At 40.2% G+C, this 216100-nt stretch overlaps 1 protein-coding gene across 3 annotated transcripts; it reads left to right on the top strand.

The window, feature by feature from the left end:
• The first annotated feature begins 37252 nt into the window (after positions 1-37252).
• On the top strand, positions 37253-212037 carry dennd4c (DENN/MADD domain containing 4C). 3 transcript variants are annotated; one of them, XM_059970020.1, is made up of 33 exons: positions 37253-37364; positions 91108-91424; positions 98072-98324; positions 105523-105592; positions 106602-106771; positions 107970-108211; positions 111265-111331; positions 111462-111520; positions 116975-117119; positions 117215-117390; positions 117991-118091; positions 119635-119853; positions 128608-128753; positions 129247-129285; positions 151385-151512; positions 160838-160967; positions 161240-161446; positions 161741-161869; positions 167673-167820; positions 170981-171106; positions 176669-176785; positions 182759-182896; positions 186302-187446; positions 191753-191930; positions 193031-193140; positions 202900-203075; positions 203413-203589; positions 204226-204406; positions 205504-205755; positions 206670-206787; positions 208056-208209; positions 208485-208549; positions 210871-212037. In XM_059970020.1, exons 2-33 carry the CDS (start codon positions 91120-91122, stop codon positions 211005-211007), a joined length of 5808 nt encoding a protein of 1935 aa, XP_059826003.1. In that variant the 5' UTR covers positions 37253-37364; positions 91108-91119; the 3' UTR covers positions 211008-212037. The 3 variants fall into 3 exon arrangements, with proteins under 3 accessions (XP_059826003.1, XP_059826005.1, XP_059826004.1); XM_059970021.1 differs by lacking the exon at positions 37253-37364 and adding an exon at positions 56489-56546; XM_059970022.1 differs by lacking the exon at positions 170981-171106.
• The last annotated feature ends 4063 nt before the right edge of the window (positions 212038-216100 follow it).

Genomic DNA, 216100 nt, shown 5'->3' with positions numbered 1-216100 from the left:
AGTGACAGCATTTATAGCGAAAGCCGGTGGGGGCTCGTGTGCGTCCTCCCTTGCCTGGGAAGAACGGTTTAGCTAAAGGAGAGGTCAGAAGTGAACGGCCACGGCAACGAGACACCTGACGGATTGAAATCATAAAGGAAGGTTGGCAAAAACCTATAGCGGTAAATGTTCCCATCCTATTTCTTTCTCTCTCTCCAACAATTGCAACACAGTGACAACCAAAAGACGGCAGCTTGTGTGAACTGCAGTGAACGTTATACTTCCATCAGACAATACATTATCCCCTAGACAACGATAGAGCTTATTTCTTATTGGTTATTATTATACCCACACTTTTAGGTTTAGTATTGACGACGTATATTATCTGTATATTTGCATTGATATTATTTTTGTGTATTTTTACTAATAAATACTGTTAAAAATAGTATCATCAGACTTCAACAGACGTCTCTATCTTTGCTGGTAAGTCACCCAGTTACGGAGTTCGTAACAGCCCAAATCAGCAAACTTGGATATGGTATTGGAACAACACACATAAAATGCTGGAGAAACTCAGCAGGCCAGGCAGCATCTATGGAAAAGAGTATTATTGATGATTTGGCCTGAAATGTCAACAATACTCTTTTCCATAGATGCTGCCTGACCTGCTGAGTTCCACCAGTACTTTCTGTGTGTGGCTTGGATTTCCAGCATCTGCAGATTTTCTCTTGTTTATGATACGGTATCGGAGCTGTGCTTAGCCACACAGTCATAGGTGTAAAGCGAGTAGAGCAGGGGGCTAAGCACACAGCCTTGTGGTGCTCTTGTGCTGATGGAGATCATGGAGGAGATGTTGTTGCCAGTAGAACCTGAGTAGTTGACCTAATAAAAGCTTCTCTCTTGATTTAAGATTGGGCTTGTTGTGATTATTTTGCTGTTTAGCGAGTCACCACTTAGTATGACAGACGAGCTTGGGACTGACAGCTTTGGACAAAATACTGAAGAATTGGAAACAGGTTTAATATCACCATCCTATTTCATGAAATTTGTTATGTTGTAACAGTAATACATTGTAATACATAATGTTTTAAACTATAAATTACAATAAGAGAGAGATATATATATATATATAAATTTAAGTACTTTAGTAGTTCAGAAATAAGAGCAATAGAAATACTGAGGTAGTGTTTATGGGTTCATTGTGCATTTGGAAATTGGATGGTAGAGAAGAAGAATCTGTTCCTGAAACATAAAGTTGTGCCTTTAGGCTCCTGTACCTCCTCCTTGATGGTAGCAATGAGAAGTGGCATGTCCTGGGTGATGGGGATACTATCTTCTTGAGTTATTGCCTTTTGAAGGTGTCCTTGAAGCTGGGGAGACTTTTGCCCATGATGGAGCAGGCTGAGTTTACAACTCTCTGCAGCTTTTTTCCTGATCCTGTGCTGTGCACCCCCCCATTCCAGACGGTGATACAACCAGTTAGAACACTCTCCGTGGCACATCTGTGGACACTCGTGAGAGTCTTTGGTGACATACCGGATATATGGCCACTGTCTTTGTAATTGCATCAATATGTTGGACCCAGGATAGATCTTCAGTGACTGTATGACAATAATGATGTTCCGAAGTTGAAAAAGTACGTTCAATTCTTTATTAAGAAACCAGCAAAGATAAAAAATCGTATAACAATAAAAATCTAACGAAACTAAAACTAATGATATTATGAAATAAGAGGTCTGATAATGAAATAATGGTCTAAGCATTAGTTAGCGTTTGTGGACTACTCCCTGGCTCTAATCAAACTAAACTGAACTTGGACTAATTATGAATACAGAACTATACTCATTCACTTCCACAGCACCATAACTCATGTGACAAATTACCCGTAATAAATGCACAATACAGAATACAATACAGACAAACAGAAAACAGATACATGGCTCCTACAGAGATGTTGACACCCAGGAACTTGAAACTGCTGACTCATTCCACTGCTGATCAGTCAATGAGAACAGGTGTGTGTTCCCCTGACTTCCCCTTCCTGAAGTCCATAATCAATTCCTTGGTCTTAATGATGTTGGATGCAAGGTTGTTGTTGCAACTCCAGCTGATCTATCTTGCTCCAATATACTTCCTCGTCACCATCTGAAATTAGGCTCACAATAGCTATGTCATCAGCAGTCTTATAGATGGTACTTCTGCTGTGCCTAGCCACATAGTCGTGGGTGTCAAGAAAGTAGAGCCATGGGCTAAGCGCACATCCTTGAGGTGTGCCAGTGTTGCTTGTCAGCGAGGAGGAGGTGTTATTTCCAATCCACATGGACTCTGGTCTCCTGGTGAGGAAGACAAGAATCCAGTTACAGAGGGAGGTACAGAGACCCAGGTTTTGGTAGTTGTTAATTAGAACTGAGGGTCTGATTGTGTTGAATGCTGAGCTGTGATTGATAAACAGCAGCCTGATGTAGATACTGCTGTTTTCCAGATGATCCAAGGTCGAGTGGAGAGCCAGTGAGATTGCAGCTGCTGGAGACCTATTGTTGCAATAGGCAAATTGCACCAGGCCCAGGTCTTTGTTTGGGCTGGAGTAGATTCTGATCATGTCCAACCTCGCAAGGCACCATATCACAGCAGATGTGAATGCAACTGGGCAAAGGGCATTGAGGCAGCTCACCCTGCTCTACTTGGGCACTGGCCTGATTGTCGCTGCCTTGAAGCAGGTGGGAAACTCCACTGCAGCACTGAGAGATTGACGGAGTCCTTCAACACTCGGCAGTTGGTTGGTACAAATTTTCAATGCCCTATGAGGTACATCATTAGAGCCTGATGCTTTGCGAGGGTTCACCCTCTTGAAAGATGTTCTGATGTTGGTCTCCCGAGACAGAGGTCACAGGGTCATGAGCTCATCTGGGAGTGAAGCATCACTGCCATTCATGATGTTAGGTCTTGCCTTGTAGGAAGTGATGCCCAGCAAACCCTACCAGAGCTGGAGTGTATCCAATTCCATCTCTAACTTCAATCAAAATTGGGGGGTTTTTTGCCCTTAAGATAGCTTTCTGTAGGTCATACTTGGTCATACCAAATGAAAAGCCAAGGATGAACCAGGAGATTTGTTGTCTGCTGAGGGCTAGATCTATGGCATTTAAGAACAGTAATACAAGAGGCTTTTCATTTGGGTATGCCAATATGTTTTTGAAGGTGCACAGACATCCACACAGATCTTGAGTGTTGAATGGTCCCAGTGACACTATATTTCAGCACACTCAGGTGATAAAAGAGATGAAATTCTTTTACTGCATGAACTTTACATAATGAAAAAGTAGATTGAGGCATTCTGGGGCAACAAGCAAAATGCTGGAGGAACTCAACAGGTCAGATAGCATCTATGGAGGCAAATGGAGAGTCAATGTTTCAGGCCAAGGCCCTTTATCTGGATGAGATACTGCTGAGTTCCATCAGCAATTTATTTGTTGCCTCCAGATTTCAGAATCTGCAGTCTCATATTTCAGATTAAAGCATTCCATTTTATACAAATATGGTTAATTAACATGAATAATATGAATAATGTAAAATTCTTGTTTTGCCTTTCATGTGCCACCAAATATATTATGTACTGTGCATCTTCTGCAATACACATTTGGCGGCATGTTTCTGCTGCTTTGAGGTGCCTACAATGGATACTCCAGATTTCAGAGATATAAAGGAGTTCTGGGATCACTGCTGCCCAGTATATCATAAATATTGGTGAACATCATGGAATATATACCATTGTGGAGCAAATATTGCATGGAAATAAACATATATTTTCCTTAGTCTGTGCAGAAAGTTGGAAATTTCATCAGTGAAGTCTTGCCTCTCACAAGAAGAGGCTCCCGAGTTCTGGGAAGTGGTCCACGCTTTCTCAGGTTTTATCATAAGCAAAGGAGGATAGATTGATAGAAGAGATTTGCCCTGCTGATGTTGGATCCAGCATCTAGTATACCTCAGTAATTGAGCCAGCTTGAAACTTGGTCTCCAATATGCAAATCATGTGTCTAATCAACAATCCACAATCAACACCCCAACACTAAACTGATTCCACAACCTACGGATTCACTTTCAAGTATTCTTCAACTCATGTTCTCAATATTTATTATTTTGGTTTCTTTTGTATTTGCACAATTTGTTGTCTTTTGCACATTGCTGTGTGCAGCACTTCATCAATTCTATTGTGTTTCTTTGTACTTACCTTGAAAACCCACAATAGAATAAATCTCAGAGTAGTATATAATGATATACATGTATGTTGATAATGAATTTACTTTGAACTTTGAACCTGCACCTTGACTGCTGAGATCGAAGTAACATTGATTCTTGAGTGTGGACCCTGTTGAGTGAATCTGAAAATTATCTCTAGTCCCATGGGACATTTGTCAGAAGTGATTTGCAACATGGTCACAAAAGAGGTTAGGAAATGAGTCAGCAAAAATGCAGCCTTGTTGACACCACTCTCCGCTGTTGTAAACCAATGTTTACCATCATGCCACACATACCATTGTGGGGCAAATATAAGATTGGAAATCATTCTGATGAGCAAAATAATGAAAGGGTTGTTTCTCTGATGATGTTCACTGTGGCGGAAAGCATAGGCAACCCTCTATAGTTACCATTGTCAGATGTTTCCTTTCCTGAAGAGGGCATAACTGAAGTCCGTTGATCTATCTCATCTTCCCAAATGTCATGGATTTGTGAATAGAGGCAGTTCATGGATTTCAGCATGGATACCATCTAGTCCTGAAGCCTTATTATTATGGCCTTTTTAATTTCCTGGTCAAGGAGGGTAGCAGGGATGAGGGATAGAGGCATGTATGTGTATGTCAAGCACAGCCTCATGGATGAGGGACATCGTTCAAGTGCTCTTTCCACTGAGCATTGACTGCCTCTCTGTGTCTGGTGAATTCACCCTCATTCACAGCAATGTGCTGTTGTCACGTGAACGAAGTCTCTGGAGAAATACTGGTAGCTATTTCTACGAATGTGGAGCAACTCTGAGGGGCCAAAGGGTGCAAAGTCGCCCCCTCCTTTTTGAGAATCGCAGGATCGCTATTATTTCGGGTCTGAGACCCAGGAGATGAGAGAGATACACAGCATGTCAGGAAATGAGAGAGAGAGAGAGATGCAGAATACACAACCAGGTGGAACGTCTCCTGACATAAGTGGAACGGAACCACTGATTACTGCCATTGTCTCTTGGAGAAGGAATTGTGTATTGAGTACTGTACTATTCATTGAAACCCCTCAGGGGGCAGCCAGAGTTGTCTGGTTGAGGGATTGCATCATCCCAACCTGATTGACATCTGAGACCCCGTGAGTGAGGATAAAAGACGGGTCTGAGGAACACCCCTTTAGACGCACCAGGAGAAACGTACGAGACCGGTGGGGGGCTTGTGTGTGTGTCCATCCTTGCCTGGGTGGTGAGTCCTCCATGGAACGGTCTAGCTAAAGGACGGATACGGATCAAGACTGTTCCAAGGAAAGTCGGCAAGTTTTTCTCTTTCTCTCTCTCTCCAACAATTACAACACAGCGATGACCAAACGGCTGCAGCCTGTATGAACTTTAGATTTCCATCGGACAATTCATTATCCCCTAGACAACGATAGAGCTTGTTTCTTATTGATTATTATTATACCAGCACTTTTAGGTTTAGTATTGATGACGTATATTATCTGTATATTTGCATTGATATTATTTTGGTGTATTTTTGCTAATAAATACTGATAAAAATAGTATCATCAGACTTCAACGGACGTCTCTATCTTTGCTGGTAAGTGACCCAGTTACGAGGTTCGTAACACTATAAAGCAGTCTCTTTATTTAACAAAATGAGACAGAGAAGGCATCATATTGAGACCATTTCTGGAGAATGAAGGCCTGCACTACATGGCACGACAGTTTATATGCTACAGATCAAAGTACAGTTCAACATATACAGTCTTCCTTTGAACTATACACCACCTTCACTCCTCCCTCCTCACATCCACATGACAGAAATCCAAAAAACAAATTTAATCAGCATTGTCTGCTCTTCTAATTAACTGTGCTTCACAGCTCTTAGGAACCCATTGTTCAGACCTTCATTTTAGATTTAGTCCATGTTTCATATTCACATCTGAAGACCGGTGGCTGAAGTCAGATGCTGAAGTTATTTGCTATATATGCTAATCCCAACATTGCTCTAACAGTCCCTCCTCTTGGCCCTCGGGGACAAAAATAAATTGTTCCAGGAAAGGCCAACTTTAAGGAAGATCTACTCAAATAGGACAACAAAAACGCCCTGCCTCGGACTTCCTCCCAATTATTTTATGTGCCTCTACGTCTACCCTATCATCCCAAAAGGCTACCTACCAAATACTAAGCAGGGAGATTGTTCCAGAAATTTGAACTGTCTTTAAAACTGCAGCTTTGTTTGTGTGCCTGTTGGCTCCTTCCCAGCTGGCCAATTGCAGCTTAATCACATTCTTTGTCTTCACCCCTTCATTGTCTGATGGCTAAAATTCTCTTTCCAGGGTCAGCAGCAAGGTAAATGTATCAGGCTCTCAGGCCCTTACATTGATGCACTGGAGCGGTTGGGGTGGTCTTGATGTGAATGATTGCAAGGACGTCTCCCCGGTGGTAACCCCTTCTGAACTGTCCATCCGATCACTGGCCCAACTGCTGAAAGTATTCACTCCCTATTCAGGCTGGGGGTGACTGCCTTCCGATGCCGTGTGCAATCTTTCTCAGACTGCCATCCCATCAAAGTTGTGGAACTTGATGACTCTGCTTTAACTTAAATCCCTCCCCATCTATTTTCCCCCAATATATATTTTCTATGTTCTGCTATTCAACTAATCATCCACTGTACCTTCAGTGATCAGACTTCATGACAGAGTACCATTACACATTAACATACTATTCATGGGTTTCCATCACACTGTCAGTGTCTTCTGCCTTTACATCAGCTGTGGTCAGGTCTGGTGCGGTCAGCTGGTGTTTATCTCTTAGGTTCTCTGAGCCTACACAGTTACTGGATAAACTTGATCTCCCACACGGTCGGTGGAGGCAACAAAAAGTTGAGTTGTACAGTTTAACTTGAGTCCAGTGTTTCCAATGGCAGCCTCGCCGAATCTGCACAGACACAAGTTAAAAGTACCACCTGTGGTCCTATCCATCTGGGAGCAAACCCTAACTTTTAATTCAGCACCTTGACCAGAACTTGGCCACTCGGCTTTGGGAGGAGTATCTCCTTTCCTTCTGGCTCTCTACGATCTGCAATATGTCACTGCTGCTTTGCTCGATCACGCGATGTGTTACCATGGTTACAGTGGTCCTTCACATCTCCATGTAAACTTATTAAATTTGCAGTGGTAGTTTCTTCCTGTATACTTGTAATTTCTGTCACTTCTTTTTCTTCTGGTATCCTCCTCACACTGATCTCTACCCACTTGCCCCTTCTGCTCCTTACTATCCCCTTTCTGGTGTGCCTTTACTTTAATCACTGCTGCCTCCTCAGGCAGCTCCACTACTTCCAAAATTTCCTGACCGTGCTTGGCCCCTACCCTTGGGACCTCCTGACACAATTCCTGCACACTGCCCTGTCTCTCCAATCACAAACAAGAGAAAAGCTGCAGATGCTGGAAATCCAAGCAACAGACACAAAATGCTGGAGAACTCAGCTGGCCAGGCAGCATCTATGGAAAAAAGTACAGTCGATGCTTCGGGCCAAGACCACATAAGCAAGAGAAAAGCTGCAGGTGCTGGAAATCCAAGCAACTCAGTCCGAAACATCGACAGTCCTCCTTTCCACAGATGCTGCCTGGCCTGCTGAGTTCCTCCAGCATTTTGTGCATGGTGCCCTGTCTCTCCTCCCTGCTTGGGCTGCTGTCTTTCTGTGGGGCATGTTAGCTGCTTTGCAGGTCACACGTGTTCAGTCCCTGTCTTGTCCATGTTGTTTCTCCTTTTCCTGAGTCTATGATAGCACCTGCCTTACTCAATCAGTCCATTCCCAGGATCGTACGTTCATTGTTTGGACACCTGTATTCTGTCAATCTCAAATACCTGGGGCTGACTTCTCTCTGCCTTCATTGTTTCAACTCCTGCATTGGTAATGTAAATCACCTCTCCAGTAATGGGCAAGGGTAGTTCAGTTTTCAATACTGATTACCCTGTGTCCACTAACATTTCACATTGCTGGCCCCCAATAAATCTCTGGTGTATGTCCGTGGATGACCACCACTGGCAGCAGAGGCGTCCGTCAGCCGTTTGTCTGACCTCTCCGGCTCTATAATCTGGTCAGCAGCCAAATCGGAAAGAAAGGATGCTATTGTAGATTCTTCCCGCTTTGGTGAGTGACTCTCACACTTTGCTCTCTTTTCAAGACACCATGGCCCAAGAAACCACAGTTGTAACAAATCATCTCCTTTCCCCTCCCACATCTATTCCAGCAGTTCCTTGCCAGCTGCTGGCACACTAAACAATTTCTCTGTGACATCACAGCAGCTACATTCGCGACAACCACTTTGCAACTTTCCCTCCCCTTCCTCTGGTCTATGACACTATCACTAAGTAGGTCGGTCCCATCACTATCCCCAAATCGAAAACTTCCTGGTGGGCCATCTTTCAGCATCTTCAGGAAGACTGGGTCATTCCTCCTTGGATTCCTGAATAGTCCTCCTACACTTCATATTTACCTTCCACATAATCCACGGCTGGCTCTTCAGCTCTTTGAATCATTGTCATAACCTCCTCCAGTCTCCGCCTCACTTCCGCTTTAAAGAAGCGAAACCTCTTTCATTGCTGGCATTCCCGATAGTTGCCTATGTACCTACACCCACTGGGCCATACTGTCCCACAGAGTCCTCGGACACTTCACTTTTACCAGCAAGTGTTTATCTTTAGGGTGCATCTGGTGAATTTTAACCATTTCCTCGAGCTTGCATCAGAATTCTGCATTCCCGCAGGCAACCTTAAATGAGGGCAGCTCTGTCAAAAAGCTCTGTTCGTAAATGGTTGTGAATGGTCATAATCAGAGTCAAGGGCTTGCTTGGGTCATCAGGGTTCTCGACCTGACGTTGCCTGACCTCAATAGGTGCCATCCCAATGGATACATCTCTGTAAAACTTCTCCCTGCAATATCTCCACATTAATTCCCCCAAAACACAAAATGTAAATGACAGATACCAGTTAAACTGTACACACTTACCCCGCAATCTGCCACTTATGTGTCTAACTCATGATACCCACTGTATTCCTTTGCATCTGTTACACCAAGGCGCACACACTCAGAAACACACATGCTAAAATATGATTCCTGGAATGAGTATTCATGCCCCCTACTGGCATCCTGAACTTTCAATAACCACCCTTCACATCCGGTGACCCCATCTCACCAAATTAACACAGAAAGTTTAGTCTGAAGGAATGGAATTGAAAAGCAGAGAATGGACATTAAATGAACAGAACCTTGGTTAAAAGACAAACAACACACATAAAATGTCAGACAGGCCAGGCAGCATCTATGGAAAAGAGTATAGTCCTGCTGAAGAAATCTTTTTTCTCCAGTACTCCTGAAGGGTCTCAGCCCAAAACATCAAATATACTCTCTTCCATTGATGCTGCCTGACCTCCTGAGTTCCTCCAGCATTTTAAAACCATAGAACCATGGAACATTACAGTGCAGTACAGGCCCTTCAGCCCCTCATGTTGAGCCGAACTATATAATCCTTAAAAAAAGTACTAAACCCAAACTACCCCATAACCCTCTATTTTTCTTTCATCCATGTGCCTGTCCAAGATGCTCTTAAATACCCCTAATGTTTTAGCCTCCACCACCATCCCTGGCAACTCAGTCCAGGCACTCACAACCCTCTGTGTAAAAAAACTTACCCCTGATGTCCCCCCATAAGCTTCCCTCCCTTAATTTTGTACATATGCCATCTGGTGTTTACTATTGGTGCCCTGGGAAACAGGTACTCACTATAGGTAGGTCCACCCTACCTATGCCTCTCATAATCTTGTAAACCTCTATCAAGTCCCCTCTCATTCTTCTACGCTCCAAAGAGTAAAGTCCCAGCTCTGCTAACCTTGCCTCATATCACTTGTTCACCAAACCAGGCAACATCCTGGTAAATCTCCTCTGCACCCTCTCCATAGCTTCCACATCCTTCCTATAATGAGGTGACCAGAATTGAACACAATACTCTAAGTGTGGTCTCACCAGAGATTTGTAGAGTTGCAACATGACCTCTCTGCTCTTGAACTCAATCCCCTTGTTAACGTAGCCTAGCATCCCATAATCCTTCTTAACTACCCTATCAACCTGCGCAGCGACCTTGAGGGATGTATGGAATTGAACCCCAAGGTCCCTTCGTTCACTCTTAAGTAACTAACCATTAATCCTGTACTCAGTCTTCTGGTTTGTCCTTCCAAAATGCATCTCCTCACACTTATCTGGATTGTACTCCATCTGCCATTTTTCTGCCCAACTCTGCAGCCTGTCTATATCCTCTTGTAACCTTTGACAACCTACAGCTCCATCCACAACTCCTCCAATCTTCGTGTCTTCCACAAACTTACTCACCCATCCTTCTGCCTCTACATCCAGGTCATTTATAAAAATCACAAATAGCAGGGGTCCCAGGACAGATCCCTGCGGGACTCCACTAGTCACCAACCTCCAGGCAGAATATTTTCCTTCCACAGCTACCCCCTGCTTTCTTCCTTTAAACCAATTTTTTATCCAAACAGTCACTTATCCCATGCCTCATGACTTTCTGGATGAGTCTCTTGTGAGGGACCTTGTCAAGTGCCTTGTTAAAGTCCATGTAGACCACATCCACTGCCCTACCCTCATCAATTTCTTTTGTTACCTCTTCAAAAAACTCAATCAGGCTCGTGAGGCACGATCTTCCCTTCACAAAGCCATGTTGACTATCCATGAGTAGACTGTACTTCTCCAAATGCTCGTAGATCCTATCCTTAAGAATCCTTTCCAGTAGTTTGCAGGCCACCAACGTAAGACTCACCGGTCTATAGTTCCCAGGTTGCTCCCTATTACCTTTTTTAAACAAGGGAACTACATTTGCCATTCTCCAGTCCTCCAGCACTTACCCTGCAGCCAAAGAGGATTCAAAGATCATAGCTAATGCTCCTGCGATCTCTTCTCTCAATTCCCACAACAACCTGGGGATTTATCAATCTTGAATTTATCAAATTAGCACTGAACTTCAGAAAGACCTTTGGACAATTGATGAAGCAAAAGTCTAATCACTAAGGTTTAGCAACACTGACCATTATCAAAGTATGTAAACATTATACAACCTTGAGATTCATCTCCTTACAGACAGGCACAAAACAAAGCCCAGAAGAACCATGGTGGTGGTGGTTGTCTCCAGGGGGCCTGAGGAAGACTAAACATTGTGCAGTCATCTGTAGATACGCATGTGGCTTTGGAGGCCAAAGGCCGAATCACACATGTGGTTGCAGGTTGGACATGGAATGGCGGTTGTTGGAACAGGTGCATACTCAGCTTTGTGGCGTTGGTCTCGTGCTGCTGCAAGGCGCTGATTTCGGTTATCCTCAAAGTCAGATGCAGCTTTTCTGGTCAGGGCGAGCCACGCAGCCCTGTTGGCTGCAGACTCCTCAAGTTGTCGAGGCTGGAGATCTCCACATTTGATGTACGATTTCAAATTGTCTTTGAATCTTTTTTTGGGGTGGCCCTGACCGCAACTGCCATGCTCAAGCTCACCGTAGAGCTGCTGCCTGGGGTTTCTTGTTCTACCCATGTGGCCCGGAGGATCCTTGCCTCAATGCTTGTGCTGTTGGCTCTGTCAAGGACTTCCTGGTTGGTGATTCGGTCCTGCCTTTGAATCCTCATGATCGACCGCAGACGGTGCATGTGAAACTGCTCCCATATATGTGTCCCAGAAGAACCCATATAAAGAAAACTATTAAACCCCCAATCTGCAGAGAGAGAAAAAACAAAAACAAATTGTGCAATAAATAAGAGTAAGCAAGTAGCATTCAGAACAAAGTGAATCCACAAACACAAAGCCCGGAGCAGCCAGAGCAGGCCACAGCCTCAGCCTCAGCCTTGAAATAAAATGGATTTTTTTTTGTTATAATTGTGTTTTTATTTGTAAAAATAAAGTCAAGTATAATTTATCAATAACTTATCAATTTTATATTTTCTTGTGATGCTGCTGTAAGTAGATTTTTCAAAGCACACATGCATACTTGTGCCTAATTATGAACAAGTCACACAGAAGGTATAAGTCACACAGGAAAATATACAGAATCTTTATTCACAAAAAGCATTCAGGAGAAAGAGTCCAAGAGAATTTCACTCTTCTGACATGATGTTTTATCCTTTTCAAACACAGGGACAACGCCATCAATAGCTATCAACTCCTACTTAACTTTAACATTTTGAAGGTACAGTCAGGTAACTTCAAAGTTAAAGTTTACAGTATTATCTATTTGCAATAGTATACAATATTCATTTATGTCCCCACTAGCAGAACCTCTTTGAATTTCAACACTGCTGTCTGTTCCAAAAGCCTTTGATCAAAAATTCCAGACACCCAAAGTAACACTTTTTGTTACAGTGACGAAGGATGGCTCCCTGAATATACAAACAACACACACAAAACGTTGGAGGTCAACTTTTCGGGAAAGACCCTTCATCAGAAGGACTCCAGAATAAAAAGGTGGAAGGAGGGGAAGGAGGATAGCTAGAAGGTGATGGGGGAAGCCAGGATAGGCAGGAAAGATAAAGGGCTGGAGAAATAGAAAACTGATAGGAGAGGAGAGAGGGTGATAGGAGAAAGGGAAGGAGGAGGTGACCCAGGGGGAGGTGATAGGCAGGTGAGAAGAGGTAAGAGGCCAGAGTAAGGAACAGAAGAAGAGGGGAGGGAGAGGAAATATTTTTTACCAGAAGGAGAAATCAATATTCATGCCATCTGGTTGGAGTGTACGCATCAGAACATATAGTGTTGCTCCTTCACCCTGAGGGTGGCCTTGTCTTGGCACAAGAGGCCAACATGTCTGAAAGGGAATGGGAATTAAATGTTCGGCCACCAGGAAATTCCGCTTTTGGCGAATGGAGCAGCCCCCACAATTTACATTGGCTCTCACCGCTGTAGAGGAGGCCACATTAAGAGCGCTGGATACAGTAGACCCCAGCAAATTCACAGGTGAAGTGTTGCCTCACCTGGAAGGACTGTTTGGGGTCCTGATTGGAGGTGAATGGGCAGGTGTAAAACTTTGGCCATTTGCAGGGATAAATGCTGGGAGGGAGATTAATGGGGAGAGACGAACAGTCAAGGGCATCATGGAGGGGGTGATCCCTGCAAAAGAGGGGTGGGGGCAGAGGAAAAGATATGTTTGGTTGTAGGATACCTTTGGAGATGGTGGAAGTTATGGAGGATGAGGTGTTGGATGCGGAGGCTCACGGGGGTGCGATAGGTAAGGACAAGGGGAACTCCATCACTATTAAGGTGGTGGGAAGATGGAGTGAGTGCAGATGTTCAAGAAATAGAGGAGATGTGGGTGAGGACAACATCAATGGTAGAGAAGGAAACCCCATTTTTTTAAAGATGGAGGACATTTCTGATGCCCTGGAAAGGAAAGTCTCATCCTGGGAACAGATGTGGTGGAGACAAAGGAACTGAGAAAAGGGAATAACATTTTTATAGGAGATAGGATGGGAAGAGGTATAGTCAAGATAACCATGGGAATCGATAGGTTTATGAAAGATGTCGGTCGACAGTTTGTCTCCAGAGATGGAGATGAAGAGATTGAGAAAGGGGAGGGAGGTGTCATAAATAGACCAAGTGAACTTAAGGGCAGGGTGGAAGTTGAAGGCAGAGTTGATGAAATCGATGAGCTCAGCACGGGTGCATGAAGCAGCAGCAATGCGCTCGTCAATGTAGCGGAGGTAGAGTTGGGAAGCATTACTGGGAAAGGCTTGGAACATGGACTGTTCTAGCAAGAATGGGGATGGAGGTGTCAGAAATAGTCTAAGTGTCCATGATCTCCACTTCATCCATTAAAAATGGTCTTCTGTCATCCCGGTGGCCGAAAATTTTAATTCCAATACACATTCCTGTTGTGACATGTTGGACCATGTTCCTCTCTTGTACCACGATGAGGCCATCCTCTGGATGGAGGAGCAACACCTTATATTCCACCGGGGGAACCACCAATCTGATGGCATTTTTCCTTCAGGTAATTTTTTTTCCCTTTTCCTTCAGGTATAAAATATTTTTCCCTTCCCCCTCCTCTCTTCTTCTATTCCCCACTCTGGCCTCTTATCTTTTGTCACCTGCCTATCAACTCCCTTTGGGTGCCCTCTTCCTTTCCTTTCTCCTATGTCCCACTCTCATCTCTTATCAGATTCCTTCTTCTCCAGTATTTTACCTTTCCCACCTGCCTGGCTTCACCCATTGCCTCCTTCCCGCTCCCCCCACATTTTTATTCTGGCATCTTCCCCCTTTCTTTCCAGTTCTGAAAAGGGTTAGGCCCGCAATGTCATCTGTTTATTCATTTTGTGTGTGTTGATTTGGTTTTCCAGCACCTGCAGACTTTCTCATGTTCATGAAGAGACAGTAGTAGGCAGCCATTGATCACAGGGATTCATAGGTTTGCCCCTCTGGTGGACAGAGTCCTCTCCAGGTTTCAAGCCTTGGCGGGAAGATTTGTAGAACTGGCTGTTGCCCATGCAGCGGGTTCCCCCTCTCCATGTCACTGATGTAGTCCAAGGGAAGAGCAGGAGCCAATACAGCACATGAATAGACAACTAGCCAGAAAATTAAGTGAAAAAACAGGCCTGAAGTGGTAGGCACATATATTAAACAATGTGCCAATACAGGAGATGGTCACTTAATGCCTTCCCTGATCGCATTCTGATGTTTTCAATGATCAAACATTCACCTATTGTCTCCCCTTGCAGAGTTCTAATGGGATGGAATTGGAATGTTCCACACCCAATGACTGGTTTCACTAGCCAGTAGGTAATAATTGGAAATTAAATTGTGAACAGTTTTTATTTCCTGAAGACCAGTTCTCATTTGAATTAATATTTGCTATATTCATGTGATTCTATTGCTTCCTAACAGCATATATGATTGGCTTGGACTTTGACTTGGTCAAACAAGTCAGTTTTCAAGATTTAAGATTAAAGACTCAAGATTATTTAATGTAATTTCCAGTAAACAATTGTAAAGGAGAGAAAAAAATAATGTTTACTCCTGATCTGATGCAGCATAAAAAAACAAACTAAATTGATAAGGTAGCTTACATACATAGATTGATTGTATGGTGATGAGTGTCTATATATAAAGTGGCTAACAGGAAGTAAGTAAGTAGCGGTGGGGGCTGGGGGTTAATGGGTAGAGGTGATGATCAGCCTTACTGCTTGGTGAAGGTAACTGTTTTTGAGACTGGTGATCCTGGTGTGGATGCTACATCGCCTCCTCCTTGACAGAAGTGGGACAAATAGTCTACATGCAGGGTGTTCAGCATGCTTCATGATGCTACTGGCCCTCTTCAGTATAACTGCCCTTGATGACTGGTAGGCTGGTACCAGTGATGCATTGGGCAGTGTTGACTACCCATTGTGGAGCCTTCCTGCCCACTGCAGTGCAGTTTTCATACCATGGAGCTGTCATGAGCTCTGCAGCTTGCTGTTGAGCATTGAGCTTCGAGAGCTCTTGAGCACCAGTATTTACTCATCGTTATCTCAACTGGAGCTGTTAAGGTCGAGCCAATTTTGGTTTTATCTAGCCAAGTTAATTGTGACTGGCACACGTATCCCACATTCTCCGATTATTTAAAGAGAACTCGTTTAGTGCCTTAGCGGAGTCATTGTGTTGGAGGGAACGATTTGACTTGCAGTGTCGCTCGGTGTTTCCTCCGAGTATCTGTTGGTATTCCCATGTCTAACCTTGTGTTTTTGTCTCTTCGCGGGGAATCTGCTGCCTCCTGCTCCAGGGGTCAAGTCGTTGTCAGCGCTTTTCACGACCGAGCCTGCCATCAACCACTCCTGGGTTGAGTGACCCATGTGACAGAGGAAGCCTGCTGTTTCTCCACTCCTATGAGCACACACTAGGACAGTAGCATGTTAGGAAGCTCTCTACTGCACTTCTGGAGAGTGACGTAAGTATAGACATGCAGAGTCCAGCTCTCTTCAGCCTCCTCAGAAAGTAGAGGCATTGGTGAGCTTTATTGATCATGTAGAACGTGTTCTGTGACCATGAGAGTTTGCATGAGATATGCACTCCCAGGAGTATGAAGTAGACACTGCTGCACCACCGATCTATAAGGGGCACAACTAATGCAAGTTCTGAGGAACAGACTCAAAGGTTCATTTAATATCAGAGAATATATAAAGTATACCACCTGAAATTTGTATTCTTCACAGACATCCACAAAACAAGAAACCCCATAGAATAAATAATAGAAACATCAAAGCCTCTAAGCCCCCTCCCCCTTCCTTCGCACAAGCAGCAGCAGAAGTATTGACCCCCCACACCAGAAGAAGCATTGACACCCCTCCACCCTGTAAGCAACAGCAGAAGTCCCCCAAAGACACCTTGATCTAGAGTCCATAACCCAACACTTCAGTCTCTCAGAGAGGCTCTCTGTGTCCAGTGAGGGAGAGAGAAGTCACTCCTGCAAAAGCAAGAGCAGAGACCAGCATTTCCATGTTACAACCTTTTGCATTGTTTCTCCAAGTCCCTCTCCCACCCCATCATTAGGACCAAAAGGGTCTCAATCTCCATCAGAATAGGGGTGGGGGGAGAGAGTGAGAGTAAGGGGGATCCCTTGAGTATAGGGCCTTCCACTGAGAGCAGTCGACAATTAGCAAACACACCACCTGCTGTCTCTGCCAGTCTCGCACAACACTTCAGTAGGCGAAATTGGCGAGGAACTAGGTCACCCATGGGGCCACTCCTTGACTTCTGACCTCCCAGCCTCGAGAGTGCATATCTTCCAGGACATTCCTGGACATGCAGAGCATTAGACGGTCTGACAATACACCACTTGTGAAGGACCACAGTTTGAACTGTAGATCGTGGACTCCAACAGAACCACAACCTCCTTGAAAAGAAAAGAAAGATATAAGAGAAGAGAATTAAGCTGTTTTGTGGATGAACTGGAAGAAGCTGCCTGGGTCAGCAGAATTCGCTGGCATCAATATCAGGTTTAATATCACTGGCATATATCATGAAATTTGTTGTTTTGTGGCAGCATTATATTACAATACATAACAATTATTAAAAACCTTGAATTCCAATAAGTAAGTAGTTGAAAAAGAGAGAAAAACTAATGAGGTAGTGTTCTTGGGTTTAGTATCCATGCAGAAATATGATGGCAGAGGGGAAGAAGTTGTTCCAGAAACGTTGAGTGAGTGGCTTCAGGCTCCTGTACCTCCTCCTTGATGGTAGCAATGGGAAGGAGCATGTCCTGAGTGTTGGGTGTCCTTAATGATGGATCCCACCTTCTTGAAGCATTGGCTTTTGAAGGTGTCTTCAAAGCTGGGGAGGCTAGTGCCCAATATGTAGCTATCTGAGTTAACAACTTCCTGCAGCTTTTCCCAGTTCTGTGCAGTGTCCCCTCCATACCAGATGGCAATGTAACCAGTTAGAATGCTCTCCACATTATGCCTGTAGAAATTCGCAAGGGACTTCGGTGGTGACATACCAAATCTTCTCAAAATCCTAATAAAATATAGCCTTCTTTGTAATTGTATCTAATATGTTGGACCCTGGATAGTTCTTCAGATATGTTGACACCCAGGAACTAGAAACTGCTCACCCTTTCCACTGCTTATTTCTCAATGAGGACTGGATGGTGCATTTGGCCTCAACTTCAACTTCCTGAAGTCCACAATCAATTCCTTGGTCTTCCTGATGTTGAGTGCAAGGTTGTTGTTGCAACACCACTCAACCAGCTGGTCTACCTTACCTCTCATCGCCATCTGAAATTCCGACAACAATAGTTGTGTCATCAGCAAATTCATAGATGCCTTTTGAACTGTGTCTAGCCACACAGTCATGGATGTACAGAGGATAGAGCAGTGGGCTAAGCACGCATCCTTGAAGTGCACCAGTGTTGATTATCAGCGAGGGGGAGATGTTATTTCTGATCCACTCTGTCTGTGGTCTCCCAGCGAAGAAGTCAAGGATCCAGTTGCAGAGGGAGGTACAGAGGCCCAGGTTTTAGAGCTTGTTGATTTGAACCGAGGATATCATTGTGTTGAATGCTGAGCTGTATTCAATATGCAGCAGCCTGATGTAGGTATTACTATTGTCCAGGTGATCCAAGGCCGAGTTGAGAGCCAGTGAGATAGTATCCTCTGTAAATCTATTGTGCAAATAGGCAAATTGCATCGGGTCCTTGCAGAAGTTGTTTCTGGCCATGACCAACCTCCTAAACACTTAATCACCATAGACGTGAGTGCTATTGGATGATAGTTGTTAAGGCAGCTCACCCTGCTCATCTTGGGCACTGGTATGACTGTAGCCCTTTTAGAGTTGGTGGGAACCTCTGACTGTAGCAGCGGAGAGATTGAAAATCTCCTTGAACACTCCCGCCAGTTGATTGGCACAGGTTTTCACTGTCCTACTAGGTACGCTATCAGGGCCTGACTCCTAGCGAGGCTTCACCATCTTGAAAGATGTTCTGATATTGGCCTCTGAGTTGGAGATTTCAGGATCATCAGATGCTGTAGGAATTTGTAGGGATCTCCTGAAGGCAATAACTTTTTCTTGTTGATATTAAGGAAGTGGCTATATGCCTGGCACCAGGCCTCGAGCTCTTCCAGTCCTTGTTGTAGCCCATCTCTTTGTTGTTGGTGATGATCCCCACCACTGTCATATCATCATGAACTTGAATTTATTTGGCCATGCAGACATGAATGATCAAAGTGTACAGCAATGATCTGAGCACACAGTCCCGGGGGAACCCAACGTTGGGGATGATGAGGAGGCATGAATGGTTGTGCATTCTGACTATCTGAGATCTGTTGGTTAGGAAATCCAACACCCAGTTGCACAGTGGTGTACTTAGACCGAGAAGTAAGAGTTTGTTCACCAAGGTCTGTGGGACAATGACGTTGAATACCAAACTGAAATCAGAAACAGCATTCAACATTCAAAGTTCAAAGTAAATTTTATTATCAAAGTACATATACAGTATGTCACCATGTACAATCCTGAGATTCATTTTCATGTGGGCATACATGACCATGATAGAATCAATGAAATCTCACACCAACAAGACAAACTATCAGTGGGTAAAAAACAATAAACGACACAAACACAAAAAGAAAGAAATAGTAACAATGAATATATAAGGACTAAATATTGAGAACATGAGATAAAGAGTCCTTGAAAGCGAATCCATGGGTTATGAAAAAATTTCAGTGATGGGGCAAGTGAAATTGAGTGAAGTTATCCCCTTTGGTTCAAGAGCCTGACAGTTGTCCCTGAACCTAGTGGTGTGAGTCCTGAGGGTCCTGAACCTCCTTCCTAAACACAAAGTACACTGCAGATGCTGGGGTCAAATCAACACATACAACACGCTGGAGGAACTCAGCAGGCCGGGCAGCATCTGTGGAAACGATTAGTCAACATTTCGAGCCGAGACCCTTCGTCAGGACTGAAGAGAGAGGGGGCAGGGGTCCTATGAAGAAAGTGGGGGGAGGGTGGGAAGGAGAAGGCTGGTACGTGCCAGGTGAAAAACCAATCAGAGGAAAGATCAAGGGGTGGGGAAGGGAAGCAGGGAGGAGATAGGCAGGAAAAGTGAAGAAGGAATATAAGGAATGCACTACGTGTAGTAGAAGAAGGCAGAGTCATGAGAGAGGTGATAGGCAGCTGGAGGAGGAGGCAGAGTGAAACTGGGGTTACATCCACACTAGACCAGATAATTTTGAAAACGCTGGTTTCGTATAAAAACAATAGGTGTCCACACTATGCGTTTTTAAAAATATTTCTATCCACATTGAAATGGAGATTTTGGCGAATCTCCTCCTCCTGCGCAATGCGCAGGACACATTTACTGAAAACAAACGACATGTAAAAGCCATAAAAGTGTGCGCTTGTGTAGTTACAAACTAGAAAAACAATGGACGGCTGTTGGCTTTCGCACAGGAGAACTTAAAAGTTTAAAAAAAATCAAATACTGGAGCGTACGGAGGCAACTGACAGGGAGTTCACGGACAGATTGACCTGGCTGATGACAAACATTGAAAAACTGACTAACTGTTGCATTAATAAAGCACCTTGTTAAATGTATAAAACATGTCTGCATCAGTGTTATCTTGTATTTCCATACAATGTTACGTTAGGCTGTTACACATCTATTGTCAGAGAAGTACTTGCATAAATAGGTAAACCACCTTCATACAAGCAAGAACAGAAAACAGGGCAAAGTGAGTATACTTACTTATTCAGTAAGTTATGGGTCAAAGTATTTGGAGAGTACATTTCTAACTCTACCGGCGACAATTTCGTTGCCGTCTGTTCTGAAATTGTTAGGTTGCGTTCAAGAAAACAATAAAACAGCACGCTGCCATCTGACAGTGTTTTCAGAAGTCTCCGGTTACCACACTGATCCGGCCAATCCAGAGCTTTCAAAAATACACACTTTGGAGAGCGTTTCTGAAAAACTCCGGTTTTGGGGGACTAAAACGCTGTTTTAGTGTGGACCAAGGGTAAAAACAAAGAGAAAAAGCTTTGGTTACGGATTTACCCGGTGTAGTGGGGACATAGCCTAGAATGGGGGAAGGGAGAGGGAGGGAATTACTGGAAGTTGGAGAATTCAATGTTCATACCAAGGGGCTGGAGACTACACAGACGGTATATGAGGTGTTGCTCCTCCAAACTGAGTTTGGCCTCATCATGGCAGTAGAGGAGGCCATGTATGGACATATCCGAATGGGAATGTGAAGCCGAGTTGAAGTGAGTGGCAACCGAGAGATCCTGTCTGTTGTGGCAAATGGAGCGGAGGTGCTCGATGAAGCTTGGATGAAGCGGTCCCCCAATCTGCGTCGGGTCTCACTGATGTAGAGGAGGCTGCACCGGGAGCACCAGATGCAATAGATTACCCCAACAGACTCACAAGTGAAGTGTTTCCTCACCTGGAAGGACTGTTTGGGGCCCTGAATGGTTGTAAGAGAAGAGGTGTAGGGACAGGTGTAGCACTTATGCTTGCAGGGATAAGTACCAGGTAGGAGATCTGTGGGGAGGGACGTATGAACCAGGCAGTCGTGGAGGGAACGATCCCTGTGAAAAGCGGAGAGGGGTAGAGAGGGAAAGATGTGCCTAGTGGTGGGGTCCTGTTGGAAGTTGTGGAGGATAACATGCTGGATCTGGAGGCTGGTGGGGTGGTAGGTGAGGACAAGGGGGACATGGTCCCTGTTGTGGTGACGGGAGGATGGGGTGAGGACTGAAGTGCGGGAAATGGAGGAGGGCATCATTGATGACGGCAGAAGGGAAATCACGATCCCTAAAGAAAGAGGATATTTGGGATGTCCTGGAACCATTCAGATATGTCCATACATGGCCTCTTCTATTGGCATGATGAGGCCAAATTCAGGTTGGAGGAGCAACACCTCATATACTGTCTGGGTAGTCTCCAGCCCCTTGGCATGAACATTGAATTCTCCAACTTCCAGTAATTCCCTCCCTCTCCCTTCCTCCATCCCAGTTTCACTCTGCCTCCTCCAGCTGCCTATCACCTCTCTCATGATTCTGCCTTCTTCTGCTACACAGTGCTTTCCCCTTACACTCCTTCTTCACCTTTCCAGCCTATCCCCTCACAGCTTCCCCTCCCCCACCCCTTGATCTTTCCTCTGATTGGTTTTTAACCTGACACCCACCAGCCTTCTCCTTCCCACCCTCCCCCCACCTTCTTTATGGGGCCCCTGCCCCCTCCCTCTTCAGTCCTGATGAAGGGTCTCGGCCCGAAACGTTGACTGCTCGTTTCCACGGATGCTGCCCGACCTGCTGAGGTAGAAAAGAAGGACTGCCAGAGGCGGGGGGGGGGGGGTGGCAAGAGTGCAGAAACAACCAGCCCTGAGACACCAGGCAAACATTTGGTTTATTGATTACTACAGAATGTCTGCTCCCTGCCCCCTTCACACTCTCAGTCCACAATTGAGTCCCATATCAGAATCAGGTTTATCATCACTCACATATGCCATGAATATTTTTTTGTGGCAGCAATGCAGTGCAATGCATGAAGATTATTATAAATTGCAACAATGTAAGAAAGTGGTGAAAACAGAGAGAAAATAGTGAAATTGTTTGAACTGTTGATCACAGACTCCAACAAAACCACAACCACCTTGAAAAGAAAGCTGATGGCAGAGGGGAAGAAGCTGTTCCTAAAACATTGGAGTGCGTGGCTTCAGGCTCCAGTAACTTCTCCCTGCTGATAGTAGTGAGATGGTAAGAGTCCTTAGTGACGGATGCTCCCTTCTTGAGGCAATGCTTTTTCAAGATATCCTTGATGACGGGGAATCTAGTTTCTGTGATAGAGCCCTCTGCAGCATTTTCAGCTCCTGTGCATTGGCATCTCTGGAGCAACACACACACAAAATGCTGCCCCCCTACACCTCCCATCTGGCTTCACCTATCCTCCTTGTCCTCTTTCCCTTGTCCCAACTTTTTATTCTGGCATCTTCCCCCTTCCATTCCAGTCCTGATTAAGGGTCTCAGCCCAAAACATCAGCTGTTTATTCATTTCCACAGATGCTGCCTGACCCGTTGAGTTCCTCCAGCATTTTGTGTGTGTTGCTCCGGATTTCTGCCATCTGCAGAATCTTTTGAGCTATCATTGAAACATCCATACCAGATGGTGATGTAACCAGTCAGAATGCTCTCCAAGGTACATTTGTAGAAATTTGCTGGTCTTTGGTGACATAACAAATGGCAACAGTTTGAATGTATTTTGCTTTCAAATTGTGAATATTCTTATATTATCAAGTTCAGTGTGGACAGACAGACAGACATACTTTATTGATCCCGAGGGAAATTGGGTTTCGTTACAGCCACACCAACCAAGAATAGTGTAGAAATATAGCAATATAAAACCATAAATAATTAAATAATAATAAGTTAATCATGCCAAGTGGAAATAAGTCCAGGACCAGTTTATTGGCTCAGGGTGTCTGACAGCAGCAGTGGGAAAGCCCAGCATGCTTTCAGATCAACTTGCTTTAGCTGACAACAAGACCTGCTTCTGTATGATTGACACAGGAGATACTGCAGAACACTGGATGATCTCAGCTGTGTCTATTTAAGGGAATTAACAGTCAACATTTCAGGCTGAGACCTTCATCAGGACCGGAAAAGAAAGTGGGCAGAAGCCAGAATAAAAAGGTGGGGAGAGGGGGAGGAGTACAAGCTGGCAGTTGATAGGTTAAACCAGGTGAGGGGTTGGGTGGGTAGGGGAGGGGGGGAGGAAGTAAGAAGCTGGGCGGTGATAGGTAGAAGGGGCAAAGGGCTGAAGATCTCCCATTCTGCCTGACTTGCTGAGGTTTCCAGCTTTTTGTGTGTCACTGTACCACTGAGATTTGTTGACACCTGCTGGTCGCTAGGGAAATAGCATCATTTGGTGTCATTGAGTCTTCCAAACAGGCTTCTCCCAACTTCCTTGAGGTAAGAATGTCTGATACTCATCCACAGAACATGGTAGATGAGGATACTTAATAGTAAAGGCTTCTCAACTGTGTGGCTATTCTCACCAGGGGACATGATGAATCATTGCAGTAGTCAAAAAAGTAAAGTAAGTTTTTGTCTGTCTGTTTCACACTGCCAATACAATTATTTGGCGTATATATCTGCATGCAAACTTATAATTAATGCTCTACAGCAATGCCAGCTATGCAAAAGAGGACAAAATAATGTGATAAGCTGAAATCATTACAAGATTGCTGAGGAAATTCAAAGCCACCATCAGGAAAGAGAGAATAATCCAAATCTCAGAGTGAGCATTGGCGGCAAATCTTCGCAAAGACAGAAATACTGTATGCGTTTGGCAAAAAAAAAAGGAAAAGAGAAACAGAAACTGCTGTCATGTCTCCATAAGTTTAGGCAAGAACTGTGGAAGAGAGAGAATTATCTTTTCAGGAAATTAACTTCGAAAGAGTTAGAATCACAATCAGAATCAGGTTTGTTATCACTGAGTTACTTCAGTGATGTAACAGTATAGCACAGTACAGGCCCTTCGGGTCTTTTAACCTACTGCAAGGTCTTTCCAACACTGCTGAAGGTTCTCGACCTGAAACATCGACTGTACTCTTTTACATAGGTGCTGTCTAGCCTGCTGAGTTCCTTCAGCATTTTGTGCATGGTGCTTGGATTTCCAGCACTTGCAGATTTTCTCTTGCTTGTCACTCTAACACTTCCCTTCCACATAGCCTTTAATTTTTCTTTCATCCAGAGTCCCTTAAAAGTCCTTAACAGTCTACCACCACCTCTGGCAGAGATTCCATGGACCCACCATGCTTTGTGTGAAAAACATACTTGACATTCCCCCTATTCATTCCTCTTTTCACCTTAAAGTTATGCCTTCTCTTATTAGCTATTTCCACCCTGAGAAAAAGGCACAAGAGTGCACTCTAGCATATCCTCTTATCTTCTTATACACCTCTATCATATCCTCTTATCTTCTTATACACCTCTATCATATCCTCTTAACGTCAGCATGTTAGCATGTTCTATGCTGTCCTCACATTCATCAAGGTCCTCCTCACTGGTGACCACTGAAGCAGTGTATTCATTTCATTGAGGAACTCTTCTACTTCCTCAGATTCCAGGCACATTTTTCCCTTTTTATCCCTGCTCGGTTCTACCCTCACCCTAGTCATCTTCCTGTTCTTCATGTATGTGGAGAACACCTTGTGGTCTTCCTTAATCCTACTTGTCAAGGCCTTCTCATGTCTCCTTCCTAGTCCCTTCTTCAGTACCATCCAGGCTACTTTTTAAATCTCAAGAGCTTCTTTCTTCCTCTTGGCTAGATGTTCCACATAGATTGTCAACAATGGTTGCTTCACCTTATCAACATTTCTCTGTCTCAATGGGACAAACTAATCCATAATCCCATGGAAGTGCTTCTTAAACAATTCCCGCATTTCCCTGAATATATATGTTCCCAATTTGCATTCCCAAGTTCTTACCTAATAGCATCTTAATTTGCCCCCCCCTTCCCCAATAACTTTTCCATACCATATGTTCCTATCCTCTCCAAGGCCAGGGTAAGGATTAGTGAGTTGCCCCAGTCTCCAAAATGCTCACTCACCAAGACATCTGTCACCTGATGAGGTTCATTCCAAAATGGGATGCTTTATGAGATTGGCAGTGTTGTAACCAAATTTCCAGAAACAGGGACTTGTAGAGGAGTGTATTTGATCATTTTGTGAGTTCTATACACACACATGTGTTGGACCAGAACTCGTTAGGTTAGAAAACACCAGAGTGGAAAGCAAACGCACAAGAGCTCGCTCAAATTCAGAAGTCTAGAACTTGCTGACCATGCTCTACCAACAAACTGTAGTAACAAGTTTTTTGTCACTGACCCTCATATTTCCATATATGACTATCAAAATTTAATTTTTTTAACTTCCAAATAGAAATAAGAACAAAGACAGATTATATTGAGGAAAGATCACAAAGAAAAGTATTGGTGAGAACGTTAACATATGTAAACAGGAGGAATTTTAAATACAAGATGAGCTCCAGATGGAGCTAATGTTCGTGGCCAAGAAGAGAGATAATCAGTAATCAGGAATTGACCTGATATGGCATATATGATCAGCACCTGGAGATGTGTTGATGTTTATGGACTCTATAGAGTAGGATTTCATGTTAGCTGTATCAATGATGAACAATTTTAGCAAGACCAAAAACCAACCACTTTTGCCTTTAACACCACTTCCATCAATGCTTCAAGCTTTATATTCCACAGACTGCTTGAAGGCTCTCTTTTTATTTATTGTATTATTATTATACAATATTGTATTATTATTAGCTATTTACTGTAATGCCTGCACTGTTTTGTGCACTTTATGCAGTCCTGGTAGTTTTTTTCTGTGTCGTTTTTTACGTAGTTCAGTCTAGTTTTTGTACTGTGTCATGTAACACCATGATCCTGAATAAACGTTGTATCATTTTTACTCTGTACTGTACCAGCAGTTATGGTTGAAATGACAATAAAAGTGACTTGACTAGACTTGACTCTTTGCCCAAAGCCAACTGAGGTTTCAATGTTGTTCCTGTGCATCAAACAGAGAGTTTACTTCCATCTCTGAAAACTGATGTGACTTTCAGTCTCACTCAGCCAGACACTGAAACTCTTGACCATACCCTTTTTACTTCAGATTTAGTCAATACAAAGTTTTAATCTTGTTTAAAACATCTGTAAATCACAGCTCTTACTATTTTAACAGACTGCAGACAATAGCATCAGGAGCAAGAAAAACCTGTTGAAGGAACTCGACAGGATCTATGGAGGCAGGAGGACGGTTCACATTTTGGGTTGAGATACCACATCATAACGGACAGTGTCAAAGGGAGATCGGTATGAGGGAGGGGGCAAGGCGGGGGTTGGCAAGACAGCTAGAACCAGACAGATGGAGCCAGATGGTGGCAGAGGTAGGCTGGAAGGCAATGAGTGGAGACATGAGGCTGTAGATTCTGGAATTCTGGAAGTAAGGAAGATAAACTTTTCTATCCTCCAAATGGTTCTCGCTGCTTTTCTTCCCTCCATGATCTGCTTCATTCCAGTACCTGTAGCCTCTTATCACCTTCCAGGCTCATCTCTACCTTCACAGATGCTGCCTGCTCCCCTGAGTTCCTTAGCAGTTTGATGCCTACTTCAAGTTCAACAGATGTCTTTGAATTACTATGCATGGTAATTGCATTTCCAGCAACTGTTTACCTAGATAAATACACTCAGCGGCCCTTGTGTTTCTTTACACTTGTGAACAGGTCTGCATATAAAGTCCAAATGAGTTACCTTAATTTGATGGGAATGACACCAAAGTAATGTTTCTTGCAACTAAAGTTGTTCAAACTGCATTGCTGTATGATAATTTATGAAGATTTATGAAGGAAAAGCAAAGCCAAGTTCATATTTAACTGCAATGCAAATTCTTTAATTGGTACCATGAAATATTCAAATATATCAGAGGAAAAAATTTGGTGTAATTAAAATGGATAAGTTGTCAAACTGCTAATTATTTCAAAATACTGTACATAATTATGTAGGACTATTAAATTGGAATAAACTCAATTATGCTGATACTAAATCTTTGACAAACTTTTATAGATGTGTAGTGGAGTATATTGGTTGGTTGCAAAGTCTGGTATGGAAAGACCAATGCCACTGAATGGAAAATCCCATAAAAAGTGGGGGATTTGGCCCAGACCATCACGGGTAAAGCCATCCCCACCACTGAGCACATCTACATGAATGCTGTCATAGGAAAGCTGCATCCATCATCAAAGATCCACACCATGCAGGTCATGCTCGCTTCTTGCAGCTGCCACCTGGAAGAAGGTAAAAGAGCCCCAGGACTCGCACCACCAGGTTCAAGAACAGTTTCTAGCTCTCAACCATTGGGCTCTTGAACAAAAAGGGGATAACTTCACTCAACTTCACTTGTCCCATCATCGAAATGTTTCCACAATAAATGGACTTACTTTCAAGGACTGTTTATCTCATGTTCACGTTATTTATTTAATTGCATTTTCATTTTCATTTGTACAGCTTGTTGTCATTTGCACTCTGGACAAATGTCCTACTTGGGCAGTCTTTAATTGATTCTGTAATGGTTACCATTCTATAGATTTGCTGAGTATGCCCACAAGAGAATGAATCTCAGGGTTGTATATGGTAACATATATGTACTTTGATAGAGTGTCAGGTATGTTACTTCCTGCAACACATCATGTTAAATGTCAAATATTATGGCCAGTAGAGCATTGTCATGAGCATACATACCCAAGGTATAAAGGCCACGAAAAGTAGCTTTTGCAGCAACAGCTTAGAACGTCGACAAACATGAATTGTATAGAGTTCAGATTACCTGTCGTGGGCCCAGCTAACCATTATGATTATTATTCTCTGACAAATGTCTGCGGATGTACTGTTGAAAGTACCCTGACTGCATCATGGTACGGTGCAGTAATTCAAATCTGCAGGGACATAAAAATCTGCAGCAAGTACTTGTCAATACATCAAGGGTACATCACTCCTCACCTTCGTAATAACTACTGCCTCAAAAAGGCAACATCTATCATCACTATCCAGGCCATACCATCTTTTTGCAGCTACTATTGGACAGGAGGTACAGAATCCTGAAGTCCCACCAGTTTCAGAAACAGTTACTTACCTTCAACCATTTGGTTCTTGAACCAACCAGCAAAACCCTAGTCAGTAAAGTTTAACAACAACATGAACAACTTGACCACTTTGTACTAAAATTGGATTTGTTTTTAACGTCCATCAATTTTCTTTGTAAGAAATTTATACTTTTTGTTTAATTTTTATTTTACATTTAAGTGTTGCTTAAGTGGTGCCATGTGCCTGTGACGCTGCTGAAAAATTAACATAATGAGAAAGGAAACACAATAACTATGGGTGGGACTAAATGTACACAGATATTTCATTGAGAACTTCCTTAATAAAATATTTCAAAAATTATTTCTGCATCAGTTCCTTGATTAAGGATTGAAATGATGCCGAAAGAAGTGGGCTGAAACCTATTGTCAATAAAGCTGTCACCTCTCACTGTCATTGCTGGGCAACATTAACAGCAACCTGTGGTTTTGGCATTTTTGACACTAGGCCCTGTCAGTGCAATCTTTCTTCCCCCACAGGGAATGGTAATGCTTTATTTGCCAATGGAGGAAAAATTCTTCTGCAAGATGGCTGCAATAAAGACACTATATCATTATTTGTTCTGGTGTGGCATCTGTTGCTAGTTAGATTTGCAGTCACGTATTTGTTTTTTTTCCCCTCATGCCAGGTTTCCAAAACTAATAACGCAGTGTAATCTGAGAAAACAGGACAGCTCTTCAAACAGTAAGCACGAAGGATTGTGAAATTAACAAAAAAAGTTTTAATAAGGAAACGAACACTACCAGAGCTGATTTCAAAACATGTTCAGCAAGAGAAAATGAACGCAAGGATTCTATTAAGAGAGCAAAACAGAGACAAAGAAACTTTAACAGTTTAAGCTTTCTATAAAGTTTAGAGATTTTTAATATTTCCAACCACAATTAAAATGTACCTTCACACTTTATGGTTATTTTTCATTATCAGATATGTTTTGACAGTAATTAATATACAGTATTGTTAAAAGCTAAACACAGAAAGCAACGTTGAATACCTAAGTTAATGTACCTGTCCCTTACATTGAACCATGCACATATTTTTGCCCATATAACTAATTGCTATTAGCTTCATTACTGCTTTAACAGCAGAATTTGATATATTTTCTCTGTGGTCTAAGGACTGTTAGAATACTGAATCATTTCATTTAATATTTTTATGTTTATAATTTTATGTATTGTATATTGGATTGCCTTGTGAAATATATCAAGTTGAAACTTGTAAGGTTCGAGATATCTTTTTTTTATGCAAATCTGGATGAAGCTCATTCACGTCACATGCCGGTGATAATAACCCTGATTCTGATTCTGATTCATCCAGATTTGTCATGACATCTAACTAATTTTAATTAACTACAATGCTTATTCACAGTTTTTGTTGGACAATGAAAATTGTTTATTCTGTTACTTTCCACTGAATTCTCTCTATATAATTTCATTGCTGCAATTTCCTTGGAAAAGTAGAATATCTGGATTATAAAATCAATATTACCTTAGATCTAATGTTGAGTTATTCCAAAACCAAACAGTGCAAGTAGAACAACTGCTCCTTTCAAAGGTTACATTTCTTTGGACAATTAGAAATAAAGGAATTTAAAAAAACTTTTGAAAGTCTATGTCTAATCATCTTGGATATGATGAAAGAAACAGGTTATGCTAACTGCTTGTCTCAATCTAACTTTGGGGAGAAGTAGTATCCAACATCGACTGCAATTTTTTCCATAGATGCTGCCTGGCCTGCTGAGTTCCTTCAGTCTTTTGTGTGTGCTAATTGGATTTTGGGTTTATATATGTAGCCCCCCCGGCTTGCCGCTCACGTTCGTCCAGGGGATTCAGCTTCCGGCCCTGCCAAACAGGATATTCAAGTTTAGGTGGATGCTGTGTAATGTACCCCTGTACAAACCCCCAATGCAAAATATCAGACAGAACACAATATGCGATTAAGTGATTACACTTTTATATCTCTTACTTTGCTGTGTAGTTAATAGGGAAACAAAATATAAAAGAAAAAAGGCGCCACTTTTATTAAATAGCTCGTGCACAAAAATCGTTGGAGCTCACGCCTCAGGTATTCCTCCATAAACGACCTCTGCCAAACTGTCACCAACCTCCGGACCCTTGAATTCCCGTATACACCGTCCAGTGATCACTGAGCGCTCGCCACACTCGTCCTTCCTTGTCACTCTCCTTGACCGAAACCCCGCTCCCAGACATACAAGAAAGAGTAACATTTCTCCCATTGGTTGGTCACCTGTTATCAGTAGTTATAACTCAAACATTGCTGCTACAGAAAAACCATTACCTCATCAGTTAACATTACAGAGAAACCATTGCATATATTTTAATAATAACCATTGTTAACCTGAGAAGTTCCAGTGTCAGTTTCCTGCTTTATTAGCTGCTCTCAGCCAAGGTAAAAGTAACAATGCTGCTAAAGGCTTTTGTAGTGATCTTGTCTGAGTAAAAGTGAGTAAGGTTTTAAGCATTTATATCTGAGAGGTTTGTCATTTTTCAGTTTAATAGTTTCTTATTAAGTAGACACATGGCGCATGTGGAAGGGCATCCAGGACATCACCAATTACAGGATAACATCACCTGTCTGCGGGTGATGCCTCCCTCCCAGATGCGCTGAATAACTTCTAAGCCCGTATTCAGGCGGAAAATGACCTGGCGGAGAGGAAGTCCACCCCTCCTCCAAACAACCAGGTGCTGTGTCTCTCTGTGGCCGACGTGAGAAGAACTCTGTGCAGGGTCAACCCATGGAAAGCTGCTGGACCAGACAACATTCCTGGTAGAGTGCTCAGAGGATGTGCAGACCAGCTAACAGATGTTCTCACTGACATCTTCAACATGCCCCTGAGCAGCGCTAGTGTTCCAACGTGCTTCAAGGCCGCCATCATCATCCCCATGCCAAAGAAGTCTTCAGTGTCCTGCCTCAATGACTACCGTCCCGTTGCACTCACATCCATCATCATGAAGTGTTTCGAGAGGCTTGTCATGAGGCATATCAAGACCCTGCTGCCCCCTCACTGGACCCCCTGCAGTTTGCGTACCATCCCAACCATTCAACAGATGACGCCATTGCCACCACCCTCCACCTGGCCCTAACCCACCCGGACAAAAAAGACACATACGTTCGGATGCTGTTCATAGACTTCAGTTCAGCATTCAACACAATCATCCCTCAGAAACTGATTGGAAAGCTGAGCCTACTGGGCCTGAATACCTCCCTCTGCAACTGGATCCTAGACTTCCTGACTGGGAGACCTCAGTCAGTCCGGATCGAGAGCAGCTTCTCGAACACCATCACACTGAGCACGGGGGCTCCCCAGGGCTGTGTGCTCAGTCCACTGGTGTTCACTCTGCTGACCCACAACTGTGCTGCAACACACAGCTCAAACCATATCATCAAGTTCGCCAGTGACACCACCGTGGTGGGTCTCATCAGCAAGAACGACGTGTCAGCTTACAGAGAGGAGGTGCAGCAGCAAACGGACTGATGCAGAGCCAACAACCTGTCTCTTAATGTGAACAAAACAAAAGAGATGGTTGTTGACTTCAGGAGGGCTTGGAACGACCACTCCCTATTGAACATTGATGGCTTCTCAGTAGAGATCGTTAAGAGCACCAAATTTCTTGGTGTTCACCTGGCGGAGAATCTCACCTGGTCCCTCAACACCAGCTCCATAGCAAAGAAAGCCCAGCAGCGTCTCTACTTCCTGCGAAGGCTGAGGAAAGTCTATCTTCCACCCCCCCATCCTCTTCACATTCTACAGGGGTTGTATTGAGAGTATCCTGAGCAGCTGCATCACTGCCTGATTCGAAAATTGCACCATCTTGGATCGCAAGACGCTGCAGCAGATAGTGAGGTCAGCTGAGAAGATCATCGGGGTCTCTCTTCCTGCCATTATGGACATTTACACTATACGTTGCATCTGGAAAGCAAACAGCATTATGAAGGACCCTGTGCACCCCTCATACAAACTCTTCTCCCTCCTGCCATCTGGTAAAAGGCACTGAAGCATTCGGGCTCTCACGACCAGACTACGTAACAGTTTCTTCCCCCAGGCTATCAGACTCCTCAATGCCCAGAGCCTGGACTGACACCTTACTGCCCTATTGTCTTGTTTATTATTTATTGTACTGTAATGCCTGCACTGTTTTGTGCACTTTATGCAGTCCTGGGTAGGTCTGTAGTCTAGTGTAGTTTTTTATGTAGTTCAGTCTAGTTTTTGTACTGTGTCATGTAACACCATGATCCTGAAAAACATTGTCTCATTTTTACTATGTACTGTACCAGCAGTTATGGTCGAAATGACAATAAAAGTGATTTGACTTGACTTGACTTGCAGCATTTCTCTTTCAGTTTTAAACTTCCAGCATTTCTTTTTTTAAAGTTTCTATTAACAATAGCCACTCAATGATCCCTGCATCTGTCTCTCTAAGTTAAAAGAAGGAATGCTGCACTAGCACTTATCAAAAAAGATCTGCCAGTTTTCAATGTTTAGGTTTGAAGGATAGCCTCTTAGCGTGTGCACTTCCACTTCTCAGCATGAAGCACCACCTTAAGTACAGCAACAGAGATAAGCTGATAACATACATGGGAAAGGTAATTCTGGTCATTCAAAAGTTGTTGAAAGTCAATGATTACTTTATTATTAGTATTTTACAAAATAAGTACTATCTGTTAATATTGGCTTGTGCCCTGTGAACTAATAGTATGGCAAGACACTGCCTAATAGCTAACCAAATAAATTTTCTGTTTTGACGTCACTTATAGCAAGGCCAAATTATTGACAAAAAACATCAGACTCTATTTGTATTGAAGGTAACCTTTTTGAATTAATTTTCCATTGAACAGTGTTGGAGTTAAGAGAAGGGCATTTAACCAAAAAGGTACATTTAATATTTAGAAAACATTGGAACAAATGTTGATTTCCACTGCATACAGCATTCCAGTGAACATATTCTGGAAATTATGCTACAACATTTACTAGTACTTTTTCAAATGATATCCAGATTCATTTGTGTAGTCCTTAATTATGACAAGCAATGTATTAATGACTTGCTGAGAACTGTCAAATTAGACACAACTCCTGATACCTGCATGATAAAATGTTTACTGCTGACATGCATCAAAAAATACCAACAGAGCAGCACCATTACCACACCAATGACATTACTTGCAGCATAGCAATATGTTTTTAAGAGTCAAACGTTGCAAGCGCATTATGAGAGCTTCTCAAAAAAACAGTTAACAATATGATGTAAGTTGGTAATAGTTCAGAATATTAAAAGTTGATGACCAGTTCAGTTTTAAGCAATGTCTTGAAGGACATAGAGAATTGAGAGAAGTGTGTTGCTGAGGTTAGAGCTTAGAGAAATGAAGGGCAAAATGCCCTCCAGAGAATACTATTTCTGCACAAATGCCCAATGTTAGATGCACACAGAAATCTCAAAAAATTGCAGATCTGGTCAACTTCCAGAGACAGGGAAGGTCAAGGCCATAGAGTTATTTTAAAGGATAATAATTTTAATATCAGCGCATCATCAGAGTGTGAAGCAATATAGGTCGGTACAAAGGAAAACATATGAGCAGAATAGCCCCTATAGTACTAGTGCCTAAGAAGATGGTAACCTGCCTTAATGACTATCGTCCAATAGCACTTACAACAACTGTGATGATGTGCTTTGAGAGGCTGGTGATGAAACATATCAACTCCTAACTGAGAAGTGATTTGAATCCTCACCAATTTGACTACAGGCAAAACAGGCCCACATCAAATGCCATCTCATTTGCTCTTCACTCAATCCTGGCACATCTAGATAGCAACGATGCATACATCAGGATGCTCCTTATCAACTGGAGCTTGGCATTCAATATTATTATACCCTCAAAACTCATCTATAAGATTAGAGATCTTGGCCTCAGTACTTCCTTGTACAATTAGATGCTCAATTTCCTCACTTGCAGACCCCAGTCAGTTTGGATTGACAACAACATCTCCTCCATATTCTCCATCAGTACAGGGTACCACTAGGGTTCGACTCACTTTACACTTACGCCTGTGTGGCTAAGCACAGCTCCAATAACATATTTAAGTTTGCTGACGACTGTTCAACAAATTAAAAGTGGTGAGAAATCGGCGTATAAGAGCGAGACTGAAAATCCAGCTGAGTGGTGCCACAACATCCTCTTACTCAACGTCAGCAAGATCAAGGAGCTGATTATTAACTGCAAGAGGAGGAAGCTAGAGGTCCATGAGCCCGTCCTCTTTGGGGGTTTCAGAGATGGAGACGGCCAGCAGCTTTAAATTCCTGTGTGATGCACCATCAATAACTCTCGGAGACTGGAAGTGAACAATAGGCTTTTATTAGCAGCAAAAAGGGAGCACGACATCTGGGAGACTGAGGGAGGAGAAGTGCCCCAATCACCTTTATCCAGGGGTCTATGGGAGGAGCTACAGGAGCAGTCAGCAGAGGGGGGGGGGGCGTGTCCAGACAGGTATACATAGTTTACCACACTGTGGCATCAGTGGAAAAGAGTACAGTTGACATTTCCGGTCAAGTCCTGCTGAAGGGTTTTACCCGAAACATCAACTGTACTTTTTTCCATAGACACCGCCTGACCTGCTGAGTTCCTCCAGCATTTTGTGCGTGTTGATTTGGATTTCCAGCATCTGCAGATCTTCTCTTGTTTGTAATGAGATTTTGAAACTTGAATTTAAGAACACTGGAAATAAAAAACTGAATTAAGCCACAAAGTCTCTCAAAATTCACCGGCAAATGATATTATGACAGGTTCTCTATTTAAAGGACACTTCACACACAATTTTAATCTTCTTTATTCAACTTAGCCTTAGAATATGTTTAACAAGATCGCTTCCATAGCTTTTTGAGTTAGAGGATCTCAAAAATTTACATCCTGTTGAATAAGTATTTTTTCCTCTAAGTCTGAAATAGCTGGTTTGTAGTTGTTCAGTCATTAAGTTGAGTCCAACTCTTTGTGGACCTCATGGACTCCTGCACACCAAGCCTTCTTGTTGGAAACTCTCTCTAAGATCCCCCAAGGTCATACATATTGTCTGAGTAATATTATTTATCCATCGTAGCCTATGTCATCCTCTGCTTCTTTTACCCAACATGAGAGTCTTCTCCAAGGAATCCTGTCTTCTCATGGTGTGGCCAAAAGATTTGAGCTTTTGTCTCATAATTGAGCCTCTTCGTGAGCAGTCTGGCTGTATTTCTTCAAGAATGGACTTGTTGGATCTTCTTGCTCTTAAACACTTTCCTCCGGCAGCAAAGTTCAAAGGCATCAATTCTTTTGTATTCATCCTTACTAACAGTTTGGCTGTACAGCTGGTTCCTTAACCTAAAACCATGCTCCAGGTTCTAGACTCATCAGCTTTTCAACACACAGCTTGTCAAGTTGCAATAGAATGTTACATGTTTCAGTGAAATATGCCCTAATTCTTCTGAACTCTAGTATGTATATGATAATCTACCCTCTTCACACCCCTTACTGTGGAGTTACATGGCATTTTTGAAATTGGTTTAATTTTATTTTACAGCGTACCTCAATGTATCAACAAAAATAGTTGCAGAGGAGAGCATTGCGTGAACCAAAAGAGGGCAATTCAGTTAAAATCACATTGACCAAGCAATACTGAGCCATCCTCGTCACCACCAAGCAAAATGAACGTAATAAACACTAACCCAATAAACATTGGGAAATAGTTTAGTGTCAGCTTGACCTCCAGGGCCAAGGGGATAAATCTGGGAACTCTCTGTTCCATTTGCTTTTGTGAAGGCCCAGAACTGGCTGCTGCCATGATGGGAATTGTTCAGCTGCATAACGTCTCTGTGTTGTTATTTATACCGTGGACATTGGAACATATAATATAAACACACAAGATTCTGATTCTGCAGATGCTCAAAATCCATAATGCTGCAGTAACTCAGCCAGTCAGGCAGAGTAGCAAAGTGGTTAGCACAACGCTTTACAGTACCAGCAACCCAGGTTCAGTTCCGGCCGTTGTCCGAAAGGGGTTTGTATTTTCTCCCCATGACTGCACGGATTTCTTGCGGCTGCTCCAGTTTCCTCCCACTGTCTAAATACCCACTGGTGAGTAGGTGAATTGGTCATTGTAAATTGTCCCCTGACTAGACTCGGGTTAAATTGAGGATTGCCGGGCAGCGCAGCTTGGAGAGCTGGAAGGGCCTACTCTGTGCTGTATCTCAATAAATATCTACAGAGGGGAATAATCACTTTACCTTTCAAACATCTCATATGTGCTAATAACAACATTCCAACTTAAGAATGCTATCTTTACTTTTTCTTCCTCTCATAGCAGATATTCTTTCCTCAAGGCCAGCATTTATTAAAAACAAGAATAAGTCTGCAAATGCTGGAAATCCTAGCAACACACACAAAATGCTGGAGGAACTCAGCAAGCCAGGCAGCATCTGTGGAAAAGAGTTAACAGTCGACGTTTCCCGTTGAGACCCGTCCTGGTTTCAGGGTCTCAGCCTGAAACGTCGACTACTCTTTTCTATAGACGCTGCCCGGCCTGCAGAGCTCCCCCAACATTCTGTGTGTGTTGCCAGTATTTACTGTTAACTCTCATTGACACTCGAGGAGGAGGTGGTGAGCCAGTTGTGAAAATAATTCTTTAACGATTTTATTAAATAGGATTCGGTGCTAAACGAGCAGACTGCTTAATACTACTGAACATGCAGACATGACTCTCCTCCCTTGCACGGATGTTATATTGAGCGTTATTTAAGCGGAGTGGTCGTAGCCACAGGGAAGTTTGGTGAACTTTCGGTCCACTCCGGGTTCCCAGCGACTGTCAATCATCCCCGGGGGCGGGGCGGGGCCTGACCGAAAAGTCACAAACAAATATGGCGGCTATCCCGTGGCTGGTTGCCGTGTCGCAGTGACTGTCTGGACGGGCCCAGGGCAGGTAAGCCAGGCCTCGGCAAATCAACAGAGCAGCACTGAAGGGCTGTAGCTGCGCTGCGGAGGGACGGGTGTCGGCGGTGTTCTGGTATTGCGACGTTGCCACTTGTGGCGCTTTTTGCGTGCCGCGCCGGTGAGAGGCAGCGGTCGCAGGTGAGGGGGGAAGCGCTTCACCAGTAGCTAGCCGACTGCAACCGATTGCACGGCCGAGACTCGGTGGCCGGGCACGGAAACTGCGTAGGTCTGACTCCACCGACCCGTAGCAGGATGGGCTTTGCTGTCTGAGAATCGAGGGCCGAGTGCCGAGTGCGCGCTCCTGGTGTGCTCGTTCCCTCTTTGAACCCCTCTGCACAGCGACCCACTTCCTCGTCCCCTTGCCTCATCGCATTGCAACTGTGCTTTCTTCTTGCATTCTGGATTTCTTCTTCCACCCAACACTCTCCGAGACCCGGAATTCTACTTTCCAGATCCTTTCTGAGCACCTTTGCTTTCGTCTTCCTCTTGCCCAATTTTCTCTTTTCTCCACCCTGGATTTCCTGCTACTTTCCCCAACCTACCCCATATCCAATGTTTTGCTCTTCCTATCTTCCCCCCCCCCCCATTTTCCCTTCCACGTGTTTGGCATTCTGCCCATCTCTTGCCAGCCTTAACTTCCAGCTCCTTTTTTCCCTTTGCTTCTTGCCTTTCATTCGTCTGTCCTAAGTACAGCCAGAATTCTGACCTTCCCTGTTCCCCTCAGCAAACTTCTGCCCCTTGAAACCCATCACTATTACCCTCATGCGGACCTTCGCACTCTGGACCCTCTGCGTCCACCCAGGCGGCTGCATTCCTGGTCATCTTGCACCCACTCCTCCCACAGCCGTGCTCCAATCCCTCTGCGCATCCTTTGCTTTCTACTGCCTCTGCTACTTTTCTATCCCGAGCAGCCATTTCCCTGCACCTCTTAGCTAATAGCTAGACCTCCCTATACTACTGTCATAATCCTGCCCATCTTACCCACACCAGCTTTTTTTCATCATTTTATGGCTCCTGTCACTGGTCCATGCAACTTTTTGTGTTCTATTGGCTTTCTGATAGTTTTACTGTGCTTGAGGTATAAGACACTGCCAGTGATCCAACCTGTTGTCTGATCTGAGACAAAACCATTCTTTCCACATCATTGTGTTTTTTTTTGGTCTTAAAAAATTCAAGCCATGCTCTTTCCTGGAATAATGGAGTGAATTTTGTTCCTTTCATTAGTCAAATATATTTCTTTGGCAGTGAAGTGAGAAATACTCATAACATCAAGCGCTTGTAAGCAATCAAGTTTTTGAACTGATAACTGGGTAATTTTTTCTTAACCTGTGTTGGGTGGCACTGTATTAAATAAAGTCTTTTTGATTTGGTTGTTTTGGGAAAGGAGATGATTTGGGAATCTGTTCATTGCCTTAAGTTACACCATTTTTTTTCAACAGAAACATGTAATAAACTCAAACTGTGTAGGATGGAATCATTGAAAATTTACAGCTTGAGAAGTGCATTTCTCCAGTCCTCCTGTTCACATGAATGCCAGTAGAATTCGTGAAATGTTTAAATTTGTTTTTAAAGTCGTGTGTTAATGATTTTTATTGTGTATTCCTCAGTACTCATGACATGAGATAGTATCCTCAGTGTTTTTCCAATGTTCCTTTGTTATCCCTGAAAGTTCTAATTTTTATTGTAGTATTGTTTACCATTGCCCACTGATGCCTTTTATCTGATTAGCTGTTCCTATTAGCCTTGGGTAAGCTATTTGGTACTGTAGATTTGTTGTGCATCTTTTGTGGCACCAAATTCAGAACGCTGATAAGCTGCTTTCAGCCTTATTCTCTTTAGAGATCTGTGGGTTAAAGTTGTCTCACAGTTTAGTAAAGCAGCATTGACAGAATTATATTCAGCGAATCACATGTGACAAGCAACATGTGAAGATTTGCTCGTGTAAGCTCCCCCAATGTCTTGTTTCACCAGTAGGCTATACCCCTCATGCAGGGAAGTACAGTATAGGTGAGTGCTGGAGCCTTGAGTGTCTTCAGAATTAATTCCAGACACAATAACTGTTGTGGTAGTTATGCCAATTCAAATCTAACATCCTCCATTGCTCCTGCACACTGAATAGCACTTGAAAGAACAATTGGAAGTTCCAAAACCTCAGCCCAATATTGCCTGTCATCAACTCACGATCTTAACAGCAACATTCTGGATAAACTTGCCAGGCATTGTACCTTGTCATTCTATATGTAAAATACAGCAATGGCAGGAATGAGGTTTGGTACTCTTTGTACTGATGATATTATTGTGTGGTCAGACTGAGCAGATGAGGCAAATGCAACTCCAATTGCCGTGGATTATCTGCAGCAATTGTAAAGTATCACAAATTAGATACCATGTGGTCTAGCACATTGCTAATTGTAGGAACAAGCTGATGAATCATTGCTCCTGTACACAGACCAAAGTACAATCCCCTGGCTTCAATGAGAAAGGCCATGCTGCAAGCTGCCTCAAGTGTACTTAAAGGTAATGTAACATTAAAGTGAAATTCAGCACAGGTCCACGAGTGCTGAATGGCAAAAGACAAAACTAAATGATCTCACTACTATTGTCAGATTGGTGTTTCACCTGTTTCGTCATCGACTATCCCTTTACTGCAGCTCGAGAGACGTGGAAATCATTGCCTACATACAGGATGATTTTTAAAAAAATACATTAGGATTGAGCAGTTAAATGCTATGCAATGAATATACTCAACACTGCATCAGCATCATGTAATTTCCCACTAGTAACATTCAGGCCACAGCTGGATCAGTACAGGTCAAAACTGACTTATCCCCTAATATATGTCTATTGCTGGATGTATGATAGAATATTTGCCATTTTTCTGAATAAATGCAACTTTAATATATAGGGTGAAGTATTTCAGAATTTGGATACAGAAGTCAAGGAATGGCAATTTGTGTAGGAATTGTGTGTGATATGGAGGGTTATCCTTGTCCTCCTCGAGGACAAGGACCTTGGAGACTTGTCCTTGGTAGCAGATGTTTACAAGTTTGGGTTGTGATGTAGGTATCACCAAAGTGAGTAAATGCAGTGTACTCTGTAATTGCACAAATTACAGAAATCGGTGTCTTAGGCTATTTGGTGATAAGCAAGCAGGTTTGTTGATGGAAGATATTCAGCTGCTTGGACTGAGTTGACGTGCTTGAGTGGTGTTGGATCTGCAGTTATCCAAACTAGTCGAAAATATTCTATCATGCTTTTACTCTGACTTGGGTGTTGCAGACTTTGAAAGGCTTTGGTGTGTCAGGAAGTGAGTTAGTCACCACAGGATATCTAACCTTTTCTTATAACCACAGTTTGTGACTACCTGGTTCAGTTCATTTGTTGATTTGTGGCAATACCAAAGACTGAAGATCTGGGACAGGTAATGATAATTTTATTGAATACCAAGTGTGCATTGGCAGCGCTTGGGTGCAAAATAATCAGCCCTGCCCCAGTTTTACCTTGGTCTTGCTGCTTACAGATATGGAAAGCTTCACTTGCTGAGGAATTGAATAATTTTGCAACTGTAAGTGACCAACTTCTGATCATTTGAGCAAAGCAAGATCATTTATGGAACAGTGAATGATATTTGAACCAAGGGCATTGTCCTGAGGAGCTGCTTCTGGAGCTGGAGCATCAATATTTTGGGGTTCTTCTTGCCTAGAGCGCAATTGAACCGGTTATTTACAGACTGCAGCTACAGAAGCAGCTCAAAGGCTAGATATCTTTTGGCAACTTACTTCTAGAGAATCACAGCCAGCAGATACAACCATCTTCCTTAGTGCAATATGTCACTCTGATCATTGGAATATTTTCTCCTTGATGCCCTTTGATTATTGACCACTTATTATGTGGTCAGATCTTGCTTTGATACAAGGGCACTGATTATTGGCTCTGAATTTTGGTTTTTTTTAATCTATTTTGGTCCTTATGAAATCCATAGTTGGATTCTGTAAGTAAGTTATTGGAGTTCCTCTTGATAGGAATGTTAGGAACAGATTTTTTGAGTGTTGTTTGACTGGATCTGTCCGGCTTTTAGACAGTCAGTTGTACGTGGGCAGTTTTCCTCATGGATTGCCTACTGTTACCCTTGCTTTTATACCAGGTCAGTTTGATTGCAGTACAAATGCTTAGTGCTACAGATCAAGATTTGTCTGTGCCTTTAATGCCCTTTGCTGTATCCATGTTTTCAGCCATTTTCTTTTATATTACATGGATTGAGTTGAGTTGGCAGAAGAATGACTTCTGTGGGTTGCAGAGGAAGCCAAGATGAATTATCCATTCAGCATTTCTGGCTGAAAGTGATTGCAAATTGTTTAATCTTGGAATTGTTTGTTTAGCAATACAATGCAGAGTAGGACCCTTTGAGCCTCTCTGCTCCAGCAAACACCAATAACCCTGATTTAACCCTAACCTAATCATGGGACAATTTACAATAACCAGTTAACCTATCTGTTGTGTCTTTGGACTGTGGGAGGAAACTAGAACAGCTGGAAAAACCCATGCATTCCACAGGGAGAACATACAGACTCCTTGCAGATGATGGCAGAATTGAATTTTGAACTCAGACACACTGAGTTATAATAAATGGCATCATGCTAATCACTACACTACCATGGCCACTGGGAATGTGAATGAATGTAAGAAATAGAAACAGGTTTATACCATTATAGCTGGTCTTCTACCTCCTTTTCTGCACAAATCATGTCATTTCGTGATTCCCTTAATGAATAGTCTCCCTTTTTCTGCTTGAGTATATTCACAAACTGGTTCTTGGCTTTTGGGCATAGAATTCCAAAGAGTCACTAGAAACTTTAAAGAAATCTTTTCATATCTCAGTCCCGAGCGATCTACCTTCAAATTTTGAGGCTTCACGTTTTAAACTACACTCATCTTTGAATTTAACTATCAAAACTGTCAAGCCTGACAAGAATTTTGTCTACTTCTGTGATATTGCTTCCATTATTCTAAATTTGAGTATTGGCTTATACATACACATCTCTAAGTGGCACTCCCTTGCTTGTGAGATCATTTAGCATACTGTATTATTTAGCATACTAGTGTACTGAAACTTAATCAGGCATGCTGCTTCAAACATGCTCTTCTGAGCTCATTATCCTCCTTTGAGATCAACTTCAGTTCAATCGTAATGATAGTGAGGGATATGCAGGACTGAGATGTTCCATATTGTGGTCTATATCTCTTGATTTTGGTAGTCTGCAGTAGTTTAGCATGTGAGGTTTAAGCTGACACATCTATTCAGACAGTGTTGTCTTGCTGAAGAAAAAATTTAGCTCAAGGGACAGTACTGTTGTCGCTCTTATGAATATGCTGTAAGTAAATGGGTGTGAATCAGTAGTTTACCACTGGTTATGACCTAACCTGAAAGATGTGTGTCAGGCCTCTGCTAGCCATATTTGCTGGTAAAACCTAGCCAATCTTGGTGACATACAACCCTCACCCGCTAGTTAAATTCCACTATCAGAAACAGAATCGGGTTTTTTATCACCAGCTTGTGCTGTGAAATTTGTTAACTTAGCAGCAGCAGTTCAATGCAATACAGAGGAAGATAAATAAGTAAATCAAATACAGTGTATATATGGAGAATAGATAAAAAATCATGCAAAAACAGAAATATACATTAAAAAAGTGAGGTAGTGTTCATGGGTTCAGTGTCCATTTAGGAATCAGATGGCAGAAGGGAAGAAGCTGTTCCTGAATTGCTGAATGTGTACCTTCAGGCTTCTGTACCTCCTACCTGATGGTAACAATGAGAAAAGGAAATGTCCTGTGTTCTGGGGGTACTTAATAATGGAAGCTGCCTTTCTGAGACATCGCTCCTTGAAAATGTCCTGGGTATTTTGTAGGCAAGTACCCAAGATGGAGCTGACTAAATTTGCAACCCTCTGCAGCTTCTTTCAGTCCTGTGCAGTAGCCCCCACCCCATACCAGATGGTGATGAAGCCGATTAGAATGCACTTCATGGTACATCTATAGATGTTTTTAAGTGTTTTTGTTGACATACCACATTTCTTCAAACTCCTAATGAAGTATAGTTGCTAGTGCATTTTCCTTCTGCTAGGTCCAGAACAAGTCATCAGATATTCTGAGTTTCTGTGCTGTAATGTTCTATGGGATATGGGCCAGGTGCAGGTCAGGGAGACTAGGCAGAAAAATGGTTCGGCACAGCCAAGAAGGGCCAAAAGGCCTGTTTCTATGCTGTAATGTCCTATGGTTTATATGTTGACATTTAAAGCTCTGACACTCTTCCATAACAATTTTTCAGTGTAGACAGGCATACGTTCACCTTCCTTCCTCTTCATGACATCAATAAGTTTTGTTGTGCTGATGTTGAATGACAGATTGTTGTTGTGGCACCACTCAACCAAATGTCCTAGGTCACTCCTGTATGCTGAGTCATTGTTACTTGTGAGTTGTCCAACAATATTCATGTCATCAGCAAGTATGAGGATGGCATTAGAGCTGTGCTTAGCTACACAGTTGTGTGTGTAGAGAGTAGAGCAGGGAGCAGTCTTGAGGTGCACTTGTGTTGAGGGGTAGCGAGGAGGAGATGTTAGTCATCCTTATTGAGATCTGCTAATCAAGAAATTGTGCACCTTGTCGCAGAGGAATGTACGTGGGCTCCAGTCTTAACGTTTGAGCATGGATGGGTAATTGTATTGAACCTTGAACTATATTTGATGACCAGCAGCTTGATGTGAGTTCCTGTGGAAGGCAAATTGAACTGGATCCACATCACTGAGATGACAGTTAATTTAGTCCATAACCAGCCTCTCAAAGCACTCTATTACAGTTGCTATACGTGCTACTGGAAGGGTAGTCATTGATGCAGGTCACCCTGCTCTTATTGTGCACCAGTACAATAGATGCCTTTTTGGAGCAATTGGGAACCTCAAAGCATGGAAGCGAGAGGTCAAATAACTGCTCCAGTCAGCTGGTCTGCATAAACTACCCATCTTTACCAAGTTAATTTATCAGCATCTGGCCCATGGCCTTCAATGCTTTAACAATCAATGCTCATCCAGATACTTTAATTGCTGTGGGAGTACCTACCTTTACCACTTTCTCAGGCACTGTATTCCACATTCAGGTGGACTGATTTTGGGAAAATGTAGGAGGTATGATTTTGCAAGAGACATACAAATTGGTGTTGATAGTAAAGAGGATGACTTCAGATTACAAAATGAGATTGATCAGTTGGTAGATTAGATGGAGCAATGTTAGCTGGAATTGTGATAGGTGTAAGTATTATTTTTGTAGGGCATATATAATGGATGGTAGAACACTAGGAAATACTGAAAAGCAGAGGGATCTTGGTGCCCAAGTCTATAGTCCCCTAAAACTCCAAGTAGATAAAGTGGTGAAGAAGGCACACAGAATTCTATCCTTGATTAACCAATGTGAAGATTATGAACATGGTGATCATGAATTATCTTTAAAATCTTGTTATTGGAATTGGTTTATTATTACTATGTGCTAGGTAAGCAGCTTGTCTTACACACTTCATGCAGATCATTTCATTACACAGTGCACTGAGGTAGAACAAGGTAAACATACAGAATTCAGAATAAAGGTAACAGCAACAGATGAAGTACAGTACAGGTAGACAATATGGTGTTAGATAATGAAGTTGAGTCCATTTTATCATTCCACTGATCTCTTAATCTTGTAACTGTGGGCAGAGACTGTCCTGGTGTAATGTGCATTCAAACTTTTATAGCTTCTGCTTGATAGAAGAGAGAATATCTGGGATGGGTGGGGCCATTGATTATGCTGGCTTCTTTACTGAGACAGACAGAGTCCAGGCAGAGGAAGCTAGTTTCATTAAGTGCTAAGAGCTGTGTCCACAATGCTCTGCAGTTTCTTGAGGTCACAGACACAATAGTTGCCAAGATGCATCCTTTCTATAGTGCATCAATAAATGTTGGTAAGCGTTGATGGAGTCTTGCCAAATTTCTTTAGTTTTCCATGTAATTTGAGGCATTGGTGAATTTCCATGGCTGTGGTGAACACACGGTTGGACCAGGATAGGCCATAGGAACTTGAAGCCCTCAATCCTGTCAATTGCAACACCATTGAGGTAGACAGGAGTATGTGCACCACCCCTTTCCTGAAGTCAATTGATCAGCTCTTTTGTTCTGATATTAAGGGAAAGGATGTTGTCATGACACCATTTTACAAAGCTCTATTTCCTTCCTGTACTTCAACTCCTCTTTGAGATACAGTCCACTACAGTGGTATCATCCACAAACTTGTAGATAGAACTAGAACAGAATCTGGCTAAGCAGTTATGTGTTTTATAGGGAGTAGAGTAGGGATTGAGGATGCAACCTTGTGGGATGCTAGTGTTGAGAGTAATCCCAGCACATTCACTTGCAGGTGATGATTCCCAGGTTTTGGAGTTTGATAGTAAATTTGCTTGGAATTATGGTATTGAAGGTGGACCAAGTCAATGTTCAAAGTTTGAAGTAAATTTACTATGTTAAGTATATGTCACCATATACTGCTGAGGTTCACTTTCTTGTGGCCATTTGTTGCAGAACTAATATATTAGAATCAATGTTAAACAACAAAGACTGACAAACAGTAATAAGCAAAAGACAAATTGTGTAAATACAAAAAAGAAACACAAATAATTAAAAATAAATAATATTGAGAACAAGTCCTTGAAAGTGAGCCCATGGGTTGTGGAATCAATTCAGTGTTTAGGTGAGTAAAGTTATATGCACTGGTTCAGGAGCCTGATGTTGAAGGGTAATAACTGTTTTTAAATCTGATGGTGCAGGAACAGTTATTACCTCCTTTCTGATGGCAGCAGTGAGAAGAAGGCATGGCGTAGATAGTGGGATCCTTGATGAATGCTGCTTTCTTGTGTCAGCAGTCCTTGTAGATGCGCTTAATGGTGGGGAGTACTTTTCCTGTGATAGACTGAACTGTATTAAATACCTTTTATCAGTTTTTCCACTCTTGGGGATTGACATTCCCATACCAAGCCATGATACAATCAGTCAGGATACTCTCCACTATGCATCTATAGAAGTTCGTCGAAGTTTTAGATGATGTGTAGAATCTGCGCAAACTTCTAAGAAACTAGAGTACTGCCGTGCCTACTTTGTGATAGCACTTGCATGCTGGACTGAGCACAGATCCTCTGAAATGATGACATCAAGGAATTTAAAGTTACTGACCCTCTCTTCCTCCAATCCCTAATGAGGACTGGCTCATGGACCTGTAGTTTCCTCCTCCTATAGTCAATAAACAATAGTCTATTGTAGGTGGCTTTACTGCTCCACATATGTAAGTAACAGCTGGAGTATTGTGTTCCTATGATATTGGGAAGAATGCAATTGATGATTGATCCAATTTGTAATATAGAACTATCTTGGTATCTGAGGATTTTATTTCACCCAGTGGGTAGTTGCAATGTCTGAGAAAGTGGTGGAGGTAGCTACTGTCACAAAAATTAAAGCATCTGGACAAGTACAGGTTTCCCCTGCTATATCCGGAGATAGAGCGTTCCTGTGAAACCATTTATAAGCCGAAATGTCATAAAGCAAAGAAGCAATTATTAATTTATATTGGAAAAATTTTTGAACGTTCCCAAACCCAAAAAATAGCTTACCAAATAACACATGAAACTTAAAATACCATGAACATATAGTAAAAGCAGGAATGATATGATAAATATACAGCCTATATAAAGTAGAAATATTGTATATACAGTGTAGTTGTATGTACGGTGTAGTTTCACTTATCAAAATCGGGAAGACAGTGAGCCAAAGTCGATGAGAGAAAAAAATTGGCACGTACATGCATGCACACATAACTGCCCGCACAAGGCTTCATGGTCATGGAAGTCTTTCTCGGGGTAAACACGTATAAAGCGAGCGTCTTTTTTCGTGAAAGCAAAAATCCTCTTTGGTTAGTGAAGACAGGTATTAAGGTAGTTCTTTCGTAACAGCGAACTGTCATCAAGTGAACGTTCGGAAAACGGGGGCCACTTGTACTGGAATCGTCAAAATACTGAAGTCTGTGAACCAGGTGCTAGTAACTAAGTGTAATATCTATGGGTACCTGATGCTTGTTGTTCTATGAAGTATGTTTCTGTCTGTAATTCTGAGTATGCTTCTGATGACTTGGAACTGTTTAATTCAATTGGGTGGATAATTCACATTTCCATTGGACTGGTCAATGCGTAAAATGGAACCCTTAAACCTGATGTACTCTAATAGCTGGATAATTTTGTAACCTAATATGGGTTTGAAGAAGCTCACATTGAAGTCAGGAATTGTAGTCATTGTCATTGAATTTTGTGATCTTGTGAAGATGTGCATTGGATTCACTTTTAACATTATTAAATAGCATGGTATATATCACGACTTAAATTTGTTGACATTCTTGTTGAAACTGTTTTGTCACTAATACCATTGTTACGATTTTTTTACTTTGTCTTAAGCATATTTCCTTATGACTTAAACATACAAGTCATTTTTACTGCAAAGTCATGTAATCTGTTACTAATTTGATTCACCCATCTCAAAAATGTCTTTGTACATGGACTTGCCATCGTAAGAATTCTGTACACTGTGTGTTCGAACATATACTGACATCCTGACACATTGATAACATCAAGGATGATGTACTAAACCACACTGAACAGCATTATTTAAAGAAGTATTGATCCCTCAGAACTTTTTTTTGTTTGATAGATCACTTGAAGCTAAACATAAGTATTAATTCATACTACTTGTATCATGTAGGAATTTGGAGAAACAAGAAATATTCTTTTATTGAATAGAATGCATTTAATTGCATAATGCTGCTGACATATTGCAATTGTTCAACTAAGTTTAAAATGTTTTGTTGATGATTTTTGTTTGTACTCATTGTCTGAGGTTTCTTGCTTAAGTGTCCAACAATAATCAGTCAGCATTGATGGATTCCAGTTGCCTTGAAACAGTTTCTCCATGACCTGAATGCCCTGGTGAAACCATTCTTCATGCTTGTCACTGATAACATTAAGATTTGCAGGGAAGAGATCTAACTGGGAATGCAGAAAATGAATCTTTGAGACATGTTGCACTTCATGATTTTGTATGCTTGAAGCATGTTAACCATCTGCAAGTAGTTTGGTGTTATGGAGTTGCCACGAAAAAATTTCAACAATATCCTTGAATGCCTTTCATGTGATTTTTTTTTCCTCTCTCCTGTACCATTGGAAGTTCTTAAAATTGCCTGTTGTTGATGACCTGTTTGATTTGTGGACCAACAAAATTGCCTTCCTTAATCTTGGCATCAGTTATTCTGGGAAACAATTACCTCAAATATTAAAATCCTTCATGGAAATTGTTGTGCCTGGTGCCAGCAGATTCCATCCTTGCAGTTGAGGCTCATTTTGACATAATGGGTTCAAAATCTGTATCAGTATTGCTGTCATTTTTCATCCATGGCTCCTGCATCATGGCATCTTTGTCGCCGCCTCTAGACTCCATGTCTCCGGTGGCTTTGGTACTAGAAGACTATCGTCATGCGGCACAAGTCTCATGGCTGAAGGGGGATTGAGGTATTCAATGGATTTCTTGTTTTTAGCAGGAAAAAGTATACACTGAACAGACGGAAGTAGCAGTCTAACACATCTTTCTGCTCTTACCATATCATCAGGACAGCAAACGGCATTGACTTCCAAGTACCTCTGAGCCAAGCTCTAAGATCGACAGTGCATGTTGCGCAACAAATGTGAGGAGCCCAGGCTTTGCCTTTGTCACTAATTTTCCATCCAAAGTGGAGCTCATAGGCTTTCTTAATAAGGGGTATCATACTACGTCTTTGAGATTTAAGTGGACACTCGCCACAAATATAATAAAAAGTATTGTGGCTGTTGCAACATTGGCATCACAAATGCTCCTGAAAATGCAATTACTTTATTATAATAAGTACACAGTATTCTATGCACGTAGATCATGCACATTAACATGATCACAACTGATATACTGTACATTAAGTAGCAATGCATAGAACAATGAGTTCGTAATGCTTCTATAGCCTTCTAAAACCTGTCCTGCAAAGCAGCATCCTCCCTTCTAAGCATGACTAGGCATGCCTGGTCAAGATAGAAAACCTTTCAGCTTGCATTGTGGGCAACATTTTATTAGACTTGGAATTATAATTGAAATAAAATGTATAGGTGATTTTATTTTTAAAGATGCATGGTAGGAAAATTTCATGGTGATTTTCATGATTAGCTGCCCACAATTCATAAGGTACACCAGCAAGTACTTGGGAAGCAATATCTTTGTTGTCCAGTGCCATCGATTCTGTTGTGATTGTGACTAAGTCACTGGGGAAGTTGTGTTTATGAAAGTTGTAGGTATGGAAAAAAAAGTGGAGAAATTGGTCAAGATGACCAACACTGTATGGCTAATGAGGCAACCTCTACACTTCAAGGCAGTTTTGTATGGATTAACTGGCAGATACCCAATGGAGAAGACACCTTGATGAATATAACTCATCTGTAAGTGTGTAGAGGATGTCAGTACCTCGAGTGGTCATCTAATGGCTCAACCAGAAGCCCTGGTTGAATGCAGAGTTGTGTTCCCTACAGAAAGCGTGGGATGCTGCCTTCAAGTCTGGAGACAGAACAGTTCTCAGAGCAGCCAGGAGAAACCACAACTTGTGCATTAAGAGGGTGAAGACCACTTGCGTGTGAGGCGGTGGGGGGGGTGGGGTTGAGAATCAGGAGCACCTGGTCAATAATGTGGTTGGGGATCAAAAGCATTACTGACTATTTAAAGGAAAATAGCATTGACTGTACCAGTGATGCCTCCCTCCCTGATGCTCTAAACAATGACTGTACATGCTTCAAAGCAAGCAGCAGATGCCAACCATAAAAACTACCTCTTCCAGGTGAGCAGCCATTGTCTGTAACAGCAGCAGATTTGAGAAGGATTCTGCACACAGTCAACCCCCATAAAGCTGCTGGGCCTGACAGCATCCCAGGGAATACACCAACTCACTGACTTCTTCACAGACATCTTCAATACTTCATTCGTTAAGGCTGCTGTTCCCACATGCTTCAAATTAGCCACTACCATCCCTATACTAAAGAACTCTACACCTTCAGAACTAAATGACTGATGTCAATCATCATGAAGCTCTTTGAACACCTGGCAGTGACACACATAGGAAACTCTATTCATGCCACATGGGACACTCTGCTTTCAGAGGAGGCTGAAGTGATCTGGATTATGCACATCAATACTCATGACCCTGTACAGATGAGTAGTAGAGGGCATTCTAACATGTTGCATCACTGCATGGTAATGCAGCTACACTGGCAAATAGTGGGTAGTCAAAACTGCCCAACACATCACTGCCACCAGCCTACCCACAGTCGAGGACATGTATACAGAAAAGTGCTGGGGGAAAAGCTAGTAACATCATGAATGATTCCACTCGCCCTTCACTAGAACTGTTTATCACACCCCCATTGGGGAGGAGGTTATGTAGCATCCACATCAGGAGCACCAGTTACTTTCACTAAGCAGTAAGGCTGATCACCATCTCCACCCACTAACCCACCAAACTACACCCCCCACCACCATCACTACTTTATCATTTCCTATCAGTGTCACTTATGTACATGCAATATATCAACATAAGCTATCTTATGTGTTTATTGTGCTGTTTATCTTCCTGTTTTTTTGTGTGCTACATCTGATCCACAGTAACATTTATTTTGTTCTCCTTTACACTGTACTGGAAATTACATTAAACTATCTTGAATCTGTTTGAAACAGACATTCTCTTGGAGACCCTCTCAGTAGTCTCATGAACTCCGTGCATCACATTTTTATACCCTTCGAGATGAAAGGGAACAACTTTTCAAGATTTCAAGATGAAAATTCAGTGGTTACAATGACATTTACTTCAATATTTTGGGTTGACAGTTTTTCCTTTGAATTGCATATCTACAGTGGCAGACACCTCTGAATGTTCAAACATCTTTATTGGGACATAGTAATTCATACAGCCAGTCTAAAAACTTCTCGGAACGGAGAGGCAAATGCTCGAGATTAGTGTTGTGAGAGCTGGCTCTCTGAGTACACAAATGTCCCAACTAGTTCAGTTTTTTAAAGGCAATAATCGATAATACAGTCTGCAAGATTTTTTGAACTGATTTACAATTTCTCACACCTGAGAGGCCACTACACCAGATGGGTTGGCACAGCATCCTTGAATGATATATAAGGTGTTCATAAGGTTTTGCGTTGTTTCAGGTATGTTTCTTGTTTGTTCACTTTGAATTGCTGTAATCTTAAATGGATGACAGTTTAGGATTAACATGTTCTTGTATTGATGCACCATTGTAAAATATGTAGGCAGGTGGTCATTTGTTAAACCTGATGTCATGAACATCAATTTCTCTTAACCTCTGGTAATTTCCCCCCCCCCCCTTCCCTCTTCATCTTCCCCAATCTGGCCTTTCACCTCTTCTCACCTGCCTATCGCCACCCCCTGATGTCCCTCCTCCTTCCCTTTCTCCCAAGATCCACTCTCCTATTAGATTCCTCCTTCAGCCTGTTGCCTTTTCCACTTAATACTTCCTAGCTTCTTGCTTTATTCCCCTCCCCCACCCACCTGGCTTCATCTGTCACCTAGCTTGTTCTCCTTCCCCTCCCCTTCCTTTATTCTGGCATGTTCTCCTCCCCCTCCCAAAAAAAAAACCTGATGAAGGGTATCGGCCCTAAATATCAACTACTTATTTGTTTCCATAAATGCTGTGTGACCTGCTGAGTTCCTCTAGCATTTTGTGTGTTGCTGTGGCTTTCCAGCATTTGCAGGATCTCTTGTCTTTATGTATTAAAAGAGTCATCTCCACCAATTTCATAGCTTGATTTTGTTTTGATGTGGTAGCCAAGTTGATAAATTGCTGTTATTTTCCATGAGTCTTGTTAAGTTTCTTGAAACAGACAGCATTATATATTATAGAATTGTATATCAATAGTCACCTGTATGTAGTCACTTCTTTCAAAAACCTATGTCTCAGTTTGAACCACTGAATGAAGAGTAATCAATAAAGGTTAGTGACTTAAAAATATCTTTTTTGTTTCAAAGATGCTTCAGACTCAAAATTTTAATAATCTCACAGACACGAGATTCTATGCTAAAATTTGGAGCAAAAATGAAACTGCTGGAGGAACACAGTGGGTCAAACATTAGGGGGAAAGGAATTGTTGACATTTTGGTTCAAGTTTCTTCCTTGGTGCTGAGATTGAAGAAAGAAGATGGCCATATAAAGAGGAAAAGGGGAGAGTTGAGGAGGGGGGCAGTAGATGACAGGTGGACTGAGGAGGGCTGAGGGATAATGGCAAAAGGAGTTGGGTATAATTGGGAGACTGGCCAATGGGTGGTGGTAGTAGATGGGGAGGATAGGGAAGGGTAAATTTAGTGGGGTGGTAGAGGGGAAGGGGAAGGTGAAGGTTGATAAAAAGGCTAGAGAGTGGTGAATGTGGACACATGCTAGAATGTAATGGGAACCACTCGAGAAGAGATGAAAGGCAGATGGAACCAGAGGTGGGAGGAGATAAGGTGGGTGAAATGTGTGGGTAGTAGGTTGTGGAAATGGGAGGAGAATGGTTTTGAAACTGGCTGATAGGAGGTATGAGAATGGGAGGCCTGAGGTGGATTGGAAGAAGAGAGAAAAGGGCACACACAAGGGGTAAGGGTTGCCTGAAATTGGAAAATTCAGTATCGATACCATTGAGTTGTAGACTACCTAGTCAGAATATGAGGTGTTGTTCTAACTTGCATTGGGCTTTACCTGGAAGTGGAGAAGGCTGAGGGTGACTGGTTGGCATGGGGAACCGAGTTAAAATGTCATGCAACCCAGTATTCAGCTTGGCCATTAATCTACTTTTGGTCTTTCCACTCTAGATAGGACCACATCAGGAGCACTGAGTGCAGTTGATGAGGTTGGAGGAGGTAAATGAAGGGCTGTTTTGGTTGCTCGGAGGTGAGGGAGGAAATGTAAGAACCTGTTGGGAAAGTGCCAAGGGTTAGGTTAGAGAGTTGTAGAGGGAAGGGATGAGTGGACCACAGAATTATGGAGGGTGTGGACCTGTGGAAGATGGAAACAGATGAGGAGGGAAGACATGGCTAGTAGTTAAATCCTATTGCAACATTTTAAAAGATGGTGCTGGCTTAAATTGTAAAATACATGTACAGCAATAAATGCAATTTGCACAAAAGTTTCCACATTAGCAGTCCCATTACATGCTGAAAAGCTGCCACATCAGGATTTTTAAGGAAGTTTCTTAAACTTTTCAAATAATCTTTCAGTATGTTCCTGTGCTTCAGTATGGTTCTGTGAAATTGCTAATTAAATATGATTATCGGTAAATGTTAACTATTTGTTATTTCTATTTTAACTGGAAAAGGATAGGACAATTTCTTGGAGTGGGTTTCTTTTTCTCCACACAAATCCTGTGAGCAACATGTGACTTTTTTATTTATAGTTTCAAAAATTATTAGGCAGATGTACTCAGATCTTGTGTTTTGAAGGCACATGCATAGTCTTGGGATTTATGAACTAGTGGGATGCGAAGCAGTTTGTCATTTTATCTTTGTGCTTTAGTTCTTTGATTAATGCCAATAATTAAATTTGTTTCAGTTATGTGTTGGTGCTTACAAAATGTTTTACTCTAATTAGTACATAATTAAAGTGGAGAAAACAATGCCGTTATAGACATGGATGACTGCTGCAGAATTACATTTGACAGTTTTGATCTCTGGCTCTGAATGCTGCTACTGAAGTTGAAACTGGCTAGCCTGGTATATTGAATGGTCACCTGCAGTTGAGTTAAGGAGCCCACTACTTGTAACTCCTACAGACTTGTAAGGATTTTTTTGGTTTAGTTGAACTGATAATCTTATTTGCTCCTTGTCTGCAGTTTAACATCTCCCAGATTTTACCCAGACTGCCTAACACTTTGAAACGTGGAATTAATGCTTGCAAAATTGGTCAGTATTCCACAAGCTTAAAGGTTGAGTTAAATAAAAGAGATGTTAGGGTAGATAAACAAATGCTTGCTGTCAGAGCTAGGTTTAAGTGGTGTCCTAAAGGAGAAAATTTGAATTAGAAGTGTTTACCTCAGTCAGTTCCAAAGCTAAGGATGCAAATGCTGACAGCTGTTCTAAAGTGAGTTCAAAAGGCACAAAATTCTTGGAGAATTATCATGATCCACCTCTGTGCTACTTTGACATACACCCTCATCTGCTATGGGGCTTTTTTTTTGGATATGGAGGCCCGTAAAAATTGCAGCTCCATACATAGAGGCCTTGTGCAAAGCCCTTTAACACCCAAAGCTCTTGACAGCTCATCATGAATTGATCAGAATTAGGTTTAAGTTTATATGACATGAACTTAGCAGCAGCAGTTCAATGTAATACATAATCAAGCCGAGGAAAAAATAATATATGAAATAAACAAACAAGTAATTCAATTATGTATATAGAATAGATTTTAAAACATGCAAAAACAGAAATACTGTATATTTTTTTTTAAAAGTGAGGTAGTGTCCAAAGAGTCAATGTCCATTCAGGAATCAGATGGCAGAGGGAAAGAAGCTGTTCCTGAATCGCTGAGTGTGTGCCTTCAGGCTTCTGTTTCTCCTACTGATGGTAACAGTGAGAAAAGGGCATGCCCTGGGTGTTGGGAGGTCCTTAATAATAGACTCTGCCTTTTCGAGACACTGATCCTTGAAGACATCCTAGATACTTTGTAGGTTAGTGCCCACGATGGAGCTGACTAGATTTACAACCTTCTGCAGCTTCTTTCAGTCCTGTGCAGTAGCCCCTCCATACCAGACAGTGATGTAACCTGTCAGAATGCTCTCCACAGTACAACTAATTTTGACTAACTCAAACTTTAAGGAAGAAGAAGAAATTGCCTTTCAACGCACTAGAGAACATAGGCCGTCAACTTTTTGCTGTTGATGTTTCTGTAGCAGGCAATTTTTTTTGTACCTTTTGAACTTGCTTTAGAACGGCTGTCAGCATCTGCGTTCTTGGCTTCGGAACTGACTGAGGTAAACACTTCTAATTCAAATTTTCTCCTTTAGGACACCACTTAAACCTAGCTCTGAGAGCAAGCATTTGTTTATCTACCCTAACATCTCCATTTAGCTTGAATAATGTATTAAATAAAAGCAAATAGTTAGTGTAAGAATATTTCCTGAAGTACTTTAGATGTAACTTAAGGCCAGTGTAGGTTACTTCGGTTTGTAATGTACCTCTTGCTTGTAGTGTTTTACCCCTTCAGTTTCAGCTGTTTCTACAGTTGTATTGAAGGTGCACAGATCTCTTTACCTGCAACCTGTAATTGGTGTTTTTTCCGCAGATGGTGTTTTTTGTAAGCAGCTAAGCATGATGAACAGACTCATTATTGGGTACATGTGCTGTTACATTACCTCATTTTACTGTAACATTTTTGTATAGTTCAATTTGATCAAACTTTTTAACACAAATATACAATAAATATATATTAAGTTTAAGAATTCAGCAAATACACTTAAGCATGTAAAAATTGAAAAAAATTGAACTACTTTGATAATCAGTCACCCGTAAACTCCAAAGTTTGCAAGAACTGTCATGACTGATGTAATTAATTCAGTTGATGCCGCTTTCTTGTGAGAACTGAAAGTCTGGTTGTGGGGTGGGGTGACTCTTAAATTATTAAGCAACACTGAATTGTTCAAAGAACATCAAGCTCCTCTTAATGGTTAACCCATTAATTACTTTTGAATTTGAGCTTTTCCACAATAGAATGCACAACTCCAGGCTGGACCTTTTTATCAGTTAATTCTGTTGACAAATTTTAGATATTCACAAGAGTTACTATACATCAGTTAATGTACAGATCGATTTCTGGCAAATCTTTATTTTGACAAGTCAGCAAGCAATTTAAATTGGGGAAAACAAGATAATTTGTAATATCAAAACTTGTGACAGGATGGTGGTGATATATGTGCATTTTTAAATTCTGCAGGCCATTTGTGTTTATCGTGAGAAGCGGCCTCTGCAAAGTCGAATGCAAATGTCTCAAGAATGTTAGGTAATTGCTCTGGTTATATGTATTTTTAAAAAAACTGGAATTTCAGCTTTCATTGACTCTGGTCAGTCATTAGTTTTTAATTGATGACAATGGCACCTTGCCATTTGGTGCAGGAACACAAAAACCAGCAAGAGTAGGCCACCTGCTCCATTGAACCTGCCCTGCCATTTGGTATAAGCTACTGTAGGCCTTGAGCTGGTTAACATAGCCACCAATTCTGCAGTCTTTCAAAACTTTACCTGCTTTGTAATTAAATACTCCTAATGATCTTGCATCTACAACTCTTGAGGTAGACATTTGAAGGTTGACTAACTTGTACTCAAAGAAATTTCTGTGCACCTCAGATTTAAATGACCACTCAATAATTTTATAACTATATCCACCTTTCCCACTACAGTCGGCCCTCCTTATTCGCGGGGGATTGGTTCCGGAACCCCCCATGGATACCAAAGTTCGCGGATGCTCAAGTCCCTTATTTAACTTTTATCAGTGCGGTGGTCTTTAGGACCCAGTGGAACCCTGGACTTTATTTAACATGTCGCCGTGTGGTGGACATTAGGACCTGGTGGTGCAGCTCTGAATCCGCAGTGTTTCTGTTCACGAAAATAATCATGATCACGATTGAAAATAAGGTGGAAGTAATAAAGCGATCAGAAAGAGGTGAAACGCCATCGGTCATTGGAAGAGCGTCAGGCTACAGTCGGTCAACGATCGGAGCAATTTTAGTGGGGAGTGTGAAAGACCCAGTGAAAACTGTGATTAATACTAAGCAATACAGTGGTTAAATTATGTATGTATGTTTCTTAAGTGTTTTATGTGCATAGAAAGGTAAAGTATATACTAAATACTAAGAAAAATGTTTGACTAACTGACGCTAAATAATACCGGATGTACCTGTTCTGACTTCAAATCCGACTTAAAGATGGACTCAGGAATGGAACTCATTCATACCCCGGGGACTGCCTGTACTTTAAAGTCATTTCTAGATTACTCACAATACCTAATACAATGTAAATAGTTGTTATACTGTATTGTTTGGGGAATAATGACAAGAAAAAATAGTCTGTATGTGCTCAAGCAACGAGTGCTGGAGAGAGAACTTCCGGGTTTTCCCGATCCGTTGTTGGTTGAATCTGTGCATACGGAATCCGCAGATAAGGGGGGCCGACTGTACTGAAAACCTCTCAGTATCCAGATCTAGTGCTTTAGATCTTGTTTCAGTGACACCACGCTCATTCTTCTAATCTCCAAAGAATACAGATGTAATCTTTTCAGCTGTTTGTGATGGAAAAGCTCTGATCAGTGAATGTTTTGCATTCTTCCTCCAATGTTGATATACCCTTTCATAAATAAGAGACTGAATCTGTACACTGCATTCCAGAAGCAACCTCACAATGTGTACTTCCTCATTTTCTCCTCTATCTGAATTATGCATGGGTTTATAAGTTAATTAGTCACTTTAAATTGCCCCAGTGGGTAGGTGAATGTGGATTGTAGAGGTGAAGAGTGCAGGGAATGGGGAAGTTTTAAATGGGTTAGGATTGGATTAATGTGAAAATGGATATTTGATGCTTCATACTATGGTGTTCTAATACACCATCTGTGTTGATGTATTTTACCTGGCAGTAGATAATTTGTTCAACTCTGATTATCTAACAGAGCGTAGACTCACTTCAATCCACTTTTGGTCACTAGCAAGATGATGGAATACAAAGTGACAGTGTCAACCATGAGTCAAGCATTAGCTTGCAATGCTCTCTTGTATATAGTTCCACGTGGATTAAGTTAAATTAGAGTATCTGTGTTACAGGAGTTAAATAATGGTAGCTGATTAAACTGGAGTAGGCTTTCCAGGAAGAAGAGATTTTTGGACATTTAGTATAAAGAGGATTAAAGGCGTGTTAACATTACAAAACTTTTATGGATTAATCTATTCATTAGACTTTTCTAAGGATTTTTCTTTTAAACATTTTATTATATGGGATCTGCACTTTGCTGTCAAAGCTATTTATCGATGAACCTTGTGAATTGGCATTGGTATCAATCTTAATTGCTTACTTGAAATTAACAGTTTGTAATCTTTGTTACTTCAGTTTACACTATTTGAATTTGAGTGTGATGAGTTAAAAATTAGAAAATAAACTTAAACTGAAGTTGCAAATTTAAAAACTTTCCACGTGAATTCTTTATGTAATCAATGCAGTGATTGAGAAGCGATCAGTATTGGTGATGTACACAAAAAAAAATTAAACATGTATGATAAAGCTGAAAGTAGAGGCTCTGAAATTTTGTTTGGAAAAATTGATCTAGTTTGTCAGAATCAGATTCAGTATCACTGGCATATTTTATGGAATTTGTCAACTTTATGGCAGCAGTACAGTGAAATACTTGATAAATATTGAGAAAAAACTGAGTTGCATTAAGTATATGTCTGTTAAATTATTAAGTTAGAAGAAGTAATGCCAAAAAAACAAGAAAAAAGTAGTGAGGTAGTGTTCACGGGTTCAGTGTCCATTTGGGAATCATGGCAGAGGGGAAGAGGCTGTTCCTGAATCACTGAGTTTGTTCCTTCAGGCTTCTGAACTTCCTTTCTGACTGTGTGAAGAGAGCATGTCCTGGGTGCTGGGGATCCTTAATGATGGATGCTGCCTTCCCAGGGCACCACTCGTTGAAGATGTCTTGGATACAATGGAAGCTAGTACCCATGATAGAGCTGCCTAATTTTACAAGTTTGTGCAACTTAATTTAATTGTGTGCAGTAACCCCCCCCTCCCCCCACTGCGCAAGTGATGGTGATGTTGCCTGTCCGAATGCTCTCCATGGTACATTTGTAGAAGTTTTCGACTGTTTCAGTTGAAATCTCCTCAAACTCCTAATGAAACGTAGCCGCGGTCTTGCCTTCTTTTGGCTTCATCAATATGTTCAATCCAGTTTAGGTACTCAGAGACATTGACACCTAGGAACTTCAACTTGCTCACTCTCTCCACTTCCAATCCCTCTGAAATCAGAAGTCTCAGAAATGAGGGTTGTGGTCCTTCATTTTACCCTTCTTGAAGTCCGCAATTAGTTAATTGGTCTTGCTGACATTGAGTGCAAGGTTGCTGCTGTCACACCACTCGACTAACTGGTATGTCTTGCTACTGTGTGCTCTTTTGTCACCAGCTGAGATTCTGCCAAAAATGGTTGTATCATCAGCAAATTTATAGATGGCATTTGAGCTATGCATAGCCACACAGCGAAGAGTGTAGAGAGAGTAGAGCAGTGCGCTAAGCGCACATTCCCATGGAGCGCCAGTGTAACTTGTCAGCAAGTTGGAGATATTATTTCTGATCCACACAGATCATGGTCTTCCAGTTAGGAAGTTGTGGATCCAGTTACAGAAGGAATTACAGAGGCCCAGGTTCAGTAGCTTTTCAATGAGGATTGTAGGAATGATGGTGTTGCTGAGTCAATTAACAGCATGCTGACATAGGTATTTGCATTGTCCAGGTAATCCAAGTCTGTGTGGAGAGCCATTGAGATCGTGACTGCTGTGGACCTATTGTGGCAATTGGCAAATTGCATCAAATTCAAGATGCATTATTTGACTGTAAAAGTCCAATATGTAAAATAAATAGTTATTATGAAAATCTCAGGGAACTGGTCATAATTCTTCTTAAATGAAATACTCAAACTCTCCAGAATGTTTTCACATAAATAGGAATTTTTAGCAATGTTCTGAGGTACCTGGTGTAACAGGGTATGTACAATAACTCAAAAGGTGGGTCTTTGAATGAATTAAAATTAATTAATTATCTTGCAGTAATGATTTACTTTGAACTTGGCAGAGAAGTTATTGAAGCTGTCTTCGGTTGTTGCAATAAATAGGACAAAATGGAGTATCCAAGTGAGTTAGTAGATAATGGGGAATGTGCTACAAAATTGAGCTCTATACTGAATGGGAATATTTCATGTAAAACTCAAATTTGGCACTTGGACCTGAATATTCAATGCATTCAACAGATACTTTGTAATTTAGATTCAGATCTGTTGGCCTTCAAACATCGTAACTCAAATATATGCAATCTTTATTTATATTACTTATTACTTCTGATATTCATAAGAATTAGATTATTAACTTTACTGAGATTTTTCAGTGAGGAAGTAATATTAAACATGTACAAGGTTTCGATTAAATACCAGGTGTTAACTTGTATGGTGACCTTCACTATACAGTGATTAAGGAGGATTATATTCAATATAATTGGTTATAGTTGGGGCTGTTTATTTGTTTGTTGTTCACACAAGTTAAAAGGGGTTTCACTGTGTTCATTGTAAAAGAATGAAGGAAGTATTGGGTTCTGATATTTAAATCCACATTCATTTAGAAGTCAGGAATGGGGCATAGAACTTGTTGCTTCACGATCATTTTAAGAGTTGATTGGAAAAAAAACAAGACCAGAACGGTGATGGGTCACTGTTGCTTGAAGAGAGAAATTAAGGATGGTGCCTAGCATAAATCAGCTACTTTTACACCCCATCATAAGAAAGCTTCCATTCAAATATAGATTAGAATTGGAAAATATTTATTCAATACTGTAGTAAAAATTAACCAATGAGAAAACACTCATTCATTTAATGAAAGAACAAAGAGGCTTCCGGAATTGTACTTTGTATAGCCACTTGAAGCATAAAGACCACTGAAAATACAAGCAGATAATTGTACTGCAAAAAAAAGACGATTAAAATTTAAGTCTGATCCAATGTCTCCTCTCCCTGCCACTCAACCCCTCCCTTAGATTCTAAATCATGTTTAGAATCATTACATCCAAAAATTCAGAGGCAGAAAAACTTGTATCTATGTTATGGATAAAATAATTAAAAGAATACAGACACAGAAAAAAGGCTCAATTATGATTAGGCATTTTAGTATGAATAATATGACTCAATATTGAGTAACCCCGACTTCCAGGATTTGAATGAATCCAGTCAAAGAAATCCCATCCATAAAATTGATCATTTTTAGCTGCTTTATGAATATGATTAGCCAAATTAGTTATGGCTTTTGAGTCAAAGGGTATATGACACTCCTTACGTGAGGAACTTCTCAACTGCTAAGAGGAAATCTAATGCCATATGATTTTGAAGAACTGTGTTGTGCATGGTAACCATTCCTGTTACCTTTTCCAAGGCTTCAGCATTGTCATTGTTACTCTTTCTAAGGCTGCAGCAATATTCTTAATCACTTTTATACTCCTTGCAACACCATAAATTGTTGCAAAATAATCTCCTTCAGAAATGTCTTGTTTACTTCTAGACTTAGGAGATATGTCTCATGGCAGGAAAAGCATACCCAAAATTATAAGAATGCAACCAATTACATGGAAAAAAGGTGTAGGCTGCATTTACTTGCATACAGTCATTGTTGTTCCCATGAACAATATCATCATATGACAGGAGCTTTGTTGAATTGTAATAATTCTGCTTGACAATCAGCAAGTATACATTGAGTCATCTCAACTGGCACATTATGAGTGGGGGAAATTTACAAAAATATAACAACATATAATATTACAATAAACTTCATAATGTCCAGTAGTTGTCGATTTGCTGAAGTCTTCTAGCTGGTTAGTGATTTGTGTACAACAGCTCAGGAATGTAGGCAAGAGATTACTAGCACATTAACCACAGCACTTTTTGTCTTCGTTGGGTATCACTTTAGCTCATTTGCAGTGGTGGTGTCTGTTCACTTTTATCTTCTACTTTTACCACCGAATTGGTAATTAATAGCACTTGTAAAAGACATTCCCATGAAGCTCCTAGTCTTTTGTGGTTTCGTAATCAGGACTCACTTGCCTGGAATCGGTGTGTCATCCTCCTGGGTCTTCCCAAGTGGCAGAAATCTCTTGAGAAGCAGACTGGAATGCTTGGGTTAATTTCACAAAATAGTTAACTAAACTGTCTGTATAAGGTGTATATCAGTCTCAAATTGAGGGCTCCCAGCAGTGACATATAGTGCCTTGAAAAAAGTATTCACTTATTTTTACAGTTTACTGTCTTTTCATATATTTAAAATACACTAAAGTAGGAATTTTTGAGCTGATCTACTGTGCAACATCAAATCAAGTGCCAAAAACTGTTAACAATTCACTAAAATTTCCAAAACCTGTAACAATTCACTAAAAATTAAAAACTAAAATTGTGAGGCTGAAAAAGTATTCATCCCCTTTGTAATTACTATGCTAACTTTCCTCGGGTACAATACTGTATATTCCCTTACCAACTCACCCAATTTGTTGATGTAGAAAATTGGAGGATCACCAGTTTTAGAACATAGAATAGTACAGCACATTACAGGCCCTTTGCCCCACAATGTTGTGCCGACCCTCAAACCCTGCCTCCCATATAACCCCCCACCTTAAATTCCTCCATATACCTGTCTAGTAGTGTGCCCTGGGGAAGAGGTACTAGCTGTCCACTCTGTTCCTCTTAGTATCTTGTACACCTCTATCATGTCTCCTCTCATCCTCCTTCTCTCCAGAGTAAAGTCCTAGCTCCCTTAATCTCTGATCGTACTCTCTAAACCAGGAGGCATCCTGATAAATCTCCTCTGTACCCTTTCCAATGCTTCCACATCCTTTCTGTACTGAGGCAACCAGAACTGGACACAGTACTCCAAGTGTGGCCTAACTAGAGTTTTATAGAGCTGCATCATTACATCACATCTCTTAAACTCTATCCCTCGACTTATGAAAGCTAACACCCCATAAGCTTTCTTAACTACCCTATCTACCTGTGAGGCAACTTTCAGGGATCTGTGAACATGTACCCCCAGATCCCTCTGCTCCTCCACACTACCGTATCCTGCCATTTACTTTGTACTCTGCCTTGGAGTTTGTCCTTCCACAGTGTACCACCTCACACTTCTCTGGGTTGAACTCCTTCTGCCACTTCTCAGCCCACTTCTCCATCCTATCAATGTCCCTCTGCAATCTTCGAAAATCCTCTACACTATCTACAATACCACTAACCTTAGTGTCATCTGCAAACTTGCCGACCCACCTTTCTACCCCCACATCCAGGTCGTTAATAAAAATCACAAAAAGTAGAGGTCCCAGAGCAGATCCTTGTGGGACACCACTAGTCACAACCCTCCAATCTGAATGTACTCCCTCCACCATGACCCTCAATGAATTGAAAAGAATAAATAACCTCTTTATCTGTAAGGTCCAATAGTATAGTAGATTTTCAACGGAACAATCCCAAATGAAGACAAAAGAACATTCAAGTCAGGGAGAGAAGCACACATCTGGGAAAGGGTACGAGACTTATCTCCAAGGCAGAGCAGTCCATAGTGAAAGAGTGGGGAATAATATGAAACCACAGCTACACTGAGTAAGTCATGTTGAGAAGAAATGCACTTGTGAGTAAGGTACTGTGATACTAACAGTCACTGACTGAGCTGCAGGAGTCAGCTGCTAACCTCTGCCAGAAAGCTAAACTGGGGAGGAATTTCATCTTTCAGCAAGACAATGACCTGAAGTCCACTGCCAGAGCAACCAAGGAATGATTTCAAATGAAGAAAATAGATGTTCTTGGGTGGCTCAGTCAGGATCCTGACCTTAAACCCGATTGAACATCTCTGGCAAGACCTCAAGATTGCTATCTACTACTGCTCCCCAAGTTAACTGCCACAGGTTGAGCAATTTTGCAAGAAGGAATGGGTAAATCTTGCCCTATCACGCTGTGCAAAGCTAATGGAGATTTATCCAAAAAGACTACTGGCTGTAATAACTGCAAGAGGTGGTTCAACTCAGTATTGAACAAAGGAAGATGAATATTTTTGAACTGATGACATTTCCATTTTTGAATTTTTAGTTTCTCATGCTTTAGAATTTTCCCTGTTATTTTGGGCTCTACTGTGAAAAAGGCATGTGATTCACAAATAAAAATGCTCAGTTAAATTAATTGAAATCCTTAGTTGTGATGCTCATTTATGTGAGCAAAGGTTTGGGGGCTGAATAATTTTACAAGGCACTGTAGGTTGCCCTATTACCACATCAGATGGACGTGCCTTGTTTGATGTTGCTCTGATGCTACACAAAACCATAGGAGGAGTTGTAGGTCGTGGTATGCCTTCTTCATGATACTTAGTCATTGTTTAATTAATTCATTCCTTCATTCGACTTGTGCTGATGACTCCAGGTGATATGGACAATGAAAAGAAAATGCAGTGTTCATCAGTTGACATATTTCCTGACAAATACTCCCAGCAAAATATTTTTTGGTCAGAGTCAATGTGACATGGAAATCTCCATTTAGGAATATAGTCTTTTAGAGTTTTTGCTGTGTGTGTAGCTGTAGCTTTCCTTGCTGGTGTAGCTTGTCCATTATTATCAGTATGTCTGAGTATTCTTGACACCTTGGTAAAGAAATGTAGTCCACTTGCAAGTATAAAAATGGACCAGGTGGGGCAGCAGCACTTGATGTAGTTTTTCCACTGTTCCAGCATTTGTTTTCTGGCATGTCGTGCATCTTTCAGTTTCTTGAGCTTGTTCCTGAATTTCCAATTCCACCATCATTGGGAGAATCTGATCATCTTTTGCACTCCATTGTTTCTTATGTAGTGTATTTGCTGTACCAGATAAGGAAGCAACATAGTTGAGGCTACTACAAACCCCATTTCCAGAAAAGTTGGGATATTTTCCAAAATGCAATAAAAACAAAATTCCGTGATGTGTTAATTTACGTGAACCCTTATTTAACTGACAAAAGTACAAAGAAAAGATTTTCAATAGTTTTACTGACCAACTTAATTGTATTTTGTAAATATACACATTTAGAATTTGATGGCTACAACACACTCAACAAAAGTTGGGACAGAGTTAAAATAAGATTGAAAAGTGCACAGAATATTCAAGTAACACCAGTTTGGAAGACTTCACATTAAGCAGGCTAATTGATAGCAGGTGAGGTATCATGACTGGGTATTAAAGTAGCGTCAATCAAAAGCTCAGTCTTTGCAAGCAAGGATGGGTTGTGGTTGTGGCCTTGTGCCAAAATTCGTGAGAATTGTTAGTCAATTCAAAAGGAACATTTCCCAACGCAAGATTGCAGAGAATTTAGGCCTTTCAACATCTACAGTACATAATATTGTGAAAAGATTCAGAGAATTCAGAGACATCTCAGTGCGTAAAGGGCATGGTTGGAAATCACTGTTGAATGCGTGTGATCTTCGAGCCCTCAGGCGACACTACCTAAGAAACCGTCATGCTACTGTGGCAATTGTAGCCACCTGGGCTCGGGAGTACTTCGGAAAACCATGGTCACTTAATACAGTCCGTTGCTACATCCAGAAATGCAACTTGAAACTGTAGTATGCAAGGAGGAAGCCATACATCAACTCTATGCAGAAACGCTGGCGAGTTCTCTGGGCCTGAGCTCATCTCAGATGGACCGAAAGACTGTGGAACCGTGTGCTGTGGTCAGATGAGTCTTCATTTCAGCTAGTTTTCGGAAAAAACGGGCATCGAGTTCTTTGTGCCAAAGATGAAAACGACCATCCTGATTGTTATTAATGAAAGGTGCAAAAGCCAGCGATTGTGATGGTATGGGGGTGCATCAGTGCCCACGGCATGTATGTGAAGGTACCATTGACTCTGAGGCATATATTAGGATTTTAGAGAGACATATGTTACCATCAAGGCAATGTCTCTTCCCGGGACATCCATGCTTATTGCAGCAGGACAATGCCAGACCACAATCTGCACGGGCTACAACAGCGTGACTTTGTAGACACAGAGTGCATGTGCTTGACTGGCCTGCTGCCAGTCCAGATCTATCTCCTATTGAAAATGTATGGTGCATCATGAAAAGCAGAATCAGACAACGGAGACCATGGACTGTTGAGCAGCTGAAGTCTTATATCAAGCAAGAATGGACAAAATTTCCAATTGCAAATCTACTACAATTAGTATCCTCAGTTCCAAAATGATTAAAAAGTGTTATTCAAAGGAAAGGTGATGTAACACAATGGTAAACATGCCTCTGTCCCAACTGTTGTTGAGTGTGTTGTAGCCATCAAATTCTAAATTTGTGTATATTTACAAAATACAATTAAGTTGGTCAGTAAAACTATTGAATTTTTTCTTTGTACTTTTGTCAGTTAAATAAAGGTTCATATGAATTAACATATCACAGATTTTTGTTTTTATTGCATTTTGGAAAATATCCCAACTTTCCTGGAAATGGGGTTTGTAGTTTATGACTAGAACCATAACTCCATACTCCATCACTGTTTAACCTCCCACCATTCTCCATCTAGAACTGCTTTCATGTCTGGAACTTTGAACTTGCAACTTGGATATCTTGTATGTTCGTTCGTGATTGAGTTCAACTTCATTTCCATAATTCCAGTTTTAGGTTCACTGTATACGTTCAGTATTTTTTTTACTTTTATTTCTTCCCATGCAGCCTTAACATAGGGGAATCGGTGTAGATACTAGCTGATCTTCCTTCCGCCAATTTACAGACTTCAATCAGAGCTTTTAGTTCTGCCTGTTGTGTGGAGGTGGCAGGAGTCATGATTCCTGATGCCAGCACTTCATTTCCAGAAATCACCATTCGAATTCCTTTCCCAATCATTGGGGAGCCCTCAGTGTGCAGGATCATAATCTTTGGTAGAGTAATAAGCTGTCTGTCTCCATGGTCTTGAATTATAACTTCAATCATGTGCTTCTCACTGACATACAGGGTAAATGTTTACCTTTATGAGGGACCCCTGATGCAGATGCAATACCCAATGTCACCTATAAAGTTTGAAACACTTACAGTTCTTCATTGAGTTACAGGATCCTCTGAGCACTTGCTGCCCTTCAACAGATTTTTGAATGTTTGAGCAATAGTTGATGTATCTGTCACTAGCTTGTCAATACTAGCTATGGGTTCATCTTCATTCCTACACATCTTCACTCTCTTGGTTTTAATTGGAGCAAGTTGTGACATAGTTGTGAATCTTATTATTTCATCACTGTCATCCTCACTTGAGTCGCTTGTGGCCTGCTAAAGTCCATGTTATGTCCATCCTGTAATTGTCTGGAGTTTAGATGGTGGCACTGTATAGTGATACAGTTTGATGTTTCCCAGGACAGAGCTTCAAAAGTAGGTGTTTCCTTGGGTGAAGTGTCAGCAGTACTAGTGTCACTAACATTACTACCCTCTTGAAGTTGCGGCTGTGCTTTCTTGTATTGTTTCAATCCCCTAACGGTGCACTTTAATTGAATTTAAAAATACAAGAGATTCTGCGGATGCTGGAAATCCAGTGCAGCACATCTCAACACAAGTTCCTTCAGCATTTTATGCATGTGACTTTGAATTACAGTGTTGGTGTTTTTTTTGCTCGTTTGATTAATGCAAAAATTTGCTCTTTAAACGTTGTACTGTCTCTGTCATGCTGTTTTTGTAGCTTATTGCAACTTTCATGTTTCTTTTGATTAGTAAAAGACTACTTGTCCTGTTAACTCATTCCAGTTGCTCACATATTTGATCAAACTGATCTCTAATCTCTAAGTCAGTTGAAGCTATTTTCTGGATCTAAACACATGCCTTCTTGTTCTTAATAAATTGGTATTGGTATTTTTTTATCCAGACTTTTTTCATTGTTTATCAAACAGGTGTTTTATTCAAGTAAGAGTTCTTTCTAAGTTTCACCACTTTGGCCATTGTTTTGATTCAATGTCATTTAGTACCTGCTTTTTATTACTTTGACAGCAATTTTGAAATGTTAATAGTTTGCAGCCAAAATTTTTACAGGTTGTCCTGCAACCTGAATTTAATTCTTTTCCCCATGCTCCACTAGCTTGAACGTTTTTTCTCATGCACTCGAAGGGCTAGCAAGGATTTTATATCTTTTTATCCATGCTCCACTGCTTAAATGAATTTAATTTTTGATACTACTGGCTTATTTAAGTAGTGCTGCACTGGTTTGCATGTGGCTTTATCAGCTTGTGTTTCTTTTTACAGATCTGTTTATTTTTAAAATATCAGTGCAGCAGTCCTCAATCCTAACTCCCATCTGATGTTCAAAGTAAGAATCCGTTTTTTTTTCTACCTCAGATGATATAGGAAATTATTGCCCCTTTTGTGCACTAAAAATTCTATTTTTTTTTGTCTTCAAGTGTAACAAATTCCAAAGCTTGGTTATATCCTGCTGACTACACTAGTTGTTGGATGCTGGTGTTTAAATCGAAGGTTTTTTTAGAAGTCGGAAATTAAGCAAGAACTCTTGCTTCACAGTCGTTTTATTCAGAGTTGATTGAACAAAAAGAGCAAACAGGACAGTGACAGGTCACTACTACTTGAAAACAGAAACTATATAGCATCTAGAATAAAACAGCTACTTTTATGCCCAAAGATGAGAAAAATTCCATTAAAATATAGATAATCCAATTAGAGCATACAAGAATTAACCGATGAGAACACTCATTTTCTTAATGAAAGAACAAGGAAGTTTCCAGTGTAGGTAGTGCCACTAGAGGCATATTAAACTATTATGCATTTAAAAACTGCTTAAAATACAGATAATTAAACTGCAAAGAAAATGCCAGTTAAAATTAATCTATTGTCGGATACTATAGAGGTAATTCGAGTTTTTAGCTTTATTACACCCTTTTGCTTTGCTGCATATTGCCTTTCAGTGTATTGTGAAACATGAGGATTTATGAGATTTGTTAGAACTGGCACATGGGGTTGATTTTTTTTTAAAAAGAAAGCATTATGGTGTAGTTTCTATAGTTCAAGTTTAAAGGTTTCACAGGTACAATTTATGTCAGAGAAATGTATACCTCGGCCTTCTTTATCCGCGAGTTCCACATCTGCGAATTCAACCAACACGAATTGAGAAAACCCGGAAGTGCTCTTCCAGCACTTGTTCGAGCATTGTTGGCCACGCGTCTCATTCGTTCACTACTTTGTTCCTGTGAAAAAATGGCTCCTAAAAAGCAACTAGGTGGTCAAAGCAATTCCTCAAGGGCTAAGAGTAATGTGCTGTTTCTGGTCAAGAAAGTAGAAATATTAAATCTTTTGGAAAATGGCATGTGGCATTCTGAAGTGGGCTGTAAGGTTGGTAAGAACAAATCGAGCATTTGCACAGTAAAGCAGAAAGAAACTGAAATTTGTGGAAGTGTTAATGCTGCTCCTGCAACGGCAGGAATGGTCTCTCTGGTTCATGATAAAGTGCTTGTGAAGACTGAGAAAGCATTAAGTGTGTGGCGAGAGGACATGTCACAGAAGCATATCCCTGTTGATGGCCAAGTTATACATCAAAAAGCTCTTAGTCTATGAGCACTACTGTGACGGAATTGATGTGAGTGAGAGAAAAGAGTTTAAGGCTAGTAAGGGATGGCTGGCCGGCTACAGCCTCAAGAACGTAAAAATCATGGGAGAATCGGCATTGACTAATGCCGAGGCCGCAGCAGCGTTCCCAGAGGAGCTGCAATTCTGATGTCTCAACGTTCAATGCTTGAAGATCCTCAGCCCTCAACCTCCACAGTTCCTAACTTTAGTATTATTGAGCATCCTCCAAAGCGTCCTTATTCCCTAAACAAGACAGTGTAACAACTACTGTACAGGTATTACAAGTTTTACTCGTCGTTTGATCATTGTTCGCCTGGCATCTCGTTCATTCGCTGCTTGTGTTGTGAGCAAGAGGAACATGTACAGTTTTTTCTTGTCAATATTCCCTAGACAAGACAGTATAACAACTATTTACATAGCATTACATTGTACTAGGTATTATAAGTAATCTAGAGATGATTTAAAGTATTCAGGAGATGTGTATAGGTTATATGCAAATACTATGCCATTTTATATAAGGGACTTGAACATCATGTTTTTTTGGTATCCAAGGGAGGTCCTAGAACCAATCCCTCGCGGATCAGGAGGACCAACTGTACAATATTCATCCTGAAATGCTTTTTCCCTCACAACCATCTATCTGACAAGTGAGCCCTCCCCCCCCCCCCCCCGCATATTTACTTCCATTGCAGGCTTTGATATTAGAGATGGTACCCCAGCATGCAAGAAAAGTTCAAGTTCAAGTGCCAATAAGGAACTGAGAAAACTGTTATAATATGGTAATATTGGTGAACAACAACTCCTATTATAATAAGACCATGAGGTATAGGAGCATTATTAAGCCATCGAGTCTGTTTTGTCATTTATCATGCCAGTTTATTTTCCCTCTCAATCCCATTCTCTTAAGAGCACCAGATTTCTTGGTATTCACCTGGCGGAGAATCTCACCTTGTCCCTCAACGCCAGCTCCATAGCAAAGAAAGCCCAGCAACATCTCTACTTTGTGTGAAGGCTGAGGAAGTCCATCTCCCAACCCCCACCCTCATCACATTCTACATGGGTTGTATTGAGATCATCCTGAGCAGCTGCATCACTGCCTTGTTCAGAAATTGCACCATCTCAAATCGCAAGACCCTGCAGTGGATAGTGAGGTCAGCTGAGAAGATCATCAGGGTCTCTCTTCCCGCCATCACGGACATTTACACTACACACTGCATCTGCAAGGCAAACAGCATTATGAAAGACCCCACACACCCCTCATACAAACCCTTCTCCCTCCTGCCATCTGGGAAAAGGCACCGGAGCATTCAGGCTGTCATGACCAGACTATGTAACAGTTTCTTCCCCCAAGCTATCAGACTCCTCAATACCCAGAGACTGGACTGACACCAATTTACTGCCCTCTACTGTGCCTATTGTCTTGTCTATGATTTATTGTAATTCCTGCACTGTTTTGTGCACTTTATGCAGTCCTGGGTAGCTCTGTAGTCTAGTGTAGTTTTTTTCTGTGTTGTTTTCATGTAGTTCAGTGTAGTTTTTGTACTGTTTCATGCAGCACCATTGTCCTGAATCTCATTTTTACTGTGTACTAGCAGTTATGGTTGAAATGACAATAAAAGTGACGACTTATCACTCATCCCAGCTATCACTTTACACGTTTCCTCGACTCTCCCTACCCGGCTTTTTCCTCTATCTGTTTCTACCCATTACCTACCAGCCCTAGGTAGGAAATTGAAAGCTTTGCTTCGGTTGTAGGAGTGATTGAAATACTGTGTGGAGGAAGCCAGAAAAAAGATGAGCACAGTCACCTGTTGGTTGGCTGTCCTGAGGAAATTGTACAGGGAGTACAATTGTACATGGAGATGATTGAAACAGTGTTCAGGAATTTTAACATAGCTCCATTCCTTAACTGTGAACTTTGCAGAGCAGTAATCACTTGTGCATAAAACCTGTGGTCCTGTGTGCAAGAAGAATCCAGGACACTCAAGCAGTTAAGTTTATCAGACTTCAAATTGTATGGGATACACATCAAGACAAGTGGATCAGGATTTGTAAGAATCATAATTTTTCAGTGGTGATGAGGGTTTTAGCAGCAATTGTGAAGGGTGTGGAGAGAGTTAAGAGGTGGAAGTGGGGTCAGTGTTAGTAGTGGCATAGATTTGTGGACTGAATTGGTTCAGTCTTGATCTCTAGTGCTGTTTGTGTGGAGATTGCATATTCTCTCCCATAACTTCATGGGATTCCACCTGGTGCTCCCGTTTCCTCCCATAATCACAAAGATGTGCAGGTTGGTAAGTTAATAAGCCACTATAAATTGTCTCTAGCTTGTGGATGAGTGACAGAATTAATGGGAAAGTGATTGGGGTAAAAAAGTTATGTTGGATTGGTAATGTTTGGTCAACTTAGATTGTTTCTGTTCACTATGGCAATGACAAAGAAAGATTAGACTTGAAATTTAATCCCCAAAACTGAAATCGTAGAATAGTAAGTTCTGTACCAAAAATTAAATTTTCACCTATCAAAAATAGCATTTTCAAGAAGCAAAATTGTACTGTGTGTATGCATGCTTATGCTTGGCTACAGTCCTGTGATTTTTATAAATGAAATAAAAATTGATCATGATTGTTATGGATTTGCTGATGGAATAAACAACTGTTCTCTGACGACTTGTTTTGGGCATTGATTGAGACACCATTGTAATGCTCAGGAAACTTTCAAATGAACTGGGGAGTTATGTAAAAATAAATAGAATGCTGATACTGTTAACCTGCCCTGTAAGCACTTCTATAAAAGTGCACTGGATTTCACTATTGATTTACATGGATGTTACATGCAGTTGAACTCTGCCGTTACCAAATGCAAACTCCACTCTCCAAAATGGCCTTCACCTTGCTACCTTTGGCATTATTGATGCTCATAAAGGGTTAAGATTACTGATCATTTGTTTGAAAAAGAGGAATGGGTACAGATTAAAATTGGTGCTCTTTGCTTAATTAATTCCTGTACTACAATAATGATCTTTTGATTTGCATGTTTGTGGATATGAATTTTAGATATGGTATTCTGTATATAAAAGGAAATGAATTCAGGCCATTTTAGCTCTTTACATTAATACATGTACCAGAACTACAAGGGTGCACGGAAAATAGAAATGTTACACCTGTACACTTTGAACTGATTTCTGTTACATATTGATTTGATCTCAGTAAAATAAAAGGTAATATTGAATATTTTGATGGGGAGGAGTAATTAGAGACCAGAGATAGAACCTAGTGTTATATTCACAACTGGATGTTATTCTTGACATTGAGAAAGAAATACTGGTATATCAACATCTATTCAACTGCAGCTCTCTCTGCTGAAACCCTCATCTATGCTTTTATTACCTGGCAATGTATTGCATTCAGTTTTCCCATTTGGTGATCAGTTTACCTATCTGGGTCTACCCATCACTCTTGTACTGACATCGAAGTCAAGTAATAATTGTTTTATATTTACTCTCTTCCTTCCCTTTGTAATCACTAACTATCCTGCAGCCATTCAAGACATTGTTATTCCGATTCTTGTCTCTTCCCTTAATTTTATTGTCCAATTTGGCTGTTGTTATCAAGGCCAAGGCCAACTTTGCTTGTACTTTTTTAAAGATGTTTCTTAAACGCTTGACCAGATTTTGCTGAGTTTAGAGTTGTTGCTGAGTAATAAAAAAAAAACACCATCTTGCAGCACTGTGACATGTTGTATATTAATGGTGCTGCAGCAGTGAATGTAGTTTATAGCAGTTTTGGTCAAGAATGTAATGTTGCATGAAACATTGAGCAATAGAGTACATTTGTTTAGCTATTCTCTTGATTGACTTAATCAAAATATTGATCCAAAACTTAGTGCTGCTTTGTGAAACAAAAAAAATCCCTGAACAGTTTATCCAATAAAAGACATGAGAGGCTGCAAATGCGGACGTGTGGAACAATACGCAATCTGCTGGAGAAACTCAGCATGCCAAGTAGCATAAGTGGCAGGAAAGAAACTGTCAGTGCTTCACGTGGAAAGTTGCATTTAGGCTGAAAATAGAGGGGCAAAATGACCAGCACAGAAAGGAGAAGGGGAGTAGAAAAAGAAGGATTTTGAGGTGATAAGTAGGTGAGGAATATAGATGCAAGATGGCAAGTATGGAAGGTGAAGTTGGGGGAGGGCAAGGAATATTGACATTAAATATTTTGTTATAACATTGATTCAATACTGTCCACCCACCAAAGTAACTCTCTCATATTTTACCTTTTCTAACCTGGATCAGAATATTTAAATTGGAAATACTTGTTGCATTAAGACCTGTTCATATTAATTCCTTTTTTTTAAAGAAATGGACAATAATTATTTTAAGAAAATATATTTGTATTTTTCAGAAATGGTGTTTTCCAGATAAACCTTTAGATGACATTTAGTAGGATTAGAACTAAAGTAGAATAAATATCACCCAAATCAAAATATTAAACTCTACAATGTAATATCTGAAACCTTTGAAGTAGATGTGCAATGAGTCATCAAAATCCAAACAAAGTTTTGCTGGTAATTCATTGCTAAATGAATAATATTTACTATGTAGACGATCCGTGAACTGCGTGTGCAATACTTTAGGCATTAAACTGAATTCTGTTTAAGCCTAGGCCAGCCTGATACAAATTACTTAAATAATACATTCACTCCATGCCAAATTGTTTTCTGTCAAAATCTAGGAAAAACTTTGATTCTGAAGATTAGTTCAGATTTTGTGGCTGAAAATTGTGGAAGAAACTCTAGTAAGTGAAATCTGATTTTAGTAAAACTCAAGTAATTCAGTACCCTCTTTACTCAAATCTTCTAAACTATTGGTTGTTGCTCCTCGTAAGGTTTTAATTCACTATCCATTCACATGGATGTTACATGCTAATGGCAACTTTCTGCAAGCCATAAATTTTTAAATTGTGGAAACCAAAAGCTTCTAAGTTGTAAAAGTGCTGGGAGCAGATGCTGAAACATGCGTATTTCTTCACGATCTTACAGCAGATTGTAGGAGTCTTACTGCACTTGGCAAGTAGCAGAGTGCAGATATGTCTCTACCAAAAGAGATGTAGGGCTCTTCTTCCCCTAGCTAGCCAGCTGGTCACACTTGGGCAAGGTGTGGCACCTGCTTAGCTTCCCTGCCCCTGATCAGGGTCTATTAATGTCTATTAAATACACTTTGATTAACTTTTTTAAGATATCAATATACCTTTTTATAGTAAAATATATAATTTCAAGCAAGGCTGACAGTTTGGGAAATCCTGAATGGCAAGTGTTATTAAGAATTGCTTTTATGACTCAGTATTTCTCTGCTCTTAAAATACTGATTTTTTTTTCCCACTACATTTTAAAATATAATTGAAGTATTTTTATTCTAATATTAGAGGATTATTGCTCAAATTCATCTGCATTGGGAGTGCATCACAAAGCCTGAGGCAGATAGGATTGGAAGGAGAAGTTTGGGGATCAGGATTGGGGAGGGGTAGGGATAATGGAAGGTAGGAGATTAGGCATGACATTGACGTGTGAATGTGAGTGGCAAGGACAGGGAGTAAAGGGTGCTGGATAGTCTGTGCACTAAATTAATACTCAAGGTTTAAGCTAATGTGCTGCATGTTTATTTTTTTCAGAATGTTTCATCATTGTAGTTTTTCAGAACTTTTACATTGCCTGGGCTTTTATTTGTTTGATGAAATGGCCTGAGTGGATTTAATATTTGAAATGCTTGTATCTTGTCATTGTTCTAAATTTCATTTGATTTTAATGCTGTTCTAATTTGTAATTCTTGCATGTTATGCTTTGTTTCCAAGATCATAAATTTCTTTGAGCTGTTGCCTTTTGCTCACTTGTGTTTTGGGGCATGGACTCATGGACTTCCTAGAATTCTATTCTAAGCTTAGTTGTTGTTGTTTTTTTTTTAAGTATTTACTGTTCGGTGTTGGAGAATGCTGAAGTAAAATTTTCATTGGCACAAGAAAGCCCAAATTGTATGTCAATCAATAGACTAATTTTAATAAGTATTAGTCACAGAAATGAACTCCAGATCTAGTACAGTTTCAAATGGTTTCAATACCAATAAGAGGTGAAATAAAAATGCTGACTGTTCAGGGAATTTATGTATGAAATAGCAAAGCAGTTTCCCAAGACTGAAAATAATTTGAAGTTCAAAAGCAAGAGGCAGCAGTGAGGAAGTTCATTGAGGGATGTGATCAATGATGCTGGTAATCTGAAAACACAATACTGGAGCTGATCAGCTGATCAGACACACATCTATGAAGAGTGAAAATTAGTGCTGGTGGAAGGTTGTTGACCTGAAAATTTAATTGTCTTTTTCTGTATATGTTGCCTAACCTGAGTATCTGCAATGTTGGTGGAACGCAGCAGGCCAGGCAGCATCTAAAGGAGAAGCGCTGTTAACGTTTCGGGCTTGCTGCGTTCTGCCAGCATTTTGTGTGTGTTGCTTGAATTTCCAGCATCTGCAGATTTTCTCGTTTATCTGCAGTATATACTGTTTTTATCTCAAATACCTATCTGCCTTGACCTGAATATTATACTTTGTTCTGTGGACTGTATTTAACCTCCTCCCCCCCCCCCCCCCACCAAAGGTACACATAGAACAGTCCCACACAGTACACAGGTCCTTTTGCCCTCGATGTTGTACCCCTTCTGTCCCATATGGCCCTCCATTTTTCTTTCACCCATGTGACTGACTAAGAGTTTATTCAATGCCTCTAATGTATCTGCTTCTACCTCCACCCATTCCATGCCATTTAAAAAAAAACCTGTCTGATATTCCACCCCGCCCCCCCCCCCCCCCCCAGACTTTCCTCCAAACTGCTTAAACTTGAGCTTCCTTGTATTGAGGTCAGTGTATGTCCCAAAGTGAATGCCCCATTGAATCTGCCCTAACAGCCTCCAAAGCACTTGCACCAACAGTCCTACGTCAGGAAGACCACTGTCATATTGGTGGTAAAGATAATTAAGGTAACATGCCTTAAAGCCTATCACCCAGCAGCTTTGGCATCCACTACCATGAGATTCTTTGATTTCAGTCTCCCAGCCTCGACCCACTGCAGTTCACCTACCACTGAAACAGGTCCATGGCAAAAATCATCTCCCTGCCCCTGCACTCATCCATGCAAGAAAACCCAGTTTTATCAAATATTTTTATTTTTCATGAGATGGCTTTGGATGAAGGTTTCTTTGTGACTGATAAAATGGCTGAGATGACTGCAGTGTAAGTTTGTGGTGTGATAACTTCCAGTCAAGTAGGAAGTGGCAAATGCTCACTGTTCGTGTTGCATTTCCTGTGATTTTCGTATATCATTTAACCTGGTTTCTGCCAATATTCAGTTTTTTTTTCTTTCACTTCTTGCCATAAAATAATTGGCACTGCAAATACAGGTAAATGCATTTTCTTTTCCATTCCTGAGTAATCTCTTACTGGTGATGGGTAGAGTTGGTAGAAATCAATAACAAATTAATAATAGAAACATTGCATGGGGTGTTATAAGGTGAGGGTGGTAGAAATGAGAAATGTGTTGAATAATGCTCTTGAATCAAAAATTAATTCTTCTTTTCAGTCTCACTATCCTTTAAAATGTATGTACATTTTGCTTTTATTTTAGGATAATGGTCATTTAAGTTATTTTTTGTTAGGGCAAAAGATTGACTCGATATTCCATGAGGACACGTCTGAGTTGTGTGAAACATGCTGTGCGCATTTTGAGTTGTTACTGGAACCTTTTCTCAGGGTTTATATCCAGAAGAATTGAAAGCACTTTGCTAGTTGAGATTAAACTGGTGATTAGAGATAAGTATTCTTTGATACTTCACCACTGCAGTTGAGTCTCACTTATTGAATTTAACAGAAGACAGTGCAGGCCTTAAACACTTCAACCATTTGTTACAACGTGTTTATTGATTAATCTTTGTTTCATTGACCTGTCTTCCTTGTACCAATTTGATAGTAGCACTCAGATGATTTCTCATGCAAGGATGTGGCATCTTGTTGTTCAATGTTTGCAGATGAGGTTTTCTGTTAGAAACCTGAAGCAGTAGAATCATATATTCTTTCTGTCTTTCACAAGCCACAGGTCCTCTAATACCCATTGAACTACGTTATCAGAAAGCTGCTCAGATTCTGGTTCATGGCCATGGTTATCCAGCTTCTGCAGAGATATTTTGAACTTCATTTACTGCAAAACCACTGAGGCACATTGCTGAAATTTCTTGTTTGAATCATTGTCCGAGTTTAACTGTACTAAGTTTTTGCTCTATTTGATCAGTCTACTTGATTTCTTTGAACCATACTCTGCCAGTGTCATAAATTATATCCAAAATAACCAGCTAATTCCAAAAAGATAATATACGGGTTCCTTCTCCAACATGTTTTTGAATCAGTCCTGATTAATGATTCTCTGTTGGTTGGTATAAAAAGTTGACCATACATCAGTTTCTTCTGATGAAAGAAAAATTAGATGATACAGTGATGTCTAGCAGAATTGCGCCCTCACGGATTTAATGACATTGGTTCAAGCCTGGCCTCCATTATTGTCTGTTTAGAGTTTGCACATTCACTGTGACTGCATGGATTTCTTCAGAGTGCTCTAGTATCTTATCCCATCACAAAGAATTGGGGGTCGATAAGTTGACTGGCCTCTGCAAATTACCCTTCATCCGGATGTGAGTTGATGCGAAAGTGTTGAAGACAATTTGTGGATTAGTATAATTGGATGTCTGGTGGTTAAATTGGATTTGGTGGGCCAAAGCACCCTGTGTGCATAACAGTTTGAATTAGTTGGAAATAATTCAGGAAATGTGTAGCTCAGGTGATCGATGGCTGAGTTGCTCTCCGATCTTGGCAATTTACTTGCAAATGTTTTGTCACCATATGAGCAGTCATCAGTGCATTGTTAATTGTGGTGTGCTGCGAATGCTTGGCCTTTATATACTTAACAGCTGATTGGTCATCATTATGGAAACTCAGTTGTGAAGTAGGGAGGAAGTCTCATTGCTGATTGGTTGTGTGGCAAACTTCGTGCATTGCCTCGTAAATAGATCTACATGTCTATTGTTTAGAGTAGTCCGTGGAAAGCCATGTTTCCAGGAATCCTCTTTCATGCTGTGTGTTCGCTTGCGTCTTGACTTCCACTGATGCCCAGTTGTATTTATGCCCCTCTTGATCTTCATGGGAAAGAGACTAGAGTTGGTCATGTCTCTTGACAGCCAGTTGATGTTCATGGATCCTTGTGGATAGTTTTCTCACAGTTTGGCTGACGCAATATTTGCTGCAGTCCCGGCATTGGATTTTGTAGACCACATTGGTCTTGTCCGGTAGCCTGGTTCATTCTTTTGGTCTGCAAAGTATTCTCCTCAACGTTGCTGTTGGCTTATGTTTGACTGAAATTCTCTATTCTTGGAGCAGTTGGGTCCTTTTGAGATATTTTGAATAGCTAGAAGGCCATACCTTTTGGTACTGTAGTGCAGTGGTCCCCAATCACCAGGCTGCAAGATTTGGAGGTATGGAACGTTATGAGTCAGCTGCACCTTTCCTCATTCCCTGTCACGCCCACTGTTGAACTTGAATGCTTGCAAGGTCATCAGTTGGTCATTAACCTACAACTACTCGAGTGAAAAAACAACTGTTGCTTGAGAGTTTCTTTTGAAGAGGTGGTAGGGGACATGAAAGGCCTAACAATGTTGATAACGCAGAGACAACTGAGGCCGAGACTGCAAAAAAAGAAAGCTTCCTTCAACAGAAAATACAACGAAAATATGGCTTTAATGCGACCGGTAACTCGCACGCTGCAAGCCCTCTGTGTGTGATATGTGGAGACAAGCTGCCTAATGAGGCAATGAAGCCCTCAAAAGTGTTTCGGCATCTTGAGTCCAAGCGCCCTGCACTTAAAGACAAACCTGTTGAGTTTTTTGAGTGGATAAAATGTCAGCAAGCGGGACAGAAGCAAGTGCTGAGAGCCACCACCTCCACAATTGCTGCTGCTCTGAGAGCGTCGTACTTGGTGGCTAGCCGTATCGCTAAGGCTAAGAAGCCTTTCATGGTTGGTGAAGAATTGATTCTGCCTGCTGCCAAGGACATGTGCCGTGAACTGTTGGGAGAAGCTGCAGCTCACAAGATGGCACAGGTTTTTCTTTCAGCTACCATGGTTTCAAGCAGAATCGATGACATAGCGGAGGACATCGAGGCACAGCTGTTGGAACAGTTTTACGAGTCACCATGGTATGCGGTCCAGGTCGACGAGTCTACTGATGTTGACAATGAGGCAGTACTGCTGGTTTATGTGCGATATATATTTCAAGACGATGTGCATGAGGATATGTTGTGTGCACTGCCACTGCCAACTAACACAACTGGGGCAGAGCTATTCTAGTCAGGCAAACTGGACTGACGTTCTGTGTTGGAATATGGACAGACGGGGCTGCAGCTATGACTGGACGGCTGTCTGGTTTCACTACCCGAGTCAAAGACAATAGACAAAAGACAGTAGGTGCAGGAGTAGGCCATTCGGCGCTTCTAGCCAGCACCACCATTTACTGTGGTCATGGCTGATCATACACAATCAGTACCCTGTTCCTGCCCTCTCCCCATATCCCTTGACCCCGCTATCTATAAGAGCTCTATCTAATTCTCTCTTGAATGCATCCAGAGGCTTGGCCTTCTCTGCCTTCTGGGGCAGAGCATTCCACATATCCACCACTCTCTGGGTGAAAAAGTTTTTCCGCATCTCTGTTATAAATGGCCTACCCCTTATTCGTAAACTGTGGCCTCTAGTTCTGGACTCACCCATCAGCGGGAACATGCTTCCTGCCTCCAGTGTGTCCAATCTCTTAATAATCTTATATGTCTCAATCAGATTCCCTCTCATCCTTCTAAATTCCAGTGTATACAAGCCCAGTCGCTCCAATCTTTCAACATATGACAGTCCCGCCATTCTGGGAATTAACCTTGTGAACCTACGCTGCACTCCCTCAATAGCAAGAATGTCCTTTCTCAAATTTGGAGACAAAAACTGCACCCAATACTCCAGGTGGGGTCTCACCAGGGCCTTGTACAGCTGCAGAAGGACCTCTTTACTCCTATACTCAATTCCTCTTGTTATAAAAGCCAGCATGCCGTTAGCTTTCTTCACTGCCTGCTGTACCTGCATGCTTGCTTTCATTGACTGATGTACAAGAACACCTTGATCTCGTTGTACTTCCCCTTTTCCTAACTTGACTCCATTTAGATAGTAATCTGCCTTCCTGTTCTTGCCACCAAAGTGGATAACCTCACATTTATCCACATTAAACTGCATCTGCCCACTCACCCAACCTGTCCAAGTCACCCTGCATTCTCATAACATCCTCCTGACATTTCACACTGCCACCCAGCTTTGTGTCATCAGCAAATTTGCTAATGTTACTTTTAATCCCTTCATCTAAATCATTAATGTATATTGTAAACAGTTGCGGTCCCAGCACCAAACCTTGCGGTACCCCACTGGTCACAGCCTGCCACTCCAAACGGGACCTGTTAATCACTACTTTGTTTCCTGTCAGCCAGCTAATTTTCAATCCATGTCAGTACTCTGCCCCCAATACCATGTGCCCTAACTTTGCCCACTAATCTCCTATGTGGGACTTCATCAAAAGCTTTCTGTAAGTACAGGTACACTACATCCACTGGCTCTCCCTTGTCCATTTTCATAGTTACATCCTCAAAAAACTCCAGAAGATTAGTCAAGCATGATTTTCCCTTCATAAATCCATGCTGACTCGGACTGATCCTTCTACTGCGATCCAAATGTGTCGTAATTTCCTCTTCTATAATTGACTCCAGCATCTTTCCCACCACTGATGTCAGGCTAACCGGTCTATAATTCCCTGTTTTCTCTCTCCCTCCTTTCTTAAAAAGTAGGACAACATTAGCCACCCTCCAATCAGCAGGAACTGTTCCTGAATCTATAGAACATAAGAAAATGATTACCAATGCATCCACGATTTCTAAAGCCACCTCTTTAAGTACCCAGGGATGCAGACCATCAGGTCCCGGGGACTTATTAGCCTTCAGACTGAACAGTCTATCCAACACCGTTTCTTGCCTAATATAAATTTCTTTCAGTTCATCCTTTACCCTAGTTTCTTTGGCCACTATTACATCTGGGAGATTGTGTCTTCCCAAGTGAAGACAGATCTAAAGTACCTGTTCAACTTGTCTGCCATTTCCTTGTTCCCCATAATAAATTCACCTGTTTCTGTCTTCAATGGCCCAAATTTGGTCTTAACTATTTTTTTTGCTATTCGCATACCTAAAGAAGCTTTTACTATCCTCCATTATATTCTTGGCTAGTTTACCTTCGTACCTCATTTTTCTTGGCGTATTGCTTTTTTTGTTATCTTCCGTTGCTCTTTAAAAGCTTCCCAGTCCTCCAGTTTCCCGCTCATCTTTGCTATGTTATACTTCTTCTCTTTTATTTTTATACTGCCCTTTACTTCCCTCGTCAGCCATGGCCGCCCCTTACTCCCCTTAGGATTTTTCTTCCTCTTTGGAATGAACCGATCCTGCACCTTCTGCATTATTCCCAGAAATACCTGCCATTTTTGTTCCACTGTCTTCCCTGCTAGGGTATTGTTCCATTGAACTTTGGCCAGCTCCTCCCTCATAGCTCCATAGTTCCCTTTGTTCAACTCTAATACTGACACATCTGATTTTTCCTTTCTCCTTCTCAAATTGTAGGTTAAAACATAGCATATTATGGTCACTACCTCCTAATGGTTCCTAAAGAGGTTGCTCCTGAATGTCAGTACACACTGTCATACACAGGGAAATGCTGGCTAGCCGAAAAAGGTCACCTGATCTTAACAGCGTGTTGAGTAACATTGTTGAAGTTATCAATCACCTCATGCAAAAACCCTTAACTCACATCTGTTTGAGCAGCTTTGTGAGGAAACGGATGCAGAGCACAAACGCCTTCTCTTTCACACTGAAGTCAGGTGGCTTTCAAGGGGGAGAGCCCTGGCCAGGGTTTTTGAGTTAGAGAGCCGCTACAGAGATTTCTTTCAGGAAAAAAGTCACCACTGGCAGCACACTTCAGTGACGAGGAGTGGATAACAAAACTCGCTAATCTGTGTGACATCTTCAACCTTCTCAATGAACTCAATTTGTCACTTCAGGGGAGAATGACAATTGTCTTCAAGTTGGTAGATAAAGTGTCTGCTTTCAAAGCCAAACTGGAACTGTGGGGATGTCAAGTGGACAGGGGCATATTTGACTTGTTCCCAACATTAGCTGGGATTTTGGGAGAGACTGAGGCTGCACCATCCTTCTCACAGCTGGTGCACGATCACATATCTTTGCTGTCGACAGGATGCTAGTATTACTTCCTAACTGCAAATGACCCAAGATGTGTAAAGGAATAGGTCTGTGACCCATTTGTGAACGTCCCCAGTGAATCATCCATGTCAGTGGGGGAAGAAGATCAACTCCACAAGCTTGCAAATGATGGTGGGCTGAAAAGTAAGTTTGACATAACATCTCTGTCGGCATTCTGGATCAAAGTAAAGGCTGAATATCCTGAGATAGCCAGGAAAGCACTGAAAACGTTTCTTACATTTCCAACATTATATCTCTGCTAAGTGGGGTTTTCTGCAATGAATGCAACGAAAACCAAATTGCGGAATAAACTGGACATAAGGAGCCCCCTTCGAGTATCGCTGTCTCCCATCATCCCTCAATGGGACCGTCTTGTTGCAGGAAAACAAGCCCAGGGCTCCCACTGATTCAGCGATTATTGGTGTGTTGCAATGATTTTATATGTTAATGTGAGGAAAATATGTGCTGTGTTTAATGTTGAATTCATTAGATAAATCCTTTTAAGAATGAAATTGAGTGTATTAGCCACTTATAAGTGACTTATAGTTGACTTATCACCTATATTCTGGTCATTATCAACACCCCCCCCCCATCTCGCCCCGGTCCATGGTGCAAAAATGACCTCTGCTGTAGTGTGTCTCTGCGTCAGGTTCATAGCGGAGGCTGTCATGCAAAAGTTAAAGACAGTGTTGCCAATTATAAATCCTAAAATTTGGGGCAGTTATGTTGATGATACCTTAGGGTAAAATGCAGTGAAATTGAAAAAATTTATGAACTAGTTAACAATAGTAAGTTCACAATGCAAACAAACTAAGGAGAAACTAAGCATTCTTGGACATGCTGGTCAGTAGAAACACAGATGACACTTTGGAAGCTTCCATTTATTGTAAACGATCCTAAACTACCACCCAAATGCACACAAGAAGAGCCGTATCAAAACTTCGTTCCGAAAAGCATAGACGCACTGCAGCATGGTGGAACTAAAGGATAAAGAGGAGAAACAACTCTCTAAAGTTTTCAAAAGAAGTGGATATCGATAGAACTTCATACAAAGATGCCTACGAGATCAACAACACATCCACCAAGAAGTGACCAAACAGGTTGTCCTTCCCAACATTCGAAATACAGTATCTCGGAAATGACAGCCTGACTACTCCAAGAACAGAATTTTGGTCGCACACAAGCCAACAACAGCATTAGGGAGAGTACTTTGCAGACCAAAAAAATGAACCAAGCTATTGGACAAGACCAGGGGTCGGCAACCCGCGGCTCCCCGTGGTTTGTTAGTTTTTGAAATGTAATTCGAAATTTGAAGATTATGGTGATCTTGTACAATCTAAAAACGTTGTGGAGACTCCATTTCCTGGCACATCTGAACCAGCTCACAATTAGCCACTGTTCCGGCTAAGGGAGATAGCCTACGGGGGTTTGTGAGTACGTGTCTTTTGGAGCATCCGCGCCCACGGGGACGGGTTGAGGGAGGCTTTAAAGCAAGGCTGTTTAGTTCGAATAAAGTTACCTTTGACTGCAGTCTCGTTATTTTAGCGCTGCATGTAGCACACCGCTACAATGTGTTTTTTTTATCACGATTAATATACATCACCACTGCCAATGCCTGACACCCGTCAGTGCGCGTTTTCTTTTAATTCTTCGATCCAAGGTAGGCTAACTATGGAGTAACCTTCAACCCAACGTCTTTTTTTCGGAGTTCAAAATGTTTTTGTTGCATGCAGAAATGTAATTTTGTTTTCTCCGCAGGAGTTCATCAATTTCATAAATGCAACACATTACAGTTTGTTTATACATAACATAAAGGCAAAAAAAACCCATTGTATGCAGTGTTATTTTATTTTAAAAGTCAAACGGGTTTTGTGGCTCCCAGTGTTTTCTTTTCTGTGGGAAATGGGTCCATATTGGCTCTTTCAGTGGTAAACGTTGCCGACCCCTGGACAAGACCAATGTGGTCTACAAAATCCAATGCGGCACTGCAGCAAATATTATGTTGGTCAGATTGGGAGAAAACTATCCACAAGGATCCATGAGCATCATTTGGCTTTTGAGCAGCATGACCAACTCTCCCTAGCTTTTACCCATGATGATCAAAAGGGGCACAAATTCGACTGAGCATCAGTGAACGTCATGGCGAATGCAAACTCCCAGCATGCAAGAAAATTGCAAGAAGAGTGGTTTTCCACAAACAATTCGATAAACAGACATGTGGGCCTCAATCCTATTTGAACCAATGTGAGCAAAGTTCCAGACCACAACACACAACGTTCACCACACAGCCAATCAGTGATAAGGCTTCCTTGCTAAATAACATTTGAGTTTCTGTAATGGTGGCCATCTAGCTGATTGATAAGTATATGAAGCACAAGCATTTGGAAGATGCCACAAATAACTTGGTGACAAAATAATTGCAAGTAAATTGCCAAGATTGGACCAGCTTGAATTGCACTTCAGTCCCCAAATCACTTGCTCTGAAATTGTGGAATATCAAGTAATCAAAAATGAAATTTATGATTTGTTTAAAAAATACAATTTATTGAGTTGCATATAGCAAAATGGGTAATGAGATTAAAGGGAATGTCCCAAGAGTTGGCCAAGATTTGATGAACAAGTGGCCAACTTGCTATGTTGTGTGAAAACACGAAGAAAAACCTCTCGGCCACTATATTAAAGCTGATTTCCGTCTGGAGTAATCTGGGTATATTATTGATCTCAATTTGTTTAAGTGAATGTATTGTCTCATATACAGATGTAGAGTAGTGTACAGTGGCCAATCAAATGGCTTAATTAGCATGTGTACGCCTTGTATATTTGCACAGTGCATGAGTATTATTCTCCACAGTCTGGAGGACTTTGCTCAGAATCAAATGCTAAGGTTTGTAAACATTTCCAATGAAGCCCATTTTATCTGCAATGTAAATCTGTTCTGATAATCATTTTCTAATGAATACTATATTCCTCTTGGAAGTTAGAAGCTCATAATAAGCAGCTGTGTTTCTCCTGATGATAGAACTTGTGGGTGTGATGTCCTTTTATTCAAAACCAGTCTGTCCTTCAGCTGAAGCACTAAAATTTCATCAATTCTTTGTGTCTGTTCAAAGTGACTTTTTCACAACCAAGTCCTGACACTAGTGTAGCTTCACCTGTTTGTTGATTGAACTACCACAGCATTGCTTTATCCAGATCTTTGTGTTGATTGGTTTTCTAATAGAGGGATCATTTGAAGAGCTAATTGGATTGGAAATCACCACTGTTTTTTGCATATCATAAAGCAAAAGTGGTTTTGCAGTGGTACCTTTTTTTAGCTTCTCAGTCTCTCGCATTCCTATGCAATGGTCAAAACCATTGCTTGCACACATTTGTAGCATTGTATGACTTAATTGGAAACCGTAGTATATAAGTACGGTAAGATTCAATAATTATTTTACCTGTTATAGTTAACTGACTTGTCCACTCATTGTAATCACTGTATTTGTTAGCTGGAATCTGGTTTTTGAAAACTAGTTTTTGTTCAATCTGGAGTTGACTAAATTTTGTAGTATGCTCTCTCAACAATAATAAGATTAAAAATAATTGCAGAATGGAAGTCAAAATATGGAAGCTCTGAAGTTTGGCAACATCTGTGTGTGTGTGTCATGGTTCCCCCCCCCCCCCCCCCATTTCCCACCACCCTTGAAACATGTTTGTTTCAACCCCCACGCACTTAATCAGTGAAGTGCCATTAATTAGAAGCATTGAGCCTTTGCTGCTACTTGACCTGTTTGTTGTAGCCGTTTTTAGTACATGGGCATTGTTCCATAATGCATTTGTAACCCCCTGGGTCGCCTCAGGCTCGCTCGGCTCGTTCTTGTCTAGGGGGAGCAGCCTTCGGCCCTGCCAAACTGGGTAATCAGCTGGTGTGGATGCTGTGTGATGTCCCCGCCTCGCCCAAAAACAGACAGTACACCATATGCGATTAAATGAGTACAATTTATAAAGGTTACTATAACTGATTAATAACGATACAGTATATATGAAGAGAAAATTAAAGAAAAGGCGCCAAACTTATCAAAGTCCAAACCACTTCGTGCACAGCCGTTGGAGCTCAATTACTGAAGTCTTCTGGCCACCATTCGCTCCCCTCCGACCCTCAGGACCCTCCGAACTCCTCGACTCTCCAAACAGCTCAGGACCCTCCGAACTCCTCGACTCTCCAAACAGCTCAGGACCCTCCGAACTCCTCGACTCTCCAAACAGCTCAGGACCCTCCGAACTCCTCGACTCTCCAAACAGCTCAGGACCCTCCGAACTCCTCGACTCTCCAAACAGCTCAGGACCCTCCGAACTCCTCGACTCTCCAAACAGCTCAGGACCCTCCGAACTCCTCGACTCTCCAAACAGCTCAGGACCCTCCGAACTCCTCGACTCTCCAAACAGCTCAGGACCCTCCGAACTCCTCGACTCTCCAAACAGCTCAGGACCCTCCGAACTCCTCGACTCTCCAAACAGCTCAGGACCCTCCGAACTCCTCGACTCTCCAAACAGCTCAGGACCCTCCGAACTCCTCGACTCTCCAAACAGCTCAGGACCCTCCGAACTCCTCGACTCTCCAAACAGCTCAGGACCCGCCGAACTCCTCGACTCTCCAAACAGCTCAGGACCCTCCGAACTCCTCGACTCTCCAAACAGCTCAGGATCTGCCGAGTGGTCAACCAAGCACATCTAGCTTCATCCCCCCCCCCTCGGAGAATCTCCCGGCCTCGGACCCCCCTTTGGGATCCGATCCTCGCCCAGCTTAGAGCATTGCGTCCTCTCTCTCGACCCCCCTCGCGCTGTTCTGCCCAAAAGCCCGTCAACAAAAGCTTACAGACTCAGAAGAAAGAACATTAATCCCCATTTGGTTTACAAAGGAATACCATTCTCGTTATCAGTAAATTAGCATTCCTGCTAGTTAACAAAAGGAAACCCTTTCTCAAACAAGAAAAAAAGAAACCCCCTTTACACATTGCAAAATAATTTTGTGATTTTTTTTGAAAGATTAGCTTTACTTGTCATTTGAACATTGAAGAATTCAGTGAAATGCCCAGGATGCACTATGATGCACCTGCAATACACACAACTCATAAAACAGGAGCATCAGGACCAGGATTGCCAGACTGGGTAATAGCTTCTTCCCTCAGGCTGATGGACTAAGAACAGTTTATCTGGGCTGTGTACTTCACATGCATTTTGAATTATATTATTGACTTACTTGTGACAACTTGTTTTATGAGCTGTGTGTATTGCAGGTGCATCATAGCCTGGAGGAATGTTGGTTTAGTTTGTTGTATACTTGTACAGTCAGATGACTGTACACCTGAACTAGCCATTGTAGAGCCTTCCTGTCTGCCACAGTGCAGTTTTTCTACCAAACAGTGATGCAGCTGTTTGGATGCTCTCAACTGCGTATCTGTGGAGAGTCACAAGTATTGATGTAGACCAGCTCTCTTCAGCTTCCTCAGAAAGTGGAGGCATTGGTGAGCTTTTTTGATTGATGAGGATTTGATTTGAGACCATGAGAAGTTGTGTAAGATGTGTATTCATAGGTGTTTGAAACTGCTTGCAGTTTCTGCTGCTGTGCCACTGATATGGTGGGGTGTGGGTGGTGCGAGTTTTCCTGAAGTCGATACCCCTTTCCCTTGTCTTGTTGACGTTGAGCTTCAGGCCTGGAGCTCTTCCACCTCCTCTCTCAGTAAGCTGTTTCATTGTTGTTGGTGATGAGCTCCACCATGGTCGTGCTATAGACAGACTTGGCAGTGTGATTACTTGGGTGTTTGGCTGTGCAGTCGTATGTGAGCAGAGTGTACAGCAGTGGGCACAGCATACACTCCTGGGGTTGAGCGTGATGGGGATTTAGAAGCGGTTGAGCATCCTGACTATTTGAGGTATTCTGCTCAGAAGGAATAGTTTTCGATTGCGATCTTTAAGTCTGAAGACAATACTGCCACGTGTTGCTTTCAGTGCATTAAATCCAACTGTGTGCTAAATTTGTAATGCTTTATCAGATTTAGTCTAAAATTTCTTTGCAGAGTAAAATAGAATACAGTGGGCATTCAGTGAAGGGAAAGCTTAAGATTTTGTGTAATTATGATAAAACTTGTTAAGTCCCGTGTTTTCATTTTGTTTATGCCGCAGGAACTGACATGGTGTGTTCTGTCATTTTATGGGTTCCCTTCTTGCACCCCCCCCACCCCAATCATGGAGGTGGGAAAATACTGAAAATTATGTAATTCAAGGAAATCTTAGCAATTGCTTATTGCTGCTGAAGAAAACACAACACAATAGAAGGAGTTGGCTGAGCCAATCTGAGACAACTGCTCTGAACAAGACTGATGGATTGTGACTGAACCTGGAGGGGAAACTATCCTGATGTAGAGATTTGCTATAGCTGTTTGGAAGCGCTTAAACGAGTCCTGAAAGGTGTGAAACTCTAAACAATAGTACCACAGATGAGAAGGTTGGGGTAAATACAGAAGAGAGAGCAAGTTCAGTAGACAGAATAGAAGCTAGGAGTGAAGGATGACTGACAAGATTTACCTTGTCATGCACCTTTAATATTTTGTACATTAGATTGCAACTTAAAACTTCTCTGCTTTTAAACTCCAGTCACCTCAGCAATAAAGGTCAAAATGCTATTTGCATTAATTACTTGCTGTACTTGCATGTTGACATTGTTTCATGCCCAAGAAGCCCCCCCCCCGAACCCTCTGTACTTAGTCCCTTTCCATTTAGATGAAAATAAACTGCCTTTTCATTTCTCCCCCTAGTAACTTTTTAATATCCTAAACTCCTGTGTTTTACCAACTCATCAACCTATGTCCAGTTGCAGATTACAAATATCCTCACCACATTATGCTGTCCTACCTGTTTTCATGTCATGGACTTGGCTGTCTTGCACTAAACTCCTCACCTAAATTATTAATATAGAAAATTAATAATTAAGGGTCAAGGATTGATACTTGGACCCCTTCACCAATTGCATGTTTTCTTTAAAAAAAAATCTGAAAAATAAATATATTCTAACTCTTCCTTGTGATAACTTGTCTTCTCATTATGTTGACACTCTTGCTCCTTTTATTTTGTAATCCTTGTGTAGCTTATGGAATGGATTTTGGAAATCTAAATATCCATCTGCAGGTTGCCTTCTCGAACCTCTGTTCGCTATATTATGAAAGAACAACAGAAAATTTGTCAAGCATTATCTGCCTTTGATAAAACAAATTTAACTTTTTAAAAAATTTAACTTGCATTAAGATTTTCTTTGAATTCACCAGATAATTTTTCCACTGGAATTATTTTCCAAAAAAAGGATGTTAAACTAAATAACCTATGATTTCCTGAAAATTTTCCCTTTCTTCCTCCGTTAGTGAGGAGCCAGATTCACTGTTTTCCATTCAGCAAGTTCTGAAAACCTTTAACCAAAGGCTTGACTCACTTTTCTGTCATGGCTTTTTGAAAGGTTTCTATCCTGGCCTCTTGCTTGCTTTAGCCCCATTTATTTTTCCCCTGCTTTGTCCCATGTTTCAAAGGATTGTTACAAGTCCTCCCCTCCAATTTTCCAGTTTGTCTGTTGCCCTCGGAATATCTACCATGAAGCAATTAAAACAACAGCTTGTGGGCTGCAGGGAAAATAATAAAGGTGCAGTCACGTGTGCCTTGAGAGGATGATTCATTTCTGGTATCATCTGCAATTGGTGAAATAGACACTTGATTTCTAAGGATGGGGTTTGGTTGCTGTTGGGGAGGGTGGCTACCTTACCATGAATAACTGAAGTTCTTTCCTTTTTTTTTAAGGATCGCGTAACCATGATTGAAGATAAGGGCCCAAGAGTTAGCGACTACTTTGTAGTTGCAGGACTGACTGACACATCTACACCATTGGAACAAGAAATCACAGTGGTGGAGCCCAAGTCAACAAAGCCGAAAGCACCAATAACAGATATCGCTGTCATAATCAAGTCAGCAGGGGAAAATGTTCCTGAAGGTTATACCTGCATTGAAATTACACCAACGGGACTTCCAGCAAATTTAAATTTTGGGAGTTTGAAAAGCCCAGAGATATACCTTTGCTATAAGAGGGGACTTGATGAGCCACCCCTTATTGATATTGGGTAAGTTATTAGTTTGGAAAATCATCTTGATCTCTGGGCAGTGTTGGTATATTGACAGTTTGAATCTTAATGTATTTAGCACATCAGACAACATTTTTGGAGAGAAATGGGCAGTGGACATTTTGGGCTGAGACTTTTCATCTGGTCTGAATGATCGGAAGGATGTGGAAGCTATGGAGAGGGTGCTGAGGAGATTTACCAGGATGTTTCCTGGATTGGAAAACTAGTCTTACGAGGCAAGGTTAGCAGAGCAGGGACTTTTCTGTTTCAAGTGTAGAAGGATGAGAGGGGACTTGATAGAGGTCTGCAAGATTATGAGAGGCATAGATAGGATGGATAGCCAGTACCTGTTTCCCAGGGCACGAATAGCAAACACCAGAGGGCATATGTACAAAGTTAAGGGAGGGAAGTTTAGGGGAGACATCGGGGTAAGGTTTTTACACAGGGTTGTGGGTGCCTGGAATGACTTGCCAGGGATGGTGGTGGAGGCTAAAACATAAGGGGTATTTAAGAGCCTCTTGGACAGGCACATGGATGAAAGAAAAATAGAGGGTTACAGGATAGTGTGGGTTTAGTACTTTTTTAAAGGAATATATGGATCCCTACAACATCAAGGGCCGAAGGGCCTGTACTGTGTTGTAGTATGCTAGTGCCTAATAGAGGAGAGATGGCCAATATAAAGTAGTGAAGGAAAGAGTTGGAGCAAGATTTGGATTATTTGTACCATGAAGCAAATGAAACAACAGCTTGTATGCTGCAGAGAAAATAATAAAGGTGCAGGTGGGGTGGGGTGATGGACAAGTGAAGAAGAGTGGACATGGCCACCAAAGCTTGGAGGAAGCAACAGCAGAGCATGTGATAGAATCTGATAGAATGGAAGCAAACAAGGCAAGGGGTCAACCTCATCTGCAGTGCTATGTTCATTGGCAGGTAGGGCCATTATCTACTTATGGAGGCAGCTCACCCCATCAGGGCAGTTCTCCACTGATCTGCTATGTACTATAGAGGAGTGTTCAGCTCAGCCTTCTTTATTAGATTTCATCTGTGGATCACCAAGTGATCATTGTGTTGCTAAACTGTAGTGATTAGAGTTATGCCAGATGAATGTTTAAAGGGGATAGGCTGTTCTTGAACCTGGTGGTGTGGGGCCTCAGGCTTCTATACCTCCTGTTAGATTGTAGTTGCAAGAAGATGGCATGGCCTAGACTAGTGGTCACCAACCCGTCGATCTTTGAGACTTTCCCAGTAGATCCCGAAAAAAAGAAAGAAAAATAAATATGCAAATACTGTTGAGAGATTGTTTCTGGGTTGCAGGGTTTTAGTTCCGTTCTTTCTGCCCAGTGCACATGTGCATAGCTCCCCCGCCCTACACTGTACTTCAGTGGTCCCCAACCACCAGGCTGCGAGGAAACGATTAAAGTCAGCTGCACCTTTCCTCATTCCCTGTCAACCCACTGTTGAACTTGAATACACGTGAGGCCATCAGTTGCCTAAGCACAGTGATACCCGCGCGCCTGTGTTCGCTTTGCATGGCCGGCGGGAAGTGCCATTGCTACCGGCCTGGAGTGCGGACTGATGGGCACCGCCTCTAAACCTGATTAGCACACCGAACATTCATGGGAAACCCAGTGATAAAATATTCGCAGACGACCTAATTCAGGCTCAAGGTTTCGTAAGTATCAGAGCAACTACTTCGCTGCGATCTGCTGAAACAAACTTTTGTCGGCCGATAGGTCCTACAAGGGGGGAGGCGCAGGTCTCGCTTGCTCTCTCTGGACTACAACCGCCGCGACTCTGGTATGGGGACCTCCAGCCCTGACCTTGTCCTCTCACCCCATCCACGACCAGCCGCACTTGGCCAGGGCATCTGGTGGCGAGCGGGCAGAGGCTGGAGTTCGAGCTAGGAGGCTGTCTAATGAGGCAATGAAGCCCTCAAAACTGCTTCGGCACCTTGAATCCAAGCACCCTGCACTTAAAGACAAACCCACCGAGTTTTTTCATTGGTGGAAAAAAGATGTGAGCAGTGCGGGACAGCAGCTAAGTGCTGAGAGCCGCGAAAACTAAATTGCGGAATAGAACCTGCTTCGAGTATCGCTGTATTCCCGTCGTCTTTAACACCCCCCCCCCCCCCCCCGGGTCGGCCAGTCCGCAAGAATATTGTCAATATTAAACTGGTCTGCGGTGCAAAAAAATAGGGTCGGTACTCCTGGTGTTTATGCATTATTTCTACTTCCGGGTTGCGGGGTTTTACTTCCGATCTTTCTGCCCCAGTGCGCATGCGTGTAACTAATCGATCAGGGGTTGATCTCACCTTTTACTAAGGCCGAGATAGGGGATCTTAGGCTTAAAAAGGTTGGTGACTACTCGCCTAGACAGTGATCCTTGAAAGATATTGCCTTCTCAAGGCAGTGCCTCCTGTTGATACTGCAGTGGTGGGGAGGGATGTGTTAGGCGGAGTCCACCACTCTCTTCAGTTTCAAACGCTCCTGTGGGTTCAAATTGCCTTATCAGATAAGTCAGGATGCTTTAAACAGTACATTTGTTGAAGTTTATCAGAGAGTTCAGTAACAAGTTTAATCTTTTTGATCTGAGAAAGTAAAGATGCTGGTGTGTTCTCATAATTAAGTCTATATGCTGGGCTCAGGACAAGTTATCTGATATGTTAACATCCTTGAGTTTAAAATTGCTGAGTCTCTTCATGCCGGATCCCTCAATATAAACTGACACATGTTCATCTGCTTGTTGACCTGTTATGGCAGCAGACAAATTGGAGTCGATCCAGGTCACTTATGTATCATAGAGAGCATTCTAATTTGTTGCATTGCTGTCTAATATGGAGGGGCCACTGCACAGGGTTGGAAAAAGCTGCTGAAAGATGAAAACTCTGCCACCTTCATCAAGGGCACTATCCTCCCCAGCACTGAGGACACCTTCCAAAGGAAATAACCTCAAAAAGGCAGTGTCTTTCATTCAGGATCCCCACCCGTCATCCAGGACATGCCCTTTTCTCATTGCTGCCATCAGTGAGGTGATACAGGAACCTGAAGGCACGTACTCAGTGTTTTAGAAACAGCTTCTTCCCCTAATCCATCAGAATTCTGAATGAGCAATGAACTCATGTATACTACCTCACACTTTTTTCTCTTGCTTTTTGTGCTAATGTTTATTTTTATATATTTTTTTCTTATTGTAATTCATACTTTTATGTTACTGTTTTCCAGTGTAGTGCCACTTAAACAATAAATTTCATGATACAGTGTTTATAAGAAGTATTCAAACCCCACCCCCGGCTTGGAGTTTTACACATTGAATCGCTGTGCATTTAATTTTTTTTTTGGCACTGATCAACTGAAAAACTCTCATGTCAAAGTGAAATCAGATCACTACAAAGTGATCTAAATTAATTAGAAATATAAAACATAATTAATTGCATAACCATTCACCCCCCCCCCCCCCATACACATACACACGCGCACGCACACCAGATCATCACTGGTGCAGCCAATTGGGTTTTAAGTCACGTAATTAGTTAAATGGAGATGTCCTGTGTGCAGTCCAGATGTTTCAATTGATTGTAGTAAAAACACACCTATATCTGGAAGATCCATCTGCTGGTGAGTCAGTATCCTGGCAAAATTACACCAAGAAGACAAAAGAACACTCCAAGAAACTCCATGAAAAGGTTATTGAAAAGCACAAATCTGGAGGTGGGTACAAGAAGATTTCTAAGTCACTGATTATCCCTTGGAGTATAGTTAAGCCAGTCATCAAGAAATGCAAAGAATATGGCAAGCTGTAAATCTGCCTAGAACAGGCCATCCTCAAAATCTGAGTGACTGTGCAAGAAGGGGACTAGTGAGGAAGGCTGCCAAGAAACCTGTGACAACTTTGGAAGAGTTACAAGTTTCAGTGGGAGAGACACCACATACAACTGTTGCCCAGGTACTTCACCAGTCACAGCTTTTTGGGAGAGTGGCAAAGAGAGAGCCACTTTTGGGGAAAAAAAACACACACACACATGAAATCTCAGCTGGAGTTTGCCAGAAGGCATGTGGGAGATTCTGAAGTTAGCTGGAAGAAGGTTCTATGGTCTGAAGAAACCAGAATTGATCGCTTTGGCCATCAGACTTAACACTGTTTGGGGTGAGCCAAACATTGGACATCATCAAAAGCACAACATCTCTACCATGAAACATGGTGGTGGCTGCATCATGCTGTGGGGATACCACTGCAGCAGGCCCTGGAAAGCTTGTGAAGGTAGAGGGTAAAGTGAATGTAGCAAAATACAGGGAAATCCTGGAGGAAAATCTGATACAGCCTGCAAGAAGAATGGGGAAAAATTGCAGTGCCCAGATGTGCAAAGCTGACAGAGACTTGTCCACACAGACTCAAGGCTGTAATTGCTACCAAAGGTGTATGTACTAAATACTGACTTGAAGGGGGTGAATACTTCTACAATCAATTATTTTGTGTTTTATAATTTAATTAATTTAGATCACTTTATATAGATCTGTTTCTATTTATATTATAAAAGCTTTCTTCTGTTGATCAGTGTCAAAAAAGCCAAATTAAATCCGCTGTGATAGTGTTGTAAAACAATAAATCATTAAAACTTCCAAGGGAGTTGAATACTTTTTATAAGCACTATATATGCCAGTGGTATTAAATCTGATTCTGATTCATGCCATACCCAACTTCTTGAAGCACTTCTGTATGGTTGATGTAAATGCTAATGGGCGGTAGACATTGCCACAAAGTGTTGTCAATCTGGAGTTATTTGCTCTAGTTTGGGTTTGACTGCTGAATTATGATTTTAGCTGAATGTCATTAGTGGAGCCAAGTTGACAGATCAGTGGAGCACTTGTGGCTCTGAGCTGGATATATGAGCCAGTAGCATGAACATGACAAGGTTTCAGAGTATTAAGGCCAGCTTTAAGGTTACATTGCTGTCCAGCCAAATGCTCCCAGGCTAACATCTTGGTCACTGGCTGAAGCAACACGAGTGAATCTGCAGATGCTGGAAATAAATAAAAACACAAAATGGTGGCAAAACTCAGCAGGCCAGACAGCATTTTGTGTTTTTATTGGTCACTGACTGAGGTTCATTGGGATTGTTTACAAACTTGATTTTCATTTTTGACTCTTCAACTCTCCAACTATTACGAAGAAGTCCATTCCTTCTTGTGTAACATTGATTGTATCCTCAACTGGTTCAACATGTGCTAAAATGCTCATCCCTTTTATTTAAAGATGTGCACCAGGCTCTCCTAATCAGCTGCTCACCAAGAATTTTCTGAGAATTTGTGTTCATATGAAGTTCTCACCAAATCTTTTCACCTCATTCATGTATTTGCATCTGGCACCCCATCGCTTTTTTATATTTAAAAAAAGATAAGTAACTTGATCCCTGACTTCTTTGGCATCAGCCCTCTCAATATTTTGCTTTGTAGTTCTGAACTCCCTGATTATAATTCTTCTGATCTTAAATATCTCTGCCCTACCTCTGGAATTCCATAATATTTCATGATATGGCCATGTGAAAAGGTCTCAGGTTATTGAGCAGATTGGCTTTGAACATGGTCAGTATGATTCAGAATTTATATCTGTTTTTCCAGCTAATACATTGAATAATGATTTGGTTTGTGGAGTATTTCAGGTTGATTATATTTAAACTGTTTCTCCTGCACGGTTATTTAATTATTTATCTATGTAAGTGTTGGTAAAGTTGATGCTTTAAATCCATCTGCTTGTGCTTTTGCATTGATCAGAGGCAGTAATCATTAGAGGGTTTTTGGAAGTTTAAATACTTGAATTGGTAATCTCATTAGCTTTATTTCTACTTGGTACTGTAATATTTCTTTTAGATCTTGTGTTTATGCTTTTGACCTAGTTGGTTTTTAATGTGGCATGATATTGTGTGCATTTGCAAAGGGAGCAATGGGTGGGAGTTTGTGGGTATTGGGCTAGGTAGGGGAAGGGGACACCAAGAATGGGAGGGCATTTTTAGGGGTTATGTGAGAGGACTGGGGTCAGGTGGAGAAAGAAATGTACAGAGGGAGAGTGGGTTACCTGAAATTGAAGAATATGTCATTCAGGTTGTGGATTGTAGACTACCCAGATAGAATATGAGGTAAACACAATATTCTGCAGATGTTGGAAATCCAGAGCAAAACACTAAATTCTGCAGGAATTCAGCGAGTTAGGCAGCATCTATGGAAATGAATAAACAGTTGCCACTCTAATATTAATGCATCCTTAAAGTTTTGCAATTAATAATGTCAGGAAGTAAATGTTGTTTTAAACTACCTACTGCTTGAATGGAAAGATTTTGAGTAGAATTTGGTTCCTGAATTCCCATTAACCTTTTGTTATAAAGTACGTTTGGATCTTTGGTTAATCTTGGGCATTTTTATAAATTGCCATTATTTACCTTTTGTGTATCTGTTGAGATCCTTTAGAAAAATGAGCAATGGTCTGCAGGTGTTGATTCTGGTGTGAATGAAATTCATTTGAAGCAATTCAAATCTGCTTGCTGGCTTTGCTAAAGTAGATGAAGACAGTGTTGGCTTTAATCAGGATGCCAGATACTGTATATGTTTTGATCAAGATTACCAGCTGGAATAATGAATATATCTTTTTTTTATTAGGGTTTTATATGAAGGGAAAGAGCGCGTCATTCCAGGCTGTGAAATCTTACAAGCAACTCCTTTTGGCCGTTGTGCCAATGTTAACAACAGTTCAGCCAGTTCTCAGAGAATCTTCATTACCTATCGAAGGGCTCCTGTGAACAGGCACCAAAATTCTTTAGCTGTGACTGACATTTGTGTTATTGTTACCAGTAAAGGGGAAACTCCACCCCACACTTTCTGCAAAGTTGATAAGAACTTAAACTGTGGCATGGTAAGCACAATTTCATTTTTTAAATTAATGTATCTTAAATGGTAATGAAAATTTCAGAGCTTTCTGGTAATATGCTTCAAAGATCAATTCTATTTTCAGGACTGTTTGGAAGATGGTCATTATGTGGTTATAGTTCTACGCCCTCGCTTTTGGTTAAGATGGTGCCAATGAACAACAATTCCTCGGGCAACATCTTCCAGATAGTCAATCATTCCAGTTTTTCTGCGCTTCCTACTTATTATTTTTATATTAATTTTGTTTTTGAAACTATTTGAGCCTGGGATGTGGAATCTGTAGTTCAGTCAAGTGAGTTATTGCTTTGCTGTCCCTGAGAAAGCTGCAGAAGAGAAATGTGAGCATGAGCTACCATGAGAAGAAGTTCAGAGACAAGGTGAAAGGCCAAGATCGATTTCATTTCTTGCTGATTAAAGTGTCGAGGAAGATTGAAACATCGAGGCAAAGCGGAGGAGAGCAAGTGGTTCTCAAGGGTGCTGCTGGTTCAAGTCGCTTGTCGTTGGAGGGAACTGCTGAGATCCCAATGGTCTTGGAGATGTTATTGGAATTCTGAGATTTATGAACTGTGGTAGTTCATATTGGCCTCTTTCAATTCTGTTTTTTTTCCCTAGGGTACCTTGTATGAGCAGCCCTCTTCAGGTCATGCTATGGCATCTCAATTGGGTTAAGATCTGGACTGACTTGGCCATTCCAAAACACAAATCATCTTTTTAAACAATTGTGTTGTTGATTTGCTCATGTTTTGGATCATTGTCTTGTTGCATCATCCAGCATCTGTTAAGTGTCAGGTGATGCACTGCCACCCTGATGTTCTCCTAAAAAAAATGTCGATGAAATTTAAAATTCATTGTTCCCTCAACAATTGCAAGCTGTCCAGGCCCTGTGGCAGCAAAGCAGCCCCAAACCATGATGCTCCTTCCACCATGCTTCACAATTTTGGTGTTGGTGTGCAGTGCCCTTTCCCCTCCAAACATAAGGTGTGCATTTCTGCCAAAAAGTTCAACTTTGTCTCATTTGTCCACAGAACATTGTACAAGAAGCATTGTAGACCATCCAGGTTATCTTTTGCAAACTTAAGACATGCAACAATTTTTTTTTTGTTTCCTCCATTGTGTCCATCCATGATCACCATTGTTCAGTGTTTTTCTTACAGTAGACACATGAACAGAGACTTTAGCAAGTTCTAGAGATTTCTTTAGATCTTTTGCTGTTACTCCTGGGTTCTTTTTCACCTTCAGCATTGCATATTGTGCTCTTGGTGCGATCTTTGCAGGATCCCCACTCGTGAGAGTTGCAAGAGTACTAAATTTCCTCTATTTGTAGATGATTGCTCTTACTGTGTACTGATAGGCACTCAGGCCTTTAGAACTGCTTTTGTAGCCTTTTCCATCTTCATGCATCTCTACAAATCTTATAAGGTCCTCTGTTGTTTTGATCAAGGCATGGTGTACATAAACAGATCGGTTTTCAGAAGAGCAGACTCTGGTAACCTAACTTTGTCTTTTTTATAGGACATGGCACCTTTACAACTCTCACCTTCAATCTTACCTTCAATCTTTCACCTGACACCAAATAGCTTTTGTGGAAGGCATTAATTTGGAGGTTCACATAGTTTTTTGAAACCAGACTGTGGGTTGACGAGAAGTACAATTGTTAGTTTGTTATTAGTTTAGGCAGATTGTGTTTGTCTCTTATTGTGACTTAGGTGAAGATCAAAACACATTTTTACGAGTAATTAATGCAGAAAACCAGATAACTGCAAAGAGCTCACAAACTTTTTCTTGCAAAGGTAGGTGTAGCTTAGAGGATGCATTCCTGGAATGCATGTGAGATGGATTTTAGATTGATATGATCTGAGAGTGGATTATTTTACATCTAGCATTATTCACCGTGGAAGGGTTAAAATATTGAAAACAAGCTATAAGGAAAAACAATCACTAAAATTCTAAAAAGCTTCTTTTTAAAAAGGAAAGGCAAAATCCGATCTGAAAATGGGGTTTTCACTCTGAAAGCAAGGATGACAATGTAAGTGTGAGCAACAGATTGGAAAACTACATTAAAGGATACAAGAGTGTTCAGGCAGTGGCTATTTATTATTTAAAGGAAAAAAACATGATTTGCAAAATTTTGGCTTTCCTTTAATATTTAGAACTATAACCAGAAAGTTCAAAAGATGTGGCTTACAGGAGAAATTAATGGAATATTTTTTCAAAGTAAATGGTGATCAAGTGGCTGAACAGGAGTAAGCCTGAGGATCAGAAGCAGTTTTGTGTTTGAAAGAGTAACGCAGAAATTGGAATATTTTTTGAGAATAGACTAGTGAGAAATGTATCAAAGTTACATAAAATAGAAAAAGACGTGTCTGTACCTAACAAATAGAATATACAAAAGGCAAATGGCATATTTAGCTTCACTGCACAAAGATGTGAGGATATCAGTAGTGAAGCCTATTACAAATGTTTTGGGCTTTTTGTGAAACCATAGTGATGGCACTATAAGTAGCATAGGGGACAACACAATGTTTGTCTTCACACAAAAAAAAATGGCTATGAAGCTATAGGGTGCTTGCGTTATCACAATCCTAAATTCCTGTTGGTAGGAGATGTAAGTATGATCCCATATATAAGAGAAAAAAAACACAGAGAGTCATTTAGTCTGACCATGGAGGAAAATTCTGGAAGCAGTACTATGCAGCATGTTCTCAAGGAAATAAATTGATTCATCTCTGATTCGATTCAAAGGAAGTCATGGTTGATTAATCAAATTAGAGTTCTTTGAAGGTGTATCTAGTATAATGCACAAGGAGTCACAACAATGTATATTTGAATTTTAGAAAGATTGTGAATGAGGTCAGAGCACAGGCAATTGGAGATGATGTATTGGCTAGATAAAGAGTATGAATAAACATAAGACCATAAAAAGGAGCAGAAGTTGGCCATTCGGCCTATCGAGTCTACGCCACCATTTCATCATGAGCTGATCCATTCTCCCCTTTATTCCCATTTCCTCCCCCCCCTTCTTTCCAAAACCATTGATTCCCTGACTACTCAGATACCTATCAATCTCTGCCTTAAATACACCCAATGACTTGGCCTCCGCTGCTGCCCGTGGCAACATATTCCATAGATTCACCACCCTCTGGCTTAAAATTTTTTTTCGCATCTCTGTTCTGAATGGGCGCCCTGCAATCCTCAAGTCATGTCCTCTCGTACTAGACTCCCCCACCATGGTAAATAACTTTGCCACATCCACTCTGTCCATGCCTTTCAACATTCGAAATGTTTCTATGATGTCCCCCCTCATTCTTCTAAACTCCAAGGAGTACAGTCCAAGAGCAGTCAATCGTTCCTCATATGTTAACCCCCTCATTCCCAGAATCATTCTAGTGAATCTTCTCTGAACCCTCTCCAATGTCAACACATCCTTTCTTAAATAAGGAGTCCAAAACTGCACACAGTATTCCAAGTGAGGTCTTACCAGTGCCTTACAGAGCCTCAACATCACATTCCTGGTCCTGTACTCTATTCCTCTAGAAACGAATGCCAACATTGCATTCGCCTTTTTCACCACCAACTCAACCTGGAGGTTAACCTTAAGGGTATCCTGCACGAGGACTCCCAAGTCCCGTTGCATCTCAGAACTTTGAATTCTCTCCCAATTTAAATAAGTCTGCTCGTTTATTTCTTCTACCAAAGTTCATGACCGTACACTTTCCGACATTGTAATTCACTTGCCACTTCTTTGCCCATTCCCCCAATCTATCCAAGTCTCTCTGCAGACTCTTTGTTTCCTCAGCACTACCGGCCCCTCCACCTATCTTTGTATCATCAGCAAACTTAGCCACAAAGCCATCTATTCCATAATCCAAATCATTGATATACAACATAAAAAGAAGTGGCCCCAACAGTGGAACACCAATGGTAATCGGCAGCCAACCAGAATGGGATCTTTTTATTCCCACTCTGTTTCAACCAACACTCTATCCACGTATGTAACTTTCCCGTAATTCCATGGGCTCTTATCTTGTTTAGCAGCATGACCTGACATTAACAGACTGCAGCTACTGGGGGTACTGTAAGGATTAATGTTTTCTCCAACCGTCTATAACCGCACGGAAGAAGAAATCGGGTTTTAAATGGTGAGCATGGGTAATGTTAACATTTAATGGGACCCACCCATTGCCCTATCGCTGAACCGTTCCCACAACCTATGGACTCACTTTTGAGGACTCTTCATCTCATGTTATTGATATTTATTGCTTATTTATTATTTTTTTTCCACTTGTCTTTGCAAAATTTGTTGCTTTTGCACATTGGTTGTCTGCCTGCCCTATTAGATGTAGTCTTTCATTAATTCTATTATGGCTCTTGGATTTACTGAATATGCTGGCAAGAAAATTAATCTCAAGTGTTATATATGGTGACATATATGTGCTTTGAAAATAAATTTACCTTGAATTTTGAACTTTTTACCTTTGTATCCTCATACTTAAAACCAGCATGCAGAATATTAGGCAAGTGATTAGAAAAACAAATGGCATGAGGGGATTTGAGAACAGGCAATGATATACTGCAATTTGAGAGACTGCACCAGCTATATTATGTGCATTTCAGGTGTCCTTGGCTAAAGTGGTTGAGGCTCTGTCATCAAGTTAATTCAGAACAGAAATAGGCAAATTTCTGGATATTACAGAAATTGAGTGTATTGGGATAGTACTGGAAGGTAGTGTTGATGTAGATTAGACATGATTTTGTTGAATGAGGGTGCAGATGTGACCATCTGAATGGCGTGTTCTTGGCTCTGTTTCTTGTTTATGGTTTAACAGATTATGGGTTCATTCCCTTGAGGATACTGACTAACTGAAGCAATGTGTCACTTGTTCTGAAGCTAATCAAAATGCTCCTTTTTGGAATATGTGTGCTTTGTTGGAATGTAGTGGTGAAGAAGCACCTTGAACTGCTGCAGTCCTTCTGGTTAAGGTGCATTCATAGTCATGTTTTGGCAGTAAGTTCCAGAATTTAAATCCAATGATAAATAAGGGTTGATGAAATATTTTCAAATCTATATGGTGTGCGACTTGAAAGTGAGTGTGTTTCCATGTTCCTGCTGCCCTTGTCTTTGGTACATATTGGGAGGTGATGTGGAGCAGTGGGGTGAATACCTGTCATGCATTTTGTAAATGGTATGCATTGGAACCACTGTGTGCCCGTGGAGGGAGTGAATGTTTACAGATGTTAATGCTGTCCAATCAATTGTCAAAATCCTACACCAGCAGGTTCAGTAAAAGTTGTTATCCTATAGCCGTCAGGCTCCTGAACTAGCATGGCTAACTTCAATCATCGGTACTTTAGGCTATTCGATGACCTGCAGACTCACTTCAAGGACTCTTTAGAACTCATGTTCTCAATATTTTTGTATTTGCACATTTTGTCATCTTTTGCACATTGGTTGTTTGTCAGTTTATGTGCAGTTTTTTCTCAATGTAAATGTCTGCATGAAAATGTATCTCAAGGTAGCATAAGGTGACATGTATGTACTTCGATAATAAATTTGCTTTGAACTTTGAGGTACTTTCAAATATTGTAACACATGGAGAAAATACCCAGCTTTTAAACTTGAAACCTGTAGTGCTGCACATTTTTTCAAAGTTTAAGGTACATTTATTGTTAAAGTATGCATACCATTTACAACTGTGGGATTCACCTTCTTGTAGGCAGCCACAAAAAAAGCAGGATCGAATCCCATGAAAGAAACTTGCACAACAAAGACTGTCAAACAACCAATCTGTGGGGGGAAAAGAGAACAAATCGTGCAAATAGTTTTTTTTAAAAAAGTAAACAAACAATACACAGAACCATGAACTGCAGAGTCCTTGAAAGTGAGTCCACTGCCACGGAGCCAATTCAGAGCTGAGGTGAGGTGAGTGCTTTGTGCACGTTTCCATGAGTGCTTCACAAGTGAACTTGTTCCTTCGTGAGCCATGACAATACTTAATGTGAATAAAGACGTTGATTATAAGCAGGTTGTGTGAACTTGGGGTTTTACTTGGCTGAACTAGCGTTCTTGTGTTTTAGAGTATCCATACTTGTTTAATTTTCCCTGCGGGAAAGATACAAGTACCAACCTTCAATGGCTATTTCATCAATTTCAGTCATTTGCTACTTAAGCCAGTTAATTCATCCACCCCTTTTTTTCAGCTAAGATTAGTCAAATTTAGATCTACCTAACCAGATATCGAATAGGGAATCATTCTGTTCTGTTCCAAACCTAAAGTTGTCATTTGAGGTAGCTGGAAATATACTTGGGCTATCTCCCAAAATTTTGTTTGGCAGTGTTGTGGTAAATTGAACTTCCTGTATATGACAAAGTATCTATGTATTGACTGTGAAATATGTATTCAAATACAGTATGTCATTAAGATACAGTAAAATAATGTTATTGTATGCTTATAATCATTAGCATGCAGACACTACAACGACAGAATCATTTATCATATATTTTGTTGGTTTAGAACTGGTGTTTTCCTACACAAAATAATTTTGAGTTTAATTCATTTAGAGATCTATTTCTAATAAACCATTACAGCAATATTGTTCAAGGAAGATACCTTTCAAACAATTTAAAAACACTTGGCTTTGATATATATAAAAAGTGTGTGTGTGTATATTTATCATATATAAATAAATAAAATATGTGTATATCCATGCTGTGCTTACAGCCTATTTGGATTCAAATGGAAATGCCAAGTGTGAATATAACTGCTCTGGTTCATGTTACTCTTTGTTAAATTGTCCCACCTTGGCTTTTTGAATTACTAAATAGAAGACTGAAAGTTGCTCAAAAACAAGAAATATGATAAAGAATTTTCCTCAGTGAAAACTTTAAAGTTGCTGAAGTGCTCAGAGTGGTTTGTTGTGTTCTGGGCTGGGTGATTACTCGTATTTGTCACTAGACTGGTAAAGCAAACTACTGACAAATCAAATAATATAATTGCTGGATTTCTGCCATGATGTTATTTGCTTCAGTAGTTGCTAGCATCTGGAGATAAACTCTAGGAAAAAGTGAGTAATTTCCTCTGTTTCAGCATGTCACATACTTCTTGACGTAAAGGCTTACATTAAGAATTACTTTCATTTAAGCAGTAAAGCTCGGACTATGTATAACTTTGTGTTTCTATTGACAGTGGGGTTCCAGTGTCTATCTTTGTTACAAGAAGTCTGTTCCTGTTTCCAATTCGATTGCATATAAGGCCGGTATGTTATCTGATTCATAACCTTTGAAAGTTTTTAGGAAATGCACAATTTGTACTTGTCATTTCCCCCAACTGCAGCTTTAAAATGGAAACTTGAACATGGGTTTTTCATTATTAATTTGGGAGAGCGCCTATAGTTCAAGCTAATTATGGAAGTTGCAGGACAGATGTCCTCATCAATAAATATATGAAATCTTTTGATGTTCACCTCTAATTCATCAGCTAAGCACATGCTTTTTGTCCATGATTTACCTCCTCCAGTAGTTTTGACAAAAATGAAATTGGCTCTGGTCCTGTGTGTTTTTTTTTTAACAATATGGTCTTTGATTTGGCTACATAGTAACTGTGTTCATTAAAATGCAAAACCCTGTGAAAAGCAGAAATTCAAAGACTGCATTTTGGGTTCAAATGCCACTGCAAAATGGTTTGTTGAATAACTTAATGGGTTCTTCTAATTAAACTGGTTGAAGTGCTATCAATAACCAATTTATGACTTTATGTATTACAGATAATAGTGCGTAATTTTTAGATTATCATACCATGATAAACAGCTTTCTGTTATTAATATTTTAACCATATTTTTGGTGATTACGGGATGAGACGTTTAAACTGGGCTGCCAGTTGTGCCTTTGCTGTTTGACACCTCGAGTAGTGTTTTTATGCAAAGTAATTTATGTGCTAAAGTGTTTTATTGTGAGCCATTGACATTTGGTGTTTGCAAATGATCTGGTGTGTTACCTCTTTCAGAATGATCTGGCACAGAATACTTTTCAAACCAAAACATTAAATGTTCTGAAAACTGGTGCCAAATTATATTGGCTTTCATTTTTTTGGAGCAGCTATTGTGCCTTTATTAATCTTTGATTTGGAGACTAACAAATCTGTAAGAAAAGGTTTATGATGCAACAGTGTATTTAGTTAAAGAAATTTGGGGAATGATTTTAAAGTTGAGCTACATTGTACTTTGTTTCCTTCAAACATGTGTATAATGCTACTTTGTCTTTTTTCAGGATTAATATGTCGATATCCTGAAGAGGACTATGAGTCGTTCCCACTGTCAGAGTCAGTGCCTCTCTTCTGCCTTCCAATGGGAGCTACTATTGAATGCTGGCCTCCCCAGACAAAATATCCATTACCAGTTTTCTCCACCTTTGTGTTAACTGCTTCATCAGCAGAGAAGGCAAGTTCAGAGAGAAAAAAAATCGCTTAATATTTTTTGTCCTGGTTCAATCTGCTTTACGCAGACCTATAGAACTATAAAACGTTCAGTTATCTAAGCTTGTTTTCCCAATGAAATGTTGAATCAGGGTGCATTTCCCTTGGTTGAATGTTAAAGATGGCTTGTCATTAAATTCACAAGTTTCCCCTTTGTTCTGGTGTTTATTTCTTCCTCACTTGAAGCTGTTATTTTATTTCTTTATTGTTTATTGAATGGTAGAGCAGACTAGATGGCCTACGCTCAACTTCTTTTCAATGTTTTTGCCTTTACAGCTGTGACATTTCAAAAGTTAGGTTATTGATTGACAGAAATTGATTATGTAAGCATCAGTCTAAATTGACAAAGACTACTGGGAGTAGCTTTCATATTTGAGATTGAGGAACAGGGATGTTAAATATAGATTATTTTCATTTTGATCCATGTTCCTGGTGCAGCAAAACTTTATAAATCTACTGTATGGCATCTGCCTCAGCAGGTAATGTTTCCCACATTCCCTTATGACTTACCGCACTCCTTTGAAATTTACATGTGTTTACTTGGAAGTATATTCTGTGAAACACCTAAAAATGTGTTGATATAAATAGCATTCAGTATTTCAGAAAATTTATTGATCCAGCACTGCCAAAGTCCTTAAGCTTGCAGTGTTTTTAAAGTTTTGCTGTTTTATGCTATATTAATTAGCTTTTTTTAAGCCAGGCATGCCTGTTAATATTAACCCATTTTATATGTACTGAAGAACTGAGTATGTATTCTGGAGTTTAGAATGTTGGAATATATGGATTTGGAGTTGAGACAAAACAGGGACAAAGTTCAAACTTTAGGGCTATAACTGATAAAAAAAAAATTGTTATGAAATATTATGTCCTGACAATCGGAAGTTTTTTTAAAGAGGAAGTGGTTCAATGAACTGTAACTACTAAGCAAGAGGAGAGCCACTTTATCTTGGGAAAGTTGATTGTTTCAAGTATGCTATGAAATCTTAATTCTTTTACCAACTGCCAATCAGTTTGAAAAGTTACTGTCTTGGTAGATTTGCTCAAAGATCATTTGTCCATTTTGTACAAAATCCATGATACTGAATTGCTAATTTGAATAGTCTGTTACCTCTTGTTTTCTCTAATTTGAGGAACTAATTTTTGACTGTGATTTAATACAATAGGTTTATGGTGCTGCCATCCAGTTTTATGAATCATATCCAGTAGAGCAACTTAACGAGAAGCAGCTTGTGCAGCTCGGCCTCATCACTGCTGTGGGGAAGAAACTTATCACATCCAAGTCTGTGCACACCAATAAATGCATCTGCCTTCTGTCCCGCTGGCCCTTCTTTGAGGCATTCCGCAAATTTTTGATGTTTCTATACAAACTTTCAGTCTCAGGACCTCATCCTTTGCCAATTGAGAAGTATGTACAATTTTGTTGGGGTTTGCTTTTCCAAGTCATAGAATTGAAAATACACTAAATTTTAAAGTAATTTTTCATAAAATTCAGTTTTTCCTTGAGTGCAAACACAAATTAATCAAATCAGATCAAACTGATCACAACAAGAAGTGTTGGTACTTGCAAAAAGAAGAATAACTTTTAATTTGATGTAATATAAGATGCACTCTTCCCATCAATGCCTTTGAATAGTGAATAGTTGTGGATGATTTTATTTCTGTGATTGTATTCTTTCTTGAATCTATTTAAATCTGAAGTTGCTTTGTCACTTAATTTTATGGCTGTGCAGTTATTTGCTTAATTCCATTTTCCTTAACTATGCTTCCCATAACAAACCAACAGCTTCAAACTACTTTATTGTTTTGGAATCAAAAAAAGTCTGCTTATCTAGCTAAAAATGATGCTTAACATGCTAAGTATTTCTAACATTTTCAAATTTTCAACAATGGAGATATTTTATATTTTGTTTTCAGTGTTTAAAATGTTTGCCGAGAATGTCTAAGTACTCTTCTTGCTCTTTAATAAATCAAAATAAAGGAAATGCAAAAGATCTGAAATGTAGTACTGGAACTACAAACTGCACCTGTGACAAGCAAGAGAATTAATGTTTTGATGAGTTTGCAAGTGCTAATTTGAGTTTGGTCAAGATAATAGTCTGATTTGAATCATCTTCTTATTTGCCAGAATTTGTGCCAATTGAATTTTTCAATTCTGGCAATGCTTTTAGTAACATGTATTTCTGCTGCTTTCATTTTTTTTTTGGTGGTTTGAGTGCAAGCAGTTGATATGGCAATAAATGCAAACTATACTGTATGCTGTCAGTATGTAAACAGTAATCATGCAGTAAGTGCACTGCCCTACTGAAATACTAACAGTACACCAGAAGTGGATTCCAAAATTCTGGTTGTATTTCCTACCTAGCTCCAGACTCTACCTTTCTCCTGTTTTTCATCTAGCTTTTACCTTTATCTTGTTTGGGTTTAATCAGAAGACCCTTCTGCACTTGCTGTTTTCCCCTTTCAATCAACCAAAGTTAATTAGAAAAGCTTCGTAAATTAAAATGTTTGAAATGTAATTTCGACAGTAGGGACTTTGTGCACCCAACCCACTTGAATATGATGCTGCCCTTGATAATTAACAACTGAACATATCTAAATTTTTTTTAAAGACAAGATTTATTTATGCATTATGCAATGTTATAAATGATTGCTAATTAAGATCCTTTCCCCAATTGGTGCGTTAGTTTGTTCTGAGAAGTTTCTTGGTTCGGTGTAAAATTTGTTTAATCAATCTTGTTTTTGAATTTTTTTTTAAGCTTTGTTCAAGCACTCCTGGTGATAAATTATCCCAAACGATTTATACTATAATTAAACAAAAGTCATAAATATTACTATTGTGGCATCACTGCATTGTCTGCATCTTGCCAAATTTAATAATTAATATGCAAAATTAAATAAATTGAATAATTACACAACAAATTGTTGTTAGTTTTAAGTAATGTAGCCATAACAGCTTCAAGTTTTTCTGGAATGAATAAATGGAAGTATTGAAGAAGGTTAAAAGTTGAAATATGGAATATAACTCCAGTTAAGTAAAAGTCTGTCATGCTGAGCAAGTATATTTTTCACTGCCCCTAAGTATACATGTACATATGGCAATAAATTTGACCTTTGAGGAAAATGACAAAACCCACAGAAAGATATAAATATAGAAAACTGAGTTTTGTATTAGACTTGCTGGACAAATAAGGGTCATCAAGGATGGGAGTGACAGTGATGAACGGTTCCACTTCTGGGATTTTTTTTAAGCAGCAACGATCTCCAATTAAATGTTGACGGATTCTGATGTTCCCAAGCAGCTGGTGGATTTCTTGCCCTGGCAACTGCTCATTCGCAACCCTGAATATCGATTGAGAATGACTTGATACTCCACTGTCATTATACTTGAGGCTTCATAAGCTTTGGCAGGATTTAAGCCCATGAGTGAATAGAGCAGAAGCAAACACTTGTTGTGCTTTTTATATTTGCAATTAAAGTTGTTACAACCACAATTTGAAATTGCTTTAAAAAAAACTTTTCATTAACAGTTAATTCCACATCCCATTCCCATTCTGATATGTCTATCCATGGCCTGCTCTACTGTCAAAATGAATCCAAACTCAGGTTGGAGGAACAGCACCTTATATACCGGCTGGGTAGCCTCCAACGTGATGGCATGACATTGACTTCTCTAACTTCCGTTAATGCCCCTCCTTACCCCATTCCTGACATATTTAGTTGTTTGCCTGTTCTCCATCTCCCTCTGGTGCTTCCCCCCCCCACTTCGTTCTCCCGAGGCCTCCCGTCCCATGATCCTTTCCCTTGTTCAGCTATGTATCACTTTCGCCAATCACCTTTCCAGCTCTTAGCTTCATCCCACCCCCTCCGGTCTTCTATCATTTCGCATTTCCCCCTCCCCCCATTACTTTCAAATCTCTTACTATCTTTCCTTTCGGTTAGTCCTGACGAAGGGTCTCGGCACGAAACGTTGACAGTGCTTCTCCCTATAGATGCTGTCTGGCCTGCTGCGTTCCACCAGCATTTTATGTGTGTTGTTGTTTTCATTAACAGTCATTAGTCTGGACATTTTACAGTGAAGGAAATTTCCTCTCAAGACAGATGTAAAGGATTTCATGGGCCCAGCATTTTCTGTTAATACAATCAGTCACTTCCTCAGGATTTAAAACTACTAGATTGTTTCCTCTTCCCCAAGGCTTTATATTTATTTGTTGTGTGGCTTAGCTAATGCCTAACCATTTTGTTTTTTTTAAAGTTTGGTTAATTAGTTGGTAATCGTATACAACAGTACAGTCAGTATCAGATCTGGATCATAGCATATTAATATTGATACTGTCTGGGGCCATTTGTTGTAATAGCACTATTTTTATGTTTATTGCCCTTCTGTTTAATGCGAACTAACTATAGTCATTTTTGTTTTGCCATTTATCATTTTTGAGACTTTTCTTATATTGTTTATAGGCATATATCCCACTTCATGCATAATGTTCCCTTCCCATCAGCCCAGAGGCCAAGAATCTTGGTTCAGGTAATGTGTATGCACATTGCTAGTTGTACAAAATTAGCTGTGGAGAGTTGAGCTTTTTATTTTTTACAAATATGATTATATTAGCTTGATTTCAGTTTAACCGGATACTGAATGTTTTTCTATTTTGTAGCTATCTGCACTTGATGCATTGATTCTGTCTCAGCCAGTTTCAACACCCTTGCCTTTAAGGTAAGTTGAACAAAGAGGAAGTAAAAGGTAAACAATCATCTTTTGCCCTTATTCATGTAATTTGTTACTCTTTATTTCTGCATTTAGCCCTTTGTTTTTTACCTTTAACCTTCTTAAGGCCTTACTTATTTTCAAAATATTTGTTTACATGTTCCACAAGCCCTCATGTAATTTGGTGTATAATTTTTGCTTAAACAAAGTGCAATATACCTGGATGTTTTTACTATATTCAACCTGTATATAAATGGTGGTGTTTCCTTTGAATACTATTCGGATTAAATAGCCCAGGAACAGGCCTTCGGCACACAATATTGTGCCGAACCAACAGGACTGATAATCAAATGGCCATCTAAATGAATCCCTTCTGCCTACGCAATGTCCACATCCTTCCTTTTCCCTTGTGTTCATGTACCTATTTAGATATTTCTTAAGTCTCTACCACCATCCCAGCTAGTGCATTCCAGGCACCCATTCTGTATCTTAATAAAAACAACAACTTGCCCCTCAGTTCTCCTTTAGACTAACCCACTCTCACCTTAAATGTACAAACCCCATTTCCAGAAAAGTTGGGATATTTTCCAAAATGCAATAAAAACAAAAATCTGTGATATGTTAATTCACGTGAACCTTGATTTAACTGACAAAAGTACAAAGAAAAGATTTTCAAAAGTTTAACTGACCAACTTAATTGTATTTTGTAAATGTACACAAATTTAGAATTTGATGGCTGTAGCACACTCAACAAAAGTTGAGACAGAGGCATGTTTACCATTGTGTTACATCACCTTTCCTTTTAATAACACTTTTTAATCGTTTTGGAACTGAGGATACTAATTATAGTGGATTTGCAATTGGGAATTTTGTTCATTCTTGCTTGATATAAGATTTCAGCTGCTCAACAGTCCGTGGTCTCAGTTGTCTGATTCTCCTCTTCATGATGCGCCATACATTTTCAATAGGAGATAGATCTGGACTGGCAGCAGGCCAGTCAAGCACACGCACTCTGTGTCTACAAAGCCACGCTGTTGTAGCCCGTGCAGAGCGTGGCCTGGCATTGTCCTGCTGAAATAAGCATGGACGTCCCAGGAAGAGACGTCACCTTGATGGCAACATATGTCTCTCTAAAAATCCTAATATACACCTCAGAGTCAATGGTACCTTCACATACATGCAACTCACCCATGCCGTGGGCACTGATGCACCCCCATACCATCACAGATGCTGGCTTTTGCACCTTTCGCTAATAACAATCAGGATGGTTGTTTTCATCTTTGGCACGGAGAACTCGACGCCCGTTTTTTCCGAAAACTAGCTGAATGTGGACTCATCCGACCACAGCACACGGTTCCGCAGTCTTTTGGTCCATCTGAGATGAGCTCGGGCCCAGAGAACTTGCCTGTGTTTCTGCATAGAGTTGATGTATGGCTTCCTCCTTGTGTAATACAGTTTCAGGTTGCTTTTGTGGATGCAGCGATGGACTGTCTTAAGTGACAATGGTTTTCCAAAGTACTCCCGAGCCCAGGTGGCTATTATTGTCACAGTAGCATGACAGTTTCTTAGGCAGTGCCGTCTGAGGGCTCGAAGATCACGCGCATTCAACAGTGGTTTCCGACCATGCCCTTCACGCACTAAGATGTCTATGAATTCTCTGAATCTTTTCACAATATTATGTACTGTAGATGTTGAAAGACCTAAATTCTCTGCAATCTTGCGTTGGGAAATGTTCCTTTTGAACTGACTAACAATTCTCTCACGAATTTTGGCACAAAGGGGTGAGCCACAACCCATCCTTGCTTGCAAAGACTGAGCCTTTGATGGACGCTACTTTTATACCCAGTCATGATACCTCACCTGCTACCAATTAGCCTGCTTAATGTGGAGTCTTCCAAACTGGTGTTACTTGAATATTCTGCGTACTTTTCAATCTTATTTTAACTCTGTCCCAACTTTTGTTGGGTGTGTTGCAGCCATCAAATTCTAAATTTTTGTATATTTACAAAATACAATTAAGTTGGTCAGTAAAACTATTGAAAATCTTTTCTTTGTAGTTTTGTCAGTTAAATAAGGGTTCTCATGAATTACCATCACAGATTTTTGTTTTTATTACATTTTGGAAAACATCCCAACTTTTCTGGAAATGGGGTTTGTATGTCCTTTGGTATTAGACACTTCAACCCTGGGAAAAAGATGCTGTCTGTCTACACTTCCGCATTACCTTATAAACCTCTATCAGATCTCCCCTCAGCCTCCTCTGCTCCAGAGAAACCAACCCAAGTTTGTCTAACCTCTTGTTATAGCTTATGCCCTCTAGTCAAGGCAACATCCTAGTAAATCTCTTATGCACCCTCTCCAAAGATTCGACATAATGGAGTGACAACTGTAGGCAGTACTCCAGATGCAGCCTAACTCAAGTTCTATAAAGTCCAACATAACTTGCTGTTCTACTTTTTTGATTTATTTTTCCACTTTGCATAATTCTTCAATATTTAATTTCCAGTTGAAAATTTTAAGTAAAAATATTTTCAAATGTATGAACCTTGCTGATTTTTATATAGTCACAATTAGCTTCAAACATTAAATTTGTTGGTCAAAATGAATGTCCAAAGAGGCATGTTACATGCTATTTGAATGTTTGCAACTTTTTTGTTTCCACTGGTGAGCTTACCCTGAGGATGGTTTGTGTTACTAATCATATTGACTGCTATTGGTTCTCTAATATATTTGCACTGAAATCATAATTTGTGAAAAACATCATGACATTAGTTTGATGTTTTTTTTGCTCAGTCTTCCTATAAGGGAGACTGTGGTGATTCCCTTTGCAGTGTAATAGTGAACAATTTGGAATGTCTGGCTTCTTTATTTTACCCCAACTTTCTTCGCAGAGAAGCAGAGGCATTAACTGTAGCACTTCTGTTCTGGTCCTACTGAGGGTGACCATTTCTAAGTTTAAACAGAATAGCAAGTTGTTTTGTATTGCCTTCCCCAGTTATACTCCTCAACTCTTCCTCCATTATATTGATGAATACATTGGCGCAGAGCTTGGCAATTTTACCAACTTTGATTCCTACTTTAACCTTGCGTTTAAATTCACTTGGTCCATCGCTGACACTTCCTTCCCTTTTCTCGATCTCTGTCTTCATCTCTGAAGGTCTCCTTTTTCAGTTTATTTTCTTTTTTCAGTTCCTTTGCCTGCATTGCATCTGTTCCCAGGGTATGGCTTTCTGTCATGGGGTTTCACTCCTGCGACTATTGATGCCCTCACCCACATCTCCTTCTGTGCTCACTCCATCTTTCCACTGCCTTAATAGTGATTGTTCCTCTTGTCCTTGCCTCCTTATCCAACACATTTGACACATTATCCTGTGCAATTCCACCATCTCCAAAGGGATCCTACCACTAATCATCTTTGCCTCCCCACTTGCTTTCCACAGGGATCGCTCCTCAGCAATTCCCTTGTCCATTCATCCCTCCCCACTAATCTCCCTTCCTCCCTCACCTCCATTCAGGGCCCCAGGCAGTCATTTCAGATGAGGCAATACTTTACTTGAGAATCTGCTGGGGTTGTCTTTTGTGTCTGGTGCTCCTGTTGCAGCCTTCTCAACATTGGTGAGACCTGTTATAAATTGGGGGACTGCTTTGTTGAGCACCTCCACTCATCTGCCACAAGCGGGTCTTCCCGGTGGCCAAACATTTTAATTCCAATTCTTGTTCCAACTTGTTGATCCATGGCCTCCCCTTGTGCTAAGATGAGGCCGTACTCAGGGTAAAGGAGCAACCTTTTGAAACAGAGTGGTTTGTTTCCCCTCCACCCCCACTCTGACCTTTTTTACCTCTTCTCACCTGCCTATTACTTCCCCGGGTCTTCTCCTCCTTCCCTTTCTCTATTGTTCACTCTTCTCTCCTATCAGATTCCTTTTTCTCCAAGTCTCCTTTCCCACCCACCTGGCTTCACCTGTCACCTTCCAGCCAGTCGTCTTCTCCTCCAACCCCCCCCCCCCCCCCGCCTTTTTAATCTGACATCTTTTTTTGCCTTCCTTCTCAGTACTGAACAAGGGCCTTGGTCAGAAACATCAACAGTTTATTCTTTTCCATAGATGCTGCCTGACCTGATGAGTTCCTCCAGCATTTCGTGTGTGTTGGTTTGCATTTTCAGCATGTGCAGACTTTCTTGTGTTTGTATTGTGTATATATGCACTCAAAGAAATGACTTTATGAAAAGCTATTTTTATTTCTATGCCCAAGCTAAAATGCTGATGATCTGCCTCTTCCACATTGCGTAGCCTGTATCAACATTTGGCATTTCCAAATAAGGTACAACAAAATAAAACTTTAGGTCCTGCTGTGAGCCTTATGCTTCGTCTTCCTTCTAACTCATTTAACCTTACAATAGAAGCAGCTGCAGATTTGGAGTAAAGTTGGCAATTGTTGAACTTGGATTAGTTTGGATGTGTGATGTTTGTCACAACTCAATGCAGAGACAAAATGTTATAACTCACCAAGTGCCATTTACTAATATTATGAAATGGAGTGTTTTGAGCAGTTTTGTCAGTGAATTTTGCCACTAGTTTATTCCAATATTCACTTTAAAAAAAAAATCATCAGCAGTTTCAGTACAGAATGTGATTTGACTTGACGGCTGAAGTGCAAGGCTGCCAGAGTGTTAATGTCTTAGCGGTAAGGTGAATGTCTGAGTTTTATTGACTGAAGTCACAACTACACAATTTTTCAGTTAAATTTATCTGATCATCTGTATGTTTGAATAAGCTGCTGTTAACAGCAGATTAGTATTTGCAGCTGAACCTTGGTCACTTGTGCCGTGAGGCAAGAATTCTGTTCCCTGCACCATTGTGCCACTAGCTGTTGAGCTTCATGTTTAAACTTAAGATGTTTCTTTCCCATAAATTACAGCTTTAGTTGATCTTATAAAGAGATCACTGCTTGAGTTATTTAGTATTAAGTTGTTGCATTGCTAAACTACATATGTGCCATTATCTTAAAATCTTCTGTTGCTATTCAAGCACATTGTCTATGAATGTTCTATTCCTGATGTCTTTATCTTGGAGAAGGCAGAAACAGTGGGGGCTGAGAAGGAAGATTTGGGAAACTGAAGAGTTGGAATTGAATTTCTGGAACTGGTTTTGCTGAATTGATCATTTTGGAGTTTAAATTTATAGTGCATCGTGAAGTATTGTTGTATGCTAATTTATCATGGCATTTTGTGTTAGTTGCTTTGCATAACTTTGTTAGCAATAGCATGAATAATTGCTTGCTTTGGAAAATTTACTTAGGTTAAATATTTCCAACTTTAATCCACAAAAACATCTCAGTCGATATATTTTCCAGTGTACGTTCCTTGTGAACTCATGACTTTAAACACACCAATTTAGAGCTATATTTAATTCTTTTTAAAGAAAGGTACAATGGCACAAAAATGCTTGTTTTTTTTCTTTATAGAGGAGCAAACTTTAGCACTTTGCTGATGAATTTGGGTGCTGAAAACTGTGCAATTCTACTGTACTTAGTCTTGATGGAAAACAAGATTTTGTTGCATTCTCTCAGGCCTGCTGTATTGACAGGTGTGGCTGAAGCTGTTGTGACTGTAAGTATTGGTATATTAACATAAAACTGGATTTTTTTATATCACCATTTTCATTAGAAAGAAAATTAATTAATTTTTCATGCTTTCTTTTTCAGATGATTTTTCCTTTTCATTGGCAGTGTCCATATATTCCACTCTGTCCATTGTCCCTAGCTGGAGTCCTCAATGCACCAATTCCATTTATTGTTGGTGTTGATTCACGGTATTTTGATCTTAATGACCCACCTGTGGATGTTGTGTGTGTGGATCTAGATACAAATACAATATATCTGTAAGTATTTTTATCTTTAGGGTAACTTGTGAAAAAGCTAAAATGTTTGTATATTTTCATCAGGGCAGGAATGAATGCAAGTGTTGTCTGCATTGGTCTTAATCATTTTATACAGTTTTGACTTAAATATTTCAAGGAACAGACTACCAACTACTCAGTGAGTTGAGCTTGGAAGATTGTCTTAGTCTTGGCAAACAGTTAAGTTGTACACCAAGTAAAAGCGTATCCAGAAAAAATAATTTTACTGGGGGGGGTGGGGTCGTGGAAGTGCACACACAAGAAATTGTAGTAGAAGCTTCATGGTATCTCTCAATATAAGCCTAGTGATAACGCAAGAAAAATGCATTAACTAGGTGTATATGCATGATATATGTTTAGGAATGAAATAAGAAGTTGTGGAACCTAGGTGTCGATGCACATGCAAATGAAGATGTTAGAATCATGTTAAATACAACTAAATGAAGCTGAGCATTGGAGAGTAATGAACTGGTCTTAAGCCAGACATTGTTAGATTAGGATTTTTGTAAGTTTTCTGCATTCTTTGGGCACCATGCCAGCTGCATGTTGGTTTATCTTTCATTGTTTTTGCTTTTTTTTAAGATCGGATGACAGGAAGAACTTAACCTGGAAGCAACTCCCAAAAAAACCTGGGAAGAATCTCTTCAGTTCTTTAGTGAGTCTACAAAATCAGCTTTCATTGAGTAAGTAATAAGTATTTTCATTAAGAATACAGTATCTTGCATGCAAGTTTGATTTAATATCCATAAAAATTGCTTTTTATTTCCACTGAAATTGCAGATGAGTAACTCAAAGGGATAATCTCTAAATATGTTATTAATTCAATCCATTATAAAATAAAAACTTCATTTTGCATTAATTTACAAACAATTTTTAAAAAATCAATTTATCATTTGTATGACAGTAGTTCTACATTTAAAAATATTGTTCATTTAGTTTTAACAGCAACACAGTTGCCAAATATGAAGTGCTATTAAATTTACAGCAGTGGATTCTCGGTGTTGTGCTCTTGGCCCAGATTATCAAGACTTAGTGCATGTACTGTGTATGAACCTAACCTGTTTCCTTGTCCAAACATGCCTTCTGTGGCCACAAGGCTCTCGCTATCCTCAAGAACATAGTGGGCTGCATGTTGTGGCTGATCCTGAATCACTACTCTGGACCACTGTGATGACCTTTATAAATGATTTCTGAGTGCCTGTCATTAGCAGGATGCTCCAGAATCAGGTTTATTATCACAGACATATGTCATGACCCTTCCTGATGAAGGGTCTCGGCCCGAAACATTGGCTACTCTTTTTTCATGGATGCTGCCTGGTCTGCTGAGTTCTTCCAGTGTTGTGTACGTATTCTTTAATTCACAGCATCTGCAGTAGTATTTTTGTCATGAAACTTGTTGTTTTTCAGCAGCAGTACAGTGAAACATTTTTTTTTAAAAATTACTATACAATAAGAAATGTGAAGTAAATGTATACAAGAAGTGCAAAAAGAGAGTAAGGAAGTGTTCCTGGACCATTCAGCCCTCTGAGTGCGAGGGGAATAAACAATATCTAAAACAATGAGTGCTCCTGCTCCTCGCAGATGGTAGTAATGAGAAGAGGGCGTGTCCTGGATGGTGAGGATTCTTAATGATGGATGCCTTTTGAAGATGTCCTCAGCAGAATGAGCAAGGTGGCTGTGTTTAAAATCCTCTGCATTGGTGACTTATACCAAACGGCAATCCACGGTGCATCTGCGGACAAGCTGATGAGAACAGGCGCAGTTCCGGGCACTAAATCAGAGTGAGGGAGCAGGTGTGGGGGCAGGAATGGCACTTGTTCTACTTACAAGGATATCTACCAGGAGGGAGATCATTGGAGAGGGATGGATGGATGAACAAGGGCATTTCATAGGGAGCAATCCCTACGGAAAGCCAGGAAGAGGGAAAGATGTGCTTGGTAGTGGGATCCAGTTTGAGATGGTGGTAGTTACAGAAGATTATCTGCTGGATGCGGAGGCTATTGGGATGGTAGGTATGGAAAAGAGGAATCCTATTTCTGGTGGGGTGAGGGCAGATGTCATGGAAGTTGGACTGTTCTGTTGACATTCACAAATTCAGATAAAAATGATACACTTATTAAATTTATTTTCCTTTTTCTCACTTATTTACTTAAATTGCATACCTTTTGGAAGCTTTTTTAATGTTTGGCAAATTGATTTAGATTGACTTTTTTTTTAATGGTTTAGTTCACAGGAGAGCACAGGAAGGGTCTGCTGTCGAGATGACACCAATAGAGGCTGACTTTTCCTGGCATAAAAAGATGATATCATTGGAAATGGAAGTCCAGGAGGCCTTTCTGCGATTTATGGCATCGATATTGAAAGGATACAGAACGTACCTCAAACCAATCACCCAAGCTCCTTCTGAAAAAGCCACTTCTGCAAATTCACTATTTGACCTACAAGGTATAGTTAATTCTAATTCATGCCAGTCTATTAATGCATCATCTCAAAAGGCACCAAATCATAAATACAAGAGATGCTGGAAATCCAGAGTAGTACACACAAATTGGTGGAGGGACTCAACAGGTCTATGGAATTGAAAAAGCAAGCAGAGTTTGTGAACTAAGACCCTTCTTCAGGGACTGGAAAGGAAGGGGGAATTTGCCAGGATATCAAGTTGGGGGCAGGGGAAAGAAGATAACTAGAATGTGATAGGCAAAGCCTGGTGGGTAGGAAAGGTAAAGAGCTGGAGAGGAAGGAATCTGATAGGAGAGGAGAGTGGACCATAGGAGAAAAGGTCTTTCAGAATGAACTGCATAGGTAAGTTGAAGTACGCTTTGAATCTGATTTGTTTTACCTTGATTTGCACAGTATGGTAGCATAGCATTTAGTAGAATGCTATTACGATACCAGTGACCTGGGTTCATTTCTGCTCTTGTCTGTAAGGGGTTTATACTCTGTTCCTGTAACCACATGGGTTTATTCTGGTTGCTTCAGTGCCCCTTCCCATTCTAAAGAACAAATGGGTTAGTTAGCTGTTTGGTCACATGATGTAATTGATCGGTGCAGATTGTTGGGTAAGAAGGACCTGTTACCATGCATGATCTCTCAATAAATAAAATCAAGTGTTACATGTGTACAAAGTAAAATTCCATTCCATCCTCAACCCAATTGGTCTGATGCATTTCAGTGTTAGGCAAATAACTTTACAGGTTCTGTTTTTAATTTCCTTGAAATGAATTTCTATTTTTGTGTCCATTTATATGAAAGAGTCTATTTCAAGAATTTGTCCTAATATAAGACAAAGTGGGCATCTATTTATGAATCATGTTTGGTCAAATTGTACTTGATCTTTACCTACCCCAGTTCTTAGCTACATTAAGTGTAGATGATTACATTTAGCAGTAAGCCTGTTTGCTTTGAGGCCCACAAAATACCCTTTGCCAGAAAGTGACATTGGCAGTAAAGCTGAGAGGTTTTGTCTGTTATTGTTTTGCAGATCTAAACAATTTTCATATTAGAGATATTTAGAAGCTATTTGAGTTGTAGTAAGCTTCAAAAGTATGATCGTAGGTTGATTAAAAGCATGGATAACTCAATATACATATTCTTGAAGTAAAGTAACTGAAAGTTAATATTAGCCTTTCCCATTCAAGAACACTCCAGCCTTTAGTAGAATGGGATTAAGTAATGCATTCTTCAGCATAACACTAGAGAAGTCTATGAAGCAAGGGTCTAATGCGGAGCGCATTCATTACAATCCAAGTATGAGAATGGTTAAATATTTGGGACACCAACTGCATTTTGGCCCTGCTTCTGATAAATTTAGTCATTATGAGAAAATAAGGATAATCATGCTCGATGAAAGTTCATAAGTCTGTAATACCCACACAATTGTCAAATTTGTTAACCCTTGTTGTCTTGGCTCATACTAAGTACAAGTTAGATTAAGCACCAGATATTAATAAGTTTGCAGTGTTCACTGATTCAGTACCTCAAACACCGTAATGTTATTGGAGAGAAGTTTCAAAACTTTATCTATTTGCTACTTTTCTAATGAAAGCAAAGAGATGAACTATCCACATACAGATGTCAGCAGCAGTTAGTTATGGAGGCGTATTAGGTGGAAATGGGCTTTTCTGTCACCATGCCTGCAGTTCTACTCATTTACATTAATCCTGTTTGCCTCCATTGGGTATGCCTCCCAGCCTATTTAAGTGTGTAACTAAATGCCTCTTAAATGCAGTAATTGTATCTGATTCTACTACTACCTCTGGCAGTGTATTCCAGACATCATTTGTATTTCTTTGAGGTCAGAGAATCATTCAGTACAGAAATGGGCCCTTCAGTCCAACGACCATAATAGCTGAGATTCCCATCTAAGATAGTCCAATTTGTTTATGTTTGGCCAACATTGATCTCAGTGTTAATGTACCTGCTTTGACCACTTCCCCTGGCGAACTGTGTTTTAAAAAAAAGATTTCTATTAAATCTTTCTCCCTCTCCACCTTAACCCTAAGCCCTGAAGTTCTTGATTTTTGATTCTTGATTCTCAGCCCTGCAAATATGCCTGTGTATATTCACCCCTATGTATGTCCCCCATAATTTTATACACTTTTATAAGATCACCTCTCCTTCTCCTATGTTCCAGTGAAACAAGTCCCAACCTGCTCAGTTTGTAAAACTCCTCTGAAGTCTTTATCCCTCACATTCCCTTTAAAACTCTTTCCAATGATTTTAAAGCTATACAGTCTTATTTTTAATTCCCTAATTATTATTTTTTTGTAATTTATTTTTATTGAAGTTCATCAAACATTTCCATAAGATGTATTTCAGATATTGTACATATATATCATATAGTCATATGCCACAAATCTCCACATAATATTTATCTGAGGTATACACTTGTAGAAAAGAGAGGAAAGAAAGAACAAGCAAAAGGAGAAAACTATGTACAGGTAGGGAGTGATTTTCTTTTACAACATATTCATTGATTTGGGAGAATAAAATCAGGCCTATGAGGTTTTATATAGTTAAATCATTTTTCCCAGTATAAATCAAATTGTTCCAACTTAGGAATTAACAGATGCTGTTATCTTCTCCATTTTGTAAATGTCCATTGTAATTTCCATCCATGCATTTAAAGTTTGGCTCTCCTGTGATAACCATCTCCTGGTTAAGAGTCTTTTTACCAGCCACCAGCAGTATATTCATTAAATATAAATATTTATTCACTTTTCAACCATTCTTGAGGTATATATCCAAAATATATGGTCTTACTTTCTAAGGGTATTTCACATTTAAAGGTGACTTGTAGGACATTGTGTATCCCACTCCAATAGGTTTTGATAACGGGGCATTCCCAGAAAATATAATTGTTTGCATTTTGATTTCCACAATTTCTCCAGCAAACAGGGAGGTTACTATCATAATGGGATTTCTGAGAGGGCGTAATAAAATATCAAGTTTTTCCATCCAAACTCCCTCCATTTCTGTAAACTGGTACACTTCCAATGATACCTACATATTATTGTTCATTCTTCCTCAGATATAATTATCCCTCCTTCCTTCTCCCATTTTGTTTTAATGTATGAAGTCAAATGTGTTTTAAAGTTTGACAAATCCTTATTCATACTTGAAATGATTCTACTACCGTTATCTGAATTATATGCTTTTCTAAATAGTTCTATGAAACATATACTTGATTTGGTTACATTTTTAACTGTCCTATTAACATACTGTCGCATCTGCAAATACCAGTAAAAGTCTGGTTTTTCTAATAAGTGTTTCTCTTTAAGCATTTCAAAACTGAACAGTATTCCCCCCATCCCTTCCCACCGATCTCCCTCCTGGTGCTTATCCTTGTAAACGGAACAAGTGCTAAACCTGCCCTTACACTTCCTCCCTCACCACCATTCAGGGCCCCAGACAGTCCTTCCAGGTGAGGCAACACTTCACCTGTGAGTCGGCTGGTGTGGTATACTGTGGTAGCCTCCAACCTGATGGCATGAACGTTGACTTCTCTAACTTCCATTAATGCCCCTCCTCCCCTTCTTGCCCCATCCTTGATATATTTAGTTGTTTTTTTTTCTCTCTCTCTGCCCATCACTCTGCCTGTTCTCCATCTCCCTCTGGTGCTTCCCCCCCCCACCCCTCTTTCTCCCGAGGCCTCCCATCCTGTGATCCTTTTCCTCCTCCAGCTCTGAATCACTTTCGCCAATCACCTTTCCAGCTCTTAGCTTCAGCCCACCCCCTGCGGTCTTCTACTATCATTTCGCATTTCCCCTCCCCCCACTACTTTCAAACCTCTTATCTTTCCTTTCGGTTAGACCTGATGAAGGGTCTCAGCCCGAAACATCAACAGTGCTTCTCCCTATAGATGCTGCCTGGCCTGCTGTGTTCCACCAGCATTTTGTGTGTTGTTAGTATTCCTTCTTTCATTATATTGCAAGGAACTGTTATTCCTTTAGCTGTCCAGACCTTAAATCTAGCATCCAGTTTATTCGGTGTAAAATCCGAGTCATATGCACACCATTTAAGAATTGCAATATCTCCTAGTTTATATTCTTTTATAATAGTTTAATTCCCTAATTATGAAGAAATATTTTGACTATCTTCTCCAGCTGTGCCTCTCTCAATCATGTATACTGCTTTAAGGTCACCTCTCAGCCTCCTTTGCTCCAAGCTCAGCCTATCTTGTATCCTCATGACTGAAATTCAACAATCCAGATAACATCCCAGTGAATCTCCTCTGCACCCTCTCCTGTGCTGTATTTTAGAACAGGTCAAAGTCTGCTTTTAAGTGATACTCTTTCTCTGTCATCATCTGCCCAGACTCCTGTCCCAACCTTGCAGGATAATGTGCACTCTCAATGGAATGCCATAAATCTGTACTGCATTGGCTCTGTCTTTGATTTGCCCTTACTTTGTGAAAGGAGTACTAAACGAGAAGCTCTGTTAACTGTGTAGTCATTGGTTTTGAGGGGCTAATGCTCAAGGTGTAGTAATTATGAAATGATCTGCTTGGACTGATTTTAAAATCTGGTGCTTCAAACTTAATTGAAAATATTTTCAACTTGTAAGAATGAAAGAAGTACATGTCAATATGCAAACTGCCAATTTGTATGGATACTAACTAATAGAAAAATGGCATTAATTTTCTGACAACAACACACACAAAATACTGGTAGAACACAGCAAGCTGGGCAGCATCTATAGGGAGAAGCGATGTCGACGTTTCGGGCCGAGACCTTTCGTCAATTAATTTTCTGAAGTTTTTTTCCAATGCAATTCCATATCTCAAGTTCAGTTTTTTGTTTTCTGTTTCAGCTTATCTTTTATGCACCATAGCCCAACTATTTCTTTCATGTTAACTTCAATCTTCTTTCCCGTCTCCAATTACAGTTGTGTACACAGTGTATCTTCGATTACATCACAATGCTTTCATAATGTGGAAGGACTCTGAGCAAGCATGTTATTGCAACAAGCTTTTTAAGTTCTAAAAGATGTATTGATTGGATTTGTTGAAAAAAGCTTGTGTCTTGGACTAAAGCTTGTAACAGAAAGTATCAGTAATTGTTTTTACCCCCCTTGTTGGTATCCACAGTGTTGTATAAGTGAAGATTGAATATGATCTGAATGCAGATGCTGGGCAGTCTCTCAGAGCTTTACTTTCATCAAAATGAGTTGGTAAATTTGAAGCATTACTAGTTGTGACTTAACTCTGCAAGTTAGGGAGTCTTGTTTACATACTTCATTTTTTTTTATGTAGAAGACTTGCCTCTGGGTTGTGGAAAAATCTGCTGAAAGACGTTTCTTGAGTTTTACTGCTATTTATTGATACTGTGATCTCATTTTGTTTTGAGTTATAACTTAATGCCCAAACAACCCTAATTGAAGTTGGATACCCTTTTTACTACTAAAAAATTATTCTTTACATAGGACAGTTCAGCACAGTAAAGGCCCTTTGCTTACGATATTGTGCCAACTTTTAATCTACTCCGAGATCAATCAAACCCTTCCCTCCCACATAGCCTTCCATTTTTCTTTCATCCATATTTCTATCTGATTCTCTTAAACGCCCCTAATGTATCTAACTCCACCAATCCTGGCAGCATGTTCCATGCATCCATAACTGTTTTAAAAAAAAATCTATCTCCTGATACCCTTCTTTACTTTTACGGCCTGTCGTACTAGCCATTTCTGCCCTGAGGAAAAGGTCTCTGTCTGTCCCACTCTATCTATTCCTCTAAAGCACCTCTATCAAGTAACCTCTCATCCTCCGTCACTCCAAAGAGAAAAGCCCCAACTCGCTCATAAGACATGCTGTCCAATCAGTGCCACATCTTGGTAAATCTCCTCTGTACCATCCCTAAATCTTCCACATCCTCCCTATAATGAGGTGACCAGAATTGAACACAATACTCCAAATGTGGAATAACTAGTTTGATAGAGCTGAAACATTACCTTGTTGCTCTTCTCCCTAACACACCATGCACCTTCTTAACTACTAACTGCGCAGCAGTTTTGTGGGAATCTATGGACGAGGACCCTAATACTCCTCTGTTTCTCTGCTTTGCTAAGAATCCTGCCATTAACCGTGTACTCTGCTTTCAGGTTTGACCTTCCAAATTGTATCACACTTCCAGATTGAACTACATCTTCCATTTCTCAGCCCAGCTCAGCCTTCGATCAACAACCTACACAGTCCACACATCATCTATTAGAGACATAGAAAAGTACAACACAGAAACAGGCTTGTCAGCCCATCTAGTCAGTGCCAGACCATTTAAGCTGCTCCCAGTGTCCTGTTCCCAGATTGTAGCTCTCTATATCCCTGCAGTCTATATGCCTATCCACACTTCTCTTAAATGCTGCAATTGAGCTCGCATGCACTACATGAGCTGGCAGCTCATTTATTCTGCTCATGTTCCCCTCATATCGCTAGGATGCTATGCATCTCTTTTATTTCGTAACCAAGGCATTCATATCTTGAAAACCTAGATTCCCTAAACCTGTTATCTTTACCTTTTATTCTGACAGGCACATAATGTACAGCTTTGTACTCTCAAAATTTCACTTTTGAAGGTCTCCCACTTAGCAAGTACACCTTTGCTAGAAAATAGCCTGTCCCAATCCCAATTTTGAGAGTGTAATAAATAAACTTTGGGGGGGGGGGGGGGGAGGAGAGAATCTACCTACAACTTTTTTTGCTTTATCACATAAGCCCTTTGCTGAAGTTTCAGAGCTAAAGCCTCAAATTACCACTCTAATGCTGTCAACTCCAACAATGACTGCTTTGCCTGCCCCTGCTGTATTTTAATTTGTTCTTGATTATCTATTTCAATTGCTGATTGGCTGCTTCTCAAAACACCAAATTGCTGTGGATCAATGTCTTGTGTACTCAATTTGTGAACCTGGGTGAGCCGTGTCTTCTCATGCTTCTCAAAAATCCCATTCACTGTGTCATCTGTAAACTTAATAACCCACTATTGCACTTCCTCATCCAAGTAATTCATAAAAACCACATAGATCAGGGGTCCCAGAATAGATCCTTGTGGAACACCACTGGTTACAACCTCAATGCAGAATGTGCTTCCTCTGTTTCCAACCTCTGCCTTCTGTGTGCAAGCCGATTCTATATCTACACTGTCTTGTTTCCCTAAATCCCATCTCTCTTGACTTTCTGAATGAGCCCACTATCGAACACTTTACTAAAGTCCATATACATCACATCCACTGCTCTATCTTCATCAATTTGTTTTGTAACTTCCTTAAAGAATTCATTCAGTTTCTTGAGGCTTGACCAGTCCCCCTCAAAGCCAATTTGACTATAATTAATCAGAGTATGCTTCTTGAAATACTCGTAAATTCTGTCTCTAAGAATTCTCTCCAAAGGTTTGCCCACCACTGACGTAAGACTCTGTTCTTCCCAGGATTATCCTTGTCACCTTTTTTGAACAAGAAATAACATTTGTCACCCTCTAATCTTGCTTTACTACTGTGGCCAGTGAAGATGCAAAGATTATTGCCAAAGGCACAGCACTTACCTCCACTTCCCACAGTAACCTACAGTAGATCCCATCCTGCCCAGGGGACTTGTGTGTCCTTTTTCAAAAGTCCCACATATCCCCTTAATGTTAACATGTTCCAGCATATCAGCCTGTTTTATGCTATCTTCACATTTGTCAAGGTCCTTTTCACTAATGAATACTGAAGCAAAGTAATCATTTAGGATCTCTCCCGCCTTCAACAATTCCAGGCACATTTCCTTGTCTCTCCCTGCTTGGCCCTACCCTTGCTGTAGTCATCTTCCTGTTCTTCACATACATTTTGAATGCCTTGGGGTTTTCCTTAATTCTACTCACCAAGGCCTTCACGTCCCATTCTAGCTCATAAGTCTATTCATAAGCTGCTTCTTGGCTACCTTCTAACTCTTGTGTGCTTTCTGATCCTTGCTTCCTAAACCGTAAGTCTGCTTATTTTCTCCTCTTTTGATCCACATTTCTTGCCAATCATGATCATAGGTTCCTTCACCCTACCATCCTTTCCATTCCTATCGAAGCAATGTATCCAGAACCCCATGTAAGTTCTTCCGAAACAACCTCCATATTTCCATTGCATTTTTTCCTGAGAACATTAGTTTCTAATTCGATTCCTCCAATTAAATACTACTTAATACCGTCTGTTCCTATCCCTATCCAAGGCTGTGGTGGAGGTCAGGGAATTAATGGTCACTCTCCATATGCTCACCCACTGAATGGTTTGTCACCTGACCAGGTTACTTTCCTGGTACCAGATCCAGTATGGCCTCTCCTCAGTATGGCCTGTCTATATATTGTGGCAGAAATCCTTCTTGGACACACCTAACAAATTCTGCCCCATCTAAACCTTTTGCATAAGGAGGTGCCTATCAATATGAGGAAAGTTGAAGTTACCCGTCAGAACAACCTTTCCAAAATCTAGCTCTTGGTCTGCACTTCAGTGTCTGTTGCTGTTTGGGGTTCTATAGAATACAACAAATAAAATAATTGTTCCCTACCTGTTTCTGACTTTTACTTTCTTTACTTTGCCCACTTATCCTATAACTGGCATGGCTGGAATAAAACAAATGCTTAAGAAGCTGATTTTTATACATAACAGTACAAGACACCATACTGAAACAAATTTTAGCAGAGTGTTGTTTCATATGTAATTGGTATTGTTATTTTTTGGTAGGATTCTTGAAGTCTCGTGATCGAACACATCAGAAGTTCTATGTTCAGTTGACTAAAACACAGATGTTTATTCGTTTCATTGAAGAGTGTTCTTTTGTGAGCGACAAAGATGCTAGCCTAGCATTTTTTGATGACTGTATAGATAAGGTGAGATTTTGTATGTATTCAAATATAGCACTGACATTTTCAATTTTAGTTTTTCTGATGTTTTAATGTTGTTTTCCTGTGAAGACCTAAAGGTATTCTTTGATCATCAAGGGTTGAGTTCCAGGTGAACATATTATGCAAAGGTTCCAAAGTTAAGAGAACTTTACTCATTAGTTTTAATGTAAAGCCTCTAATTGGATTCCAGATTGAAGAATTTTGGTCAGACTATCTGTGTTCATGTGCATTATAAATTGAGAACACATATACTGAACAGCTAATTTATATATGACGTAAATTTATAATGGAAGAAAATGTTTGTTAGTATAATTTGGAAATTATTAAGTACAGGGGTATTCTATAGCCAATCCAAAGAGTAATTGAATTCAGATGTTTTTAGCCATATACATTGTAGCTACTTTCTAGTGTGTTTGAAATATACCTGTAGAATTGAGGCATTCTTTTGTTCCACTAAATAGTTTGTATTTTTCCCTAGCTTTTTCATTCTGACAAGGGCACAGAGAAAGGAAATAAGGTTAGTATTTTTAATTATGCAGTTTATTTGATGTATTGTGTTAAATAACACCATTGATATTATGGTATAACAATTGAGGTAGTATTAGAAGTTGAAATTGAGCAACAGCTCAAACACTTAGATAGGTAGGGTAAATGATTCAAGAGTTCAGTAGATCAAGATGTCATATTCTAAAATGAAAAGGATGATTATCAAACTTGTACAAGAATATTAAGACTGCATCTGATGTCAACAATTGGGAATCTTTGAGGCTGTGATCTCTGACAATTAATTAGCTTTTGGAAAAAATATAAATCTTTTAAAAGAACAATCTGTCAAACTATCCTGAGAATTCATTGGGGGGGAACAAAAGGGAGAGGGTTGTTGCAATGAGTCTGTGTGGCTTTGAAGAGGTATTTGCCAAAGTACTATGTAGCCATTAACAAGCTACAATTAAAGAGGTGGTGGCAATATTGATATGAAGCAATAATAACAAAAGGATAAAAGTAAGGCGGGCTCCCACCTGCTTTAAAAAGTCCACCATCCTACTTATGCCAAAGAAAAACAGTGACCTGCCTTAATGACTATCATCCAGTGGCTTTCACATCCATCATCTTGAAATGCTTGAGACTGGTCATAGAACAGGCCTTTTGGCCTAACAAGTCCATTTGGACCATGATGTCCACCCAGCTGGTGCCAGTTCTTGTGTTCATCCCATGTCCCTCTCACTCTATCCCTCCATGTACCTATCCAAGTGCTTCTTAAATGATACTATTGTTCTGACTCAACCACTTCTGGCAGCTCGTTCCATATATGCATCTATTTAAAAAAGAGTTTGTCTCTCAAGCCCCACACGGCAGACATCAATTCCAGACTCCAAGATCAACTTAATCCACTGCAATTTGCTTACTGCCAAAACAGGTTCACGGCGTCTGCTGTCTTCCTGACCCTACACTCATCTCTGGAACATCTGAATAACAAGCACACTAATTTCAGCCTCTTTATTGTCCATCCCTCCACCTTCAATATCATAATTCCTAACAAACTCATCTCCAAATTCCTGGATTTGGGACTCTTGCTTCCCCACCTGCAACTTGATACTCGACTTCTTGACCAACAGATCTCTATCAGAAGGAATACATAACACTTCCACGTTGTCCTTAACACTGCTGAACCCCCACTCTGCAATCTCAGTTCCATACTATACTCTATACACTCACAGTTATGTAGCCAAATTCTATTCTAACTTCATTCACAAGTTAGCAGATGTCAGCTTGATAGTGTGCCAGATCTCAAATAATGAGTCCAGGAAGGAGTTGAGAGCTCAATGGCATGGTGTCATGACAACAGACTCTTCCTCAGTGTTAGCACTCATGGACTTGAGGAAGCAGAGTAGAGTACACACCCCTATCTATATCAGTGGTACTGAAGTGGAAATAGTTGAGTTTCAAGTTCCTCACTGCGAATATCACCAACAATTTGTCCTTGTCCAGCCACATTAACACTACAGATGGGGGAAAATATGCCAACATCTCTTCTTCAAAAATGAAATTCTTTATGTTCTTGAGAACTTGCTGTTTTTTTTTACACAGATGCTCAATAGAAAGCATAGCATACAGATGTATCATATACATAAGAAAGTCTGAAGATGCTGGAAATCCAAGCAACACACACACAATGCGGAATGAACTCAGCAGGCCAGGCAGTTCCTATGGAAAAGAGTAAACAGTGGACTGATCATCAGTGTCCTGATGAAGAGTCTTGCCCCAAAACGTCAACTCTTTAGTCTTTTCCATAGATGCTGTCTGGCGTGCTGAGTTCTTCCAGCATTTGTGTGTGTTGCTTAGGTGCATCACATCTTGGGTTGGGAACTACTTGGCCCCAGACCAGATCAGATTTATTATCACTAACGTATGTCAAGAAATTTGTAGTTTAGTGGCAGCAGTATAGTGTGCAATACATTAAAAATACTTAACATTACAATAGGGATATCAATGAAAATGCAAAAAGAGAACAATACAGTGAGACTGGGTTCATGGTCTGTTCAGAAAACTGATACTGGAGTGTGAGTCTTCAAAGTTCGAAGTAATTTTTTAAATCAAAGTATGTATGTCACCTGAAGTTCATTTTTTGCAAGCTTTCACAGTAAATATGAAAAAAGACAATAGAATCAATCAAAAATGCACAGAAACAAGGACGGACCAACAACAAATTGTGCAAATACATGGGAAATCAATAATTGTTAAGTAATAAAAGACATTGAGAATATGAGTTGGATAATATTCAGGGATTCATCTTCAAATCTGAATGAATACACCCAGTTGTCATTGACTTCATGCGACCTTTGCCTTTTGAGAACATACTGGTCATACCCACACCAAAAGCCAAGTATGAGCCAGGAGATTCGTAGGACTTCATTTGTAGTATTCAAGACTGCAGATTCAGAACTATACAAGAAGTCCAGGTACAACTATGGAATTTATTTTAAGAGCAAAAAAGCAATTCTGGCTGAAGTTAGAGACTGAATTGGATGCACTTTAGCAGAGTTTGCAGGCCATTACTTCCTACAAAGCAAAACCTAACATCATAAATGGCCACACACTCACACACTCACACACTCACACACTCACACTCACACTCTCACACTCTCACACTCTCACACTCTCACACTCTCACACTCTCACACTCTCACACTCTCACACTCTCACACTCTCACACTCTCACACTCTCACACTCTCACACTCTCACACTCTCACACTCTCACACTCTCACACTCTCACACTCTCACACCCCCCCCCCCCCCCCCCACCTACCTGGTGGAACGCAGCAGGCCAGGCAGCATCTATAGGGTGAAGCACTGTTGACGTTTGGGGCCGAGACCCTTCGTCAGGACTAATGGAAAGGAAAGATAGTCAGAGATTTGAAAGTAGGAGGGGTAGGGAAAAATGCAAAATGATAGAAGATCGGAGGGGGTGGGGTGAAGATAAGAGCCAGAAAGGTGATTGGCAAAAGGGATACAGAGCTGGAGAAGGGAAAGGATCATGGGATGGGAGGCCAAGGGAGAAAGAAAGGGGGAGGGGAGCACCAGAGGGAGATGGAGAACAGGCAGAGTGATGGGCAGAGAGAGAAAGTAAAGAAAGGGAGGGGGGAAAATTACTAAATATATCAGGGATGGAGTTAGAAGGGGAGGAGGGTCATTAACAGAAGTTAGATAAGTTAATGTTCATGCCACCAGGTTGGAGGCTACCCAGCCGGTATATAAGGTGTCGTTCCTCCAACCTGAGTGTGGCTTCATGTTGACAGTAGAGAAGGCCATTGGTAGACATATCAGAATGGGATGTGGAATTAAAATGTATGGCCACTGGGAGATCCTGCTTTCTCTGGCGGACCGAGTGTAGGTGTTCAGCGAAACGGTCTCCCAGTCTGTGCCGCGTCTCACCAATATATAAAAGGCCACACCGGGAGCACCGGACACAGTAGGTGAAGTGTCGCCCCACCTGGAAGGACTGTCTGGGGCCCTGAATGGTGGTGAGGGAGGAAGTGTAAGGGCAGATATAGCACTTGTTCGGCTTACAAGGATAAGTGCCAGGAGGGAGATCAGTGAGAAGGGATGGGGGGGGGGGGTGGGGAGCAGGATAAGTGGACAAGGGAGTCACGTAGGGAGCAATCCCTGCGGAAAGCAGAAGGGGAGGGAAGATGTGCTTGGTAATGGGATCCTGTTGGAGGTGGCAGAAGTTATGGAGAATTATACGTTGGACCTGGAGGCTGGTGGGGTGGTAGGTGAGGACAAGGGGAACCCTATCCCGAGTGGGGGTGGCGGGCGGATGGGGAGATGTGCGGGAAATGGGAGAGATGCGTTTGAGAGCAGAGTTGATGGTGTAAGAAGGGAATCCCCTAAGGAAGACATCTCCTTCGCCCTGGAATGAAAAGCCTCACCCTGAGAGCAGATATGGCGGAGACGAAGAAATTGTGGGAAGGGGATAGCATTTTTGCAAGAGACAGGGTGGGAAGAGGAATAGTCCAGGTAGTTGTGAGAGTCTGTTGGCTTAAAGTAGATATCAGTAGATAAGCCGTCTCCAGAGATGGAGACAGAAAGATCAAGAAAGGGGAGGGAGGTGTCGGAAATAGACCAAGTAAATTTGAGGGCAGGACGAAAGTTGGAGGCAGAGTTAATGAAGTCAACGAGCTCAGCATGTGTGGAGGAGGCAGCGCCAATGCAGTCATTGATGTAGCGAAGGAAAAGAGGGGGACGGATACCTGTATAGACTTGGAAAATGGACTGTTCCACAAAGCCAACAAAAAGGCAGGCATTACTGGGATCCATGCAGGTGCCCATGGCTGCACCCTTAGTTTAGAGGAAGTGGGAGGAGCCAAAAGAGAAATTATTGAGAGTAATAACTAATTCCGCTAGACGGAGGAGAGTGGTGGTAGAGGGGAATTGGTTAGGTCTGGAATCCAAAAAGAAGTGAAGAGCTTTGAGACTGTCCTGGTGGGGGATAGAGGTATATAGGGACTGGACGTCCATGGTGAAAATAAAGCAGTAGGGGCCAGGGAACTTAAAATCATTGAAAAAATTCAAAGCGTGAGAAGTATCATGAACATAGGTGGAAAGAGATTGAATAAGGGGAGATAAAACAGTGTCAAGGTATGCAGAAATGAGTTCAGTGGGGCAGAAGCAAGCTGAGACAATAGGCCTACCTGGACAGGCAGGTTTGTGGATCTTGGGTAGGAGGTAGAAATGGAAAGTGCGGGGTATGGGAACTATGAGGTTGGTGGCAGTGGATGGGAGATCCCCAGAGCTGATAAGGTTGGTGATGGTATAGGAGACAGTGGCCTGGTGCTCCTTAGTGGAGTCATCATCAAGAGATAATTAAGAGGAGGTATCAGAGTTGTGGCTGTGCCTCGGCCAGGTAGAGGTCAGTACACCAGACAACAACAGCTCTCCCCTTATCACCAGGTTTTATAGTGAGGTTGGGATTGGTGCGGAGAGCAGAGCATTCAGAAGGAGTGAGGTTGGAATTGGAACGGTGTGGCGAAATCAAGACGGTTGATGTCCCGTCGGCAATTAGCAATAAAGAGATCCAGAGCAGACATAAGACCCTCCTTCATGAAGAGGAGGAGGGTTGAAGACGGGAGAAGGGGTCATCAGTGGGGATAGGAGAGTCCTTGCCAAAGAAGTAAACTCGGAGACAGAGCTGGCAGAAGAAGAGTTCAGCATCTTGGTGTACACGGAACTCGCTGAGGTGTGGGCGAAGAGGGACAAAGGTCCCTTACTGAGGACAGAGCACTCTGCCTCAGAGTTGAAGGTCGGAGGGGACGGTAAAGACCCCGCACGGATGAGAGATGGGATCAGAGGGAGGAGGGAGGCTGGTAGTGTCAGTGGAGAGGGAAGGGTTGGGGTGAGAGGAAGATGTAGCCTCTGAGGGCCCAGGAGCTGACAATGGGATCTGAGGGGGAGGGGATTGCAGAGTGATGGTGGGGGAAGGGGAGATGGGAGTCACAATTGCAGCATGTGAAGACCCGGCCTGGAGTTATATACTGGCTGGGTAGCCTCCAACCTGATGGCATGAACGTTAACTTCTCTAACTTCTGTTAATGCTCCTCCTCCCCTTCTAACTCCATCCCTGATATATTTAGTATTTTTCCCCCTCCCTTTTCTTTCTCTCTCTGCCCATTACTCTGCCTGTTCTCCATCTCCCTCTGGTGCTCCCCTCCCCCTTTCTCCCTAGGCCTCCCGTCCCATGATCCTTTCCCTTCTCTAGCAGTGTATCCCTTTTGCCAATCACCTTTCTGGCTCTCAGCTTCACCCCACCATCTCAGCGTCTCTGGAAATAAATGAACAGTCAATGTTTCAGTCTCAGCATCAGGCCTTCAATCAGTCCTCATGATGGGTCACTGCCTGAAATGTCAACAGTTTATTCATTTCCATAGCTGCTGCCTGGCCTGCTGATTTCTTCCAATTTTTTTTTGTGTTGTTCTGCCCTTACAGCATGACATTTTAACCCTTGCTTTGGGGCAATTTCTGAAATTCCCCCTTTTTGTCCTGTAAAGACCAGCAGTCTACTGAACTTCAGTAACACAGTTTTGTCTGGGGCATTTGACTGATGGAGTGCATTGGACTGTTGGGATCATAAAGGAGACTGTTGCCTGGTGAGTTATCACTCTACAAAGTGATTTCAGGCAAGAGACTAAAACAAATAGCATAACTAGTAAGAATATAGCCCCCTTGCCCACTGTACAATGGAACTACCCCAATCTCCTGGAAGTGAGTGGAGCCAGGTGGTGACTAGCTCCAGTGTAACACCTGCATAATCTTTTTGACCTTGTCAAATTCTAAGTAGATCACATATTTGCATTCAACACTCCTGGCTGATGATGTCTCAAGTAGCATTTTCCTTAGCCAGTATGAATTCCAATGCCAATTAGTTCTGAAGTATCACATTATGAATCACTACCATCTCATCTGTTATACCCTCAATGGCCTCGCTTGTTTCATGTAATGCTTGGGGTGTCTCTTTGGCCAATCTTTCCATGGCAGAGACAATATTAATACTTTCTCAAGCAAGTCTTGGAAGTCCTCAAAAGGGGGTCCCAATTATCCAGAAGCTTTCAGCCTCTAATAGCCTTTCAGTGGATGTTCTGCACAGCCTGATGCAGAGAAAGTGACTATAGCTGGTGAATATGTGGTGGGATTCTTAGGCCAAATAACAAAAGCCTTTCCATCCTACAGGCAACCATGCTTTTATACAGTGCTCTGCAAAAATCTTAGGCACATATATATAGGTTCTCTAGTAATTGTATTTATTGCAATGTACTACTGCCACAAAAGAGAACTAATTTCATAACACATGAGTGATGTGGAAGAGGGGAGGGAGCAGGAAGCACCAGAGAAACATTCTGTAATGATCAATAAACCAGTCGTATGGAATCAAATGACCTTGCCTGGTTTCTCAGTGCTGGGTATGCTTGCACTCGTCCCACCCCCTACCTCTGCACTCCTGTGCCACCTATCCCACACCGTTCCTACAGAGCTCTACCCTCGTCATTCCTGATCTCCTTTGCTCTTGCCAGATTTGCAAACTCGCTGTCTGCTGCACATTGACAAATACAATGCAATGCAAAATTCTTAGGCACACTAGCTATATATACTACACATAGTATGTTTTATTAAGTGACATTAGCTTGTTAATAAATGTACATGTACTGTTTCCAACCAAGATGGTACCTTTCTATTGGCAGATACATTTTTCGCTCTGCCCTCTTTGCCCTATCAAGGTTAGAGGGTGGTAATAAGATGCAGTTATATAAAAGAAAATACCATCCATCAAAGCCAGTGCCCACTCTGAGCGATTGTATGCATCCCTCCATCTTCCCTCCTGCTTTCTAAAACAATCAATTTTAGGCTTCACTTTGCTTCCTTCCATGACTGCTAGGCAGTGTTGTGCTGTCTTAGTTTTGTTGTTGAAATAATGCCAAGCTTTCCTTTCCGGGAAAGAAAAAGGGATGGGAACACTGCCCCCTGAATGTGTGGATCCATTACAACATACCCAACAACTTGACTGAGTGGATTGCAGTGTGTGTTTGTAACTAAGATGTAAGCAGGTGTTGTAATAATGTTCTGCATTTGAGTAAAAGATAAGCCCAAAGTATATTCTCAATCTAAAATCCATTATAACCATTTAAGGGTTCCAGTCAATGAGTTGGTCCTTTCTCCAAGATCATCTTTGCCTCTGGTTCCTTGGGATTATGTCTCTAGTAAATCATGTGGTTTGCCACCACTTTTCCAGCTATAGTTGGGAATCCTGGTACATTCCACTCATTTCTGATTATATTCATTGTTGGATTCTTAGTGCATGTTAGTCCAGAAGTCTTCAGAGGTTTAAGGGTTTGGGAAACATGGAAGCAAATCATCCACATACTGAAGCAATATGGAAGGACTCCTGTAAGACCTTTCTGCACTTTAAGAGTTCAACAGACATCATTTACTCCACATCATTACCTCCTTTTGCCAATTGGTTCTCTGCTACTTGAGCAAGCAAGTGTTTTATTATCATCGTTCTGTGTTTGGGGGAAAAAAGGCTCAGGATCTGTTGAAATTGAATGCGATGGGTTGTATCTTCACTACATATAAAGAGTCGCCTGGAAAATACTGAAAGAGTGCCCTTTGGAACTCTTCAGGCATTTTACATAAAACAAAGAATCTAAAATCCCTTGAATGGTATGGCAGTGTAACATGTAAATTGTGTGTGGGCTTGTATCAGGTGACAATTAAAAACAGTTCAGCATGAGGTGGCAACACATTCGGGGCCTTGGTAGAGAATGAAAAGAGCATGAGAGGACTTAATGTGATTGTCCAGCAGTAGTTGCTTTGCAGATTTTCCATATGGATGATCTGAACCTTCTCCAGAGTAATGTGCCATACAGCGTAAGCCAGTGGATGTCAGACATAATTATTTCTCTAACAATGTGCTCAACTGTAGCAAATGTTTTTGCAGACAAAAAATTGTTAGCAAACTTCCACCACCAGACTCTGGCTTTTACCTGAACCAGTGCTTCTAACAGGGCAGAAAGTCTTTGGAACCTTGAGCTGTACCTGTTCAGGGAAGCATACCAATGAGCATCACAGTTTACAAAAGAAATCCCATCTCCACAGATTAATCAGTGGATCTTGTGCTGCAAGCAGCTGAAGATCTCCTCAAGGTGATAAATAACTGTATTAAAAAAACTGGTAAAGAGACTGCCTGTCCTGTTCCCACAACAATTAACCGATCCTTTGCTTCAGAGTGCTTACAGTCAATTAGAAGCAAGAATTGTGGAAATGGGGGTTCCACTATCAACCAGGAAATCTAATTGTTTACCATTATCTTCAGAAATCTGTAAAATGGATAGAATTGTAATTGTACAAGGTCTTGAGTACAGTTCAGGAAAGGATTATTTAAAGTAAACTATGATCTGTGGTATTGGTAACTGTTACCAACATTGCCTTGGAACCAAGGGCATCTTTGAGCCCAGTGGCTAGGCTATCTGCTAGTAGAAAATCTTTTAAGGATATCCCTCTCTTTTACCCCACTGTATCCACTGCCCCATCTCCATGTTGACATGAATCAAAGTACTGTGAAAACCCCATATATTTAGAGTATTTTCTAAATAGTAAATTATGCTGTTCAAACAAAAATTGTACCATCACAAGTAGGTCATATGGGCCAAAAGCGTACAAAGCAAGTAATGTTAAAGCTAAGTTTACAGAGAAGTTACAAGCAGAATGATAACCCAAAACTTGGTCACTGTCATTTTAGTTAAATATACAGTAAAACAGAATGACAAATTAAAATAACTTCCAAATTGTATAGGACAGCTGTCGCATTTGTTTAACAATAAACAATTTGTTTAACAATTTTTTTTACGATATTTTGTCCCAACTCCCGAGCCAAGTTTAACTCTCTGATGTTTTAACGAGTTCTGTAGGGATGAGCGTGACTCAAAGCAATGGCGCAATAGATAAAAATGGGCAATTGCCGCACAAAGCGCGAGGAAAGTTTAATAGATTAAATTGCATTTATATTATTGCAAGAAGTCAAACGAGTGTGGCAGATCAACTCGGGTACATGGGGTTGTGATTTAATAGCTATTATAGAAACATTTTTGAGGGATGGGATGGGATGGACTGGTAGCACAATGTTCCAGAGTATAGATGATAAAGGTAAAAACAAGAAAGGAAAGAGAAGTACAATATTGATTAGTAAGAACATCACAGCAGTAATTTGAGGGGGCATTCCTGGGGTTTGGGGGGGGGGTGCTTGGGGAAAGAGGTCTCCAATATAGAATTCTTGGTAGAAATTAGAAATAAGAAAGGTGTAATCACATTTATGGAATAACATTATGGGCTGTGCAGAAGGTGGTGAAAATTAAAAGAGCAAATATGTAAATAAATCACACATAGGTTTATGAATAATAGGGTTGTAACAATAGAACATAGAACACCTACAGCACAATACATGCCTTTTGGCCCACAATGCTGTGCCGAACATGTACTTATTCTAGAAATTTAGCCTTCCATTTCTCTATGCTCCATGTACCTATCCAGGAGTCTCTTAAGAGACTCTATCATATCTGCCTGCACCAGCATTGCTAGCAGCTCATTCCACACACTCACCACTCTGTGTAAAAACAAAACAACAACAACAAAACAAAATGACTTATCCCTAACATCTCTGCTGTACCTACTTTCAAGCACCTTAAAAATATGCCCTCTCATGTTAGCCATTTCAGCCCTGGGAAAAAGCCTCTGACTGTCAACATAATTAATGCCTCTCATCATCTTATACACCTCTATCGAATCAGCTCTCATCCTCTGTTGCTCCAAGGAGAAAAGGACGAGTTCACTCACCCTATTCTCATAAGGCATGCTCCCCAATCCAGGCAGCATCCTTATAAATCTCTGCACCCTTTCTATGGTTTCCACACCTTCCTGTAGTGAGGTGACCAGAACTGGGCACAGTACTCCATGTGGGGTCTGACCAGTTTCCTATATAGTTGCAACATTACCTCTCAGCTCCTAAACTCAATCCCATGGTTGATGAAGGAAAATGCATGGTATACTGCCTTAACCACAGTCAAACTGCGTAGCAGCTTTATGTGTCCTATGGACTCAGACCCCAAGATCGCTCTGATCCTCCACACTGCCAAGAGCTTTACCATTGGTGCTATATTCTACCATCATATTTGAGCTATCAAAATGAACCACCTCACACTTAGCTGGGTTGAACTCCATATGCCACTTCTCAGCTCAGTTTTGCATCCTATCGATGTCCCGCTGTAGCCTCTGACGGCCCTCCACACTTTCCACAACATCCCCAACCTTTGTGTCATCATCAAACTTACTAACTCATCCCTCCACTTCCTCATCCAGGTCATTTATAAAAATCACGAAGAGAAGGTGCCCCAGAACAGATCCCTGAGGCACTCCACTGGTGACTGACCTCCGTGTAGAACATGACCTGTCCACAACCACTCCTTGTCTTCTGTGGGCAAGCCAATTCTGAATCCACAAAGCAATGTCCCTTTGGATCCCATGCCTCCTTACTTTCTTAATAAGCCTTGCATAGGGTACCTTATCAAATGACTTGCTGAAATCCATATACACTACATCTACTGCTCTTCCTTCATCAATGTGTTTAATCACATCTTCAGAAAATTTAATCAGGCTTGTAAGGCATGACCTGCCTTTGACAAAGCCATGCTGACTGTTCCTAATCATACCATACCTCTCCAGATGTTCATAAATCCTGCCTCTCAGGTTCTTCTCCATCAGTTTGCCAGCCACTGAAGTAATACTTACTGGTCTATAATTTCCTGGGCTATCTCTAATCCCTTTCTTGAATAATGGAACAAGATCCACAACCCTCCAATCCTCTGGAACCTCTCCCATCCCCATTGATCATCGCCAGAGGCTCAGCAATCTCTTCCCTTGCCTCCCACAGTAGCCTGGGGTACATCTCATCTGGTCCCAGTGACTTATCCAACTTGATGCTTTCCAAAACCTCCAGCACATCCTCTTCCTTAAAATCTACATGCTCAAGCTTTCAGTCCACCGCAAGTCATCCGTACAATCGCCAAGATCCTTTTCCGTGGTGAATACTGAAGCAAAGTACTCATTAAGTATCTCAGCTATCTCCTCTGGTTCCATACACACTTTTCCACTGTCACACTTGATTGGTCCTATGCTCTCACGTCTTACCTTTTGCTCTTTACAGGCTTATAGAATGCCTTGGAGTTTTTCTTAATCCTGTCCACTAAGGCCTTCCCATGACCCCTTCTGATTCTCCTAATTTCATTCTTAAGCTCCTTCCTGCCAGCCTTATAATCTTTTAGATCTCTATCATTACCTGGTGGTTGTTGTTTTTAACCTTTTGTAAGCTTTTCTTCTTGACTAGATTTACAACAGCCCTAGTGTACCACCATTCCTGTACCCTACCATCCTTTCCCTGTTTCATTGGAACATTCCTATGCAGAACTCCATGCAAATATCCCCTGAACATTTGCCACATTTCTGCCATACATTTCCCTGAGAACTTCTGTTCCCAGTTTATGCTGCCAAGTTCCTGCTTGATGGCTTCATATTTCCCCTTACTCCAATTAAACGTTTTTCTAACTTGTGTGTTCCTATCCCTCTCCAATGCTATGGTAAAGGAGATAGAATTGTGGTCACTGTCTTCAAAATGCTCTCCCACTGAGAGACCTGACACCTGACCAGGTTCAGTTCCCAATACCAGATCATACAGCCTCTCCACTTGTAGGCTTATCTACATATTGTGCCAAGAAACCTCCCTGAACATACCTAACAAACTCCACCCCATCTAAACCCCTCCGTCTAGGGACATGCCAATCAATATTTGGGAAATTAAAATCTTCCACCACAGCAACTCTTATTATTACACCTTTCCAGAATCTGTTTCCCTATCTTCTCCTCGATGTCCCTGTTACTATTGGATGGTCTATTAAAATAACACCGAGTAGAGTTATTGACTCATTCCTGTTCCTAACTTCTACTCAGAGACTCGGTGGACAATCCCTCCATGACTTCCTCCTTTTCTGCAGCCGTGACACTATCTCTGAGTAGCAGTGCCACACCCCCACCTTGTTTGCCTCCCTCCCTGTCCTTTCTGAAACATCTTAAGCCTGGCACTCTAAGTAGCCATTCCTGTCCCTGAGTCATCCAAGTCTCTGTAATAGCCACAACATCGTAGCTCCAAGTACTGATCCATGCTCTAAGCTCATCCACTTTGTTCATAATACTCCTTGCATACTCTCCCCAACAGCCTTAGCAAACATCCCTGCCAGGATATTGGTCCCCCTCAGATTCAAGTGCAACCCATCCTTTTTGTACAGGTCACACCTGCCCCAAAAGAGATTCCAAAGATCCAGAAATCTGAATCCCTGGCCCCTGCTCCGATCCCTCAGCCACGCATTTATCCTCCAGCTCATTCTATTCCTGTAGTAAACTGTGTGTAGTACAGGCAGTAATCCCAAGATTACTACCTTTGAGGTCCTGCTTCTCAACTTCCTTCTTAACTCCCTGCAGTCTGTTTTCAGGACCTCCTCCCGTTTCCTACCCATGTTGTTAGTAACAATATTTACCACGACCCCTGGCTGTTCACCTTCCTACTTCAGGATATCGTGGATGCGATCAGAAAGATCCTGGACCCTGACACCTGGGAGGCAAACTACCATCTGTGTTTCTTTCCTGCATCCACAGAATTGCCTGTCTGATCCCCTAACAATAGGGCCTAATAAAAACAGGTGATTTTTATTTTCCCAGTCTATTAAGCTAGTGCTTTGAATCATACCCATCCATATGAAACTAGTTTAAACCTGCCTAAGCAGGTCTAAAAAATCTCCTTGCCAGGATTAGTCCTTTTCTAGATCGAGTGTAACTCATCCTTTGTGCAGTCCCTATCATGCCGTCACCATTGCCAATATTTCTCAGCGTCCATCTGCAGCTTCAGTCATTCTATGTGGTCAGTCAAGAAATGCATTTGTACTTACTTCTCACAGTTGTTGCTAGGGAAAGAAACTTTCCCTTATCTGTCACATTCTGGAAGAGGAGCATGTAACTGCACAGATTGTCACCTCTTAAACATTCATCCTACAGTGGAAGGTTAAGCACTTGCCTTGCAGTTGTCAGGCTCAACTTACAGAGGAAATCTTAAAGAAACATATACAGTTATGAAAGGATAGATTGGATAGAGGCAGCAAAATTGTTTTCACTAGTAGGTGAGACTATTACCAGGGGACATAGCCTCAAGATTCAGGGGAGTAGATGGAGGTGAGGAGGAACTGCTGTTCCCAGAGAGTGGTGAATCTGTGGAATTCTCTGCCCAATATAGCCCAATGAATTAAATATAATGAATATATTTAAGACAGAGTTGGGTAGATTTCTGCATAGTAGGTGAATTAAGGGCTATGGGGTAAAGGCAGGTATGTGGAGATGAGACCATGGTCAGATCAGTCATGATGTTGACTGAATGGTAGAATATGCTCAACGTGCCTATTTCTTATGTTCTTGCGTTTCTCAATAAAACTTCAGCACTTTAACTTCAAAGCAGCTAAACTCATAAAGGCTGTTCCTTTCAGAAAAAAGTGGGGATCTAGACAGACGTTCCAGTCAGTTGGGCTACCTAATCCTGAATGAGTGGCAGTCTGAGGCAGAAAAAATAAATTGGGTATGTGTCATTACAGGAATAACTGAGTCAGCATATCATAAACACAAGATTCTGCAGATGCTGGAAATCCAGAGCAATTCTCACAAAGTGCTGGAGGAACTCAGCAGGTCAGGCAGCATCTATATAAATGAATAGACGGTCAACATTTTGGGCTGAGATCTTCTTCAGGATTGGGAAAGAAAGGGGAGGCCCCCAGAATAGAAAGGTGGGGGGAAGAGGAAGGAGGAGCAGATAGAAGGCAATAGGTGAAGACAGGTGGGAAAAGCTAAAAGGTTGCAGAAGGAGGAAACCCGTAGGAGAGACAGCGTATTTTGCTACCAGTGCTTGGGCTGAGGATGATGATCCCAAGAGTAGTGGTACTTAAGTGAATCAGTGGCTTGCATTTGCAACATATTTTCCATGACCTGAAAATCTAGCGGTGTTTTAGAGTTGACTTAACATGTACACTATGGTAACATAGTGAAGTACTAAATCATATGTCTTTAAGATCACACACGAGGTTTCCGGTGATGTCACCGTCGAGAATGGCAGCTTAAGTCACTAGCTCCTCCGGAAAAATGCATATTAAGCCCCATTAACCCATCAAATACAGTATTTTTTGAAAAATATTTGAACTGAAAAGAGGACGAGAATGGGGAAAAAGAATGGAAATTAAAAAAGTGACACTGCGGAGCCTGCAGCCGAGAGGAGTGCAGCGAGTGGCTCTCCTACCCGACCGCGTGCTAGCGAGGCGAACGCTGGGCCTCATTCAGGCGAAGCTGCGAATATGATCGAAATTCTGAAAGAGATAAGGGAGTTCCAGAAAGATATAAAGCAGCAGCTACATGATATTAAGTTGGAACTCGCCAATGTCAATCAAAAAGTAGCGGTGGCAGAGACTCTAATTGAGAAGGTGGAAGATCGCGTTCAAAACGTTGAACGAATACTGAGTAAGACAATAAAAATATTAAATCAAGAAGATAAACTGCTTGACCTGGAGGGAAGATCACGGCGGAAAAATATCAGAATATACAACGTTCCCGAAGGAGCGGAGGGCTCGTCTATGATGGAGTTTGTCGGAAAGTTGCTGCGGGATGTGCTGGATCTTCCCTTGACAATGGAGCTGGAAATCGAGAGAACGCATTGCGCGCTAGTCCTGAAACCTACCCGGGATAAGCCATGCTCAATAATAATTAAATTCCTTTGGTACAGTACCAAGGTGGAGATTCTACGAAGGGCCTGGGGTAAGAAGAGGATGTTTTTAGGCGATAAATTAATATATTTCGACCAAGGTTCCCCCCGCGGTCCTCCAGAAACGCAAAGAATACTCTGAAGTAAAGCAAGTACTAAAGCAAAAAAGGATTAGATTTCAAACTCCGTACCCCACTAAACTTCAAGGGTTTTATGAAGACAGGGCGTGGTTGTACCAGACAGTGGAAGGGGTGACTACAGACATGAAGGCCAGAGGGTTGCCCGTTAGCGTGGTCAAACCGAAGGAAAGCCTGGCAGAGGAATTATCCCACTCTGTTTGGGAAATAGTGAGAGATTCGAGAAGGCAGGAGACAGGAGGAGGCCAAGAGAAGTATATCATAAAGAGACCAGGAGTTTTCCAAAGACGGTCCTCATCCCCTCCAGAAGAGCCATAAGGTTTGGCTAACTTTAAAAATGTTGAGAAGCTAAACGGAAGCAAAAGTAGACGGTGATATACCTATCTCAAGAAATACTTATTATAATGTGGATTTTATATTACTTAGTTGTTATTCTTTAGTCGCTCACGTACTTCTTTTCCCCCACTAAAATAAGAATATATATATGTGTGCATATATGTGTATATATGTAATATATACACACACATATATATGAGGAGTATCCAGGGAAATCTTTTCTGTGTAATGGATTTGTTCACTGACTTTTATGACTATTGCAATGGGGGACCTCAACTCACAAGTAGGAGGGGTTATCCCCCACAGCTAGATATTTCCTCTAGCTCAACGCAGGGTCATCTATTAGAAACCTCAGCCTTGGAATCACAGGTTTGTTGCCATTTTTGTTGTTAATTGCGTTTCTTGGTTCTTATTTGATCAGGGATTAGATAGATTAAGTTTTATTCTGCTAATTTCAATGATATATTGACAGATAAATACACATGGCTAAGGACAAAGTAGAATTCATTTTTTTTTAATGTCAATGGGCTATTAAATCCAATCAAACGTAATAGAATTTTATTCAAAATGAAAAAAGAACAAGCCCATGTAGTATATTTACAGGAAACTCATTTAAGATAATGAGCATAAAAAAACTAAAGAGAATGGGCTTCACTAATTTGTTTTTCTCCTCATATAAATCAGGACATAGGAGAAGAGTTGCTAGTCTTATCACAAGTAAGCTAAATTTTGAAAAAGTATTCGAAATGGGAGATAAAGAGGGCAGATATATTCTGGTCAGGGGGAATATAGACAGAAATTTATTACCCTATTGAATATATACGCACCCCCGGGAAGTGATTCTGGGTTTTTTCAGAAAATTACTGATATAATGGTAACAGAAACAGAAGGTTTCCTGATATGTGGGGGAGACAACCAAACTTAGACTCTTCCAATAGAAAAACCTATGAAACAAAATCTTTACATAAGGAAGTTAATACACTTTTTGAGGGTGTTGGTTTAATTGATATATGGAGGGACCTTTTCCCCAACAGAAGGGATTACACTCATTATTCTGCTCCCCATTCTGTATATACAAGAATAGACTATTTCGTAACATTTGGAAAAGACAAAGACAAAATAAACACCTGTAGAATTGGGATAATAGATGTAAGTGACCATGCACCTATATATTTATCTGTTGATTTTTGACCTACAACCAAAGAATACTATTTGGAAACTAAATTCAAGTCTACTTGTACTTTAAGGAACAAATTAAAAAAGAAATTGGTCTGTACTTAGAATTTAATGATAATGGATATGTTTCACCTCCCATTTTATGAGATACTCTGAAGGCTATCTTAAGAGGGAAAATTATAGCGATATCTTCATATAAGAAAAAAATAAGGAATAAAACATTAGAGGAATTACAAAATAGACTGAAGGAACTAGAGAAAAAACACAAATTGAATTTGGCACAGGATACATTAGGGGAAATTAAAAGAATTAGGAATGAAATAAATCATTTGGCTACACAAGAAATCAGGAAAAACTTAATGTTTCTGAAACAGAGACATTATGAAAGTGGATTGAAATCTATGAAAATACTGGCGTGGAAACTGAAAAAAAAAATAGCAGAAAATGCAGTTCATAGAATTAGGGACCCAAAAACGAAAATAATAAAAAATAAACTAAGTGAAATTCAAGAAGGTTTTGAAGTGTTTTAGAAAACTCTATATTCCAAAGTTCCAGGGGGAAGCATAACCCAAATTGACACCTTCTTGAATTCTCTAGAGTTACCCACTTTAAGCAAAGAACAAAATAGAACAATGACTGCTGACATAACTGAAGTTGAATTAAAAGCAGCAATTAGTAGGCTTAAATTAAGCAAGTAACCAGGAACTGATGGGTATACAGCAGAGTGGTACAAAGAATTTAAAAATGAGTTGATTCCTGATTTACTCCCCACACTGAACTGGGCTCTAAAAAAGTCACAAATGCCACCCAAGGCAAAAATTAAGGAAGTGATAATCTCAGCTATACTGAAAGAAGGCAAGGAAAAAATGGAATGTGGGTCATTTAGACCAATATCTGTTCTTAATGTAGATTATAGATTATTTACCTCCATCATGGCCAAATGATTAGACGCGTTTCTACCCATACTGATATGTAACGATCAGACAGGTTTTATACAACAACGCCAGACACAATATACGAAGGACACTTTGCATTATGGATCATATACAAAAAGATAAAATCGAAGCAATAGTGATAAGCGTGGGCACTAAAAAGGCTTTTGATTCGGTTAATTGGAAGTTTCTTTACAGAGTTTTACATAGATTTGGTTTCCAAGGCACAATTATTAAAACTATACAGACACTATATGACAATCCTACTGCTAGGATTAAAAGCAATGGATATTTACCCTAGAAAGGGGCACGAGACAGGTTGTGTATGGTCACCGCTACTCTTCGCGTTATATCTGGAACCATTAGCTCAATACATCAGACAAAATGAAGAAATCAGGGGAATTACTATTAAAGGGACAGCATAAATTGGCTTGTTAAGCAGATGACATTTTGATCTATCTAGGGCAACCAACATACTCTTTACCTAAATTGATACAATCCTTTGAGCAATATGGTAAATTATCAGGATACAAGATCAATATAGATAAAACCCAATTACTTTCATATTACTATAGCCCACCAAGAGAAAGGTAGATATCCCTGGGCATGGCACACAGTCTTTCAAATATTTGAGCATCATTATGCCAAAAGGTTTGGCAAAATTATCAGAATGTAATTATCAGCCTTTATATAAAAAAAATTAAGGAGGATATGGCAAGATGGAACCCGATTCCTTTTTTCAGTCTCAGTTCAAGGATTGAGTCTGTTAAAATGAATATACTGCCCAGACTGTTATATCTCTTTCAGACCCTACCAATAGAGATTAATCAAAATCAATTCAATGAATGGAACAAGATGTTATCAAGGTATATTTGGCAGGGTAAAAGGCCTAGAGTTCATCTCAAAACTTTGCAATTAGCAAAGGAAAAGGAGGAATGGAGCCTATCTTCTCTTAGATTATTATTTTGCAGCACAGTTGAGAGCTGTGATATGTTGGTGCAATCCATCATATGACGCTCAATGGAAAAACATTGAGGAGCGGGTACTTCCCATCCCCATACAAGCAATTTTGGCTGATAACAACCTGCAAAGGTACATAAATACTATTGAAAACTCATGGGTGAAATTGACTCTGAAAATATGGAAAACTACTATAAATTAATATAAACACAAGGAAATCTGCAGATGCTGGAAATTCAAACAACACACACAAAACGCTGGTGGAACACAGCAGGCCAGGCAGCATCTATAAGGAGAAGCACTGTGTTCAGGCCGAGACCCTTCGTCAGGACTAACTGAAAGGAAAGATAGTAAGAGATTTATAGGGAGAAGCGCTGTTGACATTTTGGGCTGAGACCCTTCGTCAGGAAGGGTAAATGCTTTGATAATACTCAGATAAATACTTTGTGGAGATATGATTACATATGATTATATGATATATATGTACAATGTCTGAAATACATCTTATGGAAATGTTTGATGATGAACGTCAATAAAAAAATAAATTACAAGAAAAGATTGCACATGATCAGATGATATCATAAACAGCAGAGATTCAGCAGTTGCTGGAAATCCAGAGGAACAAACACAAAATTCTAGAGTCAATCAATAAGACGGGCAACATCTATGGAGAGGAATGAATAGTCAACATTTTGGGCCAAAACCCTTCATCAGGACTAGAAAGGAAGGTGGAAGCCGATGGGGGAAGCATAAAGAGTACAACCTGGCAGTTGATAGATGAAACCAGGTGATGGAGGAGCTGGGTGGGTGGGAATGGGAATGAAGTGAGAAGCTGGGGAGGTGATAGCTGGAAAAGGTAGAGCTGAAGAAGAAATAATCCGATGGGAAAGGAGAGTGGTTCACTAGGGAAAATGAAGGTGGAGGGTTGCTGCTGCACCTGAGAGTGGCCTCATCATAGCAGTAGAGGAGACCATGGACCAGTATGTCAGAGTGGAAATGAGAAGTGGAATCAAAATGAGTGACTACTGAGAGAACCCTCCTTTTGTGGCAGGCAGAGTGAGGATACTTAACAAAGGGGTTCCCCAGTCTTGTGTCTGTTCTCACGATGTAAAGAAGACTGCTTTGGGAGCACCAGACCCTGGCAGGTTCGAAGGTGAAGTATTGTTTCACCTGGAAGGACTGTTTGGGACTTTGGTGAGGAGGAAGTGTTGGGGCAGGTGTAGCACTTGACCCACCTACATGGGTAAGTGCTCGGAGGGTGATCATTTGATATCACATATTTTACAGTATTTGAGAAGCAAAAACAAGATGGCAGGGGGGATATTAGCTGATGTGGTGGTAATGTTGGTGTGTGATGTTTTTGTCACAGAGCAAGAACTTTATGTTAGGGAATATACAGCACTGTATACACACACACACACACACACACTCACACTCACACTCACACACACACACCCCCCCCCCCCAAGACTTTTCATGTTATTGTAGCAATTTTATGTATTGCACTGTACAGCTTGTTACGAAACCCCGTAACTGGGTCACTTACCAGCAAAGATAGAGAGGTCCGTTGAAGTCTGATGGTACTATTTTTAAAAGTATTTATTGATAAAGCGGCACAAAAATAAGATTAATGCAAACATACAGATAATATATGTCGTCAATGCTAAATCTAAAAGCGCGGGTATAATAATAACCAATAAGAAATAGCTCTATCGTTGTCTAGGGGATAATGTATTGTCCGATGGAAATATAAAAGTCACTGTTCTTTCAAGCTGCAGCGTTTTGGGTTTTAGAGAGAGACGGTTTAAACTTGCCCAGTCTTTTTTATGATGCCAATCCGTTGAGTCGGGGAGTTGGTTTCCCCGTTGTTAGCTAAAAGCCGTTTTCCGTGTTACAAGCCACCAGTCCCAGGCAACGGAACTGAACGCACGTGGCCTCCTTCAAAATGGTTTCCCGTTATCAAGGGAGTGCTAGCGTTTCTTCTGGTGCGTCTGAGGGGCTGTTCCCACAGACCCTCTTTTATTCTGACTCGCAGGGTTGTAGATGTCAATCAGGTTGGGGGTGATGCAATCTCTCCCTCAACCAGTCCACTTTGCCTGAGGGCGTCCACGTGGTACAGTCTCCAATCCACAAAATTCGCCTTCCGGAGACAATGGTCATGTCCCGTAGCTTTACATCGCCGGGGGAACGAGACATTCCGCACGTCTCTTTCTCATTCTCCTGGGCCCCCTGACCCAACCCAACAGTGATCTTGCGATTCTCACAAAGGAGGGGACTGCAGGCATAACAAGCTGCCACCAAAAAAAAATTTATGTCAAGATTGATGATAAGCCTGATTCTGATGTGGTTCTCTATTGTGGACTGAGATTGGGAAGAGGACAAGTGAGAGGAATCATGGTTGGAGGAAAAAGGGAAGTGGAGGGGAGGGAACAGTAAGCACCAGAGAGACATTCTCTAATGATTAATAAGCCAATTCATGTTTCAGGGCAGATGTATATGTATCTGCATGTACACCATCCCCACCCCGGCACTCCTCCTCTGCCATCTGTCCCATACTCCACCTGCAGGGCTCCACCCTCGCCATACCCAACATCCTTTGCTCCCACCTGATATACAAACTCGTTGCCTGCTCCATGTTGATAAATACAGTACTGTGCAAAGATTTTAGACATCCTAGCTGTATACAATATGTGCTTAGACTTTTGCACAGTACTGTATCAAGCCAAGTTCTTGTCTGCCATTACGGTGAGATACAATGCAATGAAAAACTTACAGCGAGACCTTAATGGGGGGGAAAAATGCACAAATGCAATAGAAGACAAGTCCATGGTGGTGCAAGACATGGTCCGTGGTGTCCATTGCTGAGGTGGAGTTAGGGTTATGTGAGTAGGTGCAAGAACCTGATGGTTGTGACAATAGCTGTTCCTGAATTTGGTATTTTAGGGCTTTGGACATCTGGTCTCCTGCTAACTGACTATAAATGTTTTTTCTCTGTTAACTGTCAAGAAGAGCATTATAAGGGGCAAATGGCTGAGGATTGTAAAGTGTGTGATCAAGTCTTCTAGTGCAAAAGATCAAAGGTTGTCTAAACATATGATGTATTTTTTGTACAGTAAATGAGTAAAAGGTAGGAGGCCAATAAAGTCAGGAAGATGTGCTAATTTTTCTTTTGTTTGCCTATATCAAGGTTGATGCTGACTGCCCTGAAGATACGAAGCTCATTGAACTGGATGAGTCACAAAGAAGTGAGCACACTGTCTTTATCATGCCTCTGGAACCTGGTTCTGATGAGCAAGATCTGGAAGGGAAATTTAGGTATTGTTCCATTCTGTTACTCAAAATCAGTTTTGTGTGCCCGAGGATGAAATTGTTTTGTTTAATCCTTTCACTTTGGTTGCTTATCAGCATAACACTTTGTTTCCACAAACGTGACCCAAAAATACAGTGAAAGTTATTCCTATATTAACAGTCACTAACTTTGAAACTAAATACAGTCGGCCCTCCTCATCTGTGGAGGATTGGTTCCAGGACCAGCCCGCCGATACCAAAATTTGCAGATGCTCAAGTCCCTTATTTAACATGTATCGATGCGGTGGTCTTTAGGACCCAGTGGAACCCCGGACTTTATTTAACATGTCTCCATGCAGTGGACATTAGGACCTGGTTGCGCAGCTCTGAATCCGCAGTGTTTCTGTTCACGAAAATAATCACGATCGCGATTGAAAATAAGGTGGAAGTAATAAAGCGATCGGAAAGAGGTGAAACGCCTTCGGTCATTGGAAAAGCATTAGGCTACAGTCAGTCAATGATCGGAACAATTTTAATGGAGAATGTGAAAGGCCCTGCCTCAATGAAAGCTACAATTATTACTAAGCAACGCAGTGGTTAAATTATTGAAATATGTATGATTCTTAAGTGTTTTATATGCATAGAAAGGTAAAATATATACTATATACTAAGAAAAACGTTTGACTAACTGACGCTAAATAATACCGGATGTACCTGTTCCGACTTCAAATCCGACTTAAAGGTGGACTCAGGAATGAAATTCATTCCTAACCCGGGGACTGCCTGTACTTTTAAGTCATTTCTAGATTACTTATAATACCTAATACAATGTAAACGCTGTGAAAATAGTTGTTACACTGTATTGTTTAGGGAATAATGACAAGAAAAAGTACTCTGTACATGCTCAAGCCAAGAGTGCTGGAGAGAGAACTTTGGGGTTTTCCCGATCCATGGTTGGTTGAATCCGCGGATAAGGAGGGCTGACTGATATATAATTAACTACATAACTTATCAGCTTGCAAACATCATCAACTATGTTAGCACAAACATGAGAAAATCTGTAGATGTTGGAAATCCAAAGCAACACGCACAGAAGGAACTGAACAGGTCAGGCACCAACTGTGTTAGCAAATATTCTGTCTGATTTTTCCTAGTATGTGTTACTTCCAATGTGTAAAATTAACATCAGCTATCTTGCAGGTCCCTGCTCCTGAAATACCCCAACCACAGCTCAATCACCTTGTATTGAACTACAGAATGTATCACAGTGGTTAAATTGCTAGACTAATGATCCAGGGATCAGAGTTTCAGCTGTGGAATTCCAGTTTAGTTATTATTCTGGGACAGTAAGTCTTGCAGACTTCTGAATTGCCAAGCATACCATTTCGCTCATGGGCAGTCAGCAAGTTGGCTTTGCTGACATCCCAAAAAACGATTGTTATATAAAAAGGGAAAATAGTTGAAAAAAGAATTTTAGGGCATAAGAACGTAGGAGAAAGGTCATTCAATCCTATTTTACCATACCAGTCTCTGACTTTAAAAGAAAAAAATCCTTATCCTTTTTCAACCAACACACACAAAATGCTGGAGGAACACAGCAGGCCAGGCAGCATCTATGGAATAGAGTACAGTTGATGTTTTGGGTCAATACCCTTCATCAGGACTGGAGAAAAAAGATGAGAAGATGAAGTAAGAAGATGGAGGGAGGGAAAGAAGTACAAGGTGGTAGGTGATAGGTGAAATTGGGAGAGGGGGAGGGGTGAAATAAAGAACCGGGAGGTTGATTGGTGAAAGAGATAAAGGGCTGGAGAAGGGGAATCTGATAAGAGGACAGGCGGCCATGGAAGAAAGGGAAGGGCTCCAAGGCAGGTAAAGAGATAAAGGTGAAGATATGGGGAATAGTGAAGAAAGGGGCCGTCACTGGAAGCTCAAGAAATCAATCGTTCATGCCATCAGGTAGGAAGCTACACAGACAGAATATAAGGTGTTACTCCTCCAACCTGAGTGTGGCCTCATCCCAGTTTCACCTATCACCTACCACCCTGTATTTCTTCTTCCCCTCCCTCCATCTTATTCTGTCTTCTCATCTTTTTTTCTCCAGTCCTGATGAAAAGTCTCGGCTTGAAACGTCGACTGTACTCTTCCATAGATGCTGCCTGGCCTGCTGAGTTCCTCCAGCATTTTGAATGGGAAGTGTAAATAAAATGGGTGCCCACTAGGAGATCCAGTTTTGTCTTGTGGACAGAGCGTAGATGCTTGGCGAAGCAGTCTCCCAATCTACGTTGGATTTTCCCTTTTCTTTGGTTTCTCTAATGTCCAAAAATTGGTCAGTCTTTGTTTTGAATGCAATCAAAAACAGACTCTCTTGAATTCCAAAGATACATTACCCTCCAAGCAAAGAAATTTCTCTTCATCTCAAACCTAAATGTTCAATATCTTGCTTTGAGATACTGAACTTCTCAGCCAAAGGCAACATGCTCCCTGTATCAATCAATAATTGTTTTTCGCTTTTCATGAACACTGCCAACATGTTGGACATTTTCTACAGCTCCAATCTGCATTTCATTGCTTTTCTTGTTCCGTTGTTACTTTCATTCTCCACAGCAACTCTGACATTAATTTTTCAGAGAGATTATAAGCATCTGATGGAACAGTCACCTTATGTCCCATGTTTACAGACACTCCTGCGCCTAGTGTCACTTTATGGACATACAATCAATCTATGTTTGTAAGCTTTCTTATGCATTTATAGTCATTGTATTTTTTATTATTTTGTCTTTATTTGTTTCTTTATGTGCAGTATCGGATCCGCAGTAATTATTCTGTTTTCGCTTACAATTGTGTACTGAAAATGACATTAAACCATCTTGAATAAACTGTTTTTCTATTCACTGATTCTTCTGACCTGAGTGTTTACAGTTCTGTTTCCCTTTCAAAGATCATATTAACTCTCCTAAATCATAGTATTTTCAAAGGATCTTGACATCTCTTTGTATTAGTTTCCAAGCAACTAATCTCGTGCAACTGATAGTTTCCTTATCACCTACATTCTTTAATAGTGGCATAATATTTGCTACCTCCCAGTTTGCAGAAAACACTCTAGAATATTGTATGAAATTTTGGAAGATGATGGACAAAAGCATTCGCTTCATAAGCTCTGTCAGATCCTTATAATTTATCCAACTTCAGGCTTATTAAACTTTTTACTAATGTATCTAATATTTTACTTCAGTAATACTGGACCCTTGACTCTGAAGTATTTCTTGGAAGTATTTTGTCACTTCCTAGTAGGTATTTACAGCAGATTTTTTGTGGTTTATTGATTTATTCTTAAGATTACTTTCCTGCATCAGGGCATTTTGTTGTGATAGAGTTATAGAAAAGTAGGGCACAGAAACAGGCCCATCAGCCCATCTAGTCCATGCTGAGCCATTTAAACTGCCCACTCCCACTGACCTGCACAGGTACTATAGCCCTCCATGCCTCTACCATCCATGTACCTATCCAAACTTAAATGCTGAAGTCGAGCTCACATGCACCACTTGCGCTAGCGACTTGTTCCACAGTCTCACAACCCTTTGAGTGAACAAGTTTCCCGTCGTACCCCTAAACTTTTCACCTTTCACCCTTAATCCATGACATCTCATTGTAGACTCACCCAGTCTCAGTGGAAAAAGCATGCTTGCATTTACCCTTACTATATCCCTCCTAATTTTGTATGCTTCTATCAAATCTCCCCTCAATCTTCTACATTCCAAGAAATGTAGAATATTCCAATAATATTCTACATTAATTCCAGTAATATTCCTGTTACAATATTATTGCTCTATGAAAAGCTACCAACTGCAGATTGCTGAAGATATAATTGGAGCAGTGATATATTCAAGAATGCCATGGTTGGATACGGGAAAAGAAAGAATCTCCTATATTAAAACATTTGATTGATTTATGGAATAAGATAAATGTTGATGATGAGACAAAAAAATCTTTATTAGCAAAGAGATCTTTAATTCAAAATAGACTTATTCCTTTCACAATGGACAATCAACTTTTATATAATTGGATTCAAAATGGGATTAGATATATAGGGAATTGTTTTGAAGGAGGTATATTAATGTCATTTGATCAATTAAAGAATAAATATAAAATATCAAACAACACTTTATTTTGTAACTTTCAATTAAGGGCGTATTTAAGAGAAAAATTAGGTCAAACAATGTTATTGCCGAAATCTAATGAAATAGAAATTTTAATTCAAAAAGGAAATATTAAAAAATTTATATCTTGCATGTATAACTTGATTCAAAGACAGGTAATTAAACAAGGAGTCCATAAGTCAAGACAAAAATGGGAAAGTGATTTGAATATTAAAATTAAAGAAACAAATTGGTCAAGACTATGTCTTGATAGTATGACAAATACAATAAATGTTCGGTTAAGATTAGTGCAGTATAATTTTCTACATCAATTATATATTACACCACAAAAAATAAAAAAATTAAATCCAAATTTATTGGATCAGTGTTTCCGATGTAACCAGGAAACTGGTACTTTTTTACATTCGACATGGTCTTGCTCTAAAATTCAACCTTTTTGGACAAATTTAAGACTTTTACTGGAACAAATTACAGGAACACAATTTCCTCATAATCCAATATTATTTTTACTAGGTGATATTGAAGGGATAAAACCGAAACTCAAACTAAATAAGTATCAGAAAGAATTTATAAAAATTGCACTGGCAGTAGCCAAAAAAGCTATTGCAGTTACTTGGAAATCGGATACACATTTAAGTATAGATTCTTGGAAGAAAGAAATCTATGGTTGTATTCCATTAGAAAAAATTACTTATAATTTAAGAGATAAATATGAAACATTTCTGAAAATTTGGAGCCCTTATTTACAAAAGACAGGATTAAATATATAGATGCTCTGAAGATGAAACAATTGGTTATTAGGGGAAAGAAATAAATATACATATTAGTTATTACGAATTCCATGGAGCATGTGGAGATCTTCCAACAACCAGGCATTCTTTCTTTCTTTCTTTCTTTTTTTGTCTATAGGGCAGTTAGGGGGGAGGGGTTAAGGGGAGGGGTAAGGGTTATATACATTGTTTTTTCATACTTTGTAACCATTTAAAAATGCAATAAAAAAAGTTTAAAAAAAAAGAATGCCATGGTGTGTTGCATTTGGTGCTCAGGATGTGGAAGAAAACAAAGGCAAAATGGGTGGCCACTTCACAAAATACCTGTATTCAGTCTCCAAAGTTGACTTTAAACTTCTAATCATCTGTCACTTTAATTTCCCCTCCCATCCCTCCTGTAACCTTTTGTCTCAAACTCTTTTGGCTGTTCTAATAAAGCTCAAGATGATGAGAGGCATTGATCGTGTGGATAGTCAGAGGCTTTTTCCCAGGGCTGAAATGGCTGCCATGAGGGGACACAGGTTTAAGGTGCTGGGGAGTAGGTACAGAGGAGATATCAGGGGTAAGTTTTTTACTCAGAGAGTGGTGAGTGTGTGGAATGGGCTGCCAGCAACGGTGGTAGAAGTGGATACAATAGAGTCTTTTAAGAAGCTTTTAGATCGGTACATGGAGCTTTGTAAAATAGAGGGCTGTAGGTAAGCCTAGTAATTTCTAAGCCAGGGACATGTTCGGCACAACTTTGTGGACTGAAGGGCCTGTATTGTGCTGTAGGTTTTCTATGTTTCTATGTAATGGAACGGCAACCCCCCCCCACCAATCAGGGCATTTTGGAACCCTAGTCTATATTGAATTTCACATCATCAGCTTTTCCTGCAGATCCCATTCTGCTTTGTTTCAGTTTTCCAATAACAACTGTGCTTTCTCTCTCATTGTTTCAGTGTATTCTCATGTTTTAGCTCTCACTCTCTAGCTTTTGCAATTCAATTAGGTGGTTCTGAAAACATTGTATCAAGACATCCTTGACCTCTTTGTTTTTCTGTTTCCACCCCATCCACCCCACCCCGCAACTTCAAACACACTTGTAGTCATAGGAGTGTGATCACTCAGGAGGAGTTTGATATTCTCCTGAGGGGTTGTGTATTGGTGGGCCCTCAGGGGCCGATTCAGGAACCACATTATCTGGTGTAGTGTGGGCTGGTCAGAGGAGTGTCTGTGATTAGTGGTAAGGTCTTTTTGGTTGTTCAGCCTCTCCTTTCACAGTTGCTGCTTGTTCTCTGTGGCACAGCAGAGATCTCTCTCATGTAGCACAGGTCCCTCTTGAACAGATTGAGAGCAATGTTTTCCCAGATTTTAGATGTAATGTTGAAATTATTCTCAGGCTGATTTTGATATTATCTTTGAAGCCTTTCCTTTGCCCACCAGGGGCTCGCTGACCTTCCTTAAGTAAAGAATCTGTTTGGGAAGACTTGAGTAAGGCTTGCAGATGACATGACCCATCCATTGGAGTTCGTGTTGCTTTATCATGGTGGAGGTGCTGTTCATGCTTGTCATACAGCATGGAAACAGGCCATTTGCCCACCATTTCTAAGCTAGCCAGTGGTTCTCCATCTGTATTAATCCTCATAATATGCAGGAAAAGATCCTTGTAATGTACCCTTCCTGTATTCATAATTTTATATACCTCAGGTAACGTTCTCAGCTCCATGGGGAAAAAAATAGCTAGTCTCTCCAGTTTTACTCATAGCTGAAATGCATCATCCCAGGCAATGTCCTGGTGAGTCTCCTCTGCACTCTCCTTCAGCACTTTTTCATCTGTCTGAAAGAATTCACATTGTAATCCAGCTGAAGTCTGATCAATGTTGTAGAAAGTTGGAGATTAACCTCCCTGCTTTTGTATTTAGTGCCTTGATTAATGAAAACAGCATCCTGTATGCACCATGACCACACTATGTACCTGCTGTGTGACTATCAAGGATGTTTGGACTTGCACACCAAGGTCCTCTGTTCCTCACTACTTCCTGGGATCTTACTATTGATGGTGTATGTACTAGCCTCATTAGTACCCTCAAAGTGCATTACCTTATATTTATCAAGATTAAGCTCCAATCATTTTCCAGCCCATTTCACCATGCTATTGATATCACTTGTTCAATTTAATGTTAGAGAATGTATACAAAATGAAACCTAATAATTATCCTGTAGCCTAAAACAGCTCTGAACACTGAACAACACTACAAATCTTTATGTCTGTGAACCTACTGATTATGTGACCTACATCCACATCCAAATGTAACAAGCATACAATCGGGAAAAGCAACCTTCTACCATTGCTCTGTTTCCTACTGCCAGGCCATTTTTTTTGGGATATAATACCATTGAAAGGTTATTGACCTTGAAAGTGAATGGTCTCTCTTCACTACCTGAATTCCAAAGCATTTCCAGTACTTTGTTTTTAGTTCAGGTTTTCTGCACCAATTTGATTTTCAGTTTTATTACAAACATTTGTAGATGAGCTCCCTTTTTGCACAAGTTTCAGGCACTCTAGAATTTCATTGTTTCCTTTCAGTCAGTGACTGTGTTTCTTGGCTTTATTTACTTAATATTAATGGACGTCTAATGAAGATGTAACTATTTAAAAATTCTTGTGTATTGTGGTATCTGTGATTTCAGCAATCGGAAAGCCTCAGCCAAATTTTAAAAGATTTGGTTGAAGTATTGTTTGAGTAAGCATTTAGTAGTTCAAAGCACTGAGCAATCCCCTACTTCCAACTCTCACCCCAGCACTGATCTGCTGCTTAAAATTTATGCTACTTCGTTGAAACTCATCAGGTTACCAGACAAGTTTTCTGTCTTCAGTGCATCATGCATCAGGTGAAGGAGGTTGCTGGACAAGAAAAATATGAATTACATTTCTAATGTTTTTGATGTGTTTTGAGTTGAAACCGAGAATGTTTTGAAATGCACAGCAAATGTAGTAATATAACTACTCCAATGATTACTTAAGCACAAAGTATACTGCAAATGCTGTGGTCAAATCAACACATACAAACAAGCTGGATGAACTCAGCAGGTCGGGCAGCAATCAACGGATGTTGCCCGACCTGCTGAGCTCATCCAGCTTGTTTGTATGTGTCCAATGATTACTTCCCTTTTCATTTTAAACTTCTATTAGCACAGTGGTTGCTAAGTTATTGATCAGGTTTTTTGGCATTACCTGCTGAAGCTGTGAAATTGAATTGTATAGTGAGCTGGTGAACAGTGGTAGTTAAGTTCACCTGGTAACTTGAGAGATGAGGGTATGTAGATAGCTCATTAATTAGACCTGGTGATTTGCTGAATACAACAAGGAAGAATTGATCAGTAACTGAGCTACAGTTATAGTAAAGTTGAAATGTAGTTTAGTGACAGATAACTTTTCCCATTTTGATCTTAGTCCTGTCAGTACCAAGTATATTCATTCATTATTTCTCTCATTGGTTAGATATTGTGGCGATTATGCCTTTTATTTTCCTCCTCTTGTGCAATCACTTCCAGTGAGTTTTTTTAGTTGGCTAAAATGACAAGTTCCTTTGTTTGAACAGTATTATCCTTGGTAGCCAACCATCGTGTTCAATTTACGTCATTGGGTATTAATCAAGGCAAATATTGATTCAAACTATATTTATTTGTGGAATGTTTCAAATAAAATTTTTGTTTAATATTGAGATACAGGATTTTGTCAAATGAAGGCCAATTCTTGTGACATTTTATTAAACTTGCTGCGTGTTTTTAAATTAGCTATCTAAAAAATTGATTGGAGATGAACTGAAACACTTGAAAAAATATAAATGCAAGCCCCTTAAAGTACAATTAACATTGGAACAAAGAATTTCAAGTGGGGTTTATGTAGTTTGCCATTAAATTCTGTTTATTCATGAGTTTTCTGCTTGGGCATCAGAAGCATGCTGATTTGGTGTATACGTTAAATCAATGATTATTGAAACGGGTATAGATTTTATCTTTCTGATTAACTTTAATATCTCCATAATATAATTGAACTGTACATATGGTATTTCATTTTTAGATCATTATTAATTGCTTCTGTTACGGGTAAGCCTGGTTTACAGGTATTTATTGCAAAGTGATCAACAGTAGTGATATTACACCAGTGAAGAAGTACTCTGCTATATCTCCCTTTAAGAAATGTAAAACATTTTGTGATGGTACTTAACTGCCTTACATAATTTACAGCCTTAATTTTTTGCAGGGAAGAGCATTTGAGTGGCTGTTAATTAAACTTGTGTTGATTCGGAAAGTTATAAGGGGCTTTAGAATTGTTTTGAAGCAATTAATTTTCAGCACATGTTGAGAATACTTATTGTAATTATTATAATTGAATTAGAATTAACAAACAGTTTTGGAGAGCTTATGTTATTTTTATTTTAGCTATAAAACATTCCCAGTGCTTAAACCAGAGCTATTTGATAGACCACAGGAAATGAAAATGCCTGTTAGGCTATTAGTTGGAGGTCCTGTTCCCAGCAGTCCAGCCCTCATGGCAAAACGAACTAAACAGGTGAGAGGTGTTTAAATATACTTGGTTTGTACAGAAATATTACAGCTTGTTCTTTGATAATTTGTATGCACAAGCCAGTTCATAAGTATAAAAGGATACTGATGTGTTTTGAAGAAATGGTAATATCAAAACAAAATAAATTATTATAATGCACTGTACAAAAATTATCTTAATTTATTAAAAATGAGAATGAACACTAATTGAAAAGTTTGTACTGTTACATTTTTGCATTGCTAGAAACTGGAAGAAATGATCAATATTTTACTTTACAGGAGATGAAAGCTGCTCAAAAAATCGCTAAGAAATACTTCTCAATTCCTGCACTTTGGTTCAAATGCTTGTTCAGCCATTGTTACAGTCTTTGGTTCATTTGCTTGCCAGCGTATGTTGGAGTTTCTCATTCTAAGGTCAGAGCACTGCAGCAAGCATATGGTGTTCTCATGAAAATGAGAAATTTGAAAGTTGATCCACTTGATGAGGCAAGTACACATTTCACCACAAAAAATGTTGTGATTAAGTTGAAGCAAGTAGATTAATTACCTTTGAGTAACCATCTCAAGAATTGAGAGTTGACTACCTATTCACAGCAGTGAAATCCAAAAAAATATATTCAAGTATTATAAAATTCTTCCAGTGATCTGGGATGGGGTTTTGTGAGACTAAGAAATATTTAATTAAATGTGCTGGAACCAAGATGAGTTTTTAAAAAATTTTTGTTCACTTACTATTCTGTTCAAATCACAGATGGATTTTTTCTTCCTTACCATATCTAGGTGTGCTACAGGGCTTTGATGCAGTTGTGTGGACTCTTGGGACACCCAGTACTTGCTGTTCGAGTTCTGTTTGAAATGAAAAATGCAGGTGTGCAGCCAAATGCCATTACTTATGGTTACTACAACAAAGTAAGTTGAAAACAAAGTTAGTTTTCACGGTGGTTCGCGAATATTATATAGAATATTTTTTCATGATTTCAAAACTGTTGCAACAAAATCAAGATGAAAAATGATGGACTAATTTTGTTCTGCAATTTTTAAAAAATTGTGAACTGTGAGCAAGTTTCTGTCATGGAATTTATTGAATTGTATTTATTTAAGTCTTGCATCCATCCCACAATGTGAGTGGGGAAAAAACTTTGCATTATGATTCTGTCACAATGTCCAGACGTGTGAATTTCTTTTTTTTTAAATTTTTTTTATTAGTTTTTCAAAACATTTTACAAATTAAAAACCCCAAATCCCAATGAGGAACATTTAAACAGTGCAAAATTAAGCATACAATAACAATATGTTACAAAGGAAGAGAATTTAGCAAAAAAAAAGCACCTAAATTAAAGACAAGTAAGCTTAGTGTCCTCCCCAAGCCCCACAACACAAGAAAAAACAACAGCAACTCCAGACCAACCACAACACAATATAGAGAGTATAAGTCAGGTCAGCCAAGCTCCCAGACTGTGAATACACTCAGCAACAGAGGATAATAATGCCTTCTACCAGAGAAAAAAAAAGGAGCTGAAAGCAAGGGACCGAAGAGAGAAAAAAAACCCTAGTCAAGAGGAAGGTTATGAAAGTACTCGATAAAAGGTCCCCAGACCTTATGGAACTTTAGATCCGAATTGAGAACTGAATAATGAATTTTTTCGAGGTCCAAACAGGCCATGATGTCATTAAGCCATTGAGCATGAGTGGGCGGGGCAGCATCTCTCCATCTGAGGAGGATCAAGTGTCTAGCCAGAAGAGAGGCAAAGGATAGTATTCGGCATTTGGTCGGACCCAGACATAAATCTGTCTCGCCCCAAAAACCGAACAGAGCAATTAAGGGGTTTGGTTCTAGGTGCTGATTCAGAATACACGATAACGTAGTGAAGACATCTTTCCAGAATTTCTCCAAGCTAGGACAGAACCAGTACATATGGATGAGAGAGTCCACGCCCCTCTTGCATTTATCACAGAGCGGACTAACGCTAGGGTAGAATCGAGATAGTTTAGATTTAGACATATGGGCTCTATGAACAATCTTAAACTGTAAAAGGCAGTGGCGAGCACAAAGAGAGGTTGAGTTAACCGATTTGAGAACTGAATCCCAGCTCTCCTCAGATAAGGAGATATTTAAATCCTGCTCCCAGGCCATTTTGATTTTATCCATGGGGGCCCGTCGTAAGGCCGCTAGTTTACCTCGGATGATTGATATTAAGCCTTTACCTAGTGGATTCATGGAAAGAAATAGGTCCATAGCATTTTTCGCAGGCATTTCAGGGAAGTTAGGAATTAAAGGAGCAATAAAGTGTCGGATTTGGAGATATCTGAAAAAATGAGCATTGGGCAGATTGAACTTAACAGAGAGCTGCTGAAAAGAAGCGAAGCGATTATCAATGAAAAGATCTTCAAAATGTCTAATAGACGTGTGAATTTCTAAGTCTAATGGTTTGTAGAAAGAAGCTGTCCCGTAGCCTGTTGATCCTGGCTTTAAAGCTGTGGTACCATTTGCCAAACAGAAGCAGCTGGAGCAGTTTATCGGGTGACAGGTGTGCCCAATGATCTTCCAGGCCTTCTTTCTGCGCCTGCTGTTAAAAATATCCTCAACGGAGGGAGGTTCATATCCACAGGTGTGTTGGGTTGTCCATACCATCCTCTGTTGTGCTCAGTCATTAAGGTTGGTGCAGTTCCCATACCCGGTGGTGATACAGCCAGTCAGGATACTCTCAATGGTGCCCCTGTATAGGGTCTTAATGATTTGGGGGCTCTTGCCAAACTTCTTAAGTTGCCTGAGGTGGAAGAGACGTTGTTGTACTTTTGTTGCCATACAGCCACTGTGTGCAGTCCAAGTGAGATCTTAGAAGATGTGTATATCGAGGAACTTGAAACTACAATCTCTCTCACCTGCAGTCCCATTGATGTTGGTTGGGGCATGCCTGTCTCTGTTCGTCCTGTAACGCACAATCAGCTCTTTTGTTTTTTGGACATTGAGGGAGAGGTTGTATCCTGGCACCACTGTGTCAGGTGTTAACCTGTCCTCTGTAGGCTGCCTCATCACTGCTAGAAATAAGGCTGATCAAGGTATTGTCACGGGTATTGCCCTGAATCTTCACAGTGCATATTACTTTTCTTATGAAGGATATTGGGACACTATACTTACTGTTGTCAGTTACATTTAGGCCATCAACAAGTCATTGTGTCCCAGTCGTTTTTTTTTCAATTAGTGCTACCAATATAATTGGTACAAATTCAGTCAGTTAATACTTGGATTAAAATTTCCTCGGCATCTGTTTTGCCTGCAGTCTCACTCCCTTGCCTCCCCTTTTTTTCTACCGTCTGCTTCTGCCCTCTGTTTCTCCCTTTCAGCAGTCTTAGGGTGATGTCCTGAATCTCCAAACTACTTTCATTATAGCTGCTGGTTCAAAGCAAAGACAAATTCAACAAGGATCCAATTTTGGGCTAACTGTCGTGCTGTTTTGTAGACCGGCAGGAACATTTCTAATCAGGTGATATGCGGAAGTTAAAATCCCCTAAATTAACAGCTTCCTGTTTCTTCCAACAGTCTGTTATCTCTCAACAGATTTGTTCGTCTAAATCCCTCAGACTGTTGGGTGGTCTGTAATATAGCCTTATTAATGTGGTCATAACCTTTATATTACTCAAATCCACCCATAATGCCTCTCTAGACAAGTTCTGCAGCCTGTCCTGATTGAGTACTGTCGTGACATTTTCCCTGACCAGTAACACCACCACTCCGCCTTTAATCCCTCCTGCTCTATTGCGTCTAAAACAATGGAGCCCGGAATATTGAGCTGCCAGTCCTGCTTCACCTGCAACCAAGTCTCACTAATGGCTGCATTATCACAATTTCAGATGTTGATCCATGCCCTGAACGCATTTGCAATTCTTACAATACTATTTGCATTGAAATATATGCAGCTCAGGACATTAGATGCAACATGCTCAACCTTTTGACTCCTGACTTTGTGTGAGGTCTTAACAATATTTGTCTCCATGACCTCTCCACTATCTGTTCTGGCACTCTGGTTCCCTGCAATTGTAGATCAGGGCAAACCACCTCTTCTGTACAGGGCCCTGGAAGAGAGCCCAATGATCCATGATCCAAACATCTTATGCCATTCCTCTTACACCAACTCCTTATCTATATGTTAAACTGTATGATCTTCCTGTTTCTGGTTTCACTAGCACTTGGCACAGGCAGCACTCCTGAGATCACCATCCTGGAGGTTCTGTCCTTTCACTTAGCACCTAACTTCTAAAACTAACTTCTCAGAGCCTCTCAATTCTTCCTACTCAATTTCGGGAAAAATCACTAAGTTGGCACTGCACGTCTCGATTTTTAGAAAAGATTGGAATGTAAGTTGATTTGCTGTAAATTCCGGTGTATAAGCTGAGAATTTGGCCCTAAATTTTGCTCCTAAAAATAGGGGGTCGGCTTATACAGCGGGTGCCAACTTTGGAAAAATGAATACACGGAAGACAGGTCGTATTTTTTGGCTGTTTTTGAGTCAAATTTGTTCCACTGTTGACACATGAATTCTTTGAATGGTTTGTTTAAACTCACATCTGGTGGCTGGAGCATGGATGTCAAACCACCAGGGATGACTGCAATGTCCATGTTTTCAACTTTCAGTGCTGCTTTTGTCTCACCTGACAAGTGCACTTCAAACATGTCCCAGACAAATAGTGACTTTTTCTTCCCGAAACCTTCGGGACGTCGACGCCACATCTCTTTAACCCACTTCAATCAACCCACTTCGTCCATTCAAAAAGCAGCATTCTGGAATGTAAACAACAACACTCTGTGGGAACTTTCTGAGCAACCTTTGTTTTTTCTCTCAACACAAGATCACGTCTGTACATAAATCAGGTGCACCAATTTTGCGTAGCTTTGAAATTTTTGCTGACATGGTGTTCTTCGGCCCATCTCAACGCTTGATTTCGAATCATTTCTCTGGTGACGATGTATCTAGATGATTGCCGGTGATTCACCCACTGTAAAACTTTTTCTTCCAGTTCTGGCCACTGGCATGTTTTCCCGTGGTTTGCACATTTCGCCTTTGGCTTTTCCCTCAGCACTAAACTTTACACTAAACTTCTTAGCAGCTGCAGAATTATTCGTTCCTTTAGCAAAATCAACAACCTTCAGCTTGAAGCCATCATCATATCGCATTTGTTTTAGTCTTTTGTACATGGTGGTCGCAAACTCAATACTGAGTACACGTACTGATCCCGCCACCCCGTATTATGTTTTAACGAGATTGCGATGGGTGCTAAATGGTTTTACGGGGGTTACATTTCAGAGGATTCTTTTCCATTGGAAACCGAGTCCAAAATTTCTCTCCCTGGTTTATTTATTAAGAATTCGCCTATAACGCTCTGCAATGTGTAGGCCTGTTTTCTTAGCAGGTACTGGTTCACAAAATTTCCAGGTTCCTGATCTGGCAAAGTTGAGTACCAGCATGTGAGATCTTGTGGTCTTTTCTGGTTAAATCAAAAACCTCTACAAAAGGGGTCGGCTAATACAAAGGTGACATGAAGAAGTCACTTTTTTAACCTTGAAAATGGGGGGGTCGGCTTATACTCCGGAATATACAATATTAAAAAAAATTGAGACATGCAGTGCCAATTTAGTGATTTTTCCCGAATCACTGGTGGTTAGGTGAGGATTAAATAAATAAACACTTCTAACCCACTTGATGATCACCTCACCCTTGGATATTTAAAAAAAAGGAACAACAAATGGAACAGAATTATTTCACAAATTCCTATACTAGTCTGCCAGACTCAACTACACTTAGTAGCTGCTTGATAAGCAGGAGCAACATTTAGCCTTCAAAGAGCATAATATGCTATTGTCCAGGGGTTGAATTAATGGCGACAGGTAGATACTGTAAACATTATTCTTTACCAAGAGTTCCGCTTTTGGATGGTGTTTGCACTTCGCACCACGAGAAGTATTTCCTTTAGTCAATGAAGACATGTCTGGGACTGGATGAGCACAGGTTATAAAAGTAAATGCAGAATAACACTGAGGAATGATTTGCTTCTTATAAAGACCATTCCAACAACTGATTCTGCTAATGGTGTTACCTAAACAGTGGCGACAGGTTGGTGCAATGACCCAGGAAATCTGAAATTAGGCTAGTGAAAATTCTGTCTGAACCAGCGGTGGAACTGGATTATTGATTGGAGTATCCAGTGTGGTAGACCTGTATTTATATTTGTGTGTGGCCAGGCTGGCGTTCAGATTTGGGACATGTTCAAGTTGGTTACATTTTCATTGCCATGAATGGTTTAAAATTTGTTTTATAGATTATTTGTACTGCATCTGGTGTTGTTTGAGGAGAACATGAGGTTGCAGTGCCTGCATTCCATTGTCATCAGATTGGTAACTTCTATATCAGAGTGCTGCAGAACTTGCTCATAAATAACATTGAATTTTTGTTGGTATGGTCATATAGCCTGGTTGTATTTGGAGAGCGTTAATTGTTAAGTCATTGGAGTGTAAACCAAAGCTGGGCTATCAGTCCAAAGCTAAATACTAGTCAATGATGTGAACTTCCTGATAGATAAATGAATTAAAGACAAAGGTATATAGTCTGCTTATCTGACTGGAACTGGTTGAGCACATGTTAAACAGAAAAAAATTAAGGTATTGACAATTCTAAGATTTTTTTGTTCATTGATATTACGATGAATGTTACTACAGGCTGTTTTGGAGAGTCCCTGGCCCAGTAGTAATCGCAGTGGTTGTTTCCTGTGGACAAAAGTGCGGAATGTGGTTCAAGGTGTCGCACAATTTCGCCAAGCCTTCAAAAAGTCAAGCTCTTCAAATGCTCAAGTTTTGTTGACCTCAGGTAATCTTTATTAAAGAACAAAATTAGTAGGTGTATTTGTGGGAATGGTTTTTAGCCAACTAATTCTTGAATCAACAGTAGAATTTCTCAGTTTCTGTTGCAACTTGCTGTCATGATAATTTGCTAAATAATAAAAAGATTATGCAGACCTAGGATGTTAGAATGTGTAATACACTAGTAATTGTGAGAGCCTGATGGGACAGCTAGGGCTAGAACTGGTTGATGTAATTAATACTTTTACAAATATTGTGCCATCATTAATGTGCCTGGTGCTTTGGGCACCTAGTGAAGTCAAATAGAAGACTGCACCATATATTTCAGCTATTAATTTAATTAGTGTGTATATATAAGTTAGCATTAAATTGACAAAAGTTCCTGATAATCAATCATAAACTCCATTATATTAGGTGCTCAAATATTTTCAGTTTGGCTTTGTGCAAACTGCTGTCAGCTTGATGGCAAGAAGAAAACTGTAGCAGAGGATTATAGAAATGAAAAGTATATTGTATTTGGGGAACTAACTTGACAGGAATATTTCAGCGATGTTTGAATTTGTAGGTCAAGTTGCATGGATAACATCATGGATTTGAGCAACTGAATCACTGAAACTGTAGAAGAACAGTCATTGCCTTTTCTTGTTCAGCAGTATTTTCTGTAGACTTCAAGGAATATTTCTTTGGGGCATTTTGGTCAACTAGGAGACTTTGACATGCACTGGGTTAATTATTTTCCTTGCCAACAAATGAGATTTAAAGCTAGAAAGAAACAGGAACTGTGGAGAAGGCAAGAAAATTAAATTGGTTCTTTATAGAAAAAGAGAATATTGCCTTCATAGCTCTTACATTTCTCTACAGATAATATTTGTGAGATATCAGACGAACTTCAGCAGCTGTTTAGTCAGTTGTTTTCTAGAATTCTAATTAAATAAATTTTGAGAGCAGGAGTTACATTGTTTACAAAGATGAGCAAAACATAAATGATCACTTTTTTACTGGGTTGCTGTGGTACAAGACTGGAAATCTGAAATTTAAAAAAATGCTGAAAGTATAAAGCAGAACAGAAGCATCTGCCTGATTTGCTGAGTATTTCCATCATTTTCCGTTGCGCAACTTTTCCATTGCAAACTCTCACAAAGTCAACAAGATCATTTTTACCCTGAATTCTTGCGTGCTGATGGTGCATGAAGCACCTGCAAAAGAAACTGAACAAATGCAAGTAATTGTGATATTTCACTGAGTATGTTTTAAAATTTAGTCTATGCATTTACATTCTAATGTTAATTTTGAGGTAGTTTAGTTTTGGAATTTCAATTAATCTTACAACTTATGCTGTGCACAGTGCATTGTCAAAAGGCTTATTAAATGTATATTTCTACTCTATCTCCTCTTAACCCCCCCCCCCCCCCCCATTTTGTCATAGATTTGAGGTCATCACTCATCCTCTTATTAGTGGGGTACGACAGGTTAGATTTGAGCTACTTTTAAAAAGACTTGCTTTATCAATGTCTAATCTTAAAACGCGGTACAGATTAGATGTTTGTAAGCTGTAGTTGCCCAAATATGGGGAAAATATGGATGGGAATTGGCTATCAATTGGTCTGCACAAAGGAGTTAATATTGTGAGGTAATGCAGTTTTTATTTTTGATAAATCATATTCTGACTTGGTAAGTCTCTATGTTGCTAATCAATGGAACAGTGCTACTTTATGAGATTTGTCAAAGTGATAGTGATCTGTTTTGTTATTGACTACATTTAATGAGGCTAGATATTGTTATGACATTCTTGCAAAAGTCTCACAGTAAAGGTTTAAACAAACTATTTTGTTTGTGTTGCTTCTTAAAACTAATGTTTTGTCTGGTTTGACATTCCAGTGCATGGAAAAGCATGTGTTCTCTTTCTAGGCTCATGGGCATGCTCGAAGGTCTCTTGATAAATTTATTTTTTTACTGTTCGAAAGCAAGGACTACCTTAACACAAGTGGACACTGAAAACTGATATAGATAGATACTTCATTGATCCCAAAGGAAATTACAGTGCCACAGTGCTTCTCTGTTCAGCCAAGGTAGCACGTAGAGAATGAGAAACATTGTCCAGAATTGCCAGGATTTTCCGTAGAGTCTCTTGTTCTACTACAACCTCCAGTGTGTCCAGTTTGACTCCAATAACAATGCCAATCACCGCATGGAAGATTATACTGGCAACCACAGACTGGTAGAACATGTGAAGGAGAGGCCTGCATACTCCAAAGGACCTCAATCTCCTCAATGTTGAGTTCCGTCGCTTGAAATTTGTGTTAATTGGTATTTTAAGCAGTTAATTTTCAGTTAGTATTTCTTCATCTGATTATCCTTCTCTCTTCATTTCGCTTTCTTTATGAAATTTAATTTACTATTCTCATTATACAAAATACTCAGCAGTTACCTGTATTACTCTGACAGCCTTTTATCACCACCAAGAAAGGCAAGAGTGCCAGGTGCTGAGAACACCACCTGCAGATTCCTCTTGAAATCACACACCATCTAACTTGAAAATATTTCTTTGTTGTCATTTGGTTAAACCCTGGAATACACTCTTACAGGATTAACATCTCAAGAACTCAAATTCAAGAAGGTAGTTCAGCACCACCTCCAGGAGGGCAGTTACAGATGGATAATAAATATTAACCTTGTCAGCAGTGCTCACATCCTGAAGAATGAAGATGAAGACTAAAATGCTGCCTAAATAACTAATCATTTTTCACGTTGCTTAATCAAAGATGTGCCCAGTTGTGTATCTTGGTCACACATTCCAGATACTCTTTATACTGTATATTATTTTGGCGTTTAGCTGATAGTAGCTTGCCATGCAAAAACCCATTATCTATTAAAAATGTACTGACTGGCAATATTTAGTCTTCACAAAATTCAGTGCTTTGTAATATGTTCTAAGCTCAATCATTCTTCCAGAGGGTTTATTAAGCTGCTGGTAATTTTCCATTGATTATACTTTCTTTCAATAAAGAAATGGTCTAAGAACTTATATTTTCATTTTCACTGGGTTAAATTTTGCTTTGCATTTTTATTGTTGTCAGGTTAGTTTAAAATAAAATGTATTGCAAGAGAAAATTGTTTTAGAATAATATGTTTATACTTTTCCTTGCCTCATTTGATATGGTGAACAGGTGGAAGTGATACGGATGCTGTGAGCCATGGTAGCGTGGATAGTTCTAATGATGCTAACAATGGGGAGCATGTGTTCGTCCGAGACCTAATCAGACTAGATTCCACTGATAATCACGGTAGCACAGGTATTAAGTTCTGAATTGCAATAGCTTCAGTAATTTTCTACATAAAATCCATATTGACAAGATTTGATGGTAATCACTAATATCATCTGGAATTCTCATGAAACTTTATTTTCTTCTGAAACTCTTCTAGCCAGGAAACTTCAACATGGACATATGGTATACTGTAGCTTTTGAACAAATTACCATATCCAAATTGTTGCTTTGAACATTGGGATTTCCTTGATCTAGAACTTAGATTTTCTTATTTTTGTTCCTCGTTATCACTGAATTTTGCTGCAGTTTGTTTCATGACTGCAGTTCCTCCTTAATTTGCTGTGAGTATTTGACTTTCCATGTAAGATACTGGCTTAGCAACTGCATTACCATCTCCTTTGCTTCATTCTTGTACACATGGTGTATTTCTAACTTATTTTGCTGTTTATGCTCCTTAGTCTTTGTTCTTAATAGAGTAACTTCATTTGTAATGTATATTTTTGTACAAAAAAATTACAACTCCAAAGAGCCCAATGTTTGGACCAAGTCTGAGTCAGTGTCAGTTTGAAAAGAAGAAAAAAAAAATTTTTGTCTTAGTGTTTGGAGGCTGACCATAATTTAGAAAGGGAATGTTATCTGTGAACAAAAACTATTTTTCTTTGTATAACATGAGACAGATTTCAGTTGGAAGCCTACAGATGAAGAAAATTAATATTCAGTCTTTTCCTCGAAGTTGTTGGTCTATTTTTGTCTTTAAACATGCTTTTGGATTGGCCTAAGGCCGAGGTCAAGAGCTCTTAATTTTTTCGAAGAGCTTCTGGGGAATGTGGTACAAAGATGTAAGTGATAGATCCCTATAGACCATGAGGTAATTCAATGTTTTTTTTTCAAATAAGCCACCATTTTCTTTTGTAATAGTCAGCTTTAGGTAAGTGTCCTAAACTGGAATGTTGCAGTCTTTGCTATTTTGTGCAACTGTTTAGGAAAGTATGGAATTATTGTTAAGTTATTCCTTTTTGTTTTTAGAAGATAATAGAGGAAAAATAGGTACAACTTGGAAAGTGTAGCTGAACCAGTCTAGTTTTGCAAAAACTGATTACAGAGCAACTTCTTTGCTTTTGAAGTTTTAGGTGACTGGCCATTATTTATATGCTGACTGGAAAAATGTTCAGTTTCAGAAATTAGATGCTGAAAGAATTAGAGAGCTTTGTTTGGGATTGAGGGGTTGTCTGTACGTCATCAGGAAGGAGGTACAGGAGTCTGAAGGCACACACTCAGTAATTCAGGAATAACTTCTTCCCATCTGCCATCAGATATCTGAATAGACTTTGAACTAGGCCATTTGGCCCATCAAGTCTTTGCCATTTCATCATGGTTGATCCATTTTCCCTCGCAGCCCCAATCTCATGCCTTTTCCCCATATCCATTCATATCCCAACCAATCAAGAATCAATCAACTTCTACCTAAAATATTCTTAAAGACTTGGCCTCCACAGCCACGTGCCGCAATGAATTTCACAGTTTCATCACTCTCTGGCTAAAAATTTCCTCCTCATCTCTGTCCTAAAAGGACACCCCTCTCTTCTGAGGCTGTGTCCTCTGGTCCTAGACTCTGTCCCACCATAGGAAACATCCTCTCTATTGAGGTCTCTCAGCATTCAATAGGTTTCAATTAGGTCACCCCTTGTTCTTCTGAACTCTAGTGAGTACAGGCGCAGAACCTTCAAATGCTCTTCATATGACAATCCTTTCAGTCCTTCATGAATCTTTGATTCTTTTCCAGTGTCAGTTGCATTCTTTCTTACATAAGAGGCCCGAAACTGCTCACAGTACTCCAAGTGAGGCCTCATCAGTTCTTTATAAAGCCTTAACGTTACATCCTTACTTTTATATTCTAGTCCCCGTGAAATGAATGCTAATGGTGCATTTGCCTTCCTCGCTTCAGACTTGACCTGCAAATTTACCTTTAGGGAATTCTGCACAAGTACTCCCAAGTCTCTTTGTGCCTCAAGTTTTTGAATTTTCTTTAAATTTAGAAAATGATATACTTTTTATTTCTTGAAAAGTGCATGACCATACAGATTCAGATTCAGATCCAGTTTTTTGTCACTTAGAAGCCACAAATGCAATGCAGTTAAAAAATGAGACAGCGTTCTCCAGAATGATATCACAAAAAAGCACATGACAAAACAGACCACACAAGAAAAACCACATAATGTTTGGTAATCCCCAATCCAGAGTCCGGAGAGGCTGCTGCGTCTCAATATCGTGCTACCATCTTAGCACGTTCCCTGGAAAGGAACTCCAAATCCATCAGACAAAACAAGACTACCCAGACACATCAAGTCAAGAGACCAGCACTACCACCCAACAAACCAAAAACCTACACAAAACCACATAGTTAAAGTTAACATTTAGTTGCAACAGTGCAGACAATACCATAATTGATAAAAGACTGACACACGGTAAAAAGTCTCAAAGTCCCAACTGCCCATCATCTCACGCAGACGGTAGAAGGAAGAAAAACTCTTCCTGCCATGATCCTCCAGCGCCGTAACCTTGCCAATACAACCCCTGTACATGCAAGATACTTCCTCAGTTTGTCCACCATTTCCTTGCCCCTATTACTACCTGTCCAGCATCGTTTTTCACTGGTCCAATATCCACTCTTGTCTCCCTTTGCACTTTATGTCTCTGAAGAAATGTTTGGTATCTTCTTTAATATTATTGGCTAGCTTACTTTTGTATTCCAACTTTGCGTTCTTAATTACTTTTTTAGTTGCCTTCTGTAGGTTTTAAAAAGCTTCCTAATCCTCCAACTCCATTAATTTTTGTTCTATTATATGCCTTCTCTTTGGCTTTTTGGTGGCTTTGCCTTGTTAGCCACAGTTCTTTCAGCTTGCCTTTAGAATACTTCTTCCTCTTTGGGATGTATATAGCCTGTGTCTTCCGTGTTGCTTCCAGAAGTTCCAGCTGTTGCTACTCTACTGTCATCCCTGCCCGTGTTTTTTCTAATCAATTTTGGCCAACTCTTCTCTCATGCCTTTAATTCCCTTTATTCCACTGTATTACTGTAGCTTCTCTTCAAATTTTGGGGTGAATTCCATCACATTATGATCACTTTCCCCTACTTTGAGCTCTTAGTCAATTCTGGTTCATTGAACAGCACACAATCTAGAATAGCTGAGCCCCTTAGTGGGCTCAATCACGAGCTGCTCTAAAAAGACATCATGCAGGCATTCTACAAATTCCCTCTCTTGGAACCATGAACCAACCTGATTTTCCCAGTCTACCTGCATATTGAAATCCCCCATGACTATTGTAACATTGAACTTTTGGCATGTATTCTCTATCTCCCATTGGAACTTGTAGACCACAGCCTTACCACTGTTTTGGGGTCTGTATATAACTCCCATCAGGGTCTTTTTACTGTTGCAGTTCCTTAGCTCTACCCACAACAATCCTACACCTTCTGAGCCTATGTCACCTCCTCCTAATGATTTCATTTTGTGTTTTTACCAACTACAACACCAAACCCTCTGCCTTCCTGCCTGTCCTTTCTTTACAATGTGTATCTTTGGACATTATACTCCCAGATATAATCTTCTGTGAGCCATGACCCAGTGATGCCTACAACATCATAATGCCTATGTGTTACTGTGCTACGTTCATCTCCCTTATTCTGTATACTATACACATTCAAATATAAAACCTTCAGTCAAATATAAAGCAATTTTGTCTGTCTTTTACATTGCAACTCATTCTATTGATTGCAATTTTGACCTAGCAACAGCCTCTCCTTGCTAGGAGTTTCATTACACATTGCCTTTGTAAACCAACTACTTCATCCTTAGCACTATCATTCTGATCTCATTCCCCTGCCAAATTAGCTTAAACCCTTCCAAACAACTCTAGTAAAGCTGCCCGGAAGGATATTGGTCTCCCTCAGGTTCAGGTCATACCTTCCCCAGAAGCGATCCCAATGATCCGGAAATCTGAACCCTTGCTCTCTGCACCAGTTCCTCAGCCACCAAAATCATCCTATTCTTACCCTCATTGGCATGTGTCACAGGTAGCAATCCAGAGATTACGCTGGAGGTCCTGTTTCTCAGCTGTCCACCTAGTTTCATAAAATCACTTCAGGACCTTCTCACCTTGTCTACCTATGTCATCATTGGTGCCAATATGTACTAATACTTCTGGCTGCTCACCCCCCCCCCCCCACTCCGAGAATGCCATGGACCTGATCGAAGACATCCCTGACCTTGGCATCTGGGAGGTAACATACCATCCAGAAGTTTCTATTGTGTGCAAATAATCTCGTCTTTGTTCTTCTGACAGTGAAGTCTCTAATCAATACCGCAGTTCTCTTCACCTCTGCTCTTCTGAGCCAGAGCATCAGACTTAGTGCCAGAGACTTGGTCACTGTGACTCCCCTGATAGGTCGTCCCCCTCAACAGTATATAAAGTTATATACTTATTGATTCTGATTGATTTGAATTCTGATGTTGATTAATCGACCAGAGGGTTTTGATCTTTTTTCAAATGTTTCTCTTCGGAGAGCATTAGAGGTTGAATTGTAGCATATGTTCAAGAGTTCTGGGAAAGTGGAGTTGAGGCCAGCCTCAGATTAGCCATGATATTGGAATACGGAGCAAACTCCAGGAGCTGATTGACCTCCTCTTCATTTCTTGTGGTCTTTATACACGTTAAATATTCAGTCTCCTTTTATTTCCCGCACTCTTCTAGTTCAAACTTTGTTCAAAATATTTGTAATTTCTGTTCAAGTAAAACTATATTCAAGACAAATGGTTTTATGGTTGCATGCATTGCTCTTGCAGTGTGTTTATAACTTGGGAAGAGTGATACAGCACAGAAGCAAGATACTCAGCCATAGTGTCCTCGCCAGGCTTTTTGCTCATCTGTACTAGTTCCATTTGCTTGTAGGATGGTAGTCTTCTATGCTCTGTTTATTTGAGTCCATTAAAATAGTGTTAAACACATTAATTATAACCACTACCACCAGTGCAATCAGATATCAGCCACTCTGTAATTTAGAAAAATACAGGCCCTTCACATTCCCTTTAAATCTCCTTTCTTGCACCTTAAACCTAAGCTCTTTTGTTTTGATAGCTGTATCTGGGAAGATGGTTTTAGACATTCATTAGCTATTTATGCCTCTCATAATCTTGTATCTCTATCCCATCACCCCTCAGCCTCCTTTACATTAGGGAAAGCAAATGCATCTCCCTGTATCTTACATTCTCCAGTCCTGGCAAGATCCTAATGAATCTCTTTTTCACTCGGTCAATGCAATCACATTCTTTCTATAATGTGACAACCAGAACTGCATATAATACTCCCATGGTTATCCTAACCAGTGTTTTTAAGGTGTTACTGTCTTATGGTAAAAGCTCATTCTAAAATGTATATGTATAAAGGGTGTTGACGAGAAAGTTCTTGAGTATTTCTAGTCCAAAGGACATTTAATTTGTAATGGACAAGGTAAAATGGGTTTTATGATACTTGTATGGTTCATGCATTAAGAACTATTTATTGTGTTCAATATGTGTATTTGCTTCTTTACAGGTGTTCAGTCAGACCAAGGTTATGGATCTAAAGATGAACTTCGGCGTGATGGCATTGACCTGCAGGAAGATGCGTTAGTAGAAATTGGCTCATCTGGTCTAATTACAGAGCAAAAAGGCAAGTGTTATGAGAATTGCCTTGACATTCCACTCTGTTTTATAAATTTAGTCACCTGATTAACACACTCGCTTACTTTAATTACCCATGTCACACACTGCCTGGCTGTGAAAAGCAAGATTTGCGTGGTAATTATTTTGAGATAAAGCACACAATGGGAGGAGATCAGTTTAATTTGATTATGTTTAGGTGCTTATATTTAATTTGAGCAACATTGTGACATTTTTCAGGATTATAATATTTAAACTGTAATAGGAGCAGGTTGGGTTTATCTGGGAGACTTTAATCATTTGATTAAACTCTTCTGGGTTAACAAGTTAATGTCCCTTCCAGTATCTGTTTAAAACACACTACCGTGAGTAGGTCACATGGTCTGTCCTTTCCCAAATAGGCACTGCTGTTGGCCTGCTTCCCCCTGGTGCTTTTACAACCCAAAGATTCTTCTGTTGTCAAGAATGAGGTATTAAACTTATTGGTAAGCAATTTTATTAGGTATAACAAGAGAGAGGAAGAGCCGAGAGAACAAAGAAGGAAAAACTAATCATGGGCATCTCATACTCAGATTAGGAATTACAAAATTCCAGTGGTAACAATTAACCTATGAAATAGCCAAAATCTAGTGGTGTGACACCTGCTACAGAAAACCAAGAAGCTTGTAGAAAAAGTACAGAAGCAACAATACAGTAATTGCTGGGAATTTCACTGAAGTTACTTGTATATTTGTTAATGATTAGATATAGAAGCAGGCATAGTAAAGTTAAATCACAAGGAAAATAGAAGAAAAATAGCAATTCTGCACCCTCATCCAACATTTCCTGCCCCCCTCTTTGATTCTAAATCACACATTTAGAATAATTAGATTTGAAAATTCAGAGGCAGTAGAACCTGCGGTACCTGCATTAAATATAGAATAATCAAAATTTCATCCATGTTATGAAAACATCAAAGACACTTATGTCATTGTCAAGTGAACTGTCCTTATGAGTAGGTACACTTACATGAATTTGAATAGCTCTATTAAAGATGGCCATTATACAATTAATTAAGATGTATATTATGGTAAGACTTGTTAGGGCAAATATTGTAACTCATGATATCGAGTGTCCTCAGTTTCCTAGATTTAATTAGATCCAGTCAAAGTAATTCCATAAATCAGATTGATGTACCTTAGCTGCTCCTTTATGAATATGATCAGCCAAATTTGTGTCTTCTCATGCATTAGGTATGTAAGTACAATGCTCCTTGCCTATAACTGCAATGTTCTCCCTTTACAAGCTAAGAGAAGATACGATGCCATATGATTTTGGCGAATCATCTTACTCATTTCAATTATTTCTGTTGTTTATTTCTGGAAGACACAAGCAATGTGATTGCTTACTCTTTTAAAGCCGCATCAACATTTTTAATCTTTCTTATGGCTTTTGCAACTCTTGTGAGGTCCCCCATTGTTCAGGATTGTCCAAAGGTATTTCATCCCAGCTACCTACGTGATACACAAGCCAAGGCAGTATGATATGAAATGCAAGTTGTTGTCCATGCAGCAGACTCCTTCTCTCCATGCAGTTGATGAATCCATAGAAACTGCAGAGACCGATACAGTTTGACACAAGTGGCCAGTCAGCATTGAACTCAACATAGGACTGCCTTAGGGACTCCAGAATCAGATTTTTCCTCAGGAGTTTACTCCCAAAGCCTTCCCCACCATGAGTGGGAACACCCAAAAGGCAGCAGAAATTTGCAGTCACTGTTTACTGTCTCTCAGTTGAGCTGCCAACCACGGCTGACAAGTCCCATCTGCCCATAGCGATTGCTTTTTAGGTGCCAGTAATGCACCTTTGCCCCTTCTCCTTCAGTAGAAATGGTTCTGCCAGGTTTAATAGCTATGCCACATGTGAAGGCCAGGAGCTGGACTTTGTTGTCAGAGCCTGTTTGAGATGCACACCATTGGGAGTATTTACTAGGTAGTGGGAACTATTCACCATTACCTTCCCCAGCTATTATCGTGGGAATAAAACTGATAGCAACATAGAAAGCCTACAGCACAGTACAGGCCCTTCGGCCCACAATGCTGTGCTGAAGGTGTACTTCAGAAATTATCTAGGGTAACCCATAGCCTTCTATTTTTCTAAGCTCCATGAACCTATCAAGGAGTCTCTTAAAAGACCCTATGGTATCCATATCCAGATCTGTCACCGACAGCCCATTCCACACACTCACCACTCTGCATTTTTTTAAAAACAGAACAACAGCAACAACTTACCCCTGACTTCTCGGCTCTGTACCTGCTTCCAAGCACCTTAAAACTGTGCCCTCTCGTGTTAACCATTTCAGCCCTGGGCCTACTGGGTTGAACTCCATCTGCCACTTCTCAGCCCAATTTTGTATCCTATCGATGTCCCACTGTAACCTCTTACAGCCCTCCATACTATCCACAACACCCCCAACCTTTGTGTCATCAGCAAATTTACTAACCCATCCCTCCACTTCCTTTTTAAAAATCATGAAGAGACACACCAACGGTCACCGATCTCCATGCAGAATATGATCCGTCTTCAACACTCTTTGCCTTCTGTGGGAAAGCCAGTTCTGGATCTACAAAGCAATGTCCCCTTGGATCTCATGCCTCCTTACTTTCTCAATAAGCCTTGCATGGGGTACCTTATCAAATGCCTTGCTAAAATCCATATGCACTACATCTACTGCTCTACCTTCATCAATGTCAAAAAATCACATCCTCAAAAAATTCAGTCAGTCTCATCAGGCATGACCTGCCCTTGACAAAGCCTTGTTGAGGTTTGTCAAAGCCTTGTTTGTTTTGTACAAACCATATTATGCCTCTCCAAATGTTCATAAATCCTGCCTTTCAGGATCTTTTCCATCAACTTACTAACCACTGAAGTAAGACCTTTACTTAATGGTATTGGTCAATGGCATAGAAAAGGTTGGGAAGCTCTGCTCTAAACCTTTCCTATCCATTCATTGGTCTATAGGCCTTTTAAACTTTGTAATTGCTCTCCCTTTAGCTCAACTCTAGTTCTAGTTCCTGACAACATCCTTCTGAGTCTTAGTTTGTGTCAATTCTTGCTGTCTTGCATGGGTGCTGTAATGAAGAAGGATTTTAACAGCTCCACCAGAGCCTTCCTGTGGCTTTATCCATAGAGAAGCTACTGATCCACTTAGACATTATGATGAAGTCATCCATCAGTTTGTTCCGTAGTGTTTGATGTGTTGATGTATAAACATTTGGAGAGGCATAATATGGTTAGGACTGGTCAGCATGGCTTTGTCAAGGGCAGATCGTGCCTGACGAGACTGAATTTTTTTGAGGATGTGACTAAACACGTTGATGAAGGAAGAGCAGTAGATGTAGTGTATATGGATTTTAGCAAGGCATTTGATAAGGTACCCCATGCAATGCTTATTGAGAAAGTAAGGAGGCATGGGATTCAAGGGGATATTGCTTTGTAGATCCAGAATTGGCTTGTCCACAGAAGGCAAAGTGTGATGTGCCAATATTTTGTGTGTGATCATAATTATTTATTTTAGGACAGCAAACAAGGTCCGTTTACTCTCCGGTTTCTGAGTTAAATAAATTACTCAACACGTTATGTCTATGCAGTTGATGCTGAAGTAAATGGCAGATCAGTTTCATTCTGAATAATATTGTGAAAGAAAATACTTAACATATCAGGTGTAAAATTAGCTCCTTCTGAAATGCCCGTTTATTTCTAGAATCGGAATGTAAAATCTGTGGATGTAATCCAAGCAAAATTTTGTTTGTTACCTCCTATGTAATTATTACCGTCAGTCAACTCTGATTTGCCAAGAATTTAATCCCATCAAATGAGTGCAAGCTGTATGTGTTCTTAATAAGCTTTTTAACTCACTTTGTTAATATTTTCCAGTTCAGGTGGTTGATTTTTTTAAAAAATATGTCTCCTTTCAAAGTTCCATCTCCAGTCCTGTGTGTCTTCGCTTCCCTGGTCTATAATGGGCAAGTCAAGACTTGGCTGCCAACCCTATTGTCCCATCATTGTCATCCTCACTTGAATCACTAGAGGTCATTGTAGGGTCTATGTCATGTCCATCCTGGATTTCTTCCGAGTTTGAATGGTGGTGCAGCTTCCAGCTTCAGAGTATTGTCCAATGTAGGGAATGTGATCCAAGGAGGAGGGTCACTGGCAGGACTGCGTACTTAAGGTCCCTGCTGCGTTTTCTGATACTGCTTCAGTTTACCTTGAATCTCCATGCAATACGCTTTGATCCAATTAAGTACTTATTCTGTTGTTACCTCACTTAGTAAGTGCAGATTTGCTCATCAGACTTTTTGCTCTGTCATTCTGATTTTGTAATTTATCATAATTGTCCTTTTCCTTTTTTACTTGTTGAGTTAATTTCCCCACTTGTTCAGTCATCCCCCATATTTGATTCTTTAACTCCGCATGTTCACGTTTCAACATCTTACTCAACGCATTTTCATTTTCTTAACTGTGATAAGACTGCTAACGTCCAGCCAGTTTTTTCCTTTCCCCTGAGCTTTCTATGACTCCCCATTCCCTTTTTGATGTCATCTAGCAACCAGATTTCATTAGCCGCAATTGTGATTTCTTCCATACCAGGCCATGATGTAACCAGTCAATATACTCTCCACCACACATCTATAGAAGTTTGTCAAAGTTTTAGATGACATTCCGAATCTTTGCAAACTTCTAAGAAAGTAGGAGCACTCCTGTACCTTGTTTGTTATGGCAGCTATGTTCATGTTCAACTTCATCAAAACAGAACCAAGTAGAATAGTTTTCCTTTGCTCTTAAACGTCCCTTAGTAAGTGTATTGAAACAAGAACTCGGTGTTTCTCTGACGATTAGTAAAGTAAGGAGGAAGGTCTTGCCACCTATTAGAATATGTGCACTGAAACTTCCTCCTTTGTCTGGGATTCTTTCATATCCTTAAATCTTCAAGCTGTTGGATCCTGATGTTTTTATGATCCAAAGGTTCTTTGGAAGTCAAGAGTGAGGCATTAAACTTATTGCTAGGCAACTTTACAAAGTGTTACAAAAACAAAGAACAAGCAAATAAAGAGGAGCGGAGAGAACAAAGGAAAGAGAAAGCAGTTGTGGTCATTCTCATATTCAGGCTAGAGAAAACAAAACTCCAGTGATGATGATAATCTATATTAAAAAAGGCAGATTCAAGTGATTTGACACACTGCAGAAAAATACGGAGCTAACTACCACAATTGCCAGAAGGTTTACTGAACAATTAATCAGTGATTATATAAAAATACAAGCAATCATAGGAAATTTGAACTACAAAGAAAGTGTAAGAAAAATAATAATTTTTAATAATAAATAACATCCTTCATAAGAACTTATCCCTCTTCCCAGTTCATTTGAAATGTTGTTTTTCATCAAAATTTTTATTTATTTATCTCTGTATTTAAAGATACAGCAAGAAACAAGCTCTGCTGGCCCAACGAACCACACTACCCAATAACCCACCTACTTAACCCTAATCTAATCATGGGACAATTTAAAATGACCAGTTAACCTACTGGTATGTCTTTGGACTGTGGGGGAAAGCTGAAGCACCCAGAGGAAAACACACTTATGGGAAGGATGTGCTTGCTAACTTCTTAAAGACAGTGTTGGAATGGAACTCTGTACTCTTGACACTTGGAAGTTTTGATAGTGTTACATTCACTGCTATGCTACCATGACACCCTTGATATAGTCTTTTTAATTTTGATCTTTGAATACTCCTATCATTTTATTCCCCCACTTGTATGTATTGTATATTATTTCTCTGTGCAAGGGGACACTTATCAATATCAGTTTTGCTTTGGATCTGTTTTTATTTTGTGTTTCTTCACAGTTTATTGTCAGTATTTTTAACATGGATTTGATTTTTGAATTTTAAATCTCTTGAATGAAAATAAATACTTCCTTCTAAATTTGATTTTGCACCTTATAGAAAAAAGTCAAGGCAGTGCTGGTGAGAATTCAGCAATGAATAAAGAAATGAAGAGTTCCAACTCCCCAGAAAGACTGCACTCAAGTAGCAGCATTGTAAAACTTCAGTGTTCTCAAGTTGGCAACAATGGGAGCAACTGTAAGTCATTTTGATTTCTTCAGTAATTTGTAATTCTTTGAATTGCTTTATTATTATATTTTAAAATGTATTATTTTGATTGATGAATAATAATCAGTAGATGTATTTGTTTGTAAGTTCCTATATGGTACTAGAATTGGTAATTGGGTAAAGATAGTAGAATTAGGCAATGTTTACACATTGTAAATGATCAAGATGCTTCAAGGGTAATCTACAAGAAAACTGAATTTTTCAATAATCTTGAACAATTTAAAGAACCCTATATTATGTAACTCCCTGGGTCGCCTCAGGCTCGCTCAGCTCGTTCTTGTCTAGGGGGAGCAGCCTTCGGCCCCGCCAAACTGGGTAATCAGCTGGTGTGGATGCTGTGTGATGTCCCCGCCTCGCCCAAAACCAGACAGTACACCATATGCGATTAAATGAGTACAATTTATAAAGGTTACTATAACTAAGTGATTAATAACGAGGCAGTATATATGAAGAGAAAATTAAAGAAAAGGCGCCAAACTTATCAAAGTCCAAACCACTTCATGCACAACCGTTGGAGCTCAATTACTGAAGTCTTCTGGCCACCGTTCGATCCCCTCCGAACTCCTCGACTCGCAGCTCAGGACCCTCCGAACTCCTCGACTCTCCAAACAGCTCAGGACCCTCCGAGTGGTCAACCAAGCACATCTAGCTTCATCCCCCCCCCCCCCCCCACCTCCTCGGAGAATCTCCCGGCCTCGGACCCCCCTTTGGGGTCCGATCCTCGCCCAGCTTAGAGCATTGCGTCCTCTCTCTCGACCCCCTCGCGCTGATCTGCCCAAAAGCCCGTCAACAAAAGTTTACAGACTCAGAAGAAAGAACATTAATCCCCATTTGGTTTACAAAGGAATACCATTCTCGTTATCAGTAAATTAGCATTCCTGCTAGTTAACAAAAGGAAACCCTTTCCCAACAGTAACAAAGAAAAAAAGAAACCCCCTTTACAATTAAAACAAAGTTCATCTGATTTTTAAACCCTGCCTCACTATCTTGTGTTTAAAACAAAACTGTAATGCACAGAGATGTATTTAGAATTAACCACCTGGTTTCAGTAAAATTGAGAAGACAGAAATGGATGCAGGGTTCCACTCCTGTGAACTGTTCATAACCTGTTCAGTTTGTAAGTATAAATGTAGCTGCAAACAAGCTTCCTAGGTGGCAGAAGATGTCTGCAGCCTTTTAATTGGTAAACCCATCTCACAAGTCTCCTAAATACCTATTTGTATGTACAGGTGTCCCCCACTATCTGAAGGTAGAGCGTTCCTATGAAACGGTTCATAAGCTGGAATGTCGTAAAGTGAATAAGCATTTACCATTTATTTATATGGGAAAAATTTGTGAGTTGTTCCCAGACCCAAAAAATAATCTACAAACTCATGCCAAATAACACATAAAACCTAAAATAACAGTAACATATAGTAAAAGCAGGAATGATATGACAAATGTACAGCCTATATAAGGTAGAAATACTTTTCTGCAATCATTGCAGCACTGCCTAGTGTAGCAAAAATCTCACTACATAGCGGAAGCAGTCTCTCCGGTAACCTTTAAGCTATGAAGCTGCCAAATCATACCAAATAACACGTAAAAATATACAGCCTAGATAAAGTAGAAATAATGTATGTACAGTGTAGTTTCACTTACTAGAATTGGGAGACAGGGAGCACACATGTGATGGTATGTTAGGCTGAATCGTTGGAGGTTGTGGTGCTTGGCAATTTTTTCCAATAAATTGTAGTTCCGTCACAGTTGAGCACTTGCTCATATGAATAACCCACCTTCTGTAATTATTTTCTTCAGTTCTGTTGGAAACTTTTCGGCAGCTTCGGTATCTCCAGTAAACTTTAAGCTATAAAGCTGCGCTCACCTCAGAAACCGATCAAACCACCCATGACTACCTTTGAATTCCACTTTTGCAACAATTTAATCACCATTTTCCAGTACTTTCTGTTTCAGCTTATTAAAAAGACTGACTGATTTCTCCTTAAGTATTAGATAACTTAATGGGACACCACGCTTTGTGTACCCATCAATCCACTCAAGCAGTAGACCTTTATCCATTATTGGATGCAGACTAAGAGAGACCACTTTGCTACGAGCAGAACCAACAGTAACATTGGCAGCTTTCAAGATTCTTTCTCTCTGCGTATAAATAGTGCGAATGGTTCAACGCGTGGACAATGTCCTTACTTGGTTCATCACGATCGAAACACTTAATTATGTCTAGCTTTAAACTAAGTGTAACACCCTTACGAGCTCTTTTTGGCTTTTCTGATACCTTAGAAATCACCTTCAAGTCAAGTCACTTTTATTGTAATTTTGACCATAACTGCTGGTACACAGTTAGAACAAAACAACGTTTTTCAGGACCATAGTGCTACATGAAACAGTACAAAAGCTACAATGAACTACCTGAAAACAACACAGAAAAGAAACTACACTAGACTACAGACCTACCCAGGACTGCATAAAGTGCACAAAACAGTGCAGGCATTACAATAAATAATAGACAAGACAATAGGCACAGTAGAGGACAGTAAGTTGGTGTCAGCCCAGTCTCTGGGTATTGAGGAGTCTGATAGCTTGGGGGAAGAAACTGTTACATAGTCTGGTCGTGAGAGCCAGAATGTTGTGGTGCCTTTTCCTAGATGGCAGGAGGGAGAAGGGTTTGTATGAGGGGTGCGTTGAGTCTTTCATAATGCTGTTTGCCTTGCGGATGTAGCGTGTAGTGTAAATGTCCATAATGGCGGGAGGAGAGGATGGGGGTTGGGAGATGGACTTTCCTCAGCCTTTGCAGAAAGTAGAGATGCTGCTGGGCTTTCTTTGCTATGGAGCTGGTGTTGAGGGAGCAGGTGAGATTCTCCGCCAGGTGAACACCAAGAAATTTGGTGCTCTTAATGATCTCTACTGAGGAGCCGTCGATGTTCAGCGGGGAGTGGTTGCTCTGTGCCCTCCTAAAGTCAACAATCATCTCTTTTGTTCACATTTAGAGATTTCCACTGCTCCTCCTGCATTGCCTATTGTCTCCCCCCACCCATATCAAGCTATCTTGCTAACGGATGCACAAAATAAAGCGACATAAAGCACTGATACTCACAGGCATGTATTTAAGCAATGGTGGCTAGAATGCAGTTCTGGGGGAAAAGCTTGGCTGCTCGGGGTGCGTGCTGCCTTTTTACATAACAGTGAAAACACTTTCTGTTAGCGAAAGCAGGTAACTAATGTAGGTCTGTCATAAAGCGAACGTTTGAAAAACGGGAGCCACCTGTATATGCCAGGTATTCATAACCTAGGGAGGACCTGATCATTTTCCTGTCATTCCATACTCATTTAATCATAACCTGTCAAAATTTATACTTTTTTTTTTACTTATTTTAGGTAACGTGGCGAATTTGCTGATGGTAAAACATGATCATTACCATGGTGGTGATGCTGTTGATGACCCCAGTACACAAATGCAGCGAAAAAACAGTGAGAAAATTCAGCAACGGCAAAAGCACTGGGCAGAAAGGAGCTGCAGCTTCAGTACTGATACACGGCCTAATATGTTACTTAAAAAGAGAAGCCTTGAAACCGATCCTAATGAGATCGCAGAGATGATGGGTGCTGATGCCAAGATCCTAACTGCTGCTCTATGCAGTGCTAAGGAACCAGATTCAGTACTTAAGACCCATTCAGTCTTGGATCATTCAGCTAACCAAACAAGAGAGTGTCAAGGTGAAGACGGCACAACTATCTTTGATAAATGCTCTGATATTGCAGAGAATAGTGACTTAAGCAAAATAAAAATATCCGATAAACACCCTGTTGATGCTAAAAATGTAGTACTTGAGGACCTAGAGGTTGAGCCAAATTCTTTTCTTCCAATTGATGAAGAACAGGAAGTTGAAGGCCCTATGCACAGAAGGACAAATGCTTGCCCCACAATTAAAGCTGTAGAAAGAGAAGATGTTAAGGTGGGCTTTGATCCATTGTCATTGCTAGCCTCAGAGACAGAGAAGAAAATCTCCTCCAACGTTGAGAAGAGTGTTCCCACCGTTGTGTCTCGAAAACTTGCAGATGAGATTGAAATGTATATGAATCTTAAAAGCCCTCTTGGAGGAAAATCTGCCAGTATGGAACTGCACAAGGCAGAGAATGAAGAGAAGACATTGGGTGACAGCGGTGATGTGCACTGTCATGCACCAGAAAGGAGGTCAAGTCTCCCATCTAGCCCAGTACCACCAGAAGCTGCACAGCCAGTATCTGTATCAGTGTCCAGATCAAAAACATTTGCTGGACAGCCTAAAGTGCAAAAGGCCATCTCACACAAGATGCGTTCAGCTTCATTAACTGCCTTAGTAAGAAACTCTCAGCATGGCTCCTTGGGATCCATGGTCACATCAATTTCAGGATTTAAGCTTGACAATCTGCTCTCAGGACCCAAGATGGATGTACTTAAATCTGGTATGAAACAAGCAGCAAATGTTGCCAGTAAAATGTGGGGAGCTGTGGCTTCAGCATACTCCTATTCTGATGACGAGGTTTGGCACTTAATTTTGTTCCTGTGCATTTATTTTGTGAGGTAGTTGGATAAGAAATTTATTTTGCATGTCTCTTTTACAGCATTTTTTGAAATTTATGACCAACCACATCAGTGTATATACAAGGTTACAGCAAATTATGGAATTACTTGGTAATTCAGGGACTGAGCATCTTTATGTAGAATGAGGAATAAAGTCAAATATATAGTTCAGTTTTTTTCCCCTGCTTTTAGCTATCATGTGGGTTTAAATATATTACGTAAAAATATTTTTTCTTACAAGCACATTTTTTGCACAGTTACTGCATATATCTCTAAGATGCATATTTTAAGTTCCTTTTTTTGGACATTTCATCTTTTTCCATGTCAGCAGTGACTTGGTTACTTTCTCACCTGAGTTAGAAGATTGGATTTGGATCTTTCTCTGTGGTATTCCAATGCAATATATAAGGAACCCAGCACTGGGGGTGCCACATTTTGGATGAGATAGAGCACAGAAAATTACAGCACAGTACAGATCCCTTGCTCTGTGATGATGTACTAACCTTTTTGTGTGATCAATCCCACATAGCCCTCCATTTTTCTTTATTCCATGTGCCTAGGAGTCTCTTGCATGTGTGCCTCTTCCACCAACTCTGGTAGTGTGTTCTACACACCATCAGTCTGTGTTTTTACAAATAAACACAATCTGACATCTAACATCTCCCTAAACTTTCCTCCAATCACCTTAAAATTATGGCCGCTTGTATTTGCTATTTCCACACTGGAGAGGGGGAAGGCACTGGCAGTCCACTCTCTGGCTCTTGTTATACTGTATATCTCTATCAAGCTATCTTTCCTCATCCTTTGCTCCCAAGAGAAAAGCCCTAGCTTGCTCAACCTTTCTTCAGGAGGCTTGCTTTCTCATCCAGTCCGCATCCTGGTAAATTTCCTCTGCAGCCTCTCTAAAGCTTCCATGTGCTTCCTGTAATGAGGCGACCAGAATGGAGCACAATACTCCCAAGTGTGGTCTAATCGGAGTTTTATAGGGCTGCAACATTACTCTGCGCCTCTTGAACTCAATCAAGATATGCCTTCTTAACCACCCTATCAACATGTAAGATGTATTGTTAAACATTTTACACTGATTGAAGAACATAGGAATTGTCCTATTTAGCATGTGCCATTACTGATCCCTAGATCAAATTCACTAAAAGATTATCTAGTTGTTACCACTTTGTTCTGTAGGAGCTGCCTCCTTTCTTGCATGATAATGATATCTATCCTGTGACGTTACTTTTATCTTGGATATTTAGAAAGTGATGTGAGATGTTTTGTATTTGCACATTCTATGGTTGAGATCTTCAATATGCAGACTAATTTTTGTTAACGAATGCACTTTGCCTTGTTTAATAAAACAGATGTTGTATGTACAAAGTGGATAGCTGGCCACTGTTTGATTAGTGGGAAGTTGAGTAAGTGTTTTAGTTCAGAAAATACCTTAATTTTGGTATACATGCTGATGGCAAGGACCCGCACATATGATTCAGCATTGCAATGTCATTTGGCGTGTATTACTTTTTGATTGGAAAAAGAAATATAATTATCTGTTATCTGTTGTCAGTGGGATGAGTAAGTGGGCAAGGCATTAGCTGGAACTGCAAAAAGGAGAGACAGGGTTCTCATCATTTTTTCCCATAGTAATATTTCAAGAGAGCATCTGTAAATGTTTGTGCAAATTGGCTTCTAAACCCTGCTGAATGAAACATAGAAATATAGAAACCCTACAGCACAATACAGGTCCTTCGGCCCACAATGCTGTGCTAAACTTGTACGTACTTTAGAAATGACCCATTGCCCTCTATTTTTCTAAGCTCCATGTATCTATCCAGGAGTCTCTTAAAAGACCCTATCGTACCTGTTTCCACCACAGTCACTGGCAGCCCATTCCACACACTCACCACGCTCTGCGTTTTTAAAAAAAAATCAATCTTACCCCTGACATCTCCTCTGTACGTACTTCCAAGCACCTTACACCTGTGCCTTCTCATATAACCATAACCATATAACAGGCTATCTTGGCCCTCCTAGTCCGTGCCGAACTCTTAATCTCACCTAGTCCCACCTACCACTCAGCCCATAACCCTCCACTCCTTTCCTGTCCATATACCTATCCAATTTTACCTTAAATGACACAACTGAACTGGCCTCTACTACTTCTACAGGAAGCTCATTCCACACAGCTATCACTCTCTGAGTAAAGAAATACTCCCTCATGCTTCCCTTAAACTTCTGCCCCCTAACTCTCAAATCATGTCCTCTCGTTTGAATCTCCCCTACTCTCAATGGAAACAGCCTATTCACGTCAACTCTATCTATCCCTCTCAAAATTTTAAATACCTCGATCAAATCCCCCCCCTCTAGCTAGCCATTTCAGCCCTGGGAAAAAGCCTCTGACTATCTATACGATCAATGCCTCTCATCATCTTGTACAATGAAGACTGAACAACTTCGTAATGTGAAGAAACTCCAACTATCTTAGCAATAGTTTTTTTTCTATTTTCTGCCACTTAATTTTAAATTACTGAAAAGAGAATTATGGAATACTTGGCATATTTTTGTGTTGAAGCATATTGACAAAGGTATTGCATTTTATCTAGTTTCAAATATGTTGCAGCTGGCTGTGTTGTAAATAATATTAAAAAAAACTGCACAAATATCATTTCCTTCAGAGATCCTCCTGTTAAAACATTAGTTAAAAAATGGACAGCTTTGCGTTTATATAGATTTTCATGTCCCACTGTATCGCATTGTGCTTTACTAATTACTTCTGCAGTGTAGTCACTGTAATAACATCGGAAGTGCAGCAGCCAAATTGTGCACAGCAACCTCCATTGAACAGAAAAGTGATCACAACCAGAGCTGTTTTTTTGGTGATGCTGATTGAGGGGCTGAAATCGTTCCATGGGATCGTTTAATTTTATTTGCAAAATGACTTGATATTTAGTCTGAAAAGCAGCAAATCCAGCAGTCGAAAGGTAGCAAGGTTTACAGTAGGGCCTGAATGCATAATGCTCTGCTTTGGTTACAAGTGTTACTAGTTAAGTTACAGCTGATATAAATATAATTTATTATTTGTGTTTGACTTTGTGGTTATCTGTAAACTTGTTTTCTGCAGATAATTTTGAACACTGCGCTTGCTGATAATTGTTATCTTGTACATGTGTAGTATGAGGTATTGTGCTTCATGGAAGAGTTTCAGGTGTTTGGATGAGGTAGCAAAATGGATTGAGCTAATTTGTGATTAATATCTAGTGGCTAAAAGCTGTACTGCTGTTGATAACTCTGGAACAGAGATGATGCCCAGTTGGAAGCAAAGATGATGGGGTGCAGGTGAAGGAAGCTGGAGAAATTATAATGTGATGGTGAGAGATCATGAGTGAATATATAGAATGCAAATGAAACTTTGAAGTATGTGCACTGATATGTTTAGAAGGAAATGTGCATGGGAAAGAACTGGAATAGCGAGCACAGGACAGGAAAATGTGAAATATTGGATATTGCAAATTAGAAGCAGGGTAGACCCTTATCCCTCAAGTATGCTGTGATCAAATAAAATTTACTGATTGCGTTGAGTGATGGAAACATGGTTATCAGCCTACATATGAGACTAACCAGCCAGACGCAAGACCAAGAGCCTGTATTTTGAGTTCCAGGGATGCATTGTGTAAGGTCAGACAGTTCCATGGAGTGGACAAGAAGTTAGAGATCTTAATAAGCTTATTAACAAGTGGACAAGGATTAATTATGTTTTAAGTAGTTGCAGTTTCAAGTTATAAAATTTGTGACCGTGTACAGTAGATTAATTTGTGGCTTTCTGCAACATGAAGGTGGGAAAGATGCAGTGAATTGCCACAAGTTATTCATGAGTCATTTTTTTAAAATCTTGGCAGCTAACAGTTTTCCAAATGAAAATGTGCAATTGAAATTCCTGCTTTAGAAAGCTGTAGCTTTAGTCCATTTTCTTTAGCCCTTTTAATCTAGTCAAAAAAAAGTTATAGACCTATGCAAAGATTTGGTGTTATTGGGTGACAGTGCTGTAGTTCTTTTACTACTTGAGGGTTTGTTAGTTATCCAGAACCTCTGGCAAGAAGGTAAAAGGATGAGTTGAAGATGAAAACTTCCACATAACTGATCTCAGGATACTTGAAATAATTTAACTATTAGTTATAAATTCTGTTAGCAATAATATAGTTGGTGCTTGTAGTATTTGGTGTTTCCTGTTGAGCTGAATAGTATTAATAGTAATTACTTGCTTTTTCTTTAAGGATGAACGGTTTGATGACTCAAGGTTCAATTTTCCTCCTGGTGTTCAAGATTATCATTATAGTGGCAGTCCAACTGAAAGAATTGGTCTACCTGCAATGGCTACAAATGGCCTAAATCAAAGCAGCACTAGTCTAGGCAGCAGCACTAGCAGTGATACTGGTAAACATCCTCTGACAGGTTAGTTAAAATTACTAATACACTGGATTTGCATTTTTAAAATATGCAATTTAAACAATTTCTAAGGAAACAACGTATATTATGTATTGTAAAACAAATATTTTTGTATTTATGAATTGCACGTGCTTGAAATTTATAGATTTCTGAATAAGCTCTCCCTGCTAACAAAATTCCAAACCCCCAAAGAATTTCTGTACTTGTGAGCCACTTGGGTGTCTTGTCCTAATATGCTTAACCTAACCTTCATACTATCAACCTTACGGTCTGCATTCAATTCCATTATCACTAACCTCCTGAGCCAGAACCTTGCAGCTAATGACAATGTGCTTAAGATTTAAGCTCAGCCATATGGAAACCTGTCTATTCACTTCATGCTGCTTAATAATTATTTCTTTTTGGCAAAATTATGTAGCTCATTATTTATTACCCTGTTTTATACCCTCCTTGTTTAGGCTTCCATGGACAATGCATCAACTAGGCGAATTGCTCTAGGTATCTGGCAGTGTTCATAACTGATTTTCACTTTTGCTTAACACCTAATCCTAAACTTCAGAGTGGCAGTACATTGGTTTAATTAAGCCTCTCATGTTTAACTGAGATGCTGATTATTATAATTTATTTTTGTGTAATAGGTTAGGACTGCAATCTGTAAAGGGAAAACTTAAATAGAAGCAATATTTTATAGCATTGATTTTGTTAATCAAAATCTTATTGTTTGAGTTAATAATATCCCATGGTTTTGCATGATACTCAGCAATCCAATTATTAACTCGTCCTGTGTTACTGTATTAAAATATTTTCTTTCCTTATAATGCTTTTGATAAATCTATTATTGAAACTGTCCAGATGAAGGGAACTTTGTTTGCTAAAATCTGAGGAAAGCTTACCAGAAATTATTCTATTTATAGAACAGTGCCATAATGGGGTTCACTAGGCAAGCGCCACCTCGCGAGGAGACTAATGACTCTGTGTAGCCACATGAAAAATAATTAGGAGGGGATAAATTATTAAAACTAAAGTTGTACCAAGTTGCAAGTCAATGTCAATTTGAAATATGAAGTTTATGTTATTTAATCTCTTAATGCTGTCTGCTTAACTAGGTGCTGCATATTCATCTAAAGTAGGAAAAGATAACGAGCTTGAGAAATCAGATCTTGGATCCTCCCAGTGTGTCAGTACATCAAGCATCTTCCAGAATTGTGCTTTGGAGGTATGAAATGATCACTCTTGTGTAATGTATGAAGATAATTCTTCAAACTATAAATTAAAATTAATCTCAACTTTTGATTTCTGAGATGCATTTTTGATACAGTATTAGAAATCTGTAGCTGCATTTGCTAGATGGGGCCATTTAAAAATGTCATTTTCAGCTTTGTAGTGTTTCCTCGCAGTCATGTTGAAGCATTATCCTGGATGTTATGTTCAATTTTTTGGTGACCTTGTGAATACTGATTCTGGTAGGATTATCACCACCATATCATTCAGGCACTGTACTAAAGGCATACTAAACTTGACTGAAGGTGTTCTGTCTTGGAGATGATCAGTTATGTGTAATTGGCCTAGACCAGGATATTTGATGTCTAATAATTATTCTGACAAAATTTGTGAAACTAAAAGAGACATCAATTTACAAACCGAGAGTTCTGATTTGTAGATTCAAACCTTAGTGTGCAGGTCATAAATATTTTGTATGACTAAAACTAAAAATAAATTTTAATTAAAGCTAATTTAAAACAGTAACAGAAACAATGTTAAGCACTTTGCCTCTTTTCTCAGGACTGTTGACTGAATTCAAATGAATATTTGGTGTGAGTGAGGGGCAGAATCATGGGGGACGTTGTTGAAAATGTGAGAAAATAAAGGATGGAGCTATTGAAGGATTAGTGTTGGTCAGCTTGGGCTGAATGACCTTTTTCTTTGTTGTAGTGCTCTATAATTACTGCTTACATTTTGGCCCTTTTTGGCATAGAGCTGAGGATTGAATGCAAAGTGCATTTGGACTCTTTTCTGCATGTCACTGCTCTGCTGTTGGGCTCATTGGAGAGTCTGGAAGTGAATTGACCAACACACAGAAATGCTGGAGGAACTCAGCAGGCCAGGCAGCATCTATAGAAAGAGTACAGTTCACATTTCGGGTTGAGACCCTACGACAGGAGCATCTGTTGCTTGGATTTTCAGCATCTGCACTATTTCTTTTGTTTGTGAGTGAATTGGCCAGTAAGGTTTGCCACTATCTGACATCCTGTGCAGTGCATAGTTCCACCTTTCACATATGTGCAGAAGACCAAAATGAACGATCACAAACAGCTGTGAGCATTAGCGGCGAGCCAGTCAATTCAAAGAGAGTGTGAACTTTGCACAGGTCGGTGAGAAGAGCTTAAAAAAGGAGCATTTTAAGGAGCTTGGCACATTAGCAGCGGGCCAGTCAATTCGCAGATAGAGAGTGAGTTTTGCACAGGTTGTGGAGAAAAGATTTAAAAAGGAGAGTTTGGTGGGGCTTGGTGCACTCATGGCAGACCAATTGATTCAAAGAGAGCTTTGCACAGGTTGGGGAGAAGAGCTTAAAAAGGAGCATTTGGCAGGACTCGGCACATCAGCGACGGACGAATCAATTTGTGAATCATTAGCAGGAGCAAATAAAAGTAAAGCAGGATCAAAGCAGAGCGGCATTGCGTGAGGGGACCAGTTTAGGAGTGGGAACTTGAGGCATTGGCGAAGAGGCACAGATAAGTAGCAAGTAAGGCTTTTATAGTGGTTTAATTAAAAAGTCACTAAGTTGCAGCTAATTAAATAAAAGGATGATATAGGATGGATCAGGTGATGTGCTGTGGGAGCTGGTGGACTCCATTGTGGCTCCTGGTGACCTCATCTGCATAAGTGTTGACTGATCGAAGTTGATGACCTAGAATCTGAGCTTCAAGCACTGCAGCACATCAGGGAGGGGGAGAGTTACCTGGATTCTCTGTTTCAGGAGGTAGTCACACCCATTAGATTAGCTGCCTCAAATTCGGTCTATGGTCAGGGACAAGAGGGTGTGACTGTGAGTGAAGTGGGTAGTGGCATCCAAGAGGCAGGGCTGGAGGGAGCCTCAGCCCTTGAGCTTGTCCAACAGGTCTGAGATTCTTGCTCCCTGTGTGGGTGACAGTGGGGGCTAAGTATAAGGATAAGTAACCCAACTGTGGCACCATAGTTCAGGGAGCCATTCAAGAGTGGGGGAATAAGAGAAGTGTAGTGGTAATTGGGGATAGTATAGTCAAGGGAATAGGCAGAGTTCTCTGTCGCAAGGATAGAGTGTCCCGAAGGCTGTGTTGCCTGCCTGATGCCCGGTTTCGAGACATTTTACCTGACCTGCAGAGGAATTTGCAGTGAGAGGGGAAAGATCCAGTTGTTATGGTCCATGTGGGTACCAGTGACATAGGTAGAATGAGGAAAGGGGTTCTGCTGAAGGAATTTGAGCAGCTAGGAACTAAATTAAAAAGCAGAACCAAAAGGTAGTAATCTCCGGATTATTACCTCAGCCACGTGCAAATTGGTATAGGGTCAAGAAGATTAGAAAGTTAAATGAGTGACTTAAGGATTGGTGTGGTAGAAGTGGGTTTGAATTCATTGGAAATTGGCACCAGTATTGGGGAAGGAAGGAGCTGTTTCAATGGGATAAGCTCCACCTGAACTGTGATGGGACCTGGATCCTAACGAATCGCATAACTGTGGATTGGGCTTTATTGAGGGGGGAGGAGTTTTCAACAGATTGGAGAAGTATGGATAAAGTAAAAAAGAAGTGTGGGGGGGAAACAAAAGATAAAAAAGAGATAAGTGAGAAGTGAAGAAAAGTCGAGTGTAAAAGACTACAAGATTTTAAAAGCACAATGACTGTAAGGGCACTTTATTTGAATGCACATAGTATTCGAAACAAGGTCAGTGAACCTGTGGCTCAAATCAGTACAAAGAGGTATGATTTGGTGGCCATTACAGAGACGTGGTTGCAGGGTGGAGAGGATTGAGTATTAAATATCCAAGGATATCAGGTAATACAGAAGGATCGGCAGGAAGGTAAAGGAAGTGGGGTAGTGCTCTTAATTAAAGATGAGATCAGGGTAATAGTGAGAGATGATATAAGGATCTAAGGAGCAGAATGTTGAATCCATCTGGGTAGAGATTAGGAATAGTAAAGGGAAAAAACACTGGTGGGAATTGTCATTACAGTGGCACAGGCAATAAATCGAAATATCTGAGGCATGTAAGAAAGTAACAGCAGTTATAATGGGGGGCTTTAACTTGAGTGAAATCAAGTTGGTCGAGGCAGTCTTGAAGAGGACTTCATAGAATGTACCTGTAATGGCTTTCTTGAACAGCATGTTACTGTACATACAAGGGAACGCGCTGTCTTAGATCTGGTCCTGTGCAATGAGACAAGTAAAATTAGTGATGTTGTCGTTGGGGATCCTCTTGCAAAGAGTGATCACAGTATGATCAAATTTCTCATACAAATTGAGGGTGCAGTAGTTCAATCGGTAACCAGAGCATTATGCTTAAACAGTGGAGACTACGATGAGATGAGGAAATGGATCCATCAGGCAGACACAGCATGGATTCAGCAAAAGCAGATCCTCTTTGACAAACTCACTGGGGTTCATTGAGGATATAACGAGCACGGTGGATAGAGGGGAACAAATGGACATTATTTACTTGGATTTCCAGCAGGCGTTTGAAATGGTGCCGCATGGAAGACTTATCCATAAGATAAGGATGCATAGAGTTGGGGATGATGTATTAGCATGGATAGAGGAATGGTTAACCAAAAGAAAGCAGAGAGTTGAGATACATGGGTGTTTGGCAGTCTGTGGTGAGTGGTGTGCCGCAGGCGTTGGTGCTGGGCCCACAGCTGTTCACAATATACATTATCGATCTGGAAGAAGGGACCAAATGGAGTGTATCTAAATTTGCTGATGATACTAAATTCATTGGAAAAGCAAATTGTGCAGAAGATACGGAGAGTCTGCGGAAAGATACAGATAAGTAAGTAGGCAAGGGTCTGGCAGATGGAGTACAATGTTGGTAAATGCGAGGTCATCCACTTGGGAATGCTGGTGCATGAATCACAAAAGGTTGGTTTGCAGGTGCAGCAGGCTATCAAGGCAGATAGAATGTTGGCCTTCATTGCTAGAGGGAGGTTGTGCTGTCAGTGTACAGGGTGCTGGCTGCACCTGGAATAATCTGTGCAGTTCTGGTCTCCTTACTTGAGGAAGGATATACTGGCTGTGCAGAGGAAGTTCACCAAGTTGATTCCAGAGATGAGGGGATTAGACTGAGGAGAGTGAGTCACCTGGGGACTGTATTCACTGGAATTCAGAAGAATGAAGGGAGATCTTATAGAAATATATAAAATTATGAAAGGGACAGATAAGATAGAGGCAGGTTGTTTCTACTGTAGGTAAGAATAGAACCAGAGGAACTCAGCAGGTCAGGCAGCATCTATTGGAAAAAAGTACAGTCGATGTTTTGGGCCTTTGGCAGGACTGGGGAAAAGAAGCTGAGGAGTAGATTTGAAAGGTGGGGGGAGGGGAGAGAGAACCACCAGGTGAAACTTGGAGTGGGAGCGATGGTGTTGTTTCTCGGACCTAAATGTGGCCTTATCCCGACAGTGGATGAGGCCATGGATGGACATATTGGAATGGGAAATGGAACTAAAATGGGTGGCCACTGGGAGATCCTGCTTGTTCTGGCAGACGGAACATAGATGCTCAGCAAAGCGGTCTGCCAATCTACATTGGGTCTCATCAATATACAAGAGTTCACACTGTGAGCACCGAACAGTATATGACCCCAACAGACTCACAGGTGAAGCATTGCCTCACCTGGAAGGACTGTTTTGGGCCCTGAATAGTAGTGAGGGTTTTACAAAACTATTCATTTCTGAATCTGAATGACTGAAATCATTCATGAAAGACCAATTTTCTGCATTAAAATTACCTGGAGGGGTGATTGGTGGCTCAAGTCCTGGCAGAGATTAGTTAATAATCAGTACAACTCTGAGCTGACACAGACACTGCAGCAAGATAGTAAAATCAGGAGGAAAAAAATCATGCGAAGAGTATATGATGCCATTTTGGATGCAGGGTGCAAGATAATTTTGGAGATGAGATCATGAGTGTGACTGCTGTCCTGTTGCACTCATCTCAATAATAAGCAAATGCTTTGAGAGGTTGGTCAAAGACCTGTAGAGAAGAAACCATCACCCTGACACGGTGGTGTCAAGAAAACAACCTCTCCCTCGATGTCGTAAAAACAGTGGAGCCAGTTGTGGACTACAGGAGGAATGGAGACGGGCTAACCCCTATTGACATTGATGGATCCAGGGTTAAGAAGGTGAATAACTTGTAAAATCCTCAGAATACATATCACCAAGAATACCAGCTGTATGGTGAAAAAAGTACAACAGCACCTCTTTCACCTCAGACGATTGAAGAAGTTTGGCATGAGTCCCCAAATCCTAAGGACTACAGGATCCTACAGAGTTAAGTTCTACAGAGTTACAATTGAGGGCATCACTGCCTGGTATGGGAACTGTACTTCCCTCAATTGCAGGGCTCTACAGAGAAGGTGTGGACAGCCCATTGCATCTGTAGATGTGACCTTCCCACTACTCAGGACATTTACAGAGACAGGTGTGTGAAAATGACCCAGAGGATCATTGGGACCTGAGTCACCCCAATCACAAACTGTTCCAGCCGCTACCATCTCGGAAATGGTACTGCAGCATTAAAGGCAGGACCAACAGGCTCTGGGACAGCTTCTTCCACCAGGCCATCAAACTGATGAATTCATGCTGATAAATTGTTTTTCTATGCTATATTGATTGTCCTGTAGTGCATACTATTTATTACAAATTACACTGAATTGTGCATTGCACATTTAGACAGAGATGTAACATATAGATTTTTACTTCTCATGTATGTGAAGGATGTAAGAAATAAAGTCAATTCAATAAAGAAAAATGTAATAATAAATCTTTAGTGTTTTACTGTTGTCCTATTTAAAACTGTTCTTCAGGTTATTTTCTTAAACCAGCCATTTGTATTAGCCCTGGCAAGACTGATTTATAATCTCTACACTGAATGTGTAATGTCATGCCTAATTCCAAATAGTCATTGAGTTAACAGATTAATTTGTGTTGCAAAATCTTGGAAGTACTTAAGCCAGACAGCAACTAATAATAAGATCAAAGCAGAAATTTAGGAGGCAATAAGTCAAAAATATGGACTAAAAAACACCATTTAAAACACAACGACTTAACAAGAAGGACAGAAATCCAACAAGACCATAAGAGCCACTGTAGTGTAGCATTTAATGTGACACCATTACTGCTTGGGACGTCATCGTTCAGAGAGTTCAATTCCAGTGAGAATCTTCAAGGAGTGTGTACCTCCTCCCCATGACTGCGTGGGTTTCCTCCAGGTGCTCCAGTTCGCTCCCCCAATCCAAAGATATACCAGTTTGTAGGTTAATTGTCTTGTGATTAGGCTCATGTTAAATAGTTAGGTTGCTGGATGGCATGCCTTGTTGGGTTGGAAGGGCCTGTTCTGCACAGTATCTCTAAATAAATGAATAGAAGCAGGATTTGGCCACTTGGCCTTTTAAGCCTCTCCCACCATTCACAGTTTGCCTGCACCTTGCCTTATTTATCTCTTCGGTCTCAGTTCTTCAATTCTCTGGTCTTTCAGAAATGTTTCTGCCTCCTCTTCTAAACCCCCATCAGTCTAGATTCTATAATACTCTGGGATAGAGGATCTTTGTCAAAAATATGGTCAATTATCATTGTCCTCCTGCTCCATAATGGCATACAACCAATGGTTTTTGTGCACCCTTCATTGATTAGGTCTCGGTACAGGTGGGGTTTGTGCAAAGCTGCACTATCAAAGTAACAATCTCTCTGGGTCGGTAACCTGGCTTTTTCACAGACTGTGTGTTCAATTTCTCTACAGTCTAATTTCAAGGCCAATTATTGACGTTTGAAGACTGATTCTTGTTAGTACTACTATAGTGGCCTAATTATAGTTGCTTCTTTGCTAACCTGCCCTTCTTAGATAAAGGCACCATGATTGCTGTCAGTATATCATCTGGTACCTCATCTGTGGTCAATGAAGATTTAAAAATGTGTCTGTAAGAACCCAGCAATTTCCTCTCTTGGCTTCTTGTGAGATGTCAGGCCCTAGGGATTTACCTACCTTACATCCTTCTAAGCTGTCCTACACCTCTGGAAATTATATGATTTTTATATCCTCCTCCTCGAATTTGACAAAGTGAGAAAATGAAAGTGGTGCAGGTCAACTAATATGTGCTACCACAGAACACCAGCCCTATCAATGGACATCTGTGTTGGGATCATGGTCAATGTTAATCACTTTCTTGGTAGCTGTTACTCAGTGAGAAGAGATACTAGTGATAAAATCAACGTCCTCGTTGGCCTGGAGGTTGCCCTCAGCTGTCTGAAGAAATGTATGTGAATGCCAAGATCTCAAGTCCCAACACTGAGCTTGTGGTCCAGAGAAGCACATACACTGGACCTCCTTGCCCTTCTGTTTGAATTGCAGACATAAACAACTTACATTAGGTACTTCAAAGCACTGGTGAAGTATGATCAGTAAAATCTTCCATATTTATTGGATAAACTGTGGACTACAGAAAGTTGTAATATGTCAACTCTATCATGGGTACTAGCTTTCGTGCTTCAGGAAGGCGGAGTCTATCATTAAGGACCCCTACTACCCAGGACATGCCCTCATCTCATTGTTACCATCAGAAAGGAGGTACAGAAGCCAGAAGAGAGACACTCAGCAATTCAAGAATGACTTCTTCTCCATTGCCATCTGATTTCTAAATGGACATTGAACCCATGAACACTACCAATACTTCCTTTTAATTTTTGTTTTTGTACTAATTTTAAATTAACTATTTAATATACATGTATTTAGTGTAATTCAGCTATTTTCTATATCATGTATTGCATTGTACAGCTGCCACAAAGTTAACAAATTTTACAACATGTGCCGATGATATTAAACCTGATTCTGATTCTAAGTCAATGTTGTCATCTTTCCAGCCGTGGTCTACAGCATTGAGATTCTGATTACATTCAAGTAGCTTATCACAAGCCTGACATGAGATTCTCAAAATGTACAATCCTATTTTGGGTGCCGTCATGGTACATAGCTTCCAGAAAGGCAGAGCAAAAGCTTCAAGGGCATTTTCAAAGCTGCCTTGAGGAGAAAAAAATAGAGATTTATGGAAATTTCTGGGCTTAAGAACTCGTGATCTGACAGAAGCATCTGTAAAGATGTTTGGAATCTCTCCAGTAGCATGTAGAAGCCAAATGCAGATGGTGAAAAGAGTCTATGATGAGCGAAACAACTCACCCACTCCTTTCATCAAGGTCACCACCCTCACGTAGCAACTAGTGGATCCCATAGAAGACTTGAACAGCCTTGGACACTATAGAACTGAAGTGGAAACAGTTCACCTTTGACCATAAAGTTCTCCGGAGAAAGAAATAATTAATGCTTGAAGTTGTCTATTTATTTCAGAAAACTTGGAGAACTTGGGTGGGAGGAGGGCTTGTGGGAAACAGTTTTGGGTATGTGGAAGTGAGGGGGAAGTGATGGCTTTGAAAGCAGGAAAGATTAATTGAAAAAAGCAGCAATGGTGAAAAGCAAAAATGAAGAAGGAAGTACAACACAAACTAACATGCTGGAGGAACTCAGCAGGTCAGGCAGCATTTAGGGAGTGAAATGAACTGAAGTTTTCAGCTTGTGACCCTTCATTCCAGTTCTGAGTTCCTCCAGCATTTTGTGTCTTTGCAAGAAACTCAGCAATTGTTGAAAGTATGCACGAGTGGGAGAAATAATCATTCTTTGAAATTAGGAAAACTGAAATATAATTTATTGTGCAACCTGATCAGCTGAATATTTCAAAAATTTTCTGCCTTCATTTTGGATTTCAAGCATGCATTCAAATTTGATTTTACCATTTGTTCTTAATGTGTTTCAAGTGTTTGTATTATTAACTATTTGTGTTGTTGAGCTCTCAGGCTGTCATGTTTAATAGTATGTTGCCTCTTTCTGAGAATTCAGTGATGCAATCAACTCCCAACTTGCAAATGTGTACAAAATGACTATTTGCTACAACAGAATTTTTTTTGTTGTTTTATAGTTTTTGCTTGCTTCACTGAAGGGTAGGGAATTCATTTGGAGATCAAGAGGAGTTCATAAACATGAACCACATTTAAATATTTTAGATTGAGTTTCTGGAAAGGAGCCTGTTTTACAAATAAGTTGTTCACATTGAGCAAGAAAAAGCTCTTGTGCACATGTGCTCTTCTATTGGGTAATGATGGCCATAGGTTTATATAGCAAGTATGTTTTCAGCTTGTCAAAACAAAGCAGTTTGCTTTTTGATTTCTAGAAGAAAGTAACTCATTTTTCACCATACCTAGCAGCTTTTATCCATCATGAGTTGTTTTTACAGTAGCTCCTGCCATATGAATTTCTACATAATTACAGGTCTTTAGGAATGTAACCTCCTTCACTAACTAGGGAGGGCTTCTAGAATTTCTAGCAATAAGTAATTTAAAATTGAGTAAGTTCAGGAAAGTGACATATATTAAGTCTCGGTGAAACTCCAGCAATATAAAATTATTTGTTACCGTCAGTGAAACTCCTTCCATTTTAACCAGTTGTGGTAGTGTGCTGTGAATTTGATGTTTGAAAGCATTAGCTGTAATTTTAATCTGCATGTATTTGCTGACAGATTTGTAGATATTTTCATCGTGGTCATTCAACATAACTCCTTAATTGGTTTTCTGTTCTCAACCAGATCTAAATTCCTAATTCTTTGTAACAAAAATAGTTGAAATATAGGTTTTAAAAGTAGTACTTGATTAACCTATCATTGTGCAATTTTTTTCTTTCCAAAGGTGTTGATGTCCAGCTGTTCTCAGTGTCATGTCTGTGAAGCTTTGGTTTATGATGAAGAGATTATGTCCGGTTGGAGTGCAGATGACTCCAACCTTAACACCACTTGTCCATTTTGTAAAAATGCTTTCTTGCCAGTGCTAAATATTGAGTTTAAGGACTTGCGAGATACTGGAAGGTACATCACTGTTAATTTTTTTATTTGTATGTAGTTTTGAAGGTTCTTAATTTTTTCCAAGCCTCCACTTGATGCAGGAGGCAAGAATATCTGCAGCAGAAATTAACAGTATGCTGGCGACTTGAATGTTCAGAAGAAAATGACTATTCTATTGCTTTGAGTTCTGATAAAAACATTGTACTTTTTCAATTGCAGTGGTGTGCATATTAGTTTCAACTGTTTGTGGCAATGAGATGTGGCAAATCCAAATTGCTATTTATCTTAGTAAAGTTTTTTTTGTCTGTTTGCACTTTCATAAATTATGCAAATTAAAGATAATGATATTTGTTTTTGTCAGCTTTTATTTGAAATCCAGTGTGTCTGGTGACAGTTTGCACAACCAGCATGTAACCACTGCAGCAGAACCTGTTGTGCAAAACACCGACTCTGCCTCTGATACCTCAGATCTTATTAACATGGAAGAATCACCACTGCCTCCTGTGGAACAGAAGGAATCTAATTCTGAACATAAAAGGTAGTTACAGTAATGCAAATGACATCTTTTGCCTTGTTTAATTGTAATGTTCTAGGACATTTATTCCAAATCACTTGCTAGTTTAACGCATGTGTTTTTATTCCTAACATATCCCTTGAAATTACTACATGAGAGTAACCCAGAGAGAATATTTTGTTCACAATATTCCCAGTAATCGCCCAGGAAAAGATTGAGATTACAAACCTGTTTCTTTTCACTCTGATGTTTGGATTTTTGGGTTTCAAATATGCCTCTTTCATTATGGTCAATTGCCAGTTTTACAGTCTCTGGGGCATTTTTTTTCTCTGCAACAGTAAAATACAGCTAAATGCATTTAATCTGAAAGTTTTGATATGCAGATAAATTATATGGCAGTTGGAATAAGGTGTGAATGCCTGGTTCTGCATGTATTTGTTTTCGGTTAGGGTTTGGCTCAATGCTTTCAGAGCAGATGATGGGAACATTTAGTTTTCAAAATGGGTGAAGAGGGGGAATTGATGGATTTTGGGAGAGTGATAAAGTGGAATTGTCATTTTGATGAAACTGTTTTAGTTTTAATGAACCAAATTACTTCCTTTTATGCTCTGTTATTATCCTATATGAGGATTTACTTTTTTTTTACCCCTTTTGGATCAGTGCTTTACCTAAGGGTCCTCACGAACTGGTAAATAATGGAAGTAATGAACCCCATCAACGGACAGCATCTTTGATCCGAAGTTACAGTGTGGGTGGTCCACTACAAAACTTGGGTGTGTCTCAGCGGCCTGCCCATGGTATTTCAACAACCAGCCTGCCAAGCAGTCTGCATGAAAGTGTGGTAAGCATATAAATGAATTGATGCAATAGAATTATTTCTTTTGAAAATAAAACAAACTTTTCAATAGGACGACTTCAGATTGGTGCACTCAAGCCATTGAATTGTTGAAATAAAATTAATGTAATTTGTTATTTTTTTAATAATTTTAAAACATGGGAAGCATTCAGTTCAAGTATTTTCAATTGAAGTCTTTATTTAAAATGGCATTTGCTGGTGCTACATAACAAATTATTTACTGCCTGTCAATCTCAAGATTGTTTAATTTATACATTCTTTGAGAATAAATGTTATCAAAGGAAGCCAAACATTCCTCGAGTAAACGGATTTAATTCTGTCATTCAAAGAACGAAAGCGAGGTTCAGATTATGGGCATCTTCTAAAATAGGGTCACAAACCAACTTTTTTTTGTTTTAACTTGTGTGGCACTCTGGAATTACTGATTTTATTTTCTGACCTGTAAGATGGAACCAAATTTCTTTTTCTGCAACAAGTCTGTATTGGCTTCCTATAATTAATCTATTTTCCTCTGACAAACAATTAGTCCTGCCCTGAATTGAAGCTTATAATAGCTTTCCATCATCAAGGTGAAGGTGGCTGGCCTGTAGTTGCTGGGTTAGAGTACGGGATTTTCAGAGCACAGTTCTCAGATAATGGAAGGCAATTGTAGAATGGACAAAATATAGAATACGCAAGACCAAAATTAGAGGAAGGTAGATTTTTTGGAGCTTTGTGGGGCTTTGCAAAATTATACAAGGTGGTTTGAAGTTTGTTGTATGAAAGTAGTGTGGAAAAGGGCTTGATGTGAATTTGGGTTTGAGTTGGCATAGTCTCAATTTTAATTGTTTCACAAGGTACCGTGATTGGCTAGGTCAAATACAGATTAACTGAGATTCAGTTTTCTAGATCTACGTCAACTTGAAACCTTATCATATTCTATATAATTTCTCATCTCTGTCCAGAAAGATGGTACCTTTTTAGAAGATTCATTATTTTTTTTACTTAGTAAGCCGAACTATACCCTTGTTCTCTGGAGAGTGATATTTTGTAAGAAAGTATGGGTTGTATTCACCACGCCTTTCTTTGCACTTGTATTCTAGGATCCTGCGGGTCTGCAGAGTAGACCTAATCCAAAGCCTGTGTCTGTTCCATATCTAAGTCCATTAGTACTGCGTAAGGAGTTGGAGTCTCTGTTGGATAATGAGGGAGATCAAGTGATACACAGTTCCAAATTTATCAACCAGCATCCAATTATTTTCTGGAACCTTGTCTGGTATTTCAGACGGCTAGACTTGCCAAGCTACCTGCCTGGACTCATTCTGACTTCTGAGCATTGTAATAAAGGAATGCAGGTAAGTCAAAGACTGCTGATTATGTGGTTAGATTACATGTATAGGTAACGCGAGTGAATCTGCAGATGCTGGAAATAAATAAATGACTCCTGACGAAGGGTTTCGGCCCGAAACGTCGTCACTACCTCCTCCCATAGATGCTGTCTGGCCTGCTGAGTTCTGCCAGCATTTTGTGTTTTTACATGTGTGTGCTTAACAAAACACAGTTTGTTGGCATACAGCAGATTGTGTTCAAACCAGCATTTACAGTCTCTTGGAGTTGAAGCCGGAGTTACTCGCATGCTTCCAATGTAATTTTGCTTTTGCAAGTTATATAAAAGTAGCAATTTGAATCCTGGTACAATAAAGGATAATGTGCTACAGAAAGTTTTAATGTGTTTAGCATCACTGCCACCAGTACCACTAGTGTTGCTATCCTGATGATTATTTTTGACTACCTCCATTTAATTAACTTGACCAATTTGGGAGTACTTCAGTATCAGAAAAATAACCTGTAACTGTAGCTTCTGTGTACTAATTATACATTTCTTATGATTGTGAAACAATAGAATAGTAATATTTCTGCCATGCTTTAAAATTACACACTAAAATCTTCCCATGAGTTAATTACCTTGCTACTCTACTATACCAACACCTGTATTGTCTGAACAATAGTGGTCAGAGAGCGGAGTTTGTGTGGGTGCTGAAAACAATGTTTTGCAAAAATATGCAAAATGGTATTTGTTTGTAAATAATTTATTTTAAAATAGTTTTTAATACCTTACAGATGATATATTTTGCTGTAAGTGTATGTAATCTATTATATAATTTCAATTTTAGTGAACGTTCTGTACAAATAAGTAGAGTAGATATGTATTTTCTCTGGCAAACAGTTTTTCATTTGGTAGAATATTATCATGCTTTTCCCCTTCCAGATGTCTTTGTCAGATCTTTCACAGGACAGCAAATTGGTATATATACAGCTTCTCTGGGATAATATTAATCTTCATCAAGAGCCTGGTGACCCATTGTATATATGTTGGAGAAACAGGAGTAAGTGACAAATTGTTTAATGATACTCACTCACTTCCCCCCCCCCCCCACCCCTTTGATCCCTTCCACCTCTTCTCATTAATTACCACCATCTCCCCACCATCCCCAACCTCAATTATTACTTAACATTTTGGTGCTAATGGGCAAAAAATTCTCAGATTAAATGAGAAGTATTACTGTACAAAACTAAATGTAAATGTGCAAGTTCAAGTGGATGGAGATAACTCTACATTTAGAAAACTGTCATTTTTAATGCAGAAAAGTCATGTGCAACATGACAAACGCAAGTATGGACCTTTTTAATGGTTTCATGTAAATTGGGAAATGTGTGTAATAGGTTATTTATTGTATTCATTTCAATGCAGCTTCATTTACTTTCAAATTCCAGTCTGTTCTGGTATTTTTGGGAGGGCACAGAATTATTATTACAGTTCAAAGTAAAATTATTATTGAAGTAAATATATGTCACAGTATACAACCCTGAGGTTCATTTTCTTGCAGACATACTCAATAAAATCCATAAGAGAATAATAACCATTATAGAATAAATGAAAGATCACACCAACTTGGGTGTTCGGCCAATGTACAAAAGACAACATACTGTGCAAATACAAAAAGAGCCCTTGAAAGTGAGTCCATAGGTTGTGGGAACATTTTCAAGGATGGGGGTGAGTGAAGTTTTCACCTCTGGTTCAAGAGCCTGACGGTTGAGAGATAGTAACTGTTCTGGAACCTGGCAGTGTGAGCCCCGAGGCTTCTGTACCACCTTCCTGATGGCAACAGCGAAAAGAGCATGTCCTGGGTAGTGGGGGTCCCTGGTGATGGATGCTGCTATCGTGTGACAGTGTTTTGTGCAGATATGTTCAATAGTGGACCACTGGACTGGGTCATAATCACTACTGTTTGTGGGAATTTCCATTCAGGGGTTCAGTGTTTTGATACCAGGCAGTAATGCAGCCAGTCAGTACTCTCTCCAATACACCTCAATAGTAGTTTGTCAAAATGTTAGATGTCTTGTCAAATCTTCACAAACTCCTCAGGAAGTAGAGACACTGCCTTGCTTTGTTTGTAAGTGCACCTAAGTGCTTAAGTACTTTGATAATTATTTTGAACTTTGAGGCCCAGGTCTTTGGTTATTATCTTATTTTCTAAATCCATTTGTTGTATGGTTAATTTTGTGTGCACCATGAATAAAATACATTTAATGGTGTCATCAAAATTAATATTTCTCTATTTTAATCTCTCAAATTAATCTTGTGTATCCACAGATAAAAATTTGATTGGTGGATTAACTCCTGATAGTCAGGTGGAGAAGAGTCCCCTGCACATTATTGTGAGAAGTATTCAGACTAATGATGTGTTTGGACCCATGTGTCTACTCCTGAAGGACATCAGCAAACATCCTGAAAACAAACGACAAAGGTTAGATAGTCATGATTATTGCTTGCAAAATAGAAAATTTGGGAGCTGTTATCTATGCCTAAATCTGTATTTTGTTATATAATCTCCAAGAACGGGTAACTGTTGGTCCAATCTGTGTATCTTGTTTTTTTGCATATTACCTGGGAATAACATGAAAGCAGGCATTACCTCAAGTTAAGAACAGTTCATTTTGATGACCTTGAGATGTGAACCCAAGTGTATACAGTATAAGCAAGTGGTAGAAAACTCATTGGGGTTGTTTCCTTTATTTACAGGAGTATGTATAGGGAAATTCTTTTTCTTTCCTTGGTTGCCCTCGGGAGAGAGAATATTGATATTGGTAAGTAGGACTGAATTCCTAATTGTCCAAAAGCTTTGCAATCAATCTTGAAACTTTCTGAATTAAATCCAGAATGTGTGTTAATGTTTTTTCCTAGCAAAATCTTCAGAATGTCTACAAAGCACTTGGTTCTAAGTGTAACCCAAAGCATGATTTAGTAAAGCAAAAGTAAATTTAACTTATCTGCATCTCTTGCAGATGAAAACCTAATGTAACATGGCACCTGACAAGTGGTGAGCCTGTCAGTGTTTAAGTAGTTCACTTTATTGTCCAGTACAAGGAATTGCCTGGCATCCTTAACTAATCCAAGTTGAGCATCTTTTAGCAATTTGCAATACTCAAAGCTAGGGTCATCTTAACCAGTTTGCAAGATACTTATTCATTCATTTTGTATTGCTTTCAAAACACTTATCATAAATTATAGCACCGTAAAGTCACAGTAATACAGCATTAAAAGAAGCCCTATAAGCTATCATGCTGACAATGGGGACCCCAGTCCCATTTTATACAAAGTTCAAAATACATTTATTATCAAAGTATGTATACTATATGCAACCTTGAGATTCGTCTTCTTGCGGGCAGCCACAAAACAAAGAAACAATAAAACCCATACACAGCGTCCCAAAAGTGAGTCCACAGCCACGGAGTTGGTGCAGTATTGTAGCTGGTCTAGGAATTCGATGGCTGCAGGCCACAGCCGCAGAGTTGGTTCAGAGTAGTGAGCTGAGCCATCAGCCTTGATGGATCGATGTTTAATCTGCCTCGGAGCTTAAACTGGCCGAACATCTGTTTGTTATTCATTCTTGGGCCTGGGCCCTGCTGCTTCGATTCAGCACTAGGACCACTCCAGCAAAGACCAAGTTCTGGCCCGGGCTCCACAGCATTTTATTCCTCCTATGTTCTTATCAAATCTTTTCAGATCCTACCACTCACCGAAAAAGTTAGGGGTAAATTACTATAACCACTTAATTGGTCAATCTGCACCTCTTCAAGCTATGGGAAAAAGCCAACACAGCTCCAGAGGTAAGAACTGAACATAGGTCCCTCAAACTCAAGACAACAGCATTACCAGCTATATATAGCTTTGTGCCACGCAAATAATGTCATACACTTAAAATATTGTTCAAAGCATAAAATTCCATGTGAAACCTTATGGGAAAGTAATTCTAAGCATTTTTCTTATAATGCAAGGAACTAGCCTTTTATAAGTATGGAATAGTAATGAAAGTCGCTAAGCTATTTAAAGTGAATTAATTCTGATTAATTTGTTTGTGCTCTTTTGAAGTTAGCAACAAAAGTATAGGGAGTATTTTTTAAATAGATTTTAAGTTGCTTCACACAAACTACACAATAGGTTAGTTTGTAGATTTGAAAAAGATGGGAGTGAATGCATGGACACAAAATTGGTTTTAAAAAAAAAACATGTCTGAACGTCTTCGAAACAGCTTTTCAAACCAGATGATGCTGAACAAGGGTGAGCTCCAAAAGTTGTTTTATTCTTTTTAATAAACATCATTATACTGCTATTATACAAAACTTAATGTCAACAGGTGCAATTGGTTCAAATACTCCAATGTAAACAGTGAGAAGAATGACATTGACTTCAGGAGGAATCCTCAAAAAATGGGCATATGTGGCAAATGATCTAATCAGAGGCAGTGGAAAGTAAATATGTTCATGCTTCCCATTTTAAAATTGTACCATGTCTTTGAATGTGGTAGAACAAGTCTACGTTTTTAAAAGTGGGATTATTTTCCTTGTAGGGAAATTGAAATACTAATATAAGGGGTTTTGCAGAAGAGCTGATTCTGCCTCAGAGGTGTTATTTATTAGGACATTAGCACAAAGCAGATTTACTTGAATGGCCTTCTATTCAGTGGAGTGAATGATAAAAGTATTATTTATCTCCTTGAAGTAGCAAATATTATGGGGTGATGGATAGAGATGTTCACTCTCATGTTTCCATAGCAAAAAGGTTGTAATCAATAGAAATGGATTCAAGGTTATTAACAAATTCACATAAAGAAACTGTTTTTTAAATGGTGTACAGTGATCTGGAATGATCTTCCTGAAAGTGTTGGAAGTAGATTCTAAAGTGGATCAAATATTTAAATAGGGATACCCTAAGAAAAGAACAAAGGAATAAAATTGGACAATTCTATTAATGACGTAACACCGGCACAATCGGTTGATTGACCACCTCCCTGGTCTAGTCTTGCCCTTTGTTGACTTCCGGCCATTTTAACAACTTCAGGAACAAAAACACAAGATTATGATGTTTAATTCTGCACCCTAATCTAACTTGAAATTTGTGAAAACAGATGCTTTCGATAGAGAATACAGATCAGCATATGAGCGCCTGACAGAAGAACAGTTGAATGTAGCACAAGCCATCGATTTGCCACCCTGCAACAGGATTGAGTGGTGTCGCAAGTGCTTTGAGCCTCCCTTCATTTAACAAAAAGTGCAGCATCTCTGCAGAATTGAACCACTATGATGTCCAGAGTGTGACTGTAAACATTTCAAACTGTACGTGTGCCTGGGTGGTTAGAATTAATATGGTGTACATGAAAATATGGATGGACAATTGCTATGGCATTTTGAATGATGGAAGTGTCCAGTTCTGTTCTATGCTTCTATGGAAAGGAGATTCATTGGAGTGTAACTGCTGAACACTAAATGTCTTAAGGCAGTTCTGCCATTTTTTTTTACCAATGGTCCTGTAGTGTAGTGTTTTGTACAAATTTCACAAAGGATGGTTCTGACCATATTGTATTTTTTTAGCATCAGCAACTGGATTTTGTTTTGGATGATTTCCTTATGATGTAAATGTGTTGAGATTCTACAATTCTAAATGATTTATTATATACTGTATATATAATAAAAATGCCCCACCAAGCCATAAAACATCACCCAATTGGACTGCAGAGAAGAAAGACAATTGGAGAGGATTGCACATTCATAATTAACAATCCATTTGACTTCTTTCTGTGCAAAGACCAGCTCCTGCTTTATGTTTTGGTGGTTATATTGAATATCTACCCTGATATCTGACAGTCCTGTTCCTCTGTGCTCCACATATAAAGGGATCGATAATTTTATGGTGGTATTTTTGATATTTTCTAGTTCGGAGCCTTCGTTCTCTTCTCTGCCCAGATAACAGTCATTCTATGTAAAATATGACATATTGCTGACACTTTTTCTTCAGGATTTATATTGAGAAATTATAAACGCACTGGGTGAATCATGGTAGTACAAATGAATTGAAGGACAAAATTTTGATTCTGGTACTTAAATATGCAGTAATCTATAAGATTCTTCACCATACTGAATTGTAAAATGAGCAATTTTTATATTTTAATATCTCTAGTAAGCCAGATTTCATCTATCATTCAAATCTTGTACAACTGCACAGTTGTTTAATCTTACTGCAGTTAGTACAGTTCTCTAAATGTGGTAATTTAAATAAAAATTACTTAATTAAAAAATCTTGTATGAAATTGTTATTTTTGTCAAAAGGGCTTGCATAGAATATACTAAAGACAATTGATTTATTGCTTTTCATTCCTTTAGTCATTCCATCTACCAGCTTCTCAGCAAGTCTCTCTCTCAGGTACATATACTGTGTCTTTTGAGGTCACCCACCCAGGCTGTGTTTTTTTAATGTCTTTCCAGTGATTGAGTGTTTCACATTCAACATTTCTGAAGAACTTCATTTCTGTTGTCCTAGTCTAGTAGAAATACTTCTGGAACTAATATGTCAATGGTTTATTAATTTTGAATTGCCCTTACATCAAACAGTAGATGCATTTCTAGAAAATCTTTAAGCCTTTTGGCTCAAGAAAAGTTTTACAGCATAAATTTTAAGGTTTGGAATTTCTTTCCTAAGTATTTTTATGGTGTACCTTAGAACTCATTCATCTGACCAGCCTTCTAATTTCTTACGGGCTGTGGAACAGCTTCCCCGCCTCATCCATCTTTTAGCACTTGGTCATAGTACTGCAAGTCTCAGTTATTCAGGTGTATATCTAAATGCTCTGCCAATCTTTTTTCTGGTTCCTACCCCACTCTTAAGTAAAAAGATCTTTCCTCATGCTATGCCCTTTGGTTTTCAATCTTTCTTCTATGTTCTAGAGTTCTGCAGCATTGAAACAGGCTGTTCATCCCATAGAATCCACATAGACCATCAAGAGCCCATTTACTGTAATCCCATTTTGTTCAAGTTGATTTTATTGTCATCTGCACAAGTACTTTGAGGTATAGGTACAGTGAAAAGCATCATAGCCATGTAGATTCAGATAACACACGTTATACAAGGCAGTCAAGAAGACCCTACACAGTGCAAACAGAAACAAGTCAATAGTAGTGCTCTCCCACAAATGTTCATTCCTTTCTCTGTGGCAGCGAGGCAGTGAACTGATCCGGCTGCTATGTGTTTTTGCCTTGTTGGTGTGGTGTGGACCAAGGCTTGGGCTTACTCCGGCTGCTCTGGGAGTGGATCTGGGGACTCATTCTGATTTGGAATGCTGTTGGCTTGCTTCTACTGTGTGCACGATATGTTTTCTTTCTCTCTTTCTCTGCAGTGATTTTTTTTATTGGGTTATTCACGTTTCTTGCTTTGTGGCTGCCTGTAAGCAAATTTCAAAGTAACTTATACATTCTTTGATAATAAATGTGCTTTGAATCTTGAATCTTCATGCAATTTGGGTTCTCCTGTTCATGGTCAACTGGTCAACCATGCATTCATTTATTATACCATCTGCCAACATCTTTATTGTGCTTCCACAATTATGCCTTGTTATTTAAATATGCTCCAAAGAACAAGGGGCTGAATACTCCTTTTGTTGATAAGTCTTATGGTCCCAAGAATACCTATTGATCTTTGCTTCCTGTCCCACTGACTAAGCTTTGTTTCAATTTGGTATTCTCCGTGAATCTCATGCACCTCCTTTTAACCAACCTGCCCCGTGGGACTTTGCTTAATACCTCCTATATTCACATGCATATTAATAGCATACATTACAATTTGTTATACAAAAATTTAAAAACATAGCAAAACCATCTGAATACTTGGGTAGGCTGGAAACACCCAAAACAAATACTAAATAGGGGTGGGTTGTGTCTGGAAGAAATTGTCGAGAAGATATCTCCTCAAGATGTAAGGTTCATTTATTTATTAAAGCAAAGCACTTAGCAAGGGATTTGGTTCCTCTGCATCTCAACTTGAAGATGCAGTGCAGGCTGCAATTACCTGGATGGCAACTAACCTGGCTCTAAAGTCATCCCACAACTATATCTGGGAGGATACCACAGCCTGGATGACAGTTATACTGATCATTACATTGTTTCTGCAAGAAAAAGTTCAGGACTTCTACACAAATATGTGGTTCCCAAATTTGGTGAGTGGTGATTAGTGGAGTCTGCTTGAATCAGAGCTATTAACAGCAACGGAAGTTCTACAAATATGGGACATCAGTGGTGACAAAAGAAACTGCAGATGTGGTGGTCTGGAACAAAAAAAAACTGCTGAAGGAATTCAATGGGTAGGCCAGCACCAGTAGAGGCAAAGGACTAGTTGATGATTTGAGTCATGGCCCTGTATCAGGGATTTGTGCTAATAATTTAAGGCAGGGGGTTCCCAAGCTTTTGCTTCATGGCATTGGTCCATGGCATAAAAGAGGTCCATGGACCCCAGGTTGGGAAACATTGACTTAAGGTGATTTACTTTAAAAAAAATTTTAGTGAACTCATTCCCATCAGAACTATCTCACTTTTTCTGTTTCAGACAGCCTGAAATGTAACATTCCTGAAAATGTTGAACTGCTGAGTATGGGGCTGCTAAGCCCATATTATTACAGGAAGATACTAGCATGGATTGAAGAACGACTGACTAGCAGGAGCGAAAGACTGAGAATAAAGGTCATTTTCTAGCTGGCTGCCGGTGCTACTGGTGTTCCACAGGGGACCAATTCTTTTCACGTTATATGTCAATGATCTGGATGATGGGATTGATGGGTTTGCACAATACAAACGTAGGTGGAGGGGCAGATAGTGTTAAGGAAAGCAGGGAGTCTGCAGAAGGACTGAGCCAAATTAGGAGAAATAGCAGATGGGAGGTGTATGATTGTGTACTTTGATAGAAGTAATAAAGGTGTAAACTATTTTCTAAATGGGGAGAAAATTCAGAAGTCGGAGGTTCAAAGGTTCATTTATTTATTATCAAAGTATACAACTCTGAAATTCTTCTCCAGGTAGCCATGAAATCAAGAAAGAAAAGAAAGGCAACACAATCATCAACCCCCCAGTCCCTCCTCCCCGCACAAAAAACAATGGCCTAATTCTGCTGCTATGTCTTCGTGTCTTATGGCAGCAACTCTTCCATGAAGACCACATCTGACAAGAGTTTTTCAGACTACCGAAGTGTACTAGGGTTCCAGTGGTTTCTGTGAGTTCGGAGCTGATAACGGGGCTAAATATACCCGACTTAGCAAGGACATCAGTGTGATGTATCTCTCGTCTGCTGCACTCAGCTTCCGTGGCTGCCCACTGCATTTCCAATTTCAACCTTGCCCATTACTTCAGAAGAGCTTGGAAACCACGTCTTGAACCTCCTGTTTGCTGCTAAACTTTTGCTTGTGAGAGACCTTGCTTTTGCAGGTTGCCCATCTTGTGTCTTGTTGCTATGGTCACTGTTGTCATGGTATGAGAATTGATGATTTGAAGGTTAATCTGTCTCATCTGCCACACCCTCAGCTTTTAGTTTGGTTGCCCTTCACCCAGTTTGATTCCTTATGCACCTGTTTCTTTTTCAGTCAATCTGTTTAGTTCATTCAACTTACTATGTCAGAGGGCAAGAACTCACAACCACTCCAGCTTTCAAGACTTAAACTCTATCTCCAGAGTATGGATACATTTCGCGGTCTCTTTAAGGGCTTAAGGTGTTCTCATTAATTGATAATTATGTTTTGGGCGCCAAGAATTGAGTATTTAAGAAATACCCAAACATAGGTTCGGTATTCAATACTAAGCTTACCAGTGATTTCGTCTAGCGTTTGTTTTGTGTGCAGTGTCTCGATTGCAGCCTCGGATACTGCAGCATTTGGGTCCAAGCCATCTTTTCTATCTTCACATCACGATTGAGCCAACGTCGACACAGCAGAGTATCAGAGTCTATCCTCCACTGTGAACAGCTCCAGTGGAGATATTTCCAGACAGCCTGGAGATTCACGATCTCCAGGTAGCCATTGATCAATCTTTTTCAAGGAGGGAGCCAGAGTTGCTCAGGAGCCAGTGCATCTTTCAACCCCGGAGAGGTTCGACGGTAACCCGGGCTCTTGCTGTGGCTTCCACATTCAGTACTTGAACCCCAGCCATCCCAATTCCCTTCGGAGCGTGGTGAAATGCCTTGGTTACCTCTCTCCTGACTGGAAGAGCCCTGGCCTGGGCTGCCATGCATTGGGAACGAAGGTCAGATTCGCTCGGATTCAGAGGAGTTCGTGGCTGTCATGAGGAAGGTGTTTCATCACCTCGCCGGAGCCAGCCGAGCCTCAG

The sequence above is a fragment of the Hypanus sabinus genome, chromosome 5, assembly GCF_030144855.1.
Source record: "Hypanus sabinus isolate sHypSab1 chromosome 5, sHypSab1.hap1, whole genome shotgun sequence".
NCBI classification, from domain to species: Eukaryota; Metazoa; Chordata; class Chondrichthyes; order Myliobatiformes; family Dasyatidae; genus Hypanus; species Hypanus sabinus.
Note: the sequence above shows the minus strand (reverse complement) of the source record. Positions and strands in the feature narration are given on the sequence as shown.

Coding starts and splice junctions, on each gene's coding strand:
- dennd4c (XM_059970020.1), top strand. CDS start 91,120: ATGATTGAAGATAAGGGCCCAAGAGTTAGCGACTACTTTGTAGTTGCA. Junction 98,325..105,522: donor AGAACTTAAACTGTGGCATG/GTAAGCACAATT, acceptor TTCTATTGACAG/TGGGGTTCCAGTGTCTATCT. Junction 111,332..111,461: donor GGCCAAGAATCTTGGTTCAG/GTAATGTGTATG, acceptor TCTATTTTGTAG/CTATCTGCACTTGATGCATT.